At 41.6% G+C, this 258,839-nt stretch overlaps 10 protein-coding genes across 15 annotated transcripts in view; 4 read left to right on the top strand and 6 right to left on the bottom strand.

Annotated features, from left to right (window-relative positions):
- LOC146666257 (uncharacterized) overlaps positions 1–2,996 on the top strand; it is a 56,489-nt gene extending 53,493 nt beyond the window's left edge. The window contains exon 4 of the mRNA XM_085414178.1: positions 1,983–2,996. Within this exon, the coding sequence (XP_085270304.1) occupies positions 1,983–2,172 (190 nt within the window). The 3' untranslated portion in view covers positions 2,173–2,996. The remainder of the gene's footprint in view (positions 1–1,982) is intronic.
- A 13,279-nt stretch (positions 2,997–16,275) lies between these two features.
- pcsk5a (proprotein convertase subtilisin/kexin type 5a) lies at positions 16,276–59,458 on the top strand. The gene is made up of 37 exons (XM_085414177.1): positions 16,276–16,498; positions 17,534–17,638; positions 19,804–19,974; positions 20,140–20,280; positions 20,567–20,634; positions 20,881–20,969; positions 21,090–21,262; positions 21,420–21,626; positions 24,192–24,292; positions 24,398–24,501; positions 24,821–24,941; positions 25,187–25,375; positions 29,074–29,210; positions 29,336–29,449; positions 29,661–29,763; positions 32,827–33,017; positions 33,223–33,307; positions 33,677–33,780; positions 35,421–35,559; positions 35,792–35,907; positions 36,159–36,261; positions 37,181–37,317; positions 37,780–37,980; positions 38,083–38,151; positions 38,308–38,350; positions 38,516–38,658; positions 39,742–39,942; positions 42,470–42,550; positions 42,658–42,856; positions 43,255–43,469; positions 47,550–47,792; positions 49,510–49,746; positions 49,882–50,059; positions 50,604–50,821; positions 54,687–54,787; positions 55,179–55,377; positions 58,476–59,458. The coding sequence occupies exons 1-37, from the start codon at positions 16,349–16,351 to the stop codon at positions 58,946–58,948; spliced, it is 5,649 nt and encodes a 1,882-aa protein (XP_085270303.1). The 5' UTR covers positions 16,276–16,348; the 3' UTR covers positions 58,949–59,458.
- A 119-nt stretch (positions 59,459–59,577) lies between these two features.
- Positions 59,578–78,382, bottom strand: prune2 (prune homolog 2 with BCH domain). Of its 2 annotated transcripts, none has more exons than XM_085414176.1 (11): positions 77,739–78,382; positions 69,965–70,031; positions 69,682–69,882; positions 69,209–69,385; positions 67,333–67,435; positions 61,980–62,111; positions 61,736–61,822; positions 61,334–61,432; positions 61,200–61,238; positions 60,695–60,745; positions 59,578–60,568 (listed from the first exon to the last, which is right to left on the bottom strand). In XM_085414176.1, the coding sequence occupies exons 2-11, from the start codon at positions 70,017–70,019 to the stop codon at positions 60,538–60,540; spliced, it is 975 nt and encodes a 324-aa protein (XP_085270302.1). In that variant the 5' UTR covers positions 70,020–70,031; positions 77,739–78,382; the 3' UTR covers positions 59,578–60,537. The 2 variants fall into 2 exon arrangements, with proteins under 2 accessions (XP_085270302.1, XP_085270301.1); XM_085414175.1 differs by having other exon boundaries at positions 59,578–60,571; positions 77,739–78,380.
- Positions 78,383–78,827: 445 nt separating this feature from the next.
- LOC146666254 (guanine nucleotide-binding protein subunit alpha-14-like) lies at positions 78,828–85,486 on the bottom strand. The gene is made up of 7 exons (XM_085414174.1): positions 85,168–85,486; positions 82,703–82,887; positions 81,453–81,607; positions 81,157–81,285; positions 80,343–80,472; positions 80,093–80,246; positions 78,828–79,416 (listed from the first exon to the last, which is right to left on the bottom strand). The coding sequence occupies exons 1-7, from the start codon at positions 85,286–85,288 to the stop codon at positions 79,226–79,228; spliced, it is 1,065 nt and encodes a 354-aa protein (XP_085270300.1). The 5' UTR covers positions 85,289–85,486; the 3' UTR covers positions 78,828–79,225.
- Positions 85,487–90,772: 5,286 nt separating this feature from the next.
- On the bottom strand, positions 90,773–107,229 carry LOC146666253 (guanine nucleotide-binding protein G(q) subunit alpha-like). 2 transcript variants are annotated; one of them, XM_085414171.1, is made up of 8 exons: positions 107,074–107,229; positions 106,519–106,672; positions 101,016–101,200; positions 96,111–96,265; positions 95,664–95,792; positions 93,768–93,897; positions 93,042–93,195; positions 90,773–92,688 (listed from the first exon to the last, which is right to left on the bottom strand). In XM_085414171.1, exons 2-8 carry the CDS (start codon positions 106,652–106,654, stop codon positions 92,498–92,500), a joined length of 1,080 nt encoding a protein of 359 aa, XP_085270297.1. In that variant the 5' UTR covers positions 106,655–106,672; positions 107,074–107,229; the 3' UTR covers positions 90,773–92,497. The 2 variants fall into 2 exon arrangements, with proteins under 2 accessions (XP_085270297.1, XP_085270298.1); XM_085414172.1 differs by lacking the exon at positions 107,074–107,229 and adding an exon at positions 106,890–107,046.
- A 628-nt stretch (positions 107,230–107,857) lies between these two features.
- hnrpkl (heterogeneous nuclear ribonucleoprotein K, like) lies at positions 107,858–122,441 on the bottom strand. Of its 4 annotated transcripts, none has more exons than XM_085414168.1 (16): positions 122,306–122,441; positions 120,980–121,091; positions 120,194–120,291; positions 120,055–120,111; positions 118,886–118,929; positions 117,522–117,594; positions 115,504–115,617; positions 114,843–114,971; positions 114,419–114,723; positions 113,762–113,815; positions 113,546–113,582; positions 111,539–111,554; positions 110,194–110,226; positions 109,993–110,060; positions 109,736–109,905; positions 107,858–109,054 (listed from the first exon to the last, which is right to left on the bottom strand). In XM_085414168.1, exons 2-16 carry the CDS (start codon positions 121,038–121,040, stop codon positions 109,024–109,026), a joined length of 1,290 nt encoding a protein of 429 aa, XP_085270294.1. In that variant the 5' UTR covers positions 121,041–121,091; positions 122,306–122,441; the 3' UTR covers positions 107,858–109,023. The 4 variants fall into 4 exon arrangements, 3 of the variants coding, with proteins under 3 accessions (XP_085270294.1, XP_085270295.1, XP_085270296.1); XM_085414169.1 differs by having other exon boundaries at positions 120,980–121,088; positions 122,306–122,424; XM_085414170.1 differs by lacking the exon at positions 110,194–110,226.
- A 2,746-nt stretch (positions 122,442–125,187) lies between these two features.
- ntrk2b (neurotrophic tyrosine kinase, receptor, type 2b) lies at positions 125,188–149,798 on the top strand. Its single transcript, XM_085411332.1, has 17 exons — positions 125,188–125,780; positions 131,546–131,620; positions 131,703–131,774; positions 131,880–131,948; positions 132,031–132,182; positions 132,354–132,490; positions 133,922–134,054; positions 134,505–134,813; positions 134,927–134,941; positions 135,193–135,266; positions 135,392–135,491; positions 138,481–138,669; positions 139,175–139,305; positions 139,428–139,600; positions 141,556–141,796; positions 144,122–144,280; positions 147,092–149,798. The coding sequence occupies exons 1-17, from the start codon at positions 125,584–125,586 to the stop codon at positions 147,275–147,277; spliced, it is 2,412 nt and encodes an 803-aa protein (XP_085267458.1). The 5' UTR covers positions 125,188–125,583; the 3' UTR covers positions 147,278–149,798.
- A 1,408-nt stretch (positions 149,799–151,206) lies between these two features.
- Positions 151,207–160,709, bottom strand: kcmf1 (potassium channel modulatory factor 1). Its single transcript, XM_085414167.1, has 7 exons — positions 160,529–160,709; positions 158,777–158,944; positions 158,431–158,570; positions 154,944–155,045; positions 154,628–154,811; positions 153,805–154,099; positions 151,207–152,861 (listed from the first exon to the last, which is right to left on the bottom strand). The coding sequence occupies exons 1-7, from the start codon at positions 160,542–160,544 to the stop codon at positions 152,597–152,599; spliced, it is 1,170 nt and encodes a 389-aa protein (XP_085270293.1). The 5' UTR covers positions 160,545–160,709; the 3' UTR covers positions 151,207–152,596.
- Positions 160,710–163,138: 2,429 nt separating this feature from the next.
- Positions 163,139–227,913, bottom strand: itga1 (integrin, alpha 1). Its single transcript, XM_085414166.1, has 30 exons — positions 227,480–227,913; positions 197,123–197,243; positions 188,825–188,934; positions 184,402–184,490; positions 182,521–182,632; positions 180,684–180,811; positions 179,800–179,948; positions 179,321–179,471; positions 179,064–179,238; positions 178,253–178,326; positions 176,828–176,975; positions 175,173–175,318; positions 174,007–174,147; positions 173,662–173,913; positions 173,330–173,460; positions 172,464–172,639; positions 172,212–172,363; positions 170,150–170,257; positions 169,062–169,141; positions 168,579–168,702; positions 168,412–168,492; positions 168,233–168,309; positions 167,968–168,066; positions 166,893–166,995; positions 166,652–166,765; positions 166,471–166,572; positions 166,286–166,393; positions 166,006–166,104; positions 165,775–165,888; positions 163,139–165,146 (listed from the first exon to the last, which is right to left on the bottom strand). The coding sequence occupies exons 1-30, from the start codon at positions 227,517–227,519 to the stop codon at positions 165,090–165,092; spliced, it is 3,561 nt and encodes a 1,186-aa protein (XP_085270292.1). The 5' UTR covers positions 227,520–227,913; the 3' UTR covers positions 163,139–165,089.
- On the top strand, positions 221,797–222,748 carry LOC146666249 (uncharacterized). Its single transcript, XM_085411331.1, has 2 exons — positions 221,797–222,185; positions 222,228–222,748. Exons 1-2 carry the CDS (start codon positions 221,811–221,813, stop codon positions 222,459–222,461), a joined length of 609 nt encoding a protein of 202 aa, XP_085267457.1. The 5' UTR covers positions 221,797–221,810; the 3' UTR covers positions 222,462–222,748.
- Positions 227,914–258,839: the final 30,926 nt, after the last annotated feature.

Below are 258,839 nucleotides of genomic sequence, written 5' to 3'. Positions count from 1 at the left end.
CTTTTTGTAAATGTCCAGAGATTGTGGCGAGCTCAGATATGGGTGATTACCACCATAAAGCTGATCAGATCTGATCATCGCCATCATTCCTGACACTTTAAATTCAAGTGTGGCGGCGCACGCACATTATCGCTTACAGTTCCACAACTATAAGAACACCCTCAGCTCTGCTCACAGTCTGCCGCTCTGCTTCAAAAGCGTGGCCATCATCGTACGGTGTGTAAAACGCACCTAATTGCCCACGGGCTGGAGGTGTGGCGGGGCGCAGCCTCCAGCTAAAAATTTGCAAAGACGTGAGCGGAGGACAGAAGAGGAGCACGGAGAAAGAGCTTCCTGCCTGCCACAGTTTGTGGGCTCAGTGTGCAGATACAGTAATTAAGGTTGAGGGTGGACAGTTCCCTACGATGCGCCTTGATCACGCAGAACCGTGGACCGAGGCTATTCATTTAAACAAGAAAGGAACACAGCAGAAGCAAGACAAGAGCCACTGGGGAGCTCTATAGGGGAGCCGAGCTGTATGTTGGTACAAACAGGGAGACGTTGGTGGTGCATTTTATTTACTCTGTTCATTTTAGGGCAATAAAAACTGGCAGAGACAGATAGAGACATAGTCTCCATCTCATACTTTTCTACTGACTAGTGGCTCATTTTACACAGCTCTGGAGGTTTGTTTCCAGCTGTGAAGCAGTCCCAACTGTCGCAGAGGGCTTTAGTTGAAGTGACTTTTTTTTTTTACCTGCTGTAAATATCGACGAGGGAAGAAATCCTCTTCACTGCTCTTTTTACACACTCCCACCCGTTACCTGCGCTGTGCTCCTGTCTGGAGTTTGATGTTTCATTTGTATTTTGGGGCTTTTTTTTGTTTTCTTTTTTCTTTTTTTGTGTCTGTGCATTAGAATACCAGTGGGCCATCCAGAGTGGAGTGGCTGAGTGACTGCGGTAGTGGGAGTTACAAAGCCAGATGGATATGAATGCAATAGCCCTCTTTGTTCGTGCCTGGAAACTCCTGGCCTTGTTGGTGCTGTTCCTGCCTCTGCTGCTGCTGCTGAGCTCAGTGCTCCTCACTTCCTCTGCAGCACTTCTCTCATCGTATCCACATGTATGAGGGAGTCCTCTTTATTTCCAGCATCTGTGCTGTGATGAGAAACACCATCTAACTAGGCCACTGCATAATAAGCAAGAATAGCAGCAAAGTAAAATGGGGGGAAAAAAAGAAAAGAGAAGAGAAGAGAGAGGGGGGAAAGAATCAGTTCATTGGGGAAATGCTTACCCAACATGTAACTGCTGACAAAAGTAATTCAGTAAGCAAATATTGTCCTTATTCCTTTATTGCGCATGCATTCATTTATTATTGCTTACCTTTACCTTTACAGTTCTGCAGAGGTGCATCAGAGTTCACGTCTCATTCTCGCGGTCAAGCCCCTGAGCTGCGCGGTCATGTGACCTGAATGTGACTGACAATGCACCTTTGCTGACTTTTCCTTTGGAGCGCGTGTCAACTGCAGTCCTGGGGATCAGTGCTGGTGCTGCGACATTTCTGCCATCCTCAGCATTTTAGCGCTTGATTCACTTTGTCAACAGATTCATTATTGTCTGCGAGGAAGTTGTAGATATGGGTCTCATTATCTCCTTCTTGCTTCAGTTTGATGCTTTGTCGTACGCGTTCTTTCCGGTAAATCACGCTGTTTAAAGCAGGTTTAAGTACCAGTTGTGTAATTTAGCACAACACATTTGGTCGAGCCCATGGGGGGGGCGGGGCAAGCTCCCCTCTGCTTTATGAAACCTCAGCAAGTGAGTTTCAGCTTAATGTATTGTTTCCAAATAACTGCCATCAAGGTCGTGCAGCCAACTTTAGAGGTCATATGTTGCGTTCACTGGTTGTTTCTGCTGCCCCCACATGGCCATCAAGTCAGTTATTGCAGGTCTAAATGTGAATTACGGACACTTTTCTGAACTGCCTATGTTTCCCTTTCTATCTCCAGTGTAGAGCATGACTTTCGCCTGCAGGAAGGGCAGGTTGTACGCACGTGGAAGGTGGGCGACCCTCCAGAAGGCTCGCCACAGACACCCACACCCCAGCCCACGACACCTCACCAACAGGACTCCCCACAACCAGTGCGACCGCCTGCCACCACCAAGAAGAACCGGAAGAAGTGCTTCTGGTTCCTCTGAACACCGAGAGGATGGAGACATTTTTATACTATAATGCACTGAGTAACGATCTTAAAAAAAACAAAAAAAAACAAAGAAAAAAAGATTACCTGCAGAGATTTGTTTAAAGGGACAAATGTTAAATGAACGGGTGGATTAAAATGCAAATGTACAACTGTGGGTGGAGAAAGAGCTACAAAGGTTACAATTTAAGCTGTTTCTGCTGGAGTCTAAAATAATGGTTTGACTGGGAGGCACATGTTGTTACTGCTCTTAAAATGCCTCTTCAACACTCACAGGTCTGACACCGGTGCAGGGAAGTAAAAAGTGCTGAAGTCAAATAAAAGTAAAAGTTCAGTCCACAATATGACTCACGGTTAGGAAGCAATTAGGAGATATAAAAAGAATATATAGCGGCTAAGGGGCACAGCACGAGCGGCAGTATAGCAGATACCATGGAGCATATTTATAAATGATGTAATGAACAGAGTTTTATGGGCAAAGAGATAAAGAGAAATAGGACTTATCATCATCACTGGACTAATGAGGGTCAGAACACCAGCTTTTATATCCAGAGACATTTAAAAAAAGAGAGAGCGAGAGAATTATTATGACCTGTATTTAAAAGTTTTATTATAATGTAATTGATGAAAATAAAAAAAAGACACTACATGTGTCTACATGCACACATGCCAACACACAGAAGAGCAAATAAATCGACATATTTACATAAATAAAGGCATATATGACTTGAGAGAATGGTGAGTTGAGTTCTGTATATGTCAGAGCCGTTTTGCTTGGATGCTATATTTCAGATATGGATTACTGCTAAATAAAAGTATTTTACCACAGCTCCTTGGTATCTCTTGTCATTCAGACTTCAGTGTGCTTTTTGCCCATCACAGTGCACAGTGGAATTATTGTGTGTATGGTTTTCACTTTAGCGTAAGTAGCAGTGTCCGGTTTGGGAGTTGAGTCATAGACTGTGTATAAATGATAGTCACTGGGGTGGCTGTAGCTCAGGTGGCAGAGCAGGTCAGCCACTAATCAGAAGGTCGGTGGTTTGATCCCAGGCTGCCTCCTGGCTGCATGCCAAATATCCTTGGGCAAGATACTAACCCCATGTTTGCCTACTGGTGGTGGTCAGAGGGCCCGGTGGCGCCTGTGTCCGGCAGCCTCGCCTCTGTCAGTGCGCCCCAGGGCAGCTGTGGCTACAATGTAGCTTGCCATCGCCAGTGTGTGAATGTGTGTGTGAATGGGTGGATGACTGAATGTAGTGTAAAGCGCTTTGGGGTCCTATGGACTAGAAAAGCGCTATACAAATGCAGGCCATTTACCATTACCATCACTGTGACATCCTCCATATGTTTGAAGTTTCAAAATGATACTCTACAGAGATTACAGTTTAGATTACAGGCTATACCTGGACAGGTTGCAGTACGATCAGATAATTCAACATTTAACATTGCCAGAACGTTTGCTGGGTCTCCCAGCACAGTCTCAAGAGCATGGATTTCTGGAGATTCCAGGAGACAGGCTATTACTACTATTTATAACCCATCAGCAGACTGGCATTTGCGAACTTGTGTAAGGAGGGAGAGGATGAGCAATGGCAGAGATACAAAATGACCTCCAGCAGGCTACAGGTGTCAATGTCTCTGACCAAACAATCAGAAACAGACTGATAGCCTCTGTGTTAGCTGCCCAGTACAATGGAGCCCGACTGGCATTTGCCATAGAATACCAAAACTAGCAGCTCCACCACTTCCACCAAATCAATTCCATCTGACATCCTTTCATTCCAAACACATTACCCAGTCCATATTTGGGTAAATATCAAGCATGATTTCTTCCCCCATTGAGATCTTCAGTTTTTTTCAGCAGTTTATATTTGAATGAGAGGTGCCTTATCAGCAAGCTGCATCACTCAGACACAGAATTACCCGATCAGTGCTAACATGTTCTGTAACTAAAATAAAAACTGAATTTTATTCCGTGAAGGGAAAAACTGCATTACAGAGTTAAGGGACTGCTGTTGTTGCTAATTTGACAGGTATCCATATTGACTCTCAAACAAATGTAGCTCCAAATGGCACAAAAAACACATGGACAGTGGAGAAGTCCAGTTTAGTGAATCAAAAAAGCTGCTGGCATTGACACAATCCCCTTACTTTCGCACCAGTCTGTCACACCAAGCCACCACTCCCCTAATAATGCACAGCTTTAAGCCATAACATAATTGAAATTTACATTTTATTGTAAAACAACAAACATACAACAGGATGGTGTGTGGAGACAAAGCACTGCCAACAACACCAACAAAAACCCAACAATAAATAAATAATAATTATGTTAAAAAGAGGAATAAGAAGAGGGAAAAAGACATATTTGGTTCTAGTGTCAGGGTTACGATTGAGTTATGATTAGATGTCCTCACTAAGATATGAAAATGTGTGTATTTGTGTGTGTGTGTGTTGCAATTATACAGATGTGCTGAGTAGCTGTATGAAAGTGCTATATGTGGATGTGTGAGGCTCTGTTCAGTCTAGAAAATCATATTTTTGAGATGAAATATATATAAATATATGTCCAGACAAATAAATTACTACACACACACACACACACACACACACACACACACACACACACACGACAGCAACAACAACAACAACTATGTGTTGTGCTTTAGAAATGCATTGTATCTTTTATATGCAACATCTCACTAATTTAGTTACCCCCAGTTTTTAAATAATTTCAATGAAATTGTAATATTTAAATGTGTTAGCCGAGCAGAGAAAATGAATGAAGTCATTTAAAAATGGAGCATGGGTATCACTGATTATTATTAGGCATTTCTCACTTCTAAGAAACAATCTGTCACAGTCTGGCGAGGGCAGACTGTATGAATTGAAAAAGGACCCAAAATGCAGACTCCAAGGAACAGGGAACAAAACTTGAATGTTAACAAAAAGCGAGCCGTTTAATATGGCTGGTAAAAAGGTACAAACAAAGGGCAAGGCAAACTGAAGCAAAATTAACACAAACCTAAACTGGGAAATCTAAACAAACAATAAGAAAAACCTAGGCAAGAAACTTGGAAGCATGGCATAGGAAACATGGCGTGGACAACAGACGACCTGACAATCACACACTGAAAACAGAGGACTTAAATACACAGGAGGTGATTAGGGGAAGTGGAGACACATGAGGAAACAGCTGGCACACATGAACATAATGACGTCACAGTGGGAGAGTAAAACTGAACATGATGAACACAGAACACCAGACCTCTTCACAATAAAACAGGAAACATAATGAGACATAGACATGACAACCCGAACTTGACAACGTAAGACACAGACATGAAACGCATGAAGAGCAGGGGAGATTTAACATGGTTGGAAACACGAGGGGAAAATAATAACTAGAAACACTTAGGCATAATAATACAAACTTGATAACATAAGACACGCAGCATGAAACACGAAGGGTGAGGGGAAGCTTAAATACAGGGGAAGAAAACACAAGGAGTCTAATAACCAAATGAACTTAGATAACCTAATGAACAAAATAAACTCAAACTTAAAACGCTGGGTCAAAAGACCCAGGACCATGACACAATCACTGTTGACTTCTAGGAACATTTCTAAGACATCAAAAAGAGGCGAGTCTTCAGTCCTCAGATGGCAGCTCCGACAGCCCACTTTTGTGGACACTCCAGGGCAAGTCTCGGGAAATTAAGCCTCAGCTGTTTGATGGCTGTGAGAAGCCCCAAATATTACTACTTAGTAATTCATGACACACATAAGCTGCTTCTGCAAGGCTCTGAGGTGGTGTGAGATCCTGGCCTAATTTATTCCAAACTTCGGAGTTCTAGCGTTAGCTCTCAGTTTTGTTTGCCTGCTTGTTTGGATTTGCACAACAACTGGCAGTTTCCACTTTGCCTCGAACAAAGCAGTTAGACACAGACTGTGCTTTGTTTCTGCAGGGGAGAGTTATTGGAGGGGAAAGCTGTTTCAGGATATTTCAGGACGTCCACAGCTCTTTATGTACTGGACACGTATCTGCTACATCCTCCCCCCCACTCGCTCAAGACAAGAGTATATATGTACATATGCACAGATAAGTGCAGACACACACTGTTTTAAGCAGTTTTAAACTCCCAGTAGAGGTGGGCAGATTGATCCAAATCAATAGTAGCAATGCCAGTGGTGGTATTGGTATTGGATCGATTCTAATGCGGTAGGATCAATACTTTGTTTCTATCCTCTATTCCTTTTTTTCTTTGGGGGGGGGGGGGGGGTAAAGAAAATATACTTAAAACATGCACTATGAAAAATGTCTAAATAATGTTTTATTAATGTAAAACATTTTAACCAGAAGTGCTTCACAGACAGCCACAATAGCAGATCTCCAAAAGATTTTTATTTTTTGTTTTGGGGTCTTTTTGTCATGTGTTTCCCTGTTCATTGGAATTCTTCCTTTACTGTGAACAGACATGGGCCCGACATTGTATTAATACAATTTAAAATGTCACATCAGTAGTTTAGTGGTAATTAAAGTTTGTTCAGAGTTTACAAACCGATGATGATTCATCTCATAAGTCATGACACACTGCTCTCCCCATAAGTTTATTAAGTTAAAAGTATTGGTACTGGTATCGCCAATACTGGCCCTGTATATACTTATTGGATCAACACCAAAATCTGCAGTATCGCACATCACTACCCCCCAATGTTCACTGACATGACTGCACTGCCGTGTAGAAGCCGAAAAGCTCGCTCTGCACGTGCATATAAGCAACAAATTCACAAACACAAACTCGGCCGCATACGCAACTGCACACATTCTCGCAACTACACACACGCACACAGGCACTCACATCCAATCTCACAGCTAACATATTGTTCTCAGACCAACACAATACATTATCTCCCCCGCAGTTGTTCCTCTCTCCCTCACAACCGGGCACACGCTCCATCCTGGTAGCTCTGTGTGTGCCGTGCAATGCTGAGAGGAGTGTAGCGTTGTCAGTCATTAATCTGCTACAGCACAGCCTGTAATCCTGATGACAGAGCGGAGCGGGCTTACAGAGAGCAGAGAGGATCTGAGCCCAGCCTGGAGTGGGGAACAAAGGAGCCAGAGAAGACTGGCTTTGAATCTATAAAGAGAAAGGAAGTGTGTGTGAGTGTGTGTGTGTGTGAGTGTGTGTGAGTGAGTGTGTAAGGATTCTGAGGTGAGGTCGGTAACTATTTTGTCAGCACTGCTGCAGTGTTATTCAAGAATGCTGGCACACACAAAAGCTACACATGGAAAGCTACCCTGGCTGCCGGTGTGTCACACTGACATATAAGTCATGGTCCAGGCTTGTCTGCAGAGAAATGTGAGAGAACAAGCTTATTTCAACGGCCTCTTCAAAGAAACATCAAGGGTCAAAGTTGGCTCACGCAATTCGGTGCAACATCAAGGAGGCTGAAAATGAAGGAGGGGTGGTGGTGGGGGGGGGCATGTCTGGAGGCATCAACAAGCATGCATAATGGGCATGTGAAAACAACCGGCCCTACACGCTGAGAGGAAGCGGTAAAGCTATTACTGCATGAATCATTGAGCTTCGGCTGCTACTTTGCAACATTACAACTAAAGAGGTCATTTCGCAGTCACTCAGAGTGAGAAGTCAAGAGGTGCAGCAGCCTTAACCTGTCCGCCGGTCCTGCAGCGAATATTGTTTGGAGGCTAATGCAATAAATGATGCAACATAAACTGTCTTCTCTCAATGACTTAATAATGATGCTGATAAACAAGCCCCAGAGTTGCAATGATACTTGAAAGTACTTTCTTTTCTTTGAACTGAGAAAGAAGCCTCATTAGTGACCAAATAAAAGAAAAATATGGATTGAATGCGGACCTGGGGATCCAAATTAAAACACACACACACACACACACCGACTGACACAATGCCTGGGCACATCCTCTGGCTTATCTTTGTAGATTTCAGAGGCACTACACACAAACGCACAGTTATATTTATGAGCGCATGCATCAGTTGGAAATGGTAAATAATGAATTAAAAAGTACCCATTTCAAGACGACCTGCCAAGTTTCTGAGTCAACTGCGATAGCTGCATATTGGTTTAATAAAATATGAGCTAAATTCTCCCCTGGCACTGATGCAAAAAAAAAAAAAAAAGGCAGGGTGGGGGCAATGTAACGTAAACACGCCGTGTCTGGGGCTGAGAAAGGACTCAAAGTGGTTCTGTGACACGAAGGGTTTTCGAGGGTTTTTCCAGCTGTGGAGAGAAATGTGATGGGATGTCCTCGGCACACGCTGAGGTAACAGGAAAAAAAAAAAAAAAAAAGAAGGAAAATTCCAACCAGCTGAATTCGTTAATAATCTATTTGGCTCTGTTCTGGACATCTTCCACTCAGAGGAAAACCTCAGAGAAGGCACACGCAGCAGAGATCTTAAGAAAGAGTGGGATGATATGTGACAAGGGGGCCCTGACTGAATTCATGCTGGAGGAGGTTCAGAAGAGCCAGACCAACTTCCCAATAGTATACAATATTAGCTTTGGAGGAACACCTACGTAGGAGCTGTTCTCATTAAAATGGTTTTAATTCCTTTCCCTTCTAATGGCTTTCTCTATAGTTTGTGTTATTTAAAGCTCTTTGCATTTCTGAACCCCCCTTCCTTAAGACTGAGCATATTTATGCCACAAATCAAACACACTGGAATTCGACTTTCAGCTGCTTCCTTAATCACAATGGGGTGCCACAGCAAGAAGCTCCACATTTCTTGACAGAATTTTTTGTACACCAGACACAATCCCCAAATGATTTGTGCCTCCTGCCGGAATCGAACTGGCAATCATTCATTTGATAGGAAAACATAAACCACTTCACTGTGGAGCCTCTGCACTAGGGTTTTAGTAGTTGTAGTAAAACTAATATCAGGTTTTTAGGGCCGAAACTTGTTTTTATGTCTCTTTGAGTTGCCACGGTGTGGGGTCATTTGAGATTTGCATGCCTTTTTTATTTTATATTCGCGTACGTGACACTTGGTCATGTTGCAGCCAATAATCAGTCTTGTGTGAAAAAGCTTTCTCCACATCTAAAAGGAGTCACTCTGCCCACACGCTGTGGCAAATATATATATATATATATATTTTTTTTTTTAAAATGTGCAGGGGTATCCTACAAAAAGGTTGAAGGCTGTCTTCGGCAGTTCCCCCTTAAGTGCTGTTTCTTACATGACATTTTGGACAGTGGAAATTGCAGGCTGGAAGTGCTTTTCCTATCTTTTTAAAGGCTCCCACTGCCATTGATTAGCCTTATTTTAGAGCCCCTTAGGCATTTGGCTAGAGAAGCCTGTTGTAGCAAAGCATTTCCGTGAGGTTTGAAGAGAGAATTTTTAAAAATATTTCCAATCACGCTTCTTTATAATGTGAGACGTTTGCTTGTGCAGAAAGGACATACAAGAGACAGGAATGTCTTTCACAGAGACGTTTATTGAGGTCAATAGAGTGCAGCAGAACAAGTTAACATGTGTCAAGCCACTGTCACTCTGGAAGCCTTCCTGACAACAAGGTGCACATTTCACAAAGTGTATCCGTTTCTGAGCATTCCGCATTCCTCACTGTCTGGATCCAAGATGTTACACATGTGGTGAGCCCGTTGAGACAGAGAATGTGAAACTATGCAAGGTCTTCCTCCCCAGCATAGAAGCGAGTAGCTCTGAAGGTACCAGATGCTGAATCATTACATTCCTCCACGTCTGGCTGTTTCACTGAACGGCTCTGGTACAGTAATTGGCCTCTGAGAGACTCCTCATCAGAGTGACCCCTTGTGCTTTTTGACCTCTCTTACAAGTCTTTAGGAGTAAAAGTGTAATGAATTGTTGAGGCTTCGAGTGCATCACTAGCCTAATATTACTTTGAATAAAATGCAACATTAATGTATAACTGCATGAAGAATTTCTAGAAGGTTGGTTCAAAGAACAAATAAAACTAGAAAGTGCATTTTCTGAAGAAACTGCAGTGTGAATGCAGTTTCTTCTATACGGAATAGATAAAATATAATAATAAAGATTAGAAGAACAATACTGTGAATGCTTTTCAAGCATTCACACTAATAAAAACAAAAAAAAATGGTGATAAAAACTGTCTGCCTGTTTCAATCTTTGAACATAAGATGTCAACAATGTAGATTTATGATTTATGTGTTGGTTTCATTAAACCATGCAAACCTATACACAATGCCAGAGAAAAGGATTTTTTCATGTTTATCACTCAGCTGATTTCCTGTTTTACATTTTTTTTCCATTGGCTCTCGTGCAGACTTGGTAGTTTTAGTTTGTTTCTTTTCCACACAAGTTCCATTCACCACCTCTTCACCAGCTCCTTTACTAAGCTCTTCCTTATAGCTACTGTGCGCAGCCTCACCCTACTTGTCAGACTGTCTATGAAGCCATTGTTGTCCAGCTGTTCAAACATTTCCTTGAGCAGTTCCTGTCTATTTTTCCTTGTGCATGCCTGTTTGTCTGCTCTTTGAGTTATCATCTTTTTTTCTTCCTTTTTTTAGTCTCGTTTGATTTCTGCTTTTGCTTCCTCCCTTGCTGGATCTGTTTGCTTCTCCCGATCACCTTTCTTGCCATTAAAAAATTTGGATTTTGGACTTTTGCATTTGCGTTCTTCCATTTCAAGTCACGCGCATCCTCTTGGAGGCTAACGCCACAAAACTTGTCCTCTCGATGTTACTGATGTGCTTGTTCCCTTGTTCCCTGCTTGTACCCGCACTGTTAGTGGCAAACACTCGCGTCTTCAAAATGGCATGTCATGCAGCAAAACCCATGATGCCACACAACAGAGCATACAAAACAGCAAGAACAGTTGAACAAAGAGGAAGAGTTCACGCCTGTTCTGCCTGCAGGGCAGTCAGTGTGCTCAGGAACACGTTTGACAATTATTTTCAGGGGAATATGTCACTGCTTGAGAAGACTTTTCTGAACATCAAAGTCGGTCTCTCTGAAGACATGTTAGATAACTTCAAAGTCTTGTGACTGCTTTGCCAAGAGGTGCTTTCCCTTTGTTTTGCTCAGCTAGTTTTATTTTCCATTTCATTGTGCAGCAGATGATAAAGACTGTGAGTCCACGTTGCATCATGGACCTGCTCTCTGTAATTTACCGCTCAAGGTCTGAACAGGCATCGGGCGAGACTTTAACCACCAAAATATTCTGACAGGTAGGTACGCGAGGAAGAAGCTCCGAGAAGGTCTTTTGAAGCTGTGCCATTTCTTTCTCTCTCTTTTTTTCTTACTTTGAAAGCATCATGAAGCGAGATGCCATGATGAAATTACATTATAATTTTGTAATTTACAAATTTTTGTCTGATTGCACATCAAATCTATCATTCTAACTATTTTTTTTTCTCCCTAAGGTTGTTATTTTGAAGGCAGCAACGATATTGTCCGAGAATTACTATGACCTTCAGGTTACACGGAACACAAGAGAACGGATGCTCCAGACAATATTTTTCTTTATCTAACAAGATTTTTTTCTTTTTTGTGAGACCTTCCTTTCATTCCTCAAAGAAAATCAGAACAAATAAATGCTGCCAAAGTCTCTGGATGATAAAGGTTTTTAAACGGGAAATGTATATAAGTATGTATGAATACAAAGTGCAGTATGGCAGAAGGGAACAGCTGCTCCCTTTTCAGAAATGATCAGCTGTTGTGCTGCCTTTATTTCCCACGGCATCAAAACAGCAACTAGAGGCTGAGGCCTATACGTCTTCTTAATTAGTAAGTCATCCTCCAACAATATCCTGCATACATGCTGTTATGAACCTCATCTACCTGCTGCACATATACTAGGTCTCTAGTGACATGATTATATGACTGATGCCGAGGCATTAGTTGGAATTACTGTGAGTGTCGGTGGATGTTATAGAAACATCTCTGCATATTGGCCTTGAGCCCATTCAGGCAAAATAAAATCACAGTATGAAATACATAGCGTGAAGTGGAAAACGAAGCACCCGTTCGTCCAATCTTTGCCTGTCGAGCACACTAAGCATGGTCTGAAATTTGTGTTTGAGTTTGAGTATTTATGGGATTTGTGAAGCTTTGGTTTAAGTTTTCATGAGTAAAACAAAGCAGTGTTGTGCACATTTGACTTACGCTGTGTAGTTAGAAATGAACAGCGGGACTGTGGGAAAATAAAAGAATGGCAGGACGGCTGTTTTTAACAGCTTTTTGTCTGATGTAAGTCAAGAAAAGGCTCCGGCTCTTCTGAAATAAAGCATAATGATTCGACTAACAGGAACACACTGAGACATGCTGTGTCGCATATTCTTGTTAATCATCCTCTGGTTCCTATCATCCCCTGCCATTTGCATTTTTTTCATGTAATAAAGTATTGTAGAAGTATAAAACATGGAATAATCGCTTACTTTGGCTCTGGATGAGAGGATTTGTTTTATCTGTAGTATGCTGCAATGTAACTAAGGCAACTGAGCTATCCAACTTTGCAGATCACACAGATTATTTCAGTTAATTCATCTCCTTCTTCAAAATTTTCTTCACTTTAATCTCAATACTAAACAAGTTAAAAAAAAGTTTTGTTATGTATGGTGGTGAGAAAAAAGCTTCTGCTTGGACTTGATCTTTGATGTCAGCTGCTGCAATCAAGCACCTAGCCATGCAAATGTAGCATAGCCTCCTCTGGCATTGACATCAGCATAAACAGTGTGCACTGGGAGTTTCACTGTATGGGTTTCCATGGCCATCAGTTCCAGTAGGTGTAACATATCAGTGTCCCAGTACTGATGTCTGGTCTTCGTTAACATTACAAATGATACAAATAGGTGTATTAGCACAGGCTTCAAAAACAGGCTGATAACATCAACAGAAAAACTGAGAGGCGTAGGTTAGCGTTTCAAAAACAAAAAAATCAAACAAGTAGAAAACGTTTTATTTGAAGCTGGAAGAGGTAACTATGGCGTCTTAAAGAGTTTAGATGAGGAGTAGACAAAATTTTGTTTCCAGAGTGCCACACTGACTTTGATAAAGCAAGAAAAGGACTGCATGGTGGAAAAATGGCAAATGGCCTGTATTTGTATAGCGCTTTACTTAGTCCCTAAGGACCCCAAAGCACTTTACACTACATTCAGTCATCTACCCATTCACACACTGGTGATGGCAAGCTACATTGTAGCCACAGCCGCCCTGGGGCGCACTGACAGCAGTGTTGCCAACTTAGCGACTTTGTCGCTATATTTAGCGAGTTTTCAGACCCCTTAGCGACTTTTTTCTAAAAAAAAGTCGCTAAAAAAGACGTGAAAGCGCGTATCTCTTTTACTCTCAACAAGCAGCGGGTGCTGTAACGCAGTCAGTTCTTTTACTCTTTTACTCTTATGCTGTTTTGTGGATCACAAGGTTTAAAACTACTTATAAACTCACACACAAAGTAACTCCACCAGAGTGCCTATTTCGGGTCACTTTTGCCGGTCCAAGCCCGGGTAAAGGAGCAGGGTTGGAATTGTGACATTAAAAAAACAATAATTGCTAAAAGAAATTTAATTTGTAGTTCTAAATAAACTCTAAATGCATTTAGGACGTTTTTTACTCACTTTATGTCTCTTCCACGATGTTATTTCTCTCTCCAACAACATAGGTTACAATTAGATTAGCATGACCAATTATGCAAATTAGGCGATGACGTCATTTAGCGACTTCTAGCGACTTTTAGGACAACCAATAGCGATTTTCCTTACTGAGGAGTTGGCAACACTGACTGACAGAGGCGAGGCTGCCGGACACTGGCGCCACCGGGCCCTCTGACCATCACCAGTAGGCAACAGGTGAAGTGTCTTGCCCAAGGACACAACGACGAGACTGTCGGAGCCGGGGCTCAAACCGACAACCTTCCAATTACAAGGCGGACTGCCAACTCTTGAGCCACAATCACCCCATAAAGAAACTCAAATCGTGATTTCAAAAAAATATCACCTAAATGCTTTAAGAACATTTAGCCTACATCTCTGTTGTGTTTCACATTCACCACTGTGTAGGTCACTGTTGAAACACATTGGACTGGAATAGAGTTAAACAGCAGGGCAGACTTGTTGCAGTTATTTGTTTCAAGATTCCTCTGTATGCTGCTCTTTCTTATTGATTTTTTTTGAGGGGGGCTGTTTTGTTTTGTGGGCTGGATTGAGATAGTTGGCTGGGTGGTTCCTGTCCTCAGGCCATATTTTGCCTATGTGTGGTTTAGATGCTCAGCCCACAGTTAAACAAACTGCTGATAAATGAAAACAGCTTATATCTATGGCTACTCCTTTCAAGCTGGCTAACATATGTAACCTATCATGATGTACCTTTCACTGAGCATGGTATCCATGAGAGGTAAATATAGGGGAGCTCTCTGCTCTTCAACCAAATATCAACCTGTAAGCAAAATAGCCACCGAGATACTCTTTGGAAGGACTAGTCACGCCCAGAGTGGTCAGTCTGTAAGCTATAAGGTTGTGCTCGTCTCGCTCTGTGTGCTAACGCTGTAACTGATTGGTAAATGGTAAGTGGACTGGATCTTATATAGGGCTTTTCTACTCTACCTGACCACTAAGAACTTTATACAACATGCCTCACTCCCCCATTCGTACAGCCACTGCTTCTTTGGTGAAGTGCTTTCTATCTAACGTTCACACACATTCACTCTCTGATGGATGCATTGGAGAGTAACTTGGGGTTGGTATCTTGCCAAAGGAGCAGCCAGGGATCAAATGACCAGCCTTCCAATTAGTAGATGACCTGGTCTCCTGAGCTAGAGCCACCCCTCAGCCACTTTTGATGACCTCTCACCCTGAAGGCTGGGATAAGCACCAGCCACGATGAACAAAGTGGTTGGCTGGCTCGATGGACTGTAAGTTTGTTATTGCTGCAAACTTACAGTCCATGCTCCTTGCTGACTGCTTTTCTGTGTTAAATATTTAGCACACGAGTAGGAAACTGATACTGAATTTTAGGTAAAATAAATAATAAATATTAATAATGATAAATAAATATTTCTATGCTGCAGCAGGTAGATGGAGACACCTGCTCCAGTACTTCCTGTATAAAGCCCACCCTTCCTATTCTTCAGCATGCATCTTTTGTTTCTCAGCCATAGACAGTATAAAATATGTACTGTACATAGCCACTCTGACATCCCCTATTAGTTTTGGACATTTTGTTTTGAACCCTCAACACTAACATTTTGGCTGTTGTTAATGCTAATTCTTCAGGTAATGCTAGTTAGCTTGGTTAGCAAGCTATGTCCACAAATTGTATGCATGCAACACACAGACATAATAATTTGGCTAATAAAAGATAGACAAATAATCAAGAACAATTAATAATATTAGTAAGATAATTCAGTAAAAAGTCTCACAATGGCACAAATACAGCAGAGAGATCCACTTCAGTTGCTTGGATTAATGGAGTTGAGGCCTAGCAGCACCTGCTGGCTAGAGCTGCCTATGCCTTGATATCTCTAACTCAATCATCCAAACAGGTAAGTCACAAAAGAATTCAACTTAAATATACCACCTAGAGCAGGGAGGATGTCATTTTACATCATTGGCCATCTATCAAGACTTTTCAGGCTTGAACTGTAGAGCATAAATGTGTAAAATTACAGAAAAAACTTCCAGTATTTCATCGTTCATTGCCCAGATGGTCCTGCAATTATGAAGTGAAAATGTTGATGTTGTTGTTTCTATATGTTTCTGTCTATTGCTTAATGAAAGTACAGGTCAAACTTATGCCAACAGGGTCTTTTTCCTCTAATATATATCACGTCTGATTACTTGAGCTTTCTATATTTTTTTTTTTAAATACAGACAGCTCATTCATTTTACAGTATTTGCAAAGAGTAAAGAAAAGAAAAGATCTATAGAAGTAAAGTATAACCCACAGATCAGATCCCAATAAAGGACAGACTGTAGCTGATCCCCGGCCTCCATATTGAAGTAATTTGATAGAAGCTTGTAGTCAGTGAAGGAGTCAAGTCTTCACAACTTCAGCCGGCAGAACATCGGGTGCATCCTGCGTCTTTGAGCCAGCGGATTTCCCGCAATGAGAAGCATCTGCAACAGAACAGAGTGCGGGGACAGCTCGTGAAACACCTGGGCACCGGCTATTTACCGAGAGAAATAAGCAGCAATGGCGCGTTTTATTGCGCTGTGGATGGGAACTCTCCTCCAGCTTTGCCACGCAACGATTTATACAAACGACTGGGCGATAAAAATAAGAGGGGACCTCGAATCTGTGAACAGGATAGCAGAGAAATATGGATTTACTAACATGGGACAGGTGAGTGCCCTCAAACATGAAGAGGGCAATTATTTACACAATTACCAGACTTGCATTTGGAAGTTTCATTTATTGGAAAACTGGAAATATTGGACAAATCTAACTGTGGAGCCACTAATGGCTTTACTAATATTTTTTTAGGATTGCATCAAAAGCTGTTGATATCTGTCTGCACTGTCTGGTCAGCCGTCCAGGGACGAATGAATTATATCTGCTAAAGATTTAAAGAAGCAGCAGATGAACAGATACATTCATAAATAAATAAATCATGACCACCAGCATGTTTTTCAACAAGAATTTGACCTCTGCATTTAGCCCAGAAATGAGCAATGAGAACACACACGCTCAAAGACACACTACAGGCAGTGCTAGTGCTGGGAACTTAACCAACAACCATAATCCAAAGTTGCTTCTCTATGAGCCACTGCTGCATTAGTTGCACTCATTTCAGACTAATTTTTCTACACTTTCATAAAGTAACAGTTAAACTCCAAAGAAATAGCATGCTGTACTTTATTGCACATGGGATAGATGTTCAGTTTTCACAGCAGGTGATAGGAACCAGAGAGACCCATTCAAACTAAAAAGACTGCTATACAGTAATCTTATATTCCTGAGGTTGAAAATCAAAAAGTAATTATTTCACTAAAAGGATATTAATGAAATATTTAAGGGCATGATTTGTTGTTCTCTTGCAATAGTGTGAGCTGTCATGTGTTTTATTAACTAGTCATTACTCAGTGGACTGCGCTTGTATAAAAATATTAGCTGACATACATTATAGAATGCACACAGTGACGTGGTATGTGCAGCTACACCAGTACACAGATGAGCAGCAGTGTGGCTGAAACCTTTTGGCTCAGGTTGCCCTGGGCTGTAAAACTATCAGAGGTATAAGGTAGCCGTGTTAATAAAAGACACCACGAGCAGTTTAATAATTAAAAAGCTGCTTTGCACAGTAGCAGAGCAGAACGAGCAGCACGCCTCCACCTCCAAACAAAATCATTTCGAGGATCTGATGTGTGTTTTCACCAGATTGGAGACCTGAAGAGGCATTACAGTTTTCGCCATCACGAGACGGCGAATCAATCCAAAATAGGCAACAAAGAAGTGACTGATCGCGTCGCCAAGGAGACCAAGGTATAGTAATGAGATATGAGTAGGACGGGGAAGCTACTGGATTATTAATCAGCAGCATCATGTCCCCTCCGTACACTCCACGTACACATAGGGACACATGTTCATTGTTCTGGTCCCTCCCCTCACATTACAGCTTTGTGTGCACGAACACTAACAACACCTAAAGATGTCAGAAGTCCTTAAAGATCAACAAGGTGTTCAGGGTTGCATCAAATTCTTATAGTATCAATAAGCAGCTTGGGCATATAGTACAATCAGACAGGTTCTAAGCAACTCCCAGTGTTATCTGGTTACACACAAAATCACACTTTCTTTGTCTTCCACCTTCAGAAGTTAAAGAACATAGTCGATAGTAGTGTCAGTGTTTGCCAGGAGGACTTTTTTCCAACTTGGGAAAGGGAACCATCCAAGGAGCTTTTGAGTTTACATTTAGTAAACAGCTAGGGATTCATCTTTTTCACAACATTTAGCGTACGTCAGACTTTTTAGCATTAATGTCACTTTGTACCAACATTTTTGTTCATGTATAATCGAGTAGTGTCTGAAATCACAACACACTAACATAATATAATTCAGACTGTATGACCTATGAACTGTATATTGAAGATGAATGTTGCCTCAAGCTGAGTTTTTTAAAAATGGAGGATGAATCTGATTAAGAATTCAAGGGACCACTCACTTCTCCTACATCAACGTGGCACGCTAAGGAAAGGCCCAGAATCATAACCTTCTATGTTTGTTATCTGTTTTGATTCTAATGGAGATCACAATTTATAAGTGAACATAATTTTGTATTCAGTGAAACCTCAAAAACACAAAAAGCACAACACAGAAACTCAACTGCAATGAGTTTACTGTGGTGTAAGAGACAAAGGGTTATTTTTATGTTGACTTCTATACAACTGGACTATTGCAAAACAGAGGAGGCTCCCCCTGCTGGCCAACAAAAGTAAAGCTAAATACAGCCTTTAACCATAACATGATTTGATACATCATACATAACAGTGAAAATTCCTGAGAAAGAATCACAGAAGTTAAAAAAAAAAGTGTCCAACGCGAACACTATTATTGTATTATTGTGAATTTTCAGGAATTTCAATAAGTGCCCTATAACGGCTCAGGAACAGGAAACTGCTTCTTTGGTGGAGCCATGTTTGCAGCTTTACTAAGCACGGTATTTTTTTAAAACTGAATTCTAACATGGGCAGCACGGTGGCACGGTGGTTAGCACTGTTGCCGCACAGCAAGAAGGTCCTGAGTTCAATTCCACCATCAGGTCTTTCTGTGTGCTCCGGCTTCCTCCCACCGTCCAAAGACATGCAGCTTGTGGGGATAGGTTAATCGGATAATCCAAATTGCCACTAGGTGCGAGTGAATGAGAGTGCGAATGGTTGTCTGTCCCTGTGTGTTGACCCTGCGACAGACTGGCGACCTGTCCAGGGTGTACCCCGCCTCTCGCCGTATGACAGCTGGGATAGGCTCCAGCGCCCCCCGCGACCCTGAAAAGGATAAGCGGAAGCGAATGGATGGATGGATGGATGGATTCTAACATCAATGCAGGATTATAATGGCAGCTGTAACATGGAGCTGTTCAGGAGTTTCAGAGCACATTAGCACGTATCTGATAAATGAACTCAGAGACCCTAACAACCATTAACAGAACCACGAAATGTAATTAGTTTTGCAGGAATAAAAACAATTAAAAACTTCTGAATTTGCACCAAATTTAAAACCTTTTAACAACTAAGAGCAGATATTAGCCTCATAAAGGCCCTAGCGGAAAAGTTTAGCGTCCACACTTTGTGATACTTCACTGAACAAAGTTACCATTTTGACCTTAAAACAGTGTTATATGAGCAATTTACAGAATGATCAGGATGTGTTTATATTTCAGTGAGACAGCTGCATGTTGCAGCAATTTGGGATTGTGGGTTTTTTGTTGTTGAACGAAGAGCGTGCAAGTCATTAGCTTGCACTGATTACGTTTGTGCCCTTTGTCTTTGATAAGTCATCAGAGTATCAACCAGAGGTACAGTGTCAGGGCCCCTCCTCTTGAGAACATAATTGTTTTTTGCCAGCGCAGTAAATGCAATATAGCTGCTGAAATATTTCACAATGGATCCAAAAAAGTAGACATAAACATCTGTACAAATGTTCCTTTTAAGGTGGAATGGCTCAAGCAGCAGGTGGTCCAGAGAAGAGTAAAGAGGATCTCCAGAGCCGGTCATATCTCTCCTATCCCCATGAGGAGAGAGCTCCTCCCTGCTACGCACCATCAGTCCAGCGACCACATGCAGGACTTCAGCGACCCAGTGTGGAACCGCCTGTGGTACATTGTGAGTCAGATTGTTTTGTTTTGTTTTCCTTTGCCATGCTCAAGTCTGAAACATAGACACACAAACACACACAAACCCAGACAGACAGACAGAGCCTAAAATAGACCCACATTTATTCTTTACTCCTGAGGGTGAAGCTGAATGTCCCACTATTTCGCTCCACAGCAGTGCAGTGACTCCAAAGCCTGCCAGTCTCACATGAACATTGCAGCGGCCTGGAGGAGAGGGTACACTGGGAAGGGTGTGGTGGTGTCTGTCCTAGATGATGGCATCGAGAGAGAGCATCCGGATCTGAAGCCAAATTATGTAAGTGCCCTGGGATGGGACACTCTTCTTGGGAAGGGGACATTAATCATAAGCAGTTTGGCAGAGCTCTTAGTGTAAGAGCTCAGACAGATATTGCGAGCAGGGTTTTTGGGCCAAAGGTTTGGAAAGGCCAGCTAAGAGTATTGGAATGGACATTAAACGTCTGATCCACTTAGCTGTTGAGTGGGCTGGTGAATAATGCTCTTTGTGATTTGTCTGATGAAATACAGTCAGATAGCTGCTGGCATGGTGTTATGTGCCGCTACTTAGTATCTATCTGATTTAGGATCCTTTTGCCAGCTTTGATGTGAACGGACAAGACCAAGATCGTTCTTCTACCAGTGCTGTTAACAAGTGAGTACTTTGTATCTCTGGAATTGTCTTTGCACCTGCTTTGCAGCTTCCCTGTCATAATCCAGAACTCTAATTAATGCATGCTTTCCCTTTCCGTTTTCCAGTAATTACATGCATGTATGGATATGCAAAGTCCCCAGTCTAAATTCTGTCTTCGCATAGCTTGATGTAACGGAAATAGCCCGTCTTCTCCTCATGCATATGCATTTAACCTCGCGTTCTGATGTTCTCCTCCTTTCTTCGAAGCCATGGGACACAGTGCGCAGGGGTGGTTGCTGCGGCTGCAAATAGCTCTCGGTGCACCGTTGGAGTTTCTTTCCACGCACGCATAGGCGGTGAGTCCATGTGACGCCATGAAACTCGCACGCCGAAGGACTTCGTGAAAGGCAAAGTTTTGTAGATACAGTAGGGGATTCAAACTTTATCATCGCTTTGGTGCTATCCTTTTCCCCCAGGCATCCGAATGCTGGATGGAGATGTAACAGACATCGTGGAGGCCCAGTCGCTTAGCTTCAGTTCAGGGTATATTGATGTTTACTTAGCCGGCTGGGGCCCAAAAGATGACGGGGCCACTCTGGATGGACCTGGACCTCTGACTCGTCTTGTTTTACAGAACAGCGTTCAAACAGTGAGAGAAAAAAGTGTGGCTGTGTTTGTTTATGTCTGTGTCCCACCTGCGGCTGTATATTTACTGCAAGAGCTGTTCTGTTTTTTTCCTCAACATCAATATGTAAATATCATAAATAAATTAATCTCCTCTGTCTGCTTTACCCAAATAATCTCAGGGCCGGCAAGGGAGGGGCTCCATCTTTGTTTGGCCGTCAGGAAACGGAGGGGAAAGAGGTGACTACTGCTCCTGTGACGGCTACAGCAACAGTATTTACACTATCTCTATCAGCAGCAGCACTCAGCATGGAAGCCAGCCAGATTACCTGGAGCCGTGCCCCTCCACGCTGGCAACGGCGTACGGCGGATGGGACAGAGAGGAGATGGTGAGTGTTGCTAACAGAGAACTTAATTAAGATTCACATGATTCAAAAAATAGCTTCTTTTCTTCCACCGTAGTGAGCAGCCATGCTCTCCTGCCATCAGTCTGTTGAAAATAGCTTTACCCAGATGCTGGAAAAACATTTTCTCGCCTCAATCCAAAGCAACATTCATATAGACACAAACACAAGTTGCCGAATCTAAAAAATATGTTGCGAAAGGCAACATTTCTGTTAACTATTAGTAGTTTGCACTGTGGAATCTCAGAGGCTGAAGTTTGCAAAAGTTGCAACTCAATGAACCACAAGAGCTCTGGGCACCTTGCTGTCCTTGAGCCAACCATGAACTCTCCTTTATTACAAAGTATTCAGTATGTCCAGTGTGTATGTGTGTTGGACTCCTGGGTCAGGACAATGATCCTAAGCACAGCAGCAAATCTACAATAGAAAGGCTCAGAGAGAAAAGAATCACGGTGTTGCAATGGCCCAGTCAAAGTCCGGACCTTAACCGGATTGAAATGCTGTGGTGGGACTTCAAAAGAGCCGTGCATGAACAAATGCCCCCCCAAAATGAAATGAAGCAATGTTGTAGGCCAGAATTGCTTCACAGAAACATGAGCAACTGGTAACGTGTCTCACGGTGTTGTGGAGACAACTTGATAACTTGTGATATACAAGCTATTAAATCATGCAAAATATGCAGTTTTTTACAGACAAGAAGAAAAACAAGAAAAACAATGGTCTACTCTCTGTAAGAGGTTATATAATTCCTTTAAATATTTAATATTTTAGACATAAATTTCCAAAAGCAATTATTATTTTACAATAAGAGGAAGAAGTGAAGCAATGCAATGCAGTGATACTGACTAAACTCCAGTTGCTTCTCCTGAACACAGATTACGAGATATTTGTCGTGTTATGACATTAATGTTTGCACGGCATTTACCACTCAGAGGGCATGAAGTTATTTAGATAATAAAATTATATTAACTGCTAATTTAAAAGTCATTTTTGCACTGTTTCTGATGATGACACGGGATGTCTTAGAGTAGTTGGATTTAACATTCACCGGCATCTTGCCAGCTGCTCAAAGCCAGAAAATACACATTTGGGATATTAAGCATTGGCTTTGGGCAGTGGTGTTGGGGGGGGTGGGGAGCATGCAACGTCTGCTGAGTGTGATAGTCTGAGACACCTGTCAATCAACTAAATATGCCCAAGACGGAGGCTCTGTGAACTTTTGTCTCTGCAGAACAAAGCTGAACTTGTGAAGTCACAGAGAGGAGCTGCTCGTTCAAACCCGCAACAACAAATGATTTTGTTTTCATGTTTATTCTTAGAGCTTTAATTTTCATTAATTAAAAGCCATTACAAGAACTGTGGTGTATGTCGTCAGAACTCAGTCAGCAGTATAATATTAACATACTAGAACGGCCCGAGGAAAATTTCCTAATGTTGTGTGAAATATGTTTTGTGAAAACCAGATTTCACTCTTTTGTTTTGTCTATCTAACTGGAAAATGCCAAATACTTCTATCATGTCATGTGATTTTCAGACATTGTGGGTAAACAGAGTTGGGTAGCTGATTAGAGTAATTTGACTGAGAGCTGCTTCTCTGGCCTCAGGCTTACATGTTTTCCATTTTGTTTTCTCAACCGACACACAAAACAAAAAAAATCTAATTATGTGTACTGTGTTTGCCAGTATTTCTAATTTTTCTTTCTACAAAATGCATTATCTTGATTAATTTTTGTCACTCTGACACTTTTGTTAAATTGTTGCATTTGTCTCTGTGAGTGATCTTGTGTCTGCAAACTTAAAAATTAAGCTACTTTATGACAAATGTTACCTAACTGGTGTTTGGAAACAGGTGAGTGTGTTCCAGTTGCTGGTTAACCAGGCCCATATTCTACAATATACAGCACTGTCCTGAGCTGCAATTCATTTCCAAGGAGCCAGATTTGTATTTTATTTTTTAAAATATTTTTCAAGTAGTCTTTATATAACAGGCAACTTAGCAAAAACCAAATTTATTCTTGTATCTTTAAGCACATAATTTGTTGCCTCTTTTGTTTCGTTTTGTTGTTGCTTTAGTTGAGTACTAAAAATCCAAAGATAATAGAGTTTCAGATAAAAATAGAATATCTGCACCAGTGAAGTGATTCTCAGAGAGCCATTACGGGAAAACATGTCATATGGTTTGCAGCATGTCCTTAAAAATGTTGAGGAAACTGTCCAAGTGGACAGCTCAGGCATGTTTTGCACATGTTTCAATAAATCACTATTTCCCATTTTCCCAAGAAAATATAAAGAAATGAAGGGTAAGAAACCAGACAGGATTAATTAGCTAATTTATAGCAAATCCATAACCTAAATCCTAAATATTGATCACATTAATGCTGAATCCTCCTAGTTAATTCTTGCCAGTCATTTGAATGCTTTCCAAAATGATTTGATGTGCAAAAAATACACATACAGTCAAGCAGAGTCAACAAAAAAGAGCAGTTCTGTGCTGTTCATGTTAATAGTGGGTGAATATAAAAAAATAAATATAAGTGGTTTCCTCCACAGGTGACCGTGGGTCCACAGCAGAGCTGCAGCACGGCCCAGTCAGGGACTTCCCTCGCCGCCTCTGTAGCTGCCGGTGTCATTGCTCTCACCTTGGAAGCCAAGTAAGCAGCCCTCTAATAACAGCATCCATACATGCAGCTCGTGTTCAGATCAATTTGTGCAATCGGGTGATGAGAGCATGTGGTTTCCTTCTCTTGAACGTTCAGCCCCTTGCTAACCTGGAGGGATTTGCAGCACATTATTGTCTGTACATCAAAAGCTCATCATCTCAGTGCTCCTGACTGGCGTGTAAATGGAGCCGGATACAAAGGTATTCCCATCGGATCTCTGCTGATTTTCTAATTCCACATTGTCTATTTTAATATTTGCCAGCCAAAAATAAATAAATAAATAAAAAAGAAGAATCCCCTGACTTGATAAGCATATTTTAGTAAATGTTCCTCTCAGCTCTTTTTTGGGGGAACTATAAAGCAGCGAGCATACAAACTAATGAGGTACTGTGAGCAGAAGAGCGATAAACGCCTACAAAGTCTCGGGAGTGTGTGAAGTCATTTATAAGCTACAGTGCCTTCTCTATGCCCCGGCTAATGTGCAGTGTGTGTGTTTGGGGATGTGCTGGTGTCTGTTAGTGAGCCACCTGTACGGCTTTGGCCTGCTGGATGCTGAGAGCATGGTGAAGGAGGCAGAGCGCTGGAAACAAGTCCCCTCACAGCATGAATGTGCGGAGGAGGCTGCCATCCAGCTGAGCAGGTATCAGAGATCTCTGCTTCGACTCAGGGCTTTCCTTGATTCCTCCCCTTTTATCGCACGTTATCTATTTCTGTCTCTCTTCTGGAATTGATTTCTTTCACACTGATTCGCGGTCGTACTTTAATGGGTGTCATTTTCCTTACCGCGGCTCTCCTCGTAACTTTCTCTTGCGCTTCTTGTTTTCCGTCTGTTCTTTTATCTCCACTACTCCCTGCGTCTCTTTTTTCTCTTTTCTCTCATGACAGGCTTATTCATCCGGGCTCAGTGCTAATGTCTGTGCATGAGACTACAGGCTGCTCCAGCAAGGCCCCGCAGCACGTCGCTTATGTGGAGCACGTCGTGGTCCGGGTTAACATAAGCCACGGTCGCCGTGGTGATCTCTCCATCACCCTCACGTCACCTTTGGGCACCACGTCGCAGCTGCTGGCAAACAGGTAACCGAGAGCGACGGTTTCTGCAGATTACCTGATAAACATCAAATCCTTCAAAAGCCAAATGTTTGAGTTTGACACATTTGTTAAATTAAAGGAATAATGGTACTTTTTGAAATATATAACACCGAAATATAAAACACACCTGTTAAAAGTATCAACTTCACCTTTGCTGAGATACTATTTAAAGCTGCTGTAATCAGTACTTGAGTGGTCACTGTATCTACAGCCCCTTGATCATTTTGATGTCTTTGAGCTCATCCTTTTGGTTTCCACTTGCAACCTTACTGTTTTGGTTTCCTATTAACTGCTCTCACCAGCAAAGTTACAAGCAGGAGTGGGCTGTTGTTTTCAGTGAAAAGGTTAAAAAAAAAAAAAAAAAAAAACTGAAGTGCACCGCCTGTGAAGCACCAAACAACAGACAGAGAGTTCGTGACTGGATGGCAAGGAGACTGGAGTATTTAGCCAGTTGCTGTGCAACCGCTAGAGGTGTTAAGCTATAAGTCTTCACCGACCATTTAAAAATACAAATAAAGGGATGATTTTAATTGCTCATGTTCTACTTTCATGACGCTTTTGATCTTTGTTTTCTAAAAGGTAATAATTAGTGCGGCATCAAGGTATTAGCTGGTATCGAACAATCAGCACATAAGATGGCATTTAATGATCACAGTAACTGTTAAGTCTAATTCTTGAATGTTGTCATTGTATTTCTTAAATTTGTAAAGTCTTAGTTCAATCTATAGGATCAAGACATTCCTTTGTCTCTGACCACCTCTCCAGCCACTCTGTGCTGGGGGAGGTTTTATTGCAGATACATCCTATCTGACAGATCAGTTTCTTGTGGTGTTGCTTCCTGCTTTTATGATCCTTTTGGTGAGCAGGAAATCGTGCATACAGAGACAAACACACACACACACACACACACACACACACACACACACACACACACACACACACACACACACACACACACATGTTCTTGCACATGCATACACATACACACACACATTGTCTTTGTAACCGAGAGGGGTCTTACGAGGGGGGTGCTTTTGCTGTGATGTGTATTGTAACAGTTTGTCAATAAATAGCTGCGAGGGAAGCTGCTCTTGGAAGGATTTGGGCTGGAGTCAGGTGAGGAGCGTGAGCTCCAAGAGCTGGTTCTGACCCAAACTTCCCTCGTTAGCGAGTTGGTTGTTCTGTTATGTCTTGCGTTCTTCATGAGGAATAAGTCTCTAAACTAGCGGGGCTTGTGGAAACACAGACCCAACCAAGTTTTACACACTCAGTTAATGGGGTTAAGTTAATGGGTCATTCTAAATTGCCCATAGGAGTGAATGTGACTGTGAATGGTTGTCTGTCTCGACCTGTCCAGGGTGTACCCTGCCTCCTGCCCTATGGTGGCTGGGATAGGCTCCAGCCTCCTTGTGACCCTGACAAGGATAAGCAGAAAACAATGGATGGATGGATGGGCAGCGTGACTATGGTGTAGTGGTTAATGTGTTTGCCTTACACGTGAAAAATCCCCGGTTACAAGCTTGTACACATTGTGCAAAATTCAATTTTATAACAACAAATCATAACAACAGTCACCTCAAGGCAGTTATCTGTGCCAAATCAATGAGGATCCATGTGCTGTGGTGACATCATAGGAAATAAAGGAGCAGTCATGGTGCTTATTTTATCTTAAATAATTAGACAAATTTTTTGACACTACAGAAAAATCTCAGATCTAATATTATTCCATGGAAAAAAGTAAACACACCCTTACCATTACAGGCTTAATTTCCTCCTTGTTGCTGGTTTGTATCGTTGTTTACAGTCTTTGGCATTTTGCACCAGCCTTATATGCAAAATTCCTTTAATTGGAAAATATTTGAGGGCTTTCTTAACTTGTCTGTTCCCAATCTTCCTCAAAGGGCATTTAGACGTGACTCCAGTCTAATCTGTGCTGATTCGATCTGGAGCAGAATTCACTTTTTGCCTTCTGTCTGTGATTTGTCTGTGAAGTGTATGTGATTCCAAAAATCCTGGTCTTTCTTTATATGCTTGTCGAAAACAATTAAGTGTTGTTTTTTATTTCAAATTAGTACCTCACAATGATTTTCCAGACAACAGACTAATTTATGTACAATAATTTATAAATCTATTTAAGTTAAGTTAAAGTTTTTTTTCCTCCAAGTGTTTCCAAGTGTTACAGAACAGTTTAGACCTTGGCTTATACCTGACCATAGGTATCTATTAAGGTTTTCAGAAGAAATCTCTAATGCAGATGAAGTAATCAACAGTCTTTAACAATGCGAGAGGTCATGTACAAGTTCAATAAAAACAGAATAATTTACAGATGTTGTAAGTCCACATATTAGCCACAGTTGAACACAGAAAACATCTAAAACTGAGAAATTTTACTATTTCATGAATTATGTCAGCAATTTTGAATGTGATGGCAGCAACAAGTCTCAAAAAAGTTGGTACAAAAAGACCAAAACTATGGAAAAGCAAGTTGTACTAAAAAGAAACAGCTGTTACAACTAATTAGGCTAAATGGTCAGTAGCATGATGGCAGAAGCAGTCTCTCAGAAGTAAAGATGAGTGGTTTAGTAGGCAAATTGTGGAACAATTGGATGATAAACATAACATTTTCAACATAAAATCGTGAAGACATCATCAAAAGTTCCCAGGGATCTGGAGACGGACCAAAATCCACATTGGATGCCCCCCGGCATTAAAGACGGGCATCATGCTGTCATGGAAATGTCTGCATGGGCTCAGGAAGACTTGGAGAAATTGATGTCTGTGAACAGTTTGCTGTGCCATCCACAAATGCCCGTTAAAGAAGAAACCATATGTGAAGATGATCCAGAAATGTTGCCCGTCTTCTCTGAGCCAAAGCTCATTTAAAATGGACTGAGGCAAAGTGGAAAACTGCTCTGTGGTCAGATGAATTGAAATTCCTTTTGAAAAACATGAACATGGCGTCCCCTGGACTAAAGAGGCGAGAGACCGTCCAGCTTCTTATCAGCGCTCAGTTCAAAAGCCTGCATCTCTGATAGTTATGGGGTGTGCATCAGCGCCTATGGAATTGGCAGGTTGCACATCTGGATAGGTACCATCAGTGCTGAGAGGTATATACAGGTTTTTAGAGCAACATATGCTCTGAAAGTCTTTTTCAGGTAAGGCCACACTCATACACAGAGAGAGGAGAGATTGAAAAAAACACGCAGGAAGCAGAAAAGATGGATTACAGGTCAGCACAGGAGGACAAGAGGGACTGTGACGATTAGATTTTTTCCATGTGATTGACTGATTTTTTTAAAATGTGAAAATGACTAGAAAACAGGACTGCATCTTTCTTATTTGCCCTTTCATACAGGACTGAATATTTATTGCTTCTATTTTATTCTATAGCGTTTTCTAGGGGATGAGCTTGCTTTTTCATATGAATGTATAAATCATTTACAAAAAGCTGAAGCTGTAATGTATTTATGAGCCATGAATAAGAACACAACACAGGGATTTGTCACGTACCCGGTTTGCCCTCCTGAAGTGAAGCATGTTTCCTATCTTTGATTCAGATAAAGCTGAAAACATTAAGGTGATTTTGCTTTTGTGTCTTTAGGAAACACATCCTTTAAATCATCATATAACGAGTAGTAGACGAAGCAGCAGCGTGAGCACGATTATGTAATGTTTTCGTTTAGGCCTCTTGACAACTCCACCGAGGGATTTCAGAACTGGGAATTCATGACAGCTCACTGCTGGGGGGAGCAGGCAGCGGGGGAATGGACTTTGAAAATCCAGGATACTCCCTCTCAGAAGAAAGACGGCTCCAAACTAGGTCTGCTCTTCCTCTTTGTAACGTCTCAATATTATGAAACATGCACTGAACCTCGGCTCGCTGCAGTTAAAATACAGGGCTGGGCCTCGCGGGACAAAGCCTCTTATCTCTCTGCTGTTTCACAGGGGTGCTGGAGAAGTGGTCCCTGGTGATTTATGGCACAGCGGAGCGCCCGTATCCTGCGCACCGCGAGCGAGCCAGATCAGCTGAGATTCCGACGGATAGCGAAGAATACAGCGGTGAGTCATACACCCTGCATCTTGATAGTACTAAGCTTTCCCTTGTTCTATCTCCGGCCTCTCAGTCAGCAGCTTAATGAACTGGGATGCGGTGTATGCTTAATGTGGCAGGCTCTTACATAAATACAGAATAAAATCAGCAGTCTGAATAACTTCTCTCTTGTGATGTGACGTGATGCTGCTGTGACTTTGCGAGTGTTCACCCTTGCAGGACCCTGCGACCCAGAATGCAGTGATGATGGCTGTGAGGGGCCAGGCCCGCAGCAGTGTGTCACATGCTTGCACTTTTTTCTCAAGTTCAAGAACAACACAAGGTTAGCATGACTACACAGCACAGAGCTATTGGCAGATCCACAGTATGTGGCTCACACAATATGCTTTTAAAAAATGAGTCGGGTTTTTATATTGTGTCAAATCGTTGTTGAAGTTCACAGGTTTCTGTGGCTATGATTGTAATTTACACATGAGGACAAAATTACTATGCCCCTCCCCCTTATGAAATTTTATGTTTTTGTCAAAAATTTCTCAGTTTAGGTTTTTCTTTGTTTTTTTTAGACAGAGCATTTCTAAACATACTGGTTTTCTTCAAAAGCATGAATTCTTTTGTTAGCCCCCTGAAAAACTGACCTTTTCATTGAGTCACAGCACAAACCACTGATGTGGTTTAACTTTATAGCTTAATTTTATGGATATGCAAAGTTATCACAGCCTTTCTAGAGTGTCAGTGACTGGAGTGTCATTCAAAGAGAGCCACACATCTGGCAGATGTAGCAAACAAAATATTTCAAAGATCCTGGAAAGAAAACTAGCGAGAGACTCCAGAATAACTGCAAAGACTCTAATCAATAACTAATAGCCAAATCAGGAATTATAGTCTCAAAAGGGACAGTGACTAGAACTAGGCATGGGAGTGGGCCATGAGGTTGCAGACCAAGAATAACTTCACTGCCGCAGAAGAGAAACCTTCAAGCCAGACTGAAGTATGCTAAGGACAACCTGGAGAAAGACTATGCATACTGGACGGGCATCCTTTGGTCAGGTGAGTTGATACTAGAGATGGACCGATCCGATATTACGTATCGGTATCGGTCCGATACTGACCTAAATTACTGGATCGGATATCGGAGAAAAATAAAAAATGTAATCCGATCCATTAAATATCACGAAAGCACCTCACAAAACTTGCAACACGCCATAACTCACCTCAGAACGTTAGCAGTATGCATCACGTGATAGAGCGGCTGTGGCATGCGGGACCTGTCGGTGGTCTGGATAGCATTTGGAGCTTCGCTAGCAACCCGGCATTTCATCTCCGACAAAGTTATCCCGAGAGAAGTAAAGCAAGTGTGTAAGTCCATCTCTGAATGTTTGTAAAGCATTCCTGCGTTAAGCTTAACAAGCGACTGCCTCTTCTTGCTGCTACTTCAATCATGAAACTGCTTAACGATCAGCTGATCGGCTTTTCTGTGCGAGTCAGTGTCTCTTGTTTGTTTTTGGCCCACTTTGCACCAGAAAGAGGAAACCAGCGGCTGAACAACAGCAGCACGTTTAAGCTTGATCAGCTGTTGTTAGAATGTATTTAATATTACTTTCTACTCGAGGATCTTTTTCTACGTAGCTGACGGCTGGTAACTGTGCAGGGGCGGATCTAGCAAAGTTTAGCCAGGGGGGCCGATAGGGCATTAACAGGGAAAAGGGGGCACAAAGACATACTTTTCTTTCTTATTCTCATTTAAAATGTCGAGCTTTTAATAAATAATTATCTGACACCCAAAGTTTTAATTTGATGTAAAATGAATAGAAGTCAATTACTGTATATAGTGACTATTAAGTCTAATATAAATACCCTAGTAAGCTATAGTACTTTTTCCTTTGGGAAGGTACCATCTGTGCAGTCTGCAATTTTGTTGAAGAAAGATGTTGAATCTATTTAATATTTCTTGAAAAATAATTGATTTCTGTGCATTTTTTTCACACTGCATCAAATTAAGGTTGATTACGTCGATTAAGCATCATGAGGTGGAGCGTGAGGGGTGGTTCCCTATTTTTTATTTATTTATTTTTGTTGTTGCTGGGAGTTGGAACCCTATTAGTTAGGTTGCTTAATATTTATGCTAAGTACTCTTTAAAATACCAGAATAGGGAGGATGGTGTAGGTTCAAGTTTATTAGATTGATCAGTATCGCTGAACTATGAAATATTTTTTTTTTGCATACAGGTATAACAGAATAGCTTTAGTGTAGTTGTTGTTTTAAACTTGAGTATGAACTTATACAAAATGCAGCAAGATATTTAAAAAACAGTTTTGTTGACTAAAAAACACTATATCGGATTCATATCGGTATCGGCAGATATCCAAATTTATGATATCGGTATCGGTATCGGACATAAAAAAAAGTGGTATCGTGCCATCTCTAGTTGATACTTGAGCTCTTTGGCCACATAGATGTTGCTTATGTTTGGAGAAAGACAAGAGAGGCAAACAACCAAAAGAATACCATCCTGACAGTTAAAACATGGTGGCAGGAGGTGCTTCAGTGTGTCTGGAACTGGGAATCTCATCAAGGTGGAAGAAGTTACAAAGAAAGAAGGATGTTTGACCATCTTGGAAGAAAACCTCAAGTAGTCAGCAGCAAAACTGGGTCTGCATCATTGCTGTTTTTTAACATGACAATGACTCAAAACATGTGTCGGGCCTGGTGAAGGACTACCCCTAGGAGACCAAAGTGACGGTTACTGACTGGTCTGCACAGAGCCTGACAGATCTGAAAATCTGTAGCTCCAGGTCGGTGCCACAAGATCATGAAATCTGGAGGAGCTTGAGAGACTCGCCAAAGAAGAATGGGCTGGGGTTGCTCAGGAGAGGAGTGTGAGATTTGCTGAAAACTTCAGGCTGTTATCCAGCAAAAAGGACACATGGCTGAGCATCAGGGGTCTGGTAATTCTGTCCTTGATAGTTTTGGGGTTTTATGAATTACTTTTGCTTTTCATTGTACTAAAAACAAATATTTGTTCAAATTAAATTATCTAATTTATTTCCATGTACATTTTCCATGTAATTTTGTTACATAATACAATGTTAAATTTCCGTTTAATGGAATCTGGTCAAATTAAGATAACTCCATTTGTATACATTCAGTTTATAGCAAGCACATTTTCTTAATTATTAATTACTTGAATAAATAAATCTTTGATTCTACGTATTTCAGTTTTATTTCAGTCAAAATTATTGCTTCATGCTTATTGAGGGTGAAAAATAGTTTTTATTTGAGTGTGTCCTCATCTCAAAAATTGACCCGCAATATAATTTTTTCCACTCCGAATCAATAGCAACACCTCTCGTCCTCTGTGTCCTCTGGTTCATGGCTGTCCGATAGGTTGTGCGTATCAGGATGTCCCAGGGGATTCTGGGGTGACCGTCGGCGTTGTAAGAGGTGCTACGCCTCCTGTGAGAGCTGCACTGGAAGTCGGAGTGACCAGTGCACTTCCTGTCAGCCTGGCCATCACCTGACTGAGGGGACCAATACCTGCACAGCGATCTGTGGGGAAAACTACTACCTCGACCACGGTTGGTTCTGTTTTGTGAAATTTTTTGTGATTAAATTAATGCGACAGAAGAAAAAAAATCCTTGACTGGGTTACAGAGGAGCGGTTTGAATGCAGCTGCACTAATGAATAGTCAGTTGACATAACTGCAGTTGAAGGTATGTGAGTAAGATTGATTAATGGCTCTGATGTGTATACTCCATGCGTATTGTTTGATTTCCCCACAGATGCAAACATGTGCAGAAAGTGCAGTGAAAACTGCTTGAAGTGCACCTCCTACAGCATCTGCACAGAATGCAAAGCACACACAAGGTGAAACAAACTCTCTGATGATGCTCAAATTAACTGCTCGGTAAACACCACTCCTTCTCCCCTAAGCCTCTGAGAATACTGATTCTCCTCACACACGCGAGCAAACACACACACAAACCCTCAGCAGAATCATAACATTTCTAGAAAGATAAGTTTATCTTAATCGACGCTTTGCTGTATTGCTACTTGAAAGGACAAAACATCTCGGACAAAGAGTTCGAAGTTTCCGGAATAAAGCTTTCACTGACTCAGTTCACCGAGTGTTTGTGGTGGTGTTGCTGTGGGATGAAAGCAGTGACTCATCCGTTTTGGTGTCACATGATTGACTGTGTGTGTCACGGTGCCACATGCTCGCTCCATCCTCTCTAGTCTACAGGGGAACCGGTGCCAGCGGAGCTGCGCAGCCGGATTCTACCATGACCCGCAGGAAGTCACGTGCAAGCCTTGTCACCAGGCCTGCGCTACCTGTGCAGGTGAGAGCGGGGGTCAAAAGTCACATTTTGGTTTTGTTTTTTACTGCTGCCGTTTGCATTAATAATAATAATAATAATGGATTGGATTTAGAGCAGGGCGATATGGCCAAAAATATTTATCACGATATATATTTGAAAATTTGCGATAACGATATAACCGACGATATAATTGATGCGAGACAAAATACAACTCCACAACATTACTAGTGCAAAAAGACAACCTTCCTTTTATTTTCACTTAAACAAGAAGCTGGTTTTTATGTACATTAAAGCTATATAAAAATTTAACAGTGCGAATACAAATTCCTTGCTGAAAGTTTAACCAAAAGGCATTTCCAGTAGAAATGGGCTGACATATCCTGAGCATAACCATGTATAATATCCACTGAAGTTAAAAAGAGGTGCTTTGCAACATTAAACTGCAGTGTGCAGTACGTATTTTTCGGACCATAAGGTGCACGGGATTATAAGGCACATTAAGCGAAACAAAGCAGTCAGATAAGTCAAACTTTATTAAACTCATTCTTCTTGCTTCCTCCACTTCTGTACCATTGATTCATTAATGTTGAATTCTCTGGCAGCTGCTCTATTCCCATGTTGTTGCAGTATATTAATGACTAACCTCGTATTGTGGATGGATTATCTCAGTTGTTATGGATTATCTCAGTTGTTCTCCTGACTGAAGTTTGGTCCGTTTACAGCATCCTGCCATGCGATTGCATTTGTCTCTAACTATCAGGCACGTTAACTTTTATAAGTGGAAAAGTGTTAGTGTTCAGCTTCACTGTTTATGTCATGCTAACATAGTTGTGTCGCTAGCGATCACGTAGCACATCATTATATAGCAGCTAGCCCAACTTCAGTAACCCTACAAACGTCACTGCTGTTTAGTTTCCCGTCTTCATTTATGTTGGAAGTGATAGCAGAGCTGTACGTTTGAATTTATTCAGAAATCTCTCAGTCAGAACATGCTATATCATGCTTGGGTAACTAGCGAAACTAGCGCGCTAACTTCCGCTAGCTTCCTGCTAACTTCTAACTCCGTTAAATGTAATAACTTTTGTTTTCATGGATGCCTGGAAGTTAAACTTCATAGTTACACCTGGTAAAGCAGCAATGCTGATCGTTTTATTAAAGATGAAAGAATTTAGACAGTTTTTAAACTCTCAGTGATGCTGCAGTGTTCGTTTGACCTGAAGGTACGGAGTTTAGGACCCAGATTACTCCCAGATTTAAGAGCATCTTAGTCCGACAAATACGACAATAACGACGGCCGCTTGCATGTTCTGCAAAAAATGTGCTTTGTTGTGTATCTGACGGACAAACGCCAAACCAGTTCCACATCACTGAAGTTGCACCATTTTTACAAACCAATTCTGGTTCATTTGTTTCACTCAACAATCGGCCATGTGCGTATGAAAACAAAGGCACTGCGCATGCGCGTTTTACTCCCATTCTATCGCGATATTTCATTTTCCTATCGTTGCCTAACATTATACCGGTATTACCGTGAACGGTATAATATGGCCCAGCCCTAATTGGATTTATATAGCGCTTTTCACGCCCCATTGCTCCTTTATGTCCTTTATCCAGTAATCCAGTTAAGTGTGTGTGTGTGTGTTCTCCTCATGCTGCACCAGGTGCAGGTGTTGAGGCGTGCAACACTTGTGCAGAAGGCTACTTGATGGAGGAGTGGAGGTGCGTGTCCTCCTGCAGTGCTGGCTTCTACGCCACAGAACCAAACCCAGAGATAGCTGATGGGCACAGGATATGTAGGAGGTGAGCTCACTGGTGTGTGTTCAGGTGTGGGAGGTTTGTTTATCTGCTGGTGGCAGGCCTTATTCTGGTGGTTGGCTTCCACGTGTGTTTGTGCTTGTTTTGGCACTCATGTTTGTTGTTGCTGTGCGCCTGTATGGAGTGGGGTTTAGTTATTTTTTCTGTGTGTGTTTTGTGTGGTCAGGATTTTTGTGTGAAGGGTTCACTTGTTCACTCTCTGTGCTCCTCTCTTCAGGTGTGACGCCAGCTGTCTCACCTGTGTGGGGCCGAGCCGATGGAACTGCAGCAGCTGTTCCAGCGGTCACAGCCTGCAGAGGGGAGCGTGTGCTGCTGACACCGAGTGCACGGACGGTCGGTCGGCCGTCTTCCACATTTTATTCTTGACACGTTTGGTTCATAAATTTAAATGATATTTAACACAGAAGCAAAATCCATTAATATGTGTCAGTTTAGCATGAAATATGCATTCGCATCTCTGAGTCATTCAGATTTTTTTTGTTAAACCAGAAGTCATTCAGCCGTGGCACATGAAAACCACCTCTGCACCTCAGATGGTTATTCATTTCTGAGTCAGTGTGCTTCTCCTGCTTTCTGTCTAACAGGAGAGTACCAGGACAGTAACGGGGAGTGCCACGCGTGCCACGCAACGTGCCTGAAGTGCACAGGGCCGCAAAGCGAAGACTGCATCAGCTGTATTTCTTCACAGTGAGCTGGACTTGACTGTTTTAGATTGAGTGCATGCCACTGTTTCTCTATAATACATGATATTTCGCTGGGTGTGAGCCTGAAATAATATTTCCCTGATGAATTGTTATTGCCATTGTTTGCAAGCTAGTACGACATTGATTCTTTCTATGTAATACGATGAAATAAGCCTTGGTATACAGCTGAAACACTTATGACAGGGTGATATATATATATATATATATATATATATATATATATATATATATATATATATATATATATATATCCCCATCAAACCTCTCGATAAATAATTATTTCTTTTTATTTTAACGTAAAAATAGCACAAAAAAAGAACGTGTCTGTTTCAAAGCTTCAACCTGAGAGGTGCCACTGCAAACTGACTAACTCTGGGTTCAGGCAGCCCTCACAAACTACAGATGTACTCCACCCAAGCTGCCCACTTGGGGCAAAATATAAATAAAGCACAAAATGTGCCGTTTATGGTCTCAAGGAAACTGTACCTTAACACTTAATTACTTAATGATAAGCATCATCCTATCACCCTTTCTGTTCCTGTTATCCAAGTTCTGACTCCATGATTGGAGGGAGCTCTGTGAGGGAGATAGCATCTGTAAAAGGACTCCATTTCTTGTCATGAATGAAGCATACAGCTCGTGGCTATTGTTGTCATGTTGCTGACCAGATGTCTCCCTGATGCTCCTCATGGATAAAATGTCAAAAAAAGAAGACTCCCACATTACCCACATTTCAGCCAACATTCCCACCCTTTCTTCTCCTCCTCCCTTTGTCGGCACATCCAGCTACATCTGTGTAAATGCACCATATGGTACACGCTGGGATTTAAATGAGTTCAGCTCATTTACATACTTATAATTCATATGTGTTGATTTTGTGATGTTGATGTTGCCTGCTGCAGGGCTCTGGATGAGGGCCGCTGTGTGGTGGGATGCGCCAGTGGGAAGTACCAGTCGGGTGGCCGGTGTCACCTGTGTGACCACACCTGTGCCACGTGTGTGGACGCGGGGCCAGCCAACTGCACGAGCTGTGACACCGGTGAGTACGAAATGAGTAGCTCGCGGTAAGTGTGACGTGGTGTGTGCAGTATGTGAATGGAAAACTGGCTGAGACATTAAAAAGATGAAAAGGAAGGAAAAATTATATTTTGTAAATATAAAGCCACAAACTCCCCAAGGGCTACACTAAAACTTTGAGATTTAGGCTGGAGCCTATCCCAGCTGTCATGAAGTGAGAGGCATGGTGCACACCATGTACAGGTGTACAAACGGGTTCATCCTCATTTTCATGCGCCACCCTCCCTGACTCTGTCTTTATTGTTTCTCACACTCTTCATGAATCCATCTGGAGGCCCCGTGAGCCGCAGGCAGTCCTCACTGAGGCCTTCCCCAAACCCCAGCCACAGATTAATGCTTAGTCCATTCACCATTCTCTTAAAGAAATGGCCTCAAACCTAACTACAGACGTGGCTTTCTAGTGAAATTGCTGTTTATTCTCCAGATAAGTTTAAGGTGGAGCGTTACCTCTATAAAGGCATGTGTCTGGACGCCTGTCCTGAGGCTTTCTACCACACCAAGCAGAGGACCTGCGAGCCCTGTGTAGACCACTGCCGACTCTGCACAGGCCCCAACCACTGCCTGAAGTGTAACGCCTCCTACTATGTCTCTGATGGATCCTGTGTTAAGCTGGAGTGTGGGGAAGGTAAGCAAGGTTGCATGTTGAGGAGTGTTTAAGGAGCGTTGTTTCACACCTGTCCACACTGACCTCGCGCTCTCACCCTCCGCTCTCTGTCTCCTTTCTCAGGTGAGGTGGAAGACCCAGATTATGACGACTGCATGGCCTGCGAGCAAGGCTGCAAGAAGTGTGTCCTGTGTAAGTCATGACCCAGTAGCCATAATAAAGTTTTCCCAAATGAATGTCGCCCACAGTGGAAAAAAATTAAGGTGTCCCCGCCCCCTTAAGGTCCCCTTAAAAAAAAAAAAGGCGACTGAATTTTTCTTTTTCTTTTTTTTTGTCTGCTTTTGACAGATAACCCCAGGCATTGTCTGTCCTGCATTGAGGGCTTTTACAAGTAAGGCTGTGTGCCTCGCTCTCACCGTGTGTGATCTCGCCATTCTGGGCTCACTTTTCTCTTTCATTTAATCTCTGAGCTAATGCAAAAGACCTCCGCTGGCAGTGAGAGTAGAGTTCATGTTTGTGTGTGATGCAAACATCAACCGTTGCTTTTTGTCGTCAGTTTCCAGGATGGCTGCTACAAAAACTGCCCAGCTAAGACGTACAGCGTAGAAGAAGAAATGACCTGCATTCCGTGTGACGACAACTGCGTGAGCTGCGATGAACACGAGTGCTACTGGTGTGAGAGCGACCTCTTCTTATTAGGTAATTTGCCCTCGTTGGGTAAGACGTGAAGCTACACTCAAAGAATATTTTCCTAACCCATTCGACCAGATTCCATTAAATGTAACATTTTTACATTGTAAGTATGTAACAGAATTATATGGAACCTTCATGTAATTAAATTACTTACATCAGCAATTTTGGAGATAAATATTTTTGGAGTTTGTAAAGGATTATTTACATCATCGTTATTGAAGTGCTATAAGTTATCAGCATGGACAGAGACCCTGTCATCATTTTATTTGCAATGACATATGAAATCATTTTTTAAGAGTAAAGCATGAGATTAGATGGATTTTTGTGATGCGTGCCATTAAATGCTTTAGTATTATAACTATCTAGATAGAAAATATAATAGGCAAGTAACTGGATAGGTCAATTAGTGCACAAGCAAACAAAAACTGAAATATTATTTTATAAAAATGGCATATCCATCCATTTCTTAGATCCAGTATAGTGAAGGAGGCTATGTAGATGGTTGGTCTGACAGAAGAGGATTCTAGGGAGAGGCAGGTGATCTGCTGTGACTCGTAAAGGGAGCAGCTGGAAGATGAATAAGATCCATTTTCTTCCGGTTATCCAGCTCAGGCCCATGAATGGTGTGATGGAGGGTGACAATCCCAGCTGACATAGGGCAAGAATCAGAGTACACCCTGGACAAGTCACCAATCTGTTGCAGGGTGACAAAGAAACACCTATGGCCAGATTTTAGAATTTTTGAAAGTTAGAAAAGAAAGAAAAGCTTTAAGATAACATGGATAATCCACAAAGGACCAGTAGGACCTCACCAGTCCTCCCAGTCTTCAGTAAAAATAATTTTTTTCTCACAGATGGTTAGTCATTTATTAGAGCAATCGTTAAAAACCAATGCAAATGACTTGTTTTTTCATATATTAATTATATTAATACATAGTGATACTGTCTTTGGGTAATTTAGTATTTTAGTAATTCTAAACTTTTTAAACTGATGTGTGAAACTGCTGAAGGCTGCTTTAATGTAAAGTGCAGCCTGCCCACCTGGATCACATGAAGTACTTATCAGAGGCTACGTTTTTTTTTCCTCAGAGGGGAAGTGCGTTTCAGAATGTCCGGATGGTTTCTACGGCGATGAAGACTCCAATAACTGCGAGGAGTGTCACTCGGACTGTGTGACATGTAGCGGCCCCGAGGACGAGGACTGTCTGTTGTGTGAGGAGGGAAAGGCGCTAGAAAATGGAGAGTGTGTGTCTGACCATGAGGTCTGTCCCATTAAGACCTTTCTCAGCGGTGAGACTAATACTTGTATTCCACTAATCCATCTGTCTGCCCATAATGAATCAGGGATTTGGGCACTTTCACAGGAGCAGAAAAGAAATCTTGGAGGGTAATTGGTCTGTGTGCCACTGTCCCTGAACTCTGTACCAACTTAAGTACCCAAAAACAGAATGCATGTCAGCCAGACACAGAATTAGAAATAATTGATTGTGTGCGTTGAACATTTTGTTCCCTTCGCAAATTAGTTTGACAGACCTTAAACAATGTATGGTAATTAGTTTGAGGCAAGACATCTTAATTATTAGAAACTTAAATAACTCTGAGAAAAGTGCATAGGTTAATACAAAGATTGAAAACGAGCACGGGGAAATAAAGTTATTCTCAAACTTTAAATCTGAGCAGTGACAAAGCTCAATTTAAGTTTCAAATGAGTACTCGTTTTAGGTTTTAAGTCTTCGATAGCTTAGATAAGTTAGACAGATGAGTAATGTATCATCTGTTGAATCTAAATAAAAAGCAAAAGGACAAGTAAGGGTTTATCCATGATTATGTTGGAATTAGTTTTTCCCCACTTTGTGTGAACTGTAGCCGGCACCTCTGGCTGACTTCTAGCATGGTAAATGGTATGTCATCCAGATATGGGCCAGGCCTGGCATAGATGGCACTGTTTATGTGATGGCATGCCATATCTGTCCCGATTGTGGTTTGGTTTATGTGGCCCAGGCTCATAGAAAACAGGTCTGGCCTGGACCTGGCATCAAGCTGGCACTTCTGACTGACTGATGTCATGGCAGAGTGTAAACCAGACGTGGGCCAGGTCAGGCAGTGATGTTCCTATGTGTTCCTATTTTCCTATTTTAGTTAGAAGACCCAAATGCCATGTTGCAATACTATACTGCTATAGTAGCCAACGTTTCAAATGCAGGTTTCTGAGTGTACACTTTATCCAAAACCTAGTGAGGGTTTACTCATGTTTACCACTGGGTGGCTGTAGTTCAGGAGGTAGAACAGGTCACCTACTGATCGGAAGCTTAGTGGTTCAATCCCTGGTTCCTTCAGTCTGCATGTCAAGAGTGTGAATATGTATGAATGTAGTTAGGAAGCACTCAGTTTAGACAAAGTGTGTGATTGGGTGAATGTTGTATAGAGTACTTTGAGTAATCCATGAGAGTAGAAAGCGCTATATAAGAATCAGTCCATTCACTGTCTGAACAGAGTGTTGTCATGTTACTTTTGCGCTATTATGTTCCGGCACATGTTGTAATTACATGGCTTTATTAAGGTACACATTAGGCTGACATCGGAGGCCAGAGCTGAAACTGTTCTGGGCCAGCACAGGGCCAGCAGTGTGTCTGCAACTGGCCCGTGGCTGCACACAACTTACACATGGCCCACATACCGCAAAGAATGACGGCCCTTTGGTGGCCCAAACCAGGTTTGCCAGAGGTAATCCACACATGGGCCAGCACAGGACCACCAGTGTCTCTGCAACTGGCCTTGTGCTGGCCCATGTGTGGGCCACCTCTGGCAAACCAGATCTGGGCCACCAAAGGGCCGTCATTCTTTGCGGTATGTGGGCCATGTGTAAGCACATTGTGTGGTCCAGATCCGGGCCATACCAATTTTGCTATGTGGGATGTTGTGATCGAGGCATTTCAGTCAAAAGTAGAAGCTATGAAAGATTACTAAGCATACAAACTGACCACAGAACACAGATTTGCTGGGTCTGTCAAATAGTATAAAAGTTTCCAGGAAATTGGGATGAGAACTGTAGAAGTCACTGACAGTAAATAGTAATATTTTGACATTTTTACTGTTCAGACATGACCTAAAAATCTATTGAATTAAAACATCTTTGTAGATGTTTTAAGAGTTTGGACAGTGTTAGCCTCACCAGCTTCAAAGATGGTAGCTGTTTCAGTTTCACCAAGTCACCCAGTTGTGCTAATAAGCTGGTAGCTCAAGTTTTATATAATATATAAACTGTTTGAATTAGACTAAACGCAATATTCTAGCTTCCAGCGCATACACTTGTTGGCCACTTTTAGGTACACATCTACACATGTTTAAATATCTGTAACTGCTTATTAAAGCAGATATCAAATCTGCAACTCGGTGGATTTAGGCATATATAGACGGTCAAGATGACCTGCTGAAGGTCAAACTAAGCATCAGAATGGGGAAGAAAGCTGTTTTAAGTCACTTTGAATGCGTCATGCTTGTTGGTCCCAGACTGAGTTCACCTTCATTACTGAGAAGTGCTGTAGCCTGTTTGAGCATTGTTGCTGGTCAAGTGTCCAGCCCAGTACTAGCGAGTAAGCCTAATAAACTGTCCGATGAGTCTATAAGAAGATTGGCAACCATTCTCTGAGGTTTCAAGTGATTAAAACGTAATTTTGTTAACAAACACTTTCAGTACATGAATGAAGTTTTTCGGGCAGAATAACAAAATACACCTGGTTCTGGGTCAGTTTACGTCTGTTATGTGTTGTGTTGTTAGATGACACTTTATGATGATTGTAGTGTTGTTGCCCTCCAGATGGGGAGTGCGAGGACTGCCACCCATCCTGTGAGTCCTGCGCTGGACCGGAGAAGAACCAATGTACAAAATGTGCAAAAGGTTTGTCACTGGTTTATTGTTTTTAAGCTGTTTCAGACCTCAGCAGCTTGCTGTCTGAGCTCTGAGCTAACAATGATGACGTTCATCTTTTGTTATTTGTCCTTCAGGGCGATTTTTGACCACGCAGCAAACATGTGTGTTAAAGTGTCCGGGGGGCTTCATTGCCAGTCAGCTGAGCGGTGTGTGCGAGGCGTGCCCTGCAGGTTGTTTGCAGTGTGTGGACACTCAGCACTGCATCCGCTGCCAGAGTGCTCGCAAAGCTCAGTTGTTCCTACAGGATGGGCAGTGTGTTCAAGAGTGTGTGAGGTCAGGAGGTCGATCCTATTGCTGCTATCTTCTAAATGTCACACAAGATGTTTGAGGCACGTCTTCTGGCGAGCCAAAAATAAATGTCAGAAGATGCCTGTGATTTTGACATTTCCTACGTGATGTTCTATTAAATTTTTTATGTACTTAAAGCCAGAACCCTATATTGATCTTGCTGAAGCTCCAAGCTATGAAGCTTCATTTAAACTTTCTGACCATGTGACCTTTTTTTACTATTTGCTAAGTGGCCTCCTTTACCAGTACATGTTATTCCTACATGGTTTGCAGCAAGAACAAAGCGAATAACAGAATAAATACAAACCTAATGGAAAGTATATTTTAAGTGTGCTGCCCTGCGTTTTCTACCTGTCCATCAAGCTCTGTGTTGCTTCCAATAGGGGCTTTCCTGCAGGCCAGGTTTGTCATAGCTGTGCACCTGGCTGTGCATCTTGTGCGAGGAATGCTACCCACTGCCTCAGCTGTGAAGAACCTCTTCTCCTACACAAGCACCAGTGTGTAGACAAGTGTCCTCCAGCACACACTGTGCAGGAGAGAGAATGCCAACCCTGCCCCTCAGCCTGCCAGGAGTGCGACCCACTCGGCGTTTGCACAGGTACTGAAATGCAATGCAAACTACGACAAATTCAGCTGTAGGAGCTTTTTCAGTCTTCCGCTTTTAGCTCTTTCTGTGCTTTTACTATTCTTTTGTCAGCATATATGACTGACTCCATATGATTACCAGCAGCATTACAACACAGCAAGCATTATGCATGATTCCTTTTTTTTTTTTTTTTTTTCTTTCGCCTGTCCCATTTGGTTCTTTAGCCATCAGAATTGTTGTCTGAAGACCAACAAGGATACCCAATGGATTTACTTTGCCAAATGGATCATCGTGGCATTGCCGTATTGGTCCATTTGGTCGATCTTTGTTTTTATTATTTATTATATTTTATTTTCAGATGTTACAGACGGGACAGACATGAGTGAGAGATAGGAAAGGGAGAAAGAAAGAGGAAGGAAAGGAAAAACAGAAGGGGAGAGGGACAGTGAGAAAGGGGGGGAGAAAAAAAAAAATCTCCTGGATCACCTGTTGAGAGAAGAATAGAAAACAAGCAAAAAAAGACAAAAAAAACAAAAAACACAGCAACATACTAAACACAACACCATCGCATTAATCTAGCTAAGTGTAAACAGCAGTAAATACTAAATATTCAATGTTGTTGTGCAGCACGCAGGACAGATGTGCTTCGAAGTAGCAACCAAGAAAGGTGTAATTTGGGTCTACGAGCAGTGAACACCCGTGTGCATACCTGTGTGGATCAGCGCGCTTGTATTCCAAAGGTTTCTCCATGTAACGATCTGCTAGGGAGTGTGGGGGGGCCACAGCCCCGTCCTCCAGGGTGTGAAGCAGGTATGGAGGAGATCAAAACTCCAGACATCCAGAGGCCCCCAGAACACAAGAAACCATGGAAGACCAACAGAGGGGCAGCCGCGCCACTGTTCCAGTAAGAGCTGAGGAGAGTCCCAGATGAGGGTTCACTCAGCAGCCGCGGAGCAGAATCCAGGGGGAGTTGCAGTGACGCGCCCGTGAGCTCCGCCGGCCGCCAGCTGTGCCTGAGTGACCGAGCCCCAGGCCGAGAGGCCGGGGGCACCCCACCCCCGAAGGGGCCCGAGCGAGCCCCAGGCTCCAGGCCCCGATAAGCGGCCGCCAAGGAGTGAGCCGGTGTGTACCTGGACGCCCACCCCCAGACACAAAGAACCACCAACTCACCGACACCTGAGGGAGTCCGCCACCGGCAGGGGAAGTGGTGGTAGGTGGAGATAGGCCTCCAAACCTTGGAGGGCCTAAGATGTCCCCAGAGAGGTGGCGTCTGATACCCAACCTGACATATAGACACAGACATACAGGCACACACAGACACAAACATCCATTCCCCCCCTCATGCTCTCATATGCACTCACTCCACACTCAACCAACGTGGAGACAGACATAAAGAGACGCTGTACACACGATCACACTCCCCAAGCGTACTCTACAAACCGGGTCTAGGTACCCTTGCCCCTGGAGGGGGGAACTGCACCCAGACCCAGGTGGTGTTACCCTTTTCCCTGCGGTGGGGAGAGGCAGACCACCCCGACTCCGTAGCAGCAGGGAGGCCCCACACTCCAGACCGCAGTCGGACGGCCAACTCCACCTAGCCCTCCCGCTCCAGCAGGCCGCAGAGAATGATTCCTGTACAGCATGTTCTTTACAACTATAAGCATTTATTTTTTCCTAAAGCATTACTATGGGGTTGCCATTTAGTTCAATACTTTAAATAACTATTGGAGTGCAGTACAATTTCAAACACATCGTCACAATTCCCCCAGGTTGATTTGTGCAATCACATGGGAAAAAAAGTGCACCACCTTTAAGTTTAATGTTTTATTTATCGGGGCATAATTTAAAAAAAACTTCATAATAAAGAGTGAATAATTTTCCATATAGCTGTATCAGTCTCTCACATTGTTGTGGAGAAATTTACATTACATTGTTGCTTTCATTTATTAGGGTTTGTTTATGTTTCTGTCATCAAATTTCAGTTGAGATGTGGTTTTTGGCCGAACTATTGCAACACCGGGATCCAATTCAGTTTTACTTATATAGCTCAAGGTGCTTTATATTCTCATCCTTTTCAGTCATTTTTTGTAGATGTGCCGCTGTGCTTGGGATCATTGTCCTGTTGCATGGCCTATCAAGTTTTTTTGTATTTTGTCTGAGTGTTGCACAGTCTGACCTTAGGGTAAATTTGCTGCAGCATCCACTCCTGGGAGGATTGGCAACTGTGTTGAATGTTTTTTCCATTTGTGAATGATCCTTCTCGATGCAGAGTGATGCACTTGAAGTTGTTTGGAAAGGGCTTTACAGCCCTTCCCTGAATGATGGGCAGCAACAATTGCTTCTCTAAGGTCATTTTTGTTGCTGTAGACTTTCCTGCTTGTCGTGTGTTAACACACATCTGAATGCTCCAGACCAGCTGCCAAAACCTTTGATTTTATAGAAGATAGAAGGTAGTTTTTGTGTCATCTCTCAGACAAACAATCATTAATTACCTCTACCCCAACATTGTCTTTTTTTCCTATAGAGTTTTATAGCTGTTTCGATTTCACCAAGTCACCCCAAAGTTGACTAAATAGCAAAGTAGTTTAGTTATCTGTTGAGAACTGAACTCAGTAGATGGTGGAGACCAAAACAGAGGTAAAAATGTGGGTACATTGCACTTTTAATCAGCTGATGATCAGAAATATGACTCCAAATGATTAATCGTTTGTATCAAAAAATTTAGCATACTCAGAGTTTCACTTACCCTAACACCAGCAATCCAGCTCAGCCATTGCACAAATCTGTCTGTGAGCTCATGCACAGCTTGTGCACATGAAGAAAGCAGTGTTGCTAGCACGACCAGTCGCAAACCACGGACAAAGTCTGTTGGCAGTAAGCAAAAGACCTAAATTAAAAGCAACACACTGGCTGCAGCCAAAGCAGCAGTATGTGAGCGAGGAATAGCACTGTACGGTATGTTTGATTTTTTTTTCTCTCTCTCTTTTTTTAAGAGCTCTATGAATGTGTGTCTGTTTCATGTGTTGCTGTCAGTAAGCGAGGCAGGAATCTCGCTCTATAATGCCAATTAAATGCCAGGAAAGAAAGGTGGCAAACAATGCCGACTGTGTCACTTAAAAGCTGTAACCCCATCAGCGGCAACCCTGACAGAATAAGGCTGATAGAATTAGACTTGCTCCCAGATGTGTTAAACTCATGTCAGAAATAAAAATAATAATTCAAGCACACAATAAGCTTACTTGAAACCTTTTCAAACAAATTTTCTAAGGGCAACATGTACAAGGTTTAGACTCTGTGTATCTGTGGATGCCTTCTTCTCATTTCTCAGGTTCCTCACCTCCTCTCCTCGTGCTCCTCACAGAGATTTGGGAGGAGAGAAAGAGACACGAGGAGAGGCATCCTCGCGTCAGAGCCATCATTTTAAAGTGATCAATTAATCTTGACATGTGACACAGCTCCATCATCTTTCTATTGTTTTGTTAAAGCCTCCTGTTTAATGAACAGGGCTCATGACAACACAGTTCTACTTTTAATGGAATTTACAGCATAGCACAATGTCACAAGATGTACCTTTTTTAAATTATTTTATCATAGAACAGATGTTGAAGGGCAGGCATTGGATCGCACATTTGATCACCCTAAAAGGCTAAAATGAGTTGTGAACACAAAGGACTAGTGGGTGCAGTGTCCTCATCAGACCCTGGTTTGTGTATTCCAGCTGTGCCGCGCCTCACGTGCAAAAATAGAAGCAGCCGACAGACTGATGAGACTGAGGGAGAGGCGGGGCTATAAATACCCAGAGAATAGGTACAAATAATGAACACAGGTGTAACCAACCTGAGCCTTGATACACAAAACGCACATAAACGAAACACGGGCAAAACATGAACACTTAAACGGGAGAATCAGTTGAATACGGACCAAACCATGGCTGATAACATTGATCTTTGTCTGTTGAATAACAGTTGCTGATTTGCTTGTCTTCACATGTTGAAAAAAAAACTGTTAGAGTACATCCAGCACTGATGACAGGGCTCTGATCCTTATGCATGCAGTAAATCCTTCCTGCATTTACGAGTGTTCTTGGCACAGGCTGTGAGGAGTATCACTTTCTCCACGAGGGCCTGTGCATGCTGGACTGTCCGGAGAGGTTCTTTGAGGACAAAGAGCAAGGGAGGTGTTTGCAGTGCCACCTGGACTGCGCTTTGTGCGACGGGCCAAACAGCAACGACTGTGATGCCTGCACGGACACAGAGGCCACCCTGCACAACGGGGCGTGTCTTGGAGCGTGTCCCTCCCATACCTTTATGGATGGTATAACAGGAGACTGTAAAGGTACGACATTTATCACACAGCAGAAAACACAAATCGTCTGTCTTGTTTTTTGTGAGCAGGACTGATTTGATTTGGTCGACTCCCCTCAGCAGCATAAAGTCGTGCCCCTTTATGTTTTTATTTCTTCTTATACACTCTGACCGTGTATAAGAAGACAAAGACAACCCCATCGCTCCTGAAGTTGATGCTGTGTTTTCTGTCCTGTAGAGCGCCCTTCATACATTTTCTCAATTATATTCTCTGCTATGCCTGAGCGTGTTTCCCGACTGAAATAGCAGCGCTTCTGAGATGGTTAACAGGCAGCTGTCAAACCTTGAAAACAGCAGAGAGATGCCAAAGACAGTTCCCTCGAGAAAGACACACCGCTCTGATTTTGCTATTCAAAAACACAGAAGTGCAAAAATGTTGTAGGCGATGCCCTCTTTTGTTGCTGCTTAAAGTAGCTGCCAACGGAAATGCATCCACTTGCATGTACCTGTGTCTGCTGTGCGGTGAAATGGACAGAGTTTAATTTTGTTGCTGAAAATGTTTTCAAGGGTCATCCTGTAGCTTGAGAACCAAATATGTGGAAACCATTATATTTAATGAAATGTACAGAGCACCAGATCAGCTTAAATGACATTAGTCATCTAAAGGCACTCTGTATTTTAAGTATAAAGATAACAGCGTTATAGATAGAAACCCAATGATCCAATAATCCCCCCTTCAGCAAGCACTTGGTGGCAGACGGGCGAAAAACAAAACAAAAAAAAAGTCCCTTTAAAAGGAAGAAACCTCCAGCAGCACCAAGCTCAGGGTGGGAGGGTGGCCATCTGCTGTGACCGGCTGGAGGGGGGAGGGGGGTAAGGGGAAAGGGAAGAGAGGAGAGAAGAGCACAGAGAGATGATAAACAACAAACAGACTTTAGCAGAACTTCACAAGAGAGAAAAACAAAGAACAGTGGCATGCAAATAGATGAGGAGAGAAGACTCAAGGACGGTTCAGGGTCATCTGATCTATAACTCTGAGCTTTATCAAAAGAGAAATAAACAAAAGAGCAACATTTTACTCATAATTTAAAAAGAGAGAGAGTATTTGTCTCCCAAACTCAAGCCCCAAGCTTCTTCTGCCTCTGCAGATGGCAGCCCCTCCCTGAGCCTGGTTCTGAGGTTTCTTTCTGTTAAAAGGGAGTTTTTCTTTCCCACTGTCGCCACTAACTGCTTGTACATAGAGGGTCATCTGATTGTTGGGGTTTTCTCTCCATTCTCTCTGCAGTTCCTAAGGTCTTGTATTTTAGAAAAATTTACAGTATTTTTCATATGTGTGTATATATATATATATATATATATATATATATATATATATATATATATATATATATATATATATATATATATATATATATATATAGTACAATACATGGCTTAATGTATGTATATAAGGTTAAAATAAGGTTATTTTATTAAATAATCTGATTCTGAGGTGGGGAACCTTTTCAGATTTGTCTGAGTCTGTATGGAAAGACACGCTTAAGTAAAACATTATATAACATTGTCATTGCAGGACTTTTACTTGTAAAACATATTTTGGCACTTAGTCCTGGCATGGTATTTTTTTTTATTCTTCTGCCTAATATGATTATAGTTTGGTGTCAAACTATATTAAAATGATATAGATATCAAGTCGAGATGGAACATTGATACTATCCTACTAAATTACTTCCTAATTCTGTTTCCAGACTGCAATACATCATGTCTCACGTGCTTTGGACCTCATGCTAGCTCCTGCACCAGCTGCAGAGAGGGTCAGATGCTGGATGGTAACAGCCAGTGCATTCCATCAGCCAGTAAGTGCTCGCCTCACCAGTACATAGACCAGCACGGGGAATGCCATCCGTGTCACAAATACTGCTACAGGTGTTCGGGTCCTGGCAAAACCCACTGCCTGAGCTGCAACCCAAGACATCTCCTGCTCAGTGAGTCGAGTTCTTTTTTTTTCTTCTTTTTTTTGGTAGAGCTAGTGATTTCTCTCAAGGCTGTGTGTCCTGGAAAGCTTGTCAGGCATCTGCGATGTTTGCTTAGCCCCCGTGATCGTGTGTTTGTTGGTACAGATGGCACCTGTGTGGATCAATGCCCAACAGGCTACTACGAGCAGGAGTCTGGGCAGAAATGCGAACCCTGCCACGCTTCTTGTAAGTCCTGTGTTGGAAAGCACAACCACGAGTGCCTCACATGTAAAGCCCACCTATTTCGAGAGGGCAAAGAATGCGTGGAGACCTGCCAGCACAGGTAGTTTAACCTGCCCCCCGTCCTTCTGCTGCTCATCCATCATATTATCACATTAAATGCAGTTAGACAGTGTAGCCGTTAACGAAAAAAGATCAGCATATTCACACAAATAGGTTACGGACACTGAACCGTTGCTCTTTAATTACATGGACAGGGTGCAATATGGAGGTACAAGCTAATTTGGTCAGACATTTAAATAGCCTATAAAAGGCTAATAATACTTTATTTTTGAGGGAGTAGGCGGTGATTAGGAGTCAAATTAATGTACCGTTAAACTGATATGCAGCTAAATACTCACTCAGAAAACACAAACAGGATATAAAGACTGTACAGACCAGCATGCAGACAATGCAGCATTGCCTAGCAATGCAAGAGTAATATTTGTTTTCTTTTTCTACTCTATTACGTTAGTATTTATAGATGTCTATGGCTAAATGTGAGTCTGAGTAAAGATATTTCCTTTGAGGAATAGCAAAGCTCTAATCTCATTTCTTTTAATTGAATGCAGTCTGTGATAACTTTTGACCATCTGTCCATCCTCTAGTCACTATGGAAACACTGCCTCAAGAATGTGTGAAAAGTGTGACCCCAGTTGTGGTGAGTGTATTGGCGATGAGGAGAACGGCTGCCTGAGCTGCGCTCCGGGCCTCATTTATTTGCGGAAACAAGGCCGTTGTCTCGCCTCATGCCCTCAAGGATACTACCATGACACTGTGCACAGGACCTGCGAGCACTGCCACGCCAGCTGCAGAACCTGCTCAGGTACAAGTGTCAGGAAAAGCTTCATGTATTGCATACACACACACACACACACACACACACACACACACACTCATAATATTTTGATTATACTATTTTTTCTCCATGTCAATAGCTATATAATCATTGGAGACTATGAAATGTGGTGAAAGTAACATTAAAAATGTTACAGACAGATGTATAGTACTGTAGATCACAGACTGTACATTAAAGATGTAAAGCCACCCAGACATCACCTGTTTATTTAAGCAGTGGTTAGCAAGCTGCACCCACAGACACAGACACCTGCTTTTTAATCTGACTACAAATAAAATGTTAGAATTTTATTCACCACAACTGAAGCACAGACTTCTTGTTAATAGTACAATTAACTGCACAGCAGGTGATGGTATTTGTCACTTAATTACATTAAAATGCAACAGAGGACACTCTACTTCAATAAGCAAATGTGAGGAGTAATTAGCATCTATGTAAATGCTGCCCACTAAAAATGATATCATATATCACTTTTAATGAGTGAGATGATAAAAAATAAAGTAAAAAAATGTAAAGAAACCAGTGTTGCCATATATACTATGAAGCCTGTTAAACTATGAATTATTTACTACTGCAGTTAGTGTATGTGTGTCAAAAATAAGGCCCAGGTGGCAGAATCAGCCAGGCAAAGACTCTAATCCAGCCCACTGACTGGCTTTTGAAAGCCAGAAGGTATACATTTTGGACTTTTAACTGTATTGTCACAAGCTTAGCAGCTTTGATTACAATTAAATGACTACACAGTTTAAATTATGCTCTCTCGGGGATTAAATATATACTTCTTCTTTACACTGACAGAAAGGAGAGCTTCACTGGTCCAGTCTCCTTAACATCAGAGTGGGCTGTATGTGGCCGACAATGAAAAACTGTTTTGACATCCCTGTTATAAACATAATAACGTGCCATAATTAACCCTCGCGAGTTTGAGAGTGAATAATTCTCACAACATCATGGACCAAAGTTTTAACTGTGATTGATTCAATGAGTGAATCATCCAGCCTTGGTGCATAACTGCAGTGTAGCATTTTAAATAAGAAGCTGTAGTAGTTTTTTTTTTTCCTTTGGGGGGGTGAGTCTCCTGTAAAACATGACACTCCGAATCATTTCTTTTTTATTTTGTTAATGGTAGTTTTCACTCAGTGCTTGGCACCTTACTGAAAAGTTGCTTGGCTCAGAAATGGCTCAGATCGTTCGCCCTACGCTGTGTCATCTTTTCTGTCACAGGAACACGACTGCTGAGAGTGAAAGTCAGTTTCTGATTTGATTGTTTTTTGCGCTGTAGGCAGTTTCAAGATTCAGCACTAAAATCAGAAGGGGAGGAGGAATTTTTATATTTTTCTTTATACTCCCACCATGCAAATCACACTCTGCTCACACACCTCACAGCTGTGAAAAAGAAAGGCCAAAAACATTTTTGTGCCAATTTGTAAACATGCTTTTTAAAACTGTAAAGGACAGCTTAAACCAGCCATTAGCAGCCATTCAGTTACAGTGGTGTGAAAAAGTGTCTGCCCCCTTCCTGTTTTCTTTTTATGTTTGTCACACTTAAATGTTTAAGATCAAAAAAAGACACACAAAATGCAGTTAACAAATAAGGTGTTTATTATTAAGGGAAACATTCCAAACCTACGTAGACCACAAGTGACTGCTGTGCAGGAATTTTGCCGCACTCATCTTTGCAGGATTGTCGTAATTCAGCCACGCTGGAGGGTTTTCGAGCAGGGTTTTTTAAAAGTCATGCCATAGCAAGTGCCCCACCTGAATGGGACACACACCTTCCAAAAAGTTCAATTTTTGTCTTGTCGGTCCACAGAGTGTAAGAGATTACAGGATGACCCCAACCTCAACAACAGGACCAGTCTCAGCATCGACCAAGTGTGTTTGCTTTTGGAACTGTCTTCATTCCACCTACTTCACATGCAAGGGTCAGTTCTACAGGCAGAAACATGGGTGTGCCATGGGCTCCCCAGTTTCACCCATTTGGCCAATTTGTACATGGAAGAAGTGGAAAAGAGGGCTTTGCTATCCTACCCTGGAACACCACCAAGTCATTGGTTCAGATATGTGGATGACACCTGGGTGAAAATCAAATCTCAGGACCTACCGCAATTCACGGATCACATTAACTCGGTGGACCGACACATCAAATTCACCAGGGAGGATATGAAAAGTGGCAGGTTAGCCTTCTTAGACTGTGAGATTTCCATCAGTAATGGGGGACATTTAAAAGCTGTTGTGTACCGTAAACCTACACATACGGATCAGTATTTAAGCTACAGCACAGAGCAAACACCATCCCCACAGACACACCAGAACATCACATCAAGAAGGCCCTGAGTAAGTGTGGTTATCCCAGCTGGTCTTTTGTCAAAGCTGGGAAGGCGCCTAAAGAAAGCTCCAGCCGATCCAGGAGAGAAGGACAACTGCTGCCCAAGCGAAAACCTGTAGTGATCCCGTACGTGTCAGGAGTATCGGAGCATTTGAGATGCATTTTTTCTAAACACCGGGTCTCTGTGGCTTTTAAACCCCAAAACACGCTGCGCCAAAAACTGGTCCACCCCAAGGATCGGGTCCCCCGACACAAACAGAGTAACATAGTGTACGCTGTTAAGTGCCAGGAGGATTGCCAGGATTCATACATCAGGGAAACCAAACAACCTCTGGCGAAGCGGATGGCACAACACAGAAGAGCTATCTCGTCAGGCCAGGACTCTGTGGTCTATTTACACCTACAGGCCAGTGGACACTCTTTCAAGGATGAGGATGTGCACATCCTGGACAGGGAGGAAAGCTGGTTTGAGTGCGGAGTCAAGGAGGCCATTTACGTGAAAAGGTAAAGACCATCTCTGGATCGAGGAGAGGGCCTAAGGGTACATCTGTCACCATCTTACAATGCTGTGATTGCAGCCATTCCACAGCTCTCTGTGAATGGTACTCATGGCCATTGATCAGTGGTTGTTGATCAACCAGCCCATTGTTCCTTCAGTGGTGCTGGTTTCACTCATTATGCAAATGTACTGTTTATAAGATTGGGGAAACCTGCAGTCAGCTGAGGCTGAAGAAGTCACTTGGATGAGTGACAAAATGTTTCTCCCACTGAAAACGCCACGTCTAGATGAACAGAATCAACTTTTGGAGGTCCACAGAGTATTTTCCCAAAAGTCTTGGGGATCATCAGGATGTTTTCTGGCACAAAAGAGACAATCCCTTATATTCCTTTTGCTCAGTAGTGGTTTTTGTCTTTGAACTGTGCAGTGCAGGCCATTTAAGCCAGGTCTCTTTCATATGATGGAGCCATGAACCCTGACCATAGTCATGTGAGCCCTGCAGTTCTGTAGATGGTGTTCTGGGATCTTTTGTGACCTCTTGAATGAGTTGTTGCTGTGCTCGTGGAGTGATTTTAATGGGCCAGCCAAACGGCATGATGTCCGGCTTTTGAGAATCTTCTGATCTGCTCCACTTTGTCAACCAGGTCCTAATTTAGTGATTTCTTGATGAACAGCTGTGGCAGTAATCAGGCCTGGGTGTGGAAACATAGTTTATTTTCAGAAACTGAAAATGAACTCATTGTTTCACACAGCACCGTGTAGGTTTAGAAGGGGGCAAACCTTTTTTTACACCACTGTGAGTGCCGTTTTTTGCTACTTCAACCTTGAGTACCTGGATTAAATTGTTTATAAAAGAATAATGCAAACATTTGAACTTTAAGTTAAATTAAAGAAGGTGGCTGGTGATATTAAAAGTTTGACACAGCATTTTAAGCATTTTTTTGACAGTAATAAAAACACAGAAAATCATCAGGCTAACCCTTTACATTGTCATGTACCTACAGGAAAACTTCCCGAGTCCTGTGACTCCTGCTACCCTGGTTACCTGCTGTCATATGGCAGGTGTGAGTCCATATGCGATAAAGGCCAGCATCCCATAATAAAGGTACCAGCATTTTTAATTTCACAAATATTAACTTTTCATTAAAAAATTAAAAAAAACACGAGTACATGTCGTTCAGCAAAATAATTACTTTGAATGCTTTGGCCCCAGGTATCACATAATGTAATTCAGACTGGGTTATTACTGCACCAGGAGAAATCTCAAACATCACAGCGAAAATTATTACTGTGTCACAATTTCTAAATAAACCTCGCAGCTCATGCTGTGAAGCTGTTGATTGAAATTGTTGGACAGGTAGATGAATGTTAATTGACTGTGCTGAGAGGCTGGTTGCGCTTTTATTCAGCATTTAAAAAAAAACTTTTGGAAGCAAAGAATCAGTAGTTATGATGCAAAAATGCTGTAGCTCTGAGTCACCCCTGTCCTTCATCAGGGTTCAAGCCACTCGTGTGAAGACTGTGATAGTTCCTGCCTGGAGTGTCGGGGACCCGGTCCGTCCAACTGCACAGTGTGTTCTGCTCAGGCTATTTTAGAGGCTGGAGGGCGCTGTCTACTTTGTTGCCACCACGAAGATGAAGAGGAAGACACCAAAACCCAGCAGCAAGACTGTTGTAACTGCACAGAGACACGGGGTAGGCTGAACTTCTATCTTGTATGCTGAGAGTTATCATTGTGTTCAGGTTGTAATTTTCTTCCTTAACTCTTTCTTCCCTTGCACGTCTGCTAGAATGTGAGCAGTTTGTGTCATATTTCACGCCTGCTTCCAGAATAAAACAACTGGGAATGGGAACTGTGCATCAGAAGTTAGTGAGAATGATCTCTTCCTACACCGCCTGCTGAGGAAGAACCCAGAACCTATTTAATGGTTGTTATTGATATATTGGGGTGGGTACAGAGGCGGTCCTCTTGGGGGAAAGAGTTAAACTAATAAAGTCTTACAGGTAGGGAGGGAAGATGTTTAGATTAAACTTATCACATCTCTTGACGAGTAAAGGTTGTGGTTAATTACATTTTTCATTAGCGATCAATCTTTTAATTATTTTTTTTGAAATTACAGCAGTTGATTGATGTCTTGGTCTATAAAATGTCCCCCAGAAAAGAGAGATCCTAAAATAACGACCTCAGATCCTCAGGTTTGAAATGATCAGTTAAAGGTTGGACACTTTTCCCATAATGCAGCTGAGTTGCTATTTCATTTAGTTGTTAAGTAAGAGGAGCTATTGGTTGCAGAATTGTTTTTTCCTCTGCTTATATTACTATTAGGTCAATAAAAGACATATTTATTTGTAATTTCAGTTTTGTGTTTAATAACTGAAAAGCTTGGGCTGAGATCAGATCAGTGTTTTGCTCATTGAAGAATATCCCGTTTTGTTGCTTTGAGAAACTCTTGGGTTGCTTTTGCAGTATGCTTTGGTTCATTATCTAGTTGCGTTGAGAAGCACTGCCCAACACTTGCCTGAATCTAAGCAGAGACTACAGCCCTGTACACTTCACAATTCATCCTGATTGCCTGATCACTTATAAACACTAGTGGCCCGTTCCCACTAGCAGCCAAACATGCCCATGCCATAATTTTTCCGTTGACAGGTAATGTCATATGCTTTGGATCATAAGCTGTTTCTCCAGATTTTGTAGCCTCTTTTAGATGTCTAAACTGGCCTTTTTGTTCTTGAGTGTAACCAGTTGTTTCCACCTTGTTGTAAAACCTCTGTTATGCCTAACTCCCAGAGTGTTCTTAAATAGCTTAGATGTTGTGAACATGATTTTCTTAACCATGGAAATAACTCTGTCACCATCTCTTTAGTTGTCGTCTGTGATATTTCAGGCTATTTGGTGTTGCGGAGCTGGCCAATATCTCTGCTTTTTAAGATTGCACAATATTGTTGATTTGCCTACTTGTAGTTTTTTATTTGTGTTTTTCAGCTTAATTATGAGCTCGTTCACTTGCCATGGGCCTAGGGCTGGGCGATATGACCCAAAATTCACATCTCGATATTTTTTAGCTGGATGGCGATATATGATATATATCTCGATATTTTTTTTTAAGCCATAAGGTAAGAACAAAAAGAGAGTTCTTAGTCAAAGCTGTGTCCCAGATGTCACACAGGCACTTTTATTAACATACAGCACAGATGTACGTGAAGAAATTACTGAAAAATAAATTATCAGCATTTATTAAATAATAATGCTCCATAAATAAAAGAAAACAATGTTGTTTTTGTGCATAACAAAAAGCTCACAATTGTGCAGTCAAAATGTAAACTAAAAGACGCTGAGCATAATAACAAAGACAGATTTCACAGCTGCTCTGTTCCCAACTTGTACTGCGTGACTGACAGCCTGGAGTTTGAAATCTGCTTCGTAATCATGTCTCTTAACAGGTGCCATTTATGGTGCTTATACACACAAAATACGGTAATATTACGTTGAAGCACAGTACGTATCACTCCGCGAGGCTCCGGACTACGGTAGCCGTAATACTCCGACAATCCATCAAGCGGTGCAGCTCCGTAGCTTACCAAAGTTGAACTAGAACATTTCTTGACAGATTGCTGAGCGCTGTGTTCCACATAAAATCGGTTCGCGGTCAGTAAGCACAACCAGAATTCATACAAAAGGCGCACTATTGATTTTGGAGAAAATGAAAGGATTTTAGGCCATGCATGTCGTTAGCGCGGTTAGCTCGCTAACACGTTGACGCCGTCCAGCCCCACGCACGGGGTGATCCGCGGTAACTCGTTAACGGAGATTTGCCGTGTCCATCTTGTCGTTGCCTGCAGGTGAAGCGATGGGGGAGGGGGAGACGCAAGGCCCAGTAACGTTGAATAGAGACAAAAGTGGACGAAAGACAGGCAAACTTGCGGCTCCACAAGTTATAATTATAACGTAACATAGACTATATCGATATAAACGATATTGTCACATATGAAAATATATCGATATTTTTTAAAACCTCGATATATCGCCCAGCCCTATATGGGCCTCATTTTTAATATTACAACGGCAAAACTGCAAAAGTAGTCCTAACAAACCAAACAAATTATGGATTTAACTGTAAAATCTGCATTTAATTGAACCATTATCTTTAACGCTGCTGAAACAGAAACAGCATTTTCTGCTGAAAATTTAGTAGACCAGCTCTGACTATGAGTTTTATGAAGTTATTTCAGTAACATTATATTTTCTGTAATTCTGGCATGGCAGGTAGCTCCAAATATGAATGTAGACAGATTGGTAGTAAATTCAATCCTTTGTTGCTGCCATTATAAGCAAAAGAGTGGGGCATAATTTACTCCAAATATTTTTCTCTGGTATTGTTTTTTCTTCCCATGAAACCAAGTTTTACAAACACAAGCTTCTCCGTTGGCTTTTCTTTACAGAGAAGGGTATTTTCTGATGGGCTTGTTAACCTTTTTCCACCAGTGTTTCCAACCAACAGAGCTTCACTTTGATTCAAACTGTAGAAAAGTTCACAGTGAATATCACATTTTTTTACTTTTGGAAACCAGGAGCACCTACAAAAGCTTTCATATTTCACATTTTGTTTCAGATTTTGAAAAGCTCCCTCCAGAGCCACTAAAGACATTCATGGTACTTTTCATTCCAAGGAAATTTCACTGCCTGCACAAAATCTGTTGACTGCCCTTTCAGTTTTATTATCATTAAAGCTCCTGTTCAGGTACCACAGTTACTTTTTGTATCAGTGTCTAAACTTCTGTTTTCTTTCCAGGTGAGTGCATTCTCAGCACCAACTTGGCATTCAGGAATGAGGAGGAAGAGGAGGCCAGAGGTAACCTGACAGTCTTCATTATAGCCTGCGTCCTGCTGGTGCTGGTTCTGGTCACCGTCATCGTCCTTATCAGACATTCCCGCTTGAAAAACGTGCGCTCAGACATCCCTCCCCGCGGCTATGAAAAGCTGGGCTCCGGTGGGGGATACGGAGGCGGCTACAGCTCTGCTTCTTCTTACAGCGGCAGAGCCGGCTCCTCTGGCGGCCGATTTCAGGAGTCCCAGCTGGTCGACCTCAGTGAACGTCGCTCAGGGAATAAGGATGATGACAATGATGACGACGATGATGAAGATGAGGACATTGTTTACATGGGCCAGGATGGCACAGTGTACAGGAAGTTCCGATACGGACAGCTGGGAGAGGACAACGAGGACGAGCTGGAGTACGACGATGAAAGCTACACGTTCCGGTGAACGTGATGCTTTCCATCTCATAAGATTTCTTTTGCAATTCTTTCCTTCTTCGTTTCTTCCCCAGTGCTGTTTGTCTCCCCCTTCCCCCGAGGGACAGAGTCATTTATCCTTTACTGAATGAGCCTGACCAAATGAAACATGAGATGCTGTTCATAATGAGCTCTGTTTTTATAACTGCATTCACACAATGAAATGTGTTGCATTTAAAAACAGTAAAATGTATTTAACACTCCCAAACTTCCTTTTTTTAAAAATAAAATTAACAAAATTAAGCTTTATTCGCCACACCCGGTTTGTAGCACGAAGATTTCTGCGTATCTTTAACATTTCATCGTGGCAGTTTACTTGTTGTGATGGTTTCATTGATCATATTACCATGTATAATTGTGTTGGATTGGGGTTTAAAATTTGATTAATCACCCTGTTTATGTTTGTTTTTCTCTTTTACCCATGTGCTTATTGTTGTTGATATTTAATTTGAGTATGTGTTATCCTGGTTATTCTGTTCAAATAAAGTTTTGCAAACAAATCCATTAGGAATAAAGAGCAACTCGTGACTTCACCAGGTTGAAAGTGGCTGATTTGTAATTTGGCAGACAAAGAAATGATAAAATACATTCAGACTTGAATCGATTTATTTTTATTGAATTACTAGCCAGTGATCAACAATTTCTTTGCATCCCCTCAGTACACCATTATAGACTGTGCAAGAGGACCATCGGTTATCTAATGAGGGGGACATGCACTGATGCACAGATACGCACACACGCATGCGTGTGGACACACAGATAAAGATGTGCTTATCAAAGATCCCATCGCTACTCTCACCCGAGATTCTTCCTGGTCGTCAAGCAGAAACTGAGGATGAGTTTCGACGTGTATAGACAGAAAGACACATGCATGCGTGCGCACAGACACGCACACACACTTGCAGAACACGACTAAAAAGACATGCTGTCACATAGCACTGACAGCTTCATATAATAATTAAGTTATTCCTTCTTAGTCTTAGATTAACTCTATAAAGGTAAAATATCTAGTTTTATGGTTAATTTTCCAGAAAGAGGTTTGGATTGGTCAAAAGCCAGTTGGTCATCTTCCATGGCACAAGGCACCCTGTGCTTTTACTGCGTACACAGAAGTAGTTTCTTCATCAGAAATACTGAGACTGAGTAACCAATAAAGGGTGATATTATTGCTTCACTGCTTCTCATGCACACAACTACAACACTATAGACTCTACAAATGGATTTGCGCAGTGCGCTGTCTAGTGTGTAATTGAAGTCCCTACCCTAAAGTGAGCGATGGCACTAGTCTGCTGATGCTCCCAAAACAAAAAATCACACTTAAGACTACATGTATATCAGGACTGCAGGTGTAAGGTACAGCAGGTGCTACAGCAGCCGTTAAAGATCTTATCGTGATCAGGTGCTATTGTAAGTTGTATTCTCTTATTAAACTCCAGTGTGTAATTGACAAAACACTGACAGACGCACACACAGTAGCTACACAATTTTCCAGATGCGCCCATTCAATACAACAGTGACTTCTGAGCATCGAGGTGACCCATCTATTCAGGATGTTTGGATTTACGAGCCGCTGGCACCAGCTGCGTCTGGTCTGCTGGGAAGATGAAAGTACAAAGCAGAGACATTAGAGATGGGTGTGTTTATGTAGTAGTGACAGACTGCTGACACAAGGCCGTTTGTCTTCTATGTGTGAACTTAAACATCTTCGAGGACTTACTCTGTTCTGCTTGCTGCAGTTGGCTCGGATCCCTGCAGAAAACTGTTCACTCTTGATCGGGCCGGGGGAGGGCGGGGATTGAAAGGTTGTTAAAGCAGAATTTACTGTTGTAATACACGAGCATGCGCTGAATTTGCAGGTGCATGCAACTTACGCTTCAGAGCACAGTTAGTCAGCCGGTGATTAGTGTGGGAATTCTACTGCTTCTTTTCTACATTTATTATCAGTGCAATAGATCACTGTGCTATAAGGACTGGCTCATTTATTTTGCTGTAATGATAAATGAGATGAAAGCAATGCATTTAGCCTCTTTAGCAAATTCTTTCTCTCTCCTGTAATTGCAACTATAGCCAAATCCAATTGGGCCCTGATCCAGCAGAAGAATCCCTGTGATCTAAAAAGTGAGTTGCCTGATAAGAGAGCGCTTCAACTGTAGATGGAAAAAAAAGAGAGAGAGAAGAAAAAAAGCAGAATAAGTAATGCGAGCAGGAGGGTCGATGCTTACCTCGAGTTCTCTGCCGCTTCCTTCAGCTGCTTGTCGAGTCTAGAGGTTAGAGTTTAAATGACAAGATGAAAATAGACTTCTGGGCTCAGAGGAGGTGGAGGCAGTGTTGTGTTTAAAGGTTTAAAGGGACTCACCTAATGATGCACTCTGGGATCTGGATGCAGTCCATCGGGATGAGTTCCTGCAGCTCGTCCAGACTGTTTACATACTTTATCTTACTGCTGAACTTGGTGCTGAGGCATCACAAGCATGTGCACAAAAAATGACCATTTTTACATAGGCACACACACACAATTAAAGATCTACATAACAGAAACACGATAAAAGCAATAAATGTGCATTACTCCGTTACACTATATTAAAAGGTCTGGAGTCACATTAGCAGCTAATTGTCTCAGTGTAATAATTTTAAGCAGCCTTAATTGTTTTAATACGTGTCAAGATCCAGCAGCAATCTTTAGAACAAGACAGTGGACCAACCACCAGACCACAACAAATACTGATAGCGTGCCAGCTAAAAGTGAAGTATTCTTTACCTGATGAATGGCTTGGTAATGGCTAGAATGGTCCTGATAAACCATGATGGATGGAGAATAATGAAGGATTTCAAGTTCTTCCTGAGCCTGAGGATAACATCACATGCCAAAGTATTATGTAAATGTTGGTGCATCAGTTTTCACTTTCATTCTGCAAAGCTGCAAATGTTCTTAGTCATTCAGGGCTTCTCTCACAAAACCAATGTAGTATCGCATAGCAGTGATACCGCTGAACAGGACAGACCTTCTGTCAATCATCTGATAGCACTTCTTTAGCCAACCAAGTCCAGGCATTCTTCTGTGGGGTGTGGCTCCATTCAGGTATACAATCATGTAGTCCTCTGCCACCATCAGCTCCAGTGTGCTGATCACATAACTGGAAAAACGCACACATGAGTACACACAAATTAATTTTCTGAAGCTTCACCCTTCCTGTAAGTACTGCTTACATAACCCTGACCCCTATTCTGGCTTTAAACCAAGGGTTCATACCATTTTTTTTTCTGGAATACCATATAGGATTATATAAAAGAGTAAAATGTTGTATTTGGACCCATTGCTGATTTCTACACTCCCTAAAGAACAGTGCTTTTAGCTAAGCACCAGCATGCCAACTTGCACACACTTTTAAACAGCAGCTCAAGACGTATTTGTATAGGCTTGGTTTTGACTAGTAGATAATATTACTGTGTTAATATTTGAATTGACTGCTATTGTGAAGCACTTTGCGATCCTGATTTAGAAAGGTGCTACAGTATATAAATACATTTTATGTACAAATCTTACTGTAAGACGAAAACTCTCTTTCTGTCTATCCTCAAACCCCGCCCACACCATCAGGAGTGGAGCAACCAAGCTTGACATACAGGTACATCTTAGGCCCCTAAACCACCAACCAATAACCCATTTGTAGCATTTATGCATCTATAGCATTAGCAGCATTATCTTAATTTAATGTAATTGACATTTGTTTTTGGTCTATATCTTTTGACTTATTTGAGCTACCTTACAACGTCCTGGTGTAAATAGAGGACATCCTGGGCTTTCCATTGATATCTCATGTGTTTGGGTGGCCTCTTGTAGCTCCAAAGAGGCAGGAAATCACAAGTTCAATTGGACGATTCTTTTTTTCCTATTCTCAGGGGGATATAAGTCATTTTGTTGCCTACCAACCACCTAACAACAGGCTAAAATCACAGGCCCAAACAATACCGTAGCATGTACTAGTAATATTTAACATGTTCACCATGTTGTAGTTTAGCCTACTTGCCATTTAGCTCTAAATACTAAATGCAGGCTGTGTAGACTGTATAAAAAGGATGGGTATACTGAGTGTGTTTTGAGCCATGTTGGTTTTTTAAGCTTTAAGTTGGATGAGAGTGAGAAGCGCTAAGCTTTCAGCTAATGCTAACGAACTTCATTAGTTGCTAGCCTTTACAGACTAAACGAGCAGCACAGTTTTTTGAGGGACTGTACCCCAAGTAATATTCTCCATCAGGCTTTCTCAAGAGGTTAATTTCAATTACTGGAAATAAAGTGCATGTTGGGATACACGCCTCAAAATTTAAGTCTACACAAAGACCAAACGACTGAGTTCTGAAATGTTATGAGAAGCAAAACTGTGTTTTGTACCTGGCATTAAACGTGTTTGTTACATCCCTGAAGTTAGCATGGTGGGGTCTATAGGGCTGATTTGGTTTTGCAGCCTGCCTCAAGTGGCCACTGCAGAAACTACCATTTTTACACACTGACACTGGTGTCATTGTTGCTTCGTGGTTTGTGCCCCTAACAGTTTACAAATTTTAACACTCTCAATAAATGCAGATCAGTGAGTCCCAAAGTGTAAGCTGGGGCCACCTGGTGTGCTGCTGTGAAGGTCTTGCAGATGAGACACAATAATAACAGAAATTCAAATTGAGATTACTCAAAAGTATGTTAAGTTGCATATTTAGCTATAGGTTTTATTTTAGGTTAGCTTGTGATATTACTCATTACTCTGACTCTATACTGAAGTTTCTTTTTCTCTTGTATTATGGTGGACGTCATGGGTTTTTTGGTTTTTCAGAGGGTCTCAGCACTCTTGACTTTGGGAATGGCTGACTTAGACAAACAGAACTGTAACTACATTAATGTGAAACAGCATCATGCCTTGCAGAAACTCACCTGGGCTAAACTGTAATTCAATCAAAAACTTCAAAATATCAAAAGCAAGCGGAGTTCGAAAGTCTCTGGCATAAAATGGTGAAATACAGGAGCAACTTTTATTTGAACGCTCAATGCAAAGAAATATGAGGAAATAGGACACAAGTCTTACCCTCAATTTGAAAAAACCAACTAACAGCATTTTAAACATTTCTCCCCTCTGAAGTCAGCAATGAGAAATTGGCAAAAATTTTGCTTCCTCTTTCCTTCTTTGCATCAATCTCACAAGCTCGATCAGACTTCTACTTTTCCGAAAATCCAATTCTCTAATTCAAACCATAAGAAACTGTTATCGCTTTCTCGTTTTTTTCCGCAGTCCCTCCACCACCTCCTCTCTGTCTTCGCAGTCAGCAGGGAACTTTGTCGCCTGCTTTGAAAATAACTTGACAATCTCCTCAGCTAGTTTCCTCAATAACTCATCTAACTTCACTGGCTCTCCTCTCCTCCTGATCAAATGTCATTCCCCAGCTTGCTTACAGACCAGCACTGCTGATCCACTCTGTTTCCTGAATATTCTGATCATCTCCCACTGACATCAAACTGAATACCGTTCAGCACCCAGCTACAGTTACTCCTCCTCGCGCAGATTCAGACCTCAAGCCATCTGGCATCAGAAACTGCAGACAGTACGGTTTACCTCCTTTCCGTTCTTTCCAGAACTCTCGGATATGCCAGCTCACTCAATATCTTCCACAGAACAGCCTGTGGGATCCCTAGCACACTGTCCAAGCATGAGGCGCCACTGTGCCAGCACAACAGTGGATATATCGACACGGGAGGTCCTAGCAAACAAGCTAGACTCACACTGAATTTTAATCACTTCATTTAGAAAGTTGTGTTTGTGCAGGAGTGTCATGGCTGATTGAAACAGCAACAACGTCCTTAATTTGATAATTACATCCACACACACATTGCTTTTGTCATATGCATTTCGATGCTGCATTGCCATGAACCAATTTTGACTGGAAGACCACAAACACAGCTGTGTATTTCCCACAGGCTGGCATGACACTTTGACTACTGTGGGTTGGACGTTACATGTTACAGCTGTTCAAGTGCCCATCAATCACAAGAATCCTTCAAATTAACTCTCAGTTCATCATCCAAGTAATACAAGAGTTTAATGACCCTGTTCCATTGTGATGCATTTAGTCTTTTGCAATTTTTTAGACTTTAAATACATCATCCGTTTTTGTGGACCCCCGTCTTGAAGCCTCGAGGTCAGTAATAGGTTGTTATCCTACTGTTTTTTGGAAACCGGCTTATGACCGTCCCTAAGTGCTTTATTGCACATTTTACTATAAAATGAATAGTACAGTTAACATCCTTCTATAATAAAGAAGACTCCAAACTAGCAATTCAACCATATTACATTCAAACTGAGGTCATAAATGAATGATCACATGAGAAGAAGGTTCATGTTCTAATAGCTTTCTGTTCAATCGGACTTCTTGTTGCAATCAGAGTGCCCCCCTCTGCTGACTAGAAAAGGCGCAGGTCTATGCTTGTAACATAACACTAAAATCTACAAGAACTTGTTTACAAAATGTGTACTGTAAATGTTGCCACTGATGCCTGTAGTGAGTGCTGAGTCAGACTATCCAAACGTATTTACACATGCAGTGTTAGACTGTAAGGAAGAATCCGTGATTTCGACTCTTTATCCTGTTTCTGAATGCCAACTGCACAAATTAGTACATATTAGTACTTTAATATGGACAAGGCTGTGTGATTGTGTGACTTTTTGTATAGCCACAATGAGGTACATACTTGTGGTTTTTACACATTTTGTAGTTGTTTGAGAAATACTGGATAATTTGGCATTGATATCCAACGCATATGTTTACTTTGTGCGCAAAATGAATCTAATGTGAGCAACAGTTCATTCACACTAGAATAAAAAAAGGATAGCAACTCAGAAAATTCAGTGGTTGCCCAGTGATTACATTGAATTTTTTTCTGCAAGTAGAGACGACCAATGCCTTTAATCTCAGGGCGAGATTAAATTGTGCAATTGCACAGGTCACCTGGTAGGAGGCAACCTGTCTTCAAAAAAATGCTCTGACTTGGAATGACTGCAATCACTCTCAGGGAGATAGACCAAGGTTTGCAAATAGTTTTTTATCTGGTTGCCAACTAGTTTTATTCTGATTATATTCTTGTATAAAAGGAAGGTTTGCCAGGCACCTGTCATTTTGCAGTTAAATCACCTTCCTGCAGCAATTTGTGAAGGAATTTATGAACTTTTGCATCAAATTGATGAGGTTTCAGCAGGACTCAGGAAGACGTTTTACGTCTCATCCAAGAGGCTTCTTCAGTTCTAATGAAGTTTTAAGGTTCATGTAATTCCCAACTTGACCCTTTTTACTTGATAGCAAACTGACTCCCTCTTTTTGGTGTTTTATTGCCATCTTGATACATCACTTTGAAGATGGCAAGTGACTACAAGTGGCTGGAGAGTTCAAATGCAATTACATCATAAGATCACTGCAAACATTCGCTTTAATTTTAAGTGTCAAACCACTTTTTCCTGAGTGTGACTGTAGCGTTACCTGACCTTCAGGATGTTAAAATTATCATTGCAATTATGTTAATATGTTGATATTAGCATCAATCCAAAACCCACTTAAGGTGAAAAATACATTAAACAGATTTTTTTAATTGCAGCCTTTCGCTCATGATGTTGCCAGTGCCAGCTGGCTGACTCCAAAAGCAAGTTAATATCCTCTCTCTGAAAGTAAAACTAACTTGCACCACAAATAAACACAATCCTGGCTTGATTGATTAGTGCCTTTGGAAACATTTTTAATAAAAGTAGCTGAAAAAATATGGCTTGTTTAGTAGGTAAAAAGTAAACAAGAAGTCCTGAGCTCCAGTGTCAGGGAATTGGTAAATTGCTACTTAGTACTAATTAAAAGAAATCAGTATCTTTGGGATGCGCACATACAATCAATAGATCCAGTTTGCTAATCAAGCATGAAAGCAAACTTACACCCAAATATGGTAATGTGATAGCAAAGACCTAAATGTTTAAATGAATAACAAACCAATGAGTGATGTCATAGTGGCTATGCCCATTGTTAATATACAGTCTGTGGCGCTGCCTTATACATCTTGGTGACATCAAGGATGATTCCTGGTTTATTCCCAAATTTTCAAAGTTTTACCCATAAACTCATATGTTTATATTTTTATGTTTATATATATATATAGATCAGTCATGATCAGATGGTCGATCATTGCTTGAAAAAATGGAAAAGCAAATGAATAACACTACTACAAAAACAGGATATGCACCGAACGATGTGGCTGAATTTAACGGGGTCAAAGCAAAACACTGGAAAAAACAAAGAGTCGTTTAAAGAGCGTCTTAGTCACCGCTTTTTGATACTCACAGGAAGAGGTTCTCCATTATTTCATGGTACTCCTCTCGGTCGCTGTCTGGCAGAAAACAAGCAGCAAACACGATGATGGCGTTCACTCCGTTGCCATAGTAGCCTTGATAAAAAGCACACACAAAAATAAAAGTAGTAAGAGTTCCTCTGGCGAGAACTTGATTGCTCTTTTATTTTTTGTTCTATTTATCTTTTGTCCATCAGACAGACTGTTTCCTCTCGCTACTTTTCTGATTAATGTAATTTCCGTCTATTCACAAAGCCATTCATTACCAGATTTGGTGTCACTCAGACAGCAGGTCTTTTATCAAAATGACAGAGCTGGTGAGATTGAATTTTCAGTGACAGACGTCTCTGTTTCCATGAGACAGCTGCGTTTCACTAAACCTGCAACGCAGAGCACAGTGGGATATGCATGGCCTGCATATTTCCACCCTCATGGTCAATCCACCCACAGACTAACCAGAGCTCGTGGTTAAGGCACCACAGAGGGGGAAGAGATAGACATGGGGCCCCTGCCTGTGAAACCAATAATGTGTGACTTAGTGACTGGTCTCAATTTAAGATCCAGGTCCCCCTGTGGTTTTCATGCATTATACTCACACACGGTTGTGTACAAGTATACGATTGCACAGCACTGCACAGTTCACATCATTTTTATTTTTGAACCATTCACTGACCCCTTATGCCCGGTGAAAGAGCAGTTGTTACTTTGATTTATCATGCCTGTATGCTCACAGTGAGTCGATCTGGATCACAGCAGTCAAATGGCCACTTTGCCCACATGAATCACGTTACTGTAACATGCAGGTGACACAGGGAAACATGACTTAAAAATTCGTGCTGAAAAGGTTATCAGTTGTCTTCATCTACAGCCTGCATTTCCTTATTTGTACTTGGTCTACTGCCAAAGTGGGATGAGGTATTTCCAAAATGCTACGTCCTTCCATGGTCTAGTTAGATGAGAACTGGCAGCTCATTAACATGACAAGGTTGTAATGCAGTAAACCTAACATAAATACTTTTTTAACCTGGCTTTCTTCTGTAATCCAATAGCAAAGCATGCTTACAATTGAGAAATACTGTGTGTTAGATGATTATAAATTTGTTGATTTATTTCTGGTTTTCTGTGTGGCAGGAGGCTTGTGGTCACACTTTTTTTTATTTTTGTTCATCTCATCTATTCACAATGGCCCTCAAGAGGGCTATTCGTCTTAAAAAGCCATAGTCTTCACATAGTTACCTCTAGGGTTCATGAAACTAAGGTTCCTCAATCTAATTCTTTCTTTTCTTTCTTCTAACACCATGAGGAGTCCTGGAGTCATTTTTTTTTATTAGAATGTCCTTCAATTTGCATATTATATAAATATGTAGGACTGTCATGCATTTGTGCAACATCTTTCCAAGTTCCTTAAATCCTGTCTCAGAGTGATACTGAAAAACTAGTTCAATTAGTTGATCCAAAATGCTGCAACAAGACCACTGACTTCTACTGTTCTCTGCTTCAAGTGACAACAAATCTTTCAGGTACAAAGTGACTGGGGACACTTTGCACCTGCTTTGTATGCAGATTCAGCTTGTATTTCAATCTTTGCTATAAAAAGCAACGTCTTTTACCCAATTGGCTTGGACTGGTATTCAGTTCTAGTGGTTGGGGTTTAAGGGAGAGTGCACCATTTGATGGATCCTAATGTTAACACCTTTACTATACTTTACTGTAAATGTGGTAACTACTTTGCAAAAGAAAAACTACACTTGTGAATTGATTTTAAAAAGTGAAATGAGTTGAGAGCAGTGTCTGCAGGGCTCACATGACCCCAGCAGCCGGAGCTAAGGAGGAAGATCTGCTCAGACTGTGAGACAAAACTTGAGTCACCTCCATGAGAGATGACTTTCATGTAGGGCTCAATGAGTTTCATGTTGATACGGTGTTCCTGCTCCCCAATGATGACAGTCCTCCACAGTTTTCCATCTTGGCGTTCCTCCTCAGCACTGTATGTTGGGATTGTATTGTAGACTTCACTGGTAGCACTCCTGTTGGCAGTATTGGGATCTGATAAGAAAAAGACCAAATGATGCATTGTGGGTAAATTGTAGACTGATTTTAAAAAGATCAATAGATCAGTAACTGTGGTTTTCCACTTTAACACATCAATTAAATTCTTGGTAAAGTAATGAAGCATATTAACATTAGCTGTTAGTGTTACAAAATAGTCTTGCTCTTGTTGTGCAGAAGGAGGAGAATAAAATGCTTGTATCACTTTGTAATTCTGCGTGCCCCACCTTCATCGCGATCTTTCAGGTCATCAAACTCACAGTGTTAGCATTCTAGCATTCAGAGTCACCCACCTTCCCAGTCCATTTCATGGTCTGTGTAGTCGAGGTAATCCCCCTCATCTGGAGTGTCGAGGTCGTCGACATTAATGTCTAGATCATCTGGTGTCTCTCCGAAGTCATCCTCGCTCTGGTCCAGTGACAGGCTGATACGAGGCGCAGATAGTTTTTTTCTCTGTGAGGCTCCTCCTTGCAGAGGTAGAGAGGTAGGAGGGACTAAGAAAAGAAAAACAGAAACAGTTATGCAATGCCACAGTGTTCTTTTAGCTATTAAGGGTATTTGTTGATTCGCGCTCACCTGGTCTGCCATCATCCCCCTCAGAGTTCATTTTACTCCCTGATGCCAGGTCCATCCCCAGGAGGACCTGCGAGAAGATAATTACAGTTATTAAATGAACTCTTATGATAGAAAAGGCAAGGCAAGGCAAGGCAAGTTTATTTGTATAGCACAATTCAACAACAAGGTGATTCAAAGTGCTTTACAGAGACATTAGAAACAAGAACAAATAAAAAGCATGATTTAAAATTGAATAAAACAAGCAAATAAACTAACTAACTAATTAACAAACAAACAAACAACAGTATATAAAATCAAAACAGATAAAATCAGAACAGTAGATAAAATCAGTAGTTAAATGTAAGTTTTGAAATTTAAGCTTAAAGTGTGGATTTGGTGCTTTATTCAAATGCAGCTGAGAACAGGTGAGTCTTCAACCTGGATTTAAATAAACTGAGTGTTTCAGCTGATCTGAGGCTTTCTGGGAGTTTGTTCCAGATATAAGGAGCATAAAAGCTGAATGCAGCTTCTCCGTGTCTGGTTCTGACTCTGGGAACTGATAAAAGACCGGATCCAGATGACCTGAGGGATCTGGATGGTTCATACTGGGTCAGCAGGTCACTGATGTATTTTGGTCCTAAACCATTCAGAGCTTTATAGGCCAGCATCAGAACTTTAAAGTCTATCCTCTGACGGACAGGCAGCCAGTGTAAAGACCTCAGAGCTGGACTGATGTGGTTCACTTTTTTGGTCTTAGTGAGGACTCGAGCAGCAGAGTTCTGAATGAGCTGTAGTTGTCTGACTGATTTTTTAGGTAGACCTGTAAAGATGCTGTTACAGTAATCAAGCCTACTAAAGATGAATGCATGGACTAGTTTTTCCAGGTCCTGTTGAGACATCAGATCTTTTATCCTTGATATATTCTTGAGGTGATAGTAAGCTGACTTTGTTATTGTCTTAATGTGTTTTTCTAAGTTTAGGTCTGCATCCATCACTACAAGGCAAGGCAAGGCAAGGCAAGGCAAGTTTATTTGTATAGCACAATTCAACAACAAGGTGATTCAAAGTGCTTTACAGAGACATTAGAAGCAAGAACAAATAAAAAGCATGATTTAAAATTGATTAAAACAAGCAAATAAACTAACTAACTAATTAACAAACAAACAAACAAACAAACAAACAAACAAAACAGTATATAAAATCAAAACAGATAAAATCAGAACAGTAGATAAAATCAGTAGTTAAAATGTAAGTTTTGAAATTTAAGCTTAAAGTGTGGATTTGGTGCTTTATTCAAATGCAGCTGAGAACAGGTGAGTCTTCAACCTGGATTTAAATAAACTGAGTGTTTCAGCTGATCTGAGGCTTTCTGGGAGTTTGTTCCAGATATAAGGAGCATAAAAGCTGAATGCAGCTTCTCCGTGTCTGGTTCTGACTCTGGGAACTGATAAAAGACCGGATCCAGATGACCTGAGGGATCTGGATGGTTCATACTGGGTCAGGAGGTCATTGATGTATTTTGGTCCTAAACCATTCAGAGCTTTATAGGTCAGCATCAGAACTTTAAAGTCTATCCTCTGACGGACAGGCAGCCAGTGTAAGGACCTCAGAGCTGGACTGATGTGGTCCACTTTTTTGGTCTTAGTGAGGACTCGAGCAGCAGAGTTCTGAATGAGCTGTAGTTGTCTGACTGATTTTTTAGGTAGACCTGTAAAGATGCTGTTACAGTAATCAAGCCTACTAAAGATGAATGCATGGACTAGTTTTTCCAGGTCCTGTTGAGACATCAGATCTTTTATCCTTGATATATTCTTGAGGTGATAGTAAGCTGACTTTGTTATTGTCTTAATGTGTTTTTCTAAGTTTAGGTCTGCATCCATCACTACACCCAAATTTCTCGCCTGGTTTGTGGTTTTTAGATGTATAGATTGAAGTTCTCTGGTGACCTGTAATCGTTTTTCTTTGGCGCCAAAGACTATTACCTCAGTTTTGTTTTTGTTTAGCTGGAGAAAATTGTGGCACAACCAGTCATTGATTTCCTCAATGCATTTACCAAGAGCCTGTACAGGGCCTCGGTCTCCTGGTGACATTGTGATATATATTTGTGTGTCATCTGCATAGCTGTGATAGTTTATTTTGTTGTTGTTTATAATCTGTGCCAGTGGGAGCATGTAGATGTTAAACAGAAGGGGTCCCAAGATGGAACCTTGGGGAACTCCACATGTGATACTTGTCTGCTCAGATGTGAAGTTACCTATTGATACAAAGTATTTCCTGTTTTCTACGTATGTTTTGAACCAGTTTAGTACAGTTCCTGAAAGACCTGTCCAGTTCTCCAGTCGTTTGAGTAATATGTTGTGGTCAACTGTATCAAATGCTGCACTGAGATCCAGTAAAACTAGGACTGACATTTTTCCACTGTCTGTATTCAGACATATGTCATTAAACACTTTGGTCAGAGCGGTTTCAGTGCTGTGGTTCTGTCTAAAACCTGACTGGAAGGCATCGTAGCAATTATTCTGTTTTAAGAAGTAACTGAGCTGTTGAGAAACTGCTTTTTCAATGATCTTACTTAAAAACGGGAGATTTGAGATCGGCCTGTAGTTGTTCATTTGTGTCTTGTCGAGATTGTCCTTTTTCAGTATAGGTTTTATTACAGCAGTTTTTAGTGGTTCTGGAAACACACCTGATAATAAAGAAAAGTTGACGATCTGTAACAGGTCTGACTCTAAAGTCTTTGAGACCTTTTTGAAAAAACTTGTTGGCAGGACATCTAAACAGCAGGAGGAGGAGTTCAGTTGACCTAAGATGTCCTCCAGGTCTTTGCTGTTAATAGGTTGAAACTGTTTCATGGTGTTTAAACAGTTTTTTGGTGGACACAGTACATATCCTGGATCTGCTGTTGATGTACCAATTGCTTGTCTAATTTTTTGGATTTTTTCAGTGAAGAATTTGGCAAAGTCATTGCAGGCCATGGTCGAATGAAGTTCAGCTGCCACTGACACAGGAGGGTTTGTTAGCCTGTCAACTGTAGAAAATAAGACCCGAGCATTATGGCTGTTTTTAGTGATGATGTCAGAGAAGTAGGACCTCCTTGCATTCCTCAGTTGTAAATTATAATTGTGAAGTTTCTCTTTATAAATGTCATAGTGAACCTGGAGGTTTGTTTTTCTCCATCTGCGCTCAGCTTTCCTACACTCTCTTTTTTCATTTTTCACCAGTGTGGAGTTTCTCCATGGAGACTTTTTCCTTCCAGAGATAACCTTCACCTTAATGGGAGCAATAGTGTCCATTACATTTAACATGTTAGCATTGAAGCTATTGACGAGCTCATTGACTGACCCTCTGGACAGGTCAGGTGTTAATGGGAAGACCTGGTTAAAAATTGCACTACTGTGTTCAGTTATACACCGTTTTGTGATCACTGTTGTTGATATATTTGTGTGGGCTGAGATTTTACTTTCAAAGAAAACACAGTAATGATCAGACAGGCCCACATCAGACACAGTAACCTTTGAAATGCTCAGGCCTTTGGAGATCAGTAGGTCAAGAGTGTGTCCTCTATTATGTGTGGCCTCTGTTACATGCTGAGTCAGCCCAAAGTTGCCCAGAGTGTTACTCAGGTCTTTAGTCCCTTTGTCCTGAGGGTTGTCCACATGAATGTTAAAATCCCCAGCAATAATTACACAGTCAAAATCAACACAGATCACAGACAGCAGTTCACTGAGGTCATTAAAAAAGTCTGTGCAGTATTTGGGAGGCCTGTAAACATTAAGAAACACAACTTTGGATGGGGCCTTCAGCTGTAAAGCCACATATTCAAAAGACTGAAAACTTCCAGGAGATAGCTGCTTACATTGAAATGATTCATTAAATAAGACAGCAACCCCTCCTCCTCTCCTGCTCGCCCTGACCTCACTGATAAAACTGTAGTTAGGAGGGGTCGTCTCGATGAGAACAGCTCCACTGTTACTTTGGTCCAACCAAGTTTCAGTTAAAAACATAAAATCAAGGCTGTGCTCAGTGATTAAATCATTAATTAAAAATGTTTTCCCAGCTAAAGATCTAACATTTAATAAAGCCAACTTAAGTGTTTTAGAGGTATTACTTGTCCCCTCGTGTTTGGGAGCAGTCTGTGGCACACAAGGTATGTTTACTATGTTTAAAGATCTTTTAGAGTGCAGCTCTCTGTGTTTTGACCAGGCCACATGTCTCCTGTCACCTAAAAGTACAGAAATTTTAAAACCTTCTAGTAAACAGGGTCCCAGCTTCTCCTGGGAAAAGTCATCACTGCCATAATCCTCACAGCCCGGACCCTTCACACATCACGCATCAGACTGCGGAGACAGGGCATGAAGAGGAACTAAGGGGGGCGAGGCTGGGCAATGTGACTTCGATTGCTCTGTTGAGGGTGGGGCTCGATGGCGAACCTTTGGCCGCTCTGGTGGGGGGTTTATGGGGGACAAAAAGGGATTGGGACGGGGGGTAGATCTGAGCCCAGCATTGACCCGCTCCATCATCTCCTCAGTGAATTTCAGGTGTGGGGAGGAGGGAGAAAGGGAGGGGGAGGAGGGTGATGGCCTGTCAGGGGTTTGGGGGACTGGGGAAGGTCGTGGTCCCTTGTCCTGGTCGTTGGTGTTGTTGAGAGAGTTGGAGGCAAATAGGGACCCCTCTTCTTGCCTTAGATGTCTCTCCTTTCTGAGGCTCTTCCTCAGATGCCATGGATGTCTCTCCTTTCTGAGGTTCTTCCCGGGTGGGGGCAAATGGAGCTCCTCCTCAAGGTTTCTGCTGGGCTTTGTCTGTTCTTGGAGTACTGTTTGTTCCTCTTTATGAGATAACTCCTCGTTTATCTCAGCCTTGGCACCAAGCACGGATGGATGACGTATGGAATAAGACAAGTTGGAGGTGAACAGTTTCACCCCTGGCTTGTTAAAATTAAATCCATTTGCTTTGAACAGATGCCTGCATTCCCAAAAAATATTAAAGTTGTCGATAAAGTGCACTGAGTGGTCAGCACATGCTGATATAAGCCATTTATTCAGTGTAAACAACCTGCTGAATCTCTCGTCTCCTCCTCTGACCGGCGGTACAGGTCCACTGATGAATACAGCTGCATTCAGAGAGTTTACAGTATTTAATAATCCAGTAAAGTCCCGTTTCAGAACCTCCGACTGTTGTTTGGACACATCGTTTGACCCTGTATGCAGAACAATGTTTGTCACAGTTGGATATTCATCTGCAATTTGAAGAATTCTCTCCTTCAGGTTGTTGACCATATCGTTAGGAAAGCAGAGGACTTTAGTGTTCTTACCGCACATCCTTTGTACATCCTTTACGGCAGAGTCACCCACAATCAGAGTTTCAGGCCTAGCCTTTAGCTTTCCCTGTGGCCTTTCACTTTTCAACAGATTTTCAGACCTTATTTCGCTGCTTTTAGATGGATGGTTGTCCGATATAGATCCAGGGTCCTTTGATAGTGGAGCAAATCTGTTCTGCAGTTTCACATTCAGTTGTTTTGGAGGTTTGTTGTTAACCTTCCTATTCACGGTTGTCCAGTCCTGTTTCCTCCCGTATACAGGGGTAGAAGAGCTTCTCTGTCTCGTAGGAAGTGAAGGCCAGTCGGTTTCAGAGATTTCAGCTCGCTGTGCCCTGCCTGTGATACGTCCTCCCCCTTCCAGGAGACATGATTTATGTCTTGGTTTTGCACCAAGACAGTCTAAGGGGGGATTATCACTTGAGGATTTATAATAATGCACAGAGTCTACTTTCTTGGTCATGTTATCTGTGCTCCTTAGCTGTGTACTAGCTTGCTCATCGCCATTGTTTTGAATCAAAGGCAAGGTTGTTTCATTTCCACACAGTCCATTTACCTCCACGTTTACTTCTAAGCGATGAATTTTTGTCTCCAGTACTGCAATCTTCTGCAGGAGGCTGTGGTAGTCATCTGTGGAGAGGGAAGGCATCTTGTTGCTAGTTAGCCTAGCGGTTAGCACCTTTCCAGGTTATTGAGGCTGCTCGGTGCCCAGACGCTGTAATCAGGCTTCAGCTGTGTCTAGGCCACAGACACACGGAGCGCTGAGGATAAGGTAACCATAAAATGTTGCTGTTTCTGTTAAGAACACTCTAGTCCTAATGATCTACAAGTGTCCAGAAGTTATCGCAGGTAAGCTCACACGGAAAAAAGGGAAAAAATCAGCATAAAAATCAATAAAAATCAATATAAGAAGCAAAGCATTCAAGAGCAAAGAGATGAAGCGTCCACACTCACAAAGGGGAGTGGAACAGCCTGCCCACCTGGAGAAAAACACACCTGGAGAGCACCCAGACTACTGTGTGTGCTCTCTGCCGCCTGTGATACCTCTTTATGTAATGACTGAGTTAGATAGACTGGTTGTTAGAGTCTTGGTAATGTTGAGATAAATGGCAAATTTAAAAGCTACTAGTGAGTGGAAAGTTGAGTTTTTTCATTTCATGCTCTGTTATACGTCTAATTGTACTTGGACTGAACCCCAGAAAAGCTCATTCTGAGCCAGCAAAGTTAGTTTTTGCTGATAATACTCCCCCACGTCTCCTCAAGAGGCATCTTAATAAAATGTTTTCATTATAATAGGATTTAAACATATGGTCCAGTATTACTCACTTAATTAAATATTAATATATATGTTTTTACATATGAATCTGAAGTGGATTGAGAAAAACTAAAATATGACCCATTTTAATGGAAGCATTCCTGTTACGTCTCAGAAATCCCCAAGCACTTTTCAATATAGTGCTGCAGAGCAGAAAATATGATTTGATTTCAGTGCTATAATTTAACCAACAACATTTTTGATCAATATCGTGTCTTTATCTATGTTTGTCAGCCAAAGGACACAACAAAAAAAATCTTATCTCTGGGATCTATATCAACGCTGTTTTATAGAGTGAAAAATTACAGTTTGGCTTTATCAATATCAGTGCGAGCATAAGAAAAAAAACCAATCCAAGCGCATCCATAAGTGTACTAACACCTTCATATCTAAAAAAGTGTATTGATTACACTTTTCTGATCAATAGTTCTCCAAAGCTATCAGGGAATGGAGAGGGGGGTATAAGAGGAGTGGTGAGACGGGAGAGGGAGATAGTAGAGCAAGGGATGGGGTGGGGGGATTCTGAGGTTAAAGGTCTTCTCCCTCTGTGATTAAAGTGGAGGAGGCAGGGTGACAAGTGGAAGGTGGAGTCGGGGAAACGGCGACGCTCGTTACATCACAACTTCATTCCTCTCCTTTTTTTCCCCTCCTAGTGCTCATTCAAATCAAATGACGGCACGCTTGCCTGAGCACAGATTGGGCACGGATGCAAATTCACCGAGAGTCACGTGCGCTCTTTCGCATGAAAAGGGAAAGTCCTTGTTCCTCATCGGCAGGATTTTATCTGGATTAAGAAAAATACGATTGCATTAGCAGCTGCAACAGAAAAATGCTGAATGGTTTGTTCCTGTCCAGTGGAGATGAGTGCCATGCTGATGATTCACTGTTTGTCTACTGTATCTGTGCCCACAAGGAAATAAATACACATTGATACACAGCCCTATAATGCAGAATAACAAAACCCAGCATCATATATCTTCCGCTGAGGATGCTGATTTGCTTAAGATCCACTTCCCCAGCACAGCGTAGGACCACAGTGCTGATGCCAGCAGCCCCTCCCTCTCCCTCGCTTCCTGTCTGCTGGCTGTGGAAAAAAAAATAGAGCATATCCCTTCTTTCTCTTCTTTTTATCACCCCCCTCCCCCAAATAAAAGCCATCTACTCACCGCTTCTGGGGCTCGGGAATCTCTGTCCTCCTGCGTCTCAGAGCATGAATGTACTTCCAAGTTCCCTGCCTGCTTCCTGCTTCCAGCCTCTCGATGGAGATGCTCAGCTTACAAACAGCTCACAGCTTCCACCATTTTGTGGTCACATGATCTGGGCCACTACCAAATAAGGGCGATCACCTGCTGCAACAGCTCTTTGCACACCAGCTTATACATACATATAGGAGGAGTGTATTTGCCTGTCATTATGAAGTGGGTGCGCTCTGAGGTTTCTGAACTACTACTATTCACGACAAGTGCGGGACTGCTTTTAATGTCTGACAGTTGATTTGTGAGCCCCAGAGAGCTGTTTGCCCTCAGGGTGACAAAAGGAGCTGTCGTGGCCAGCTCCGTGTGCAGATAATATTCATAGGATTCACCACATGCTTGAAACTATTGTCCAATCAGAAGCAAACAGCTGATGCTTGACAATCCACTGATTCTTAGGCTACTTCTAATGTTTCCTTCTACGTTAGCTCTGAACTGTTCAACCCTTAAAACACAACACAGGTGAAATCAGCTGGTTCCTAGATATCCATGCCCAAACACGCATTTCTCTAAACCTCGTTGAAAGCCTGTTTCACTTACCAAAGTTTAATCCCAAGTAATTAGGACAGGAAGACGGAGATCAGCCTGTCAGACCTCATTGTTGACCATTGTATGGTACAAAGGTTATAATCACACTCAGTGTAACCACGCCTGACGTGAAGGTGTCTGGGAAAACTGCCTTTAGTTAATCGCTGTCAGCAGCTGCTGTCCTATAGCGTGAGATCAGTCATAGATTTCTGAACATACACTTTGTTCTTTATATATATTTTTAATTACTTTTGTCAAAATAAAGTTCTCTATAAAGTGACAACAATGGGGAAGCAGCATGAATCAGTTTATAGAAATACATATTACATGATTGTGGTTTTAATCATTTTAGAGGCAAAACGTTTGTTAAAAGTATCCTAATACAATAATGAAAAAACAAATTAAAGCCATTGTAGTTTCCCCCCACAGTGAGGAGCTACAATGTGGCCCATCCTGCCTTACAGGATGAGGAGCTGTAAGGCAGGATGGGCCACATTCCTGCCAGACTTTGTAAAACGAATCTGATGCCGTGTGCTTATTCTCCATCAAACAGTAACAGAATGAAAGGAACCCTGTGTAACAATTCAAGATAACATTTTTCTCCTATAGCAGAAGAAAAAAATGGGCTTACTTTACCAGTTATGATAAAGTGGTGTCGCAAAGAAAGACAATTGCTCCCTGTTACAGTCATGAAATAAATGCACCTTACCTGACACTGCTGCCTAAATGCCTCTCTTTGATGTTTTTGAACAAGCAGCTGACAGCACATTAAAGATTTTTTTTTTTTTGTCTTTTTAAAAATGTTACAACATGATTACGACCAGTGTTCTTGCTCTCCACAGTGAAACCATCACTTGGTCCATTAGCCTCTGTCATTCGAGGTTGAACTGTTCCAGGTTTTCTTGGAGGAGTGTGTCTTTGACTGATTTGAACACAATCCTGATGTTCTCTGTGTCTGTAGCGCAGGTGTAGTGCGTGTAAAGGGCTTTATGACGACCAACATGCCGCTCCACATACATATTTAAGATGAACTTTTTAGCTCTTTCAGCATCTTGTCGAGGCCCTGTGTGGGAGAAAGTGGTCAAAATTAGAAAAGCCTCCTTGCTCACTCTTTCACAGTTACTGTTTAATACAGTTTTATACTCTCCAGTGTGTCTTAGTTGAGACTTAAGAACTAACTCATTCTTAATAATTGTGCTTATCATTAACATCAGTCACAATATGCGTAGTGCTCTATTGTGGACTTTCACAAATCGATCAGTTGTCATCTTCTTCACAAATCTTTAATGTCTTTAATTATCAAATATTTGACAGGGTGCATGCTGGATTGATTAATTCATGTACAGACAGTAATTTAAAAAATGATTAACACAGCTTGTCATTGCTTCTGTAGTCTAACAGTTTAAATACATAAATATTGAATCCAATTTTACTTTATACAAATAAATCAGAATAAAACTCACCTCAGTCACTTGATATTGTAAGGTAAAGACCCTACAATAATATAGAGAAAACCTCAACAATCAGAAAACCCCCTATGAGTAAGCACTTGGTGAAAGTGGGAAGGAAAAACTCCCTTTTAACAGGAAGAAACCTCTGGCAGAAACAGGCTCAGGGAGGGTCAGCTATCTGCTATATTCAAGGCTGACTCACTTCATGCCAGTTATACTCAAATATAGTTTTGAACACAGTTATGGTTGTTCTGAAGACATGCAGAGCAAACTGGGGGCATGCTTTACCTGTGTATTCTGGAAAGTAGGAAGCTAAATGCGAATGCTGGATTTTCTCCTCTAGCAGGTCTGTTTTGTTCAGAAAGAGGATGATGGAGGATTCTTGAAACCACTGCCACGAGGTGATGGTCTTAAACAAGGCGAGGCTCTCCTGGAGTCGATTCTGAAAGAGGGGCGACAGGCTTAAACGATGAACTGTATTTGGACAAGGTTGGACAAGAATCAAAGAAAGGATCAACTATAACTATAATGACCGTACATCGTTTTCACTCTCATAGAGGACCTGATCGTACTCGTTGAGGGCTGCAAGGAATATGATAGAGGTGACATTCTCAAAACAGTGGATCCATTTCTTCCTCTCAGAACGCTGCCCACCAACATCAACCATCCTACAGAAAGACAATGAAAGCACTAAAGGTTCATTACTGAAGACTGAAGAATTACTGAAGAAGGAACTATATTTCTCTACTTTCTCGCAGAGAGTTTTCTAAGGGGACTGACACTGCTAAGTTCACTCTCTATATAAATGGTCTTTAGCCAATACAGGTTTCAACAGTCAGCAGTTCCACATAGCGACACAGATGATTGAATTTCACATGTGCACTGGGACCTGCAGAAGCTGTGAATGCAGCTCTTTTGTTGTCTGCAGCTTATTCTAAACACGACTCGAAGGAAAACTTATTACCGCCCACTTAGTTCAAATTAACTATCTTTAGTCACTTCAGTAATTAGTCTGTTTTGTCACCGCAGTAATAATGTGTGTGTGTGGACGGCGAGTACACCGTAACTGTTTCCATACACATTAAGAAGGTAAGTACCGGATGGGTGCTGTTAATCAAATGCACTTCATTATTGATCATCAGCAAGAGGGAGTGCCAGTATAAAAGCAGAAGTTTGGCAGTTTGCTGGTCTGGAGCATTCCACAAATCTCAATAAACTGGAGCAACATTGTAAAGACTTCTACAAGCTGTTGAATGGTTGGGTACACTGGACTGCGAGTCATGTCAAAACTTTCTTTTTCACAGGGCTGTATATCTGTCTAGATGATGTGTTAATAAAGTATGATATCAAACCTGAAGATGTTTTTGGAAAATTCAAAGGGATACTCTATGATGCCTGTGGTGGGCACCCTGACCCTCAAGATGTCCTGCAGGGTGGGGATGTACGACGGGGCTGTGATTCTGTCCAAGTCAGTGAGGTAACTGAAATGTTTACAACAACACATTAAGGTTAATATTCTGAAATATTAAACAGAAATCTATGCTTTTTACATGCATTGATTTTAGCAGAATGAATCCACACTATTACAGGATTACAATAAACGGAGGAAATTAATGCAAGATAAAAATGTGAAATATAAAAGTCTTACTATTTTGCAGAGTCTGATATCTGGAATTCCCTTCTGCGCTCATAGCATCTTTGAACACCGTGATCGTTCCAGACTCTCTTTATGGCGTCCACTTGCCAGGACTCCAAAGTTGACACATAGGTCAAGTCCACTTGGCTCAGCTTCTCCGCATACCCCTGACAGACAGATACACAGGTCGTTTCACTTCTTCAGTACACGTTCAATACAATGACCGCTGTAAAAGAAATCCCACTAGATGGTTTTTGTGAATTGCAAGAGATCGTTTTTAGGCAATGTTTCCTTTTTTTACTATAGTTCTCAAGAAGAACCAGATCTACTGCAATGACATGATGTAGAAAGATTAATTGTCTGTAGAAGTTTTTGATTACTAAAAAGTAACAAGCTTGAATTAGCTTTTGTTAAATTAAATTTGGTGCACACTTTCATGTCCCCCAAAGTTTAAACTGTAATAACTTCTGTGATCCCTTAACATTTGTCCAATTATTTTGCAGGATAAAAGTTTGCACCATCTTAATATCCCTTAGTTATGCCATTATAGCTCCAGGTTGCAAATGTATATGATATAATGAGCACCCCTCCTGTCTTATTCTCGCCTTTCCCCCCCTTTTTGGATCCATGTATTTACTGGTATCTTGTCCTCCAGATGTTTCTATTATGAGCCACACAGTCACTGAGTGTTTTTGTTCTTCATTGCTCATATCTTGTTTTGTTTTTTTTCACACACCAACTGTTTCTAGGCAGATGGCCGCCCACCCTGAGTCTGATTCTTGAGGTTTAACAGAAGACCCCCACCTCGCCCTCCCCAAAAAACTCCCACGTGTTGTGATTTGCCACTGAACAAACAGAATTTAATATCGAAAATAGCTCAGCTGGTCAGAATTTGTTGTCTGTCCACTGCGGCAAATCGGGCTGTGTGGATTTTAAATCACTGATAGTGACATTTAGATTGTTAGTTTATCAAAAACTAACACTATCAGAATTTTTTTTCAACCACTTTGAAGAACCTATCCTAAAGTGGCCGCTTACAACCCTGAGTGAGGCCTTACAGGAGGTTCACCTTGTGGTCAGAATGCACACACAAAGGTGCAGGCCCCAAAAGCAACTCACAAGTTCCTGCAGTGGAAAACTGTCTATTTATATAGCCTGCATGTTACAATACTAGTATTATTTCTAATTTGTTTTTCTCAATGTAACTGGTACGGCAAGCTTTCTCAAACGCCACATAAAAGTTTAAATGCTTGGTTTCTCACAATGTTCTGGTCATGGAGGTAGTCAATGTGAAGAGTCTCCATGGCGTTGATCATCGCCTGGATGCCCGCTATGATGTTCTGATACACCACACGAGTGAAGCCTTTCCTGTCAGTGTCATTGTATCCTTTGCCATGGATGATCCTCATCTGTTTGATGAAAGTACTCTTCCCACTTTCACCAGTCCCTGGGCAAACGAGATGAATGAAACCGAAGGATGAAAAATGGAATAAGATCAAAGCAATGCCAGAAATAGGACATCTGTGGCATGCGCTCAAAAAAAAGAAATAATCTCAACATCAATCAGCTGCAGCTCAACAGGAGTTTGGCAACAAAACAACCAAAAAAAATTGCAATCTCTGAAGCGTTATAATATTTCCAGAAAGTAAGGTTTCCAGGTTAGAAGACCTTTTTTTTCAATCAAGCCTGGGTGTGTGTGTATGTGTATTGTGCGTTTCTTCATTCATTTGTATCCCCCCATCACCAACATGATTACTCTGATTTAGCACAGCATATAGGAGTTGAACATTATGCCCATACGCTCGGTTTTATTTTCATCTCACTGCTTTTGCACTACAAAAAAGCATGACAGCAGATGGAGAATTAAGTTGAAAAGAAAACAAAAAGGCTATAAACATTATGAATTAAATATGCACTTACTTTTTATTCTGCACATAACAATGTGCTGAATACTATTTTGGGACAGAAAGTCTTTGCCAGATTCCTGCAACTCAACGTGCCTATCAACAGCGATGTGTCCTTGACTGAAACAGTGATCTGCTTCCTGCCTTCTAGTTGTAAATTACTCTTGATAAGGGTGTCAGCTTAGGGCCCAAAACGCCTAGAAATGTTAACCATTAGTCTGACCTTTACAGGGGGATATTGTTCTCCAAACAACTCAAGTTGAAGTTTAAAGTAGCGCTGACCTTTAAACAAATCCCTAATGTCTAATGTATTGTTTCCAACATAATCAACAGTCAAGCTTTGAAAAGTGGCCTGCTTGGCCGTTTTGGTTCTGGAGAAAACAGACCACATGTCATTTAATGAGGTCACCGTGGCTGTCAAAATATGAAACCTGAATACTTTGTACTAATGAAGCAGCAGTATGGTTTCATTTTTAAGAGGAGACTGCAAATGATTAAGGCTATCTGAGAGATTCATCAGAACATCACTATGTGAAGAATGCGAGGAGTAAGCTGTAACTGGCGTGAGGTGACAGCACAGCGTAAAACACATACCAAAGCTTTGTTATCTATTGATCCAGAAAACATTGGTATTTGCACCTGATTCACCTTATTCCATACCTCCGATGTTAGTTTCCCGTCAATTTAGGAGGGCAAAACTACACTACAAGCCAAGCATTTGGTTTTTGTGGTGATTTCCACAATAATCAGATGGAATGACATGGAATATGATCCAAACATTCCTGCTCCATAGTGGAGGAATTCTATGACTTTGGTCGTTTTGTTTCTGATGTTTTCAGGGAAGTGCTTTGACAGACATGTAATATAATTTATATAATTATTTTATAATCATATTGAGATCATTTTAAATTGTTTTAGTTTCCAACGCATTTATTTTTAACTTTTATTTTTTATTTGTTGGTTTTATTAATATTTAGCACTTTGAAACTTTACTTTGAAAAGTGCTTTATAAATACAGATACTGTAAATATAGAGCATCGTCATCAGATAACATTTTATTCTGTATTATAGGCTGCATTATTCTCAGTCTAAGGACTTTGTTTTAATGCTAACTATCACATGCTAGCATACCAGTAGCCTACTACGATAAACTAAGATAGTCTACAGTTCAAATACTGAGGATATCCACGCCAGAACATAAGCAGAAACCAAACTCTACTCACTGTGGGGCTGTAAATGGAAGGCTATTTTCCTGTATATTATTATTATTATGTAATTCTTTATTTAAACAGGTCTCATTGAGCTCGAGATCTCTAGTTCAAAGAGAGACCTTAAACGTGTTTTTTTTTTTTTAAAAAAGAAGGAAAAACGAGATACAGACATATAATTACACTCCACATTAAGAAAAACCTGTTCTGGTTAGTCTAATTCAGCATTTCACTCCCTTAAATACAGATTAAACTGGAATGTGAACGTTATTATTGTTTTATATAGCACACAATGTCCTTGCGTAATCTCAGCAGGTTTCTGGGTGGATGAATGAATCATCACAGGGAATTCCTTTGACGCTAAAGGTTGTTTCTGTTGAGCTGTTAAATCGCATAAGCCTCAGAAATATAACTCAAACGTTCACTGCTATGATCAGAAACCCTGTAATAATAACAGTTAGCCACAAATCTAACAAGTGTACACTGTAAAAAAAAAACAGAAAAAATCAAACTAACTAAACTTATTTAAAGTTTCTTTGTTACTGAAGACATATCTGTTCATTATGTTCCAAAGTTCCACTGTGGACGTGTGTTAGTTAAACACTGAGCTCTCACCTAAAAGCAGCAGCTTCAGCTCCCGTTTAGACGCTAACTTGTCCCGTCGAAGCTGTCTCTCTATTTCTCTGTGTATCCTCAGTCTCTCCTCGTCCTCTGGAGACAGGCAGCACTCACCCATTGTTATCCTAGTTTACCTGCTGCTCCCGGTTCAGCTACAGACAGCAACTTTGTAAAATTTACACAGATTTTTTTCTTTTCTTTCTTTCTTTCTTTCTTGTTCTTGTCAGACTTGCCAAGAAAAGTTACGTCTCGGAACAAGTGAACTTTCTGCAATCATTCTTCCTGCTGGGGGATCCAGTTCAGGTGCATTTCACATTCCTGCCGTGCAGGAGAGGCGGGCTCTGACTGAAAGGCAAGTTTATCCACTCTGTCCCTGTGCACCTACTTACAATACACGTCCATACTCTCAGGAGCCTGCTGAAAAGTTGGAAAGTCCAACTGGGAGGCAAGAGAGGAAAATACGGCAACTTCGTGCCAGAGTGACGGTAAAGTACCCGAAAGCATTAAATCCAACAAGATCAAGGTTCACAGGTGAACTTTGTGACGCTTTGTCTCAAACACACGTTAAAGTGTTTATCATGATTTAACCAGTTAAACCCTGAAATATGAAAAAATTGCCAGTAAATTGTATTTTTTTAACCACATTGAGCTATCTGACAAATTTGTTTAAATAAAAACAGTTCATATCTATAAAAAATTATTTCTATTTTTTAATAGCTTATAAATATATAGTGCATTTTTTTGATGAAATGACGACGAAGTCTCAAAAAACTCCCCAAATAGCCTACTCTATGTATCAAATATGATACTATAGGTGTAACTGTGTCGAGGCTGATTCATGCTGTGCTTTCAATAAGATCACCAAACGTGGTTACTGTGTTTTTTCCATGGATGACACTAAGAAAAGCACAGTCTGCTTAAGACAATGAGTAAACACATGGCAGGGAACCTGCACATACAATAGCAGGACTTTCCCAAAGTGGAATCAGACAATCAGACCTTTTATCTTTTTTTTTCTTTCTTTTTTTTTTTTTTTTTTTTTGGCTTTCCTCCTAAAACATGACTGCGATGTGAAAAAAGGGACTGTAGGAGCCATTTTTTGAGTTGTTACCTTATGTGTGCCGCTAGGGGTCACCTTTATTGCTTTACGGTATGATGTGTTCATGTGAATGTGAAGGTAGACACACGTAATCAGCACCAGGTGTTGTTGTTCGGGAGGCACAATCACTTTGTGACCGGTTGGATAAAGAGAACTGTGGAATGATAAATACAACTGAAGGAAGAAGAATAAATATGTTAAATGGACAAGATACGTACGGCTGGAGTTATAGGACTGTAACAGATTTCATTCATAACAGTGGCATCGCATCACCCCCGTCAACCAACACCTCAGTGGCTTAAAGTGTAGGCTTAGCCTCTGCAGGGACTATCCACAACACATGGTTGTAGGATATTTGGAGTGAGTCATTTTATTTCATAACAGAATATTTAAAGTTTGGGGATTTGCATTACTTTATTCAACATGATAAATAATGAAACTATTATTAATGACTAGTTTATTTCTGAGAACTAGTGCTTCATGTTGAGGCTTAACGCAATTTGATTAATTTACAAAAGGCAGAATTTCGTGAAACTTATTGCGGAGCATGAGCCAAGAAAAAACCGGTCAAAATGTTTCCCATTAATCTGAGCTCAGCATTATTGGAGGATACACTAAAGTAGTGCCTTTCTACAATGGCCTTCTCTTTATTTCTCTATCTGGCCTGAAATAAATAGATAAATGAAGTTGTATCTTGGTGCTGTAATGATTCATAAAATTTGTCATCTACTTTAAGCCTAACGAAAGGTGATGCTACGTGTCACTGATATTGCCAAAGTCTAATGTGGCTTTTCCTTTTACTCAGTGTAAAAGGGTAATCTGCACCGTCTCATAAACCCTGTTCGTTTGCATTCATGAAGGCATCTTTCGGCTGCTGACAACAGGGCTGACCTATGAACTGGAAGTTCAGTGGCTGAATCCCTGGCTTCTCTAGTCTGTATGTTGAAGCATGTTTGGCAAGATACTGAACCCCGAGTTGCATACAGAGTGTTAGTGAGTTTTCAAATGTTAGACAAAGTGCTCAGCATAGATAAAAGCACTGCATAAATAACTAGGTGAATGAGATTTACAGTAAAAAGTGCACTCAGTGCTCAACTTGAGTGGAAGGGTGCTATGTAAGTACCAGTCTATTTACCAACGATACACCTACCTCCTTGTGAGTTCTCTTACTTTGGCTAGAAATTATGAAGTTTTTTCACTTGCTAAATACGGGACAGACTTGACTGGGGAAAAGAAAGGGGAGAAAGAAAGAGGGAAAGAAAAACAGCGGGGAAGAGGGACGGGGATAAAGGGCAAAAAACAAAAACCAACAAAATAAGCAGACAAAAAATACATAAATCAATCACCTGGATCACCTGTTGAGAAAGAAAAAAGAGAAAACAAGCAGAAGAAAAAAAAGAGCAACATAATAAACAACATCATGATGATCTATGTGAATATAACAGTAAATACGAAATATTAAACATTATTGTGCAGCACGTAAAATCGACAGCACACAGTGTGCTTTGAGGTAGGAGCCAAAAAGGGTGTAGTTTGTGTGTGTGAGCACCCGTGTGTACACCTGTGAGCATGGACGCGCTTGTATTAAAAGGTTCCTTCATGTAATGATCTGTTAGAGGGTGTGGGGAGCCACAGCCCCGTCCTCCAGGGCATGAAGCAGGTATGGAGGAGATCAAGACTCCAGACATCCAGAGGCCCCCAGAACACAAGAGACCAAGGAAGACCAACAGAGGGGCAGCCGCGCCACTGTCCCAGTAAGAGCTGAGGAGAGTCCCAGATGAGGGCTCACTCAGCAGCCGCGGAGCAGAATCCAGGGGGGGTTGCAGTGACGCGCCCGTGAGCTCCGCCGGCAGCCAGCTGTGCCAGAGAGACCGAGCCCCAGGCCGAGAAGCCGAGGGCACCCCACCCCCGAAGTGGCCCGAGCAAGCCCCAGGCTCCAGGCCCCAACAAGCAGCCACCAGGAGTGAGCCAGTCCACCCCTGGACACAAAGAACCACCAACGCACCGATGTCTGAGGGAAGTGGTGGGGGGAGATAGGCCTCTATACCTTGGAGGGCCTGAGATCCCCAGAGAGGTGGCGTCTGATACCCAACCTGACATATAGACATAGACAAACAGGCACACACAGACACAAACATCCATTCCCACCCTCATGCTCTCATATGCACTTACTCCACACTCACCCAACGTGGAGACAGACATAAAGAGACGCTGTACACACGATCACACTTCCCAAGCGTACTCTAAGCCCCACATCTAGGTACCCTTGCCCCTGGGGAAACTGCACCCAGACCCAGGTAGTGTTACCCTTTTCCCTGCGGTGGGGAGATGCAGACCGCCTCGACTCCGCAGCAGCAGGGAGCCCCCATATTCCAGACCCCAATCGGATGGCCAACTCCTCCTCCCAACCCCCCCGCTCCAGCAGGTCGCAGAGAACGGGGGTGTGTGAAGACTCCAAACCTCCCTCCGCCCGCTCATATGTAGTTTTGATGCATGTGTGTTCTAAGGTGCATTTAAAACCCAGGAGGGCAGGGAGCTACCTGCCAGAGAGCAGCAAGTAAGCGCATAGCCCCCCCTGATAGCCCTCAATGTCTACATGTATTTAAAATTGAGAGGTGGGCAACGACACCAGGGGTGAGGTGTACACCCTGATGGTACTTTGGATTCCGTGTAGCGTGCAAGGTCCAAGGTCCTATATGTATGTGTTATGAGAGTGTGAGTAATGTGAATGTCTAAGTTGTGAGATAAAATTGAGGCACAGGCAGCCGGAAGGGGACAGAGGGGGGGGATGCCTCCCCTGCACACACCTTTACCCCAAGGCCCTGCATGTGTGGGTGATTGTGGTGGAGCAGGAAGAGGGAGGCAGCTGGAGGTGGGGAGGGAAGGAAGGGAGGGGCAAGTGACCCCTCCCTGGGGCCGGCTCCCTCGCCGACCCCAGTAGGCACCCCCACACTCTGCAACCCGCCAGGGAAAGGGGGCCCAGGCCCATCCGGACCGGGGCCCAGTTCGGCAGCGCCGCCTGGCCCCACAGAACCCGGGACAGCCCACCCGACCCCACCACAGAGAAAACTGCACCCACTCCGTCATCCACTCATCTTTTTTTCCCCTTAACTATGGAAATAATGCTGTCATTATGTGCTTCAGTTCCATCATCTTCCAACTTTTTGGTGTTGCTGAGCCAGTGCTTTCCTTCATTTTATGTAGTTGATTGTGGATTTGGCCATAGACTTTGCCATTTTGTCAGTTTTTTGTTTTTTTTTACTTCCACCCTAACAAATCTTTTCACATCTCTCTGAATCCCATATTGCACGCCCAACAAAGGAAATCAGCTCTTGATATTTCATCTGTTTAATTTGTCATGAAATAGCAAGGGAACAGGCCTCCACGATTATGAAGCTGTATATGTTATCTCATTATACAATAATATTATATTTGAATAAATATATTATTGTGACTGTGGCTCAGGGAGTAATCAGTTGCTGGGATGAGGCCTGGCTGCTCTTGTCTGCACGCCAAAGTATCCTTCGGCATATTAATGTTAGATAGAAAGCACTTACTTGCATGAATGGATGAATGACATGTATAAAGTGCTTTGAATGCTCATCTAGTATAGAAAAGCTCTATATTATTAAATATACTATCAGCCAATTGGCTAAATCCCTTTTAACCCTCTGAAAATGGGGAAATAGTGTAAAAATGGCTTTAATTCCTAAACAGATCATATCAAGCCCCTTAAATATAGCTGGAAGTCTGCACCCCAGTCACATCTTCACTGTTTGCTTTCAAATCTAAAGTGGTGGTTGAAATTTTGCCTGGTGATAATTAATAAATAAATAAATAAATAAATAAATACAACTGTCAACTTCTACCTCAGCATAATATACAATGGACACCTAACTCTACATGTATGTCTTTTATTAAGGTCACGCAGCCATGATTGGCCTAATGATGCTGTGACTTATTTATTATTAATGTTAAAACAGGTAAACAAAAAAGTAAAATTAGTGGAAATCAGCTGTGAATCATTCGCATTTTTAAATGTGGAGATTTTTACTGGGAAATCTTTCAAATCTTTCCTTAGCTACAGTCCTTGGGCTCATTATTTTGACTTGATGATGTTTTAGGTGAAATGTAGGATAACGGTTTTTAATTCATGTTCGATGTGGGGTTGAATTGACTGCATGTAGAACAGACCACTAAGGATTTGGTGCCCAGCAGCCACCTCACTTTTAATCTATCCTTGTGTCACATACAACTGCCACATTACTTTGAGTGTCCTCCAAAAATATTGGTTCTTTGCCACACTCTATATCCCTGCATACAAGACTAAAAATATGGACCTAATGCTGTAGGCTCCAGCCAGATGGATGTATCACAGAGGAGGATTTTAGGACTTAGACTGCTCCAGATGAGCTCTTCAAGCAGCCAAGAAGACAAACACTTGAATGGCAAACCATCAGTGTGCCGGAGCTGATTTGCAAACACAGACAAAGACTGAAAACCTAAAATGAACAGATTGTTTATTTATCCAATCGCATTTAAAAAGACTGCATTCACATATTACAGTCATAGTGAAATATACCAATAAATAAAATGGTACACATTAGCCTGTGAAGAGGGTTCTGTGAACAATAGTGCTACGGATACACTCTCATGAGCTTTTTCTTTATGCCTGCGAATAGACCATCTCTAAAGCGTCAGAGATGATTTAACATTTAAAAGTTCTCCCTTTAGCAGTTTCAACACTGACCGTGATGTGAGTAAAAAGACAGAAAAATAACCACAGTGGGAGATTACCCAACCATGCAATATGTACACTATGCCTTTAGATAAATAAAAGGGGAAGTTGTAAAGCCTTTTGAGCAAAGCAAGAAATATACTTAAAAATCCAATCAAACAGTCTTTGAACTGAAGAAACGTGCTATTCAAGCGTACAACTGACACAAGAAATAAATGTGAATATCACTTTGAAATGTTTAGAATTAGAAAACAAAAAACAAAAAGTATGCCGTGCTCAAAAAAAGTGGCTTAAAAGGGTCAATGCAGACAATGTACGGTGGCCCTGAGAGGTCAAAGGAACTGCAAACTAAAGAAATACCAGCAAATAGAAAAATGTTGAAAAAGCACACAAAGGACAACAGAACTTGAATAAAACACAACAGTAGTAGAAAAACACACAAAACCCAAAAGTGTTATTGGTGAGGTATGTCACCAAACACCTGAAGTGGCAACAATCTAGTGCTAAATGGCTAATAGCAAACATCTATCTGCAGTATTACATGAATCATATGAAAACACTGCATGTTTTTCTCCCTCACAACGTGGATGAGTCGTGTGCTCCTTTTAAGCCTACAATGTTTCGCAGCTGGTCCTTCGAATAAACGCCTCCCCCAAAAACACCTGTTTTGTTGCTCTGATTTAACTTCGACTGTGTTTTATTCGGCTTCTGTGTTTTGCTTTGTTTTTTCATTTCCAATGTGTTTTGTGTGCATTTGGAGAAATTTTCGGTTTGTTGGTGTTTTTAAGTCGCAGCGCAGTTCTGAAGTTGCAGCGTTTGACCTCTCTGGGACACCGTACAAACGTGAGGCGCATCGAGTGAATTGAAATTTGAAAACTGGAGCAAGTACGACACAACCACCGCTACAAAATATACAATGTGCAAGTAACAGTGGTAAATAAGGTCAGTGTGTCATTAGTGTTGATTACGACTAGTTCCCTTTAAGTCAAGACACAACCTAAGCATTCAGATGCTTCGAACACTTTTTAGCTTGAAAAACAAACCATGACAAACTTGGATTAGTGATGTGAGGTGCTGCATTGCAGTTAGTCTGCATTCACTTCCACAGATTTCCTGAAGCAGAGACTCAGTACATTACAAGTCCTCTGAGGCTCTTGAGGACACTGAAATATTTTACACTGCTACACAAAGCACTCCATAAAATTCAGTGTTTACTATAATAGGCTCCTCGCTAAGGCAACGCTTTCAACGTCACACTTCATAATAGCTGAAGACATCCACTTTAAAGAGTGTAACTAGAAAATTTCAAATACATAAGTAGTGGAGCCATTTGACGACAAGCCGCGTTACTTCTCCGTTTCCTGTTTTTGGATTTAAGAGTTCAACAGCAGCGTGAAGCAAACAGAACCACAGAGGAGCTCTCCCGGCTGCCAGGTGTACAAAGCCGATTGAGTTACAGCAAAAAGAAGAAGAACAAGACCGCCACACTTTTAGACCAAGTTGTAGGCATCCAGGTGGCCCTGCAAGATGTGGTCCTTCACCACGCAGAAGACAAACCGGACGTTGTCTGTGTCTGTGGCGCACGTGAAATGGGAGTAGATGATTTTTTTCTCATCTGGGTTAAGACTGACAAACATGTCTAATATGAATGCTTTTCCCGCGTCGACGTCCTGTGGAGGACCTAGAAGAAGAAAACAGCACAGGAATATTTTAGTAGTTGTGTAAAAGTGAAAAATTGTAAGTTAGATTCATGCATTTCCATGAAGAAATAGAAATCTGAATTCACAGGCAAAGCATATCATTTTTATCAGCGGAAAACAAACTGGTACACTCGTGTTTGGTCTGGTATAACCAGTAGCATTTAGTAGTTAATGCCAGCGAACTGTAAAAAGGAGTGAGTGTGTTGTTGGTGATTGTAAGAGAAAGACTTTGTTATTTGACACAGTGAATCAGCAAAAACGAATGGACCAAGATGCTCATATTATCATGTTCTATTCAAATGTTCTTTGCAGCGAGTGCGCTAGTTCCCCTTACCGTCGTACTCAGGGAAGTAGTCAACCAAATGTGAATACATGATTTTTTCCTCGAGTAAATCTATCTTGTTGAGGAACAAGATGATCGAGGATTCTTCGAACCACTTGTAGCTTATGATTGTCTTGAACAAGGCCATGCTTTCTTCCATTCGGTTCTGTGAAAAAAAACAAACATATAAATAAATAAAGAATGAAAGGGAGCAAACACAACAGACGTGAATCCCTGCTGAAGAACAGCAGTACTTCACCAGTGATTGCCTGTGTGAGCAAATTCAATTGGCTGTAATCTCATCAAGTGAACAGGCCTCACTAAAAGGTGCCCTTTGTTGGGCTAAAGTGACTTTAGAGCTCCCCCTGCAGTTGAACTATGAGCACTGCCACAAAGGAGGGCTGAGATGAGGTTAATCAATGTGGCCAGAAAGTGAGAGAGAGAGAGAGAGAGAGAGAAACAGAGAGAGAAAGAGAGAGAGAGAGAGGAGCTGGACTCTGCAGAAATCTAGGTCATCATTTCCACCTAACAGGTTTGGCCTTAAACAAAGGAAACAAAGTCCCTTTGTGTCCTATCCAGTGAGTTGGGTGTTTTTTTATCCCAAAGCAAGCTACTGTCTTTTCCCATGTAAGAAACGTACATACATATATATATATATATATATATATATATATATATATATATATATATATATATATATATATATATTAGATTAGTATTTTTAAGTCTGATTTTTACCTCATTGGAAGACTCAGCGAGGACCTGATCGTACTCACTAAGTGCCACCAGGAACATGATGGAAGTGACATTTTCAAAACAGTGGATCCATTTCCTCCTCTCTGAACGCTGACCACCCACATCCACCATCCTACAGTCACAGGTTTAAACCGGTGAAAAATATTAAGGTAACATAAATGATACAAATGATGTTTCTTAAAAATGATAACAGGACCGGAGACAGCAATGTAAAGTACATGAACTGTTATATTAAAGAGGTAAAACCAGTCAAACTGGGGGAACCAGTCAAACAGCAGCTAATATAATCAGTGGCCAGCTGTCACAGCGACATAGTCTAAAATTGGTCAGTTCAAACAGGATGTTTCTTTCTAATTCTAATGTGAACTCTAATGTGCGTTACATTTTAATGGGCTTCCTGAAAATTAACATCTCAGTGTCCAGTTACCTAACACACAGTAGGTGGCTTTGAGAGATCATTTTAAAGTTGGTCGGGCCTTCTCACAAAGTTTGACTAATTATCGACACAGTTAAACGTCACTATTTTTAGCGTTAAAATGATATTTAGTTTTCTAATTAACAAACATTTTGTTTGCTATATAACTATGAAATCAATTTAACACACTCTTCATGCAGAACTGCTCTGTGTGATCTGTCTGCTCTTGCTATACGTAGCCGCCCAGGATGGCAGACTTGATGAACAAATTATATTTAGGGACGCAATGATAACTGCAGTCCAAGGGCGAACAGGTGAAAGTGTTGCTTATAGGGCTGTTCGATATAACGATATATATCGGATGACGATATAAAAACGTCTATTGTTTCATTTTACGCTATCGTTTGTTTCGCAAAATAAACTGTTTACGGCAACATTTTTTCATCGTTTTGATGGTCACTGTAGTGGCTATATTAATTTCTTAAAGTTCTCTCTTTCTCTTATATTTAATATAACCACACTACCGACGACAAGCGCCTGTTTTTATGCGTTGTGGTTAGCAACAACGACGGTAACAGCATCGCGTGTCCGCTTGTTTATGTTCCACATAAACCTTTCACAATAAAGCTCAAGATCCTGTTGAGACTTTTCAAAATAAACAGAATCACGTGAAAGAGCAGATTATTTACGGATGAGAATTAAAAAAGAGCCACCAGGTGCTAAAAAATAAACCTTAGACTCAAACGTTAGAACAGGCTTTTCCCCGCAGCACGCTGTGTAATAAATACTCACAAAGAAAACGGCGGCCTTTACAACTTATGTCTAAAAATGTATCGTTTCATGCATCGGTTAAAACACTCGACTCCAGCTACATGACGCGCAGCTGGAAACACTTCCCGCAAGACGAGCTGCCCGAGATTCACAGAATTTACAGAAAATGTTAAATTTTTGTGATTTATATCGTTATCGGGAAGATAGAATTCTTATATCGGGATATGAGATTTTGGTCATATTGCACAGCCCTAGTTGCTTATGTGCTTATGTTACCTGATAACACTAGGTGTCATCAGGGACAATGTCATTGTTTTTGCAGGTATCTGGTTACCAGAGAGGTTACAAGTAAAAAGAAAAAAAAAACAGGATGGCCATTCGCTAGCAGTGAATGCACCATAATGATGTATACACACAATAGACATTGTACTCGGGAGGTAGAAGGGTAGAAGATTTTAAAACAGGTTACTGGATCTTTATATATCGTTAGCTTCATAGCATAAGTGCCTAAGTCATTGACTTAGTCAAATGACTTAGGCACTTATGCTATGAAGCTAACGATATATAAGATATAAATGTATCGATCCCTGTAATACCTCGAATTATGTTATCTGCTTTTAAGGAATGTTGCATTATTTTTAATAGTATTTGTGGGAGACACCAACAAAAGAAAGAAAAAAAACCCCACTCACCTGAACACCACACCCTCCAGGTCAAAAGGGTACTCTATGATACCGGTTGTGGGCACCCTCACCCTCAGCACATCTTGCTGAGTTGGCAGATACCCAGTATCAGAGATTCGATCCAAGTCATCCAGATAGCTAATAGCACAGGGGGAGGATAATGCAGTGTTAAGAAATGAAAATGAAAGCTGCTGACAGAAAGACTGATGAAGAAGCAGAACAGAGAGGGAGAGAAGGAAGACATTTATTTTGAATTATTTAAGTCATGGCTGTATCTGTTTCAGCCATGTAGCTGCAATGAATTATTTAGAATTTAAATGCGTTTCTTTTTAACAACCTTAAATGGAAAAACTACTAAGCCTCTGTGTCCTTGGTGCATTAAAAAGACGGCTGGCAGATGAAACACAGGAAATTATTAGACAGTGTGTGAGGAGTTATTCTTCTGTTTACACTCACTATTTGGCTGAGTCTGAGAGCTGGTATTCCCGCTTCCGATTGTAACATTCCTGAATTCCCGGGTCGCTCCACAAGCTCTTCAAGGCATCAATGTATGGGTTGGTTAATGTTACCACCTTTTCCACATCAGCCTTATTGACAGTTGTGGCGTTGGCCTGAGCATCACAATAACACATTAATATTAGCGACAACTTCAGAAAGAATAATTACTTTAATATTGTGTTATTTATAGGAAGCATCTCTTGCGCAACTGTCACCGCAGCATTATAGGTGACGAATCAGTCCCAGTGCTGGAAGGAAGGAGTGATGTCATCCGGTTTACCAAGATAACAAATACCAAACAAGATGGAATTAAGATTCTGATTCATACTACCAATCATTTACTGAAACTAACTGTTCAACATATAAGCACATCATTTCGATACAGTGGGGGAAATAATTGTTCCAAAGAAATGAAAAGTTTATATTTTTATGATAATTTCATTTTAATAGAGGCAGAATATCAACCAAACCACATTACGTAAAAGCTATAAGTAGATTTTCTTGTCATTGAGTGAAATAAGTATTTGATCCCCTACAACGCAGCAGGAATGGCTGTGTGCCACGTACGGTCAATCAATCAACTACGGATCGTCCTTTTTGAACTCCTTATGTGTATGAAGCGCAACTTTCCAGAGAATCAGTTCCCTCCATTTTACCACTTTGGGCAGTATCAAAGAGCCAAGAATAAAAATAAGAAACCTAACGGATTTCGAGAGTTTCGGCAAAGAGGAGCGGGCCAAACTCCCCCCTGAGGTGTGTACACGCCTGGTGATGTGAGCAAACTTTCAAATTCAGCAGGCAATCAAATATTTATTTCCCCCACTGTAAAAGAGAACTTTTTGATAGTCTCCAGCAGACATGATGAAATTAAGCCCTGTTTAAACTACTGTCACAGGGGGTCTTTAAAAACCAATAAGTAATCTCTGAGCTTCCAAACATAAAACAATAAATCTGATTTGAAGGTATCTGTGTAGTGGTTTTTCTTGAGTATGTTATCAACAGCTGTTGTTTAGAAATCGTCATTCTCAACCTAGCAGTCAAGCGTGTTAACCCCATCTGCAGGAATTTAGTGCATTGGTTTGCATGGCATTGTTGTGGGAGAGAAGCGGTACCAGTATGTTATACGGCAGCCATCAGTGAAAACGGAAATGACACTGAAGAAATCAGACACAACATGAAAGGAGCTGGGGTAGATATGGGTTGCAAAGCAGCTTGCAGAGGCAGTACTAGCCGTGGGAAGGCTAAAGCATTTGCATGCCCCCATATCAGATTTTTTCAACAGGAAGCACAGAAGGGCAGCAGTTCAGCAATCTGAAGCAATAGTAAACATGAGAATCAAAACCCATCATTAATGAAATTCCAGTGTTATGAAATATATGAATCGAACCGGCTGATTACACTGCAACGCTCCAATGAAGGTAACACTGAAGAACAGATATCTGTTTGTTGAGTCATATATTTTTCATAATGCAGAAGTCTTTGGAAGGGATTTTCCACTTTGTTTGATTTTTTGTTTTTGTTTTTTCATGCTAACTAAAATGCTCCTGCTTCAAAATATACTCCCATTCTTTGATGGTCCTGTTTTTCTTTTTCTATTTTACATTTTCTTCCCCCTGCAGTCACTGACCACCTAATAGAAATCAAAAAATCTTAGCATTTTACTAAAAGATTGTTCCAGCTTTTAATTCCACACCACTAATACAATGTAACTTACTCGCCTCCATCACTCAACAGCTGCCACTGTTTTATGTGCCGCGCCTCAAATAATCACGTCACTTCCAGTGTCTACTTCATTTTTTATAGAGCTACTCAGAGGCAGATTTCTTATTTAAGACTCAAAAACACAATCATAGAAATACCACTGAGTATTCTTCTTACAGTATATTCCAGTATAGAGCTAGCTAGCCGCAGTTATGAAAGTATCATTAAGGCAGTCACATGAGTCTAGAGAGAGGTTGGCAACTGCCTTGTGTCCACCTTACTGGTTGCCAGCAAAACATCTTTGTGGTTTGTGTCTCACTTTTTCAAGTTTCGCTACAGTTCAGTGTTTAATTAGCAAGTGTTTGCAGACAGGTCAGTGTCATCCATAACAGCCACAAGCAAGCATTACACCGTGCTAGTGACCACAGTAATCACAAGGAGGTGTGACTTTTTGTGTAAACCTCTTACATAAAAAGTTAACTAAAACTATCACTTTTGACTTTATATGAGAAAATGCTTTCAGAATAAAAGTCTAACCTGTGTGTTTAGTGAAGCAAACAGTAGGAGCAAGCTTCACTAAGTTAAGATGTTCTCCTTCTGGTGAAAGCAAGCAAAAAGCTAGTTACCCCAGCAGGCTTTTTTGTGAGCATATAAATTTAATCCAACTCGTTCAATTGTTCTTTTGGTTTTGTTTTTGCTTTGTTTTCTTTTTGTTTCAGAGAGGTTATACGAGGACTCAAATCTTTGGATGGGCCTTCTGTGCATTACTATAGATTCTAAGCTACGATTTCACCATTCAGGGAAGAGGTTTAGTGAACTGATATACTGAGTGCCTGATATCACCGCTCGCTAAATTATTCAAACAGACAGTCAATAGTTTATTCAATAATGAGCGATAAATTTGGTTTCCAGACAGGAGTCTAATGCACTTTTTTGTGATCAGCATAGTTTGTGAACAGTGTAGTTGATTTGATGAATAAACGCACTTATTTCAGACACAGCGACGGATGTCTTGACCTCACTGACCTACGGTCTCTCTGTGTTTCACTGCTGATTTATGCAAACCAACTGCATACAAACAGTGCCATCCTGTGAGCTTTTACAGAACACCACCAACACTACAGGAAAGAAAAAATATAACTCACATGCTGACTCAGATGATCACTGACATAGGCTCTCCTGGATTGCATCCTAACCTGGAGCTTTACCTAATGTAGTCTCTGTGTGTGAGCTAGCACGTTTTTGTGATTAATACGCACCCGGGGCCCGTTCTTCGTACCTCGCTTACTACATCCAAGATCAAATGACACATCCAAGACCAAACCATCGCGCTAACTGTGAGCTCACTAATCCGGTTCCCCGAACACACCTGCTGTTGACGATTAGTACAGCTGGATGAAGTAATGTGAGATCACTGGGTGTCGTAAAAGGGGCTACGCATCGATAGTGGAAACATTGATCGGCAACCCTCTGATTGGTCGGCGAAAATGTCGAAGGAGTGCGCTCGGTATTTTTCGGCAGCAGAGCAAGAACTCTTGAGTGAGGGATTTCAGGAGTTTCAGAGTTTAATCAGAACGCAAGGGAACACTGCAAATGCTGCAAAAGCAAGGAGCGAGGGCTGGCAGAAAGTTGCTGACAAATTAAACTCGTAAGTAATTCAATAATAACAATAATAATGGAGTGGATTGATATAGCACTTTTCAAGGCACCCAAAGTGCTTTACAATGCCACTATTCATTCACTCTCACATTCACACACTGGTGGAGGCAAGCTACACTTGTAGCCACAGCTGCCCTGGGGCAGACTGACAGAAGCCAGGCTGCCATATCGCGCCATCGGCCCCTCTGGCCAACACCAGTAGGCTGTAGGGTAGATTTATTATATCACACTATATTATCCAATATTATATTACATTATATTATATTATGTTATATTATATCCCCTTACACATTAGAGCCACAACAGGACCCACTAGAACATGGGAACAAGTAAAAGTGAAATATAAGAATATTCTACAGAATGGTAATATTTATCACTTATATTGCTTTTAGTCTCTTGAAAAGAGACCCTGAAATAATCTGTTTGTTTATAACAGCAACCAAGAAAAGGGCAGAGCAACAAAAGACAGGTGGTGGTCCTGCACCCCCTCGTCAACAAGTTGGTTAAGTGAATAATACCCTCACGGGAATATCGATATCTCTCTATGAGCACACTGTCGCGCTGAGCTAAAGGATCCTGTCTATCCCGCAATATACGCTGAATTCTGAAAACTCTCCTTATCAATCTTGCACCTTCCGCAATGGGTGGCTCGCGTAAACGGACAGGACATGGCTGCGACAGACTTCCCAAATCCACCTTCGCTTTTATAGCCGTGGTCTCCCATCTTGATTACACGAAGTAATTTCCAATTACTACTCTGAAATATGAATTACATCTGTAATAATCACATACATGTAATAGAATGTTAATAGTACATTTCCCTTTTTTAGGAAATGACCTGTATGTATCTGTGTGACGTCAATAAATGGATCAAGTGCTGCATTATCTTTAGTTACATTGATGTTATTTATTTATGGTGAAACAGTGGTGGAATATCGCTGTTGCTTTCGTATAAATGAAGCGGACATACCTGCGTGGCCGCGATCTAATCCTGTTTACATAAAGTAAACCTGCTCCCGAGCAGGTTTACGGTTACGGCTCTGTTGCTATGGCAGCAAGTCCCGGATGAGCTTCGGGGAACCGAACGATCCAAGATCACGCGAAATCGTCAACAATCAAATCCAGCTAACTTACTTAGCGCGGTACGAAGAACAGGCCCCTGGTGTTTGTAAGACAGGAACAGATTCCTGTATGAATAATGGGGAATTCCTGATCTCTTACTTGTTTTTGGCTCAGGACTACCAGTTTACATGCTTGCAGTGTGACACTCTGTATACTTCAAAACGACAGCTCACTCCGTAAGTAGACAAAACTCTCTGGCAGCAGGATTGCAAAACTAAACACTGTTGCAAATTACCAGAAGTGCTTCACCCTAAATACACAGTAATACACACTGCAGGCTCTGTCAGTAAACCTTCCGCATGCTTCTGTGGGACTGTGTCTGATAAAAACCGCTTTCTCAATTTGTCTGAGCAAAGCAGCGAAGAAAGGACACAGGCCTACCTTGTTGTGCTCATACTTGTAGGGGATCTGCAGTGCGTTCATGGCCTGGATCATGGCCTGCATGGCTGTGAAGATGTTCTGGTACACCAGCTGTTTGAAGCCTCTCTTGTCTTCATCAGAGTATCCACGGCCATGGATGATCCTCATTTGTTTAATGAACGTGCTCTTGCCACTTTCACCAGTTCCTATCCAACAGGAGGCATAAATGTAGTTTTATTCTTTATTCCCATCAAAATACCAACAATACAATGCACCTGTCCTCCCCTCTATACCTTATCACATCCAGATACTGTGTAAATCCAAAGGTCATTTTCATCCCCTCAAGTGATTCTTGATCCAATAAGAACACATGGAAAATCAGATTTTAAAAATATATATATATGAAATATTTATTACAGAAAAAACCTATTACAGACATGTTTTGTTTTGTTTTGTTTTGTTTTGTTTTGTTTTGTTTTGTTTTGTTTTGTCTTGGTTGTTTTTACAAAATGATTTTTTTTTATAATTACAGGACGATCAATAAGCTACCTGAGCCCTTCCTGTAATTTTACTTTTACTTTTTTTATTTCTTACAATTTAAGCACAAAGAGACACAATTATGTTATTTACCACAACAGCAGGTAGAAAAAACTTAAAGTCTGAGAACTTGTTTTTTTATAGTGGTAGAAGAAGCATCTAGATTATTTACTTAAATAAAAACTTCTTTAAACATATATAAGGAAAATTCTTTTAATTAAAGTCCAACTAAACTAAAAGTGCCTCAACTATAACTATTCATTATACAGAATTCATTTTTTCAGTATATTATAGGATCAAGGTGATTATAGTTAACTAAAACTGAAAACTAAAGCAGATTTGAAGAAAACATTTTAGTTACCTAAAAAAAGTGAAAATTAAAACTAGACTTGTGCAAAAATGTAAACTATATAAAATAAGATTTTGTAAAAAGTATAGTATCTGTTAGTTTGTTAAAAAGGTGTTATTTCAGCTTGGCTGATGAGGCATTGATGGACATGCTTATTGAGACTCCACAGGATTGTGAGTCAACTGCTTTCAAAATATTCTGTGTTTTTATTGTAACACCGGTATAAATTTTCCTAAATCGTGCCTCCGACATATGCCTTCCATACAATAATAATTAAAAAGCCTAAATCTGACACTGAAACTAACAAAAACTAAACTGAAACTAAACCGTTTAAAACAGTAGAAAGTAAGTGAAACTAAACTGGATTAAAAACAAAAAGTCAAAATGAATTGAAATAAAAAAACGAATTAGAAATCACAAAAATAAAATAACTCTGAAAGGAAATAATTAAAAAAAATATTCAGTCATTAATGAGTACATCACTTGTAATTATAATTTAAGCACTGACCTTTGGCTTAATAAAAAATAACAAGGTATAAATTTTTGATTGATTTAAGGCTATAAAACACACACACACACACACACACACACACACACACACACATATATATGTATATATATATATATATATATATATATATATATATATATATATATATATATATATATATATATATATATATATATATATATATATATATATATATATATATATATACATAAAATAACATCTGTCGCAAAAAAATAATGACAGAAATATTTAACTAATACAGGTACGTCAGAACTTGTTTTACGTTTTCCTGCTGACCCTGTTGACACATCCATCCATTTCAATTATATTGTTTCTGTAAAACGTTCACATATTCTATATATATTCGTGCAGTGTGTAAGCGATCAGCTAGTTTTAACTGTAAAACTCCCACTCTTTCTGTCTGTTGACATTGAAATTCCTTTTTGGATCACTATGCGTCACACTGATAAGCTCTTGACTTTTTGATACCAGATGAAAATTTCAACACTTTCAGTGTTTTCTTTAAGGTCCTAACAACAGGTGTTCATTCCCCAGTATTCTGAGTTTAGTTTAAGGTAGTAAATGTTAGCATGTTAACGCAGTCAGCATAATAATCATTACATCACCAAATGGACTGCAAACTTTATAGCTGTGAGCATCAAAACATGCTGATGTTAGCATTTAGCTTAAGGAGCAACTATGCCTGAGGTCTCACCAGCAGCACGGATGCAGACTCTCCTGTTTAGCAACACTGGATGGGGTTTTATAGCTCAGAGGAATAAACTATGTCAGGTTATCACTAAACAGATGGTATACAGAGCGATTGATTTTATTGCTTCATTTATTTATTTAATAATAATAATAATAATAATAATAATAATAATAATAATGGATTGCATTTATATAGCGCTTTTCGAGACCCTCAAAGCACTTTACAATTCCACTATTCATTCACACACTGGTGGAGGGAAGCTACAGTTGTAGCCACAGCTGCCCTTGGTGCAGACTGACAGAAGCGAGGCTGCCATATCTGCCACTCGGCCCCTCTGGCCATCACCAGTAGGCGGTAGGTGAAGTGTCTTGCCCAAGGACACAACGACCAGGAACAGACAGAGCTGGGGATCGACCCGGCAACCTTCCGGTTACAAGATGAGCTTCCCAACCCCCTGAACCACGGTCGCCCCGAATGTAGTTATGATCATAATATATTATCCTGATGTCCTCTTATGTAAACTTGGACATAACTTGCATCAAATGTTACGTTTTGTCATCTCATGGGTGGCTGGTAGATTTATTAGAAGTTGCGGCATTTCCCCGTGTAGCTGACAATGCAGAAATGACACCGGTGAGACAACCCTGTGCACAAATGAAAGCAACAGTATTTCTTTTAAAATGTTATTAGAGAGTACTTAAAGCGATGTGCACTGTTCCAATCTCAGACTGAAACTGGTCGTGGGCTAAAATACAGAGTGCTGTCTACTGAAGCTAAAAGGCTGGTGACACGTTCAACATGACTACCCATGCTTGACTGCTTTAGACCTTCAACTTAATCACTGATGACACATCCTTTGCCAAATAGTCAAATTAAATGTGGCACCTTATTAAGTACACCTGTTCAACTACTTATTTATGCAAACATCTGATCCGCCAATCACGTTGCAAGAACAGCATTTAGAACATAGTCAAGACAAAATGGTGAAGTTTAAACTGAGCAGCCGACTGGGGAAGAAGGGTGATTGAAGTGACTTTGAATGTAGCGTGGTTGTTGGTGACAAATGGGCTAAGTATTTGAGAAACTGTTGATCTGCTGGGATTTTCCCACACTGCCATCTCAAGGGTTTACAGAGGATATTTTCCCAAACAAGAGAAAATATCCAGTCTGCGGCAGTCCTCTGGAAAAAAAAGGTATTGATGATGTCAGAGGCCAGAGAAAAATGGCCACACTGCTTCGAGCTGTTACAAAGACCACACCCAGAACCGCTCCGGTCAGCTAAGAACCGGCAACCGAGGATATCACATCCACGAACTTACCAAAATTAGACAGAAAATCAGAAAAATGTTTTCTAGCTTTACGAGTCTCAATTCCTGCCGCAACATTCGGATGGTAGGGTCAGAATTTGATGGACACAACATGAAGCCATATTGTTGCTGACCATGTCCATCCTTTCATGATGCTTGCTTCCAGCACAGTAACACTGTGTCACAAAGCTCTGGTTTCCTGAACATGACGCGTCACAGTCACCAGATGTCAATCCAGCATGGCCCTTTGGGATATGGTGAAACAGAGGATTTGCATTTAGGACGTGCAGCCAACAAATCTTCAGCAGCTGTGCGATGCTGACACGTCAATACGGACCAAAATCTCTGCTGTTAAATGTTACGTTTTTCCAGCACCTCAATGAATCTGTGACACTACGAATTAAAGCAGCTCTGAAAGTAGAAAGGAGCAAGGAGGAACTAATGAAGCACCCGGTGCCCTGTAGTATACAGATGAGGACTGCAACTAATATTTCTTTTCTGTACAGATTAAATGACAGCGGTGTGTGGAGCCCATGCCATACTGGATTTTATGGGGCCAATTCTAAAGGAAGTTGAAACAAAATGTATACCATCAACTAAAGTGAGATAGATGAGGGAGGACTCATCACACTTCCAGGTATAACTGTTAGCAATTATGTTACTAATACATGTAGATTTGTCACATCTTTATACCTCATAAAGTCTCCAAATCATGCAGAGATTATAAATGCAAACTAGGGTCAGGAAGCTACAGTCTAACATGCTCGTGGCTAACCACAAAAATGCTACAAAACTAGTTGACCCAAGGCTAGTCGCATATTATTTCGTAAAAGGAAAAAAACTGACGAGTGAGTATTTGAGCTTCGTGTCATGTCATGCCTGTCTGAACCAGCAATGTATACCAGAGGACTGCTTACTGTTGTGTAGAAGAAAAATGCTGTTATCAGATACACTGCACAGATCTGTCGATGGGCAGTTCTGAAGAACTGGAGGCAGTTGGCTCTGTTAACAGTCAACTGTTTTCTCTTTTTTCGCTGCTCTCCTTAAGATTAAACTGTGATGAGTTTTGTTGTAGTACCAGTTCTTTTTTTAAAATACGTCTCATGAGACGCATACAGCAACCACTGATCAATGTCACCGCAAACCACTAATGTACATAGACTTTGGTCCATGTTAAACTACTACAGTCAGGCCATATGTTGATGTCTTATCAACAAATGAAGTATATACACTTCATTAGGTACACATAATATTTCAATCCTACAAATCTGTGTAGTTAATCCCTTTTTTTCCCCATTTGAGATACAGTAGTAGCTAAAAGTAGTTAAAACTCCCACTGTGAGTACGTTTTGCATGGTTGCCCGTACTGTAACTGCATTTTGCATTGTCTTTACACTTTAACTCACCTCACACAGCAAACTATGCACACGCCCTATGACAGGAACAGTGTTCAGTAGTAAATGACGTGCATGTAAACTTCATCCTACTCCCTTTTGAACATGTAAATTGTGTGGTATATAGAATTATTCACGTCACCTCCATGTTTTTTATTTTACTTTGGGGATTTTTCTGTTTACAATGTATTTATATATATATATATATATCTTATATTTTTCAGGTTTTAATGTCCACATTCAGGATTCACCTCTTACTCCACTGTTTATAATCTGCTTCCTCTCAGCTACAAAGGCATCATAACACACTCAAGTGCACTGAATCATGTTTACATCTATGTTTTGAGGGGTCTGATTCAAAGAGCAGACAGATGCTAAGTAGGCTGTATTTATTCAAGTAGTCTTCTGTGACACAGCTTTCTTTCTGCATGAATTTAAGAGCTGCACTTGCTGCCTCATATGTCAAAACCGTAAATACAAATATTCAACATAAGGCTGTTATATTTATGCAAGATTTTTTTCTTAAATCGTTAAGACATTTGATGTATCAAATTTAATAATTAATTTGATATAACAGACGAGATGCAAAGACCCTCTTGAGGAGGCCACCTAACGTTTTTCGGGATGCAGCTTCTTAAGTGGAAGTCCTGAAAACTTGTTCCACCTCTGACCTCTGATAGAGGTGTCACAGAGACCGTTTGATCCGTCTCTTACCCAGCAAAAGGAGTTTATATTCCCGTCGGGATTCCCTCTTGTCCCGGCGGAGCTGCCTCTCAATCTCATCGTTGATCCTCCGAGCCTCTTTGGCCTCCGGGCTGAGGCAGCATGCCCCCACGGAGCTCAAAATCATTCCTGGTTACAACTTCACCTTCCAAGGTAAACACACATACATACTGTTTGTTCATACAGCGAACACTCCCCCCTTCCCTTCCTCGGTGTATCCTCGAGTCACAACACACAATGATTAAAGCCCACGGTAACTCTTTACTACAAGCTCCAGCAACTACGCCTCCCCCCTCCCGGAGCTGGAAACAGAAGCTTTAGCAAATTTAAGGAAGTAAAGCAGCTGTTCTCGAGGCTGTTACCTTCTTCCTCTCCAGTAAAAGGGGAAATTAACTTTGTGCAATAAGTTGAGCAGACTGTAACGGCGACTGTGATAGCTGACGCTCCGGGCGTGGTGGACTGAATATGGCGGAGTTTTGACTTCAAGGCGCAACAAAATGACACAAAGATGATATCAATTTTTAAAAAGTGGTTAAGAAGACCTACTCGGTAAATAAGATCCTGCAACCTTCTATCGCGTTATCCTCCTCTGCCTGCAGACTCCTTTATCCCGTCTCCCCCCCAACTCTATCCACAGTGAAAACCAACGGCGCGCCATGTGACAGAGGGCTGTGCCGTGATGGGAAGCCGTGTGGGCTTTCACTATTACATTATAGGAGCAGATTTCCGGTGTTAACCAGCGAACTACGGATGCATGTGAGAGAGCAACTGGCTGACACACTTCACCATGTCCGTAAACCAATTACATGTACTACAAAGACAGCAGCGCAGTATTGCTCCGCTGAAATAAAAACAAATAGACACACACTTACACTTTGTGGGCTGTGACACAGACTTTATTTACTAAACACCTGCAAGTACTACACAGAAAAATCACCACTCCTGGACTCACAAATCCTTTGACATCAAACTGCAAAGAAAAGAAGGGGGGGGGGGGGGGGGGGGGGGGGGGGAGAGTATCTTAAGAAATCAATTCACAGAACTCTAAAAATCCTTCTCCAAAAATTAAAATAATGAAAAAAAAAAAATGCAAGAATAAAATGGATCCAACTGATCAGCTCTTAAGGTTGGAAGATTTCAGCGAGTCCATCCCTGTGAGTGGTAGAAAAGAAATAATGGAAAGACAACTAAAGATTACCAAATCTGTCTTTTTTTGTTGTTCTTCTTGTTTTTTGGCCCCAAAGTATTAAGTAATCTGGGCCGTTCTAAACACTCATAAAATTACTGTTTTTTTATGTAAATATATACACACTTTATACAGCTTTTTGCCTTTCAAAGAAAGACGATTACACACACAAAAAAAAAAAAAAAAAAAAAAAAAAAAAAAAAAAAAAAAATCTTAAAACTTTCTTTATGCATACCGCACTGGCACAAGTATCCCGACTTAAAAAAAAGAAAAAAAAAAAAAGAAAAGATATTTTGGGAAATAGGTTTATTTATTTCCTGCCTGATAAAATATGAAGCTAGCACCATCACGGATTAGAAAGTACACCCACAGTACAAACACTTCAAAAGTTCACAATTTTCACAAATCTTCTGTTTGATCCATAAAAAAAACTGTTTATGAGAATTATAAACTGAAAGGTTTCTAAAATAGGCACCAATGGGTTACAAGCAGATATTATTTGTGCTGAGAGGAAGGCCAAAAGTACATTTTAGCTTCTTTCTGTACAACATAAACAACAACAAGATACAGCATGTTCATCTGTGGACTGATGGGTGGAATTTCTGCTGCATGCATTCACTTTTGTGCTAGAGTAAGCCAACAGGCTGTGGTGCTAGCTTCATACTGACCCTCCAGACATGAGGCTGGCATCTCAATTCTTCTCTGCTTTCTACTTTAGCGTAATAGACATAAATAAATTCATTTCCCAAACAATCTCACTGAACCCCATCATTCAAAAAAGAAAAAGAAAGAAAGCACTTCATTACTTCATTTAACAGTGAGAAAAAAGGTGTTGGAGGTCGTGTAAAAACTGAAGTTTATTCAAAAGGCTTTGAACCATTCCAACACCATGCATCTTCATTTGGAAAGTGTGCTTAAAACTTTAAGGGAAAGAAAAAAAAATAAATCAAACAAACATAATGATTCAAACAAAACTATTACATTCTGCATGCTGTACTGAAATAAAAGAAACAAGGGCCAGAGGTTGGCTCTCACAACACCGAAAGTCATCACACAGATGGGTTTACTCCAGTGACGGCACAAGAATCTCTTAAAAGTAATCACACCAGCACAGAAAAACTTGTTGACTGCTGTTTGACAGCTTAAGATTTGTCAAAATAAAAACTGCAACACAGCTAGGCGGTGTAGTGTGTGTGTGTGTTTGTGTGGAAGGGGCATGTCTACCCAAAGCAGAGGAATGTAGGCTCTGAATAGCAGGAACAAACAGTATGGCAGCATGGCTTCACTCTTCTGCTTCTTCTCTTTTCTTCCTAGAAGAACCGACCTGAGTACTGCCTCACGCTGAAATAAAAGACAGATAAAAGGTAAGGACGAAACATCAGAAATATTTATGTTAACAGAAACATGGCACGGGTTAAGAAGTTGTAAATCCAGATGTGGAAAAATTGTTAAGCATTTTCCACATGAAGCACATTTGTAAGTTAAAAAAAAAAAGTAACGCAAGGTCAAAGCTGGAAATAAATTCTGTCTGCAAGAAGCGACCCGACCAACTGGTGAGACCAGCTTAGCCATTTAGTGGTGAGAGGGAGCACAGTGAAATGAAAAGCTCCACAAGATGAAACACTGTTTTCATCATTCATTAATCAGCCAGACGATCTTAACGCAGACTGTAAAAAGTTACAAAATAGTATAAAATAGTCCAGATCCAAGGTCGTCTTTAAAGCTTCCCCCACCCAAAGCCAGTTTCCATCAAACTTACACTGCAGAATTATTTCATCATCAATTACCCAAAAGAATTGCACAATTTCCGTTAATAAACTGCTTAATCTAGTGATCTTATTAGCTTTCATTTCAGATTTTCCTGGAGAAACTGTGAGTCAAAGTTGACCGATTAAAAGTAAAAAAAATAAATATATACAATTATTTCCATTTGGGTGAGCATGAGCACACAGGTCAGCACAGAAAGGCCTCACTGCTGTGTGGTGTTGATACTGTCCTGGGGAAAATCAGAGGAGTGCGTGCCTGTTCTGCAGCAAGTACTGGGCATTCTGGATCTGGTCCTGTGTCCCTGTGATGGTGATGATGCGGTCCTCAGAGCCCTCTAGTGGTTCATCAATCTTGATGGATGCCCCAGACTCATGGCGGATCTGCTTGATCCTCTGACCGCCTTTACCAATGATGGAGCCTGCCAGCTGCACAACAACCGTAAAGGAGAGTTAAAAAAAAACATACATGAAGGAGTGGCATCTCTTTTCTTGTCATTGCTCACTTTAGCTTACATCTTTTGGGATGGTGACTTGTGTTGTGATGACTGGACCTCCGATATCACTGTACGAGCCTCTGCCGCCTAGGAGGAGTTAAAACCACATAAGGTGGAAGAGGGGAAAAGCCATCTTTAACTAAAGCATGCCAGAAGATGCAACAATCCCTATAGGTTAGGAAACAAAACGCTGGGATAGTAACGATCGATCCCAACTCACCAGACTGAAAGTGATCCCAGGAAGAACTGTTGTCTTTGAAAACATCAAAAAGAAAACAAAGAAAGGAAAAAAATGAAAATGCACCCCAGAACAAAGAAAAGAGAAAAGTGATAGTAAAGAATGTAGCCAGAATGTTCCAGACTTGAGCTGCAGTTCAATTATTGAATCAACAGATTCATTTATCAGTAAAAATAAATGATTTAAATGAAACTCACTGTTTTTAAACTGGTAGACATTGCATGGTTTCATCTTTTCCTTACACAGTAGTATATTCAATAAATAATGAACTTAACTGTTAAACACATTAAGTCAAAGCTGAACTGATAATGGCAATGTGTTAGAAAACCTGTGAGCTAGTCTATACTCACTGATCAGGCATAACATCATGACCACTGGGGTGACAGAGATAACACTGATCATCTTTTCATCATGACACCTGTTAGTGGATGGGATCTCATAGGGAGCAAGTGACGGTTTTATCCTCAAAGTTGATGAGAAGAAAGTCATGGACAAGTGCAAGGATTTGAGCAAGTTTTACAAGTGCCAAACTGTGAATGCAAGACAACTGGGTCAGCGTGTCTCCAAAACTGCAGCTCTTGAGGGGTCTTCCCAGTCTGTAGTGGTCAGTATCTGCGAAAAGTGGTCCAAGGAAGGAACAGCAGTGAACCAGTGACAGGGTCATGGGAGGCCAAGGCTCACTGACGCACGTGAGGAGCGAAGGCTGACACATGTAGTGCGATTTAACAGACAAGCTACTGTAGCTCAAATTGACCACAAGGTCAATGCTGGTTCTGATAGAAAGGTGTCAGAATACACAGTGCATTGCAGTTTGTTGCTTAAGGGGCTGCATAGCCACAGACCAGTCAGGGTGAACGGAGCAATAGAAAAAGGTGACCTGGTCTAACCAATGTTACTTTGACACGTGCCACCTACCTCAGCATTGTTTCCTCCAAATGACCCACTTCTCAATCCATGTGAGCATCTGTGGGATGTGTTGGACAAACAGGCCTGATCCATGGAGGCCCCACCCCACAACTTACAGGACCTACAGGATCTTTTGCTGACAATTGGTGCCAGATACCACAGCACATGGGTTTAGTTGAGTCCATGCCTTGACGGGTCAGAGATGTTTTGACAGCAAAGGGTGGACCGACACAATACTAGGCGGGTGGTCATAATGTTATGCCTGATCGGTGGAGTTGCCCCATGCCTTGCAGCATTGTGGTGTTCCTATAAAACCTCTCAAAAATAAAAGATGAAATTATGAGAATAAAGTCCAAGAAGCCCTGATTTTCCTTTGCTGAACTTGAATTTTTCCAGGAGATTAATAAAGAAGAACACTCACCATATCCACCTCCACTCTGCATTTCAGGATCAATTGATGGGGGAAAAAATATATATAATATAAGTTTGAATGTCACAGTAAAGACGAAGCTCTCAGAACCTGGAGTAAACTAAATGCTCACTATCCATTCTACATTAAACTACAAACAACTCGTGTACACTCATGCAGACTAAGAACAATCTGATGTTCACCAAGGTGAAGAGGAGTACTCATCCCACAGTATTAAGCGCATCCATTTCAAAGCTTTAAAAAAATCACACTGAACTTTATAAGAACACCATGTTGTTGGCTAGAAATTTGATCCGAGGGTGAAATAACTCTGGGCCTCTTCATGTGATGATTTGCCTTTCTGAAATTATTCATTTGAATAAAGTTGACCAACAGAAAGGCACATGTTGAAGACCTTTAAAGTACTCGTTAGTAAAGTACTCAGCTTTACCTTCCTAGATCACCACAGAGACTTTCAGTCGTTCATATATTTGAAGCACATAAAAGCATCATCAGTTTGAGTTCACAATACTGCCAAGAACAGCTGCAGCTTTTGTGGGGAAGTTCAAGAAAAACCCAATTTTGACTACGCTGCCTCTTACACAGGCGGCTTTTCAGCTGCTCAGCTCACACATGTCTGATAGAACAGATATGCTTCTATTTTAATCAGCCTGTACGAGTCCTCGTAGACTCCATACGTGCCCCAAAACACATTTACACTTTCCAGGATTCTGTTCTGCTGGTTTGTGCAGTGACTCGGCTGGAAGTTGTCAGTGACTTGTGCTGCTAAACACAAACGATGCATTGCTGATCACGCTACAACTTCCCTGTAGACAATTTAGGCCTTTTCTGTATTTATTTCTTTATTTTAAATAAACCACTTAAATGGCTCAGAAACAAGGACACCAATTCAATTTAAGGTGGGAACACATGTGAATATATAGTCGGGGCAATAATTATTTCATCCTCCATTTACTACTTCAAAAGAAATGAGCATTACCGTTAACATTCAAAATTAGGTGTACCCATCCTTTTAAAGGAAGATATAAATATAGTTCATATACGGTGATGCACTGTGAGGGATAACCAGCTGCCTCTCCAGTAAGTTCCAGTAAAGCCTATTTTACAGTAATATGGCTGTCAAGTACACAAACTATCTGCTTGCATACAGGCCTAAAAAAAGAAAAAAGAAAAAAAAAAAAAAAAAAAAAAAAAAGGCCTTTTGAACATCTGAACACTTCAATGTCAACTGGAAGCTGTCACTGTAGTTTTGATTACTTTTTCCAGCATTTGTCTGTAGCTCTTTTACTGTAAACCTCTTTCTTTGTATTAAAGTGCACCTTAAAAGCTTAGCCATGGGTAAGATCTGTCAAGTAGCAAATTGGCTGCAAGTCCCACATCTATTACACCGATTGCATTTAATTTATATGTGACGATGTTTACTTGTTAACTCAGATGAGTAGAGCGGTGACAAGCGTTAATGCTAAAAATAATCAGTTGATGCTTTCACTCCTGAAATTCTTGTTTCACAAAGAAAAAGAAATAATATTATACTTTACATGATAAACGTCAGTTTTTGCTCTTTTCTTAGACACTTTAAAATCACTTTAAAGGATTAACTGACATCTCTTGATGCCTATGTGATGAAATTAATGCTTCTGTATTACTATTAAAACATTTTTTTGCAGCTTTAAACCTACAGGGAAACAGTTTAGGACTCGCTTTGGCTTCTGCTCATTTGCTAGCCTGGTGGATCTCCGGACTACGTACTCAGCTGCTCTGTGGTAACCACGGAGACAACAGTTGCCTGGCAACAACAGGCCTACATCAGTGTGCATACATAGTGGGGGGAGAAAAAAAAAAAGCAGCTTGGTGTTGAAGCCACTGCGCTTGTACGAAAGTGAGAAAAAGAAATTCCAATCATATGATCTAAAGCAGGATTCACAAACACAAACTACACAGAAGCAGGAAGCGACACATACGGATTAGCATTACAGAAGCACTAGTAAACACACTCACCATGCTGTCATAACGGTCTCCTCTGCCTCTTCTGTCACTACAGACAAAAAGGTAAATGTTAACACAGTTCCTCCAACATAGGGGACACGTGTGACAGGGCAAGCAGACTCCACTGATGACCTCTGATCAGGTCTGAACTATGGCTTCACCTCCTGACGAACTTTCAGTGTCTTCTGCTTTTAAGACAAATTATTTTGTATTGACAATCCTACTCACCTTGGTCTGTCATCCATGCTACCATGATAGCTGCCATGTGAAAACCTGTCACCTCTGTGGATAATAACAGACAAGGAAAAAGAAGTTGGTGAAACACTATATATGCCTATACACAAACATACACATAATACGTATAAATTAACAGGAATCTAATAGTGCTTTTTAGATCCAAACTTTATTGGAGAAATAAGATCGTTTTACAAAGAGTAGGAAAAAAATGCCTATAGCTAATTTTCACCTTCATTTTAATAACACTTAGGGTGGGTGAATGCTGACTAGGCTCATCACCTCTGCTGATTTGAATTTGGACTGAACTTTGGCTGCATTTGTGGTGTTGGAGCCATTTGCAGCACTGACATAATATGGGCTGGTGTGCAAGAAGTGAGTGCTCCCGTTTTTATAGTATTTAAGTTTTATGTATGTGCACCCAGATGGATGGATGCAACCTATCAACAATAGCCCTAGTTGCCAATTTAGCACTCCTCCCTCTAGTCCAAATACATTCACGTTTGGCTTGGTTATGCTAACCATATGGCAACGGCCGACCAGGGGCTTTAAAATGGGAGTTAAAACACCAATGGGTAATGGGCATTATCTATGGCCATCTTTTATATAGTAAGTATAAAAACAGTTCAGATGTGAAAGCACTGCCCTTACCCTCCTCTTGGTGGTGGTGGCGGGGGCAGAGGCAGATTACGAGCACGACTTCCCCCTCGTCCTCTGCTCAGTGGTGGCGGAGGCCCTCGTCTGGGACTCATGTCATCATAATCCCTTCTGGAGGGAGGCATGGGCCTGCTGCCACGAACGGGAGGCATGCGCTCAAAACCGCCACGAACACGAATGGGGAAGCCACCGATGGGTCGTCTGCCCCTCTCTTCAAATAACATAGTAAAGCCACCGTAGTCGTACGTCTCATCATAGAAGTTAGGGTCATAAGGCTGGGCGCGACCTTTGATCGGTGCCTGCAAGGGGAAGGAAAAGAAAATTAAATAGATAATTTATTATTCTTACTGTGAGACATGAACCGCATAATTATAAAGCATGTTAACCCCTTTAACAGATCTCAATGATGTAATCGCACCTCTGACACCAGCTCCAATATAACTTTTATACATTCAACGACGCGCTCTGGCTTTCCTCCAACTAAGACGACTCTGTCTGTCGAGTGTGGACAGCACTCCTGGAACAACTTGATGGTGGTCTGGGTGTTCTGATGCACAAGAACAAAAAGTGTTAGTCTTCTTTCCAGTCTATCAATTTCATCTGTGACCAATTTGCCATTAAAGCTGGTCTAAAGACCAGTTTTGCTAGTGTCATAAATACACATATGAGCTGTGTAGCTAACAATGGCTCGGATAATTGCCCATCTCAATCAAAACGTGTACACTGACAGCTGTCCGGACATATGGAAGATGATGATCTCGATGGGCAGATCAGGTGAATTTAATTGAGGTATAATTAGTTTTTTTTAATTATTCTTACGAGCCAAATTTTGATCACATATACCACATTATCTGATTACAGCTGTAAATAAGTTATATCTGTAATACTCAAAGTATAAACAAGTTATAAAACGTTTGGGAAATACAGATACAACAATAAGGTGGCACAAATAAGTCCTAATAAATCCTAATATATTTCAGATACAATATGCATTAACAATTACAACCTTAATAATTATTCTACAGTCCAGCTTTTGGGGCAGAGCATCGTGAGGATCCTGCTAATCTGGACTCTCTTACCTCTCTTAGCTCCTTTATCTTGGCACCTTTCACTCCGATGATGCCCCCTGCCAAGCTCTGATGGATCAGCAGCCGAAGCTCACAGTCAAAATCAATCCCGCTGTAATGTTGGTACTAAAGAAACACGGCACAAGATCAACAATGTCAGCAGGGTCAGAATATCTGCCTATAGTTTATTACTAAAGTCTTTGGGCAGTAACTTATATGCTGCCAATGTGGCAAAAAACTGCTAAACCTGCTTATAACCGCTAAACATGCAGTGGACTCCAAGCCTTAAATGACCCATGCACACATCTGCATGGGTCACAATCTGGCATTTGGCAAGTCATTTCAAGATTAGAAAATGTGATGCTAAATTTCTATTTCATTGTGGAGCATTATTGAACAAAGCAATGATTAATATGTTTAATGCATTTCAAAATTCACATCAGTGCAGTGTACATTCATATATTTGGACAGTAACTTAATTTTCATCATTTTTGTCCCTCTATGCTACCACATCAGTCTGAAATGGCACATACAGTTGCAGTGGAGCCTTTCAGCTTTTTTAAAGCCTCCAACAAAAATAACTTAAGGAGTCAAAGAAAATTATTTTAAGGGGTTTATTATCTGTTAAGCAATAGCAACCACTTCTATGCATGGAATTTTATAATCCCAAATAAAATGAGGTTTTTTATTGTCAAAAATTATTTGAAAGCAATGACTGGCTAGAACGATGCCTCCTTTGTGATGTTTTGTCTTTGCAGCATCACAGTCGGTGAAATCAGGTGAGCGATTTAGACACTGCAGCAGATTCTTCCTCCTGATCTTCAAACTGTTCAGAGTGCTCATACATTAAGTTTTGGGTCATTGTCCACTTGTACTGCAACGTACTGGCTTGACAACTTTGTTGCATTTCGCTGAATCTTAGTATTGCTCTGTAGACTTTCAGAGAAATATAGTATTGTTCTGAAACTGAATATGCCTTTCATCAGTTTTGGTACATTCATTAGAATGTACACAAACAATCGGTCTACTCCTAATCTTCCCGTTTTTCTGATGTATTTGGTTTGTTTGGGCAAAGCAAACCCATGGCCTGTATTTATATTAACTTCTCCTTTGACCGTCTGCTTTAGGCTCACAAAGCTTTCAAATGCGATCACCTCCAGTCTTTTTAACCTGCTTAATTTATAAAGAAATATAAGCGTGCACTTCAACTGCATCGTGATTGTTTCATTTCAAACCGATTTCAAATCTGTTACTTAAGCATAAACAGTCATTTGAATCAATCCAATGTGGTTTTGTAAATTCTCTCCCCATCAGTATTAACAAGTATGATAATAACTGTTACAAACCGCTTTTAGAAAAGATATTTAGAGAAGATTTAAAGCAGCTCACATGCTCACAGCTCACATAAAGACTTTAAGACAGGGCAAGAGGAACTCTCAATAAATCACGATAGCATTTACCAAAGACAAAAAACTACAGTGACACATACTAAGATCATTAATAAGCATAATTCAACAAAAAAGAAACTAGAACCATTATATCTGTGAGTAGTCTAGCGATAAGCTAATTAAGCATGGTCAAATGACTGGAATGACAACCAGGAAGTGGTTATGACAAAGACCCAGTGAGTCTCAGTAAAGCTAATGAAAATTTTGTTGTGTAAGCACATAACTACTGCTATTGCACAGCATCACTGGTGGGACATATGGCTGCGTGTAGGGCTGCAAAAATTCAGAATATATCAGGAACTACCTGCTGTGGCGACCCCTTGTGAATATGGAAGCAGATAAAAGTAGCTTACTATTATTATTAGCATTTTATCAATGCATGCTGGGTGCAGCTGGATACAATGTACCAGCTCTGTGTTATATTAACTTAAAGCATGAAAGGTCAGGAATAAAAGAAATAAGATCTTCCAGTCAGATTCAGTTGTGATTTTTCTTTTTTGCAACATATAAACATATCTCATAAACAGATACCATCAACCTTTCTGCTCTTTGTTTATATGCACAATTATTATGACAGCTTACCTCTTCAAGAGTCGGTATGATTTTCAACAGAATCTCTCCAATAGTGTCGATACTGGCATTCACACTCAGGATCCTGTCAGGAACCATTTTAGCCAAAAGGAAGCAAGGCGTTACAAGAAGAACAAGAGAGAAGGACAGAAAGCAAAACCTGATAAAAAAATAAATAAACAAATAAAGAAGAAGCAGTCCAGCAAACATTTATGAACACACTTACGAAAGGTTTAAAAACTAAAAAAAGGAAAAAATAAGACTGCTAAATGCTACACAAAAAAATAAGAATTCTTCATAACTTTTCCCCAACACTACACTGACTAAATAAGCAGCTGACATGCACTGATTATAATATTATTTTTAAAGACAAGCTTGGGGAGGATGGGCGGTTTCAGAGCGGCTCAAATTAATGTGATTGCGGCCACACAGAGTTGGGAAAGAGGGGTTTAAAAAGAGAGAGAGAGAGATCTTCTATAACCATCCCACCACCAAGTTGGGGAAAAGGAAGGTAATAACTTAACACATTATCTTGTATTGACAACTGCGCCACCAGCACACCTTCTCTTTGTGACCAGGAGTTGGGAAAGAGGGTGGGGAACAGGTGGGGAGGAGAGGGGCTTGGGGCTGAGGTGAGGAGAGGACGAGGTGGGTAGTAGAGAACAGCAACAGAGCAGAGGGGTTTAGACTGGGAAAAGAAATGTGAGTGGTTGCCAACTACTCTGTGGCACAGAACAGGAACGGGGGTGGGAGGGTTATGAAAGGTTTGGGCAGGCAGCGCTGATCTGATGTGGCCTGAGAGGAATTTAACACAAGGGGATGCAGCACCATGAAATAAAAAGAAACAACAATAATGAGTGACAGACACGAAGACGGAGCCTCCGGACAAGAGCCAGTGCGCTCTCTCATGGACAGTGATGCTGAGAGTGGGGGTGGGAAGCGAGAGGGCCAGGTGAGCCACAGAGGAGGAGGACAGAGTGAGATAAAGATGTCTGCTTTCCACAAGATTTATGGTAAAATTAAACATCACAGAAAGGAAATTAAAAAAAAAACAACATATAAATAAACAGCATCTGACCGCTGCGTTGCTAATTATGTAAAACACCAACTACTTGGTAGTGGGCTGTCAGTGATTCTCTGCATGGACAATAAACTGTAATAACAAAAGGTCCAACTCAATGGAGAGGCTGAAAATGGACAGGAAAAAAAGGAGAAAAAAAGGAACAAACACGTCTCTTACAAGTGGGGGGGGGGGGGGGGGGGGGGTATACTGTCATGTATATCAAAATGTTAAAAGTCAAACAGAAGGCAGATTATCAAAGACATGTGATTCACTGTTCTAATCAGGCAGTGAGGCAATAACTGGTGGGACATACCGCTCTGGGCCACTGCTGTCTGGGACTGATACACTGGCATTGTACTGCATGGGCCGAGGAGGTGGTGGTGGTGGTGGTTGTGGTGGTGGTTGTGGTGGAGGAGGTTGGCATTGGGCAGGGGCATTCAATCACAAGATGTCAAGTTAGGTGCCCGATTAAGGAGGGGCACAGTTTATGGGCAGGGCCAACCGGGAGTGTCAGGTGGGCGGGCGGGCGTTCGGGGGCGGGCGGAGGTTGGGCCAACGTCAAGGTGGGCAACGCAGGAGGGGCATGTCGATCCAGTACATGGGCAACGGAGGAAGGTGGCCAAAAGTAAAGACAAAAAAATAAAAAAAAAAGGAGAAGGGAAGAGGGGGAGAAGGAATACATTTTTAATTGAATACACGCTACACGTTGTCCCAAAAGTGAAACTGTGGTGAGTGAAGAAGAACAGGAAGTGTGACCTGGACAAAGATATGTTTAATAAGCAGTTTGGAGCACTAGACAGATTTATGTCCCTGAAAAGGCTTTCCAGTCAAGGCTTTCAGGCACCTGTTGTCACTTCAAGGTCAAACATAGCTTCAACAGTTTGGGGAAATGTAATTAGGTTGAAACTCACAAACACAGGACTGGGGGGGGGAAAAAAAAAAAAAAAAAAAAAAGGGGGGGGGGGGGTATCCAAAAAAACCTAACAAAAAAAATCCCAAAACACAGCTGTCTAACAGGACCTTCCTGGTCTGTCCACACGAGCCAAGTTGGTTTCATCATAGTAACAGTGCATGTCAATTCTAGATACAATAGTAAAAGCATGCCGCCAAAAAATCAAATTCTGCAGGAATGCAGAAATCATTTGGTAATTTGTTTTGACACTTTGGGTTTTCTTTAAATAAATTATTTCTCCTCTTGTGTCAAGAAAACCTTCAATTCTTCATCATCTTCATGTTTAAAGAGCACAAATGTAATCATAGAACTTCGTTAGACTGAATCCCAGATATAAGGACAGCACAAGTGATGGGACACAATAGCTAAACATCGGCCCAAGGCGTTGGTGAGCAGGCCAGTGGCAGTCAACAAGGCAGATATAAATTTAAAAGAAAAGAGAGGTTCTGCAAAAGAGGGGGCAGGCATTAGCTGGCAAAACTGTCCCCTCAATTGCAGACATATTTGCAGATTTTTATCTGTGTACTCACATCTGTGCGCAGGGCTTTTATGTTCTTGCCACCCTTTCCAATAACAGCACCGGCATTCTGTGAAGAAAAAAAAAATTTTGATGAAAAGGTGAAGAAAACAGCAATGCAGTCCCAACAGCTGATGTGTGAGTCTTTTTACTTTGCTCTGAAGCAGCACTCGCAGCTCCACCATCTCATCTGTGTTGCGTGAACGTTTGAAGGCCTGCTCCTCATCCATGTCCTCAGCTGGGCGCTTACCTAAAGAGACAGGTGATTTGGTCAAACGGAGACGGGCAGTAACTCTGAACGCAGTACTCAAACAAGTAGTTCAGGGTAATTGTAATAATATATATATAAACATAAAAAACACACTTGTTGTTCTTCCAAGACATTGTTACCATAGTATTCTATAACACCAAACAACACAAACAATTTAGAACTGAGTTGCCTTACCGTTAGGGAAAATAAATTGGGGGAAAGAACCAAATTAACATTACCGGCTAAAGCCACTGAAAGCTTAGAAAAAGTGACAAAAACATAACTACACGTCAGGAGCTAGGTCTACGCCATGTTCCACCCAAAGAACAGGTTTCATTTAGCGGCCAACTGCATCCTGGAAGAAGTCCAACACCACCGTGTACCCTTCCTGGATTAAAACATGGGACAGACCTGCTCAGGGCCCACAGTACAGCAGTATGCTGTACAGGCGAATCCCTCAACCATCTGACATGTGCACATGCTATGAAGCATAAGCCAGTTTCTTTTCCCCTACCTCTCTCCTTTCCTTAAACAAACTAATTACCATTTGTATCTGCAGACTGTACTTCATGCCGGATGACATGACAGACAGGCTTAGCTTATTTTTAAAAGCAGGACCTCATTTACATCTTTACATTACTCTAATGAATTGCTTAACTCATCAACATAAACCTGTGTGGGACCTTACCATTAGTGTCAGTGTTGCTGAATGAGATGTCTTCGTCCTGCTGTTTGCCTTTCACCTCCATTGTCTTTCACCTGCAGCGGGAAAAACAAACAGGTTCCTCTCCCTGGATCTGCTAAACAGAGGGGATCAAATGATACAATCAGTCAAACGGCATACAGTACATGCAGGGACACACCTGATCAAATAATCTGAAGGAGTTGGCCAATATTATCAGCAGACATTGACCTATCACAGTCATTACTTAAAAAGTATCAGTCAGCCACTACAACTATAGCATGTATTTTTCTAAGTACGTGAATTAGCCAATTGCAGATATGACTGATTAACTGCCTGCAATATAAAGTGACCACTGAATGTTCCCACAGCCCAGTGTGCCTATAAACTGAGCTGTGGAATTATACCACCACAATCAAAAGATGAGATGAAGCAAAAAATCCTCACAAAACAGATGCTGCCACCAAAGAATTTGGGGAATTTATTCTTGATAGTTGTCTGCAACAACACGTGACTAAGCTACGTGCAGCACACGAAATTCATAAGCATGTATGTATTTGCTCAGGCACCATCCCGCAGTACTTCATCACAGAGATAATAATCTAGGATTGGACATGTGAAAGTGTGGTAGCTCCTGAGTGTTGCTGGCCTGCATGCACTGTACTGTACAAACGCAGCCCACCTAAATGCGCTGCCTACTGTTGCTAGCCAAGTACTGTACATGCTGTCTGGACCTCTGCAGGCCTTGCTAAACTTAAAAGGAGTGCCAGTCAACGCCCACATAGATCAGGAATTAACAGCACCCGTTTTAACCACCAAGAGCCGCCACAGACACCTAACGGTTAAAGAGGAGAGTCCAGAAAACACAAACACGTATGTGCGCTAATGTCATCCAGAGCACATTAGCCGTTTGAGAAAGGTCCAACAAATGGCTAATATCGAGTCTTTTTTCTCCCCTTGGTTTTCATCAAAAATGAAATTCAAAACAGCAACCCGAGGTGACTGGACATTAGAGAAACTGCTCCCGAAAGAAAATGTGTTTATCACCTGATGCCTGCGAATAAGTTAGCTATCTGTTAACGGTACTGACATTGCGCTCCCAAGCTAACAGCGCTGCAAAGCTAGCCAGTTGGTGTGTTTTACGAGGCGTGCCTATCAGCTCCACTGTCCACGTTGTGACTGTACAAAACCGCAAATAACAGCAGAGCTACGCGGCTATCCTGCTAATGTCAGCCGTCAAGTCTTGTTTAATCGCCGACAGCTTGCGAACAGATCGAATGACGCCACGTTACAAACCGAGCTATGAAATGTACAACAAACAGAAAAACAAACCTGGGGCTAAAAAACTACGTTCACTGCGGTCCTCAGCGTTCAGCGGTCGCCTCGCCTTGAAACGTTTTCAGCACGGAAACACACGCTGTGGATGAGCTCGATTCGTCGACCCTCTCCCGGTGGCTCCAAGTCAACACCGGCGGGCGGGGCTAAGGCACGTTAGATCCGCCGAAAGGAAACTTTGTACCCGTAATGGGACAATGTATCAGACACCCCAAAAAAAAAAAAAAAAAAAAAAAAAAATGTATCAGACACCCTCCTCTAGATATTTTGGGAATTTCTGGTCCTGAATTCAGACTGCCTGGCTAATTAAACTTGCTTCATATGAACGTCAATAAGAAATAAGATTGGAAAGGTGGAAATTTAGTGCGATTAAACATTTACATATTTATTTTAAACAGTGTGAGTAGCTTAACCATTCTTTAAAAAGATCGGACAAACAGCATAGGTCGTGTGGTTAATTCAAAAAAGAAAAAAAAGAAATTTGAAAACATCATGTTACTAACCACTCCTTAAAAACATTTGTTTCGCATTTCCTTTGCTCTGCTGTATCTACATTTATGCTGCTTGTTAAATTACACCCTGAATTTAGAAGATGTAATTACACGTCACAATGCTGGCAAAGAAACATAAGTGAGAGGGAGTATTATGGACTGTGAAAATATTTGTTAGCATTTTCTGGTGGAAGATGTAGGAAGCCACCTGAAAGAAATCACATTTGTTGTTTGAAATCAAACTATTGTGCGAGTGAGGCCTATATAAAGAGAGCAAGTGGATATTCCAGGATTTATATCAGCAGTGCCACAGCTGCATTAGTGCAACAGGCTTCGAACAGAGGCACTATTAGAGAGAGAGTGACACATGGCACTCAGAGGTTCCTGAATGGGAACATTTTTCAACGGCAAAGCTAGGAGTAAAAACTCCAAGAGCAAAAAGTTTTTGGTTTTGGATTGGAGTGTTTTTGGTATCATATCTAAGGGCGAACTTTTTAAGTGGTTTTGATTAGTGATTGTGTACATGACGTGAAATAAAAGATGGGTTGGAGATTGATTCTAATTATTGGTTCAAAGTGACTTGCTCTTATCGTGGACTTGGATGTTTCAGAACTGACACCATATGAACAAGGACTCGTTTGCGGACGAGCTTCTCTTTTTCCCGCTTGTTCATGCTCATATTCCAGAAGTTAAACTGCCTCGAAGAAGCGATACTTCCAGCTAAGAACACCAACAAGCAGAATTGGGGAAACTGATATACATTTTTATAGATTATTTATAGATATTCCCCATTTTCACAATAAAAGAAATGGCACATTCCACAATCTGTATTCTATTGCATTTTAAAGTGACCCCCCCCCACCCCCCCACCCCCCCAGACAAGATCACGATCAAATATTATTAATCCAGAGCCACCAGCTGGCTTCCATGCATGTATTGCAAATCAGAAGCCCTGAATCATGCCCATATTTCCTCCATCAATCACCCCCCACACCTTTTCTCAAAGTGTTGTTATGCTTCTTCAGATATATATGCAAGGATCTATTGCAAAATAAAGAGCTCTCTCTTCTCTCTCCTATACTCTGAGGTTGCCATGGAGACAGATATAATTCAGTTCTTGATGTTTCTCTTAAAAAAAAAGCCTGCGTACATATTTTCATCTGCAACCATAGCGACACTTGACATTGTCCGCGCTATTTGTAAAGACCAAGTCACCATAGCGACACTAACCATCCAGGCTGTGTCACAGATCATGTGTCCTGGCTGCCTCCTCGTCGTGAGTGGAAATTGAGGAATCCGGTGGTAAACATGATCTATTTATTCATTTTGAAAACATATGACCAGCTTGATGTTTTGGCACTGGACAGCAATTACCGAAAAACCAAACAATAAATAAATAAATATTGAACAGAGACCACATCTGGCATGGAACTGGCACATTTTGGGACGTATACGGGGGGAAAGCAATATGTTACAATTAATTTATAAAGAAAAATGATCACGCATTCGTGCATCAACGTCAGAGCAACATATTTGCAGTTCAGCCCCGAAATGTTTATTGACAAATACTTTAACACCCACCCACAAAAATGTCTTAAACTCCTACTAAAACATGCAACAGTCTGCTGAAAGTTGGTTTTTTATTATTATTATTATTATTATTATTATTATTATTATTACTACTATTATTGTTATTTAGTTTATTTATTGCCAAACAAAGTTTACTGGGCAAGAAATAAATAGATGGAGTTCTTGACGCCTATATCGTGCTCTGATCAGTGATTGGAGTGAGACCTATTTGAAGCTTGCGGACATAGTATAGGTAATTATTTTTCATAGATGCACCCCGTCTTGTGCGTCAACCTTACGTCACACCAGGCCTAATGGCCAACCGTAGCCTACAACAGTGTTGGTGTGAAAAAAAAAAGCTTTCATCCAATGTATGGCTTCAGAGTAACCACAACACAAGAGTTTACATCCATATTGTTGTTGTGGCCATCGCAGACGGCGTGATTTGCCCCACACCTGGGCACTTGACTCGAAATGTGCAGAAGCTGACGTTTTAGGTGTTTGTTGCACCATTTAAATACGAATTTCTCACGATCCTATTTTTTTTTTTAAAATGACAAAAATAACATTTTCAGGGCACAATCGCAATCACGTTTCCCAGCCCCCCACTCCTATAAGCCCCGTCCCAGTGATGGCAGGGTGAGATGCGCTCGTCCTCGGTGATAATCGATAGACGGATGCAGGTAGCCTTCCTCCCTACACACGCAGCATCACCACGCATCCTTACTCCACTGTGCAGTCCCCCCCCCCCCCCCCCCCCCCACATCACCACACACACATACACACACACACATACATACACACACACACACACGACAAACCGCTCGTGGGGGCCCTGCCTATTGATCTCTAAACATCTGGAACACCTCATATTTGTTTTACAAGGCAGTGGCGAGCAGTCCCGTGGCCCCCGATAGGGGAGTGAGGCAGCAGCGGCAGCAGCACCAGGACGGACCACTTGACACCTTGCTTCACGGCATCGATATGCAGTAGTGTGATACCAGCTCTGCGGAGACGAGAAGGCCAGTCCATGGCATCTTGATATTAAACCGTGAGCTCTGCGCATTCCTCGCCGACAGCGTAGTCTTTTTTTTCTCCCCCTGCGGAGTCGAAAGGATTAACTTGGCCGAAAAAAGGTGGCGAGGGTGGAAATCTTAATAATTCAATTTGAGCTGATTCTGTTTGGGGGATTCGTGGGATACCATTGGACCTGCGATGGACTCCAGCGCGGGGGAATATGGCATGGCTCGTGTCGGATTGTTTTTGGTTTTGATGGGGCTGTGGAGATTTAGCGATGCTTGCCCCGCATCCTGCACTTGCAGCATCTCAAGAATTGTTTGTATTGATTCTGTACCAGGGATCGAGGATTTCCCTGTCCTCACGTTAGATGACATGGAAAACATCACTGAGATGTAAGTGTATGAAAACGATCGCACCGACAGCTTATTAACTCATTAGGAAGCAATGCGTAAAGAGCTCCCCTGGAATCTGTAGGTCGCTGGAATATCAAATAGTTGGGGCTGGTATTTTAATAATAATATTAATAATAACAACAATAATTATAATAACAATAAGGGTGAGAATAAGATCAACGGCGTTATTAATGGAGGTTTGGAATCTCCTTGTGGATTAAACATCAGTAGAGATCCATGTTTAGCGCTTTTCCCGACACAGAATTTATTTTATTCTTATAACCAATGTCAGATCATGTAGCCTCGTATATGTGTGCTTGCGTGTGCTTTTACGCGCGCGCGCATGTGTGTGTGTGAGACAGAGGCAGTTGCTCGCGTGCGCGAGCGCGTTATGGTGGCGAGGTTGTGCGTCAGGCTTATTTGCATTAGTCGGTGTTTTCCTTTACAAAACAGCTCCAGTGGTAGTGATGGAGTAAATTTTCAGGCCTAACGGAGCCTCCGAGGTGCTCACTCGGTTTTTGGGCGGCGGTGTGAAGCAGCCTGAATACTTCATGCTGTTGGCACATTACACATGAGATCGCATCAGTTGTGTACAGCTGCCAATAGGCTACCCACAGTTGTGTAGAGCCTCATCTGCGTCAGTGTGTAGGTCTGTGTTGAAGATTACCTGTTACAACCCCGCACAAGTACACCACTGCATGGCACCCAGCGGAGCAAAGGGGAGACTGAGTGAGTTTTCGGAGGCAGGCAGGCTGAATAGGCGTCACATCAGTTTACCGTGAAGGTAGTTTACTTGGGGTCAACGTGTTTATTCGCGTTTTTACTTTGCAGATAAAAAGAAAAGTCTTTCAGGTGCCTATATGTTTTTTTTTAATGTTCTTCACTTTGTAAAGAATGCAGTTGTTCCAGATTTCTTTAAGGCAGTGTGTACAACATCAGTGAAGGACATCAGGCCGGGCACCTTCTGAAAATCAACCATGAATTTAAAAATTCCTGTTAGTGATACTTTAAGGCGTCACTTCGAAAGCACCACTGGCTCTTTAGATACATTTTGTAGTTTTAGGGCATCCTCCAATCCTCATGTAAACAAAATGTTTCCTACTAACACATGAAGCAACCAGCAGTCAGTCTCAAACCCATCAGTAGGTAGCAACACTCACAAGTTGTTGTTGCTTGTTTGTTTTTTTCAGATCATTTGAAGCTTTAACGAAATACTAGTTAAAACAGGACAATCATTCCACCTCAAAATAATTCATAAATGTTTTTCATTCTTAAAAACTCTATAAAATATGTAGTTACTTGCTACAAATTCAGAAAAACAATTTCAAGTTTTCACTGTGTTCTCCAAAAGTCTCATTTGTTAAATATTTAAAATTTCGTGTTAGTACTGTGTAGGAATGTAAAAGCATCTTGAAGAAAATCTATAAAACAAAAATACCACCACTTTTTCAGTCTCCCCAAATTACACTGTTGAAGCAGAGCACAAAACTCAGAAGACATGAAAGTAGGCATTTTATGACCATAGAGAGACAAGAGGTGGACCGTAGTAGTGCCTCTTACCAGAAGCAGATTCAGGAACAGTGAGATGGGTAAAGCTTCATCTGTGCCAAGTTCAAGGTTTCACCATGAGGACCTACTGTTCCCAACATGGACCTTAGCTAAAAAAAAAAAAAAAAAAAAAGTAAAATAAAATTACTAAAAATTTAGATATGGGGGAAAAAAAAAAAAAAAAAACTCCTAAGGATATCAATGTCTGAAAGCACCTTCTCACCTAAACTGAAACCTCTCAGCATAGGCACTGTCCAGATAACTAAACCTCCCAAACGCTGGAAAAAAGCCATCTTTTGGCATGATAATTAATTTAACAGCGTGGGCATGTGATGACGCTTTACATTAGCAAAGGACTAGACAAAGGAAAAAAGACAAACCTTTAAAAAAAAAAAAAAAAAAAAACTTTCTTCAAATCACAAAACTTAGTTAAATCTCGCTGTAGAGCAAAGAAACATAATAGTGTTTCTCTTTCTCGGCACTAATTATTTCACAGACATGCCTCCTTTCCAAACAGAAACCTGCTTACTCCAAAATACAATTACATGCTTCAGCATAAATAAAAATAACTTTTCAATGTGTACGTAGACACATCTGCGATTGCTCAGTTGCAACTTTGAATTTGATTCCAAAACTTCACATATAAAGGCACCATCGTTCTGTCTGCAACTTTGAGTTTCTTTATATATCAGCAGCTGTAAGGTCTCCTGCTTATCAACCTCCAGCCAAATACTGACACACCCAGTGTCATGAAACACTGTGCGGCAGGCAGGAGTTGGACCCAAAATGCAGGACTCACAGACTCGAGGGAATGAACTCAAAACACAGCTTTATTTGCCGGTAGAACAAACATACAAACTAAACTGGGAAGCCACAAACTAAGAACTCACAGAGAGACACAGGGAGATCCACACACAGCATGAGGGACGACGCGACACTGACTCAGAGAAACACAGGGTTTAAATACACTGGGAAGTAACGAGGGGAATGAGACACAGAAGGAGGGCACAGCTGGGAGAAATCAGGACTGACGAGACAAGCAAAGCAGGACGCATTCACATGAGACACGGACCATCAAAGTAAAACAGGAAGTATCACACAGAGACGCGAACTTGACACAGTGGAGACAGCAACTAAGAAATACAGAGACATAAACCATAAGGCAGAGGTCTAAGAACCAAAATACACAGGGAAATACTCAGCTGGGAACACAAGAGACTAGACTAGAGAGTAACAAAAAAACCAACCATGAGAACATAATGCACAATGCAGAGTGACAGAAAACAAGAAACTCAAACATGCAAAGACACACAATTACACAGAACAGAGGGGACACAGAGAGACATGAAGGGCAAGGGATCAAAACTAGAAGCCATAGAATAAATCACACACAAGTACAATAATACAAAAATCACAAAGAACTAAAAACGCTGGGTCAGGAGACCCAGGACCGTGACAGTACCCCCCCCCCCCCCTCAAGGGCTGGCTCCAGACAGCCCAAACACAGAAAAACAAAACCAAACAGAAAACAACCCAGGGCGGGCGGCGGGGGCCCAGGACGGAGGGCTCGGAACAGAAAACAAAAGAAGAGCACAGCAAACACCGGAGCCCAAGAAAACAACCCAAACACAGAGCAGTTCAGGGGGCCGGCCGTGCGCAAGGCAACGGCGGCGGCGAAGGAGACGACGGAGCAGTTCAGGGGGCCGACCGCGCGGAAGGCAGCGGCGGCCCCCCAGTCTCAGGCGTGCTGGCCATGGCCTGGTGGGCACAGGACCAGACGAGGCAGGACCAGACGGTGGCGATGCGGGGGCCGGACCAGACGAGGACGAAGACTCGGAGGCCGGACCAGGCGGAGCTGCAGAGGCTGAGGCCGGACCAGGCGGAGCTGCAGAGGCTGAGGCCGGACCAGGCGGAGCTGCAGAGGCTGAGGCCGGACCAGGCGGAGCTGCAGAGGCTGAGGCCGGACCAGGCGGAGCTGCAGAGGCTGAGGCCGGACCAGGCGGAGCAGAAGCACAGGCAGATGCAGCCGGACCAGGCGACGACGAGGCGGTCGCAGGTGGAGACCGCCTCGTCGGGCGGCTAGTGGCTCAGCTATAGAGCATATTAACGGCAGGGCTATGGGTTGAATGTCTGACTGAGTAGCAGCCTGAATGGCTGGGTGTAGTGATGGTGGTGGTGGAAGGGAAACAGGTGGTAGTGTGGATGACGGAACTAAGGGCGACTGAGTGGCAGACCGAACTGATGACTGAAGCGATGGTAGAGGTGAAAATGGAGCGTGTGGTGGAGTTAATGGCTGTGCTAGCGGGGACACAGGAGATGGAGCTAGCGCTTCTGGCTGGGCAGCTAAGTGAGCTTCAGGAGGCTGGGCAGCTGATAAACTGTTCACATTACCATCCGTAGCACAAAACACAGCCCCTGAACGAATAGTCCCACGGTTCGACACAGAAAAAGTCCTTACTCACCACAGCCGGCGATGTACAAGTCTGAATGTCCGGCTGTGGGGTGGCGTGCTGGCGGCGTGATCGTCGTTTCTTTCTTGATGATGGCTCTGACGGGCCGAGCGGCTCCACATCCGGCCCTTCAGGCAGGTGGGTAGTAGCAGCTGGGGGATGAAGGTGGAGCTCGTTGTGGATTAAATCCTGTTCGAGTGGGTGGAGCGCACTGAGTAGCCAGGGAAGACCAGAGATTAAACGCTGTAGTTTGGTTTCCACAGCACGGCGAAATTCCTTCCCCTCATGTTCGAGCCACAGATGCAGGAGTCTTTCCACGGAGTAGATAATGTCCAGACGCAGTTCTTCTGGTGGGTTGAGTGCTGCTGGGTCCATATCTGGTCGCGTCGTACTGTCATGAAACACTGTGCGGCAGGCAGGAGTTGGACCCAAAATGCAGGACTCACAGACTCGAGGGAATGAACTCAAAACACAGCTTTATTTGCCGGTAGAACAAACATACAAACTAAACTGGGAAGCCACAAACTAAGAACTCACAGAGAGACACAGGGAGATCCACACACAGCATGAGGGACGACGCGACACTGACTCAGAGAAACACAGGGTTTAAATACACTGGGAAGTAACGAGGGGAATGAGACACAGAAGGAGGGCACAGCTGGGAGAAATCAGGACTGACGAGACAAGCAAAGCAGGACGCATTCACATGAGACACGGACCATCAAAGTAAAACAGGAAGTATCACACAGAGACGCGAACTTGACACAGTGGAGACAGCAACTAAGAAATACAGAGACATAAACCATAAGGCAGAGGTCTAAGAACCAAAATACACAGGGAAATACTCAGCTGGGAACACAAGAGACTAGACTAGAGAGAGTAACAAAAAACCAACCATGAGAACATAATGCACAATGCAGAGTGACAGAAAACAAGAAACTCAAACATGCAAAGACACACAATTACACAGAACAGAGGGGACACAGAGAGACATGAAGGGCAAGGGATCAAAACTAGAAGCCATAGAATAAATCACACACAAGTACAATAATACAAAAATCACAAAGAACTAAAAACGCTGGGTCAGGAGACCCAGGACCGTGACACCCAGTCTGATCGTGGCTCAGGACCCAGATTAAGCTGCTAGACTGTCCCTGCACAGTGTTTTACCTGGTTAGAGTTAATAACCCCAATTCATTCATTCTTATCAAGCTAATTTCCCTACAACTTATTATTATTATTATTATTATTATTATTATTCTAATTATTATTATTATTGGTGACATACCCAGCCCCCACGTTAAGCTTTTTTTCCCTAGAGGTGCTATTTTAAAACAAAAACAGTTTATTACAGTTATTAGTCCACAAAGTTGTTTAAAACCCCCCCAAAAAAACCCATTGTTTTTAGTAAACAAGGTAAACATGTCACACCGTCAGTACACGCTGTTGTATTAATGTTATACTCACAAATGCACAGACAAGACTCCTTGAGTAAAACAGCTAGCTTAACTTGGGAGCAGTACAATTTTACCTTGCTGACTCGCAAAAAACAACAAAATGAGTTTTATTCAAAAAAAAGTTATTAGTTTTATAAAATACACACATTTCCCATTCAACACTTGAGTTTTTGGAGAGTTAATTAGGACCTGTATCTCAATTCCAGTTTAAATCACACTTTTGACTCAATATTTGACATTTTTTGTGTGAATAGTTTGACTAAAAACCTGCACCATACCAAGCTTTCCCTTTCATCTTGTTTTTCCACAGATACATTGCTAATCAAAACAGACTGTTTGACTTGAGTGACAGCAGTCTGAGGCACTACATAAACCTAAGAAACCTGTAAGTAGAACGTTCAGTGTTGTGTTTTTTATGGTTAAAAGTGGAGTTAAAGTTCATGTAACTACAATTTAACTTCCAACAGAACGGTCACAAAGACAAGACTGACATCTATATCACCGGACGCGTTTTTTAACAATACAAGACTTCAATATGTGTAAGACGAATTTTACAGAGCCTCTCCAGTTATTTCATTATTAAACATGTAAGAATGCTTAGTTGAATATTTTCTGTTTGGTTGTTTTTTTTTCTCTCCTCTCAGAAATCTCAGAGACAATAACTTGTCAACACTGTCATGGAGAACATTTCAGAACTTTAACATTACATATCCGTAAGTGACGCATACGCACAAGACTATCAGTGTATCTATGTCTTTTCTATGTAGTGTCACATGCACTCTATTTTCTTTCTAGGCTACTTCTGTCTGGGAATCCTCTGGATTGTGTTTGTGAGAACTTGTGGATCAAGCTAAGACTCCAGGAAGAAACAGACAGTCCCGAGCTGACATGCACAGATGACAGAGGAGTGGCGCAGGACTTTGCTACCTTCCGGCCGCCAGACTGTGGTAAAGTGAAACCATCCCACAATAAGCAAATCTGAGTAGACTGATTGATATCGAATGTTTGAATGAGTGGATGCACAGTAAGGGACTGAAAGAAAGACAGAAAGAAAGTTTAAAGGGAAACAATCTGATCAAGTTTCCTTTTACTTTTATGGTTTGCATGTTTTCTCACAGTGGTTCCCACCGTAGAGGTCACCCCCAGAAATGTGACTCAGATGGAGGGGAGTAATGTCAAAGCTATTTGCAGTGCCTCAGGCTCCCCTGCTCCCGAGATTGTGTGGAACCTTGATGAGCTCTGGACCCACTATGAGGTAAGGTGATCTACCTTTCTGTTTTCATTTTTAAACCTTTGGCACGGCTCCACCTTTACGGAGTCTCGAAGAGCTTTACTTTGGTGATATTTTATACTTTTAAAAAGTTTTTATAAAATAATATGTAAATTGTTATTATTATTACTATTATTATTATTATTATTATTATTATTAATATAATAAAATAAAATAATCACATTTAATTTAGTTGTTTTCATGGGAAAATCAAATATATAGATAAGAAGAAGTTGACTAAATGCCACTTTCTAACTCACTAAAAAGCCTCTGTTGCCAAACTTAATTAGCTTATGTTCTTTAGTGCTTCAGTGTTTCAAAACACATCGTATTCCTTGATTATTACAAACATGGGCATTGAAAATTTTAAGTGACCTGCTGTTTTTAAATGTATATATTTAATTTATCTTTATCCACGTGAACAGTATTTCCAACAAACGGGACGATTTTAACAACTAGTATTTTTAAACAACTATGAGGACATGGACTAGACTGGTCTGAGACTAGTTTCTAATTTGAAACAGCTTACTGAAAACAATGCGAAACACATCACTAATGTTGGGGGGGAAAAAAAAAAAATATATATATATATATATATATATATATATATATATATACATATATATATATATGTATATATATATTCTGGGTGATTTACAAGCATTCAGGGGTTTCAAACGCTGAAATTTAGTTTTAAGCGCTTAAAAGTTTGTGACTGTGTTTGTAGACCTTTAAAGGGCATCTTTAGATAAATTCCGAGTTGTGTAGTTGTCAACATGAGATTTCAAGCTTTGAATGAATAATTTTAAATATATAAAATTGGACATTAATACTGTTGAACTGGCTTGTTTCTGGTCCGTATTGAGTACTTGTAAATATTTTAGCTGATGCTTTTAGCTAATTGTTTTGCTATTCTTACATCAGCTTTTTCTAATAACAATTAGAAAAGTTGTCTTTTTTATTTTAATTTATTAGCCACTTTTAGCTAATTTACGCTGCTTTTCTACCTTGTGCTGTTTAAAATGTGTATCAACTGCTTTTACTTACTTTGCCGTTCATATGTTCTCTGGGCTTCTTTTAGCTAGCTGTTAGCCACTTCTAGCTACTAGTTCAATTATCATCTCACATTGATTTTAGTTTGCTAAGTACTGGTCCATAATATTTTTCAGCATTTGTTTATAGAATTTCAAATGTTTATCTTTATCCCGTATAAGTGTCTTCATTCCTTTTAGGTACTTGAACTTTTAAGTAACTCTTTAAAACTCCCTGGCTACTTTGCTAACTACTCTGGTATCTGTGTGTCATAGCCATTTGAGCCTGTATTGTACAGTCAACTAATAGTAGTCGGTTTCATAAGATCAAGACAATTTTCTGTATACAGGAAACATAATGAAAAAATTAATAATGTGTTTACAGATTGAACCTATGGATACAGAGAGCATCCTCACCCTGTCAGGCCTGTCTCCTGATGATAACGGCAGGGCAATCGTATGCAGTGCCGAGAACATGGTCGGTCAGACCGAGGCCAGCCTTCAGCTCAATATTCTTTGTAAGGACTTTAACCATGGCGCACATCTCTAGAAATTATATTTGCGTTGCTAAGTTTAATTTGTGTAATTTAATGTGATGAACTTTTAAATGCCTTCTTCGAGATGTTGTTTTTCCACTGGAAGCAGAAGGCTCCTCATTTTGTTATCATTAGTGTCTCTTGGCAAACCTTATTGACTCTCCATATTTCCTGTCCATAACTCTTCCTCCTGTGAAGCTCCTCATGCCTTGCCATACACCTCTGCTTGTTTAGTTCCACCCTCCTCCTCTTTCTCCGTGTTTTCATTTCATCAGTGCTCAGATGTTGTGTGATCAGTCCCCCTTCCCTTCCCATACTTTTTGTCACTTACTCAAAATCCCTCAGATGTTGTTTTACCTATTGGCTTCCCTCCTTGTGTTTATTTCCTATCATCTTGTGATTACTCTTCCTCTACTGTTGCCTCTGTGTCAGTTGCCCCCACCATCCTGACACTCCTGTCTCCAGAGCGGGACCACCACTGGTGCATCCCCTTCACAGTAACGGGGAACCCCAAGCCGGAGCTAAGGTGGTACCACAATAACAAGCCTCTCCAGGAACAGGACTACATCCGCACCATGATCCACGTGACCACAGAGAACCAGCAACACGGCTGCCTGCAGCTGGTCAACCCCACCCACATTCACAACGGAGAGTACAAGCTGGTCGCAGAGAATAAGTATGGCAGGGATGAGAAGAACATCTCTGCCCAGTTTCTCCACCCGCCTAACATCAACCATACGGGTCAGTATTCTGTCTTTTCACACGAGTCCGTTTATTGAAGTCAGCTCGTTTCTGTTTATTATGGCTGCTGACATGCTTTTTTTTTTTTTTTTCATTTCTTTTCTTTTCTACAGAAGACCTCGAGTATTGTAAGTATCGATTTGGCTTATCCGGACAAATGTTGTACTTGTTAGCATGATGATGATTGAGTGCAAATTTAAAATGAACTCTGATAATGTCCCTGTCCCTTTCCTGCCGTTGCCTGTGCCTTCGCCTTCTGCCCAGACGGTGTGTGTTTCAACTCTCAAATTTGCATGAACCTAACAGTCAGCATTTTGGCGTGCTTTCACTCACTAGATGTTATTGGTTTAAAATGTTCAGACCCATGTTTTCTTTCCAGATCCTACAGACACTCCACCGGATGACAGTGTTGCTGTAAGTGACCCTAATCAGCCCGCTCCATCTAAAGCAGTGGTACCTACCTCTTCTTGTAAACCCTTAAAATACACAATATTTTCTTGTTTATTTCAATTCTTTTTTTTAAAAAAAGCAGCTCCTGTTATCGCCTCATGACTCCATCTTAGTTTTTTCCTTCCTAGGTGTATGTAGTTGTGGGAATTGCTGGCGTTGCCCTGATCGGTTGTGTTCTGATGATGATCATACTGAAATACGGAAGAAACTCCAAGTTTGGCATTAAAGGTGCAAACATTTTCTAAAAAAACAACTAAGCTGATAATTCAAGATATACATTTGTGCTTCCTTACCCTGAGATAAACAATATCACGTGTGTTTGCTAGAAGTGAAGCTACAACCGGCAGTTTATCCTGGAAACCCTGGCCATCACTGCAAATAAATATCACACAAACGTTATCCTCAGCTCCAGGTCGCAGACAGTCCACTCCAGGCTGCTTGGAGTTGAACTATCCCTGAAATACAAGAAACCCCATATTGGTCACCCTGACATTTGCTAAAACACAGAAACAGCTTTTCAATATGTCAGTGGCACAATACATCTTTTATCCGAATATATGTGTATAGAAAGATACCTTAAAGGTCCCTTTAAAACATATAATAGATACTAGAACACAAGTTTTAACATCACGTGCTTCCCTCTGAAATGCAGTTAGGTCTACAACTATTTGGACAATGGTAGGTTTTTGAGGGGGGTTTGTATGTAAACCACCACATTGGACTAAATCAAACATTATGTGATTGAAGTGTAACACCTCACCTGTAATCCAACGCCTTCTAATAAAGCATTAAAGTATAGAGTCTCCAGTTTTCAGAAGCTCAAAATGAACTGAACAAACTAAGATCATTTTAACTATAAGGATTGTTTTTAATGCTTTGTAGTCAGACTGCCTGAAGTCTAGAACCCATGGATGTAACCAAATCCTGTGTTTCCTCCCTTGAGATGCTCCGCCAGGCCTTTAATGCAGCCACTTTCAGTTGCTGCTTGTTTGAGGGTCTCTCTGCGTTCAGATTTGTCTTCAGTAACTAGAAAGCGTGCTCTATTGGGTTGAGATCAGATGACTCACTCAGCCATTATAGGATATCTGATTTCTTTGCCTTGAGAAACTCTTAGGTTTCTTTTGCACTATCCTTTAGGTCATTATCCATTTGCACTTTATCAGTTTTGCAGCATTTGTCTGAATCTGAGCAGAGAGTACAGCCCTGTAAACATCACAATTCATCTTGCTGCCTCTATCAGCAGTCTCATCATGACTAAACACCAGTGAGTCAGTTATACTGGTGGCCATACTTGCCCATGTTATAGCGTTATCTGTACTATGTTTGATAGAAAAAGCAGTATGCTTTGACTCATAGTTCTGGTACAAGTTAATCTTGGTTCCATGTATCCAAAACTTTTTTCCCAGAAGTTTTTATTTTAGATGTTTTCTAGCAAAGTTTAATTTGCCCTTCCTGTTCTTGAATGTAACCAGTGGTTTGCACCTTGTTGTAAAACCACTGTATTTCCATTCATGAAGCCTTCTCTTGAGGGTAAATTTTTTCCAAACCACCCCAAGAGTGTTTTTTGACTTGTTAGTCATTGTGAAGGAGTTTTTTAACAAAGGAAATAACTTTGAAACAATCCACTTTAGTCATCTTCCGTGGTCTTTCAGGGCTTTTTGGTGTTGCTGGCCAGTCAATTCCTTCCTTTTAAGAATGCACCAGATTGTTGAGATGGCTAATGATAGCCTCGTTCGCTTGAATAGACATCTCTTGGGACTTCATATTCAGAGTTTTAGTGAACAGCTACTAAATGCATCCACTCCAGATGTTTTATCTCCTTCATTTATCACAAAATAATAATAAGGGAACAGACATCAAATGCCTATGAAACTGCTTATAACTCAATTGTCCAATTGCTTTTGAGCCGCTGAAACTGGGAGGACTATCAGTAATTCTGTAATTCCTGAAATAGACTTTAGCTAAACAGTTAAAGTGATGCTTTAAAAAAAAAAAACCCATTGAATTAAAGCTGAAAGTCTGCACTTTAATCACATAGCAATTATTTGATTTCCACTCTGGTGCTGTACAGAGGCAAAATTATTTTTTAAAGTGTCATCATCCGACTACTTGTGGACCAAATGATATAACCAAATAAACGATTATGCAGGCAAGAAAAACATTTTAATTCAATTCTGTCACCTAATGCCAGTTAAGACATGCAACTAAAATCTTGCATGTCTTAACTGTAATCATCCTAACCCTCCCAGTCTCCCTCCATATACTGACTGCAAGCTCTTTTTTCATGTATGTATTTATTTATATCATTTTCTTACTACCATTAGCTCTGATCACCTGTTATGGCATGATAATATTCTTTCATGTAGTCAGTTTTCTCTCATCATAATCAAGCAGAGTTGCTATACCAGATTTCAGATTTGAATAATTTGTCAGATTTCGTGTGTTTGTTCTAGTACACTTTGTTTTGTTTTTTGCTTTTACATTTGTTGAATTGCCTTTTCCTCGTTTGTTTATTATTTTTTGTACTTATCACCACTAAAATGATGTTACAGCTGGCAGCTAACTATCCAGTAAAATCTGGTGCCATGCAGCCACAGTTTCCAGTCTTTGTGCTAAGCAGCATGGTGCATAATCTAAAACACTTAAAAAAAATTCTAACTATTTAGTATGACTTTTTTCAGCAATTTCAACATCTTGTTAATATTCATAACTGATGCATAAACAGCTCATGAACCTTCAATAACAGTGTATAACACATACACTGAAGCCATTCAGTGTGTTATTAAGCATTATAAGCATTTGTTCTCACTTAATGTTAATGAAACATTAGAATGTCCTAATATCTCCTTACACCTATATCATAAAATATGAATCTAGTTATTATGTATCTTTGGTAAATGACATCTCAGGGGTTTAAAAGTAAGCAGTAGCGTTGGCCCTGTGCTGTTCCTACTGTGTGAATATGGAAATTACCACAGGAATTAGTGAGCTCTGCTTTGGCCTGAGCTCATCCTTTTACATTGTTCAGTAAACCTGCCTATAATGTGTAATCTGACATACTTCATATAACCTGTGATCCCTCTGTCAATCTTTTTTCACCCTGCAACTCTGCTTTTACTCCCCTCCCTTTATAGCTAACAGCTTTACTCTTCTTCGTCTTCTTCTTTGCGCTGTCTTTCTCTTCTCCTCCTTCTCCACATCCTCTGTGGCTCTCTAGGCTCCTCCTCAGTTATCAGTAATGACGATGATTCTGCCAGCCCTCTCCATCACGTCTCCAATGGCAACAACACCCCGTCATCCTCAGAGATGGGTCCAGACGCAGTGATCATTGGAATGACAAAGATTCCTGTCATCGAGAACCCCCAGTACTTCCGTAACTCCGGCAGCATGCTGAAATCCAACACGTGTGAGTTACTGCCTCGTTCGACAAATGCCGGGTAACCTGGGCCTTTTCTGATAAATCCATGCAGGGATCGCTGCTAGGCGCCATATTTATTTTTGGCATCCTACTGCACTGTGATAGTGACTCCAGTTCCTTAGACCGGCTGGATAGTTGGACCACAGGAGATGTGCAGGAACACAAGCTCTGACAAAGGGCTTAACTCAGCAGTTTTATATTTTATACTTTATGAATCTACACAAAGTATTGAATTGTAAAAACAGATAGTTTAGATAAGTATTTAAGTCCTTTTTTAACTTATGCAATTTGCTAAATATATGTTTTCTGTCATGTTAATTTAAATATCTTTCAGTTTTTGAATTGTCATCACATAAATGATGCAGTCTGAAGACGCGTGCTTGTTTGTTGTGAGATTAGTGAAGACAAATGTTCTGTATGCACCAAAAATGTCCACTTAAATTCCCAATGTGCACATAACCTTGAGGGTAATTTGACTTCTTCTGCATTAAAGTTGTCCAGCACATCAAGCGACACAACATTGTGCTGAAGCGGGAGCTGGGAGAAGGAGCCTTTGGGAAGGTCTTTCTCGCTGAATGCTACAACCTGACACCAGACCAGGAGAAGATCCACGTGGCAGTCAAGGTACAGATCAAACGATCAATGAACTTGACAGTCAGTCAGTAAATCCTAGTGATTAGATGTACGTTCCTGCAGATAATGCTTCTCACCGTTTGCCTCTCGTCTTTGTCCCTGTCTTGTTTCAGACACTGAAAGAGGCCAGCGAGAGTGGCAGAGCAGACTTCTACAGAGAGGCTGAGCTCCTCACCAACCTGCAGCACGAGCACATCGTCACCTTTTACGGAGTGTGCGTAGAGAGTGACCCACTAATCATGGTGTTTGAATATATGAAACACGGGGACCTCAACAAGTTCCTCAGGTAAGCTTCTTTAGATCCTCTATTGGTATCTGTTACTAATCAGTTACTTGTGGTACCTCTCATGCAGATCAGTGAATGTCAAATGGTTTGCGTAAGGACTGACAGGCTGATAACAACGTAACACAAATGTAGTGAAAAGAAATAATTAAAAATAACACGTGCTAAAAACAAAAAACAAATATTGTATAATACAAAAGGAATAAAAGCAAATCAATAAAGTGCACATTGCTAGGACTGGGTTAGATCCCCTTTCTGTTGTTTCTCACTGTTGCTTCTCAGCCTTGGCTGTGGAGGAGGTAGAGCTGGTTATATACCAATGTAAAAGTCACAGGTTCAATCCCCAGCTACTCCAATCTGTATGTGAAAGTTTCCTTGGGCAAGATAATGGTCCCTGAGTTTTTCTCTTTGCATTTGTGTGTGAAAATTTTAGACAAGGTGCTTGTTTGAATGTGTGTGATTGGGTGAATGAAGCTTGTAGCAACAACTGCTTTGAGTGCTGAGTTAGAGTAGAACGTGCTGTGTAAGAACAGGTCATTTACCGTCAGAACTGCCTCAATCCTTCATGGCACAGGTTCATCAAGGTGCTGGAAACATTTTCAGGGATTTCTGTCCATATTGACATGATAGCATCACAAAGTTGCTGCAGATCCATGATGCATGATGGAATCAGATCTGGTGACTGTGAAGGCCATTTGAGTAGGCTTACATGAACTCTTTGTTCTGTTCAAGACGTCAGTTTGAGATGATTTGAGCTTTATGATATGGCACATTAACCTGCTAAATGCAGCCAACAGAAGATGGGTACACTGTGGTCATGAAGGGATGGAGGTAGGCTGTGGCATTTAAATTATAAATAAATTGATACCGAAGAGTCCATGTGTGTCTAGAAAACATTCACCACACCACTCCATCGCCATCAGTGGCTTGAACTGCTGGTATAAAAGCAGGATGAATCAAAGCTTTACATGTTGTTTACACCAAATTCAGACCCTACCATTTGGAATTGGATTCATCAGACCAGGCAACGCTTTAATTTTGGGTGAGCCCACATGAAGCATTAGTTTCCTGTTCTTATCTGACAGGAGTGGCACCCAATGTGGTCTTCTGCTGCTGTAGTCCATCTACTTCAGAATTACACTTATTGAGATGCTCTTCTGTGTACTTTGGTTATATCGTCTACGACTGGCTGATTAAGTATTTACATTAACAAGCGGCTGTATATGCTTTATGGAAATAATAAAGTTACTGGGGACTAGAAATCAAAAGGAATAAAGTAACATGAAAACGAAATAAACATACAGGTAAGAGAGAATTATTTGAAACTGTTACAATAGGTCTAGGCTGCTGATGGCATCCTAGACCTATTGTAACAGTTTCAAATAATTCTCTCTTACCTGTATGTTTATTTTGTAGCTTCTAACTTTGATAAATATGTTTTTTTAAATCAAATGTAACAAAAAAAGCAGTAATGTCAATTTTACGTCTTCATTGTCTAGTCCGGTCAATGTTATAACACACGCTGTGGGATTGTACTGAATTTACTGAGTACGAGTGTGAGACTAATCACTATATCAGTGATCAATAAAATAATCACTTTCTTGAATAATTTTTCCCAAAATGCAAGAAAATACTGAGACTCTCTATTACAGTATATTTTCACAGACCAAGGTAATGCACTACTTGTGCTATTTGCAGTCTACAGTCTAGAACCCAAAGAAAAATACAGCTAATAGAAACATCACATTATGATCAAGACTGGGAGGCTAGAACAAATTTTGTATTGTAAATTTTTTTGTATTCTTTTACTTGGTGAGAAAAATGTTAAATAATTTCAGGTTAATGTTTTGTTAATTAGTTAGTTGATTGCTAATATCACATTCATGTATTACAGTAGTGACAGAATAGTTCATGCTGCTGCATTATTTTCTAAACTATGCAACGGTTACTGGGTGCAGGTCCCATGGTCCCGATGCAGTGCTCATGGCAGACGGTCAACACAGCATCCTGGTGGAGCTCACTCAGTCCCAGATGCTGCACATTGCCCAACAGATTGCTGCTGGCATGGTCTACCTGGCCTCCCAGCACTTTGTCCACAGAGACTTGGCAACAAGGAACTGCCTGGTAGGAGAAAACCTGCTGGTCAAGATAGGAGACTTTGGCATGTCCAGAGATGTTTACAGCTCAGACTACTACAGAGTAAGGATTTTAGATATTTTCCCCTTTCTTCCCTTACTTCACTTCGCCTCATTATACACAAAAAATGTGGAACTGATCAAATTTAATTCCAGGTTTGCTCTTAAAAAACTGTGCAGCTGCAAGAATGACGATCATTGTATCTTTTTTTATTGCAGTTTAAATGTATAAAAAACAATGGAGGTCAAAGAAACAAAACTATCATGTTAATAATAACACCGAGTTGATACATGTATTTTATTCCTTCATTGTGTCTCACATGCCAGCGTGAATCCCACAGTGCCCTCTGCTGCCCAAAGTGAAGTCAGAAATGTGAAGACTCTTACTGTAAATCAATTCCAAGATGCATTTTCCTGCATCTAATAAGATCCCCTTTAAGAGGGGTTCCCACCAAATCCCGTTATCAAACACATTAGCAACGCGAACGGCACCAGGATCCTGTTTCACTTGCTTACTTTGGAAGTCAGAAGTCAGTCCCGTTACACATGCACTTAGAGCAAGTGTTACCTTCAATCACACTAATTATTTTCACATGAGTGAAGACACAGACATGAGTGAAACCTTTGATAGTTTACTAGAATTTTATATTTGTGCCCCACAGTTGGATTGGTGGTTGACAGACTGCATTAAAACAGATTAAAAACAATGGAAAAGGATGTCTGCGTGGTTCACCAAATTAATCTCCCAATGCCACATAAATTAGCCAAATAAGCTAACAGAAACAAATCATCAAATTGTCATATTTGTAGTACTGGGTTGTACTTCCTTTTACCTTTAGAACTGCCTTCCTTCTTCCCTCGTCCTTCTTTTTAGGTAGAAGGATTAGTCACATGATTTGTTATAAATATATATATATATATATATATATATATATATATATATATATATATATATATATATATATATATCAATTTTAATATGAATTTAGTATCATTTCCAGTACTACTACCATTATTATTACTTATTGTGTTTAGTGCTAATCAGTAAGCTTATTATACGCAACACTAAATTATGAATATGGTGGTTCTCAGTTTGTTTTCATGCACACCCACCTTCAAAACAACAACAACAAAAACATGATCAACAGAATAGAGCTAATAAACTCTTGCTAGTTTATTTCACAGCAATCCCAGTACAGCTTTCATCTGGAACTCCATACTTCCTGTGCATTGTTTCATGCCCGACCAGTTTGGCAACCCGCAGTTTCAGACACGCTGATATAATCCCGGTGAGCGTACCAGTATATGAACTTCACCAGTTAGAAGGCTTGGAGCTACAAAAGCACTCAACTAAAGAACTCTTAAATAATCTTTTGTTTCGCCATCTAGATTTTCTTCCATGTTAATGACTCTGATTTGCACTTCATTCAATTATTGATTATTTGTTATTCATGCACAGAGACCAAATGTTTGAGGCTTCCAGCTTCTGACAAGTTTGCTGTTTGATCATGAAAATGACCTTAACAGCAGACCTACCAGCAAATCCTGATCATTTTGTTTATATGCTTCACTTGAGCAAGCTAGACCTGGATGTGCACCAGAAAATGGGTGAATGAACGACATGTCTCAAAAGTGGTGCTACTTAATTTAGGGTTCAAATATTTATTTGGGGTTATTTAAGGTTTGTGTAAGTTAATATTGCAGTGAGGATTTGCCGGATAATCTTTGTTAATTTGACACAAAGAATCGTTTTCATCATCATAAATAGCGGACAAGAAAAAAAATCATACACATTAACCTTAACCCGTGATGCCTAGCGCATCATATGTGATGCATGAGTTTTGGGGAGCTTTTGAGACTTGTATATCATCAGTGTGATGATTAAAAATTAAACACATACATGTAAATTAGTATTTAAATTAATTTTTTAATAAAGTTGTTAGAAGGTTCAATAAACATTAAACATGTTCTGGTTTCATGGTTCAGGCTTTAAAGGGGTTTAAGACCTGTGTTGGCTTTTTAAGCTATCAGACATCAGTGTTTTTTAAGCACTTTTTATGATTTCATATATATTGTGAACATTTTAACCTTCCTGAATTTAGGATTTATTGCAGGGCTGTTCTTGCAGAATGATTGGTTGCAGCTTGGTGTTTCTAGTAAACATGATCATGTATTATAAATGGATTACAACAAACTATTGTACCATAGCAAGACTACAAAGTCTACAACGATGTGTTTTTTTCGTGATCACTGACATCTATTGACAGTCCCCCATTATTATAACAACAGTAAACAACAATAAAGTCAGCATGTTCAGCAGCTTTGAACTCTTTAGCAGATCTTGCAGTGTTGGTTTCTCATGAATGCTGTTGTGTCGTTTTTTGTGCAGGTGGGCGGTCATACGATGCTGCCCATCCGCTGGATGCCCCCGGAGAGCATCATGTACCGGCGGTTCACCACAGAGAGTGACGTGTGGAGCCTCGGCGTGGTGCTGTGGGAGATCTTCACCTACGGCAAGCAGCCATGGTACCAGCTCTCTAACAATGAGGTCAGACAGCGTTTCAACCTAACCCTACACTTCACATTCATTGGTCTCCATGTATGCACTGTGTCAGAAAAAGTCAGAGACTGTGAATAAATGTTAGTGTCAGCATATTTTTATTCCTATTCTAGCACAATGCCTACCTAATCAATTATTTCAAGACTTAAGAATTACTTGGTGGACTAAAAGAAGTATTCCATTAATGAAAGTAATCTGAGCTGTGTAAGAATTCATTCATAGCATGCTTCTCATAACTTTTGATGGCAGAGTGCCAGTGCGGAGCCTGTATAGTGGTGAAGACCAATAAACAAAATCATTCCAAAACTAGTCATTTATTTATTAAACAGTAAGCTGACTGAAAGCTTCTTTAGCACCACAAGCGAAGCATTAAATTCCTGACCCACACGTCTTAGAAGCCCAGACTGACATTATGGTCTAGTAATTTAATGAATGTAGGCTGTAGTCGTGCACCTTAATTCCCATCATCCCTCTGGTGGACTCAATGGTCTGTCTGGAGTTCGCTTGGTTTTGCTGCTGGCAGGCAGGGTGTGGAACCAGAATGCAGGACTCAGCAGACAGATATAAAACTCAATATCACAGCTTTATTGCTGGTAAAAAGGCAAGAAAAACAGAAGCCATATACACAAAAACTAAGCTGACCGGGAACACACAGACAGAGGCTGTAAACATCACAAGAGAGGACACGATGAAGAACAGAGGGAGAGGGTAGACAATATATACACAGGAGGGTGGTTAAAGGAAGTAGAGGAGAGGGAGTAGATGGGAATACAGTTTAACATAATCAAAGCAAACAAGACAAAGGAAGCAAAACTTAACGTCAGGCACACAAGATAGTGGACTCAAAATAAAACAGGAAGTAACACATGCACTGAGACTTGACACTGGGATAAACAGACAAGGAGGCATGACAGACTGGCGAGACAAAAGGACAAAAAACACAGAGAGATGGACACGAGAACAGAAAGGGAAAAAACACAGGGACCAGGACGACAAATGTATTAACTAGACAAGACAGGGAACACAGACAGCCATGAAGACAGAGAGACCAAAAAGACATGAGGACCTGACTGGGTAGAGCGAAGGTAAACGAACACAGAGACAAAGGACACAGACTGGAAACCAAAGGGTAATTAACATCCTAAAACTAGATTTTAAGAACTCAGAGGAACTAGAAAATAACATCCTCGGGAACTAGAACATAATTTATCTTATGCTTTAAAAGAAATAAATATGGAGTCCAGAACAAAACTCAAAATACTGGGACAAAGAGACAGATTGATATAAGTCCATTTAAGCGATGGTGGTTTATTTTGAATCATCAGTGAGGCGTCTGTTACATTTCCTCACATTATATTTATTTTAAAGTGGATACATCAGCAAATAACAACTGTGCACAGCTGTAATTTAGCAGGATTTGAACTGTGTTTGATAGAAATATACAGCACAGTTTCTTTTACTTTATTCAGTCGGGCTGCACATTGCTAAAAACACGAGGGCCACAGTGGCACACTTTGATAACCCTTAACTGATATAACCTTGCTTTAACACAGTTTACAGGTCATGATGAATAACACTGATTATATAAAAACACTGTAAAACAGTATGACTGAAAACAGTCCTGTCTCTAGAGGAGTTGTATCAAAGCATGTCGTGTGACAACCAAATTCAAAATTCAGAGCTCTTCTTTGAATGTTGGCTACCTTTTGTTCTGTTCTCTGTCAAGCTGACCCCACACTGCTTGAATAACGTTGAGGTCCGGCACTGTGGAGGCCAGTCCATGACTGATGTGTGCTTTTCTATCCAAGTATGCTTTTACTGCATTGGTAGTGTTTTGGGGATCAATAGCATGCTGAAAAATGAAGATGTTGACAATCAAACTCTTTCCAGGTCTTCACTAGATTTTCTTTTCCTATTTTTTAAGGACACAACTTTGAAATACTTTTTATCTGCTGTAGATAGTTTGTTAGGAGTGACACTTTATCTTCTGCCCTCCAATTGTCCAATTTCTTAAGAACACACTGCTCACAACACCTTTTAAAAAATTACGAGAAACTCTGGCTCCAAACTGGAAGAAATGATGACAGACTCCAGACTTCAGTGCAGCACTCTGGTGTCCCATGTCTCAGTTGACATGAACCCTTTTTGAAGTCAGAACCCCATAACAGCTAACATTTGTATCAGAATATGACACGGCACAGCTAGCTGCATAATAGGAAATGACTAATGAAATCTTACTGAAGGTTGGCAACCCTTTACTGTTGAACATTTTGGTTTTAAAATCCTCAGAACTTCATGGAAGCGCAGAACAAAGATGCTTAAGATACTGTGCACTATTCCGGTAAACAGGATAGTTTCCTTTCAGATGGGGGAAATTAATATCATGTGTTAAGAAATAAAACCAAAGAAAAATCTTGATGAATGGCCCGCCCTTGAGATGACATACACTACACTGAATGAGAAAATGTAAAATCATCTTCCTTTTCCGGCACATATTGTGGGAGCTCTCCTAAAATGTAAGTCTTTGGAATTACAAAGACTATTTGCTCATGAACAGCATTCTTTTTTTAAACCTAAATCTTTTTGAAAATGTTCCTGGAAAAGGTGAGCTTAGGGCTTAAACCTCTGTATACAGTCTGTGCTATCCAAACGTCGAGGCCGTCCTTTAATATACTGGATGTGCAATTTGGTTCCCGCACGCTTCCCAGCCGCAGAGATTTTTTTGTATCAAACCACATTATTATGTGACAGTAGATAAATCAGCTTCTTTTTGACAAACCAACCAATGTTTTCCTCCAGGTGATCGAGTGCATCACTCAGGGCCGAGTGCTGCAGCGGCCCCGCACCTGTCCTAAGGAGGTCTACGACCTGATGCTGGGCTGCTGGCAGAGGGAGCCCTACATGAGGCTGAACATCAAGGAGATCCACAGCACGCTCCAGAGCCTGGCCAAAGCCTCGCCCGTATACCTGGACATACTGGGCTGACGCGCCACTGCGTCCGTGTGATGTACTGCGTGTGCATGTGTGCTTCATAATGTGGACAAGTGTTTGTGTGTTTGCACACAACGGGAACTGGGGGGAAGGGGAGGAGGAAGGGGAGGAGGAAGCAGAGGCTGCGCGAGCGCATCTGTGTACAGAAACCCCGGCTGTAAATGTAACTGTAAATGCTCCTGTCCTCATCACACGGAGAAAAAAGCCTTACGGTTTTTGAGTGATTTTTGAGTTGTTGTTTTTTTCTTTGTTTTGTTTTTTGGGGCTTTTTTTTTTTTTTGCTTTTCTTTTAAATTTGCAGATGTTGTTGAGGCATGCTTCACAAAGTGGAAACCAAAATGCAGAGAGGATCCCGTACCATTAGTGCTCCAAAACATGTGGCGTAGTGTATGTAAAAGGCATAAAAAGAGACCAATAGACAGCTCGCCCTGTCTGCACTCACCGCATCGAATCACTTCCCTCTTGTATTCCATAAGCTGGAAATGAACAAAGGGACGTGCAATGTGTCTCTTTGTGATGGACAGTTTATGGATACATGCTTGTAGATAGCTAATTTTCTTCTGTCAGCAGTGTCTCACCTATTCTGCTATAACACAAAATAACCTGTTAGTTCACAGCTGAAGCTAAATGTGTCGTACGCCACAGACTATTTTAATATGTAGAGAATTTGCAAGCTGACTGAAATCCATGGCTCACAGATTTCAATCCTGGTCCTCTGAGGCGCTTCCCGACTTCACGTCTTTTCTGTAAATACCTTTTCCTCTTGAAAGAAGGCCATCAGTGTTCAGTGAGACATTTTAAAGGGTGCAGCTCTGTTTTCCAAATCTTCCTTTTCGTTCATTCATTTACCTAAAGCACAGAGGATGGGGACCCGGCGGCGCAGGTTGTTTTTTTGTCAACCAGCAATGCCATTTCTGAAATCTCTGGTACGTGACGTGGTTTGGTTTCCATCATGGGAGGTTTTCAGATGTCAGGGGTGCTCTTTTTTTTAATTTAGGTTATGTACCGGGCTTTGTATGGATTAAGAGTGCACTTTGAAGATCGTCATTTTCAATTCCATGTAGTCAGCTATGAGACTGCAGTAAAAGCATTAATTAAGAGTCTGATTGCCCTTAAAATGTCCCAGGGGTGCTTTCATCTCTCCTCACAGCCCCAGCCAGCCATGTGGTGACTGGCTGACAGCTCTTCATCCAGGACGGTGGTGATTTGTGCAGGCAGCAAATGGTTTCAGAATGCACTCTTGTATTATATTCAATTGTTTTGTTGTCCTGATATTAAAAAAGAGGCTAAAAGAGCAACCATGGTGCGAGCGTCCAGTGCAAGTTTCATCCTAATCTTTGCATAAAAAACAAAAAAAATCAACAAAAAATCAGCAGGAATCTTTCATGCGGAGGCGTAAAGGCAGTGAGACAATAAGTTCTTTTTGTTAAGTGCAATTTGTAGCATTACTTCAACACTCCAATGCACAACCTTAGCACTGAGCTCCCTCCTTCTCGGTCTCAGCTGTCAGCTGTAAGAGAAAGAAAAGAAAATCCATGATTGCACAGAAAAACCCCAGTTTGTGTGTGTGTGTGTTTGTCCCTATGTTTTTTCTCACAGCGTTCTTCAATAATAAGTCACCTGTCCGCTGTACATAAGCAGCTCTCCATTCTGTACAGTTCTGATATTTGTCTATATGAATAGTAGGCTATGTTTAATAGTATAATCCGTTTTAAGCAGGTATCATGTCAAAACTGTGTGACAGCTATTGAAGACAACGTGTTATGGGCCACTGGCAATACATACTATATGTAAATACAATTTGATTTGTGCTACATTGTATAATTTCTTTGTGCTTGTTCATAATACCGGTGAAAATACAATCTTCTCCTTTTTGTTTTGTTTTGTGGTTTTTTTTGGCAATTTTTGATCTACAGAGGACTTTAATTGAAAATAGAAATTGAAAAAAAAAGTTTTTCTCTGAAGAAGAAGAAAAAAAAAGAAGGAAGATGATCTCCTGTTTCCTCTCCACTGTGATGGGGAGCTCACACAGAGGCTGTCTGAGACGCTGCCTGTCTCGCAGGAGCGACCACAGACTCTAAACATCAGGAACTCTCCTGGCCCGACAGGTGTCCCAGCAGATGTGTGGCCAGTGGCGAGGAGGTCAGAGTTACCTCCTGGCTAACCCCACCACTCTCCCTCTGACTGACTGTAGCCTATTTTGATCCTCTTTCAGATGAATAACTGTGACTTTGCATCATGAATAGTATATTATTTTGAATGTAATCTAGAAGGGTGGGGACATTTTTTGAATGTAATCTATATCGAGGGGGGTGTTAATGATTTTTTTGTAAATATACAGTAAAAGAAGAAAAAAAAGATGACAGTTTTCATTCCTGTGCAGATAACAAAATTTTACTTACTGTGTGAACTTAAGAGAGTGTATATGTATTTGTGTGTGTGTGTGTGTGTGTGTGTGTGTGTGTGTGTGTGTGTATTTGCACATACATCAGATTGCTAGAGGATGTGTGCCTGTGTGTGTGTGTATGCATCTAAGCGTGTATGCATCTGAGTGTGTGTGTGTGTGTGTGTGTGTATTCTCCTAGCAGATTTAATCCTGCTTTAATCAGACAGTTCTATGAATCAATCCAATGCTTTGTGCATCATGTGAGTAGCTTATCCACAATTAATGGAAATGTTCCTTGTGATACTGTGCATTTAATAAAGGTGGTATGTCTTACAGTACAGTCTCTGCCCTTTAGGGTTCTTATAAAGTCTGGAAATTATTTTTAAGGCATTATGGATGTACACAATTACACATTAATACATATTTTGGGAAAACAAAATCTCATCTGTGTGCTACTTATGAGACATCTGTCAGCATCCAGCTAGCTTATCTTTCAGTGATTAGAAGTGAGAACAGTTACTCGTCTGCTTTTCTTTGTATTCTGTCAGAAATATACTGTTGTTAGTGGATACTCATATTTACTGGCAACCTCGTTATGTATGTCTAACTCAAATATCCAGTCACCCAATCACAAGGCAGCAACCCAACGTATTTAGATATGTAAACACAGTGGAAATGAATTGTTGAATGAATGAAAGTTCAAACTGAGCATCAGAAAGAGGAAGAAATGCAACTGAAGGCGGTGCGGTCGGCATGGTTCTTCAGAAACTGCTGATCTGCTTGGTTTTGCTTGTAATATTTAACCTGTCGCTTTCGGTGGCGTGACACTCTAAAAAGAAGCAGCAGTGCAACATGTGTGGTGAAAAGTATCCCATGGGCACCATTTGTTTCTAACAATAACTGCTGAGGAGTGACGAGGACAGCTGGCCTTGGAGGGCCTCACACACACATGCACAAGAACAGCACTGATTTTTTTTATAATGTCATGTGGTTGTGTTAGAAGCCTACCTTGGCACACTGTGGATGTGGTCCACACCTTTAGGTCCCTACATCCATCAAATCCAACGACACCCTCTTCAAGGAAGAGTATATATAAAATTCCTCAGTCACCTGATTAACTGAATTAAGCGAAGTGCTAATCAGCTGATTAAAGCTTAATAACTTTTTATAGCTTAATGAATTATGGACAAACTCTGCTTTAGCTTTCATACCACATTTTTGTATTGTATATCAATGGTAGCCCCTTTTTTAGAAACCTTACACTATCAATACAGATAATTTTAGTCAAATAGAACTTGTCCTAATCAAAAACTATTAATTTCATTACAACTGCGTTATACACGTTGTGCACTTACAGTTGGCAGATACATCCAGACTAATGTTAAGGTTAAATCAGTGGTTATTTAGGATTTATTAAAGCTCAATCAGACAGGTATCTCATTAGTAAAAAGTGACTGGAGAGCTGCTAACGTTCCCATCCCGGGACTTTAGTTTTTTTCTGAAATAATAAGACAAGCTGCAAAAGGCATAGTGTCTCTTGCTTTCATTAAAAGCTGTGCGCAGTTATTTATTGTATTCTAAATTTACATCTTTAAAAAAAAAATCTGCCCATGTCTTAGAACCGTTATGAAAGTTAACCAACAAAATTTAATATACATCTCATTGCATTTTTACATAGAGGATGAAAGTAAAGGCATGAAGGTGGCATGATCCACACCAAGGCTCCAAAGAGTCAGGAAACAAACATGAATAAATAGAAGGTGCTAGTTTAGAGAGAAAGGGTGTTAAATTAAAACAAAAACCAAACAAAGAAAAACCTCCTGCGTGAAAAGTCTCCAGGTCCTGATATTGAGCATCAAAAGCATGTGGAACGGTGTGAAGCCTGTACAGGAATGACGGAGGAAGTCGGGACTTTGCACTCATCGATAAATTCAGAAGTATACTGTGACTTTAGTTTATAGCTGAACAATACCAGCTAGAAAAAACAAAATCAGAGAGGAGCTTCTTTCTCCCGTCTCTAGTTTCCCTCTGATACACTAAAAAAGGCGAGAGCAGGGTTGAGAAACACACTGCAGCAGAATCGAATCGTTTCTCCTTTTTAAATACTTCAAAGAAAACCTGACGAAATACACTTTCAGATTTCACCGTCTTTGTCAAACTTCTACACTTTCAATACTTAACCACGTCTGAAATAACCAGGGATGCACCGACGTCTATCTCTAAATAAGACGGCAGTGACCTTTGTTCGCCTGTCATGTGACATTATGCATTTCAAACTGGAGAGTTCCTCAATTTATGTAGCACGAAAGCAAAAACAAACTAAACAAAACAATCAGTGCATCCCTAGAAATGATCATTTAACAATTGTGAGCTTTGGGATTTTAAAAAGGTTTTAATGACAGGGTCATTAAGTCATGCACGCTGCAAATAACTGCATGCGGTAGTTAATGGTAACCCATCCAAGCACTTTATTTATTAATAGTCATAAACACACACAGCAGCTTCATCAGAGGAGCCTGTGCCCTCTTCACTTTTTGAATGTGGAGTATTTATACGGAGAGCCGTTTTCATGTCACAGGAAGCAAAGGTCTGCCACAGCTGCCTGTAACATTTACCTGATAAAAGAAAAGTAATGTGGATTGATTATCGACTTCATATATATTTTATATAGATTTATATAGTTCTCTTCTCTCGCTCACACATTTATCCCACTTGCTCTCATTTATTTTTGTTTACAATATAACAAATGTGGTGACAGGCCTGAAATTACAATCACCAAAAACAAACTCAGAAAATCGGAGGGGAGGGAGAGGGGGTGAGGCTGGGGGTGGGGTAGGCTGGGGTATGGGGGACTGCTGCTGCTGCTGTTTGCTGCCCATCACTGACAGTTGCAGCACGGAGGACACAGTCTGCTTGATGCTCGGACATCAAAGAGGCGGCGGCGGAGGCTCCTTCCCCGTAGAGCTGCTCTCTTTAAGCTGGAGGTTCTCCAACGCCACATCTAAAGGCATGATATCCACGCAGCCCATCGCTCCGAAGTCGCCGAAGTCTCGGCGGTCGTCCTCATCTGAAGAGGAGCTCTCTTCGTGCATCAGCGTGGACAAAAGCAGCTCCTGGACAAACAGGCTGCGGTCGGCTCGCTCGCCTTCTAGGAACTGCCGCTCTGCTTCTGACATCTTGGGTTCATTCAACCTACAGAACGGTTATATTCATTAACACTCACACAGGTAAGAAACATATTACAGTACAAAGAAGTACTTTAACTAAAAGCAGTAAGAAGGACTCTGCTGAGGTTACAGTCTGCACGTTTAAGCTCGGTAACAATTTTTGTTTCTTAATGCCTAAAAAGTTCATGAAATGGAAAAATGATCAACAATCTACTGAAGTATTATTTCCGATACGGTCTTCTGCACCAAGTCACAGAACTATTTTCTACTAGAATTTATTTTGCTTTGTTTATCACAAGACAGAAAAGCACAGGGGGATTGGTTACTTCTCTAATCCTGTGACTCTTCTCCATAGTTTTCTGACAAATATATCAAACTGGGCAATAAAGCTGAATACAAAGCTGTACATTCATAAATGCATATAGAGCCAACTCAATGGGCAATGAGCAAAATCCACATGTAAATTTAGTCTATAAGTGTTTAAACATAAATAACATGTGAGGCGTGAGGACTTTTGGACTGACTGTCGACGTTTCCTCAGAGTATCAAATCTGAGAAACACACTGTGACATGAAAGCAGCTCGTCTAGACAGAGACTGTTCCTTTCCATCCAGCCCCTGATGGTGCTGATGGTGCTGCACTCAATTTGTGTCAAGAGCTTTGCTGACCTGCTTTTCTGGAAATAGGCCAAAAAAAGTATCCAGCTGTAACCTTTTATAGTTACATCGTAAATAATTCAGTTACATATTTTTCCTCAGTCACTGCACCTTACTAAACTATAAAATGAATGGTTTTAATATAAATAGTTACTTCCCAACATCAGTTATCACCAAACTTAGTATTTACTATCAAAACACTTTATTATAGCAGTTGTGTGTTGTTGCTGGATATCTGTGTTCTGACAGTCTGTTAGCAGAAACACATGGATTTATAGGCAAACTCTAAAGTCCACCTCCTGCTCCACTCACCGTGCTAATAGGAACTGGGAGCTGTGGGACGAGGACGCCGGATTGCTTTCACCCACGGTGGTGGTGTTGGCAGTTGCTGTGCTGGGCTGGGGGACGGCGGCGCCGGTGTTGCCCGGGTTGTTGCCGCGTCGCGTCGCGTGTCGGCTCGTCTCAACTTGCTGTCGTGCCGCCTGAGCTTGCTGCCGCTCCAACTGCAGCTGCATCTGGAGCTGCTGGAGCTGAGAGGCTGAAGGTCCCGACGAGTTTATTTGCCCTCCTGCAGCACGCCGCACACCTGACAGCTGAGACAACAACTCTGCAGGAGACGTGCGCACACAAACACAAAAAGAAGAAGAAGAAAAAAAATGACTGTTTCTAAATTAAACAGACTTCTAAAAAAAACAGCGTAAAAACACGAAGAAAGATTCGGACACGTGCATTTTTTTGCAAGCAACACAGTATGATGATTAAAAACAAAATATGGTACTTCAAAATGTGACTGCCTAAACTGTTTCTTGACAACCATCTATAAATGAGGCACACCCTTTACTTTTGCTTCTTCTCGCTAATGTCTGACTTTAATTTTTTATAATAAATACTGTAATCTTGATGCTATAATGATCGTAGCACATATTTCTGCATGTACTCTTCTCCTCTTTAACATCTGGGCCAACCTGACTGAAACTTTGCATTATCTTCACCGTGTGTGTGATGTTACATTCTCTGTTTGCGCATCTTTCACACGTCACATTCAATGACTGGTCACTTTTACACAACGATTGCTGCATTTTTGGGGAACATTTCTGCATTTTGCAAACATTGTGGGTAAACTCCTGATGCTCACCTGCGATGGGGTCCATTGCCTCTCTGTTACTGGGGGTGTAAGTGGAGCTCTGTGATGAGGAGGATGAAAGTCCCCCTGTGGAGCCGCTAGTAAAGTGCATATTTGTCCGTCGTGCTCTGGGGCCGCCCAGTCCTCGCCCGGGGTGGAACATCCTGCGTACATGCCGCACACTGCTGGACTCATCGTAAAGGAGGACTGTTAAGGTTAAATTCGGTCACAATGTGCACACACACAGAAGAATCTTGCTATTTAAAACAATTCATGTAGAAAAAAAGGCTTATTTTGACACTATTGTGTGGTTAAATGAAAAGGATATTAAATCTCTTGGTGCTCTGTGTTCGAGAGTGAGGTGAGCTGTGAAGTCATCTGTGACATGGTTGGGATCCCCTCCGGGCAAGGCAGCGCATATTGGACAGATCTGAAAAAGAAAGATTGAGCTCATCATACAAACTGGCATGTCTGCATGGAGCAACTCTTCTACCTCACAAAAGGTTTAGGGCAGTGCTTCCCAAACTTTTTCCAGCCACGTACCCCTTGAGACATGTCACCCTCAGCCGCATACCCCCTACTACGAACGACTCTTAATTAGTGTCTATAAATACATTTCAATATCGCATGCATAAAGATAAATACTGCACAGTCGATTATTTCTCACCACCAAATGAATTTATCAATTTTTTTAGTAATGACAGAGTTTTAATAACAAACTTTACTACTTAATACTAGCAGTGTATCAAAGGATTTATTAGAATTCACTTTTTTGTCGAGAGCATAAAGGCCATGAACTTTCATTAAACAGAACTTTATTTAATGTGATGGATGTGCTTGAGCAGAGGCACACAGCTCTTCAATGTTTGGCTCAATTTGGGAAAGGCTGAGTCTTAAATCGTTTTCCACACAAAGTCTTGCTCTGTATTTTGTTTTCATGTTTGTTAAAGCAGAAAATCCCTTTTCGCATAAGTATGTGGTGGCGAAAGGCATCAGAGTCTTGACAGCGCGCTTAGCCAGCGCGGGCTGTTCAGTGCGCAGCCCTATCCAGAAATCCGCCAGGTTCTTTTGAGCGTGTTCAACTTTTAGAGATCCATCTGTGGCGATTTCAATTAGGCTCTCCTGGTCAGACGGTGATAACGAAGTAGGCACGGCGGTGAACGGGTGACGTATCCAATCATTTGAGCCGTCCGTCTCTGGGAAGTATCGGCGTAACTGCACCGCCAGCTCCTCAAGGTGCACGTTACATTCGCGCTTTACACTTTTAGATAGTGTGAGATCATTAGAGCACAGAAAATCATGCAGCACAGGAAAGACTTCAGTGTTGTTTGTATCCAAGCAGTTCTTCCAAAGGTTTAACTTCTTTATCATGGCCTCAACTTTATCTTGAACATTGAATATAGTTGCAGAAACGCCTTGTAATCCGAGATTGAGCTCGTTCAGACGAGAAAATATATCACACAGATAAGCCAGGCAGGTAAGGTACTCTTCATCATGCAAATGTTCAGACAGCTCAAAGGGATGGTTACTGAAGAAAACTTTAAGTTCATCCCTCAACTCAAAGAAACGGGTCAGCACTTTCCCTCTAGATAGCCAGCGAACCTCTGTGTGGAGTAATAATGTCTCATGCTCGCTGCACAACGCAGCAAATAAGCGGGAGTTCAGCGGCCTGGCTTTCACAAAGTTAACCATTTTTACACTCGTGTCCAAAACATGTTTCAAACGGACAGGTATTCCCTTTGCAGCAAGAGCCTCTCGGTGGATGCTGCAGTGTACCCAGGAGGCATCTGGCGCGACTGCTTGCACACGCGAAACCACACCTCCGTGTCTCCCAGTCATGGCCCGTGCGCCATCAGTACAGATGCCAACACATCTGTCCCACACGAGTCCATGTGTGTTCATGAATGTGTCCAGCTTTTGAAAAATATCTGCGGCAGTTGTCCTTTGTTCCAGCGGTTTACAGAACAGCATGTCCTCCTTGATGGTTCCTTCATGAATGTAGCGCACATATACGAGAAGATGTGCCAGGCCAGCCACATCCGTGGACTCATCTAGCTGTATTGCATAACATTCACTGTGGCGTATGCGCAGAAGTAGCTGCTGTAAAACATTTTCTGACATTGCATTGATGCGCCGTAAGACAGTATTGTTTGATGATGGAATGGACTGTATCGTCTTTTTTGCCTTTTCCCCCAACATTGTCCCTACCATATCTAAAGCAGCAGGGAGAATGAGGTCCTCCACAATAGTGTGGGGTTTGTTGTTTTTAGCCACTCTGTAACTGACCATGTAAGATGCTTGTAGTCTGTTTTTATTCATAAGATCTGGCACCTGAATGCAGGTTTTACTTGTTGAAAGTGATTTTAGCTGTCGCTCAAAATATTCCCTTGGTTTATTTTTCAAATGGGGATGATTTGTCTCTAAATGTCTGCGCAAAAGTGAAGGTTTCATCGAGTTCTGAGACAATACTTTTGCACAAATAACACACTGTGGCCGGGGAAATCCACCAATATTTATACACGTAAACCCCAGCGAAATATAATTGTCATCATATTTGCGCTTCTTTGATGAGGTTGTGTTACAGTCCGTGCTGTGATGCTTTCTCCCACTTTGACGCTCCGCATCAGACACTTCATCACTTTCCACATGGCTGGCTCCAGCTATGCTAGCCACTTGGCTAGTAACCACAGATACATCCCTGCTAGCACTGCTAGCATCCAAATCTGACGAACACATTGTTGTTGAACAATCACCTGTGCGGTCACTGGAAAATGCATCTTCAGATATGAGCTTATTGGTTGTTGTGGCCGGTGTCTCTGTGGTAGGGCCTTTTTTTCTTGTTAACCACTTGTCCATTTTCGCGCTGCACTGAATGCTTGGAGGCAACTTCAACTGTTAGGTGTCAGTCATTTGGGCAAATCACGCCCATGTATTTTGTCAGAGCTATTTTTTTGCTGAACACCAGAGGGTGGTATATAGTCATGTATTTGACAGGCAAAAAAAAACTGCATTAGCGCAAATTTCGGCTTTTAAAACTTTTGATCCCCACTCCAACCCCAACCCACGCGTACCCCCTACAGCCACTTGCGTACCCCCGAGGGTACGCGTACGGTAGTTTGGGAACTACTGGTTTAGGGTACTTATACACACACACACACACACACACACACACACACACACACACACACACACACATATATATATATGTGTGTGTGTGTAAAAGCTTTAACTGTTAGGCTAAAGAATATACTTTATTAAACTGCTATTGCCATTAACCTTTTTTGACCAGTCAGGGCCAATGAGTAGAAAATTGTGGTCAATCACTTGGTATGAATCTAAAAAAAATAAAAACCTTATTGCTACAGAAAATGAATCTGTACAGGATAAATTAAACAATCAAAAAGTGGAAAATGCTGACTTCATTTTAATTTCCATTTCATCTGGCAGTAAGAGTCATGAAGAACACAAATACTAAGTTAAATAATAAGTTAGCTCTGGTCACACGCTTCAATGGCATCTTTTCACCCCCGCTCTCAAGTAGCTGTTGGTCAGACAACCTACTAGGCAGCCAGGTGTCAGCAGTATGAGCAGCCTGAGCCTTTGTCTTGCTTTGCTCAGCAGTGGAGAATGCTCATAAAATGCCACTGAATAGCTGAAGTGTAGTAACTGAGAATTACAATGATGACTAAATTCAGAGCATGCCAGTGGATAGCAGAGGTAAACTAGGATGCTTAGAGAAATGAGGACATTTCTAAGCTTATAATAGTACACAAAAGTGTACTGAGCAGTTCCGTTTGTGCAGTGAGTGTACTCACCACCTCCGTGGAAGTCTCTGAATGCTCTGAGGTGACATGCTCCTGTAAGGATGTCTCTGTGAAGCCCATCTTGCCACAGTAAGGACATGTGAACGACTGTGGCTGCTCTACTGAAAAAGTGTCTCCTCCATAGTACAAATCTGCAAGAAGATGATCAAACACAACAGCTCGTATTGATGTTCATCACTATTTTGATGATTACTTTCAATAATCAACAATATTTATTGCTGAAAATGTGCTGAATGGCTTGTAATCACACTTTGGAGTCCTTAGCAGTATCACCATCCCGTACAACAGGCATGGCGATCATGCATATAATCAGAAACCCACAGAGTAAGGTCTTTACCATAGTCTACCCTGGTTAATATACACTGCATGGGGTGCTCTGTGGTGTGCCTTGTTGTCGTGGCTCCGCTCTCGTAGCACGACGCGCACAGGTCGTAGTCGTAGCAAATTAAACACTTGAACCGTCTTCCTCTAAAGTTGCCCTTTAAACACGCATCGCAGCTCACACCTGCAAAACAGAAACGGAGAATAGGAAATAAAACACGTGGGCCTGACAATACTTTCACAAATTCCTTATAAAGGCGTCTCAGAGGCTGACTGTGAGAAGGCGATCCCATATCTGCAGGCCAGTCTCACTTACACAAGCATGCGTTTTGGAGTGGCACCAACCAACAAGTGCCAGCAATGAAGAACGCTGACATTCCAGCAGACTTCACAACCAACTCAGATTTATCTGAAAGCAGCTTTCATTGCTCACTTTTAACACAGTTCACTCTTTTTCAGGCAGCAGGCTGCTCCTTGTTTTTATCCCCCCCCCCCCCCCCCCAGACCGACAACACCTAAATTGGTTTGGGGGGGGGGGGGGCTGGGCATAGGCAGAAAGGGGGAATAAAAAGCTGTTTTCAATGAGACATCATGCTGACATTTCCTGACATTACAGAGTGCCTTATTTGGCAAGTGTTAGTAAATATGTAAACAAGTATTAAGGGAGTTTTCTCTGACTCATCTCACATCTAACAACAGAGACCTGAAGGAACAATATGCACAAAAGATATCTGTTATTAAACAGATGCTGACATAAAGAAACCAATCAAACTGCAACAGGCCGCGTTGGGAGTTACTTTGAGGCTTGGTTAGACAGAAGCAAGCTCAACAGGATAAGTAACTGAGTATCTTGCTTAAAATGAATTTTAACCATCTGCACAATCCTAGTCTCAGCTGAAAAACTAACTGGTCCAGCAGAGGACCACGAAGCAGATTATTAGATACCTCTGTTGTACCTTGAACATATAACCTCAGATAATTCACCCTCGGTCCAAGAATGGTTAACAAAGCTACTGCGATCATGTCTGCATTATAGTGCTTCTTTTAAAACTTCTGAGGCAATTTGACGGGACAACACCTGGCAGGTCTTGAAATGTTTGAATGAAATTAGCCAAAGCTGAAGTTTTCGGTTACACTGATCGTAACTTAAACCCTGCTTACGAGCAGGCTGCTAGTTAGCCAACTTAGTTACTGGTTATACAGTCAGAGGCCTTAGACTTTCAGTCTTCTTGATGACAGTGCATTCGCTAACAGCAGTGTGTGACCAGACGGGACAGTATGGCGCTAATTGAATAGCTCCAAGCTCTCAATGAATAAATACTCTGAATATGAGCAAAATGTTGTGACAGCAATATCGGGATGTAAGACGCTGAATAACTTATCAGTGCCGGTATAAGTAACGAAAAAGTCACAGGTAAACCAACGACTCCTTGAATTAGCATACATTAGCTTGCTCGCTAGCCCGGCTAATGTAAGGTAACGCAGTACCTAGCAACGGCTAACTGCTGCTCTGCTGCCGTATTTTTGCGAACAGGTCGAGTGAAGTAAAAACGCTCCAGCCTCGATTTAGAAAACACGAGACAGGTGTGTACAGCAGAACTGTTGACAGTAAACACACACGACAAGGGACAAGCCTAGTAACACACGGCGAAAAGCGCAACAACCCTCTCAGACATGAGCAAGCAGTTAGCAAAGCTAGCCCCAGAAGCTAGCTGCTCAGGTAATGTAGCCTTCAACCGGGGCGCCGTGGACCTGTTTATCAACTCACCCTCATGTCGGGACATCCTACAAACAGCGACACAGCCCCCTCCTCGGGCTCCCCAACACGTCTAATGGGGAACGATGCAGTTTTTGAGTCAATAAACTGAAAAATCTTTCAGCCTGGTCTGTTTTTTCAGGCAAGATGGATCCCCCAGCAGCTTACAGTTTGTACTGCTTCCCCTCCCAGTGTCACTTATGGGTGAGTGCTGTGAATGAACACTAGGCGGCGCTGTCTGCTATAAAATCACTCGACCCGGACTGTGCTGCTGTGATGCACCAATTCTTTAACCACATTTTGCCTGAAACATAGCATAAGTTATATGTTTAAACAAAAGAGTTTCTCTCAGCATAAAAAACAAATACATTTTTAAGGGCCTGTGTCCCAGATAAATCCTTTTGTTTGTGACACATGACTGAGGTTATTAGCACATTAGATTGCTTGCATTGCATTTTATTTGACCATTACTTTTAGATGAACTGCTTCAGTGCATACTCCTTATTTTGTCATTATAAAAGAAAACAACAATATATAGCTACACTACAGGACAAAAGTTTTCAGAACATCCCAATTTATTTCCCAGTTATTTATTGCAATTCAAGCTGTTAAAGTCCAATGAATAGCTTAAATGGTACAAAGGTAAGTGGTGAACAAAACGCTAAGGTTACCCAAAAGTGAAAAATAATGTACATTTCAGAATCATAAAAAAGGCCCTTTTCAGGGAACACAAAATGGGTAAACAATTTAAAGCTGCTCTGCAGCAATGGAGGTTCAAAAACTGATGCTACTAATTCCTACAGATGTTCCAACTTTTCTGAATTACTTACAACCCCCTTTGACTGCATAAAATCAGTGTTGAAACACACTGTGGTACCATACCCTCGTGAGCATCAGTTGAACAGTATTGTACTGCAGAAAGTAGTGTGTTGCTACAAAAAGGGCTAGAAAAAGGCAATTAACAATGGAAGAGAGACCGACCATCATAACACTTCAAAATGTAGGTCTTTCCTACAGAGAACTTGCAAAAAAGTGTCAGTGAGCACAGTTTCCTTTAAGATAAGATAAGATAAGATAAGATAAGATAACCTTTATTAGTCCCACACGTGGGAAATTTGTTTTGTCACAGCAGGAAGTGGACAGTGCAAGAGTTATGAGGCAAAAATTAGAATACAATAAGAATAAATACAGTACACAACTGTACAGAATAGAATAAAATAAAATACTATATACAGTAGAATAAAATAAAATAAATATACAATAAGATAAAAATAGAATACAAATACAAATACTATATACAACTGAGTAAAAATACAACGATGAAAGAAAGGATTATTGCACTTAGTGTTATTGCATATGTATGGATGTGTGTGCTTGATCAGTTAAAGTCTTTATTATGGAGTCTGACAGCAGTGGGGAGGAAAGACCTGCGAAATCTCTCCGTCCCACACCGTGGGTGCCGCAGTCTCCCACTGAAGGAGCTGCTCAGTGCTGTCACAGTCTGCTGCATGGGGTGGGAGATGTTGTCCATCAGGGATGACAGCTTAGCCGCCGTTCTCCTGTCACTCACCACCTCCACTGGGTCCAGAGGGCATCCTAGAACAGAGCTGGCCCTTCGGATCACCCTGTTTACCATCAAAAGGCACTCAGAAACTAGGGCAAACTGTCACGGGAAGCGGTCTGGCAGACCCAAAGCCACAACTGAATCAGAGGATGAGTTTCTGAGAGTTAACAGCTTGTGTGATACTGCCTATCATCACAGGACAACAGCTTCAAGCACAGCTTAATAGTGGTGATAGTAAGCAAGCCTGCGTTTCACCTGTGAAGACAAGACTTCAAGCTGCAGGTTTGACAGGACGAGTTGCAGCACGAAAGCCACTGCTAACACGTCAGAATAACACAAAGAGGGTTGGGCCATGAAACACCGCCGTTGGACTACTGAAGACTGGAAGAAGGTATCATGTTCATCACGTTCATCCAGTCACATGGTACGAACTGAAATTAACCCACAGGTTATGTATTTATGCATGAAGACATGCTTGAGACCACCTGAAGTTTGAGGTTGGCATGGTTGATAGTGTTGGTCTAAGTATTTTAGAAACTGATGATGTGAAAGTTTACTGGGATTTTTCTGCAAACACCTCTAAGGTTTACACAGAATCATCATAAAAAGAGAAGATAACCATTGAGTGGCAGTTCTCTGGATGATGAATGTATAACCAGACTGCTTTGAGATGATGGATCCATCTGGCCTTGTGTCAAAAGTTCTGGTTGCTGGTGGTAAAATGGTGTGGAGGATAATTTCTTGGCACACTTTGGGACCTTCAGTACCAACGAATCATCATTTATACACCACAGCTACCTGAGTATTGTTGCTACCCATCTTCTGATGGCTGCTTCCAACAGGATAACACCATCTGGCAAATCTCAAATCATTCTTGAACATAATAGCGAGTTCACAGTGCTCAAATCGCATCCATAATCTCCAGATCTCAATCAGTAGAGCACCTTTGGGATGTGGTTAATGACAGATTGGGAGCAGTGTATTAAACAGATCACAGTTCTGATGCGTGCTTTGTCTGAACAAAATGCAAGAGAAATGGTGATGTTCTTTATAAAAATTATTTATTTTTTTGTACATCAGATTCAGTTCATATATCTGTGCTAATGAGGACACATACACTCTGACAAACCAGTGCATTACAGTGAAGATTTCACAGCAGTGTAGAAGGCTGGGCTGGAGCTCACTTTGCTTGCTACAGTTCCTCGGAGTTGTGATCTGTAAGTAAGCTCTGACTGAACAAAGAGAGGTGAACTCCACCCTCGTGCGTGAACCCAACGTGGCCACACAATCCAAAAATTGCCTAACAGCTACACATTCTCTATATACAATTTATTACATGTGCTTTAATGTCACCAGTGGAGTGAGAGCTGAGGAGTATTAAGAAACAGAAGAGCTGCCTCTTATTGTTGCTTATTTCCCTCAGCATTAAGACATAGTTATGAGGGGAAAACGCTACAAAAAGAGGCTAGAATATGTTTCTCCTCAATTCAGATTATAATCTCTTCTAAAATATCGGGCAGCTGTGCAAACTTTGGAAACAAAAAGGTACAAATAAGGTACTTTAAAGCAAGAGAAAGCCTAGAGTGTGCTATGCTTTGTGCACACTACAGCCACCAGAGAATCCCTTTACAACACAGAGGAAACTAGTGAACAGTTGGACATATATTTCTAAACTGGATGATTATTAAGTTCCTATTTTGCAAGTTAAAAGGAAATCAAAGTATCTGCTGTGATATCTCAGCCTCGGCATTCAGAACACAGTCATTCAACAGGTTCGAAATATCATTTTCAATCAAATGAAACCAAAATAGTGGATACAAACCCTCGTCTTTATATATATATATATTTCACTACGGAGTAATTATACTTTCAATACTTTTAATCAAAAAATACCATTATTTACATATCTGCATACATCTTAGCACTGAAAATGTGACAAAAGCCATATCATTTTCTCGAGTGTAAATTGTGTATATTTATGTCATTATTCATGATATTTGTAGCACCTGAGCAAAATCATTTCTCTGACCACCGATCTGAAAACCCCCCAAAAAACAAACAAACATTAAATTAAATCCAAACACGATCCTGTACATGTTAAGCTTTACATTTGTGACCAGATATATTTACAGTACAATCAAAGATTTGGATTTTGAGGACGCGGCAGTCTGTATCTCCATGGTAACCGAGGTGATGACAGATTAATTACAGACTGCAACTTTTCTTAAGTAAAAAAATAACAATTGCATTCAGGTTTTGGTCTTTAACAAACATTTTGACATTAAAAATGTGCCATTTTATACTGTTTAAATTCAGCAAGAACAACAACTACTTAATACCTAATACAGTGTTTCAAAAACCTAATCAAGCAAAAGAGTTTCACACAAAGGTGTAAGCTATCAGACAGACTGGTCCAACACACGGAAAGTTCACATATTGTCTCAGAAGCGTGCATAAAAGTAGCAACTTTGGATCCTCATTGTGAAAAAACCTGAGTACTTTTTTTGCCTCTAAAGCTGGAGTGCAGCTGCAGGAGCTCTGAAGCCTTTGGATTTCTGCTGTATGTCACAGAGTTAGTTGGTTAGATGGTGCTTTTTTGGCCAACTTGGTGCCTTGCAAGTGATGGTCTCCTCCGTCCCGCCTCTGGCTCCTCTTCTTGAACTGCTTGATGGGACTTGATGCGTACTGTTACTGTTTGTTGGTCATGTTGAACAAATAGCATGTGCAAATACTTCTGTATAGTCAGTGTGTCCGTCTCCGCGTGTGAGCCAGTTTCATTTCGGCTCCAGTGTTATAATCTAGCGCTTGGAAAATCAAAGAGTTTAGAAGTATTTGCAAGCTTTACCTGATACATGCCAGTGCAGGAATCAGTGAAGATAATGCTGTTTGTGTTGTTTTGTTTTCCAGGCAGTCAATCTGTCACAGCACTAATATCAGTGGGTCTTATGGCGTTTCCTATGTCTGTCTGTTAGTTTGTAGGTCCTGATGGTGGGTGGCTGTTTGGATACGTCACTCTGCCTCTTCCTCCTTTGGATAGTCCCTGGATTTTCTCTTGAAAAAGCCAAACTGGAAGAGCAGAAAAGTGAGTCACAAAACCACTTAAAACAGAAAAGGATACTTTGACATTTTTGGACATATGCTTATTAGCTTTCTTGCTGAGAGTTTCTGTCATCATCTGTCTTAAAATCAGGATTAAAGCATAAACTTTACATAAACCATCTTGTGGTTACCACGATTTTCCCTGCTAGCGCTATGGCCGTACATGTTTTGGCTTTTTGGAGCCAGAAGTGATGATCTTGAGACAAAAGTTTTATCAGCTAACAATATAAAGCCCAAACACACATAGCCATTTGAAACACTTAAGTTTTTTAGGCATCCATCCATTCTCTTTCACTTATCCAATTCAGGGTCCAGGGGGGTTGACAGGAGCCTATCCCAGGGTGAGAGTCGGGGTACATCCGATGGTACAGGGCTAACAGAGACAACCATTCACACACCTATAGGCAATTTATAATCCTCAATTAACCTAATCCTGCTAATTGCATGTTTTCGGACTTTGCAGGTACTCTGGAGAGAAGCCACCACTGTGACGTAGCAAGCTAACCACTATTCCACCACAATTCTTTTGAGTGTGCTCTGCAGTGACAAGATGTCACACGGTCACAATGATTTGAAATAGTTTGCAGAATATTACCTTCCACAGAATGAAGATAACGAGTGCTAAGATGAGCAGTCCTATCAGGATACTGACGATAATGATCCAGAACGGGATTCCTCTGACAGTATCTTTGGAAACCTGGATACTGACCTGTTTAGAGGAAAAATACAGTACATACTCTAAATATGCACATATATGTAAACATACATAAGCATTTAATGATAATGAGATGTCACATGCTTACTATACCAGAACCTTCTGACTTACACTTCTGGTCATGTCGTTGCTGTTCACTTCAAACACGTCCTCCTGCTTCCTGATGTCCAAAGTCCCGTTCACCACCAAGTATAGACCGGAAAACTCGCTCTGTAAAGATAGATATTTAAGTATTTTATTTCCTTTCTGTCCATCAATCAGACAGCTGTCAGCCTGCTTTTTTTCCAATACTATATTGTATTTAATATTTATCGCAACCCATGAGAAAGAGCTGGTCAGAGAGAGCCAGACAAGCCAAAAGCACCCAGCGACGTCGCATCTCAAAACGTACCTCGATAAACGTAGGTTTCCACAATCTGAACGCCACGTTGAGCTGAGCGATCTTTTGGCCTTCAGAAATCGAGCAGTTAAACGATTCAAACTTTGTGTGGCTGTCTTGCTGCAGAGGAAATTAAACACGTAAGACGGGTGCAGGAAGAGTTCAGCGATCTGTAGAACACGAATGTCATCACTCACCAGCAGGTAGTTACTGAGCGTCTCTTTTTCCACTTTCACCTCTTTAACCTCTGAGGAGTTAATTTTAAAAAGATCGATCTGTCCTTTTGTGTCACACATCATCTGCAGAGTAGGGAGAAAACGAAACGGACGTTGGTCTGTTTCTTCGCATACGCTTGCATATCCATGGAAGCACACTTACATTTGAGTAGGTGACGTGCGTCAGGTACAGTAACGTGTTCTTCCTCGGAGACTCAAAAGGATATTTCACTTCAAGGCCAAGGGTTGGAGTCACCCCGTCATGTAACTTTTCCACCTGAGGACATGTGAGACACAGAAAAGGAGTGGAATTCATATTACCGACACCCTGTGCCACATGTGAGCTAGAAGTTCTGTGCTTGTATTATAAATCATCCAAAATGATCACTGCGTGCAGATGTTACCGTGTAGGTGATGTTGACCTCTTCTCCAATCATACTGATGTCACTGAATTTCGAGGGGTACTTATCCTCTTGTGTTATTTCAATGTGGTTGTTCAAAGGCGACCTGAAAGGGACATCCTTTTTACATCCTTCACTTCTCAATCAGAGCTTCAGACGCAAAATGATGTGTCTAATAAAGTTATAGGAAATAGAACCAAAAGTCTAAAAAAAGTACACTCTTGAGGTCTTCCTAATTCCTTACAGTCCAACTTCACTAATGCTGAATAAGCCATCAGTCTATGTGCATTAACTTTACCTGCATTAACATATTTAGGCCACTTGCTGGCAGCACAAGATGCAAACAAAGGCAAATATCACCTTCCAAACATTTTGAAAGGATGTCAATACAACATTCATTCTTCTTTTAACCCCATTTTACAGCCTGAAAAAGGTCAAGGGTCAAACTATGTGTGAGAAACCCTAAATAACCTTAAAGTAAAAGCAATTAATGAATTCCACTGACTTTATTAATCAATAAATGTTTTGTTTTTTTGTTTATTCTTCTTATTACTTAGTAAATAAAAGCTGCTATATTAGACCACGATTCTGCCACACCTGTCCTACATTACCAGCAGTGGTAATTACCAAAATCATGTTTCTATAGTGGTTAATCCAGCAGTATCGATCAGCTTTTAAATCTAAATGACATTTTTAATACTAAAATATAATAATTGTTGTCGTTCATGAATTGAAAATGAGTTTGAGTGGTTGAATGTTATGTGTTTATACATTTCCATATACAATCACATCATTCACAATCCCCAGACTACAAATCCAGATGACGGTGCCGTTATCGTTACGTGCATGTTGGCGTGAATCGTAAGCTCCTGGCTTGGTTAACAAGGAGGGAAACACAGCACAATGACTGACTCGGTTGTGGTACTAACACCTTTTTATTCCAATATAAAAGGAAATGCTAATATTATTATTATCATCATCAATAATATTGGAAACTTTTACTTGTCTGGCTAAAAAAAAGAAAAGAAAAGTGAATAATGTAGCTTTAATGCAAAGGTGTCGATTCACAGCTACTCACTTTACATCTACTTTGAACGTGAGTCCAAGTTCATACTTGACAGGGATGGAGATAGTCGCTCTGTTGTCGTGCATGGTAGAGAAATCTTCTTCATTGTCACTACAAAAATACAATTTACATGCATACGTAAAATTAACAGAACATCCATCCACCATTTTGGACAATTAATCACAGAAATAAGCAGAAACAAATCTTTTTCATCCTTTTTTCCAGAATTATTATTATTATCCTGATGATGTGCAGAAAGATGGAGGGATCCTCTCACCTTGTAGCTGTCACGGTGAACTCAATTTCCTTCTGAAAATATTTGAGATTCACCTCAAATTTCACTGTTATTGTTTCCTGTGGATTTGACATCAAACCATAGGTTTAGTGAGCAGAGGTAAAGAAATATTGTACAGGTAAGATGTTTTACAGATCCTGCACAAGGCAGATGAAACTAACCTCTTCGTTGTTTCCCAAGAAGGGGTACCCCACCTCAATGCTCACTTCGGTGTCATTTACAGTGGTCGTCTTTGTATCTGGCTGAAGAGTTGTAGTCACAGAATTACACGCATTGCTTCAGTCCGTAAAGTCAAGTAGCGCAGAGAGAGGAGGGAAAGGGTTCTTACCTCTACGTTCACAAAGTTGATGTTTTGTGTAAAGTTGATTTTCACGTTGGTGTTATAAGCTTTGTCTTTGAGGTTTTTAACGGTGATATTCAAATAAATGATTTCCTTTTCTTTGATCAATTTACTGGAGAAGTACATAAAAAATAAAAAGTCAGAACGGTTGGATGCGATGCACACACATCAACACAAGGGTGCAGTCATACTCTGGATACTCTGGACTCGGCTGAATGACTCCAAAACTACGACTTACAACACATCAAGTAACAACTCTGATATGAGAAAGAAATAGTACAGAATAACATTCAAGAAAAATATATATGTGTATAAATATACACAAACCCATTTCTGAAAAAGCTGCAATTCATTTAAATTCCTGTATTTAACTGAAACCGGTGCAAACACGGAAACAAATGCTCAAACTAAGATCTGTCATGCTCGTTTTTGGTTTTATAACAACGATATAATAATAATAATTCCACTAACCTTTGCTCATCACATTTAGCCTTCAGGGAGAGGTCAGGAATGCACGTCTGAGTTTTGTTTCCACAGTCCATTAAAGTAATCTACAAGACATTTTTAAGAAAATAACAAATTAAATATTTCCAAAAGCTGCATTTTTACTTGGCCTTGCAGAATGATGCTTGTACGAGTTCAAGATCTGTACATACAAGATGACTGCGTGACTTCACAACTACTTTGCAAGCCAATCGTGGTAAAGACTCAAACTCTCATAGCCTCATATTGAAGTATGAATATACTCAGTCCAGTAGATAACTTGTGAAATTAGCAATAAGAATGAAAATAAGCTGCATGTTTGTTTGCACCCCTGAGAAGACGTGTTCCTTTAGATGACCTTCATTTCCTTTGCCTTTCCCCCCTGAGAGTGTTTCAGGCTCACAGTCGCATTTGTTCCCATTCCTAATAGTCTCCCACTGGACTGATAAGATCAACAGTATCTTCTCTCCCAAAAAGGATGGGATTGGAATATCATTTGCAGTGCAATGTCAAAAGAAAAACACTTCCGTTTGATAACTTCCTCTTCTCTGGGTGTTTGTCCCCTTCTCTTCCTGTCAATAACAATAACAGGAGAGGTCCCCGTGACGCAGCATGAGGGGAGACGGGATCTGCAACATATGTGGTTGTGCGTTTACGTGTGAGCAAAGATAACAATGCGACTAATGCGTACGGGCTTTAAATGCATTTTCTAGTGCATGCTGAAGCTGAATCCTCCTGTGATGTTTCCCAGCTTTGTCGGGAAACATCACGCACTCCAACCAATAATCTGGGAACCCTCTTGTTAGAGGAAATATGCATGTGGGGGTGTGGGAAGATGGTCCTGGCTGCTGGTGCTGAAGCACTAATGGGGGCTGAAACTGAAGGATGGTAGTCAGCTGTTGCAGAAGCTAATGCACTGTATCAGCAGCCAGAAAAGAAAACCCGTGTCCTCGCTACGGGATTATAAAGACAGACCGGGGTCAAATTCTTCCTGTCTGCAACTTTAAATGTTCTGCTTAGTGTAACTAGTCGATTATTTTACTAAAAGAAACCATAAGTGATATAAGTGGTCTTACATTGGCATTGATGGATTTGGGAAGACTTTCATCCAGCACAGGACCTTCTTCATCAGCTTTTCCGAACTCCACAGACACAGTCAGAGGTCCTCGGAAGTCTAGCCGTTCCTGGGATAGCGGACGATGAGGCAAAGCAGGGAGGAAAATAAAAGGCAGAGGGAGAAAAAAAGTGAAGAACAATGGAGGACTTTAAGGTCAAAATTCACTGGCTGCTTTCTGACGCTGAAGCTTTGCTGCATCAACTGCAAACTGATTCTTTCAAAACAAATGTGGTAAAATGGTGAGTTGAACACTGAGCTGTGTAATGATATGAGGAATGCTTTCTTGGCACAGTTCACTCCCTTCAAGTCAATCACAGCTTAGATTGCACAGCATATCTGAGTACTGCACCTGACCTTTGTCACCCCCTTTTAGACACTATTTAAGGTCATCTAGTGGCTACTTCCATAATGCCCCTGTTTTGATTCTCTGGAAGAATTGAAGGCGTTTTCAGAGCAAATGAAGTCTCCAGTGTTGCTGTGCAGTCCTTGATAAAGTGTTTGCCGAGTCTATTTGCAACACTTTGCTGGAAAACCATTCAGCATTTCACTTTAAGCCAGGGGTGGGCAACTCCAGGCCTCCAGGGCCAGTGTCCTGCAGGTTTTAGATTTCACCCTGGGTCAACACACCTGAATCACAGGATATGTTGAGGAGGTCATTTAGCCATTTAAATCAGCTGTGTTGGATCAAAGACACATCTAAAACCTGAAGGACACCAGCCCTCGAGGCCTGGAGTCACTCACCCCTGCTTTAAGCTAAAAGAAATGTCAAACGGATGGTAGAGCAAAGGTCAGAGGTATTTGGATTGGTCCTCTGGGGATTATAAGAGTCAGCGTAAACTTTTGCTCCTGTCCATTTAGGAGATGTTGAGGCAGTGTTTTCACTGGTTAAAAGAAAGCATCATCATGGTGGTAGCAAAGTCCTTCATCAAAGCCGCCAAAAAAGCAACACTCGCTAGCGCCACGGACGTCAGGACAGACACAGGTTTGTGACAGTCTCTGCTACTGAGAAAAAAAGCAATTTACCAAAGTAACTGAGATTTATTTGTGTTTGTGCGATTGTGCAAAGCCTTCATATGATGGACACACGCAGATCCAGTTTGAAAGAGGTGTGTCACATTGAGGCGCTGCCTATGATGAAGTCCTTCTTGAGACCGTTCCAAATGCTGATTAAAACTCAAAGGACGCTGATGAAGAGCTTTTAACATGAAAGTGCCGCATTTACAATCAGCAACACTGAACTGCACAGACTGTGCCTGTTGCTTAAACAATTAGAAACCACACTGTTTATATTTTTCAGAATTTCAGTCACTGATATTAACTTTATTTGTATTTTAACTGATGCTTTAGCAGAGACAAATATAGACGCGACGCTTCTTCCGTGCTTGTTAAATTCTCGACCTCTGCCTGAGGACAAGTGGGAAGTCTCTGGTCTGACTTGCACACTTGAACAGAGCAGGTATTCATACTCAACATACATAATAACAACAGCTGTTTCCAACGATTAGCTCCTCTTTCCTTCACTAAAGGGTTAGCCAGTCAGAGAAATCCATGGCTGGCACGAATTCCAGGAAGCAGAAGCTGCCCAAGAAGACGCTTGGTTTTAAAGTAGGTGGTACAGCAAAGGTTTAAAAGCTTTTAGCAGTTACAGGTAAAAGTAGTCAATGGATCACTACCTAATTCACCTTCTAATTCACTCTAATCACTGTTTCATCCTCACTCCTTTCTCTAAGTGTCTCCAGATAATTTATCGGCCAGTGCGGCACAAGGTTTAAACGGAGCATGCTTTGATCAGGACGGGGTCTGTTTCATGTTAGGTCTTCCTGCTCTGCATAGGACAGCTTTACCCTCCCTCCTCTCTGGCTAACAGCCCTAAAACACCATTAACATTTCCAGGAAGCCCTGAATATAACTTTCACTAATGAGCAGCGCAGCAACAAAAGGAATCCACTTGAATGTTGTGTTTAGTAAATGCAGACTGAAAATAAAGTCAGACTTTGTACAGGTAAGAAAACACAACTTGCCGACATCATGAAGGTTTTCTCCATGCATTCTTTCGTTCCGTCCATGATGGTGAACTTCTGTGTAGTCCTGCGGTCATTTTTTAAATCTTTGCTAATAAATGAGGCCCTGGATGTGGCACGCAGACTGTCCAGTGTTATAGTATAGGTCATATCTACAAGACACAAGAAGTTTGTTTTTTTTTAATGTGGTTATAAAGAAGAAAAATAAGGGAGAAAAATTGCAGAATCAAGTTGGTTTGTTACATGACTCACTTGCAGTTGTTTTTACAGTCGGCTGGTTGGATTTGACTCTGTAGGTAAAGCACAAGTTGGTCTTCGCACAAATAGATTTCCTATTGCCGTGTTCACACTGGTGCTCAATCTGCTGGAGGTTGACTTTAGAGGGGTTGAAAGTCATGCTGGCATGCAGCTCTGCAACATCTCTGGACCTGGTAACACAAATGAAATGCATTAACTACTAGAATACAAAGCACGCGGGAATAGTGCGTGTGCAGTTCAAGCACTGCACATCCTGCACACAGTACTGCAACGAACCACAAAGTAGTACGTTATAGCAGCACGTTAAATAGATGATGTCACTGATGCAGTCAGAGTAGAATAAATAAGTTTTCACAAAGGAAGGAACTAATGCATCTTGAGAATAAAACTTGGCTTCAGTTCTCGGCATCCAAATGTTAAGCTTTCTAAAACAGAGCCAGCAGTCCTGGAGGAAGAGCCTGCCTGCTGCCAAATCCTTTTTAAACTCTAAGTCACTTGGGAAATGGAGTTTTCACACAGCCTAGTCGAAGCTCTGTCAGTAGAAGTTGTGGGAGAAAGTCTGCCTTGGAGGTTAAATCATGCTGTTGGCTTCAAAACTTTGTGGGCTGAGGATGTATGCTGCTCTCCAACTGTGAAGTAAGTTGCGGGGGCTTTTAAAAGAGAAATCACGAGGAGGTTGATGGTCACCAGCCTACAACCCCAGTGGGACATGCACAGCTGTCTAAACCCTGATTAATGCAATGGAAAGTGGACATGTATGCTGTCTCTGGGCTGCAGCGCTGCTGCTGCTGTTAACGATTGAAGTGGAATGTGTGGTTTTTGCAGTGAATGTTTGTATGTGAGGATGGGCCACGACTCACCAGAACAGCGAGGCCCCTCCCAGACCTCCTATAGTGATATCAGTGATTCCATCTCCATTTAGATCCATGACTCCATGTATGGACTGACCAAAGAATTTCACCTTTTCGCCATCGCCACCTGCAGGAATATGCTGAGGACACAGCAACAAACAAAGCAGGGGATATTGAGGCAAAACTGCAGTTAATTTAAATCCATTGTGGTTATAATGGTGATGCTAACTTGGGTAAACAGTATTTGCACAGAGTGGAAGCATCTGTAGCCTTATCTAAAGTATACTGTAATGAAAACAACAACAACAGATCTTTCAGTATTATAAATTCCATCTTCTCACCTGTACAAATTTCTTTTTGAGTGATTTCTGGTCTCCGTGATAGATGTAGACAGCCCCTCTGTGGTCATTTTCAAAAGGCGCACCAATCGCCACATCATTATACCCATCAAGGTTAAGATCTGTCACTGCTGCAATGGCTGTACCAAACCGGGCGCCGCACGGCTCATTTTTATTGGTGCAGCCGGCTGATTGGAGCGTACAGCAGGACTGATTAATAGGCTTTAAAGTATACTCATGCTTAAATTTGTTATTCTGTAACGGAGGAAAAACAAAAAAAGCTCTTTTATTTTGTGACTTTTAGCAGACGTCTGGCAAAAGTTATCCGACTGAACTAATTTTCTGTACCTTGAGCCTGTAGACGTAGACTCGTCCCTGCTCATCTTTTTCTGGGCCCATGTACATTGGAGCTCCAACCAACAGCAGGTCAGTCAAGGAATCCTTATCCACGTCAACAGTCTGAAGGACGCTGCCAAAGTAGGAACCAATCTGCGCAAAGCCCCAAATCATCTTTCAGTGTTTACTCCACTGAATTCATTCAACTTGCACATTATATGCAGTAAGCAGTGAACCCAGAGAGCCCACATTAAGCCACAGACTAATATAATATAAACTAATATAGCTGAATGCTCACAAAGAATTTGGTGCATCTTGTCCTGAATATATAAGACATAAATATGCACACATTTACAGGCATAGTCATCAATATTTATATTATTGTGCTTTTATGTATTTATTTACTATTTATTGATATATTGTAAGCTATCTAAGGAGCTGGGAAAGAAAAGCGTCTGGACTTCTTTAAGTTGCTTGAAGACGTTTCACCTCTCATCCGAGAAGCTTCTTCAGTTCAAAACTGAAGAAGCTTCTCGTATGAGAGGTTGTTATATTACTGTTTAGTGTGTCTATATTAAATATGTTGCACATCACTTGTTTTGGGGGGTTTTTTTGCATTATTTTATTTGTGTTTGAATCAGGCTGATGACTTGTCATACAGGCACATTTTGTAGCCATATTTTAAAAACTGCTCCTTTATAGCGCACTATGGACTAAACATAGTGTTGCTTGTGTTATTGGGCACTTCCTTTTGCCAGGAACGAATGGCCTGGAGCCACTTACTGATCATCTGCCCAACCAGTCCTTGGAGTTCTCTCATTGGCCAATATCCATGTGGATGTGTTGCTGGATTTTCTAAAAAAAAACCCTTTTCAGACTTTTTCCTCTACTGCGAGCTCAGCAGATGTAAATGAAGCTATTGTTTCTATAAATAATGGCTTATGTGAATGATGTGTTTTTACAGTGGCTCTGATATGTAAAACACAACAGCGGACAAGGTGTGTTTTCTATTAATTACTGTGTTTTGCATCTTTCCCTTTCTTTTATTATTTTCCTTAAAGACACATGTGTAATTAGCTTAAGATAGAAACTGCGAGTTACCATCTTTAAGCTTCTCACATCTCCAGTGCAAAAGCGCCCTGAGGAACTGAGGCTAGCCAAGCCTGCCAAAGACTCACCTGTTCTCCTTTCAGTATCTGCGAGATGACGATTCTGTTGTTTTCATCGAGTCGGTAGATAACAACGCGGCCGGTGTGGTTGTACCGCGGTGCACCTGTGATGTACAGCTCTCCCTCAGACGTGGATGCTGACTGCACATCATACCCTGCGGAGAGTGCATTTACAAGCACGTTTTTTCAATCCAAACAGTACGAACCTTCAGGAGTGTCACAAAAGTATCTGCGATTTACGATTTCTCTAGAAAAAAAATGCACCCTCGCTCTGTTTATGGGATATTTTTAATGCCTCCTCTGGCAGCTGTTTACTTCTGCGTGTGAGAAGGAAACTGTAAAACACTGGAAAGGAACACACACCCACTTAGAAAAGCGCACCGCAGCTCTGCGTGCTGTAGCCTGAGCATTCGGAACGAGCATGTGCCAACAGCTGAGTTTATAGTGTGTGAGCTACCAGCGCTCCATCTAATGACATGTTGATTAAATAACTTGATACTAAGATACCACGGCTGCTTTACGAGCCATAAAAGGCATCAGCATGGAGCGACGAGCCTGTGTATTATTATTTATGTGACACAGAGAACAGAATCTGCTTTCGAAGTCAGACAAATGACGTACCTATTTTCCCCCTCACAGCAGAAACTTCCATATTTATTCTGCAACTTAATTTTACATCAGAAACACTTAGATCAGATCTAGGTTGGTGGAACAAAAAAAGGTGTGTATTCCATGTATTTTAATTCAACGTGCTAATTTTTTTTTAGCTTTAACTTGCTTAAGATTGATATACTTTAAGAAATTATTAACATATATAATCTAAATAAATAAAGCGTACAGTCAAAGAAGAGGAGAAAACAGGAAGACTGTTAATCAGGCAGTTATAAACATGAAGCAAAAATATTTTTGTAAACTGAAATACATGAAACCAAAGTTTATTCATCAAATTAATTAATTGCTAAAGTCATTTTTTAAATTTTATTTATTTATCATGACTTCATGTAATTCTTCAGACTCCCCAAATGCAATAAACAGAAGTATACACATACACGGCTAGTCCTGATTCTCCATATTAAGGGAAAACAGAGAATGTAAGCCTTTTTACTTTTAGGCTGCTTTAAATGAGATTATATCCAACAAACACAGCTAGTACTTAAAGTGGCCTGTGGAGCTTTATAGCAAAGTAGGCCTGGATATTTAGATGGTAATAAAAGCATCATAAAAAGCAGCAGCAGTAGCATTAAAACTATTCATAAATTTGGTTCCATAATTGACATAAATACATATGAGAAGCCAAAGGTACATATTATAAATAGCCTCCTGAGTAGATTTACATTTTTTTGCACTGTATTAGTAATGTTGTTAGAATATTTTATTCCTAACAAACTCTGACCCCTTCATTTTTAAGGCTAAATATGTATAATAGGTAAACATGTTAAACATGTTTCACCAAAAAACATTTAAACAAAGTCTCTTTTATAGTAAAGGCTGCTATTTTGCATCTAACAGCACTAACGGGTAATGTAAGTACACAAGAGCAAGTGTTGTGCAGAGGAACTCACTTAAAGGTCAGTTATTATATATTTTTTTAATCCATGAAGACTTTAAATTTATATATCAGTGACATTTAAAGGAACTATAAATTTTATTAAGTTTCCACTCACCGAGGTACGCGGCCAGCCTTTCATTCCTAGCCTCTTTCAGTGGGTCAAAGAAAGCATCTTTCCCTGGAACCACGTCTCCTCCAGGAGTGTACATTACCACTGTCCCGTTCCATTCATAAGCTCCCACTGCTCCCAGTAACACACCTTCCTAAGGGAGACAACAGACAAATATGTGGTGGAAAAAATAACCCAATCCTTTATTTAAGCAAAACAGTGGCTCCATAGTGTAGTGGTTTACACATCTACACTAACAAGCAAAATATCCCTATAGAAATTTTACTTTGAGGTAGACTCTGCATTTCATATACACTACTTAGCCCCTCAAATGTAGTGGTGGTAAGCAGCAGCAGAGTGCAAGCATCACAAAGTTATATTTAAGTTCTGCACTTGTGTGAATGCTCTTCATCAGAGACCTTCAGGATCCCAAACAATCAAAGTTGCACCGCTGATGGGTGCTTTTCACAACTTTCTGTTATTATAGTTTTTTGGAATCTGTTTGGTAGCAATATTATGCAAAAGTAATAATAAAAAAAAAAAAGAAAAAAAAAATGATACTATGGCACAAATCCAGATTACTTTATTTTTAAATGTAAGAAAGAGCACTGACTTTGGCATACGACTGTGGCCTTTAAGTGCACATTAAGTGCAACTTAAAAGTACAGCTATTGATCCCATAATAAAATAACAAGCATATACGGTATATTATTTCAAGTGAATATATCTATCGCTCTTTTTTGTCCAGAGGCAGCACAGTTAAGTAATAGGAATGGGAGGGGTTGCAACAGGACATGACATCTTTCATTAGCCACAACAAAGTGCGTCGAGTGGCTCTTTCCCACTAATGACTGCTAAAGTGTGGCGTCACATGTTTAGGATTCAGTACTATGACTCAGCTTAGGAGCCAATTCAGAGTAAGAGAGAGTCAGAGGAGATAAGAGCAGGAGGAGGAACATAAAAAAGGGGCGTTTTTTTTTTATTACATGCAGGAAATAGATACTGAATTTATCCAATCAGCCTTCTGACTCAACATCCCTTACAGACTTTTCTGCTGTGTACATCTTTCATTTGCTTTCCGACTCACATGGCAGTGAGCAATTCTCAAGTTTCCCAAAATTAACCCACAGAGCTGAATCACCAAACAGCTGTAGATGGACCAGAGATAACAATGCGGTATTGTGTCGGGATGAGTTCAGCAGTTAACTTCCTTGCTGATGAATCCATGTCCGTGCAAACAGTTCACTTTGATTCCACAGATAGAGCAACTTATCACTGCTGTGATCTCAAAATATGATTCATCCTTCAGCCATTTGGTGCGGTCTGGGTGCAATAAGTGATTTAGCAGGACCCAACTATTCCTCTGTAAACAATCTATTTGGTAGCAGTTTGGTGTATTAATCACACGTAAACAGTTGGACTGAAACTTACGTTTGAGGTGTGAGCACTAAACCCAGTTTGGGACATCTCCATCTGAATGGGGGAAGTGGAATTTCCACTTGTAGCTGAAGAAAGGGAAATTTCCGTTTAGCTACATGTACATAAACCACAGATAATCACATGTTGTCAAATCTGTTTTTACTTCGAAACATATAAAGAATATGGGTCTGAAACTTAAATATGGGTATCGTTTGAAATTTAGGGAAATATTTGTCTGTGACAGAACTGAAGTAATATCTTATGTTAGCTTAACATGAAGAGGAAGATAATCAAAACGATGGGCATTAATACCGTTTCCATGTGTGCCATTTAATTATTTCTAAAATGAATGTGACCAGTGAGGGGTGGGTCTGACTGTGAAATGCTAACGACTCATCAATCAGAAGTTGATAGCCAGTAAACATACCTTTTTCAACACACCCTGAAATGATGAACTGAGCCCACAAAGTCATTTATAGATGTCTGTGTCAACACGTGTTTGCTCATAGGGGGTTCATATGATTGTTGGAGTTTCCTCTATTATCGTGGGTATTCACAATATAAAACACTCACTTTTGTTGTGAATTGGCGCTATATAAATAAAGCTGATTGAATTGATCATTTGCCTTAAATGTCTTAATTGTTAAATGTGTTCAGCATGTAGTTTTTATTCATACCTATTGGATCTATTTAGGGGGGCAAGGCTAGCTCCTTCCTGCTTTTGTCGGTCTTTGTCGAACTATTTCAACATCCATTTCTTTGACAAAAGTGAAACTGCTAATGTGGCTTCAAGAGCATGCATATTTTGTGTCTATGCGTTTACCTTCCAAGGCCAAAATCCTGCTTCCCAGTGTATCCACAATGTTCACTAAAGCAGCCTCATCAGACACATTGAAGAAGTGGTCTTGGATAGGTTCACTGGAGATATTCTGGATCTCTTTGATAAACTTTTGCACCTCTGATAGAGATTTGTTCTGGCGACCGTAGTCCCCCAAAACCTGTAAACGAGAAAGTACTTAACATTAACGGATAAACTATTCTGACCAAAAACTGAAACATCACAAAATATTTTGTACTCACAGCGATGCCAAATCTCTCAATGTCATCATGCTCACAAGCTTTGATGACCTTTTGTAGATTATAGTAGTCGTGTGATTCTCCATCAGTCACAATCACCATGACTTTCTTAACTCCAGGTCGTGCACCACGCTCTGGCATGAAGGCTTCCTCTCTGAAATGCAATTAACTTCAAAGTTACTCAGACAATCCTGACTTATGCTAGTTTTTTTTTTCTGACGACACATCAATTGCAACACTATTTTTTAATTTCCTCATAAGATTTGAATTCCATCATGTCTGAAAATTTATCTGCAAGGCCAACTGGAAGGCTTGTGCTATTTTTCTTCTAACAATCTGCCCATGACAATTGTCAAGCAGACTTGAAATGACAGTTTCCTATTCAAATATCCATTAAACCTTGCCAAACCAGAAAGACTCAATTATTAATTGTGGTCAACCGTTGCCGGGTTTGCCCAAATAAGACAGCTAATGTTAGGTACCTGGCAGTATCAATGCCCAGGAAAGTCATCGTCTTGGTGCCAGTGTGCTGAGGAAGGTCTTGGACAAAATCCCGCAAAGCAGGCATGTTGTCAAACTGGCTCAGGTTGACCTGATGACTCACGGTCTCGCCATAAGACACAATGCCCACCTAGAAAACACGCATACATTCACACATTTAACATGTAAACTTTCTCCTACATTAAATTTCTCTCTATGTTCTTCTCTCCTCAGCTTCTCCCCCCAGACAGTCTGCAGAGGATGTGGCTGAGGTCTGGTGAGCTTGATATGACACAATGTTCTTTATACAGACTGCAGAGGACTTCAGCAGCCATGGAAGATTTGACTTCCAACCACTAGACTCCACAGTAGGAAGACTTTCCAGTGCTTCCCTGTGGAAAAGTCTACAAGCTGTGAGCCAGATCAATGTAACCATAAGAAAAACACATTCACAGAGCGATCCAATTCAAGTGGACAGAAATACACTCAGGTTCAAACTTAGTGAGCGAGAGGTTGAATTTACTTTAAAGGCTGTAAAGTGCTCAGTTTATGAACTTTGCTTTATAAAGGGCATCTTACACGTGTGGAAAAATTACATAATGGAGCACAGTAAAGTCATTAAACATAATTACTAACTAATATAATCCTCCATTCATTCCTTTTCTATATCTGATTGATGTTACATAACTATTCCATTTATTCATTCATGTATGGCTGTGCAGCCTGCACTGAACGCACACATAAACCACTCTGCAAACGTCTATAGCCACTCTTTATTTCTTTATTTTTTGAAATGATGGATGGAGTGGGTAAAGGCTTTTTAAAAGTACTGTATATGCAAAGAAAATTGGCTTTTTTAGTTTGTTCTTTAAATAGTGCAACTGACTTGTGTCTGTTTAGGTCCGATCTCAAGTCTCCCAATGAACTTATAGAGAAACTCCTTAATACTCGACCAGGGGTAGATACTGTTAGATCCATCCAGCACGATCACAAGGTCCATCTCCTTCCCGCACTCTGGAACAGAGCCAAAAATGATATTTAATTAAAGGGTACGTTTAGTTTTCAGTTTCTCTCTGTAAGCACTAACAGGGGTGCTGAAAGCTGAGACTGGACTTTTTTCTTTTGCTTCTTTTTACTTTTGGCTAGTCTACACAAGCGTATTTGATTTGGTGATTTTTCTCCTAAGTAAGACATCAGGTTATGTAACACGTTCAGTCTGTTTCCTGTTTACTTGCGCCCACGGTAAACACACAAGCTCCAAATCAAAATGTAATAACGTAGATCAGTGTGTGTGTATGTGTGTGTGTGTGTGTGTGTGTGTGTGTGTGTGTGTGTGTGTGCGTGCGTGCGTTGGTTTGTGTACGTATAAGTTGGGGTGAGGGGTTTATAGAGGGTAGCACAATGGGGGAACAAAATGAATATTTCTGTTACAAAATATGGACTTTTTTGTTTTTTTAAGGCTTCTACTTTTGTTTTACTAGGTTACATTACAAACATTATTATTATACAAGAAGAGAATCTGCTAGCATAATAGGAATAGTGAATACAGGAGAAGAACGTGGAGTGGGATGTTGTAAACGGACTTCATTCATCAAAATGTGAAGTTATATTGATCGTGTTGGACAACCTTGTTATTGTTGCCCATTCGAAATGTCTGCTGCACCTACCATACACGCCTAGTTTTTTTACTGACCATAGCCAAGCATAAGACATTATTATGTCATAAACAAACCTATGCATCCAGACCAAGAGTGGAAATTTGTGTGACAATGTGTCCATAAAATCAAAAGTATGATTTTTCTCTTTAGTAAAATTTGGGTGAAGAATCATTAGGTGACTATTGTGTAATTTTGAATAGGAGGAGTGAACTGTGGAGGGACAAATGGACCCATCGCCATCGCATGTCTTTCAGCTCAGTGAACTAGAAATCAGTTTTACTTCAAAAGGTGACAGACCTGTGTAGTCAATTTACTGCTGTGCATTGGTGGGTGGTAAATGCTGACAACAATTACAATTGCCATTATGTATGTAGCAGATAACACAAATAAAAAGGTACAAAAAAGTCATCCTGGTTTTATCATTTACCTGTGGAGGAACTAGAGTTGACGAGTTGTGAAATCTGTTGTAAATATTCATTTTAAACCTTCAAACTGTAGAAACCTAACAACTATGATTATATTAATTATAACAATTACTTGAGGCAAGACGTCTGTGTAGGAACAATGTAAGAACTGTATTTCTAAAGTCTTTTTGTTTCATTCAAAACTTTTTTTTTAACCTTCATTCATTATTTAGAGGATTAAATGAGTATGAGAAGTATACAATAAGTCTGTGTATATGATTATTTGTGGTAAAGTAACAGTGATTCAGAAAACCTGAGGGAATGAAAGAGAAAATGACTGTACGCTGTTTACTCTAGGGTTCTTTCAAAGCTGTTTCCATCCAGGGAAACGCCATGCAAGCCCAGTAAACTGTCTCCTAACTTGGGCATACAATGCAGCAGATGGGCTGGGCTGGACATGAGAGGGATGGGGGGGGGGGGGTCGTCACAGACAAGTTTACATTAAGAAGAATGCTCTAATCTCTATGTTCGCTGAGGGAGTGTGAGTTTAAAGTCAGGGTCCTGGGTGGTACTAGTATGACGAGGAGATTGCTATCTCTCAACCCAGACAGACAACTTGTACAGACAGCGTCCTGTCTTGAGCAGATTTTCTGTACTGTACCTTGATATTTTGTAAAAGAGTTGAGGATCTGGAAGGAAGAGCTGACATTCGTACAAACTCCTGAGATGAAATGCTGCGGGCCGCACTTGTAGCCATACTGAGGACCACACGCCTGTGGAAACAGGACACACATGCATACAAACAAACAGAGACTCAAAGGCTGTGACTAGTTAGTTTTCCACTATTATGAGGTCATGGATGAGAGGAGAGCTACTGAAGACAGAAACAAAGAGGAAAGAACGACTCAAACTGAGGATGACATCAAGAGACTATTAAAACCCACAAGAGGTTGATTCAGACTGTTTCTCTTAAGAAAAGGAGAAAAGGAGACAGAACAGAGGAAAACTGCTAAAGGGAGCAGGCCTTTACTTAGAGGGAGGGGTTAAAGTGGATAGAAACAGTCTGGAATGGCACCTTTAATTTACAAGTAATTAAATCTGTTAAGTAACTGACTACATATTATTTTTGCTTCCAGATGATACCCCACGTACATCATCCACACATTTCCTTCTCATTCATAGAGAACAACAACTTCTCCAAAGAAAGCCTTATTGGCTACATCATTTACAAACTCGTGTCCTGGTGGATTAAATGAAGAACACTCGTTATCTTGTTTTTTAGAATTAATAAATGGGGCTGCATAGACTTATTCGGCCTGTATTTTTCATGTATTGATTATAAGATGTTTAGATTATTGATTTATGTGCGTCTATGTAATGTTTTCGTGGTCAATTAATATCTAGATACAGATCTGAGTTGTGTATTATGTGATATAGTTTGTTAATTTTTTGTCTTTCAGTGTGTTTCTGATAGCGTTAATGGTGTGTGATCTATGTATGTGCTTGGAGCAGGCCGTCACTTCTGTATGTTGATGAATTGCTGATCGTTGCTACCTGTGCTCATTATAGCTGTGACTACATGTGTATTAGAAACTCTGAGAAAAGCCATGTGCTGAAATGCTTCTGGGTTTTTTTTCTTGTTGCTGTGATAATAAAGATTTTATACAAGTAGTTGTGAGTACTGAAGTTCTTATTCAAAGACAATGCTAGTAATCCCAGAAACAAAGGCCTGCTTAGCATTAAAGTATCTCATTATTGCTAAAATGCTAACATTTGCTAATTAGCAAAACTGATAGAAAACCTGAGGCTAAAAAAACGCATTAGTTGGAGCAGTATACTTATTAGGATTCATCCTTTGGGGACCATTCAGGTTTGCAGAAAATTCCATAACAATGCATGTAATAGTTCAGGAAAATCAGTGCACCACTGTGATGGCTCAACAGGCAGGCATAATGAGTGACACGGCTATAAATTAGTATTGTAAATGTTCAGTAAATGACTAAACACACATGCAGTCCAGCTGGTGATTAGATTGTGTTGAAATGTGTTACTAAACTCATTATTTGCTCATTATCATGTCATATGTTTCCTCTGGTAGCCTGATTTATACCAAATGTTTTGGGTGTTCCACCTTATAAATACAGACATGGTGTTGACATGTTGTGTAAATCACATTAAGGGTTTAAACTGCAGCTCCACCTCACATTTCTACATTAGATTTTCATACACGAACCATTCAAGAAGTTGCAAAAACATGCATTTACTGGCGCTGTAGTTTTGACACATTGGTGATCCTCAGGTTTAAATAAAGTTTTACTACAGTTCTTAAGCACAACCCTACATGTTTAAACACTTCAACATTACCACAATTGATTCACAGCATCCTGTTACGTTCCCAGGACACGGAGCCTGACTTTTCCATGGAGGCCAAAGGTTTAGTGCGTGTTCTGCAAATTCGCTGCTGAGTAGTCTTGCAGCAAATATGCAAAGATCAGTCCTTCTTCTTCTTGTCTATAGAAAATGTAGAAGACTTCCTGCTTACCAGAAATCCTCCTTTGGGATTCGTTACCAGTGTGCTTCCCATGGTCATGTTTTCCTTCACTTCACGCAAGTTGGGAATGGTTGTGTTTTCTAAAAAAAAAAAAGAAGAAGAATAAACTAGATGAATAACAGAGTGAGACAAACAGAGAGCAGCACAGCTGGGTAAATTTCTCGTTTTCATTTTCCCACAAGAAAAGTGCTGCCTATCCCAAAGAATGACATGAGACTAAATATACTCTGCTATATTACTTTACCATGTGGCCCCTCTGTGTGTAGCTTATGGCTATTAACTAAGAATATGGAGCACAACACAAATATTTTGTTGGTAAACAGCCTGTTTGTTGTGAAGGGGAAAGAATTAGGGGAATCATTAAACCAACCCAACATGTGTCTAAAATTAGCAGCTTGGGAATGTTTTGGATAGGAATTAGTTTTTCCTTCTGCAAATCTGTGAAACATGCCTTTTCAATTTTGAATGTTGCTCCCTGAGAAGTGATTTTGATGTGAAACAATTTCTTATTGTATGTGCAACAGATCTGTTAGCAGTTAGTGCGTTAAATTTTTACCCTATACGTCCTTTCCGGGTGGGTTTTTTCCCTCTATTTCCTTCCCACACTCACTAAAGTATACTAATAAAGGCAGCACAATCGGGCTCCCTGCTGACCTCAGGATGAAAAAAATCCTTGTCTTTCATAAACAAACTTTTTAAAACAACATTAAACTGTGATGTGGGTCTGAATTGATTTGGAAAGTGACCCATCCTTATTTCTTAACTCCAATGACACAGTTCAGGACCCTGCAGCTCATGATACCCACGTGGGACTGGAACGAGTGACAGACACCGAAATACAAGCTTTTTCCTCAGTAATGCTTGATAGCAATCAGAACAAATTGGACCTATCAGAGCACTGCTCCTGCTCTGGTGCTCTGCCTGTGATTTTCTAGATTGTGGATCTAAACTGCAGTGAGTTTTCACAACACTGAAAAACAGTAAACTAATTATTACTATGGCAAATCAGCTTCATAATCAGTCTTTGTTTTAAGTCCATTTCCCAATTTCCTAGAATACCCAAACATTTCACATTAGTAGTTTTCAGTTACGGCTGATTGATTTAGTCAAAAGCAGGGCTGGTATTTTGTTTACTGAACACAAGTGAACTCACTTATACACCTCAGAATTGGTTCATGCAGTTTATCTACAACATTTTTATCAGTGCAGTGGCTGCCGCGACCAATTGAAGTGTGTCTGCTGCCGCAGCCCTGCATGGCCACTTGTTTTCAGTGGAAATCCTGGTGACAGACGTACCAAGATGAGGTGCTCCAACCTGTATTTGTGGCACTCATGCAGCAGTACTCCACCCTGCGGCTGTTTCAGGGCGACAATGCGACAATGCCCACCCCCACACTGCTAGAGCAGCGCAGGCCTTTCTGGATAAGAAGCACATCCGGACACTTCCTTAGCCAGCATTTAGTCCTGATATGTCTCCTATTGAACAAACCTGGCACATGCTGAGTCAACGTGTTCATCAGAGACAGCCACAGCCACTGACCACTGCACAGCTGCAGGAAGGGAGAACAATTCCTCAACAACAGATCCGGACACTTGTATTATCCGTTCTCAGATGGGTGACTGCTTGTATCATTTCAAATGTCTTCTGCGTGCATATATATATATATATATATATATATATATATATATATAGATAGATAGATAGATAGATAGATAGATAGATAGATATCTAATAAGACAAAATCTATTTGAAAACCCAAACTTATGTTTTGTTTTTGGATGAGTATATGTGAGAGAAGGCAGACTGACTTTACAATTATACAACTGACGCATCATGTTTGTCATTTAGTTTCAATTTTCTAAACAGAATGCAAAAATACAGCCAAGGTGTTTAGTAACCAACCCCTCCAAAATTGTGGGTACTGTTCTTCCTCATCAGCATTTCATAATGGCCATGGCATAACCGCCTCCCAGTTTTACTGGTCAGACTGAAGAGTCATTAAAAATTACAACACAACAGCCACTAACTTTGCTCATTATGGTTTGGCTTCGCTCGTCTGTGCTGGGAAAATGTAAATCCATTATGGAGGCAGATGTGGCGATGAGAGATTGTGAGGAGTCGTCAGTGGGCATAGACTGAAATGATGAAGAGTGACAGATGACTGACAAGCCCTTTACTTATTTAAAACATTTACATGAACACATCCTGCTGAACTGCGCAAGGTTTTTCTACTGTTATAGAAATATCCAAGAATACTTTATATATCCATCAACTGATCCTAAAGAAACAAACAGGTCATGCATTTGCTTATCGTGTCTAGTTTCTTTTAAAAAAGTAAAATAAACCAGCACTGTTGTCATCATTTAAACTTCTCCTAGTTTTGCTGCCTTGTCTGGCTCCAGATTCCCATTGGATGCTTTCCAGACAAAACTTCGGTCTGTGAGATTCAAGCTTTTTTTTCTAAATCCCCCAAGATAAAGCAACTACAGCACTCTCCACTTCAGAGAAGGGAATTCCAACTGATCAGCACTTAAAACCAATAATTTACCAACAGCAGCCAAGCTGTTACCGTGCTTACTTAGAAATTTTAAGGTGTCCAAGGCAACTGTGCTAAAGCGGTGACGTATCAGTCTCTAAAAGTTGCAGATCTGCTGCACACACAAGCTCTCGGTTATTGCGTACACACACAGGCAGGCACTAATAGAGGCTTTGCAGACTACTGACCGGCAGCTAAGTTGTGTTTATCTGTTTAATTTAGATAAATTGGAAGGCTGAAACATTAAAACCTTGTTTATTTGCTGTCTTCCTGTTCCGATGGTTCCAGCTTCCTCCCCAGAAGACCCAGTCAGATATAAAAGTTAACTTACACACACATCAGACGCACACGCCCTGAAGCACTTGGATTTAGAGTATTTGTGCAGACAGTTAATTGAGAGCTTCTCCCATGCACACCGGCAATTAAAATCCCCCTCATGCACATGTTCATGCACATATATAAACCAATCGGCCACTGAAAGATGAAGCGAATAACATGGATTATCTGTTACAATGACAACAGATATAATATGCAGCAACTGAATGATTGATCCCCGTGTTATTATTGCTTCCTTTTATCGAGTGACAAAGTGTGTCTAGAGAAGAGGTTGTGGTGGGTGGTTGGGTCAAACACACAGCTTTCACACAGGAGACTGTGATCACTAATTAGATATCCATGTTTACTTATTACTTTAGAGTTAATTGATTGAGTTTTTACTTCTTTGAGGTCAGGCTTAGACACCTTCTCAAATCCAAGAATAACTGTTTAACTTTTTCACAGCATTAATCATATCAGTATAATTAATCATGGTAAAAGGTCCTGAAGCAGTGACGCTCCTGGGGCAACATTAAAATGTAAGGTTGTGGTAACAATGATATCAGATTGCGTGTGTTGGACGCAGGAATAACTGTGAGTGCTTTACTTTCTTGCCAGGATTTCACTATGGTCATGGCATAAGCACATCTTAATTTTATGCTGAAGTTAATGGCAGAGGAGGTTTGGAACGGTGCAGTTACAGAGTCAGCAGAGCGTTGGCAATTTTGATCTGTTAGGAAAAGGTGTCAGCATTGGTTTTTTTATCCTTTAGCCTTCATTTATCCGATAGTGTTGGAAGAAGGATGCTGTGCATTCCTCTGCGTGAATAGGAAAGTATTAACACAACAGGAGAGAAGGTAAAACATAACAGCCAAAATGTAAGGCCGTCCTTGCAAAACATTGTTTTCTACTTCATCACATGCATGACAAATTAGTCTTGTACACCGTCTGAGTTCAGAAGCATTACGACTACATGATCAGTTGTAAACCTGTGATCAGTATGTCATAGCACTGAGCGTATTACTGATGATAATGGTGGAAGGTAGGCCACAAATATGCTCTCAAATGTGCTATTTGGGAGTCAATCAACAGAACTTCTTACTCCATGATAATAATCAGTAATATGATCACATGATTGTCATAATCTATCAGGAAATAAGTGGCCTTTTGCATGTCTAACAAGGTGATTTTTAATTTTGTGCACGCAAAATGTATCAACAATGAGAATCTTTTGTTATTAACTTCACTAAACAGTTTGAATTTGTTATTTTTCAGTACATTAGGAGCAAGAATTTGGTACAATTATAAGTAGTGCGCATGAAGGTCATCGCTGTGAAAAGGGAAAAGTGCCCATAAAACAACAAATGTGACACTGACCACTGAGTGATCACTGTGTGTAAGTTTGATTAAAATCTGGCCAATACTGCAGGAGGAGCTGCATTTCTTGTGAACTGTAGCTGGACAGAGGGACAGGTGGTTGTCTTGGCATTGCATGAACTCATAGCCCCCTTCAGCCAGATCAGATAAAACTGTACACATGTGCACACAAATCGTTTTCTTACTGGGCAGCTCCAGTTTGATGCAGTTGTTGTTATCTCTCCCCACGGGACATTTGTAGACGTCTCCGGTTCTTTTACTCGGCTGTCCTGACAGCGGAGATCCAATCAGAACCCTGAAAAAATAAGGACGAGATGGGAATGGTTACATGGAAAGCCATCCAACATCCACACTACTTGCTTTACAATTGTGATAACAACCGCAATTCAGATGTTATTGCAGCGATTAGAAGCAGTGACTCTGAGATCCACTTCTGAGGTCCACAGCTATTTAGACATGGTTTAATTATACTTGTATAGCAATTGAACGTAAACCATGGTTCACACTGCCTAGTAAAGATGTTATAGTTTATTGTGATTGGCTTGCGAGTTTGTGGCTGCAGTTTTATTATATAATCACTCTGACACAATAACAAAGAAATAGCTGGAAATAAAAAACAACAGTTAATCTCATTTAGCTCTCACCAACACCACATAGTAATGGAAGATAACTCCCAGCTGCTTTTATAGCACTTCAGTGTTACGTTTAATGTGCTGGACAAGTTCAATATGTGTCTTGTGTGGGTTTTATTACACTGTGTCTCTCCATCAGTGCATTGATGCTAAAAAAAAAGTTTGGTCATCTGCCTTCCTCTAAACGCTCAAGCTTATTAACATTCCTGACTCTAATGGACCCTGTGTCATTTGAAGCAAGACGCAGAGAGGAACAACAACACACCCGACACACTTTCTGCTGCCAGCTGCCTGTGAGAAACATTGTAATTATTTACAGCATTGAACGAGCACTCTTTTCACTCAGAAATGAAAAAATAAACACTTCATAATTACTTCATTAATGATAAGTTAAGTGTTCTTCCTGCTCGTGTCACTGCAAAAAAAGAGCAGCTTTAACAAGGGAATGATTGACAACCACTTAAATATTTCAACAGCGGTTCAAAGCACTGGTATGCAACTTTGTCCAAATATTCATGCTGCACACAGGATGAATAACTTTCCCGATCCAATGGATTTTCAAAACTGTTCTTAACATGAAAACCAGGCTTGTACAGGCTGTTGTTATTACATAAAGTTAAGTTTTAAAGGCACAGCCGTGTGAATAACTGTATGTAAAATGTGTGCTGGTGTCATCAACTCTAGATGACTCAGAACTTTCTCCAACAGGGTGTATTTGAAGTCAAACCATGGTCTTTTTCCCCCACAGTAACCGAGTCATTTTGGCTGACGTAACCAAAGTAGAAAAGTGAAAATAAGCAGCTGCGAGAGGGAAAATTGAAACGGTGTCCAGATTCCACTGTTTAGCTGAACGGCAATGAAATGGGTCGTTTTCAGATTGAATGAACAAAGATTGATCCTATCATACTATTTGTTTGTTGGGATTTGCATCTACTTCAAAAACAGCTCAACAGCTATGTTTTTGTGACAAGGAAAAAAAAACACCTGTTATTAAAATTCTCATTGGTTTGTTGTCAGTATGATAAAAGGGTAAAAATGGCAGTATGGTAACAGGTTGCACAGTAAATGTGAATATGTTAAGATGCTGAATATAGAATTAAACAACTGAAAATGAAGCTGCTAGCTCGGCTTACAACTCTGAATCCTGGTTTATTTGATAATTACTCTTTTTCACTAAGTAGTTTTTCCCGAAAGAAAAAGGTCAGGGATGCAAGTGGCAGGAAATGAGCTTCCTCCAAAGCATGTCTGGGATCTGCTTTGGAGATAGAGCAACAAGCTCAAAGAGCTGCTAAACCTCCACAACAAAATGAGAAAGCTGTGGCAGTTTTGACATCTAATTAGGCTGGCACCTGGAAATCTTGTAGGTGAGATGTTTGGGACGTGTCCCATCAGGAGGAGACTGCTGGAAAACACAGAGCAAGCGAGGAAAATTATGTCTCTCAGCTGGGAGCGCCCCCAGATAAGCTGGAGGACATCGCTAGGGAGAGGAATATCCGGGCACCTCTGTTACCTTCTGCCCCCACAAACCATAATTCATCATTGGATGAATAATATATGGATATTTTTCAGCAAAAAATAGGTTACAAGTTCTTAAACCTTAAAACTCTTTAAATGTTGAATTTCTACAATAATAACAAATCATTTTCACATGATTTAAAAAATGAAAACATTGCACTTTTCTGAAACCTTTCCCAGCAATGTTGTGGAGAGCAGACAAATCTTGGGGTTAGCCAAGGTTACAAGAGGCTCCAGCGAAAAGCTGAACCGCCTGTGCCACATGTAACAGCTTTTCTCTCCCCACCCTCGCTGACGGTTAAGGCATCTGTAACTAATCAGTCACCTCCCACTTACAGCAACCTGCGTGTTACATCACCATGTGATTGCTATATTTTCTCATTAAAATATTTTCCCAAGCGTAACACTGAGAGCTACAGGTCGTCTCTAATTTTTCCCCACTAAACCTCTGTAAATCATTCAGCCTCGGTCATGTCCTCCCTCCGCTCGCAGCGTGCTTTGCCCTCATCACTAGTGTGAAACAGAACAAAATCAAGCTTTTTGGATGATATGTAGCACACATGTTTGACTGCACTGAGGAGTTTCAGTTGCAAATGGCTCCACTGATTAGCAGTAAGTGAATTACTACAAGTGATCTCATATGATCTCGATAAGTTAACTAGTACAAAGCGCCATCAGGTATAGCCATGCAGGAAAGGATCAGCGATTATAGTGCAACAGGTCTGACTTTAGAGTAACTAAAGGAGTTTGCAGAAAGCAGAAGAGATAAAAGATTTTAAAAACATGTTTCCATGTTTATTTTAGCAAGAAGCCACGGATGCTTGGTTTCATTGTATTAACAGGCTGGGTATGTGAATACTCTGGCGGGCAGTTTAAGGTTAACAGCTAGTAGTAAAAACAAGGACCTTCATTACAGCCGCAGCTGGTGTGCTCGCCCCAGCTTAATTTTACAAGCGAATCAGTGTTTTTTTCCTTTTTTTATTATTTTCTGGAGTAGAATTTAACCGAATGAACACTTGTCTTGATACGTGTGCACATTTTTGGCCAGAATTCTCTTAAACAAAAATATTTATTGGGAAAAAAAGACACATTTAAAAAAATGTATTATACCTCTATTACTTGTCTGTTATATAACATTAGGGATGCTCGTGGCAATTCATTTCTTAATCAGCTAAACAGGTCAGTTAAGAAATAGTCAAATATTAAGTTAAATTTGAAAACGGTTTAAAAAAAAATATCCCCATTCCAAAAGGTCACATGACAATCTCATTGGCTCACGGAGTTGTGATGTCACTACACTTTGATCCTTTGAAGTTTGACCTTAAATAGGGGTGAGAAACAGCAATTTGTAGTTCGTGTCTTCGCAGCATTTGTGTTTGCAGCTTTCACACGTTCACCACAGAAACTTTTGGAAACCTTTTCAGAGTTGTCGTGTACAACTTTCAACATGTATCCTACAAGACACCAACCAAGGCAAAAAGATTACGCCGCTTCTCCTTCCTGTCGTGGCCGGCCAAATGACCTCTTAGCCGTCCAAAGGGCATTACATGACAGTAGGAAGGAAAACTACCACCTCCAGAATAAAATTCAACAGATTGAAGACGAGAAACTTCAACTGGAGGAGAAGTGTAGACAGATGGAAGCGCAAAATAAGAACCTTGAAGAAAGACAACAACGCCAGCCCGACATAACAATTATTAATGAGGGCTGGGGAATCAAGTTTGGACAAGCCCGAGACCAGATTGTCTTCCTAATTAAGGAAAACAAGCAAAAGAGCGTGGAACTAAAGGAGATGTCCAACCAGCTTAAAGACAGCAAAGCTACTGTTGAGAAGACAGAATGGGATCTCCAATATATGGACCAAAGGAATCGGCTGCTCCAAAAAAACTTCGATGAAGCTGTGAAAAAAAATAAAGAAATCCTCCAACAGAAGGAAGAACAGGAGAAAAAGCAAAGAGACATGGAGCACAAACTCAAAGTCACGGAGGAAAAATACACAATGCTGAAAGTAAAGTTGGATGATACACTGCGCCAAAATAAAGACCTTCTTCAAGAGAAAGAAAGATTGAAAGAAGAGAAGTGTATTGTCGAAGACTTTGAGGGTAAAAACCTAAAACTGCAACAGTTTTGTAGTGAACTGAAGGACAAAACAAGTCAACTAGAAAGGGAAAAAGAAAAACTGGACAAACAATGCTCGCACATGCAGAAAAGGATGGAGCAAATGGCAAGAAACAACTCAGAGCTCACTAAGGGGATATTGTTGGAATACAACAACTTGAAGCGCAAACACACTGAAATGCAGGCGCAAAAGCAAGAACAAGACAAAATACATGACGACCTGCAGCGTACGCTCCAAGATATCCACAGAAGAAATGAGGAGCTACAAGACATGTACAAAGAAGTACAACAGAGAAACGCAGACATGCACAAGGACAAGATAATGCAGGAGGAAACATCCAAAGAGCTCAGGGAAAAGCTTGAAGAAAAACGAGCAACACTGGAAGAGGTGGAGAAAACATGCAAGAAGCTTGAGAAACAAAACGTAGAAACCATCGATGAGTTGAGAACCCTCATCCTGGAAAAAAAAGCTCTTGTAGAAAAGTGCATGAAAAAGAAGAACAAACGCTTCTGCTGGCCCTGGAGGAGGAACTCTACTGCTTCCTCACCTGGTGTAGCCTCGTCTTGCTCCACCTCTGTTCACCTCCCCAACCAGTCCCGGCAGTTGACTGCCCCCTCCTGAGCCTGGTTCTGCCGGAGGTTTCTGCCCGTTTAAAGGCAGTTTTTCCTCCCCACTGTCGCCTAGTGCGTGCTCAGAGGGGATTGTTGGGGTTTTCTCTCCTCTACCTTGTTTCATTATTTACTTGTTAACGTTTTGTTCTTACTTCATTTTACCTTGTTTCATTATTTACTTGTTTAACGTTTTGTTCTTACTTCATTTTACCTTGTTTCATTATTTACTTGTTAACGTTTTGTTCTTACTTCATTTTACCTTGTTTCATTATTTACTTGTTAACGTTTTGTTCTTACTTCATTTTACCTTGTTTCATTATTTACTTGTTAACGTTTTGTTCTTACTTCATTTTACCTTGTTTCATTATTTACTTGTTAACGTTTTGTTCTTACTTCATTTTACCTTGTTTCATTATTTACTTGTTTAACTTTTTCTTTTTCAACTTATTTATAAAACAATAAACCAATTGAATTTATCCTTTGAGTAGTTTTCATCTAATCTTTTCATCTATAACTTTTTCAAACATTCATATCTGTCGTTTATCTTCTTCTTGAAACCTCATAAATGGTGAAGGAAAAATCCTGGAACATGGTTCCAGGAAAAAGATAATTTAAAAAGGATAATTTAAATATGATTAATCTGTTTGGAAATCTGCAGGTAAACTGTCTGTCTGAGAAATTGATCAAATTAGAAGAGAGGTCAGCTGGATATTTAGATGTCACTCCTCTTATGCAAATTAATCAAATTCCTAAAGTGTAGTATTGCTGATTTTGAATAAGACCTTGAAGGACAGAAGACACATTTTCCTGGTAAAATGATGGCTGTAAAATTGGTGAAAGGGAGCCGACCAACTGGTCTGCTTCTCCCACCCAGTTTGTCATGGTCCATGGGTCTTTGATCCAAGGTTTTGAGTCTTTGAGTTGAGGGTTCATTCTAGTTTTGAATTTTAGGTTCTTTGGATTAGGTTTCTGTCGTGTTAATGTTTTGTTTTCTATTCACAAGGTTGTTTTTAATACATCTTGTTAATTTTCTGATGCTTTGTATAAGTTCTTTATGGTTTACTTTCTAGCCTTGTTTGTGCCTTCAGTTTCTGTTCACTTTAGTGATGTATTTAGTGAGTCTCCCTTTGTGTTTCTGTTCTGGCCCTCCTTCTGTCTCGTCTGTTTGTCTTTATCTTTCAATGTTTCTTCATCTCTGTCTCAATGTCTCACGTTCAGTCTGTCTTCTTGTCTGTTTTCTTTACTTACTTCCTGTCTTTAATTTGAAACATTCAGTTTCCCTTCATGTCTTGCGCAGCTTTTCTTCCTGTCCTGGGCCCTCACTGGTTCCCTGATTGTCTTCATTTCCTCTATCCTCATTACCTCTTGTGTATGTACTTTCTCAGTCCTTCTTTGTCATTTGTCGTGTTGTCCATGACCATATCTGTGTGCCATGTAGCTCTGATTTCCATGTGCTGTCTGAATAAGTAATCCTAGTGTTTCTTGGATACTTGTATTCCCTGGCTGTTCTGAGAACTTTGCTATTTTAATTTAATTAGCATTAAATACACACCGTATGTTCGACTTTTGTCTTCTGAGTATTGCATTTAGATATGCAACCTCTTAGACACAGTGATCCATAAGACTGTTGGTTAATTAGTCCAACACTCTAATAAGGGAATTTGTGATAAACCAAAACGGTATGAAAACAGTCATCTCACCACCAAAGCTATCAATTTGATGTGGGAAAATTCTCTTTACGACAAAAGACGTGGGACAAGATATGGCAACTAGATAAGCAGGAATGGATGCAATTTACTGAATGTATTCATACAATGACACTAAGTGTGGTGTGAAGTTACTGCATGAGATGAGCTTTTTCTTTCTGTTTATTTAACCTTATGCTGCTGCAGACCTGTACCACATGTAAAGTGTTGCAAAAATGTTCCAGATAAGACGCCTCGTGTGACTTTTAGGTAAAATATTAACACATGAAGTCATCTTTATTTTTACAACAAGGTTCGCGCTGGAACGGTCTTGTCTTTCAGCGAGCATCTGTGTGTAACCCACATAAAATGAGGGTACCACTTTAATGAGTGATAAATATGAGGAGAGATGGACAGCCTGCCCAACCAATCGAAATGCACAGGTCCCAGTATGCTTTGACCAATGGGAAAGCAGCCTGCCGCTGTATGTCTCACCCACCTACACTGTGTTCGGTGCTATGTGTGGAGGTAGTTGCGTGCTAGCAGGAGAAAAGAGAGACTGAGGTTTTTGAGTTAGAAAGAGTATTAGATAAAAGTTTGTAACCAACTGTGCTGCACATAAGTTTGCTGGTTATCAGCTACCTTTCATGTTAAAAGTAGCCAAAGTGAGTAAACAGGCGAATGCTGCAGTTTTCTGGCGACTTTATAAAGTACCGCGTGGAGCTAAACTGTTAGCCTTTGTTAGCTCTGGTTGTTATCAACTGCCTGAAAGTTCATCTCAATCTGCTTCCAGAAGTAAGGTAACACTTGAAGCGCGACAAATGTTTATTTTCTTTCACGTTGTATTACTGTCATTAAAGAGAAAAAAAAACATGTCCTGTTACGTTATTTAGAGCCCCGCATTTTCTGACCGAGAGACACCATACCATTGTCTTCGGCGTGTGTGTGTGCTTTTTTTGTGTGTGTGTGCTGAATTGTTCCTGAGGTGGATCCTCAGGAACAATTCCCAGCCTTCCCACCTGGACTTAAAGCAGGGGTGGGCAATTCCAGGCCTCGAGGGCCGGTGTCCTGCGGGTTTTAGATCTCACCTTGGATCAACACACCTGAATCACATGATTAGTTCGTTACCAGGCCTTTGGAGAACTTCAGGACATGTTGAGGAGCTAATTTAGCCATTTAAATCAGCTGTGTTGGTTCAAGGACACATCTAAAACCTGCAGGGACACCGGCCCTCGAGGCCTGGAGTTGCCCACCCCTGACTTAGAGAGACTGAGATTCGCTTCTTTTCCACTTGATGATCTGCTGCACCTTGCAGTGTGTATCACTCACACTTTAACACAGCTGGTTATTCATAAGACCACTGACTGACATTCTCTCACCCCTATTTTCTTTCACACCCTGGGAAAGAAAATAGGAGTGGACATTTTTTATTTGGGACTTTAAATAATAAGCTGTTGTGTAGAACATTTTCCACATGTGAAAAGAGTGTGAGATTTTCATTTGAATGTACATTGGATTTGTGTAATCTGTTTGTATAAAAGTTAAGGAGTCAGGTTACTAGGGTGCACCCGAGCATTGAAAACCAAAAGGGACACTTGGCCAAGTCATTGTCTTAGTATGTGTTTTACTTTTCTTTCATTTTTTGTAAGTTTCTTTTCTACAATTGTAAAGTGCCTTTAACCTGTGCTTGTCAACCTTATGGTTTATTTCACTAAAGTCGGTTGGTTCTTTTGAGTTACATTCTTGTCTCAGTGTCTCATTTAAACACACCTCTGTGCTCCTATAGTCGAACCTATTGGCCCATTTATATATTCTTTTCAGCAATTCCCCTTACTGTGTTACATGTGAGATGCAGGGATCACATACATCCGGCCTCCTGATGACTTTAGCCCCTAAAAAACGCGCTGCTGATGACACTCACCATTTTCCCTCGCTGTTCTCAAACTGCTGGACAGTGTAGCCGAACATGTCTTCCAGCGGTCCAGAGAAGGACAAACTGTTCTTCTGGTCCACGTTGAAGGAGAACACGCAGGTCAGCAGCACTGCAAAGATAAAAGTACAGTAAAGGTTACGCATGATAAGACTCGAGAGTGGCGCTGCTTTACTTCCTGTTTGAGTCTGCTGTGCTGCTCTTCAGAGTGGATTTACATAAACTGATGGGCAAATACTGAAACAAAAGATGTGCGTATGCAGTTATTTCTAAGTGCAGAAGCCATAAACACTCAGTAAATATTTCTGAAACCCTCAAGATGCCTCTTGGAAATGGAAAAAAAAAGAGATCTACTAAAATACTTTGTAAATGTAATAAATAAAAGTTAGCATTTAGGTATTTTAGTTGCAGCAAATATAAATAATTCTATTTATGTCAATATTATTTACGGGTGCATGAAAATGATGTACCCAGATGAGGGCCGAACTTTGTGAACCACAGACACGCACACAGACACACACAGTCATTCTGGAAGAGGAATTTCGAACATCAATGTGAGCCATTTTGGTCAGGGTTCAATCTGACCTCCAGGACAATGGCTTCTTCTCTGCACTCTGCCCAGTCTGGGTCTGTCTGTCACTGAGATGAGTATATCACAGAGCCTCTATATAAATCCATCCATGTCTCATTGTGCCTGCACCACAATGACACTCTTTATATCTACTGTGCCAGGAAATTCCTTCAATATAATTTATTCAATTCCCGGACCTTTGAGGGAGTGTCGAGGAGTAGAAGAACAGTGGGATTAAAAACAGAATGTGCAAAGGCAGACCGCATACATAGACACACAAGGATAAAGCAGCTATTTATCCTTTGATGGTAATGCTTTGTAGCTAATGTGTCTGAGAACTACATTAAAAGGTCTAGACTGAAGTAATTTTACATCTTTTAGCAACACCCAAGAATTGATTATGTTTGTTGGTTTATCCACCAGATATTTCAGTGTGGTCCACACAGCAACATCCCAGACAGATTGCTTTGATATTTAGAAGAGACATTCACGAGCTCCAGAAAATGAATGAATGTTCTTACTCAGTCAAAACATCCCTGAATCTACACAATTTATTCTTCTGATTAAAAGCATAAAATGATTACAGTAGCATCTAAAAGAGAGCCCTGTGAAAGTACACCCCGTGATTTAGCAGCTTATATGATTTTATCAGGACCTTTCCGTGGTTGTGGATGAATTTTGACTCTTCTTTACAGCGCTGCTTCAGTTTAGTGACGTTTGCAGGCATTCGTTTATGCACAACTATCTTAAGGTCCCACCACGGCATTTCAGTCAGGTTGAAGTCTGGACTTAGACTGAACCACTGCAACATCTTCACTCTTTTCTTTTTCAGTCATTCTGCTGTAAGTCTTCTGCTGTGGATGTTATCATTTTCCTGTGGCATGACCCAGTTTTGGTCAAGCTTTATCTGTCGGACAGATGTCCTCATTGTTGACTCTAGAATACTTTGCTGTTCAGAGAAGATCATGGTTGACTCAAAGACTGCAAGGTTCCCGTCCTATGGCCACAAAACAAGCACAAATCATCACCCCTCCACCACCGTGCCTCACAGTCGGTTTGTGCTGCTATGCTGAGTTTGGTTTTTGCATTGTGCATTATGGACAAAAATCTTCACTTTGGTCTTGTCTGTCCAAAGGATATTGTTCCAGAGGTCTTATTCTTTGTTCAGATGTAACTCTACTGCCATGTTCTTTTTAGAGAGACAGAAGCTAAAGTTTTTCACACATATAGGTTTGGCCTTTTTCCCCCTTAAAAATAACCACCTTCATTTAGAAACTACATTTTGTGTTTACTTGTGTTATCTTTGTCTAATATTTAAATTTATTTGATGATCTGACAAAAATGGGAAATCAGGAAGGGAGCAAACACTTTTTCACACCAGTGTAAAGACAATTTGGAATATCTGATATATACAAAATAATTCTGCATACAGTTGGGTCAAAGTAACTACAGAGCCCACTTCAAGAGACCATTTAATTCGACTGTAAAGTAAAGAGTTTTTATATACTGCACTAGGAAGCTGACTTATTTTGGGAGCCAGCGTCTAGTGGTCACTCAAGGAACTTTTGTTTTTCTTCAGCACTGGCTTAATATTTCAGCCGAGGTTGTCTCTTGGCTCCATACATTCAAATGTGCTTACTGGCTTACTAAAATCACAAACTGCTGAAAATGTGGAGTGGTCTCCTGTGCATATTAACAACACAAGAAAGCCACAGAGAGCAATACATGCAGGGATTAGCATATGTAAGCATCCCTCTCTGTAAACAGAGCAGTTGTAAAACTGCTAGTCACGTTTAAATGTCGATCATTTAGATTTCATATAAGATTTCACTTTTTAAATTTCCAGAGACCACGAAGGAGGCCTGCTGAGTCATATACAGGAACCCCAGATGAGAAGTATTATCCCCTCTGTTTCTCCCTCAGTCATTTCTGCACTTCCTCTGTGACCCCCTTTCCATCTCTCAGAGAAGCTCAATTTCCTTTTCCTATTAACCTGATTATACACATCTCCACAAATCCAAAGGTACACACGCACACACGGACACACAGCTAATTTAGCTGATTTAAGATGGCTTCAGGCCAACCAGGCCTTTTCATTCATCACAGACTGAGCTCAAGTACAGTTCAGAGTCAAACCGGCCTGAGTTGTAAATCACTTAGGAACATCATTTGTCCACTGGCAGGCACATACTTTGTGTATACCAATCTCATTTCGCTGTATTGGGTGTCTCCTGGCTCTACTCTCTTCAAATCAGAACCAGTGAAGTTATATAACTGTCTATTTTTGTGAGATGGGCTAACATCTGCCCTGGAAAACCAATAAGCAGTCTTGTCCCTCTGTGGATGGAAATGGCCACATGAGTGTCTGAGGTACTGGCATATATACCCATATGGAAAAGAAATAGTAAAAACATGATTTACTCATGAAAGTGGCCACTTTCTCATTACTTTCATATATTTTTTTAGTAAGTATACAAAACATACAAGTTTCATTGTATAATTTTTCAAGGGATCTTATATGTGTTTTCACTCTTGTATGCTTTTCATACAAGTTTCATACAAGACAGATAAAAACTTTATAAGATTTAAATATATCTTTTCCATATGGGTATATTTGTCCATCACTGCTGGAAGGTTCATTATGTACTCAGTCACTCATGAGTGTGTATAGCACATCAGTTCATCCTGACTGAAATATCTCAACAACTCCTCAATGGACTCCCATGAAATTTTGTGCAGACACTCATGGTCCCCAGGGGAAATAAAATACTTGCTAAGGTCAAGCTGTGACTTTTCTTTAAGAATGAAACTGATCATTGTGGTTTAAGTGAAATGTGTCAAAAATTACTCATTTAGACCCCCTTCAGGATGAAATGTTCTGACTGCAAAAAAGGACAGAATTAAGCAAGATGTAGGTTTGAGTTGTAAAAGTAAAGCCAATGCAGAAGTGCACTGACTCTTCTTTCCTTTTCATGGGATTATGGGTGACTCAGGTTGCAAACTGACTTCTGGATGTAGGTCTATAAGTCTATGGGAAAATGGCCCTTGGCTTCCTTGCTTTTTGACCTCAGTAAACACTTTCTTGATTACTTTATGACACCAGTTGCTATTTTCAAGTCATACTGAATAAAACATGAAGTTCATTTTGTAAGTTATGGTCATTATCCAGAAAAGGGAATTATCGAGGGTTGAATGACTTGTCAGTCGCTAGCCAATAAGCAAGCAGTGTCACTGTCAAACTCAACTTTACCTCATTAGATATGGTTTCAAAAAACGTTGAAATGCCAGAAACAGTAAGCTTAACAAACTTTGCTTGAGCCTTTCTCCAACAGTAACTGACATATATATACAGTATATACAACTAGCAGAACATCTTTACAGCGTAGATGGTAGGAAACACAGGCTTAGCTTCCTGGTACATTTAAAGGGAAAGAAAAATAAAGCCACTACAGATGTGTCTTTAACCTGTATTCTTTTCTGAAGGCCACCATATGGTGACAGCAAAAAGCAAAACCATCTTTTAAATAGTTTATAGGTTGGCTTAAAAAATGGTAACAAGCTAATTTCTCCTTGGCATTTTTGTACAACTTACCAGTTTCAAGGCAGTAACATTTAAAGTGGCCACTTGTGATGGATGCTTGCTTTTACATCTTGCTGAACATTCAACCCCTTTAAAAGAGCAGTCAGTTGGGCATTACTTTCTGGCAAGTACATTCATTTTAAGCCTATTTGTCAATGGCTAAATTTAGCATCCCATTAAGTATCACAAGAGAACAATGGAAGCACCTTGCTAATTAAGCTAGCTAGCCAACTAGCTACTTTTGGTCTTCCATCCAACCTTTCGTCCATTTTCTGTCATTTAACATGGTCCAGGCCTAATGTACAAACAAATATATGACGTGATAGTGGTTACAAACATCTTTTACTGTTTATAGATAAATAGTACTGAGCTTAAAGCAGCACGCTGTCCTTCCATAAACAAAACTGACAGTGCGTTTTAACTTTAAGACAATTTCCCTTTGTTTTGTGTTCATAATCATTCTGACTGTTGGGCTCTCCACACTACAAAAACAGCAGAGGCCCACAGCGTCAATGAACATGTCCAAAAAAGCCAAAAAATCTGCATGTCATTTATCAAAATGGAAAACATGCTGACCAGATGTCTAATCTAAGTTGGTTTGAATACTGCAAAAGTGATATTACAATGGGTCTGTTTTCAGTCAAGGACCACGTGGTCCTGATTGATCCCGGCAGTCTGTCAGCCACAAGATAAAACCCCACTGCTCTCTCTGCCACAGTTATCAAAACCAAAGGAAAACCAAAAGACTTTGCTGCTGATACAGCGAGTGCAGAAAGCAGCACCCGCTGACCTGTGAGACATCACTCAACTTAGCACCTGTAGGCTTCAAAGCTTGGCTCAGCTATGGTTAAAAATCTGCATCCCATTGGCACCTGCTCATCTGTAACATATCTAACCATCTATAAAGAGCTTTAAAGCTTAATGCAAATCACCAGCTCTGGGAAACAAAATCATGAAGTGGGCCTGACATTTGACCTTAATTAGATGCAGTGAGAAATCAGTTGTTAAGTTGATCCAAGACAGACAGTCAAAACAAATCTTCTAAAAAGAAAGCAAGCAAACATCTGCAGAAACTAGAAAAAAGTTCATGTCGTGCTGAACTGAAGACTGAACTGGTGCATTTATCATTTATGGCGTTGACCCTTCAAAGGAATAATGTCAAAAGGGGCTTTGGGTGGGACTCAGACCTTTTCTAAAACCACATGCTGGCATTTAACAAGAGACAACACTGGCAAGAGAAAAGCTTCAAATAATTCTGGCATGTCTGTGGGCAGCCTAGAGCCATGAAGAAGTTATAAAACTGAAATATTTCCAGATTTCCTCCTTTGTTCTTTTATCTTTGTCCATTTTTCTTCTTTACTGCACATTTTTCCCATTTTTCCCCCATCCATTTTTTCTCTGAATTCATCTTCTTTGCCACTCCAGCAGTAACCACGCTACCCTCTCTAATCGCTCTAGGAATGGTTATCACGAGCTGAACTTCTGACAGCTTTTAGCTCCGCTTACTTTGACAAAAAGCTTCTCATTTGGCTGCCTGCTCAGTCTCTGCTTTAGTCTTGGCAAATGTGCGGCATGTGGGCTTGCAGTGGACATAAAGGTTATAGATGTAGGCGTGTTTGTGGCTTTACAAGCAGAAGAGAACACAAGTGGCCGCTTTTTTTTTTTTGAGGTTTAGTGATTGCATCTGTAGGCAGGGGCGGATTGGATAAATAACACAAGCTAAAAGAGACACACGAATCCGCTGCAGATATGTCAGCAGCTGTGGAAGGATAAACGGAAGAGGTAGCGTGAGCAGTGCGTAAACAGAGCAACAGCAACTCAGGTGCCCTCTGTGTTTATACAGGCTGGCCTTCAGGAAGCATACTGGACATGCTCAGTTACCTGAATTAAAAATATAGTTAAAAACACAAAATCCACACCACTGACAGATATATTAAGCAGGAGATAAAGTTCACAGCAAGTGATTCACTGGCTGCAGACGATTGGTCACTAGTGGACATTCCAGGTTCCGGTTCCAGTAAATTCAACCCAAGAAATGAAGAACAGATACTACAGATGTGATGAAAGCCTACAATTTGTTACCAAGGTTTATGCCAAAAAAAGTAAAAATGTGACAACACCTTTGGAGATGTTTGCTTATTAAGCTTAACAAACAAGTGCACCAACAATCATGCGTTTAGACAGAAGACGGCTGATCATGGACAAATTATAAGCAGACAACCAAACCATTTAGGAAGCTTATCCAGAGAGACATTGAGTTTGGAGGGGTTAGCACTCACTAGCTGGGATAGGCTCCAGACTCACCGTTACCCTGAACTGCATAAGCAAAAGAAGATGGCTCAAATTTATCTAATCTATGCAACTCTATGAGGTACCTTGAGCTGCATGTAGATTACACTGTGAGAAAGTTTCTGCCATTAACTTTGTATTAACAAACTGCCAAAATGTACATATCCTTAGGTATTGCTGTTATTGTTCACAGACTGGGTCAGGATCATTGAAGCAATGTTTAAAGGTGCAGTGTGTAAAATCTCACCACTAGATGTCAGTAGATTGAAGAATCTAACTACAGTGGCCACTGTAGGACAAACAACTTTGGCTGTCATTCATTTTTAGTGAGTGTAGGCTGTCAGTCCCTCAACTGTCCATCACTACTATTTACTATGGAAGAGCTGTAAAACTTTGTGAAAGGAGATCGATACAGGTCAGTGAGTGAGAGAAGCTCACTTCTGTCCAATTACAATGATACCGAGTGCCGCTGTTAGCTGCTGTTAGTCGACGTTAGTGAAACTTCCTTCAAAGTGGATCTAACGTTGTTGGATAGCAATTTAATTTTTATACAATGTGAGAAGGTAACCAAAGGGTTTATCAGAGCATGATTTTTAGAACACTTGAGCCCAACATTGTGTTGCTGGCATAATGTTAGCTTTAGTTGCTGTTTAGTTGGCAACACTGCATGAAATTGGTTCTAAGAATAGTGGACTTTTAAGGTTAACAGTACCTTCACATAGTTATACTTCTTGTCAAATCCTCAAAATTGCAAATATTTAGCAAACTTTGCAAATATACCAGCCACTCACAAATAGCAGACATATTTGGCAGTCCTAATGTGCATAAATAAGGTGTTTCCTTTGACAGGCTAATATGCCAAAGGTAACACAAGATACACAGCTGGAATTTTAGAAATTTGTGAAATATGCTCCAGACGTTTGCGCTGTTACCTAAATTAAATCTGAGGACAAAGTGAAGTCTTTAGCTTTGTTAGTGTTATAATAAAAGTATTGGGCAAACTTCATATCACTAAAAGCACAAAGACAACCCTAGTGGTGGAAGAAGTGGCAGTCCTGACATCAGTGAAGTCACAGAGATTCATCTTCTCTCTACAATATTATGACAATTCAACCAGTATTTGGTGAAATATTCCAGTCTGGATCAAAGTGACAAACCATATGTCATTCCTTGAGTCACTCGTGGCTAAATCCCCTCCCTCGACCCTGGCTGCTATTTAATCTGCTTCCTCTTCTCCCTCAATTCATTCATTCTGCTGTGTTTTGCCCCTCAAAAACATCATCCATTCCTCTACTGTTTCTTCAATCCATTTATCTCTGTCTGCCCCTCCCATTTCCCATCTAAGCATCTCTCTGTTTACACCCCTTAATACACTGACTGAACCTGTCGGCTCAACAGTGTCAGCTTCCACTTTGTGAGACTTCCAGATGTACTCCCAGGAGCTCGTTTTTTTCCACCGGTGCGGAAAACATCCAGGCTTACAAGCTGAGACCCACACAGGACATCATCCCCCCTGACACTTGTCAAACCTTTCATCCCCTCCCCAAATTTCTCTCTCAGTAATGCAGGGGTGGTTGACACTCTTCTAACCATATCCCCTGCCCTCCGACCACATAAGCATACAATGTCTGCAAAATCTGCTGATCACAACAGTTTTCCCATATAGGGAGCATCTGGACGGAGAGTGCTCCTTGGCTACATCAAACTAAAAATACACACACCCATAGGTCAAAGAACAACCTCTCCCCAGAATCAATAAGAGACATGCAAAAACAATCATGCATGTTATGAAGGAAACGGTGAGAGAAAATAATAACCCCCCCTGAGCTTGGGGGTAAACTGCATATCACCCACTGTTACAACATCACAGCAGATTTATTTGGCAAACTCAGTAAAAACAAATGAAACTGAAAAAACTAAAAGGGAGCGTCACTTATGCTAGTAAAGCAGGAACCAATTACCTTAAAAGTGCTTTGGGTTTATGCACTGATTAATTCATAATAATAACTACACATTTTAAATAGCATGCATGGTATTTTAAACAACGTACATATGTAATTATAATATTTCAGTGCTCTTTGTTTGTACTATAATTAGTGTGTTTTAAATAATTAATTGATCCTAAAGTTCCACTTACCCTCAAACCAACACAATGACCTCCATTAGCCACTTATGATGTTTAATTTTTTATCAGTAGTACAGGAATATCAAGTGCCCTTAGCTCTCTCCTTGCTATTTCAGTAGGCTGATGCAGTTCATTTATAGGTGAAAAAAGTATGAATCTATTCAGTGGTAGTTTCAAGCTTGCTGTTTTATCAAGCTAGCTACATTTTCAGAAAACAAGTTCTCTTGGGGAATATGTTTTTATGTTTTTAGAGCAAGTGGCTGAAATTATTAGATCAAGGAGGCAGTTAGCTTAGCTTAGTTATGAGGGGCATTGACACACCAACCAGTTCACTCGCCACTTACTCACGTAGATGAAGAATGAGTCGCTCGCAGACCTTCCAAGCTGTGGTTGGCAAATTAACCCAATGTCATATTTACCACCCTGTCATATGTGAGCTAACATCCTTCCCTCTCACTGGAAGTCCCTTCAATTGCTCATCTCAAAGTCGAGAATAGTTTAACCTTGGACCAAACCACTTTGCTTCACCAGCAGTAACTGTGCAACTAATTTCTTTAAGTTGATTAATTTCATTGAGATTGTTTGCAATTTTGGTGTTAATCGCTCCCCTATATAAAGCCCAACAGATTTAGGATTTTTAAGACCAATACAGATATTTGGCAATTTAAAAATCGGATATTCTGATACATTGGCTGATACTGTTTTCACTTTTGACATAGGCTACCACACAGCTGTCAGGTGGCTCAGCCTGGGCAAAGTGTTACAAAGAGTAAAGGACCTGAGAACAGAAATTTGAGAATTTTGAGGAGAGCTCTCAGATGCAGAACAGAAGGCAGGTCTTGTATTTGCTGGGGATGTAACTGCACTAATGAATGAACTAAACTGCAAGGCAAGGGCCTATTTGCTACATGATGAAGGCTTTTATGAGAAATTTGGAGCTTTTCAAGCCAACATTATTATTCACATGCCAACAGTTAACTTGATGGTCCTCTTTGGATCCATCTTCACATGAACAATGATGATGAAGATTACAAATCCAGATACAAAGACGATCACATCACATTTCTACTCTCCTTCGCATTTTCACCTCAGAGATTGAATCAGACACTTTTCAAACCCGAGACACAGGAGATTTCTTTTTTATTATGCCTGCTGGACATTGCCGTAGCCTAATTGTAACATCTACTCCAATTAGCAGCAGTTTATAAAGTGACAAAATTAATATTGTGCAGAATTGAGTTAAGGTTATTGGCACGACCCATTTGAGAAAATGAATTGCCCACCCTTGGCTTACAGGCTCAGAAAAAGGTTACAAGTCGCTTATTTGTGATGAACTAGCTATTGCTTTGTTTGGGGGAGCGAAAGGAAGTGGTGACGGAAAAGACCCAAGTAGGAAGTGACCATGGATGTCTGTGTCATTGTTCACAAAAGTCTCCCGCTGCTGGGTTCAGCAATATCAAAACTATTTTGTCAGCTGATCCACTATGTGCACTGGAAGATTTTCTTTTTATGAGCTACTGGAACATTTCCCTGAAAATGGCTACATTTTCCATTTTCAGAATTGGGATGAGCCAATGCACACCCTGCACTAGCCCCAGATTTACATGAGAGCGGTGCAATTTTGTTGAAAAGCAAAGAGTGGTTTTAAATGTGAACCACTAACATACTGTTTCTGTTATTCTCAAGGCAGCACTAAAATTCAGAAACACGTCCTTTTAAAAAGATGCAGACACGTTGGTTTATTGTGGATAATAACAGAAGATAGACGTAATCGTTAGTTGAAGTTTGTTTTTGTATTACACAAAGGCTTACTGAATGAAGATTGGAAAGAAAAAGTACACATTATAAAAATAAATATGGCATAAATATACAAATTAAACAGCACTGCAACTTTGTTATTGTGTTTTAAATTACTGGATTTTCATTATTGCTCAGGATAATTATTTTGAAATTAGGGTTTACCCTTATTAGCACATCTAACTAGTGCCGCCCAGTCCTATCAACACACTCTGTCTTTCTGACACACACACACACACTGACCAGCCTTGCTAATGCATCAGAATTGCTCCAGTATTACCAGAAGTATCGTTTTCCCCAATAAATACATGACTATTCTGAGTAACAAGCAGGAAATCAGCATAGCTGTGGTTTGAAGGCTCACAAAAAAAATGAAACTTCAAAGATGATATCAGCAAAAAGAAATTTGTGATATGTTGGTTTTGATTTGAATCTTTTAGTTGCTGCTGCTGTTTGCGGAGAAATCCACAAAATACACCCCAAAACAGACAACGTGATGCTGAGTCAAAAAACTTTGACACAGTTTTTAAAAGGTCCGTGCTTGTCGAGTCGTGTTTTGAGTTAAAAGAGCTTTTAATTGAAAGTTATGTTGACTGACAGGAATTACTATGAAATGCTGTTTTGCTGTGATGTTGATAACCTTAGTGGAGAGTGTTCACAGGTAAGAGGGGGGTACCGGCAGATAAGATAAGGAAGGGAAGAGGAGGAGAATTGTGAGTTTTACTGTAATGTGATTATATTAATAGTGATCCAGAAGTGACAATATCAATCACTGCAAGTACATACAAAATGTACATATGTATATTTACACCTATGTGTGTGTGTGTGTGTGTGTGTGTGTGTGTGTGTGTGTGTGTGTGTGTGTGTGTGTGTGTGTGTGTGTGTGTGTGCGTGTGTGCGCGCATATGATCATTTCTGTTTAACTTGATGTAACTACAAAAAAAACCCCAAAAGACACAAAACGTCTCCCCATCAGTGATTTCTCACAAAAAGATAGAAAGTATACAAGAGGGAATTTTACTTTATAGCCTTCCATTTGATTACTTCATTACTGATCAAAAGTGTGTGGAACTTCTCTTTCTCAAGTGCTTTTTAAATTTGTTTCTTTTTTGTCAGATATTTAGTTATCTTTAGAATTGAATAGAACAGTCTGAATGTAAAACCTAAAGAAAATTAGTCATTACATTTACACCACAGTACTATGCAAAAGTCTTAAGTCTCCTGTCATTTATTTGTATTTTGCCAGGATATCAAACAGTATATAGATCATCTGAAGTTCTTCTTTTTTCTTAAGGATATGACTTTCAGATACAGTTTATCTGCTGTTGTTTTTTTGTTTGTTTTTTGTCTTCCACTTGCAGTTTCCTCAAATTTCTTGAATTGCACATCATGCTGTGTTTTTGGCTAATACCTCTTTGGGAATCACATTGTTGGTGCAAAAATACTACTTTATGTCTATCAGACTGTGTTTTCATTGGAATTTTTGTCAATTCAACCAAAGAAATGGGAACACATTATGTGTAGTTCTAGTAAAAAAGTTCCCAATTATACCAATTAAAATTGGTTCTTTGATAAGTTGTCTATTATGTGAAGACACAACACTAGTTCATCACTTAAGTTATGTGCCTTCTTATGCTTGAATGATTCACAGGTCAGTGTTAAGTGGTTTAATAAATGTATCTGAAAATGCTCGAAAGAAAAATATAAAGAAATGGAGTGACTTAAGACTTTTTGCACATACATACTGTATCTGAGTGGAGCCTCACAAACTTTTGATATGGTACCAATCTGTTCTAAAGAAGAGATGTGATTAGTCAGATCCTATGAAACATTTGTGTGTGTGTGAAGAGCATCATGGTTAACATGAAACATTGCTCCAAGCAGACACCATCTCCATCTCTCCATATGTATGATGGATAGCTCTAACCTGCTGCTGGCAGAGACACAAGAGGGTGAAGGGCTGGACAGGCCTGGTGCACAGATGCAAACATGCACACATATAGAGACTGAGATCTGAGGCTATCAGCGCTTAGCAGGTACTAAGAAACTCGGGGGACAACAAGTATGCGTGTGTGCGTGTGTGTGTGTGTGTGTGTGTGGGGGGGGGGCACTCCTTATGTGTTTCTTCTGGCAAGAAGTTATGGGCCCCTGATTAGTTCACATGGGCGAAAACAAGGAAATGACTACAGGCAGACCTAAATCCTGTTTAACAAAAAAAAAGAGAGAAAACTATATCACAAACTACACCCAAAACAACATGAGTTTAACAAGCAACTGACAGGTTGGCGCCGTCAGGGAGCTGTGGAAGAAAAGAATGCAGTGGGAAAAAGCCTGTATATACAGTGACTGAAGGAAGTTTCTGTAACACAGTCAAAGTGTAAGAGTGTCACATGTTGTGGCACAATACAGAGAGAAAAAGTCATGGAAAAGATTAAAGAAAAAAAAGCGCTAACAGCCAACATTTAGTGCTTTTGAGCTGAATCACTAACACATTTGTAGTGTTAGTGATTCAGCATTATCTTTTTGCCAAAAGATAATGCTGACAGAGGAAAATAAGCAGAGGGTACCACACCACCTATCTCACACTATCTCCAGATGCATGACCCTCCCACCTTAAATCTTAAATGAATGCTGTATGTGTCTTCACCTGCACAACATACAGCCAGGAGCCCCACTCCTGGAAGACGTTTGTGCAACCTAATGAGAACAAAAAGGAAATATGGCAAAAATAAAAGACTAAGTGATCAAATCACAGCGACTCTGACTTACTACCCCCTGCTTCTCACGGTGCAGTAAGGCAAAACTCACTTCATACGTGACTGAAATAACACATGAAGGAAAAAGACAAGGTGTTAACGTTTTGCATTCACTTCCACAAAACATTAGGTTTACATTTAAGCCTCTAAAGAGTTCTTCTTTACTGTCGGTTAAAGTGCACGTTTCAAGAAAACCACACATCATTGCACTTTCCAGGCAAACTCATACAGCGAATCGTCACCTTATTCTCTCAGGAAAAAGAAAGAAGAAGTGTAATTGATGGTGCAACTTGATTTAGCATTTTTAGCAAAAGTTATCGAGTTTTAAACTGTAATGACTGCTTCTGGTGTAGGTAGGTGTCCACTGAAATCTGATAGCACGTAATATGAAGCTAAAGACAGTTAGCGTAACATAAAGACTGGGAAACGGGGAATCGTTTAGCCTTGGCTCCAACTTAAGCTTTCTAACTTGTCTGCTTGTTTTCACTCAAACTGAAGATAAGGTGCTGTCCTCCTTCAGCACATGTTCGGAGACGGGACCTCCCGTCTGACTCCGCATTGTCTCACCAACAGCTTTCCCCTCTGCCTCCCAATCCGCCCCGTTGCCTCTGCCCCTGTCCACTTTGCTCCTAATGCCTCACAACAACTGTGCAGTGCCGAAGGTCGCATGACTGAAAAATACCTCGGCGTACACAAGCTGTCTGCAGGTAGATAGGTATAAATTTCTGGGAATAATGAATGGCTCACAAAAATGTTGGAAAGAAGTTTTTTTGTTTGTTTGTTTTGGGGTTTTTTTTGTTTTGTTTTTTAATGAACGTATTTTTATGTAATTACAACCCCAACCACTCAAAGGGGTTAAAAGCAAGCTCCTGGGAATGCTAAAATTGTAACAGCCTGAGGAAAAGTGTGGACAGATGATGAAGTGTGAAAAAAAAACATGCAGAATGCTTCAAGCTGCTGATGCATGTGTGTGGCTTGACCTCCTGTGGGGGTTAAGACCTTAGTAAACTGACACGATTTGTGATGTAGCACCTTCACGGGTATCTCGTTCGTTTATGAAACCAAAAGACGTGACATGTGTGTCTTTGGGGGATTTTTCAGCTCTTATCTCTGGGCTTTTAGGACACTCGTAGGAAAATAAGCCTTTTAAAACACTTCACAGAGATCACCCCTACAATCGGTCAGTCATCTCACAGAAAACTGTAACTATTAAGCAAAAAAAATTAAACACAGACACAATATGTATCCAGCTTTCAGGAGCGAGACAGGAAATATCAATTTGACTTCTGGAGATGACTTCATATGACAGAAAAGGTTTAGCACAAGCACTGCCATGGCGACACCAAGCTTTTTTTAATTTCCCCCCTCACTTCTCCGTCTGCAGCTCTGGCAGACACAGCACCTCAGACAGAAATGAGTCATTTTCTGTGGTAAAACCCAGCCCTGGTGAGCTTTACCACAAGTCACCATTAACACACACATAGCAGGGATTCAATTTTAGGGTGCTCAATCCCTTCTACACTGCACTTGAGTATATTTGGACCCCAAGGACAATTAAAATAACACCTGCTGTTGTTAATATTAGGTGTGAAATCTATTGTAGCTGTCCAATATGCCACTGACGAAGATACTGACAATAAAATGCCTGCAAGTTAGACGAAAGCGTCGCAAATCAGCAAGAAAAAAGGAAAAACAATACAAAAGTGTGTCGAGTGTCACAGTGTGAAGTAATACTTAAGCTTTAAAAAGCTTTAGCAATCAAGTCAATGCTTTTACTCTGAAAAGTGTGTCTCGTGCTGTGCTTCTGGCACGGCCCACATCCGAATGAAATAGAGTTCATGCCCTACATACCACAATTATTACCTTTCATTGAATCATTAACAATAAACCAGAACATCAGGGGCGGGGTAGCTCATCTGGCCCATGTTAAATCACAAATCACAGGTTATTGTAAAGTGTGAAGCACACAAAGAAAGTTTTGCTGTCGAAGGTTTGCTGTAGAAACAACTGAAATTACTATCGCGTAGTTACAATATTATGACTATGTGATAGTAATGACCATGACCGTTAAAGGAATGAAAATATATGAATGCATCAGCATGTCACAACACTGACGCTGCTACATGCTACATTTCCAGCCCAGTCTTGTTCCAGTCTCCAAGTAGTTCACTGGCATGGTGATGGTGATGGGAAAGTCCCAACCATGCTTTCCAGTGCATGATTATGATGAGTAAGATCATGATGATATCCATCTAATAGAAAACAAAACAACGCATATTTCGAGCTATCCCATCACTGGGTGTTTCATCAAGTTCTTTCATTATCATTTTGGATGAAGTTAATCAGCATCAAGAATCTAGTGTTAACATAACAGTGAAAAAGCATTAAAATCCTACTGCATAGTCCCTGTGCAGAACCACGTACCAGGGCTGTGGTTAGTATTAGCAGCTAGCTGGTAAAGACAGTGGAGCATATATGAGCCAAATATTCTTCATGAATGTTATTTCAGCTTATTTCTGTAATGAAAAAAAAATACTAAAAATATTTCAGTTTTGCACATTTTGGTAAAAATGGGACTACACTGGCATTCAGTGTCAGCAATGACTAGTCCAACTTTAAACATGTCCACCTTGCTATGAATGTCCTTTTCTGTGTGAAGCAGAGAGTGGGTGGCTTCAAGGTGGTCAGACAGTGTTTGTTAGGGGAAATGGACTGTTGCTAGTTTACTGTGAGTCATTGAAGGTAAAAATAGTTCTTTTTTTTTAAATTTCTTCCACTTTAATTTTTCACATTTCATGGCTCTGTGAATGCCTGTTATCCACGATGTGCCCACACCATGCATCTTTCTCCCTTCGAGCTGATATGCATCTTTGATTACCAACCAGTAACGCCATTACTGCTTTTAGAAGACACACCAGCTTTACCTGACTCTGTGCATCTTCCACCTCACATGGGTGCCATATGCTGCACAGACAGCAGTCAGTACCAGGAAAAACTGTTACACATCTGTCGCTTGTTCAGGCAACAGTATATGAGACTAAGACATGTGGGTGGGCTTGGTGGTTTTGCAGGCTCGAGGCAGCATCTTTGAACTTTTCTTTGACATCACAATGTTTCAAGAAATATGCTTCTTTGTCTTGTTTCTCCAGTAACTGTAGCATCCTGCCAGCTTCGCTTTTTTTTTGTGACATCAGTAAACTCTGCGCACACTCCGGATGCATGAGTTTGTCATCATCTAAATGAACTTCATGTGACACTGTGGTAGAGTTACTGACAAGAAGAAGGCTTCTCAATTAAATGATTACCTTTAATCATTTACAGTTTACTCTAAGTAATTGCAGTTAATCACTAAAAGTTAATCTTCCTAAGTTTTTAATGTGGACTTGGTGACAGAGCAATAGTTGCTTTGCACTGTCAGAAAATAGTGGATAATATCAAGGAGATGGCAATAAATTTAGGGTTTTTATTTTCCAGAGTCAATCCAAAAAATTCTTCTTAAAAGGTGAGAACCTGATGCATTTATTTGAACAATAACTTACGTGATCCATTACCAAAATGATCAATCAACAGTTTTTTGTTCCAGGACTAACGTCAGATTTTGCTTTCTTTTCCTACATTTTTAGCTTCTTATGCTCAAGCCTAAAAAGGTAAACCCTCCAAGCAAAACACATGTCACCCATCACTGCAGCTGGCTTTCCTGCAAGAAGTGAGGCAAAAGAAAGAGAAGACTATCATACATCAGGAAAACAGATACCGTATGCATGACACTATTGATCCAAGCTTGCGTAGGTTCATCTGATCTTTGATGCAGTAGTTGGTGTTGACTATTTTTTCCCCACATGCACATATTTGTCTTGTTCTGCGCACAGATCATGCACCTTTATGAAACAGACGCAAAGCGAGGTACAAGAAAGATTTAATCCTCCTCTTCCTTTTTATTCTTTTTTTTCCGTTCTCTGTATGATTACTTCCATTAAATTTAAGAAGAACTAAGCAGCTTAACACTATGAATGCCTGAGTGGATCGTCTGTATCAAAGGCTGTATATATGATTCATAGATCACTACTACAAAGACCTGCAAGACATATATATTATGTGGGAGATGAAGGAGACATGGGGGGAAGTGCTGCATATATGCCTTTTTGAGTTCAGATGTGGTTACCCTGTAGTCTAGTGATGCACCAATCTGTTATTAAGATAAGAGAGTACTACAGAATGCTATGCTATCGATATCAGTGACAGTGACACAATCTATTAAATTAAGTTCTTTGTTGTTCTTTGTTTACAATACCACACATCAACAGCTGTGCAGCACCAGCTTTTAGCTGGAGAGCTAACATGGCGTGGAGGAGGCCAACAGAAATAATTCAGCAGGTTGGACACAGTTCACACTCGCTACCCCGACTGTTTACTGTCGCCTTCTTTCTGTCGCTCATGCTTTGTTCAGTTGATAGTACTTTCATTGCACTCACAGTAGCAAAACTTCTTGGAAACTCAAGTTATTCTTTCACCCGTTTCTTGTCAGCACCACTCCACACTAGATGTTTGCACACATTTACTTCACCCTGATGTCATTTTGCGAGTGGGACTCAAAACAGGACAAAGTGAAAATGCATTGACGATAAATGACATCAGCGGTGCGGTAACTACGCTCACACTGAGTTTTTTTTACAACAAATACCAATTTAGCAAATATATACTCTTGGATGTATTGGTGTATTATATTTGATCTTTATTTTATTTAAATGGGTTACTGCAAACATGCAAAAATCTGAATGTGCCAGACTCATTTTGACTGTAGTGTAGGGCATGGAAATAGCTCCTGTCACTGCAGTCCCTGACAAACTGATATAAAAAGCCTGAACACATACATAATATATAAATCACTCTATATATATTATAAATCAGTCTTGCATAACACTTTCAAATCACATGAAAAAAGACAAAGGTCCATGAAGAGTATTCCAAAAACAAAGGCAATTAATAAATCATTGTTTGAGACTTTACTTCAGGTTTCACGATGTCTTAAGCAGAGCAACAAACATAAAATAAGACTTTAAACACACACACAGAGCTATTGAGTGGAATCTGAAATGTGGTATATTCCTTAGGTCTGTGTGTATATGCTTCTTGATAAGAAAGTAATAAATGCCCAAAACGTTACTTCAGAATCTTCTCTGGAAAAAGTTCTGGTGGATGCAGATCTGTTGTAATTTTATTTGATTACAAGAAAGAGGAAGACAGTTTATTCATAAGTAAATTGACACGAACATCATGTCAGTGCTCTGTGTGCCTCAGTGATGAAATGGTTAACAGAGTTAACGGATCTCTGTGTCCTTGGTTTGAGACCAAGAAGAGACGTAAGTCCAGCCTCAGGGGGTCATAAGTTAGTGTACTCTCAATGCTGGTCCCAGGACAAACAGGAGGATTGTGTCAGCGAGGGCAAAAACTGTGCTAAGAAGAACATTCACCATGGCAACCAGTTGAGAAATAAGGGAGCAACCAAAAGTACCACATCACATCAGCATTGCGTGTAATGGAATACTCAAGGATAAGGTATCGGGTATTATATCAGAATCGGATAAGAAGTTGGATCGTTGTGTCTTCTCATATGATGGATCTTCCATGCTTCCAAGCATTTCTTGCATGCTACGTTTGGCATTACAGCCACCAAATTTCCAGCAAGAGTATTAACTGAAAGCTGTGCAAATGAAAGAGAACTTGTTTAGAACGAGCAGTTCACCCAAGTTTAAGTAGTGGTTGTCACAGCAACAATTACATCTTTTTTTTCTAAATGTTTGCAGTAAACAGCTGAAATACTACAGCAGAGTTTGCAACAGAACTCTGAGCTAAACGCTACCTTAACTAACAATTTCCTCTTGTCTAAATATAGCCATGTTGTGCCGTATGCATCATTCTCACTTGAGTTTTCAGCATGCAAATCAGCATTCACACTGTGAATCTGACCTTTGCTGAAGCATGAGATACGCCACATACATTTCCTGTTGGCAAACCACGCATTTTCACTTCCTCTGTGGTGGCTGCTACAGTGGCATGTGGGGTCACTGGCACCAGTATCACTGTGTGAAGGTTTGCAAAAAAATGTTAGCATCTCATGAGAAAACTAATTTCAATGCAAATTGCACAAAAACATTTCAGCTGTTGCACACACTGTTGCACACACTGTTGCACCAGCTCAGAAGGCAACTGATTCACATTCAGGCTAGTTGCATGAGATTTGTGTATTGTAGTTCTGAAGATGGGCCCCTTTGTTCAACGACCAAGGCAAGAAACGCGAGACAAGAAAAAGGAGCATTACAACAAACGGCTGTGATCAAAGAGGCTCATTTGAGCTATACATGACATGTGTTAAAACACTTATTCAGTGGCTGCTACTTAGACATAATTCGACTTAACTGCAGGTATAAATACACACAACACTGTCACTTTGGAGACACACAGCTGAATCCTGTGAAGCTGCAGGTAACTAACAATATCAAACCACTGGGAAGAATAAACACAACTTCAGCTCCAGCTAGAGTTTCACCATATCTGTATTTTTCTGTTAGACGTCTTTAATACAGTTTTTCTCAGTCGCTTTGGTGCGTTTCTCAGATCAGAATTGAAATTCTCATAACTATTAGTTCAACCTCCACAACACTCAGTCATTTGTGCACATCATAGCAGCAATTTCTCCTCTCTCTGAACAAACTGCAAATGATTTTGGACATGAATCAGTTGCTTCCATACATTTCCCTGCTGCTTTCTGACATTTCCATTTGCTTATGTCATGTCAGTCAAAAGTAATCATACCTATGGATGCTGAATAGTCATTCCCAATAAAACTAATAGTCATACATCCATTGCTTAAGTCATCACACACAAAATTGTTGAACTAGTTATCACATGCCAAATATTGGCCATCTGTCAAGCAAATCCTATACCTTTCTGTATCATTGTTCCTGGAAATGTCTCCGAAATTGAACAATTGATCTCAGGTGAATTACAGCTGTCACTCATGAGGAGGCTCTACCAAATGGGTGATTTTATGTTTACATGTATTCTACAGTGAACAAGTGACTGTAGCATATTTTTCTTTTGCACAATTCTGTAGGATTACAAACACTTCTACACAATGGAAATGTGAAACGTACGTATTCAGTGTCTTAGTTACTCCCAAGACTCCCATAACATCTACAGTGACTTTACTGCACATTTCAGATGGCTGTACAGGTAGGCCATAGTGCTGTTGTCAGCATTTTCAGGTGTCACCAATTGTTTTTGCAATGGGAAACACTGAAATTATAAACTGTCATAGTGGAAACATGACAATGCCATTTGACTATCTTGTTCATAAAGATGGTGTCAAGACTTTTCATTTTGATGGCACTGACAGTTTCATTGACATGGATACTTGCTTTTGAGGTATGGATAATCAATTCTGTGCATGTGACGTGCTTTTGCAGGCTATCCACTAGGTTTTGCAGTTTGCACTAATTGTTTTGGGAAATGCACTAACTGCTGTGCAAATGTTAATGGTGTTCTGAGAAACGCACCAAAGCGACTGAGAAAAACTGTAACAACTAACAGGAAAAAAAATCTAGCAAATTTAAGCTATCGTTCCAATACAGAAGAAGCCGCTTTGTGTCATAAAAACTGGCTCTGAGGCGCCCCCTTATTTGGCATGAGATTTGTTTTCACAGAACAGAAAACAAAGGCCTGCATATGGTGGTTTCATCACAAAGGTCAAAATTATCAAGAAATCGTTAAACGAGAAAGAAAACTATTCTTGAACTAAGACTGGTTTACAGCCTCCACCCCGCCTCCTTACGAAACTGCAAGCGTTGATGAAGGCTGTGAAATCCAGCTGAAAGCACTGGAAAATATCCAGAAAGCGAACACTGATTTGAGGCTATTTTATCCCATGATTACAAGTGCTTTGTGTCATTGGTATAAACTAGAAAATATGAACAGAGCCATCCATCCTCTTCCACTTATCCTTACTTATCAGAGTGAAGTGGCTGGAGTCTATCCCAGTTACCAGAGGGCGAGAGGACAGATCACCAGTCTGTCTCAGGACTAACAACGTATCTTAGCCAATACAGAAAAAATGCATTCAATTTAACTTCTGTTTATTCACTGTTTTATTTTATAGTCAACGAATTTGGGTTATACTGAATAAATATAAGTAGTAAGTATTTTTTGTAAATTATGGTCATGCAGTGTAAAGGTTTATCTGTGGTACAAAAGCACATGCTCATTGGCTAACGAGTTCTCGGTGTGTGTGTGTGTGTGTGTGGGGGGGGGGGGGGGTACAAGCTGATGGCAGAATCTCTGAACTTGAGGCTTCAATGCAGGACTTGATGTCACAGTAGCTACATCCATTTTTTTTTACTGCCTGTCGGTATAGCTCACCTTTCAGAGGCAGTCTAATCTTGCCTACATGTTATGCAGTGTTAGGTGTGACACATTACAATGTAACAACATTGCAAAGAAACAAAAATACTGTAATCACATTTCATTTTTCAGTAATACAGTAATCTAATGCACGACTGTGCTGAATGGAGTGATCACATCACAGATACAATTGTGCCGTTACTTGGGTTACAAAGTTTCTTCGGTTATTTGCAGGACGGGTAGAGAAAAACAAAACAAAAAAACAGTGAACTGATCTTATAATCAGCTGCTTTCAGTTTGTGTGCAGGAGGAGGAAATGGTTGAGCGATGTAAAGTGGAGATATGGATATTGCGTTCACTTTTCTGACACAAAAGGACAAGAGCAAGATGATAAAGCACAAACTGTGTCCAGGACAGAAACAACTACATTATATTGATAGCATGACTTTAGCTCTTTGCAAGCAACTTCACGGACAGCATGCTAGCGCAAAGCTAGCCAAGAACCCAGAGCTGAGTGTATGCCGACCCCAGCCCAGCAGCCAGAGCGTGCACTTCAACAAAGGCAGTAATGAGCAGTCAGCTATGCAGAAAATACTGAATGAAAGATCATATGTATGTCCTCATTGGGATAAAGTTATGTGTCGTGGGATTGTAGCCTAAGGTTTATATTTTTAACTTTTAACTCTGAGAAAGTACATATCAGGTAATCTAATATAGTGATGAGAACGAGTAGTGTACTAGTGCACTTACTTTCTCCAGCAAGTAGTTAAAGTACATTATAAATTACTTTCAAGAAAATTAATGAGTAATGTATATTATATAACTTGAATAATGACCACACCACTGATTTTTTTTGGTCATCAAATACCATCAAGACAGCCCTTTAGTCTGAGAATACAGTGCTCAGAGAGTAGCGGAAGAGCAGCAGGCACACTGTTACATGGTCAGAGGTGGAAACCATGAGCTAGGTGTTAGTTTGCTGTCATCTTCGTGTGAAATCCTCCACATGTGGGCTATAGCAGTGTAACCACAACCTATCAGAAAAACATGTGAGTAAACAGACCATTTCTCAAAGACTTCTCCTTTGGCATATTTCTGTAACTACAAATGAAGCTGCTGTTTTCATGCAAGAAAGCTGTCACGGCTGCCGAGGCGAGCCGTGTGGATATAGAAGGAGGACCCAAGATGCAGGCAGTGGATGAGATACCGGTGGTTTTATTTACAGAGGTGTAGTGGCAAACAAACAGTGGGGCATAACAAACAACTAAAGACACCTAAACTGGGAGAACTAAAATAACAGACCTGGGAGCATATGACAACGGATGATGAATAGCAGAGAGACGCAGACGAGGAACAGGACACCGTGGAACACAGGGTAACAGACTGACACAGAGTTACACAGACTGACACGGAGGAACACAGACGAACCGGCAACAGGCAGGAGAACACACAGGGCTTAAATACACACACCAGTAATCAGGGGATGAGAGACAGGAGGGCAACACAGCTGGGAGGAATCTGGGCTGACGGGACAGGGGAAACGTAAACTGATCACACTCACATATGACACGGACCTTCACAATAAAACAGGAAACTCAGATACATGGAACCAGACAAGACATTGAACTAAACAGACAGATTCACAAACAGATGGGGAGACACCATAGACAGACAGATACAGACGCAGACTCAGAGGCAGATCGAAAATAACACAGAACTTAAACAATCATCATCTAGAAAATGATAACTAAAAGCGCTGGGTCACCGACCCAGGACCATGACAGTACCCCCCCCCCTCAAGGGCTGGCACCAGACAGCCCAGCAGAAACGAAAAAAATGGACCAAAACAAAACAGAAAACAACCCGACCAGGGCGGGCGGAGGGGGCCCAGGACGGAGGGACAGAGTCCAAAAGGCCCAGATGGTCAAGTTCAGGAGGCCGACCATGCGAACGGCAGCGGGGCCGGTCCCGATGCCGGCCACGCAGTAGGCAGCGGCGTGGAAACAAGTCCGGGGGCCGACCGTGCGGACGGCAACAGCGGCGTGGAAACAAGTCCGGGGGCCGACCGTGCGGACGGCAACAGCGGCGTGGAAACAAGTCCGGAGGCCGGCCACGTGGAAGGCAGTGGCGGCGTTCAGGAGGGCGTCCACGGCGGCGGAGATGCCCAACAGGCGGCCAGGCAGATGACCGACGATGTGGAGGTGGTAGTAGGGGACCTGAAGGCTGCGTGGCCCCTGCAGCCCCAGGTGAAGCGGAGGCTGGACCAGACGAGGATGAAGACGCAGAAGCGGAGGCTGGACCAGACGAGGATGAGGACGCAGAAGCGGGACATGAGGATGAGGACGCAGAAGCGGGACATGAGGATGAGGACGCAGAGGCTGGACATGAGGATGAGGACGCAGAGGCTGGACATGAGGATGAGGACGCAGAGGCTGGACATGAGGATGAGGACGCAGAGGCTGGACATGAGGATGAGGACGCAGAGGCTGGACATGAGGATGAGGACGCAGAGGCTGGACCAGACGATGAGGACGCAGAGGCTGGACCAGACGATGAGGACGCAGAGGCTGGACCAGACGATGAGGACGCAGAGGCTGGACCAGACGATGAGGACGCAGAGGCTGGACCAGACGATGAGGACGCAGAGGCTGGACCAGACGATGAGGACGCAGAGGCTGGACCAGGCAAAGCAGCTGATGAGGACGCAGAGGCCGGACCAGGCAAAGCAGCTGATGAGGATGCTGAAGCTGGACCAGGCAAAGCAGCTGATGAGGATGCTGAAGCTGGACCAGGCAAAGCAGCTGATGAGGATGCTGAAGCTGGACCAGGCAAAGCAGCTGATGAGGATGCTGAAGCTGGACCAGGCAAAGCAGCTGATGAGGACGCAGAGGCCGGACCAGGCAAAGCAGCTGATGAGGATGCTGAAGCTGGACCAGGCAAAGCAGCTGATGAGGATGCTGAAGCTGGACCAGGCAAAGCAGCTGATGAGGATGCGGAGGCTGGACCAGGCGAGGATGAAGACACGGAGGCTGGACCAGGCGAGGATGAAGACACGGAGGCTGGACCAGGCGAGGATGAAGACACGGAGGCTGGACCAGGCGAGGATGAAGACACGGAGGCTGGACCAGGCGAGGATGAAGACACGGAGGCTGGACCAGGCGAGGATGAAGACACGGAGGCTGGACCAGGCGAGGATGAAGACACGGAGGCTGGACCAGGCGAGGATGAAGACACGGAGGCTGGACCAGGCGAGGATGAAGACACGGAGGCTGGACCAGGCGAGGATGAAGACACGGAGGCTGGACCAGGCGAGGATGAAGCAGTGGCTGGACCAGGTGAAGCGGATGAAGCCGAAGCATGCGCTGGACCAGGCGACGCTGAGGATGCTGAATCCGGACCAGGCGACGGCGTGGAGGATGCAGCAGAGGCCGGGCCAGGCAACGGCGTGGGGGATGCAGACGGAGGCGCTGCAGCAGGTGGCGGCATGGATGAAACTGCTGCTGCAAGCGTGGATGAGGCTGCTGGTGGAGCAGCTGGTGGTTGGACGGGCTCCTCGGGCCCCCCAGCTGACGAGGAAGAAGGCTGGACGGGCTCCTCGGGCCCCCCAGCAAAAACAGTCTCAGAACCAGTGGGCACTGGAGCCCCTTGCACACACAGAACAGAACCAGCAGGCACACGGGCCTCTGGCAGGAACGCAACAGGACCAGCAGGCACACGGGCCTCTGGCAGGGACGCAACAGGACCAGCAGGCACACGGGCCTCTGGCAGGGACGCAACAGGACCAGCAGGCACACGGGCCTCTGGCAAACACATAGCGGCCTGCAGCTGCGCAGAGCATTGACCCTGCTCAGGCAGCGACAGCTCTGTGCAGTCCTCAGCTGGCTTCTTAAACTCCAGGGGTCCAGAGTCTGATGGGGGCTGAAACCCAGCCTCTGGGGAGGCCCTGGAGTGCATCTCAGTCTCAGAACTGGCCAGCCTTTGAGGAATGTTGACATTGTTCTTGGGTTTGTCTCTCTGCTTAGAGTACGGAGTTGTTGAACTGTCCGTTATGGGTTGGACTGACATGGCTTGCTGTACAGGAGGAGTAGGTGAAGGTGATGGCTGAACAGGTAGTGGAGCAACTGACACAGGATGCAGGGCTGGTGACTGCTGAACTGAGGATAAAGCTAAGGATTCTTCTGCTAACCGGGCTACTGACTGGGCCATGGATTGTAACAGGGTTTGTAATAAGTCTGGCTGTGACTGTAATTGAGCTATGGATTGTGAGGCTGAATGTGGCGGAGGTGGCGACTGGGCTTCTGGCCGGGCGGCTAACTGAGCTTCTGGCCGGGCGGCTAACTGAGCTTCTGGCCGGGCGGCTAACTGAGCTTCTGGCCGGGCGGCTAACTGAGCTTCTGGCCGGGCGGCTAACTGAGCTTCTGGCCGGGCGGCTAACTGAGCTTCTGGCGATAAACAGTTTTTGTCCAGTGCCGTACAGAACATCACCCCTGAGTAAACGGTCCCACAGTTCAGACCAACAATACTGTCCTGTCCACTCACCACAGCTGGCTGCTCGGAAATCCCCAGGTCCGACTGTGGCGAGGAGCGTCGGCAGCGTGAGCGCCGTTTTCCCCTCGAAGGCTGGGTTGACGGGCCGGGCAGAACATCCTCTGTCGGACTGGGCAGTGAAGCATGAGCTGCAGGGTGGGTGGTAGCAGCCGGGGGGTGAAGACGGAGTCCATTCAGAATGAAATTCTGTGCGAGCGGGTGAAGTGAGCTGAGCAGCCAGGGGAGACCAGAAACCAAGCGCTGTAGCCGATTAGCCACGGCTTGGCGAAATTCTCTCCCCTCGTGCTCCAGCCACGCGTTGATTAATTTGTCCACGGAGTAAACAATGTCCTCCCGGAGCTCCTTGGGCGGGTTGAATGCTGCTGGGTCCATAGTGGCCGGTTCGTACTGTCACGGCTGCCGAGGCGAGCCGTGTGGATATAGAAGGAGGACCCAAGATGCAGGCAGTGGATGAGATACCGGTGGTTTTATTTACAGAGGTGTAGTGGCAAACAAACAGTGGGGCATAACAAACAACTAAAGACACCTAAACTGGGAGAACTAAAATAACAGACCTGGGAGCATATGACAACGGATGATGAATAGCAGAGAGACGCAGACGAGGAACAGGACACCGTGGAACACAGGGTAACAGACTGACACAGAGTTACACAGACTGACACGGAGGAACACAGACGAACCGGCAACAGGCAGGAGAACACACAGGGCTTAAATACACACACCAGTAATCAGGGGATGAGAGACAGGAGGGCAACACAGCTGGGAGGAATCTGGGCTGACGGGACAGGGGAAACGTAAACTGATCACACTCACATATGACACGGACCTTCACAATAAAACAGGAAACTCAGATACATGGAACCAGACAAGACATTGAACTAAACAGACAGATTCACAAACAGATGGGGAGACACCATAGACAGACAGATACAGACGCAGACTCAGAGGCAGATCGAAAATAACACAGAACTTAAACAATCATCATCTAGAAAATGATAACAAACTAAAAGCGCTGGGTCACCGACCCAGGACCATGACAAAAGCACACGAACTTTGTGATATAACGTCATCTTCTTCTGCTGCACTGATTAAACTTTCCCTTTTTTGCATCAAGGGTGGATTCGATAGATTTTGATTCTATAAATTTCTATAAACCTATAAATTCTAGTCTATATATTGTCAAAATGCAACCATTAAGTTAAAAAAAAGAGAACCTTACATTGGCATTCCTGGCATCCATGAATTTCTAGAAAACAAACAAACAAATGAAGTAAAACCTATATATGCATAGGATGCTGCCAGAGGTTTTAGATTGGCCCTTTAAGGAAGGCATTACAGGCGCAGGTGTAGGGAATTACAGCCAGAAGGAAGCCACACAGTTTTTCAACCAGGTGGGGTTGTTGATTCTGATGGTCATGCCATGTGTTTTTCAGCCTATATTTGCACTGAAGATATGATTAATAAATAAAGCACTGGCCATGGCGGACCTCAGTTTCTTCATCACAACGAATTGGAAACAACTTCAAATTCCCTCAAGTGGCGTTTTGGTGGTTGGATTGCCACGAAAATGATGACAGCAAATTCTCAAGACTATATAGTCTCTGCTTTCTCACTGGAAGAGGACATTTTTATCATGGCAGCCTGGTTGTGACTTTGCCACAATAAAATCACCAGACGTGAAAAGTGAAAACTGTCATTTTCTGCTGCACGCACATGTTCAGCAGAGGCATTCCCACAGTCTATAGATATATTCATGTGTGTGAAAAACACAAATAAGGATGCTCAAACTGAGTCTAAGAAGAGACAAGCAGACGATAAGCTAACATAATCACTCACCACTCCAGGAAATCTGTCCGCCCATGCCAGCAGACAGTTTATGTCAGATTAGTGCTGATTGCTGCAGACTCCAGGGAGCACGCTAATTCAGATTCAAATATTACAGTCAGTATAGGAGGAGGGGGAGGGGGAGGAGAAGGAGGAGACATATTGCTAATGACAGAGATGGCCGGTTTCACCGCTATGTCTTGCCAAGTTAATAAATTCACTGCAGAGTTGCAATGTCTTAAGACTTTACAGTATATCCTCTGACATTCCAGTCATCAATGAATTAACTGCCCTCTCTGCTCTACTGCGGCATTCCATGTGCTCAGGAAAAGACAAATTTCCTTGAAAGAGTTGTGAAGCACGTAAACCCGTTTGTGTTTGACTCGTCCTTCAGCTCCTCCTTCCATATCTGCAGCACACATACTGTGAAAAGACACTGAAATGTGATCAACTCGTACAGAAAACACCTTGTAATCTCTGCGGGGCAGCGAAACAGAGGTCTCGAAACAGCGTTCATCTAATTTACTCCTTTGTAATCAAATAACAGGCCATAAAAGGCAACTTTGTTTAGCAACCATATGAACTCCAAAATACCCTCTGGCTATTTCTCGCGGCTCACAAGCATCCTATCATGTGTGAGCGCCGTGATGCTGCCGCAGTCCCTGCATTAAAGGAGCAGTTCAAAGAAGAAAACAAAGAGCTTTGGCTTGAGTCACAAGGTCAACAGACAAAAAAAGAGAGGAACGAGAGAAAGCCTCAAACAGAGGTCAAATGTTTAGATCGTGAATATTATTGCAAAACCAATAGCTATTTCTATGGTAACTGATCATTAAAGTCATTGATTCAGATGAAACCATAAACACGATGTGGTTCCAGTGTGAGAATTTATTACGTTTTTGGCTACAATAAGAAGGTCAGACAAACAATGTGTGTTATGTGTTAATGTCACCTTGAAGATTGTGGCATTGCCTAAAACTGTACTTTGTGTGAATGGCAGCCCATTTCTATTTTTTTAATGTGTTAAAGACTAAATTATTAAGTACAAAAGAATTAAATTGAACAACGTAAATGATCATTAGTCACAGCCCAGTAGGTGACTGTGTTCCTGCTGTTTGTGTCACTCCAGTCGACTCATACTGATGGAAGCCAGATGCCCCTCTTCTCTGAAATACCAAACTCAAACCACCTGCAGCTCCATCGCTGTTAGGAATTTACATAGATTAAATGCTGCCAGTACAACAAGCACATGTGGGCCTCTGAAGCAGGCAGTGGTAGCTATCATAACCCAACACTATGGACTCAAACCAGCTTTTACCCCTGTGTGAACCGCCTCCTGCCGCTCACACTACAGTGCTGGGCCAGCAGCGCTGAGCGTGATGGAACAAGATCAGTTAAGTAACAGCGTCCAGCCTCATTCACAATAACCCTGAATTTGCGCACGTAGAAGGAAAAGCACTGTTCGACAAACTGCAGGAATACGATTAAAGACACTAAAGAGAGACAGAGAGGGTTAGATTAAAAAGAAAATGATGATGGGATGGTTATGGCATGGGCTTGGCCATATGAGCTTCAACTGAACTGACCCCTTGACACTCACACAGCCACACACATTTCTCTCCAGCTCTAACTCAATTCTCTAATGACCATCACAAGCCGGAATCACATGTAAGCGTAGAAATCTGAGAATTAATCAGAGACATGCACTGTTGACTTTGTCTCTATCCCACTTTCTCCCACTTATCCTCCCCTCCTCCAAACTCTGATACATCACCGGTACAAACTTCTTGGACGTGACCTAGAAGTTTATTCACTTCTGCTGCTCTGGGGGTGAACTTGAGAGAGAGCGTAGCATCACCAGAGGAACTACCCAAAGCGAGCCCACAAGCTCTTAGCCCCGTCACTAAGCCAGCAGCAATTTCCCTTAACCAAGAACTTCAGATCGAATCACTGCCTACGAGGGTTTGTTCTAAAACAGGGTGAGACATAATTTCACAAGATCTGCACCAGAAACAGCAGAAACACATGGCACTGCAGAAACACAGCCTACTTCTGACAGCGTAAACTCTGGCATGACCAGCATCCAATTAGAGCATCGCGCAGTAATTTGACTGACCGTTCAACGTCTCTGTTATATAAGCTCATGGGTGGCGTGCCTCTGAGACCTGGCTGTCTATGAAGCACCCTTGTTCCTTCAGAATAAATCTCACCTGGGCACATACAGAAAGTTCGTATTAGGACAGGACACCGACTTTTTAATGGGCGTGTTGGCAAGGTGAGTGACACTTCTAATGGATGCGTTTAGTCGCTCGGTCGTCAATTATGCATGCTGCCAGGATCCAAGCGTGTGCCGTCTGGCGTGCGCGCAAGGATGCGCCGAGGGAGCTTCGGTACTGTAGAAGAAGTGCTTGTTATTTGATCCAATAATCATTACACGCGTCTTTTTTCTGCGGTCATTACTTACCAATAATCGCATCTGTTGTCAAAATAAAACGTTGCCACATCCTGAGTGCCGTTAGTGTGAAGCTGTGTCCTTGTAGCTTCACTCAGTCTCAGTCCACGGACTTTTAAACAGAAGATTTATCAGAATTTTTTTTAAAATGGCTAACAGCAGACTTGTAAGAGTCCTGGAAGCATTTCGTGTGCATCAGAAGCTTCAAAGTCTGAAAGTCCTGAATCAAACTAGACTTCTGAGTTGGGCGGGACAAACAGGGAGGAGAAGAAAAAGTGGGCAGTGTCGCGGAGTGAGGGTTCCTGAGCTCTGAGGGTCGCTCGGCCGTTAATGTGAGCAGCGACACCATAAAAAGCAGGGTTGGGATGAAGGCATCTGCAAAAATCCGCACATCAGTCGCAAGTCTGTCAATGTGGCGTGCACAGAGCCTCCACGGCAAACGGGTGCGCTCCCCAACAGACGCGCACAGCAAGCAGCGCAACTGTGTGTGTTTCACTCCCTCTCCGCCCCTCCCTCCCGCTGTAAGACACGCTGTATAGCTGTTACTTACACACAACCATGGAGGAGAATAATGGACAGGTAGAGCAGAGAAGGATGAGGGACAGACATGCCAGCCAGGCAGCAGGTCAGTCACAAACAGAGCTAAAACAAAGCCATCCTGCATTTAGCCTAAGAGCTTTTAGATGAATATGTGTGAAGTCTTTCAGTGCTTCAGCTTGGTGCTTGAAAATTTTAAGGTTTAAGCTCCTTCTCTGCTTCAATGTGCTTTTAAAAAGTGTAGACTACCTGTTTTGTGATTCTTTCTCTTAGTACAGCTGTTGCAGAACCTCCACCATGTTCCAAAAGACAAGCAAAACATACGAATTTCCTGTTCAACATGACACATCAAAATTAAAACCTTAAATAACGCACATGAGTAGCTCAAGTTACTGGGACTAAAGTCAAAGCCTGAATTATTGCTTCAGTCCCTGAACGTGGGTGTGGGAGTTTAATCATGCACAGGACTTTATAACCTATGTCAAGCCCATGGGAAAATCTTAGTACAAGTGGTGTCTGGAGACTACAACTCAGCAGTAAGACTAAAATAGGCTCAGTTTAACATACAGGGTTCGGTCCGTGTGGCAGCTCGCCCTTCTGTTTTCAACAGCAAAGTCATTAAAAAATTGAAAAAGATTTACAAAAATGAAGCTGTGCCAGTCTGACTGTGGAGGAAGGAAAGTTTTACAGGTTTCACTAAATCAGGGGTTGTCAAACTGTGGGTGGGGACCCACTGGTCATCGAGCTAGTCTAGATGGAAACGAAGTTGAATGAATATGATTTATGAAGAGGAAATAAACAAGAGTTCACTGATGCCATGGTGCAGTATCCTGTTTACGCCGCTCTAAATATTTTAAACAAAAAGTCTTTTAGGTTTTAGGGTTAAAGTGCACTTGTGAGTAACTGTCTGTGAACACATTCAAAAAGTGTGAAAAGTAGCAAACATGAACTCTAATTTATTGCAGAGTGAAAACTTTTACTAGACAACCACACAGCCCTTCGTGAACTGTAATCCCCGGTGTCCTGGATGACTTAGAAGCTTTCGTTATTGTATTGAAGATAGGAAAATAGGGCTTAAAAATGATCATCCAACATCTGTGTTAGTCCTACCCAAAGATGTCAGTAAAACAAAATTTTTGCATATGCAAAAAGCACACTATATGGAATTGTAAATATTATTTTACGCCTGTATTACACAACATCATATTGACAGAACGTTAATCAGTGACAACCCACGTGTTAGATTTGTTTACAGTTTTTCTCAGTCGCTTTGGTGCGTTTCTCAGAACACCATTAACATTTGCACAGCAGTTAGTGCATTTCCCAAAACAATTAGTGCAAACTGCAAAACCTAGTGGATAGCCTGCAAAAGCACGTCACATGCACAGAATTGATTATCCATACCTCAAAAGCAAGTATCCATGTCAATGAAACTGTCAGTGCCATCAAAATGAAAAGTCTTGACACCATCTTTATGAACAAGATAGTCAAATGGCATTGTCATGTTTCCACTATGACAGTTTATAATTTCAGTGTTTCCCATTGCAAAAACAATTGGTGACACCTGAAAATGCTGACGACAGCACTATGGCCTAATTGTACAGCCATCTGAAATGTGCAGTAAAGTCACTGTAGATGTTATGGGAGTCTTGGGAGTAACTGAGACACTGAATACGTACGTTTCACATTTCCATTGTGTAGAAGTGTTTGTAATCCTACAGAATTGTGCAAAAGAAAAATATGCTACAGTCACTTGTGCACTGTAGAATACATGTAAACATAAAATCACCCATTTGGTAGAGCTGTGCACTAATGTGAACAATAAACAGCACATGTAACAGTACAGTAAATCATTCTGGCACATCCAGACGTTCCTGTCTGTCTGGCCACATATTTTCATCTACATCACAACAGATGTTATCCCTCGCAATGCAGCGAGGAAAGTATCTCCTGGAGTGGCGAATCCATCCTCTGCAGGACCCTGCTGTGATGTCGTCACATGCTGCATCCATGGCTGCTAGCAGGGCCATTTGCTCATGTGGATTTCATTTTTCTTGAGTACTCTGTCAATTGTTGAAATTGAAACAGATTCAATATTGCCAAATACCGTGTAATTCTCTATGACAGCGCTTTGTATGTCTCTCAGCTTTATTGCATTGTTTGCAATGACCATTGCACAAATGGCTTCTTCTTGCTGTGGGGTAAAAAGGGGCCCTCTTCCGCCTCCGCGAGGTTGTCTTACAATCCTATGTGGTGCAGAGTAAACTTTTTGTGAAATTGCAAATACAGTACAGTAACATGTGATGTGTCTGAGATGGCACAGTACAGTACAGTGTATTACTGTTTGCATACCTGTTTTCCCTACGGAATGTTTGAATGATTGAACTGACAGTAGTTCTTCCAATATTGGGTTGCACCCTTCGACCAGCCTCCTCCATGGTGAGGCCGTGATTGACAACATGGTCCACAATTGTAGCCCTTATTTCATTAGGAATCCGCCTATATCTGCCTCTTCTCCCTCTTCCCCTTCCTCCCCGCATCCTCACCCCTCTTCCACGGTGCTGACCTTCCATTTTGTGTCACAGAAGTGTAGAAATGGTACACACTAGCTCCTGCGCAGTTTATATATGCTTGCCAATTGGGGATTCACAGGATTCATCCATAATTGACAGTGAACAAGTTGTTTGTCATTGGTTACAACTAAACTTTCACACGCCTCCTCATGAGTGACAGCTGTAATTCACCCGAGATCAATTGTTCAATTTCGGAGACATTTCCAGGAACAATGATACAGAAAGGTATAGGATTTGCTTGACAGATGGCCAATATTTGGCATGTGATAACTAGTTCAACAATTTTGTGTGTGATGACTCAAGCAATGGATGTATGACTATTAGTTTTATTGGGAACGACTATTCAGCATCCATAGGTATGATTACTTTTGACTGACATGACATAAGCAAATGGAAATGTCAGAAAGCAGCAGGGAAATGTATGGAAGCAACTGATTCATGTCCAAAATCATTTGCAGTTTGTTCAGAGAGAGGAGAAATTGCTACTATGATGTGCACAAATGACTGAGTGTTGTGGAGGTTGAACTAATAGTTATGAGAATTTCAATTCTGATCTGAGAAACGCACCAAAGCGACTGAGAAAAACTGTATGTAAAATAAAAAGTTGTCTCTAAACGGCTCAACTTTTGTTTTTATGCACATAACAGCAGTATCTAAGGGGATTTTAATCTAATGTGTCAGCATGATGGTGCTGTGGTTAGCACTGTGCTCACCTGTCCTGGACATGGATTCTCTCTGGGTACACTGGCTTCCTCCAAAGGCAGGCATGCTAGGTTGATTGGTGTCTTGACAGGCCACTTATGTATTCAGCTCTCAACCTATAACAGCTAGGATAGCCTCCAACCCCCCCTGGAAACCTGAAATGGAGCAAAATAAAAAGCATAGATGGACTGCTTTTATCTGAGGCCTGCGATTGTTCCGATATCTTGCAGCTATGAGATATGAGATATATAGTTGACCTCAGTGCTGAGAGGCAAGATGCCTCTAGATAACATGTCACGATAAACCAATTGGTATGGTATTAGATAGATAGATAGATAGATAGATAGATAGATAGATAGATAGATAGATAGATAGATAGATAGATAGATAGATAGATAGATAAAAAGAACTTGGCAGGAAAAAATAGGTAAATTAGAAATTTTAAAAAAAGCATTTTCCCATTGCCTTGCCTAGCATGTGAGAGCTTGGATAGTTTCGTTGATAAAGAAAACAAACAAACAAAGAACACAGATTTGTTTGGTCTAGATCTCAGTTCCTCAGCACTCAGATCTCAGTAGTGATTGTCACTGATTTTGTTACAACAACAGAAGCGTCACACACAGTCTAAAAGTGGTGCCAATTCCAGCAGTCAACAGCTGGAGAGAGAGAAAAAAATCCCCATGTTACGGAAGGATTATTATAATGAGGGGGCAGTTAGAGCCTGGACTACAACCAACCACACAAGTGTACAGTTACCATGTTACCATATAATGCAAAAATCCTCTGTTCAACACAGTATCTTGCAGAGCCATAATTCTGAAATAATAGCCCCCTACTGTGATGGACGATCTCTGAATCAATTCCTGACAACTGCGCTCTAATTTTACGTGTTACTCTACACTTCTTAAATTCTACATCATTATTCCTTATAAACCACAGTTATTTCCCTTTCAACTGCTGCTGACACATGAGTACCTGTTCATCAACAGCCAACCATTCAAGGATAATTTAGCAAACGCCAGGATCACTTCAGCAGCTGTCATCATGGTATCCTAACAACTGACATGGTGATAAAGTACATACCCTTCCAAAGGTGGCTGGCTCACGTGGGTGTTCCTACATTTCTTTTGAATATTTTGTAATAAGTGTGTGTGAACTGCAGTTTTACTTAAACCCCAAGTCAGCCACATTTAATATAAGTATCTACTATAACACCTTCTACACACTATAGTTTAAGAGACTTAAACATTTCACCGTGCAGCAGAGAGTATAATGACAGGCATCTATTTGACAGACGATCTGGTATGCCTCCGATCATGAGCTGCTTCTCCGCTAGTTAATCTCAGAGAAACTGTTGTTGTTTTTTTCCAGAAACATGCTCTTTGAGTTGTTTTCTAGCAAAGTCTAATCTGACCTTACTGTTCTTAAGTGTAACCAGCACGTTCCAAAATTATTATGCAAATTATATTTTCTGTTTTTCCTAAATAGTCGTTTCAAGTGACAGTCGGCATAATTTTCGAGTCATCGACCAATAGAGTATAATTCAAATGTTACTGAACAAAACTCCCAATGAAAACAGTATGTTTTTCAAAAATAAAACAAATGCACTGTTCCAAATTATTACACACACAGAGTTTCAAAAGATTTTATGGGTTGTGGAGAATTGAAAATGGTCATTTGTTGAATTTGCAGCATTAGTAGATCAATTTCATTGAAATCAAAAGCTATTTCAATCAAAAACATCTTAACAGGTCAAGTTACATATTGACATAGGACCACTTATTTGATAGCAGGTTTACAATTCTTGCAGCAGTGGAAGTTTTTGGAAAGTTTCTACTTGAATGTCTTTGCAGGATGTCAGAAAAGCCTCCCAGAGCTGCTCTTTGGATGTGAACTGCCTCCCACCCTCATATTTGTTTGCTTGAGGATGCTCCAAAGGTTCTCAGTAGGATTGAAGTCAGGATGGGGACCACACCATGAGTTCCTCTCCTTTTACGCTGATAGCAGCCAATGATGCAGAGGTATTCCTTGTAGCATGAGATGGTGCATTGTCTTGCATAAAGATGGTTGTGTTGCAGAAGGCACAGTTCTTCTCTTTCTACCATGGAAGAAAGTGATCAGTCAGAAACTCCACATACTTTGCAGAGGTTATTTTCACACCTTCAGGGACCCTAAAGAGGCCGACCAGCTCTCTCCCCGTGATTCCGGCTCAAAACATGACTCCACCACCTCCTTGCTGATGACGCAGCCTTGTTGGGACATGGTGGCCGTCCACCAACCATCCACCACTGCATCCATCTGGACCATCCAGGGTTGCACTGCACTCATCAGTGAACAAGACTGTTTGGAAATGAGTCTTCATGTAGTTCTGGGCCCACTGTAGCCGTTTCTGCTTGTGAGCGTTGGTTAGGGGTGGCTGAATAGAAGGTTTATGCACAACAGCAAGTCTCTGGAGGATCCTACACCTTGATGTTTGCAGGGCTGCAGAGGCACCAGCAGCTTCAAATATGTGTTTGCTACTTTGTAATGGCCTTTTAGCAGCTGCTCTCTTAATCTGATGTATTTGTCTGGCAGAAACCTTCATCATTGTGCCTTTATCTGCACAAACCCATGTGTGCTCTGACTCAGCCACAAATCTCTTACATTGTGGAGATCATGCTTAAATTTTCGTGAAATATCTAAGGTTGTCATTACACTTCCAAGGCATTCAACTATTTCACGCGTTTCAGCAGCAGAGAGATCATTTTTCCTTCCTATATTGCTTGAAAATGGTGGTCTGCTTAATAATGTGGAACATCCTTCTTTAGTAGTTTTTCCTTTAATTGGGCTCACCTGGCAAACTAATGATCATAGGTGTCCGAGATTGATTTCAGTGATACAAAGAGTCCCAAGACACAATTCCAACAACAACTTTAATCTTGATGACACTTAAACACAATTTGCATAATAATTTGGAACGTGGTGTAGTTTGCAACTTGCTGTAAACCCTCTGTATTTACATTCAAGAAAGTCTCTTGTTTGTAGGCCTGAGAACTTCCAGCTGTTTTTGACTTGGTTAGGCAAGAAATTTAGAGATTTTTTTTTCCTAACCAGAAAAAAACAATTCTGCGATCATGCACTTCAGTTGTCTCGTGTGGTTTTCCTTTTTGCGTTGCTGAGCTGACAGAGTGGTTTGACAGAATGAACCAGACTGTTCATTTTAATCAATCTGATAGGTTTATTTTTCCATTTTCAACCTAATGATGACCTCCTTCTCTTGCATCAACATCTTCAAGTCCAACACTTGGAATCAACTCCAGATCTTTTATCTGCTTATTTTTCATGAAACAACAAGGGATCGGGCTCCATCTGACCACAAAACAGTGCATCAGTTATTATCCAACGACTTTTAAGTCTTTGGAAATGAGGAACTGTGTATAAAAAATATAATTCCTTAAAAATTAGTGCAATACCCCTTTAATTTAATTTAAAATCCACAGCAGCGCTTTAAAGACTGTGTACACTTTAACACTTCTGTCAGTTTCTTCTTTCTCAATTTCACTGCGTAAATATTTTGAATCTTTTCATACACAAACCGCATACAGGATGAGTTATTCAACATAAAGTACATCCTTCCATATACAATCTAGGTGGAGAATAATGCGGGATTACATGGCGTGTGTGCGCATCAAATGTAGCGCAAACACGCTTCAGCTATTCTCATAGAAAGACATCAAACAGGATCTCAGCAACTCCCAGTCAATGAGAGAGTTTACAGAAGTCCTTCCTGTCGTCAGCCATCGCACTGAGATTCAGGAAGACTCTGATTAGTTTTCATGCACTTCCTCACCACAGCAGACCCTTCCCCACCCATCTCCTCTCTTCCTCATCCTCTTTCATGCCTTGATTTGGTCATATGCCTTTCTTTCTCTTTGTAGCAATGTATAGACTGCATGTATGTTTTCATTTCTGACCTCTACGCGGTTTCCTCCCCCCTCCTCCATCCCCTGCCTTTCGTTCTGACATACTATATTCTCCTATTAGCCGTGGAAGTCTATTCTAATGTGTTTTGCTTCTCTCGCTCCCTCCTTAACTGCCTGTATACATAAAGACAGGAAGAGAGCATTAGCGTGTATGAGATATAAGGCTGTCTGCCTCTCTAATAAATTGAAGGCATGTTTTTATTTACTTCCGAGAAATACTTTCTTTGAACTGAAAACTCTGAAATTCATTCATATTCCCGAACGACAATAGCTCGTCCGAGATGCTTTTTGTGGCAAAGGCAATGAAGACAAACTGTTTATTTCAGACAGTAATTCCCGGCTACTGAAGCTGAAAAACTATCAAACTTTGACTTGGTTCATAAAGTGTGACCGGTGATGTTTCTCTGCAGCCCCTCATCCCAACTGCAAGAACCTGCAATACTACATTGACTGAAAGCCATTTAAAGTGAGGATCTAAGGAATCTGTAATGTATACAAAGAAAATGGTTTGTGTGTAACAGCAGATGATAGCTCACAGTAAACATATGCTATGTATGGGAATGTTGTGTATTTTTATTTATATTTATTCAACTTTAAAATAAGTGGGTGTTGTTTTTTGTTGGGTCTAATAAACCCAACAAAAAACAGTGAACAGATAGAGGAGCAGACTTTCCCCTGAACTGGTCGTGCATGGAACCACATTTGATTTTCCTTGCTGCATGTGCTCTCATGGCGAGCTAGTGCAGCTGATCAATAAGGAAAATTAGTGCAATAAATCATTTATTGATTGAAACAACAAATATCCAACATTAACTAGATTATTGGTATCAGAAACCATGACTTGACCCTTTGGCATAAAGAAATCCAAAACTGATAGACAACTTTGCCTCTGAAAAGGGCTTACTTAAAATCTAGCCACTGTTCAATTCAGATTTTTATGATGTTTCTGTCCACGTACTGCCTGCTTCTAATTCTCCACCACCAATAACATTTAAATGGATCCCGACTAAACGTGCTTCTTCTTCTTCTCTGTCTTTCGGCTGCTTCCTTTAGGCCTCGCCACAGCATCTCATCTGCCTCCATGTCATACTATCTTGAGCATCCTGTCACACCGTCACTCTGTCCTTCATATACCTCAGAGGAGGGACAGCTTCATACTCAGCATCCTTTCAGCTCCATTTCACAACATATCCACTTACTCTGCTCTGCACATGTCCAGATCATCTCAACCTTCTCTGACTTCGTCGCTGAAGTGCTCAACCTGAGCCGTCTCTCTGATCTTTTAATTTCTAATTTTGTCCATTTTCCAGCTTTGAATGGTTGGCTCCAGGTATTTAAACTCATCCACCTTAACCATCTCTACTCTTGCATCTTCACTGTTACTCCATCTCCCTCTCTCATTCACATTCCCTCTGCTGCTTTCATTCCTCGTGGTCAGCAGCAGCAAGACAGAATACTGGATCGATATCAGACAACAAACTCATCTGTGACTGATCCATGTGCACCTGTTGTTAGCTGGAAAGCTAACATATTAGCAAAGGTATCTCACTCTATCTACACTACTGAGTTCTATTTGTATGCTGGTGGGACTTTTTAATTTAACTGAAAAATGTACTCTCTCTCTCAAGCTGTCATCATGTTTAGTGTAAGAACTGTGGAAAAGGTTTTACTAATACGGACCAGTGCGGTAACTTTCTTCACTTTCTTGTATTGGTGCAGTGTGTAAGTCCAACCTGATGCTGCATAAAACATAAAAGAAAGCTGCAGTTCACCAGAGGTAACAAAGTAACCTCTGTGGTGCTCATGGTCAGATTTAGGTTACATCTAGCATAGTAGAGATACATTTGCATTAAAGCTGATGATGCTTTGATTCATTCACTGAATTTTAACTTTATACAAACTGTATACTGTCTAGCATGAAGACAGTAAACAGTGTAGTGTCAGTGTAGGGGATGGATATCAGCCAAGAGAGCTTGTCAAACTTTGCACATCTTGTTGAATTCCACAGTCCACAAGCCCAGAAACAGCAGCAGGTCAGCTGATCACAGCCTGCACTACACCTGCTGAAGCTCAAATTAGAAAGTATTGTGAACTATGATTGAGCCACTTCACAGCGCTTAGGCTTCCCCCTCCTGCTGAATCCCACTGAGTCAATCCCACCTTGACTCTACTCATTTTACTGTCACCTGCTACCCTCTTTTTCAAGATCCCTTTCACTGCAGTTGTTTTACACAGCAGATTCAAACTAAGCACATTCAGTAGAATTAAGAAGTTGCTTCACTACTTCAGCTTTTACTGGAGTATTTTTAACACGGTTATCTGTACATCTACTTGAGTCAAGTCTGTAACTTTGCCACCTCTGCTGTTCCTATAAGGCTAATTTTAGACACTAGTTGCAGAGTAAGTACAACATACATAAAGATACGAGAAGAAACATGTTCAAAATGAGCAAAACTCAATTTTCTCAAAGTTTGCATCTGTGGCCACACACCATATTCATCAGAAGAAGCCCATCAGTCCACAGCTATATAAGGACATGCTGACCTCTGTAGAGGATGACTTCTTGCTTGTATTTTTTTTTTAATCTTCCACAAACAGTGAAAGCACTGAACGTGGAAGATAAGAGGAGTTTCTCATTGTTTTGCAGCGTGACTTCACAGCTCCTTTAGCTCTGTTGCTCTTTAGCGTGACTTTGCACATAGCCAGTCTGGTGACAGCTCAGCGTGAAGGAAAGCAGATCCATCCTCACTGATTCCTTTGTAACGAGAGGAGCTTCTCACTCCTTTTTGAGCTCTAACATTAAGCAGACAAAGGAGAGCAAATAGAAGTATCTTGAGTTTAGAGGTTACCTCACCTCAGGAATTCTTGTTCACTATCATTTCTTTTGTTTTTTCTTGTATACTCACTGTGTTTGTACTGCCTTTCTGCTGTGACCAGGAAACATGAACTAGAGTAGTTAAAAGCTTATTGAACTTCATGCCTTAATTCAGATGCTTGAGTAGTAGCACAAACGTTTCAATTAGCACGTTCATTTGAAAGTAAACCTGTCATCCTTCCTGTGCATTGTTCCTGATAAGAATCAGACGTGTGTGTGCACCAATGAGATCTCTCTTAAGTCTGCCGCATTGTGGGGCTTTATCTTTTGCTGATTTTCTGAAGTTTCCTGTCACTCTTCAGAAGGTCCATACAAGGTCAAAACCTTCTGACTCTGTCAACACTCAGCTGTGGAGCTTTAGTTACCGCCTGACTGCTGGTTTTGTCTCTCTCTTACACAAATAAACACACACACACGCTCAGTGGACACCCCTGCCGTCTTTACAATGACAGAGAATCCCTTTGCATGTTTGTATGCAAAAAAATGTTAGGCTTTAGAAATCCATTTAAACTTGACTTCATGTAACTTTAATAAAAGCATTTCTACTGGCCAAAAGTTTGTGATAAAACTCGCACTGTTAGCTAGCTGGGACCAAATATGAAGAGCAACTGGATGAATTAAAAACCAAAATTGTGTGTAAACCATTATGACTTGAAGATGATGCTTCCTTTGAGTCTTCCCCCTCAGAGCGTATTGAGCATCAGACACGCTCAATACGCTACAGTTTTCAGGTTTTCACAGGTTTGAGAGATATTTCAAGTCGGTCAAATGTTGGATAGTCCTGCTGTTCCTGAATGCCTCACTGGCTGTGTCACGTCTGGTTCTTATCTATGCATTAGCATCCTTTTTTGGACTTGTGAACTGTGGTATCCTGTTTGTGGTTAGTGAGTGCAAACAAACAGAAATTAGTTCATGAAACAGTTTTATCTCTTGTAAATGAGTCTCAGTGCTGTTACCTTTGAAAATGGTTAATTTAGGGAGGAAAAAAGCATTTGTTTTTTAAATCACATTATTCGTAAAAGCAAACAGACTTGTTACTGGCAAGGCAGAGTTGTGATAGTTTAGTGTCAATAGTTTATTAGTTACAATGGCAGCCCAACTAAATTAACTAATCAGTACAAATAAATGGGGGCCACTACACTGAGGAGTGCTCAGGGGTGCTACCCACTGCCTCTCAGATCAGTCTCTAACACTAAATGTGTGCCAACAGTAATCTCAAAAAGCCCAGACGAACTTAAGGATGGGCCACAGGTGCCCCTTATAATCTAGCTATGATTGGCAAACTAGTGTAGGAATTCCCCCACTACAACAGAAAAAGCAGGTCTATAGTCACTATCGCACCTAAAGCAAATTTAGAATCAACTAACTTAATGTGCAACACTGTGAACACGTTAAACAAGCTGAAGCTGAAGCTGCTGTTGTGATAGCACTTTGCTTTCGTTGGCATGCTATCATGCTGACGTTTGCTCAAAGCAGGAGGCCTCACAGAGCTGTTGGCTTGCCTGTTGAGTCAGCCTTGTTTTTTTGTTGTATCCTTGGAGTGTTGTTATAGAAGTAGGGGCAAAAGTAAGAAGTCATTATGTGATATTGTTGTGTGTGTTTCTATGTTCTTATTCCTGCAACTGCCCAACAATGACAGGAATGTGATTTCCGTCAAAGTTTGTCCCCAGACCTTAGTGTAAGTACACAGGAAATTTGATGGAGCTTCGCTCACTGGAATGGATTGTTTATAGGATGATGAGCTCCAAGAAAACATAAAAAAATAAAAAGACTACAGTCAGCCCCTAAAGACAGCTTCACACTGATTGCCCCTTAAAGAATCTGCAGCACGCAGTGTTGCTGTGAGGATGTGCTGTTTAGGAATCCCCTTTGTTCCAGCAAACTCACCTGAATGCAAACAGGCTGCATTTACACATGTGTGCACGCACAGTTGTTTCAAGCATGTGACATCACATTCCTGGCATGTCGCACAGCTATTGTGATTTGGAGGATATCGTATTCTGCTTAGAGTGCCGTCACTTCTTGGCGTTACATCTGACATGACAGGATGGCAATCATGGGAAGAGACGGAGAGGACTGACCAGGGTGTGTGTGTGTGTGTGTGTGTGTGTGTGTGTGTGTGTGTGCAGGGTGGGGGGGGGGGGGGGGGGGGGGGGGCAAAACTTCTGTTCATAATTTAACACAAGACAGGTTGTGGAAGGGCTGTAATTCAAGCAACATGTATCCAGTTGTGTTTTAGAGTTAAGGCTGATCTATGAACTCCACATTTTTAACAAGCAGAAAGCAGCTTTGTACAGCAGCCCAGTACAGCCCACCCACAAACAGACCTTCATGAACTTGAAATGATTAACAAAGTTCCACAGAAGTTTTAGAGAAAAGACAACAAGATAATAAAGGACATTTTGCAAAAATGGAAGCTACTTGAGTTACTTCAGTTTCAGTCCATGGTTTTCTAGGTGTTTTAGGTGACTTTGGATGCAGTATGTTTGTTGGTGCCAAATGGACCAGACTGAGTATTTCATCTCAAACTGGTTTCTCGAACATAACAGAGAGATCATTCTTCTCAAATGGCTTCCACAGTCAGCAGATCCCAATCCAATGAGCTGCCTTTGGGAGGCGGTGGAATGGGCTTCATGGATGTGCAGCTGACAAATCTGCAGCAACTGCTAGCATGTGAATGTAGACCAAAACCTCTGACGAATGTTTTCAGCACCAGCCCTGAGGACAAAACCCAGTCCAACCCAGCAAAGTGCACCTAATGAAATGTCCAGTTAGTGTAAATTAGCTTTAGTTTTAATTAAACTTTGAACACATTTCTTTAAAGAACCACAAATGTGTCTGTTATATTGACGCCAACCATAGAAGATTTCTTTTCAACAGCTAAAACCCTTTAAATGTTGGTAATGTGTAAGTTATAAGTAAGTATAATGGAAGTTTTAATCATACTGCACCCACATAATCAACACACGGTGCAGACACCACAACAAGAAGCTGTAAAGGCATCTCACTATATTCCTTTTTTTTCTGCGTGCTTTTAAAAAGTACATTAAGAATTTTGTAGTGCAATAAAAACAAGTGTAAATTTCAGGTTATTTACCCTGTTGACATAATTTTGTGTATATTTCATCATTTAATAAATTTGTTTACATTTTTATCAATAAATATCATTTAAAACTTTTGAAGGTATTGCGCTTACAAACAGAATGACATGCATGCAAACAAATAAGGAAAAGCTCTAGGTCAAAAATGACCTTTTAACATGTTCATTTAGTTCCATGCTTACTGTTATTTACATAAAATCAGTTTCACCCTCTATAAGGAAGATAAATATTTGAAACTGGTTGTTTGCAGTTGTTGCATTGATGTGTGTGTGGAGAGTATGGTAAATGCAATAACGCTGTCGCTAGGTAACGTGCTCTTCTGTTGTAGCTGCTAAGCAGTAAGTTTATGGTATTTGCATTAGGTTTCAGTGTAATACTATAATGACTGTTATTATGGTTGGACTGAAACAGCAATTTAGTCTGAGACTTGATCCATCGCAGGGCGCTGTACGCAAACACACACACACACACACACACACACACACACACACACACACACACACACACACACACACACACACACACACACACACACACACACGTGTCAACAGACTGCTAATTATTCAGCCTAACCCCATGTGCTGATTACACCTGTCACAGTATAAAATTTTCTCTAAGTAATATTTGTCACAGAAGGAATTCACTTTAAATGGTAAATGGCCTGTATTTGTATAGCGCTTTACTAGTCCCTAAGGACCCCAAAGCGCTTTACATATCCAGTCATCCACCCATTCACACACACAGTCACACACTGGTCATGGCAAGCTACATTGTAGCCACAGCCACCCTGGGGCGCACTGACAGAGGCGAGGCTGCCGGACACTGGTGCCACCGGGCCCTCTGACCACCACCAGTAGGCAACGGGTGAAGTGTCTTGCCCAAGGACACAACGACCGAGACTGTCGGAGCCGGGGCTCAAACCGGCAACCTTCCAATTACAAGGCGGAAAAAACAACAGAGAAACGAGGCAAAAGGGGAGTCTCTGTTCATCACTCTACACACTCACTGTACAAGAACAGCCTCTCTACAACATATTATGTGTGTTATTAACATGACATAAATATGATATCCATTGTTGGTAAATAGCGATACTACTATGCTCATTTGGTATAGAAGATTACAAATGAAAACATTTGGCTCAAACATTGTTGCGGACATACGAACATTGTTGCGAGAGCATACATTATATATGAAAGCGAGTGAGTTTTGGCTTATGTGTAGTTTCTGAAAGGCCCATCACCTCGCTTCTGTTTACTGAAATATCTCTGCTCAGACTTCTCACAGCAGGCCAGAACGACCTTCAAGCCACCAGCCGGTCTACTGCTGCACCTCATGCTCCTCACTGTGACTGCATTGCTCTCAATGAAAACCAGAGGCTCTCCAGCTAGAGTCAGAGATTTCAATGCTCTGTCAGCAAAATATTCGTAACACACCCTCATTAGGAACATGACATCATAAGTACAAGTAAAACACAGAAAAACAGTAAACAGATGTTCTGTTGCTCTCTGAGCAAGAGCTCAGCCGTTAGTGACAAGAGTCGTCGTCTTAGCCGTTTAACTTTACCGGTAGTTGAACTTTTTGTTTGTGAATTCTCGTGTCATAACAACGAAAAAGTTTAACTTTGACAGATTCAGCTCTGGTCATGTTGACAGGCTTCCTGTGGTGGACATTGATTTAGAGGCTGAGAAGAGTGCAAATGCTTCAGTTCATGGCCTCAGGGAGCCACATCATCTCAGGTTTAATCTGTGCGCCCAGAGGGAATCGAGTGTGTGTGTGTGTGTGTGTGTGTGTGTGTGTGTGTGTGTGTGTGTGTGTGTGTGTGTGTGTGTGTGTGGGCATACTCATGTGTTTGACCCTGCTACACTCAGCCTCCCGCTGTGCAACCAGATGATGATTAAGATCATAAGGTCTCCACGCCGCCTCATCGTGTTCACTTTTGCTTGGCTTTTTCGTCCACAAATCTCATGTTTTGGGGGTTGGCCTCTGACCACAACTAGAAAACTGCATGAGGAGTCATCTGGTCAGGATTATCAGCTGGTACTGGCTGAAACGTCAGTCAACCAGCATATTTGAAACTCTTTAGACACATTTAGGTTGTACTCAAAGTAAAGCGGTATTTCATTTCATTTTCGTTTTCCACATTCTGTGATGTCTTCCACGAAAAACATCACAAGTTATGTTTTGTCCTTCTTCATAACCATTTTTAGAGGAATGATTTTTTATTTATTAATCAACTGAAATGGGCCTATGAATCATTCAAGCGCGCAAAAAGAACACATGGGATGAACCAGTGTAGTGTCTAAACATAACAGGCAGCTTAGCAAACGACCAGTCTTACATATCTTTAGGCGCTCTGTCACTAGCAGCCTTTCAAAGCAACACATAATTGTCTTGATGCGTGCTCAATCATCCAGGTAAGTAAATCTCAAAAGGTTGATTCTGTTCATCTGGACGTAGCGTTCTCAGTGGGAGAAACGTGGAAAATGGTACTCTGATCAGTGGTTGTTGATCAATGGTGACGACAATTTGCATATTAATGGTCAAGGAACTGGCCTCACAGCCCATTGTTCATTCAGTGGGCTAGTTTCAGTTATTGTGCAAAGGTACTGTTTATAAGGTTGGGGAAACCTGCAGTCAGCTCAGACTGAACAAGTCACTTGGATGGGTGATGAAACGTTTCTCCCAATGAAAACGCTACGTCCAGATTTGTTGTTTTTTTTACTTTGATCTGTCACAGATCTGTCAAAGCGCACATTTGAAATTATTGGTTCAGTATATATATGGAGGATTGGTACAGTGAGTTTCTACAGGCATCTGTAAAACAGGGTGGAGACTGTGTCATAGTTTGGGGCTGCATTTCAGCTTGTGGTGTTGAGGATCTCATCAAAATTGGTGGAACACATTAAAATACAGTCGGATTTGCTGGTCTTGTCAACACTGATGTAATTATGAACACAGAAAAGTACCCTCACATTTTGGTCTACCCAATAAACCATCAGGAAAGCATCTAGTTGGCAATAGCTTAATTCTTCAGCGTGACAATGATTGCAAACCAGGTATGCTTTCACTGTGTGAAAAACACACAGAGGAACACTGTCAGTCATTGACTGGCCTGACCAGAGCCTGGACCTCAGCATTAGTGAAGCACTGTGGAATCTTTTTGACAGAGATCGGAAAAAAAATCAGCCAATATTTAAAAAAGAGCTTTGAATGTCCTTCAAGAAACTTGGAGAACTATTCCTGAAGACTACTTAGAGAAATTACACAAAAGCTTGCCAAAGAGAGCTCAGGCTGTGCTGAAGAATAAAGGTGGTCATGCTAAAATATGGACTGTGGTGGGGCGTGGTCTGCGGGGCCGTGCGGACGCACCTGCACGGCATCCGCAATCACGCCCGCCGTGTTAAAACACGGGGACTCAGGGGTTGGTGGTGGTGTGGTGTGATGTGAATCAAATAAAGTTGGCTCTGAACGTGGCTCCGTGGTCCCGCCGTGCCTTATTCATGCCACATTGGTGCCGAAACCCAGGAGGCGGCATGGCGGGTACCTACCAGAGCCAGGAAAGGAAAGAGCTGGCCGAGAGGGTGGCCGAAATAGCGGCCACCCAGCGGAAGCAGGCGGCGGAGGTGCGTCGCCAACAGGAAGAGCTGCGGAAGGAGAGCGAACGCCACCTGGGGAAGATGGCAGAGCTGGCAGCGCTGCTCTGGGCCTGGGCGCCACCCCCACAAGTGTGTCCCGAGGACAGTGAAGCGGTGGAGGAGCCGTGTGGGTCACCTCGGCAGCCGGAGGTGGTGGACGAGCCACGCGGGGGTCCGAGCCTGCCGGAGGAGGAGGAGCAGCCGGGTGAAGGGCTGCTCCTGCCGGGAGCGGTGGAGGAGCCGCTCCAATCGGAGGCCGAGGACGAGGCGGGCGAGGGTCTACACCTGCCGGAGGCAGAGGAGTCGCTCCACCCAGAGGTGGGCGAGGGGCTGTGCCTGCTGGGGGCGGAGGCGCAGTGCGGGGAGCCGCTCCAAACGGGAGTGGCGGTGGCGGAGCAGCTGTGCGGGGAGACGGAGGTCCCTGCTCCAGGGCAGCCTGTGCAGCCGGAGTTGGAGGCAGAGGAGCGGGACAGCCCCGCTAGGCCGGGGATCGGCGGGCTGGCTAGTCCAGCCTCGCTGCCACCAGTCGATTCTGCGCGCCTGACGTCTGCCCAGCCGCCTGTGTGCAGGAGCTCACGGCCATGCCTGTGGGGCCGTGTCCGCTTGCTACGCGGCCGACCTCCGGACCAGCTTCGCCGTTGCCGCTGGATGCGCGGGCGGCCACCAGAACGGACGCTTCCCCGTCGCTTGGTCAGGGGCTGGGGCGCCGATGTTTAGGGGCCGAGTCTCGCCCCAGTTCGCGGGGGGGAGTAGGTTCGGCCAGATTGCTCCCCGGCCTCAATCGGGCGATGGGGGTATGTGGTGGGGCGTGGTCTGCGGGGCCGTGCGGACGCACCTGCACGGCATCCGCAATCACGCCCGCCGTGTTAAAACACGGGGACTCAGGGGTTGGTGGTGGTGTGGTGTGATGTGAATCAAATAAAGTTGGCTCTGAACGTCGCTCCGTGGTCCCGCCCTGCCTTATTCATGCCACATGGACTTTTAAGCTTGTTAGTATAGAACAAACTTTAATTTTGCCTTATACACTATACTTCCATGTATATCTGCAAATGTTTCAGTAAATTGCATCACCTATTTTTCATTTTCTAGGAAAATATGAAAAACTGCTCATATGGAAAAGATATATATAAATCTTATAAAGTTTTTATCTGTCTTGTATGAAACTTGTATGAAAAGCATACAAGAGTGAAAACACATATAAGATCCCTTGAAAAATTATATAATGAAACTTGTATGTTTTGTATACTTACTAAAAAAAATATGAAAGTAATGAGAAAGTGGCCACTTTCATGACTAAATCATATATGTTTTTACTATTTCTTTTCCATATGAGTGAAGCCTGCCTCAAGACTACACAGCACTGTATGTAAAACATGTAAAATCTTAACCTTAAAAGCAATTTAGATCTGTGAAAATAAACTGACTATAAACTGATTATAGTCCCTCTAAAATGTAGTCAAGTACAGGACGATCTAAGTGATACAAATGGAGGATAATTCCTTTAAAACTGAAACTGCCATTTATATTTACTTTCTGCCACTGGGTGAGGCAACCTTGACCCACTACTGGCTCAATCGATCGTGGCGCAAGAATTGGGAAGTTTGCCTTGCAATTTGAGCCCCAGTTTGGACAGTCTCAGTTGTCGTGTCCTTGGGCAAGACACTTCACCCGTTGCCTACTGGTCAGAGGGCCCGGTGGCGCCAGTATCCGGCAGCCTCGCCTCTGTCAGTGCGCCCCAGGGTGGCTGTGGCTACAATGTAGCTTGCCATCACCAGTGTGTGTGTGTGAATGGGTGGATGACTGGATGTGTAAAGCGCTTTGGGGTCCTTAGGGACAAGTAAAGCACTATACAAATACAGGCCATTTACCATTTTACTTAACCCCACATCTGCGGAGTAAATAAACTGAGGTCAGCTGTGTTGCTGATTCATCAGCTGTTCCTGCTAATTAGGTGGCAGAGTGAGTCATGTGAGTATCCTGTCAAAGTCTGCTGTTTCGTCACACAAACAGCAGGAGCTCCTATTTAATGTTCAACTAAATGAGTGGTTGTGAGTTACTCTGTGTGTGTTAATGTGTGTATACGTGCAAACATAAAGATAGTCACATGTGCCTCGTCACTGTGTGTATTTGTGTGGAGTTTCTTACAGCTGGGCTTCAGAATCTCTGGAGGGGTCCTATTGTTAAAGACTTCCTGCAGAAATCCAGCAGGGCGAGCAGAGGAAAGGGAGGATCACAAAAATATGGAGGTTAAATAGAAAAAGAACACTTTCAGCTGTAATCCACAAGGACTTTTTTTTTACAGCTAGAAAATGTAAATTAGCAAGCAGTAAGATGCACCAAGATTTTTCTTCTTGATCTGGCGTAGTAGTTCTACAAGTATCTCTTAACTCTAGCTTTTGTCTAATTCAGCTAATGAAAAATGCGCCTTCACATGTGTCTGTCTGCAGCTCAGTGCAGAAACAGGATCTAAATACAGAAACTACCTGAGAGATGAGAAAGTGAACTAAAACAGTAAATTTGTGGACTTTGAGGGTAAACAATGATCTTACTGTCCATAAAGCTTCAGATCTGAGTAATCCTCCTCTGCAGGTTTCTCACTTTCGCCTTAAACACTTGATTTTGCGTGACTTTAAAAATAGATGCTATCATTTCTGTAGTTTCTTCCTTCCACTGCTACGTTTTCTGTATCTGGCCGATCCTGCAACAAATGACTTGATTCAACTGAGTGGATGTGATAACACAGACTTTCAGTACATGCATTCAAGCCTCTGTACCAGAGTGAAGTTGCTCTTTGGTCAACTGCATAATAAGTTGTAGATGGATTACCTCATTGTTATGTTTATTATTCGTGTCACTGTGAATGGGGCAAAAGCGTAGCGCTTCCTGTAATTGTGCGGATATGGAGCAGATGTTGAAACTGACATCGTTTTTGCTGCTTTCTTTCGCTCGCCTCATTATTCTTTCATCTCATTATTTCTTTTTTGTTTTCTTTAGCCTTATTTCACTCACCTTAGCCTCCGAGCTAGGGATGTGCTGCCATTGCAATTGCAATGATTTGCAGCGAGCTTCTGTTTCACCCGCTGTTCAAGTTCACAGCAGACTCCCCCCCAAAAAGGGAAGAATTAGCAAGAAATTTGGTATTTGACCTTTTACCCTCCATTTATTTCCATACAGTGTGGCCTTCTTGTCTGATCTGGTTTCCTTTTTATGGAAACAAACTGTGAGAAAAATGATAGAAGCTTCATTTTCAAGCCATTCGCATCAGATCCCAAAATTGTGACTCTGTTTTATCTCAAGCCACTCTCAGGCATATCACAAGCCATTAAATGTAATTATATTTTCTCTGGCACTGCTCTCCAGTGAGATGTATTTATTACATCAGGCAACTGAGATATTATATGAATTGCTTACTACACTGCAACAGGCTGTGGGGGTGCTGTCGTTAAAGAGCACACGCATTTGTATATGTGAGAGCGCTCATGCGCATTTATATTGGGGAATGAGGGTCACTAAGGGTCACCCATGTGCCCACTCCAGAGACAGGAAATGGCTCCAATATGGGCTTCCTTGAACGCTTTTGGGAGTGATTTAGGCTCCTTGTCAGGGCCAGAACTCTAAGATCAGGGAGCACAAATGTACAAAGTGAAAAATACAGATGTTTCATTTGGGCCATTTGAAACCGTCGATCTCTGGTGGGCTTCACCGAGAGTCAGGGGTTTATTAACAGTGTCAGTGGGGCAGCGAGCAATGAGCTGATATGTCAAGAAAAATTTATGTCAAGTTTAATGTTAACATATGTAAAAAATGCTGCTTTTTCTCCCTGACAGATACACCTCAAACCTCTGCTAGCTTCTTGTCTTTATCGTCATGTAAGACCAGATTATTTTCCATTAGAGCCGTCTTTTCTATCAGATTACGTTCTGTTAGAGTCTTTTAACATGTGTTTGTGCTACTGGTGGATTTATGTGTAGCTTTCAATAGCAACACCTGTTCACAGACTCGAACATGAAGATATATTCTACTTCAGACTTTTTCCAGACCTAATGCTAGATGTTTATCATGTCATCTTGGACTGTGTGCAAATATGCTACTAAGATGGTCAGAGTATCTGACAACTATCTCGGCCGTGATGGTTGTTTACACAGAGCATATTTCCAACCATCTGCTAAATCTAATTTAGGGCCATACTTAAGACTTCAGCGTCACGAAAGGGGGCATGTTATGATTCTCTTAGCAGACACAATAAAATGTGAACAAAGCAGCGATGTTTTATTCAGGTTGGATGATGCAAACACAGAGCTTACGCACTCCACTGAAGTTTTTTGGGTGATTGTGCCTGTATATTTTCATTTTGTTATATTTCTATATTTTTACCAGGGTAAACTTCCGCCTACTATCCCACTCCTGCTTTACAGGTGATAATAGAGCAAAAGGACCACTAGTCTTTGACTTTATTTATTTTCTGCTGTGTTTTACTTGCATCTATTGGAAAGAGTGAGTGTAAACAACAAAAAAAATATTTTATTTCATGTGCTGGAATGTGCAGAAAATAGGTTTAAATGTTAAACAAATTTCTTCCAGTCAGAGAATGGTGCATATAATTAAATTTTTGCTTGATGCATAAAGTTAAAAGACTAAAACTAATAAAACAAGTTTTAAAAGGAGACTTTTTCATTTGATTACATTTTGTATTGTAACGTGAGGGTTCACTAGATGGTTTGGAATCTCTCTGAATAATTAGGAACAGCAAGATGGAGACGGATAACTTTTTAGCAGCCACTTTACTCTCAGCACACCGCAACAACAACCCACACTTCCTGTGTGCCGCCCTCATGAATACTTCACTGACCTCTCAGAAGCCAGGAAATCTTAAACTCAGATCAAAACAGGGAAAACAACCAGGTAGATATAACACACACTTATTACTGGTTTTAACATGCGTGTCTAAACATTCAAACATGTAAACATGTAAATATCAAAACACGTAACCACCAAATAGCTACATAACTAGCTTTATAACCTTTGTAAACACCTCTTTGTATATCAAATTAGATTTAAGTTTACTTCTACACTTTACATTTTCCTCCCCCCCTCACATAAGAAACGTCCCCGTTTCCTTACAGAAAAGGAAAAAAACACAAAAACAACATGCTGCGAGCAAAGGGGACAACAATAAAACAACAGCAAAACCAAAAACAAGTTCAGTTCAAAACATAGTCCTTGAGGTATCTGGGAGGCACAACTTGACGTCTCCCACATCGCCGTGAAACACCAGATACTCGATGAGGAGTTGAAGGGACAATGTCTGATTGGTGTATCACCACATGGCCAGAGGGGGAAGTCGTTACAGTCTCAGACCGAGGAGAAGGGGACAAAGGAGAGTGGGAATGGGGTCGTGACTGGTTTAGAGGTGGTGGCTGACAAACCTGAGGGTCTGATGAGGTTGCAGGGCTGCGGCCCTGAACATTCCAGCTCCCTTCAGCTGCAGATTTTGAAGCTGTGAAGGGCAAAGCACCTGATAATGCAGTCAACTGTGGAATCTGGGGCTGTACAGGTATGCCACCTGCAGGTGAGTTGGTTCCACCTTTAGGGACAGGTGCTTTGTAAGGCCTGAGACGATTGTAGTGAACAATTTGAGTCTTGTCTGATTGGTCCAGGAGGTAGCGAATCCTGTACGTGACACCAGGGTTTTCTCCATCTGTTCCAAGGCACTCCAATATCTCAAAGGGGCCCTTCCAATGTGGAGCAAGTTTCTGCTTTGCTGTAGTGGTGTCATTTAACCACACCAAGTCACCCGGAACATAAGGAGTGTGTTTGATGCCCCTATCGTACAGTTGTTTCTGCTGGTTGTGGGCACAATCTCTGTTCCATGCAGCAGTGCTGAAGGCAGACTGAAGTCTCTGAGTCAACTGGGTGACGTAGTCAGCAGGAGAAGCAGAAGTAGATGATGCTGGCATGTTGGTAGGCAACAGCATATTAGCAGGCATCTGTGCCTCATGTCCATGTGTGAGAAAAAATGGTGTAAACCCCGTGGTAGAGTGAGGACTGGTGTTGTAAGCCAAAGCAACTTGATTGAGGCAGTCATCCCATTCGCCAGGCTGCTGAAGGAGTAACTTAGCTAACTGGTCAATAAGTGTTCGGTTGAACCTCTCGACCATCCCATCGCATTGAGGGTGATATGGGCTGGTCCGTGTCTTCTGGATGCCTAGCAGCTGACACAGATGTTTCACCAGGTCAGATAGAAACTGACGTCCTTGGTCTGTGTGTAGCATTTCAGGGATGCCGTGCTGACAGATGAAGTTGTCAAACAGGCATTTTGCAACTGTTGTGGCACGTTGGTCTGCGATAGCATAGAGATTGACATATTTCGAGAAATAGTCTTGAACAACGAGCACGTACCTGTTGCCACGACTCATAATGGGGAGTTCAAGTATGTCAGCTGCCACCTTTTGAAATGGCTCCGCAGCAACAATTGTTTTCATTGGAGCTCTGTGATGAGGTGTGGGATTCCGTCTGGCATAACATGGAGTGCATTGTGTGCACCATATTCTGATGTCACGTGACATGAATGGCCAGTAATATAGCTGCTGAGCACGTTTCAGGACCTTATCTGCTGATAGGTGACCGGACACTGGGTTGCCATGCAGCAGCTGTAGGACAGTGTCTTTTAAAGATTCAGGAACAACCAACTGATGCAACACTGACTTTTGGGATGGGTTGAAAGCTTTACGACAGAGTAAGCCATTGTGAAAGGTAAGTCTAGAGTACTCATGCCATAGCACTTTTTCCTGAGGTGGGCATTTTTTCATACGCCAGTAGGGTGGTTTCTGACCCTTAGCTTTCCAGCCAATGACTTCTGACAGTACAGGATCTTTTTGTTGTTCACTTTTGAGATCATCTTCAGGCAGCTCAAGCACAAATGTGGATGAAACAGATAGCGCTGCACACTGCAGTCGTGGATCAGGAAAGTCATTGCATGGAATGTGTTTTTGGTCAGTACTGCAGGGACTATGGTTGGGCGAGCCTGCAGGACCTACGCACCTCTCTTCAGGTTTCAAGGTAGCAGAAGCAGTGCAGACTGGGTCCTGCTCTATGGTTTCACCAGTGACAGGGCGACGTGACAGTGCGTCCGCATTGAGGTGGCGGTGGCCATCTTTATGAATCACAGTCCACTCAAAAGGATCGAGTTCAAGAGCCCAGCGAGCACGGCGACCAGTTCTATCACTGTCAATGGGTATTTTCCGAAGACCCAGGAGGGGCTTGTGATCAGTGACAATAACAAATGGCTGCTTGTAGAGATAGTGACGAAAATGCCTAACTGCCCAAACAATGGCCCAGAGTTCTCGATCATAAGTCGACCACTTTCTTTCTGCCTTTGTAAGCGCATGGCTAGCATAGGCAATGACTTTCTCTTGCTGTCCCTGTTTTTGAGCTAGTACACTGCCAATAGCTGTGCTTGAAGCATCAGTATACAGAGAAAATGGCAATGTGAAGTCAGGGAATGAAACCACTGGAGGGTTTGAGAGGGCATGTTTCAGATACATGAATGCATCCTGGCACTGAGAAGTCCATTGAAAAGTTGCATGCTTTTCAGTGAGAGCATGTAGGGGGACACTGTGGTGCGCAAAGTTTTGAATGAACTTGCGATAATATGAACAAAGTCCAAGGAATGACCTTACTTCTGTCGCTGTTTGTGGAATAGGCCAGGCTTGCACTGTCACAGTTTGTGGGGCAAGCCGTGTGGATTTGTAGTAAGGACCCAAAAGGCGGCAGCTCTGGTGCAGGTGAGTGTTTATTTACAGGGGTGTAAGTACAAACAGCGGTGGCGACAAAACATGAAACCGGAAACCTAAACTGGGTAAACTAATAAGACAAACCAGAATGAGGATGCAGGGAGGTCCGGAGAAATACATACGGGGAGACGCAGGGAGACCGAGGGGAAACAACACAGACGAACCAGCGATTACTAAGACAGAAAATACAACTTAAATACACTCAGAACACAGGGAGATTACACACAGGTGGGAGACACAGCTGGGAGTGATTAACATGACGAGACCAGGGAGGCAAACTGAAAACACCCACATAAGACGCAGACCTTCACAATAAAACAGGAACACACGGGGGGAACAGGGTAAACACCAATTAGAGAACAGAACCAAAATCGCGAAGAGAAAACACAAAACGCTGGGTCAAAAGGACCCAGGATCATGACAGTACCCCCCCCCCCCCCCTCAAAGGCTGGCTCCAGACAGCCCAACAAGAAACAAAACAGCCAGAAAAAACAGAAAACAACCCGACCAGGGCGGGCGGCGGGGGCCCAGGAAGGAGGGCCCGAAGCAAAACAAAACCGGAGCACCAGAAGGCCAAAAGACAAAAACAAAAAACGAGCCCAAAACCAAAAGAAACGAAGCACACCAGAACACAGGAAAAAACAGAGCCCAAAACAGAAGAGTTCAGGGGGCCGACAGCACAGGAGTCCAAAACAGTTCAGGGGGCCGGCCAGGGGGCCGACAGCACAGGAGTCCAAACAGTTCAGGGGGCCGACCGTGTGGACGGCAACAGCGGCGACGTGGACACAGTTCGGGGGGCCGACCATGCGGACGGCAACGGCGGCGACGTGGACACAGTTCGGGGGGCCGACCGTGCGGACGGCAACGGCGGCGACGTGGACACAGTTCGGGGGGCCGGCCGTGTGGAAGGCAACGGCGGCCACTCAGGCGATGGCGGTCCGGGGGCTGGCCGTGCGGAAGGCAACGGCGGCCACTCAGGCGATGGCGGTCCGGGGGCCGGCCGTGCGGAAGGCAACGGCGGCCACTCAGGCGATGGTGATCCGGACCAGGCGAGGATGAAGACTCGGATGAAGCTGGACCAGGCGAGGCTGAAGATTTCGGATGAAGCTGGACCAGGCGAGGATGAAGACTCGGATGAGGCTGGACCAGGCGAGGATGAAGACTCGGATGAGGCTGGACCAGGCGAGGATGAAGACTCGGATGAGGCTGGACCAGACGAGGCTGAAGGCTCTGAGGCTGGACCAGACGAGGCTGAAGGCTCTGAGGCTGCAGCCGGCGAGGCTGATGATGATGCTGCAGCCGGCGAGGATGATGATGATGCTGCAGCCGGCGAGGATGATGATGAAGCTGCAGCAGGTGGCTGGACGGGCTCCTCGGGCCCTCCAGCTGAGACAGGTGGCTGAACGGGCTCCTCGGGCCCCCCAGCGGAGACTGGAGACAACGGCCGGAGCGGTCCCTCGGACCCTCCAGCGGAAACAGGAAACAAAGGCCGGAGCGGTCCCTCGGACCCTCCAGCAGAGACACGGGACGAAGGCCGGAGCGGTCCCTCGGACCCTCCAGCGGAGACACGAGACGAAGGCTGGACGGGCCCCTTGGACCCTCCAGCAGAAGCCATCACAAAGCCAGCAGGCATGGAGTCCTCTGGCAGACATGAAGGCAATGGGTGCTGTGCTGAGCACTGGCCCTGCTCAGACAGCACTGACACGGAGTTGTTCTCTGAGGGCTGCTTAATCTTCAGAATCAGCTGGGGACTGAGACCTAGCCTCTGGGGAAGCCCTGGAGTGCAGAACGGTGCCTGAAGCAGCTAAAGCGCGAGAAACTCCCTGACTGGACCTTAAATTTTCTCCCTGCATGGAGTGAATGAGTGGAACCGGTACTGCTGGAGCCAGAGCTACGGGTAGCGGGGGCACTGGAGCTACTGGGGCCTGCGCTACAGGCGGCACTGGAGCTACTGGGGCCTGCGCTACAGGCGGCACTGGAGCTACTGGGGCCTGCGCTACAGGCGGCACTGGAGACTGAACTGAGGGGGGCACTGGAGACTGAACTGAGGGGGACACTGGAGACTGAACTGAAGGGGGCACTGGAGACTGAACTGAAGGGGACACTGGAGACTGAACTGAAGGAGGCACAGGAGACTGAGCTGAAGGAGGCACAGGAGACTGAGCTGAGAGGAGCACTGGCTGCGGGGGAGCTAACTGAGCTGAGAATGGCTGCGGGGGAGCTAACCGAGCTGAGAGTGGCTGCGGGGGAGCTAACCGAGCTGAGAGTGGCTGCGGGGGAGCTAACCGAGCTGAGAGTGGCTGCGGGGGAGCTAACCAAGCTGAGAGTGGCTGCGGGGGAGCTAACTGAGCTGCCGGCAGCTGCACAGGCGATAAGCAGCTCGCGTTGACATCCGCCACACAAAACGCAGCCCCTGAATGAACAGTCATGCAGTCTGAAAATGAAAAAGAGTCCTCACTCACCACAGCCGGCGATTTAGAAGCCCGAACGTCCGGCTGTGGGGTGGCGCGCTTGCGGCGCGATCGGCGTTTCCTCCCCGCAGACGGCTCCGACGGGCCGGGCAAGATCACATCCGGCGAGTCGGGCAGCGAGGCAGGAGTGGCTGAGAGAAGGTGAGGTGTGTGCCGGAGAAAAGCCTGTATGGTCGGAGGAAGTGAATTCAGTAGCCATGGCAGGCCGGAAAAGAGACGTTGTAGCCGACCTTCCACGGCGCGGCGAAGCTCGTACGGAGGATTCTCCAGCCACAGCCCGAGGAGGATCTCCACATTGTAGCCGATGTCATCCTGGAGCTCCTCGGACGGATTGACTGCCGCTGGGTCCATGGTGGCTGGTTCGTTCTGTCACGGTTTGCGGGGTCAAAAGGACCCAGGATCATGACATGCACACTGTTCACATTTCTGGGGTCAGGCTGGATGCCATGTTTTGATACAATGTGGCCCAGAAATTGTACCTGATCTTTGGCAAAACAGCATTTTGAGGGGTTTAGCTTCAAGCCACTTGCCTGGAATCTGCCGAATATTTCTTCCAGATGCTGGAGATGTTCTGCGAAAGAGCGGCTGTAAATGAGGACATCATCCAAATACACTAAGCAGGTTTTCCAGGGAAGGCCACGAAGTACCATCTCCATTAACCGCTGACATGTGGCTGGAGCGTTTGTGAGTCCCATGGGCATAACAGTGAAGTGGTAAAGTCCACTGCCGGTTGTGAAAGCAGTTTTCTCACGATCCTTCTCTTCCAGTTCAACCTGCCAATAGCCATGTTGAAGGTCCATTGTGGAGAACCAGGCAGAACCTGACAGAGCATCCAGTGCATCATCAACCCTTGGAAGAGGATGAGAGTCTTTGATTGTCACTGCATTGAGTTTCCTATAGTCGAGACAGAAACGCCATGTACCATTTTTCTTTCGCACCAGAACAACTGGGGCGGCCCATGGGCTGTAGCTTTCTTCGATGACACCTGCCTTTAAAAGGTTGTCAACTTGAGTCTGTATTTCAGCTCTCTGTTCAGGTGTCACTCTATAGGCTCTTTGTTTAATCGGTGTAGCATCACCTGTGTGAATATGATGCTTAATTATGCCTGTGTGACCCCTGTCTTCTGAGTGCTTACTGAAGATTCCTGAATACTTCTGGAGAAGTGATTTCAGGGACTGAACCTGGGAGTGTGACAAGTTTGTTTCATCGATTTCTACCGGCAGAGTCGAATCATACACAGGTGAAGTAGCACAACATGTCTGCTCCAGTGGGATGATATCAACAGATGAGCCTGAATGAAACTCACCAAGATGCTGTCCAGGGTACAGTTCGATTTCATCACTGGAGGGATTAAGCATTCGAACCACTGTAGTACCATTCTGAACTTCACTGAGAGTGTGAGCCACAACAATGTCACATGTAGGATCAGGGATCAAGACACCGTAGTAGTCTGTTGGAACAGGAGAAGCCGGTGTGGCTGCTGACACACAGGCTGTGATCAGAGTTTCGCTCATAGCTGGAATTTTGGTTGGCGCTAACACAGAAACATTACAGCAGGCAGCCACCTCATGTCCTTTGGGCAACAGGGGAATTTTCATGTCCCACAGTTGCAGCACTTTGTTTTTGAGGTTGAGAAGAGCATGGTGCCTCTGCAGAAAATCCCAACCTAGAATGACTGGCTGGTAAGCACCTCTGAGGACTTCAAAGTCCTGCTGCCATACCTGAGTCCCAAGCCTAATACCAACGGTTAACTTGCCTAAGATTTCCAGACGTTCTCCATTGACTGAACGAGCTGGCACAGAGGATGCTACCATAGGCCGTTTTTTCAAAGCTGGATGAGAGTTTCGAAAATCTTCACTCACAAGGGAGACAAAGGAACCAGAGTCAATTAGAGCACACACTTCAATGCCCTCGACAATAGCCAAGATGTTAGAGGAGACTGATCCATCAGATTCTGAGGGGAACTGGGGGATGTGGTTTTGGGGCTCTGATACTGTAGCCGATGTTTGCCCCTCAACAGCAGCTAATGAAAGTTTCCCTGTGGGCCGGAGGTGAAATGTGCAGGCCTTTCCAGGGACTGGAAACGAACACTGGTCCTACTGTAGGACCCAGCATCTCTAACTCTACGTGGAGCAGGACTGGGACTGCGTCGGTATCTGTTATTGTCAGGGTAATTGTACCTGGAATACTGGGAGGGCTGTTGGGAATGGTATGTGCGTTGATCGTGTTTCTCACATTCGTCCCACTCATTGAACCTCTGGGGAACAGGGGAAGAAGGACGTTCACGGTGAGACTCTGGATCACGATGATAACGCCTCTCAGGCGAGCAATAGTCTCTGGACTGTTGTCTGGCATGATAAGGCGAAGGGAAGCACTGCGGGTGCTGTACTGAACATTGGAAGAGGAGGATCTATCCCGACTGGAGTCCAAACGTTGGGCAAGGTAACTCTGTTTCTCCCGTAACTGCTGTACTTCATGTTTCAGGCTGGTTACAGTAAGCGTGAGCTCCTCAACCGCTTGAAGAAGTTTAGCATCAGTAGGCTGAGGACGTATCATAGCAACCTGTTCTGAAGACGGAATATGAGAGGATCCTGCAGCTGTAAGTTGCAATGCTGCCCGTGCTCTCTCACAACGGCTGGCAATGCGCAGGGCTCCGTCGAGATCCTCTGCACCCATCTCATGAATCTTAGATTGCAAGGTGGGGTCCAACCCAGCAACAAAACGGCGAAATTTTTCACCTTCCAAGGCATTGTAGTCATAGTTAGGGAAAGCTTCAAGCACAAGACGGGTAATATCTGCGCTGTACACATCTAAACTTTCACCTGGTTTCCGGGGGCGAGCATTCACATGTGTCTGGAAGAATGGCAGAGAATATTTTGGACCGAAAACCTCTTTCAGCTTATCCTTCACTAGATCATAGTCTTTCTGGGCTGATGAAGGCAAACTGTCCCAGTACAAAAATGCAGCATCTGCTAGACGAGTAGGCAGAACAGAGGACATCACAGTTGGCAAATCTACCTCAGGTGGAGTTGTAAAAGGTTAACATCTGTGTTTAAGTTGAAATGTGTGGCTGGTAAATCTGGATTACACTAATAGTTAAAAAGTTAAGAGATAAAAAGACTTATGGGGATGTTAGTTCAGTTTATGTCTTCATACAAGGAAAAAAGGGAACACCCCAGTTATAATTTGGTCTTTGTTATATCGTTCAGTGTTAAATCAGTATTTTTTCTAATTACACTTTACACCTTCCATGGCATCACTTGAAAAATACCACTAGGTGGCGCATAGCGGCCAGGAGGAGCGTAAACCCCCCTCTGGGAGGCAAATCTGCAGAATAAATCCTGCAGTTGAAACGTAAACAAGTTCATGATCTGTGCCTCTTTATTTCAATACACAGCTATAGGATCTAGGATCGCACCCCTCCCGGGCACCTGTCACAGCCAGGGGGGCAACAATCGTGGGGGCTCGTCCGGGATTAGTGCCTCCTCTTGACGGCAGCTAATCATAAAGTAATAAACCAAGACCAACGTGCTACATCTGCTCCATCTGTGGTACCAGAATGGCGGCTGTGCAGGAGCTGCGACGAGGAATACAGAGAAAGCTTCATGAGCTTATTAACACTGCTAAGACAGAGGTGTGGTACAAGCTTGTAGACACCATCAAGGATGAGGTGGAAGATGACCTACCAGGAGATGATGCAACAGAGGTGGAACTCTATGACTT

This window comes from Rhamphochromis longiceps, linkage group LG7, assembly GCF_057381845.1.
Source record: "Rhamphochromis longiceps isolate RC_006_pf linkage group LG7, R_longiceps_female_GT1.1, whole genome shotgun sequence".
NCBI lineage: Eukaryota > Metazoa > Chordata > Actinopteri > Cichliformes > Cichlidae > Rhamphochromis > Rhamphochromis longiceps.
The sequence above is the reverse complement of the archived record's forward strand: the minus strand, read 5'-3'. Positions and strand labels throughout refer to the sequence as shown.

Excerpts from the sequence above, each read along its gene's own strand:
- LOC146666254 (XM_085414174.1), bottom strand. The coding sequence starts at position 85,288 with ATGGGTGAGTGCTGCCTGTCTCCAGAGGACGAGGAGAGACTGAGGATA. Across the intron at positions 80,473-81,156 it reads TTTTCCAAAAACATCTTCAG|GATGGTTGATGTTGGTGGGC; the intron begins GTTTGATATCAT and ends GTCTTTCTGTAG. Across the intron at positions 79,417-80,092 it reads CTACTTTCCAGAATACACAG|GGCCTCGACAAGATGCTGAA; the intron begins GTAAAGCATGCC and ends TCTCCCACACAG.
- LOC146666253 (XM_085414171.1), bottom strand. The coding sequence starts at position 106,654 with ATGATTTTGAGCTCCGTGGGGGCATGCTGCCTCAGCCCGGAGGCCAAA. Across the intron at positions 93,898-95,663 it reads CTGGAGGGTGTGGTGTTCAG|GATGGTGGATGTGGGTGGTC; the intron begins GTGAGTGGGGTT and ends CTGTGACTGTAG. Across the intron at positions 92,689-93,041 it reads CTACTTCCCTGAGTACGACG|GTCCTCCACAGGACGTCGAC; the intron begins GTAAGGGGAACT and ends TTCTTCTTCTAG.
- hnrpkl (XM_085414168.1), bottom strand. The coding sequence starts at position 121,040 with ATGGAGGTGAAAGGCAAACAGCAGGACGAAGACATCTCATTCAGCAAC. Across the intron at positions 118,930-120,054 it reads TAAAAGCCCTGCGCACAGAT|TACAATGCCAGTGTATCAGT; the intron begins GTGAGTACACAG and ends CGGCCCATGCAG. Across the intron at positions 109,906-109,992 it reads AAGTCACCATCCCAAAAGAT|CTGGCAGGCTCCATCATTGG; the intron begins GTAAGCTAAAGT and ends GTTGTTGTGCAG.
- prune2 (XM_085414175.1), bottom strand. The coding sequence starts at position 70,019 with ATGGACCTGGCATCAGGGAGTAAAATGAACTCTGAGGGGGATGATGGC. Across the intron at positions 62,112-67,332 it reads ATAATGGAGAACCTCTTCCT|TTATGTGATCAGCACACTGG; the intron begins GTGAGTATCAAA and ends GCGTTTTTCCAG. Across the intron at positions 60,572-60,694 it reads ACTGCAGCAAGCAGAACAGA|CAGACCAGACGCAGCTGGTG; the intron begins GTAAGTCCTCGA and ends TCATCTTCCCAG.
- ntrk2b (XM_085411332.1), top strand. The coding sequence starts at position 125,584 with ATGGACTCCAGCGCGGGGGAATATGGCATGGCTCGTGTCGGATTGTTT. Across the intron at positions 131,621-131,702 it reads TACATAAACCTAAGAAACCT|AACGGTCACAAAGACAAGAC; the intron begins GTAAGTAGAACG and ends AACTTCCAACAG. Across the intron at positions 144,281-147,091 it reads ACCAGCTCTCTAACAATGAG|GTGATCGAGTGCATCACTCA; the intron begins GTCAGACAGCGT and ends GTTTTCCTCCAG.
- itga1 (XM_085414166.1), bottom strand. The coding sequence starts at position 227,519 with ATGTGGCAACGTTTTATTTTGACAACAGATGCGATTATTG. Across the intron at positions 180,812-182,520 it reads CTCTTTTACAAAATATCAAG|AGTGCGGGAAGGAGATGGAC; the intron begins GTACAGTACAGA and ends GCTCTGTTCCAG. Across the intron at positions 173,914-174,006 it reads TCTACGTCTACAGGCTCAAG|AATAACAAATTTAAGCATGA; the intron begins GTACAGAAAATT and ends CCTCCGTTACAG.
- LOC146666249 (XM_085411331.1), top strand. The coding sequence starts at position 221,811 with ATGAAGACACGGAGGCTGGACCAGGCGAGGATGAAGACACGGAGGCTG. Across the intron at positions 222,186-222,227 it reads TGCTGGTGGAGCAGCTGGTG|GCTGGACGGGCTCCTCGGGC; the intron begins GTTGGACGGGCT and ends ACGAGGAAGAAG.
- kcmf1 (XM_085414167.1), bottom strand. Across the intron at positions 158,571-158,776 it reads ATTAACCAGGGTAGACTATG|ATTTGTACTATGGAGGAGAC; the intron begins GTAAAGACCTTA and ends ATCTTCTTGCAG. Across the intron at positions 154,100-154,627 it reads GGCAATGGACCCCATCGCAG|AGTTGTTGTCTCAGCTGTCA; the intron begins GTGAGCATCAGG and ends CGTCTCCTGCAG.
- pcsk5a (XM_085414177.1), top strand. The coding sequence starts at position 16,349 with ATGGCGCGTTTTATTGCGCTGTGGATGGGAACTCTCCTCCAGCTTTGC. Across the intron at positions 16,499-17,533 it reads GATTTACTAACATGGGACAG|ATTGGAGACCTGAAGAGGCA; the intron begins GTGAGTGCCCTC and ends TGTTTTCACCAG. Across the intron at positions 37,318-37,779 it reads CTGCACGAGCTGTGACACCG|ATAAGTTTAAGGTGGAGCGT; the intron begins GTGAGTACGAAA and ends TTTATTCTCCAG.